Source organism: Calliphora vicina, chromosome 5, assembly GCF_958450345.1.
Source record: "Calliphora vicina chromosome 5, idCalVici1.1, whole genome shotgun sequence".
NCBI classification, from domain to species: domain Eukaryota; kingdom Metazoa; phylum Arthropoda; class Insecta; order Diptera; family Calliphoridae; genus Calliphora; species Calliphora vicina.
The window spans coordinates 83,617,993-83,854,628 of NC_088784.1; the positions used below are offsets into that span (position 1 = coordinate 83,617,993).

The window sequence follows — 236,636 nt, forward strand, 5'->3', positions numbered from 1 at the left end:
ATATTACCTACAATTTTCAACAAGTTACCGTTATATCTACTTAATATAACTAATATTTATAAAAGAAAATCATTATTAAAATTACATTTTATATCCTCGCAATGAATTTAAACATTTTAATATCTAAACATAATATGTATATATATTTTTTAATTAAATTATTTGAGTCCATATTTTTATTTTTGTATCCTGCAGACAAGCCGAATAGCTTCGCGGGATTAGAACTAAGTTAAATATGTAAACAAATTTTTTTAAATGAAATAAAATATTGAGCCCTCGTTTGGCGTTATTAAAAAAAAAAAAAAAAAAAAAAAAAAAAAAAAAAAAAAAAAGACGTAGTCTTTAGCATAAGACGTAGTCTTTAGTATAAGACGTAGTCTTTAGTATAAGACGTAGTCTTTAGTATTGGACGTAGTCTTTAGTATAAGACGTAGTCTTTAGTATAAGACGTAGTCTTTAGTATAAGACGTAGTCTTTAGTATAAGACGTAGTCTTTAGTATAAGACGTAGTCTTTAGTATAAGACGTAGTCTTTAGTATAAGACGTAGTCTTTAGTATAAGACGTAGTCTTTAGTATAAGACGTAGTCTTTAGTATAAGACGTAGTCTTTAGTATAAGACGTAGTCTTTAGTATAAGACGTAGTCTTTAGTATAAGACGTAGTCTTTAGTATAAGACGTAGTCTTTAGTATAAGACGTAGTCTTTAGTATAAGACGTAGTCTTTAGTATAAGACGTAGTCTTTAGTATAAGACGTAGTCTTTAGTATAAGACGTAGTCTTTAGTATAAGACGTAGTCTTTAGTATAAGACGTAGTCTTTAGTATAAGACGTAGTCTTTAGTATAAGACGTAGTCTTTAGTATAAGACGTAGTCTTTAGTATAAGACGTAGTCTTTAGTATAAGACGTAGTCTTTAGTATAAGACGTAGTCTTTAGTATAAGACGTAGTCTTTAGTATAAGACGTAGTCTTTAGTATAAGACGTAGTCTTTAGTATAAGACGTAGTCTTTAGTATAAGACGTAGTCTTTAGTATAAGACGTGGTCTTTAGTATAAGACCTAGTCTTTAGTATAAGACGTAGTCTTTAGTATAAGACGTAGTCTTTAGTATAAGACGTAGTCTTTAGTATAAGACGTAGTCTTTAGTATAAGACGTAGTCTTTAGTATAAGACGTAGTCTTTAGTATAAGACGTAGTCTTTAGTATAAGACGTAGTCTTTAGTATAAGACGTAGTCTTTAGTATAAGACGTAGTCTTTAGTATAAGACGTAGTCTTTAGTATAAGACGTAGTCTTTAGTATAAGACGTAGTCTTTAGTATAAGACGTAGTCTTTAGTATAAGACGTAGTCTTTAGTATAAGACGTAGTCTTTAGTATAAGACGTAGTCTTTAGTATAAGACGTAGTCTTTAGTATAAGTCGTAGTCTTTAGTATAAGACGTAGTCTTTTGTATAAGACGTAGTCTTTTGTATAAGGCGTAGTCTTTAGTATAAGACGTAGTCTTTAGTATAAGACGTAGTCTTTAGTATAAGACCTAGTAAGTTATCAGTTAGGTCACCCTTTAAGTCTGCAATAAAATACCCCCTGTTTAGCCGGCATTTCATGCGCCCTTGTCTGTTCTTTTAATAATGCTTATTCTGTCTCTTGTTTTACATAGTATGGCATACTTTTTTCCCATTTAAGCTGTAAACATAATTTATTGGTACTTTTAAATACTGTAATGCTCATTCATATTCATAAATATTTTCATATCCATGCATATTTATTCCTTTTTTTGGGAAGGAAATCAGTACCAAAAAGTAAGGAATTTCTCCTTATAATATTTATATGGCTTCATTTAAATCTTCATAAATCCTTAAAGAAATGCATCATAATTTTTATAACTTCTTACACAATTTCCTTTACACTTCATCTAACGCCTTTTTACCAACTTGTTGTTATTACGGTTACTGGCAGTGCTACAGCTACTTTTGGCCTTTGAGAAGTATAATAAAAGAAAATAATATTGGCCAACAACAAAAAAAAATATGAAAAACACACAAAAATTTATATTTAGTACCTTTATGGCCATTTGACTTCATTTATTTTGGGCACAAAATGAATAAATGAGCTAGTGAATGAGTAAATGAATTATCGCTTCTGACAATGGGATTATCATTTTTACATTAGTAGTTGCATTCTACAGCGAACGATTTTATTTAAATGATTTTCCCAAAAGAAAAAAATCCTTAAGATTCAGTTTTTTCTTTATTTTGTACTGTGTCTTTGTTTTTAAGGGGTTTTTGTTAAATATTTTCTTCTGTTGACTCTCTAGGGGGTAATTTGGTCTTTACATAATTATCAACGTAAATTACATTTTCAGCATTAAATCTTTTTAAGTTTTTTTCTCTCTACAGTTATTGTTGTTTTATTTGTTGGAGCATAAATTGTTTAAAGTTGAGTTTATGAAAATGAATTGAATTAAATGGTTATTTTCACACTTATTTTACGTGATTTTCTTTTTTGTAATATTTAAAATTTACTTTGTAGGCCAAAAAGTTTTGTGTGGTGTTAAAGGAATTTTAAAAAAAGTTTTGTGAATTATGCTTATTTTGTATTAAAGAACTTTTATATTAGAGAAAATATTTGAAGAAGAATAAATTAAGTTTCAAAAATGTTGTTTGAATTGTTTGCTTCATTGCAGTCGTGAAACCTATTGAAATAAACTACACTCTCATACCTATTCTTGCTAGTTTTATATTTTCTTCCATTAAGCATTAATAAACAGAAATACTTTCCCTTGATATTTTAATCAGAAATACTTCTTCTAAGTCGACTCAAGACTGAAAGAGTCAGACCAATACGTAATCTTTAGTATAAGACGTAGTCTTTAGTATAAGACGTAGTCTTTAGTATAAGACGTAGTCTTTAGTATAAGACGTAGTCTTTAGTATAAGACGTAGTCTTTAGTATAAGACGTAGTCTTTAGTATAAGACGTAGTCTTTAGTATAAGACGTAGTCTTTAGTATAAGACGTAGTCTTTAGTATAAGACGTAGTCTTTAGTATAAGACGTAGTCTTTAGTATAAGACGTAGTCTTTAGTATAAGACGTAGTCTTTAGTATAAGACGTAGTCTTTAGTATAAGACGTAGTCTTTAGTATAAGACGTAGTCTTTAGTATAAAACGTAGTCTTTAGTATAAGACGTAGTCTTTAGTATAAGACGTAGTCTTTAGTATAAGACGTAGTCTTTAGTATAAGACGTAGTCTTTAGTATAAGACGTAGTCTTTAGTATAACACGTAGTCTTTAGTATAAGACGTAGTCTTTAGTATAAGACGTAGTCTTTAGTATAAAACGTAGTCTTTAGTATAAAACGTAGTCTTTAGTATAACACGTAGTCTTTAGTATAAGACGTAGTCTTTAGTATAAGACGTAGTCTTTAGTATAAAACGTAGTCTTTAGTATAACACGTAGTCTTTAGTATAAGACGTAGTCTTTAGTATAACACGTAGTCTTTAGTATAAGACGTAGTCTTTAGTATAAGACGTAGTCTTTAGTATAAGACGTAGTCTTTAGTATAAGACGTAGTCTTTAGTATAAGACGTAGTCTTTAGTATAAGACGTAGTCTTTAGTATAAGACGTAGTCTTTAGTATAAGACGTAGTCTTTAGTATAAGACGTAGTCTTTAGTATAAGACGTAGTCTTTAGTATAAGACGCAGTCTTTAGTATAACACGTAGTCTTTAGTATAACACGTAGTCTTTAGTATAAGACGTAGTCTTTAGTATAAGACGTAGTCTTTAGTATAAGACGTAGTCTTTAGTATAAGACGTAGTCTTTAGTATAAGACGTAGTCTTTAGTATAAGACGTAGTCTTTAGTATAAGACATAGTCTTTAGTATAAGACGTAGTCTTTAGTATAAGACGTAGTCTTTAGTATAACACGTAGTCTTTAGTATAAGACGTAGTCTTTAGTATAACACGTAGTCTTTAGTATAAAACGTAGTCTTTAGTATAAGACGTAGTCTTTAGTATAAGACGTAGTCTTTAGTATAAGACGTAGTCTTTAGTATAAGACGTAGTCTTTAGTATAAGACGTAGTCTTTAGTATAAGACGTAGTCTTTAGTATAACACGTAGTCTTTAGTATAACACGTAGTCTTTAGTATAAGACGTAGTCTTTAGTATAAGACGTAGTCTTTAGTATAAGACGTAGTCTTTAGTATAAGACGTAGTCTTTAGTATAAGACGTAGTCTTTAGTATAAGACGTAGTCTTTAGTATAAGACGTAGTCTTTAGTATAAGACGTAGTCTTTAGTATAAGACGTAGTCTTTAGTATAAGACGTAGTCTTTAGTATAAGACGTAGTCTTTAGTATAAAACGTAGTCTTTAGTATAAGACGTAGTCTTTAGTATAAGACGTAGTCTTTAGTATAAGACGTAGTCTTTAGTATAAGACGTAGTCTTTAGTATAAGACGTAGTCTTTAGTATAAGACGTAGTCTTTAGTATAAGACGTAGTCTTTAGTATAAGACGTAGTCTTTAGTATAAGACGTAGTCTTTAGTATAAGACGTAGTCTTTAGTATAAGACGTAGTCTTTAGTATAACACGTAGTCTTTAGTATAACACGTAGTCTTTAGTATAACACGTAGTCTTTAGTATAAGACGTAGTCTTTAGTATAAGACGTAGTCTTTAGTATAAGACGTAGTCTTTAGTATAAGACGTAGTCTTTAGTATAAGACGTAGTCTTTAGTATAAGACGTAGTCTTTAGTATAAGACGTAGTCTTTAGTATAAGACGTAGTCTTTAGTATAAGACGTAGTCTTTAGTATAAGACGTAGTCTTTAGTATAAGACGTAGTCTTTAGTATAAGACGTAGTCTTTAGTATAAGACGTAGTCTTTAGTATAAGACGTAGTCTTTAGTATAAGACGTAGTCTTTAGTATAAGACGTAGTCTTTAGTATAAGACGTAGTCTTTAGTATAAGACGTAGTCTTTAGTATAAGACGTAGTCTTTAGTATAACACGTAGTCTTTAGTATAAAACGTAGTATTTAGTATAAGACGTAGTCTTTAGTATAAGACGTAGTCTTTAGTATAAGACGTAGTCTTTAGTATAAGACGTAGTCTTTAGTATAAGACGTAGTCTTTAGTATAAGACGTAGTCTTTAGTATAAGACGTAGTCTTTAGTATAAGACGTAGTCTTTAGTATAAGACGTAGTCTTTAGTATAAGACGCAGTCTTTAGTATAACACGTAGTCTTTAGTATAACACGTAGTCTTTAGTATAACACGTAGTCTTTAGTATAACACATAGTCTTTAGTATAAGACGTAGTCTTTAGTATAAGACGTAGTCTTTAGTATAAGACGTAGTCTTTAGTATAAGACGTAGTCTTTAGTATAAGACGTAGTCTTTAGTATAAGACGTAGTCTTTAGTATAAGACGTAGTCTTTAGTATAAGACGTAGTCTTTAGTATAAGACGTAGTCTTTAGTATAACACGAATTTTATAACGACCCGAGGTTCCTTAAGCCAATTGATCACCAATACAATACAAGACGTAGAGCAGAAGGACGTTTCAAGGTCGAACGCTTTTTCAACAACTATGGAAAAAATTGTCTTGAAGTAGCTTTGCCAAACATTTTCAATAAATTGCCACTAAATCTTTTAAATATACTAAATGCCCACAAAAGGAAAAAACTTTTAAAAACATTTTTTGTCAGTTCACAATGAATGAATTATTGTAAATATTAAAAATCTTTCTCACTTAAATTAAAAATTGAATAAGTTTCAAAAACTTTTTATCATAATTTCCTGCAGACAAACCCATAGGGTTTCGCGGGTTTAGATTTAAGATATAATGTAAAATTAAATATTGAATAAAGATAAAACGTAGTCTTTAGTATAAGACGTAGTCTTTAGTATAAGACGTAGTCTTTAGTATAAGACGTAGTCTTTAGTATAAGACGTAGTCTTTAGTATAAGACGTAGTCTTTAGTATAAGACGTAGTCTTTAGTATAAGACGTAGTCTTTAGTATAAGACTTAGTCTTTAGTATAAGACGTAGTCTTTAGTATAAGACGTAGTCTTTAGTATAAGACGTAGTCTTTAGTATAAGACGTAGTCTTTAGTATCATGACTTGGACGTCATCCAGGCTTTACAGTGTTTTCAATAAAAACTATGACAGACATATTGGTCCTCTGCGGTGTTTTGGTTCATCTTTACCCTCTCTCTAAATCAGGACAGAAACGCTCAAATGATTATCTCATACCCTTCTGCTTTCCCTTTGGAACTGGAACCTTTGCAACATATTAAAAACTTTTATAGTATTAGCATATTTTTGAAGAGCAATAAGTTAAGTTACAAAAATGTTTGCTTATTGCATTTCTAACATATTTAGAAATATTTTCTCCTAAAGATACATCAATATATATGAAAACCATATATTTTTTTTTGTTAAATTCACTCCATTCTTATTATATATATTTTTAAAAAACTTAAGATCCCCTTTTAAAATATATCCTTAGTTCTTATAAACATCAGCTTAAAACCATTAACTAAAATGTCTGGTAACATTAACATCATTTCCTTAAACTGTCTTTTAAATAAATAAACTCACATACGTTACCATTTACGTTACATTTACTTAGTTTCCCCAAAAAAAATTGCAACAAATGCATAAGAGTAAATAAATCTTAAGGAAGAAAAAAATAACGAAAAGTAGTTGTTAAAAAACGGAATTCAAACTGATAAGGTATTAAAAATTACCAAAACCACGCAACAAAATACAACTATAGCGAAGAAAAAAAACATTTTAAGGACTTCTTTGCAAATAAAATGCAACAGCACAGGAAATCAAGTTAAACATTAAACTTGAGAGCTTTTATTATTGTTGCTGTTGACATTCAAAAGGAAAATACAAAATTTAAAAAAAAAAGTACGAGTATTATTTTAATGAAGCGTATGCGAATCTCAATTGACACGAGACTAAATGCACCACACATTTACAATAAACTATTAAGATGACAAACAATGAATGTATATATCCAGCTGTTCTTGAGACTGGTTTTAGGTTGACTAACTGAAGGCTGCAGAATTTAGGACTCATATCTCTTTGCGAGGGGGCCACGCCCCCAGTTGGTCACCAGCTCTGGTGTTGCTTATTTTGGCTTGTTGTTTGATCCCTAGAAAAAATCAGAATTTCAGCTTGCTAATTTCATGAATTTAAATGCTATCGGGAACAAAATATGTACAATGTGAATCTGCGATCAATATTTCGATGTTTCACAAACGGTATTACAAATTCAATTATATTGATTTTTTTGGTGGTGGATATAGAAATGATCATACAAATTCCATAGAGCTTATACAAAGCTGTCATAAGCTACCTTTAAACTGCAGGGTAAGAACTAAAGCTAAAGTGTTCGCGTTTTTAACAAAAATTCTATTGTAGACACTCAAATAAATACTGTAGACAAAGAATGGATAAGACTGGAGGCAACTCTGAAGTTGACATTATTTAGTTATCAATACATTAACTTTGTTCGAATACATTTCTAGAAAAAACTAGTATAATAACAGAAAAATAAAAAAAGGTTCTCAAAAATACAAAAATTAAAAGAACGTTTTTACAGTGGGTCAAAGTTTTAATTCTTTGATCAAAGAGAACATTCTACTATATGAACAAAATATTGTAAGATGAGTGAGAGAATTTTATGGGGATAATTTTTGTTGAAGATCTTAACCCTCTAGCTGCTCTCTTTAGTGGTCAAGAGAGACAATCAAAAAAATTCGAGAGAATCAAACAAATTCCTTTCAAAAAGGATATCTAAGGATTTAAATATTATACGAAAATGTTTTGGAAAAATTCTTTGCGTATCACCAAAGATACCAAAGTTGTAAATAAACCTCTTTATGTTTAATTAGCAAAATTAAACGTCACATTGGGTTTCACATTTTTTTTAGAATCCGAATGAGCTGAATTTTAAAATATAAATAGTCCTTTAGTTTTAATTGAAAACATGCAAGAGTATAAACAATTTTATTCCTCTGGGGATTCCCTAGTTTGGAATTTTAGAAAAAATTTCGTGACTATACCCTTCCGTTATTCTTTTCCATGACCATCTGTACGTCTGTCTGTTGAAATATATTTTCCAAGCCCCTAAATAACTAAAAATAGTACTGGTTCGGTATAGTACTGGTTCGGTTCCTATTTATTGAGAAAATTGGCCCACAAATGGCTGAGCTATAAGTAAACAATCAGGACTACTCCAATTTGTTAACCAATATATCGAGTACAAAGTCGTGTACATAGACAATATGGAGATCAAATGAAAGGCATTTTAAAGACCGACAACGACGTATAAAATGCCATAGATGTTCGGACCGAAAATGGGTCAAGATCGAAAAAATGGGTCAAGATAAATTTCATATTCACAAAATTTTATTTCACCACATTTTTTCACCAAAAGTTTATTTTAGCAAATATTTTTTTCCAAAAATGTTTTTTTTTAATTTTTTTCAGATTTTGACACGGAAGACAAAGATCGCCCATCAAGCCAAAACAGTTTGAAGATCAAGAATTGAAGGCATTACTGCATGAAAATTGTTGTTAAACTCAACAAGAAATTGGGTACCATACGAATAGAAGCCGAGAAACCTTGAAGTACCATTTTGAGTGTCCGAAATGACATTTTAACGCTATAAAAGAAAATCAGTTTTGCATCGAATCGAAGCGTACGAGAAGCCCGTCCAACCAGCCGAATCGACACCAAATCCAATTATCCATGGCACTAAGTCTATTCTCTGTATTTGGTGGAAGCAAATGCATCCAATCTATTACACCAGGCCATCACAGGGAACCTGTATCGAACGCAACTGATTCGTTTAAAGCGAGCACTGACCGAAAAACGGCCATATAATATGCGGCCAGATATGGAACCGTAACATTCCATCATGACAACGCCACATATTGCAATACCTGTTAAAAAGTATTTATACTGAAGTGGTTGGGAAGTCCAGACCGTGACCTGGAGTACTATTTGTTTCGATCGATGCAGAACGCTCACTCTGGGATACATTTCACTTCGGAACATATTGGGTTAATTCGTTCATGGCCTCAAAAGGTGAGCAGTTCTTTTGGCTCGGAATCCATATGTTGCCAGAAATATAGGAAATATAAATATATGAATTTCATAAATATATAATATTCAATAAAATGTTAACAGTGAATCCCAGTTATCGTAGTTTTTGGTAATTTTTCCCATAACCACGACACACAGTGGTATGAGAATAAAAAAAGAGGGAAATAAATCTGTAACTTCTAAACCCTTACGCCGATTTGAATGAAGAAGTGTAGTCAAGTTTGAGTTTTGAACTTGGACCTCATGACCCCACCAGGAGTGGGACCAGGTGTTCCCAAAGTAGGACACCTCGGGTATGTTCAATTTTTAAAATGATCCTAATTCTTCGTTTGTGTTCCGATTTAAAAAAAATTACACATACAGAATCTCCTCGTCGAGCACTACATAAAACCTCGTAGCTATCAATTATCTCGTATAGCTTAGGAGATATTCGCATTTGAAAATTTAATTTTCAACATTTTTACCCACCCTACACCAGTTTTTTGGTGACCGCGGTTCGAAACATTCTCCGATTTTATCCATTTTTCTTTTATAGGATTAACAATAGATCTATATATCAAATAAAGAAAGAAGTGTTTAAAACTCATGACTGAGTCCAAAGTTACATGCATTTGAATATAAAAAAAATGAAAACAGGCGATTTTTCGCAATTTTTTTGGGAAAAAAGTACTTTTATTCTTTTTAAGTTATCTAAAAAATTTCTAAGAGGATGTATAATGAATTTATACTTTTTGAAAAGCTAACTTTACGCCAAATATTTTAAATGAAAAAACATTTATAATTTTTGATACCGACGGGATCAGGTCCATTCAAAAAATGGCTGTTTTTTATATAAAATTCAATATTATTGCAAAAATACTCAAATCGCATACTCGATATCAAAATATAGTAACCTATTTTAGATGGCCCAATAAGTTCTTAATTATTTTGTAAAGGGTTCCGATAACCCCGCCCATAGTATGGATATTATAGCCAAAAAACGAAAAAATCCCATTTTTGGGATTTTTCAAGATTTTAATGGGAATTGCGGGATACTTAATAACACATTTCAAAATTTGTTTTTATTTTTCCATTTTAAATAGAAAAGTCTACATAACTGTGAAATTTCATTAAAAAATATTCATAAATAAAAATTTTATTTCAATTTGAAAAATTTGTATCTATGCAAAATTCAATAAAAAGCATTTTTTGTCATATTTTTCAAAAAAGTATTCCATGAATTTTTTAATTGTCGAAATTTATATACATTTTTGAAAAGTAGACAAAATCCTCTATCCATTGATATATAACATGTCTACCTTATGTTTTTTACGTGTCAAATAAATTAGGGAAAACTTAACAACTCGCTGAGAATTTACCTTATTTACATTTATTTGCATAACATAATATTATCGAAAACTTTTATACGTTTTTGTGCCCCAACTTTGGAATTTAAATTAAAATAAATTGTATATTACAGTAAAAAATATTAACTTGGGAAGGCCCTAGAAAACCCACTATTAGTATATTATATGCGTTTTCTATTTTAAAGCTATCCTTGTTTGGACTCGTAAAATATTTAAAACGATTATCCTATTTTTTTAATTTGTAATTTAACTAACAGATCAAATTTGAATGAAATCGGTCGTAAATTGTGTCCGATATTTGGATAAAACCGGACCATATTATGATGAAATTTTAATTTTTAATTTTTTTGGGGGACCACAGACCCCCAACTTCAAAATTGAAATTTCATGTCAATCGGCCAATTAGGAACGGCAAATTTATTTCAAAAATATTTTACTTCTATCCCACTGTGCAGACACGTTAAATTTTGAGGACGCATTTTTGTATATTTTCTGCTATACACCGGAAAGTTTTTGTATTATTTCTCGAGAACATGAAAATTCTCTGATGTATTTTAATTCTGCCCCACTGTGCAGAGACGTTTTAGAAAGGACTCCAAAAATTAAATTTTGAAGTATTTTTGTATATATTCTGATATGCACCGGATAGTTTTTGTATTATTTCCCAGGATCTTGAAAATTCTGGGAAATCTTTAACCCTAGACCTAAAATATGTATAGAACATTTAAATAAAAAAAAATACTTCACTTTACCTAAATTCTCAATTTAACATCATTGTGTGAATGCAAAACATAATTTAACATAATGATAAGAAATGTAATAAGGATATGGTTGTCAACAGCTGTAGTACTAGTAACTTTAGATAGATTCACTTCACAGTCACACAGAAACCAACGCCGGATGTTGTTTATGAGCATTGATAACAATTGTAACAACTCTAATATTTTATAATAGAAATATAACGAAATGTTTGATCCCATTTGAAGACAGCTTATAAATTATTTTAAATCAACCACCACTAAAATCCTTATTTAACTACCTCGCGACTTCTCTTATTAGTTGTTGCTGACAAAACTATTGAATTTAGAAATGTGTGTGTGTTTTTTTTTCATTCAGCATCTCCCAGCTTTTTAAGGCTTAGCATACCTTTAACGTTGTTAACGCCACACTAATACTATTGTCTATTTTAAGGCTTTTCTTTACTTTACTTTTATATTTTTGTATATTTTGTGAATAATGAGGAAAATAACATGATTTTTCATGGGATTTTCTTAACAGAAAAACACCCATCTAACGATACATTTATATATTTTAATGAATCATCTTTCAAACTTTAAAATATACAACAAATACAAATTTCAATACGAATACGAATACGCCAAGTACCTATTCAAAGACATCATCGAATAATAAGAAAATCAAAAGCTTGTCGGCATTCAGCTTCATTGTCAAGGATAATTAGTGGTATTACCAATGCTAAGCAGTTTCAAATACACAGGACAATGGTTGCTGAACTGCTCTAAATGTAACATTGTGTGTAAATTTGTGTGTGTCTATTCATTATTCATTCAGATGATTTGAGATGTGATGACGAAAGATGATGTGAACTGTCACAGTTGAAATCACAAGTTAATTCCTTCTATCGAACATCTTAAATGCGCGGTTTTTGGAGACAATATTGCTGTTGTGGCTGTCGTCGTCGTTCTTATCAATTGATTTATTTTCTATTGTAAGACATCATTAGCTTTAGCCTCAATATCATTCTTTAGTGTTCCACTTTATTTACTTGCGCTGTATTTTTTTCTTCAGTGTCCTTTGTTAAGGGATTGATATTTGATTTCGTTTCGTTTTTCCCTGTCTATGGTTTTAATCCTAAAAACGCACTTTTAAGGATTTTTTATTTTGTTATTTTTGATAGAAAAAATCTAAAACAGTATTTTTGTGGTTTTTTTATTATTTTTAATGGAGATTTTTATCTTTGTTTAATTGAAAATAAAAGCTTTTGTTTTTATATGCTAAATTTTGGTTTTAAAAATGTTTCACAAATGCGGGGGGCGTTAAAATGCATTAATTTTAAGTGATTTTATTTGAAAATTTTATTGAAATAAATTGTCTAAAGAAGTGTTTTTTCTAACTATATGGGAATTAACATTTCATCAAATATAAGCGACACTAACTTGATTCAAACTAAATCGCCTAATACATAATTATCATGCGATTTTAAATTGATATTTGAAATCGGGAATTTTCTTTGCAAATTTCAATATTTTACAAATATTGTGTTGAAACTAAAATAAAATTAGAATAAGTAGACAATGACACAAAGAGGAATACCTGGGAAGTGGTACTATTTTTCTAGTTAGTGTTATCGAGCATAACAAGAATCTGTTTTTATACCCTACACCACCATAGTGGAGAGGGTATAATGCGTTTGTGCAGATGTTTTAACGCCCAAAAATATTAATCTAACACCCACCTTAAAGTATACCGATCGACTTAGAATCACTGAATCGACTAAACGATGTCCGTCCGTCAGGCTGGCTGGTCGGCTGGTCGACTGGCTGGCTGTCCATGTCAAACATGTGCGCAGATTACAGGTCGCAATTTTAAAGATATTTCGATGAAAAAATATTATTTCTTCGACCCAAGGACCAAGCCTATTGAAACTGTCTGAAATCGGTCATAGCTCCCATATAGACCCGCTTCCGAAAATCGTTAATAACTTGGCCAATAAGCGTTTTATCAAGAAAAGGAGCTCGATCTGTGATCACCAAAAATCGATTTTTTATATAAAAACTCAAAATATCTAAATTCCTTAATAACTTGGCCAAAAGGAGCCCGATCTGATCAATCATATTTCTGGCCAAAAATTTATATAAAAACTCAAAATATCTAAATTCGTTAAATAATTCGCCAATAAGCATTTAATCAACAATAGGAGCTCGATGTGTGATCACTCATATTTCTGACCAAAAATCGATTTTTTTATATAAAAACTCTAAATATCTAAATTCGCTAAAAACTTGGCCAATAAGCGTTTAATCAACAAAAGGAGCTCGATGTGTGATCACTCATATTTCTGACTAAAAATCGATTTTTTATATAAAAACTCCAAATGTCTAAATTCGTTAATAACTTGGCCAATAAGCGTTTAATCAAGAAAAGGAGATCGATCTGTGATCACTCATATTTCTGACCAAAAATCGATTTTTTATATAAAAACACAAAATATCTAAATTTCTTAATAACTTGGCCAATAAGCTTTTAATCAACAAAGGGGGCTCGATCTGTGATCACTCATATTTCTGACCAAAAAATCGATCTTTTTTTATATAAAACTCAAAATATCTAAATTCGTTAATAACTTGGCCAATAAGCGTTTAATCAAGGAAAAAGGGCTCGATCTGTGATCACTCATATTTCTGACCAAATATCGTTTTTTTTATATAATAACTCAAAATATCTAAATTCGTTAATATCTTGGCCAATAAGCGTTTAATCAACAAAAGAAGCTCGATCTGTGATCACTCATATTTCTGACTAAAAATCGATTTTTTATATTAAAACTCAAAATATTTAAATTTGTTAATAACTTGGCCAATAAGCGTTTTATCGAGAAAAGGATCTCGATCAGTGATCGCTCATATTTCTAACTAAAAATCGATTTGTTATATAAAAACTCAAAATATCTAAATTCATTGATAACTTGGTCAATAAGTGTTTAATCAACTAAATGAGCTCGATCTGTGATCACTCATAATTCTGACTAAAAATCGATTTTTTTTATAAAAACTCAAAATATTTAAATTCGTTAATAACTTGCGTTTTATAAGCGTTTTATCGAGAAAAGGATCTCGATCTGTGATCTCGATCTGTGATTTCTAACTAAAAATCGATTTGTTATATAAAAACTCAAAATATCTAAATTCATTGATAACTTGGTCAATAAGTGTTTAATCAACAAAATGAGCTCGATCTGTGATCACTCATAATTCTGACTAAAAATCGATTTTTTTATATAAAAACTCAAAATATCTAAATTCGTAAATAACTTGGCCAATAAGCGTTTAATCAAGGAAAAAGGGCTCGATCTGTGATCACTCATATTTCTGACCAAATATCGATTTTTTATATAAAAACTCAAAATATCTAAATTCATTGATAACTTGGTCAATAAGAGTTTAATCAACAAAATGAGCTCGATCTGTGATCACTCATAATTCTGACCAAAAATCGATTTTTTATATAAAAACTCAAAATATCTTAATTCGTTAATAACTTGGCCAATAAGCGTTTAATCAAGGAAAAAGGGCTCGATCTGTGATCACTCATATTTCTGACCAAAAATCGATTTTTTATATCAAAACTCAAAGTATCTAAATTCGTTAATAACTTGGCCAATAAACTTTTAATTATGAAAAGTAGATCGATCTGTGATCAATCATATTTCTGACCAAAAATCAATTTTTTATTTAAAAACTCAAAATATCTAAATTCGTTAATAACTTGGCCAATAAGCGTTTAATCAATAAAAGGAGGTCGATCTGTGATCACTCATATTTCTGACTAAAAATCGATTTTTTATATAAAAACTCAAAGTATCTAAATTCGTTAATAACTTGGCCAATAAGCGTTTTATCAAGAAAAGGAGCTCGATCTGTGATCACTCATATTTCTGACCAAAAATCGAATTTTTAAATAAAAACTCAAAATATCTAAATTCGTTAATAACTTGGCCGGGCTTGACCGACCATACATTCTTACTTGTTTTAATATTATATTATAAATATATTTAGTATAAAAGAGGCAAATATCTTCAATTCCAACGATTCTTGTTTAAACTTTTGAAAAAAAAATATAAAAATGTCTAGAAACGCTAAGCTGATTACCATAAAACGCATTTTTGTGAAACTTAAATACATATCACACAAATTTAGTAAGAATCGACGTTATGTTATTGTCAACATATTCTACTTAGGTGACTTTCCCCCACTATAAACAAATCAAATTCCAATATTTAATAAAAAACACTAAAATGATATTGGAAGTGTACAAAATATGTATAAATATTAACAACAAAAACACACAAAAACTTTGCTCTACTTAGTAATCCAAAGCATTTTTGTTTATCAATTTTTTTTTGTATGATTGTGTTTGCAGCTTATCTTATCAATGCGAATGGAAGCGAGACTGTATGGAAAAGGGTCTCAAAGCCCCAGCACACCAACAGGTGAGTAACATTTTTCACAGTATTAAACGAGATTTGGACGACTAAACGAGCAGCAACCGAAATAATAAAAGAAATATAAAATTAAAATAATAAATATCAATAAAATATCATAAAACAAATTGTGCAATACGAAGAATAATTATTCTAATATTCTTAAAAGAAAGTCAAATTGAGTATAATTTAAAACTCAAATTGTTCTTAATAATTTCATGTGTTTATGAAAAAAAACAGTGAAATTACATATATGAAAAACAAATAATTAAACATGAATTCCTAACTAGCAGTTTTAACAAAATGTGTTTAAACAATAAGTTTTATTTATAAAAAGTGACTAATTTTATGTATTTCTTTAGTATTAAAAAGAAATTTAATGTGATTTTAAATAAGTTGTTATTAGATTAAAGGTAAGAAGAGAAAAAGAAATTAGTTAAGTGTAAATAAAATTAATAAAAATTAGTCTAAATATAGAAATGTGTTTAGTCAAGGGAAGTATTCCTCATATACTTTATAAATTAGGTGAGCAAGTTGTTGTTCATCGTGCATCGCCAATAGATAATAAATTTCTCTTTATAATATTTAAACATATATTTGAAATACTATATACAATACAATACCTACAACCAAGAAATTTTATTTGTTTGTTTGTGCTACATTATTTACAACGCAATTACATTTTTTTTACAAAACTGCTTGTTTTTTTATTGTTCTGAAGAGTTAAATATAAATTGAAATAAATTCAAATATATTTACCAGCCCTAAATTTCACCACAACAAGTCCAATTTTTATAATTATGGGAGACCAAAAAAATTACCTTCCATATCACTGTGTTCTACACGACCCCAACATTGGATAGTCACAAAGCACGTGCTCAGAGATCAGAGAGTGCATCTCGCAAAGGTACAGTGAAATAACTCCCAAAAAAACTAACCAATTCTCAACCTTAAACAGTGAAATAACTCCTAAAGGGAGTTATTAATAAAAAGTTTTATATTAATAAAAAGATTACTCCCAAAAATAATGAAACAACTCCCAACAAAATTAAAAAATCCCAAATTGTAAGTAATGTATTTATTAATGCTTACAGAACGGTAAATGGTTTCTCCTCTGGGGTATATAAGATGCCCTATAGCGCCGATCCTGAAAAGATTTTCTTATTCGATTTCAAAAACTAAACTCGAATATTTCCTTGCTACGTCTGCGTCTAATTTCATGCCAATCGGATCAGCCAGTTATAAATGGCATATTTATTTACAAAATATTCCTATTCTGCCCCACTGTGCCCTGAGATGTATCAAAATCCGGCTTCGCCTAGTAAAGATTTCTTTAACAGCTGCTCAGTTTCGAAATACATCAGAAAACCTTTTCGACTGGAAATGCATAATTTTGGCAAAAACAAGTAAGAAAGTAAAAGAGCAAAAACATTTTTCTTTTAATATTTCAATAATTTATATTTTTGAGTGATTTTCGGAAGAGGGCCTTATATGGGGGCTATGAACAATTTTGTACCGATCACCATGAAATTAGGTCGTGTGATTTATGTCTCTATGAAAGATTACTACGTTAAATTTTGTGAGTATACCAACATTTTTAAGCGATTTATGCACGTTAAAGTGTTTTTCGGGAGCGGTTCTATATGTGAGCTATGACTAATTATGGTCCGATCGTAACAAAATTTGGTGACATGAATTTTATATATATAAAACTTATTTGGAACGCAATTTGTGAAGATACATTTATAAATTAAACATTTATGGCCGATAAAGTCCAATTTCGGAAGGACATTTGTATGGGGGCTAGGTGAAATAATGGACCGATTTCAGATATTTTCAATAGGCTTGGTACTTGGTCCGAAAAAATAATATGTACCAAATTCGATCGCAATATCTTCAAAATTGCGACCTGTACTCTGCGCATAAGGTTTATATGGACAGCCAGCCAGCCAGTCAGCCAACCAGACGGACATCGTTTAATAGACTCAGAAAGTGATTCTAAGTCGATCGGTATACTTTAAGGTGGGTGTTAGACTAATATTTTTGGGCGTTACAAACATCTGCACAAACGCATAATACCCTCCCCACTATGGTGGTGTAGATTATAAAAACAATTTGGCTGAATAATATTTGAAAAAAATGTTAGCTATTTTAAATAGCAATGTAATTTGGACTATAGCGGGTATATTGATGTATCAATCATAAATGTGAGTTATATGGTGACTTCGGAAAGTTGTTTTCAACATACAGATGGAAATGGCTATGTATATCGATTCCGCTATCTATAACGATTCAAAATATATTTACTTTATGGAGTTGGAAATGAAAAATGTTTAAAATTCAAACAAGTTAAATAACACCCAGCCAAATTTCATTGGGAGTTATTTCATAATGAAATAATTCATAGCAAAAAATTATGAAATAAATACCAACTCATTTTTTCGGTTAGTTATTTCACTGTACCTCTCGCATAATCTGCACTGTATTGATCCAACTTTGCCAAATGCAAATTGGTGGTTGGTTGGTTGGTTTACGTGGTAGCTCTCTCCACACAAGCCATCAAGAGAACCTTTACGATTCAACACTTAATGAGATAGGTGAAAACTAGATCAAATCCAGATGAATGTAACAAGGAGTACGATAACTAACTTGTCGCAATCAGGTATCCATTTAGTTCACAATCCGTTAGATCATTCAGTATATGCATTTCAGAAATCTGTATCTTAACATGTTTAAAGTCAGGCCTTCACAGAGGATATACAAAACTGTTTCTGCCTTTCCGCTATCCGCGATCCTATTTAAGACATTTAAAGCGGATCATTATCTGACCAGCTCGTCCGCCTCGTAGTATAGATAATTTAAATGTCTCCCTAAGACTTATTGAGATCCTACGCCACAATTACTCTTTGAACCATCAGTATATCTTTTGACATGGTATATATAGTGGTATACATCCAATTTTCTGATAGGGCCCAGTAGACCTGGTAGTCTGAAGCTTGGTGTCTTGGTCTTTGTGGCATAGATGATCAGGGAAACTGGAATCATGCAAATGCATGTATTTTCCTGTACGTCCCGTGCATAAAGTATTAATACATTTCAGAAATTTTTTAAAATTTTGGTATCGATTTGTTTTCTAAACAATTCGATAGTTCTTTAAACAATTATTTGATGTCAATTTAAACAATAACATATAATGTACTGTTTAAACTCTTTCATACATATTTGAATATTTTAAATCGACATAAAAACAATAATTTAATTGCTTGTTTTAGCAATAACCATGGTTATGCAACCAAAAATATGCTCTAAAAAAAATGTTTTATGCGCATAAAATATGCACTTAAAAATTTAAAAATATGCTCTTTAAATATAAAAAATATGCACATAAAAATAATTTGTTTTTGGTTAATACAAGTAATAATCTCATATATTTTAATATATTGACTTTTATCTTTAAGCAGCTTAGACCAATTATAATTGTACCTTAACAAAATAGTGAAATACATTAAAGAAAAATTACAATTGTAAAATGGGTTAAATATCCAAAAATATGCTACAAAAAGTAAAATATGCTGTAAAGAGCAAAATATGACAAAATATGCACTAGAAAATCGATGTTAAAACTCATTTTGCCCTGTAAATTACATTCAGAAACATACCTGGTACAAACAATTGATGGTTTCTATTACTAAAATGTTTAGTAAATACTACGTATTCTTATTGAATTCTGATAGAAGAACAAATTCTTTCCCTAAAGTATCCCCACGGAACACCAAGAAAAAGAAAGGAAGGAATTTATTTAAATTTCGTTCTACATTACATCTAGGTATACTTCTTTCATTTCCTAATAAATATAGTAGTGCATTATTTTATACAATCTTTTGTTCCATTTAGTAGTTTTTTACAATAACAGAGAACTATATATAATTCCAACAATTACAATCAACTATATTACTTTTTTGTGCTGATAAGCTTAGATAGTTAATTTTGATAAGGAAACTTTTATTTTTTTTGTATGAGACTTCATTATTATTTAGTATGGCAGTGAGTGGAGAATATTATTATCAAAACAAAAATCAGCTTTTGAAAAACGAATAAAAATGCACCTATAAAACAAAAACAAAAGAATTATTCTGTTTATTATTACAAATTTAAGAAGTAAATAAATAAATAGATGTTGTTTTTTTTAATTTTTTTGTTAAAAAGTTTCTTTGTTAGAGCTGCTTAAGGTTGTTAATATAATTCTACTATCAATTGAAATTATTTATATACATATGTACTTATTAGTAAAACGACGTTTTATTTTTTTTTTTTGTATATATACAAAAAAATATCTCTATTAAAAATCATTGACTTTTAACAAGATTTTTATAATATGAATCAAATTGCGTTTTATAGGCATGTTGTATGAAAATAAGGGCGTGTAATTATTTCAAATAATATTTTCTTGTTTTATAAACATTATTTAAAAAAAAAGTATACTATTAAGGCCTTGTTCATAAACAATTTTTAAATTTAACCCAGATATACCGACTGTACTATATGTAGTACATGAAGTTCTTGTTTACAGGATACATCACGTTTATCAAAATACCATATTTTTTTGTTCACATACTTAGTACTCACCAATACCGGTCGGTCAAGCCCGACCATATAGTAAAAATATTTTTTTTTAAATATAAATAATTTATATTCGTGAGTGATTTTGTGTAGATACATATATAAATTAAACATTTATGACCGATAAAGTCCAATTTCGAGAGGACATTTGTATGGGGGCTAGGTGAAATAATGGACCGATTTCAGCCAGTTTCAATAGGCTTCGTCCTTGGGCCGAAAAAATTATATGCACCAAATTTTATCGAAATATCTTCAAAATTGCGACCTGTACTCTGCGCACAAGGTTTACATGGGCAGCCAGCCAACCAGCCATATCATATTGTCAGATATGTGTAATATAAAAGTAAAAAGAGATTTATTAAATAATGCGCAAATAGATTTTTAATTTATCAAAGTTATAGCTCAACGTACAAATTATGAGATTTAAAAAATAATGAAAACTTAAACTATATTGCGTCCTCTTTAGTACTGTAAGCAAAAGTTCTCAAAAGGAGGTCTGTATAAACATGCCAGGGGTCCGCGAAGAACTCCGAAAAACATTAATCTTAAACTCTGTATTCAAATTGATTTTGCAATTTTAATTTTACAATTTGCATTGATGGGGGGGCCACCAATGATGAGTTGCTTTCTGGATAAATGGTTACCATTACATCGGCAAGCACTTGCAGCTAAAACATTGCCAAAATAATTCCAAAATGCCCATCAAGCAACAATTGAACTTTATAAAGAAAAGTGACTTGAGGACGCGACGTTTAAGCTATTAATACACTTTTCTTGAACATAGTTATGTGAAACTATCTTTTCTGCACTTTTATCAATTAAAAGAAAGAATCGAACATGGACACTGAGAATTATATTGGATATTTGAAATGTGTCTAATATTAAAGAGCTTTTAAAACAAAAACGATGCCGCAATTATTAATATTTTTGGATTTTGTTTTTATCCTTTGATAACTTTTTTACCTGATTTATATTTACATCAGGTGAAAAGTATAAAAAGTGGGCCGGCCGTTCTTTCAATGAAATGGCTAAGCAAAAGCTTGTGAGAGCCGCTGCTGTAAATACTGATGATAGACACACGACCCTAAACACAGTGAGGCTGAATCAAAATTTTTGAAATAAATCTGTCATTTCTAAATCGCTAATCAGATCGGGATAAAATTTGATGTGGGAATAGTCAACGAGTTTAAGATATTAAAATGCGCCCTAAAAATGATATGGCAGCTCAAAGTACATTTAAAAGTTTTAAACACGTGACATTTGTTTCACATCCGATTTCAAAGATTTCTATAATTTTGGAAAGCGCTCGCTATCTATTTAAATTTTAAAATTTTGCCATAACTTTTTCCCTTTTTTAAATTTAGGTCGTTCTTTTGGACCGAGTTTTTTCTGTTAGTTAAATTACCAATAATATACGAAAGGTTTCAGAGCAATAGTAATTATGGATCCAAAACTAAACGATTTTCAATTTAAAAATTCCAAAAATATTAGATTTTGGCTGTTTTGTGATCGAAAAGGTGACTTAACACATTTTTAATTAAAAAACTTTCCTTACGAAGAATTTTTTGAATATGACGCCCCTACGCCCTTCGGAAATTGACCTATTTTTTTTATCAAAATTTCAAATTTTGGGCCACATGTTCTAAAATCCGAAATCTAGGATCAGAAAACGGAAAACAGATTTGGAAACCTTGATGTGTTCCCTAATTATCCCCAAAGCATTTTCCCAGTGCCGAAGGAAATGTGGACCATATGGGCAAAATTTTAAAAATACAAGTTTTGAGATTTTTTTTTTTGGAGAATTGCGTGATTTGCATCCACCTACATTTGGTATCAAATGGTGTACCGACGTAAAAAATTTCATTGCGATATATTAACAAACACAACTTTTATTGAATAATTTCTATTTATGTCTTCTCCGATTTCAAAATTTTTGTCTATATATACTGTATTTTTGAAATATCGGAGACAATTTCACTCGGAATTCCACTAACATTAACTTTTTTTGTTTAGAAAATATTCTTTCCGATCACATGAAACAAATCCCGAATCAACATTTTGTACGAATCCAAAAATATGTAAATTTAAAGTTGAATATATAAAATTTTTTAATTTCATAGATTTTTAGTGAAAAACCCATATACAAAATGTTAGCCCCTGGAAAAAATATTGTTACGAAATTGTACTTGAATACAAATATAATGATTTTAAGGGCTGATTTAAAAGTAGCATAATGCTTTCAAATAACAGTGCTGTAATAGCAAACTGTAACATATCTGTGGGCATTATTAAATAAAAGCTTTCAGTTGACCATTGATCGTAAGTTGGCAACGCTGTTTGCTGCGACCGTATATTTGAATTCGAATATTCAGTTAAAGAACATTGTAGAAATAGAGCTTTCTAGATGGTAATGCAGTGTTAAAATGGTGGCAGAGGTTGCAGTCGTGCGTCAGTTTATCAGAGACGCTATTCGAATAAACATCAACTGAGTGCCTTAAAGTGTGCTATATTTCTCAAGTGAATTCGTGTACATTATAAAGTGTCTGTATTTCTGAGAATTTATAAACGTGTATAAAAAAAAAAACACTGAGTGACTATTTAATTCTGTTGTTGTATATTTTTAAATAAATAAAGAGTTGTTACAATTTTCAAAATTCTAAACGGCTTTTGTTTGCAATCAAAAGTATCCGGTTTATTTAAAGGAAATAAACTAATGTTTTGAATAGGTTAAAACGTAACAATATGTATTTTTTATAGTTTCTTAAATACATTACGACAGAGACTATTTCAACATAAATAAATTGACAAATTTTTAATAGGTGTCATTTACAGGTCCTTTCAAATTTAACCGATTTTATGACAAAATTTCGGATTTAGCATTTTTGTTCTCAAATTCCAAAGCGCGGACTCCCAAACCGAATATAGTTTTATGTACCTTATTATACTTTTAATATAGCGTATAAACCTTTTAACTGTCCCGGACTAATTGTGGCCCCAATGGGCAAAAAAGATACGAATATGCCCATTGTTGGAATTTTTTTTTAAATTTTTTATGAATTCTGGGATTATTTTTCCACAAGATATTAAATATTAGTTTACACTGCAATACTACCCTAATATATACACTACCTTGTTTTACTATAATTTTACCAATTATGAATCATTGACCTGAATGTTATCTCAGGTTTTTTTTTTTTTTTTTGTCTTCAATTTTGTTTATAATCTGTATTAATTGTTAATATTTTTTATATTTATTTTCAGCATTTTTATTTATATCGTATCCCCACCACAACTCTTTAACCAAAATAAAATGGCTAAACGAACGAAACCAGCACCTTATTTGCACACATTATTCGCCGTAGCGCTGATATCGTGTGCTTTCCAGCATATAGAAGCTATAAGTTGTCCGGCAAATTGTAAATGTTCTTGGATATTAGATAGTCTGGAAGTGAATTGTGCCAACAGCGGCCTCATAGAGTATCCGGATTTTGAATCTATGCCCATAGAACATGTTGATCTATCCGGCAATTATTTCATAGAGTTTCCTACTCAACTTTCGAATTATGATTCTTTGATATATTTAGATTTATCCAATAATCAAATAGAATATTTGGATCAGGATGCTTTGTTAGGCTTCAATGCCTTGAGAACACTTATATTGGCCAATAACACCATCAATCGTTGGTTAAATATAAATCCAAATACGGTTTTTCTAAATGCTATGAGCTTGCAGCGTTTGGTTTTGAATGGTAATTCATTGGAGAGTTTTAATGTGGATAATCATCTGGAAGTAATTGTTAGTGAGTCTTTAAGTCATTTGGAGTTGGAAAATTGTGGCATATCTCAGGCTGGTGGTGATATCTTAATGCAGAATATGCCCAATTTAGAGAGATTGAATTTGAATAAAAACTCTTTGGGCTCACTTAATGCATTGCCCTCTACGTCTTTGAGAGTTTTGGAATTGAGTAATTGTAACTTGCAGAGAATACCACGTTCTTTAATGGCGGGCCTACCAGCTTTGGAATTTTTGCAGCTTTCCTGGAATACTGCTTTACAAGTGGGTCGCTCAGATCGCATAGACTCGCTGACCCTTAACGAATTAGATCTATCCTATTGTAGTCTAGATGAAATTGATCTCTCTGCATTGCCCAGTCTCCAGCAATTGCATTTACGTGGCAATATGTTGAGAACCTTAACGGGGCAAACTTTTGAAAATAACACTTTACTAGAAACCATTGATTTATCGCGTAATTCTTTGCGCTCTTTGGAAGCTGAATCATTTTATAAATTAAAAAAACTGGCTGCTTTAGATTTGGCGTACAATGAAATAGCACGCTTGGATCGCAACGTATTTCGTTCGAATGACAATTTGGTGTCATTGAATTTAAGCCACAACGTTATAGATAAGTTTACCAAACTGATATCGAACTCATTGCGTGATATTAATTTGTCGTGGTGTGAAATAATATTGATTGATGGCACCGCCTTTTCCAGTCTATCGTCTTTGCAGAAACTAGATTTGTCAAACAATCTGATAAGAGATTTGCCAGCCGGCATGAGATCGGATACTTTGCAAAAGTTGGACTTGAGTTATTGTCGGTAAGCTAATACTAAAATATGATTCCAGCTAATAAACAGATTTTAAAGTATGTTTTTCATTCTTATTACAGTTTGTCTGCTTTAAGCAATACCACCTTTCAACACTTTCCCGAATTGGCTCAACTCAAATTAAATGGCAATCGTTTTACGAATCCTTTTCCCCGAGAATTTTTCCACTCCAATAAATATTTAGATGCTATATGGGTGGGAGATAATACCTGGATTTGTAATTGCCAAGACGCAACCTTTGTCGATTTCTATGATTATTTAACAACAGCACCCACAAGAGTAAGTATATCTAGAACTTTTACTAAAACGAATAGAAACATTATATTGCTGTCTCAAAATAGATTAAAGACCGCAATAGTTTGCGATGTGCCTCACCCACATACAACTATGGCAAGACTTGGCAGGCTGCCTGTGAGAGAGATTGGATACAAAATGGTCGAACCAACAATGCCGAAAAGCTTTGGACCACTATAATGCTGTCAGTAGTGGTTATAGGAGCATTAATATTCCTATTTACATGTTTCCAAAAATACATGGCTTGGAGAAGAAAACGTTTAGATACTGAGGAGTATCGCCGGAATCATGATGAAATGAGAGAAATGTAAGTATTAACATCAAGAAACTACAAAGACTTGATTAATATTCAATGGTATCTTATAGACGCCGTTTAAATCAACGCATTCTGGATGAAGAAGCTCGTCCCAATGCTCCCAATAGTTTTGAAAATACCTTGCCTTCCTACGAGGATGCCCTTAGTATGCCCAAACCAGTAAGACCCGTCAAATCTATGCTCGATTTATCGGAAGAAACCTCTAGAAGACGCAGACGCTTTAAGAGAAATCGCACCAATCCCGAGGAAGATATAGCCGAAGAAGATGACCAAGATATACAATATGACTATAGAAATCGTTTTCGTAGTGAAGAAATGCTTTCGAATCGTGACATAGAACGTGTACAGCAAATAGGTCCCAATCGGCGTACTGGTCGCATAACACACAACAATTCGGGTAGTCGTCGTTTTAGTATAGAAGACTCACGCTTTCCAGCCGCCCATTTAAAATCTCAGAACCTGCAGAGTGCTGAAAAAATAGGAAATTTCCAAAGCTATGAAAACAGTCCGTACACTAAACGAAAACCAAAAATTGCTGAAATTCCACCCTTTAAAAGAGCCAACCTAAGGGCAGACAGTGTTGAGTTCTTAACAGATCCTGAATATGAGGCTACCAGTAAACCCAGCAGCCCCTTTGCTAGACGTAAACCGAAATCACCTTCCCCGACTACTGCACTACTAGCCCCAGCTGTGGAAGATTATTTCAGTACAAATACAAAAATATCAGACTCACCCGAGGGCAGTGATTTCCATGTTGTCATTGAGCCCGATATTCAATCACTAAAAGATATAAATTATGACTCCTCTGCAACAGCATCAAATCCAGAAGATGAATTGATTAAAGGTAAACGCAAGAAATTACGCAACTGTTCTAGTCGTCGTGCCAGTGGTAGTTTTATTGCTGCAGCAGCTACGGCGGCAGCTAGTGGTGAAACTTCCGAGGAGGAACCCATTGTGGTGGTTCATCGACCCATGCGTGAGACTTTGTTTTAGTTATTAGATTATACATACTATATTTAAATAAGGTGTTTAAGTATTTTAAATTGTAATTTAAGTCATAATGTTAATAATTTCCTAAAGTATCTACATCTATGTACTATGTATCTAATTAATAAAATATGATTAATAATTTGTTTGAAAAACAATAGAATTTGTAATACGAAAAACAAAAACAAATTTTTGATAGTTTAGTTAGTTTTTGTATTAAGTTAAATAAAACTTAAACCGTTCAATATAAAAATTAAACATTAAAATATTGGCATGTTACTCTTGGCCCTATGCTCCTTGTAGGAGTTAAAAGGAACAAATACTCGGTGCTTATAAATTTATCCAATTTTTCCGGAAATCCTCCCATTAAATATTTTATAGTTGCTTCCTTTTCGGACGAGGAGTTAAAATCGAGGTCCTGGGATACCTTTCCTGTATTCTTTAATTCTGTTTTTACAAGAGCCCAATACCTTTCCACTGTCCGAAGTTCTGGACAGTTGAGTGGATATGCCTCCCGTGGTATAAAATTTACATTATTGTTTGAATACCACTCAAGGGCTTTTTTCCATAAAGGCATATGATGCCAAGTCGGGTCAGAAATATGAAGGCAATCTGTGCTGTCCTAAGAATGGTAAAAGCCATTTTTGTAGACACTCCGTAATATATATTTCTGTGTTTATAGTGCCTGATGTCACAAATGATGGGCTTCTTTTGCCACAACTGCAAATGGCTTGCCACACAAGAAACTTCTTGGGGAATTTTGTTTGTTTTTTGTCTGGTATTGTTCCTGAACCTTACCTCGTATGAAAATTCAGCCATATCATAAGTTTTATCATCCATCACACAACAGGTGTATTTTAATTACAAAATTTTACGTCAATCTTTTCGCTCGTTCTTTTGCTTCTAATTTATTTACCGCATTACGATCTGTAACTTTCTGAACTTTGTACGACTTCAACCCAGCATTAACTTTACGAGCTGCTTTTCTAATAGAAGTGTTCGTTTCTCTTCGAAAGAGTTTTTGCATTACCAATATCTATTAGATCTTTTTTTCTACACGATCCAGGTTTCCTTTCAATGTTCAAGACTTCCTTATACATTTGATGGCTTTGGAAATAGTGTGACGATGAAACTTCAGATCTTTTGTTAAAATTTTTTTAATATTTGTTCACAAATCTTTGAAATCTTACGTTTTGTTAGAATTCACGAAATTTTATTAAAATACCGAATACATTTTAGGAAACTCATTCAAATCCCTAGATCACAAATTCAAATCTTAAATATTTTGATATTATTTAATGGTGGTTGATGAATTTGATGAGTCAGTTTCGTATCAAATATTTTGTAGTAGTATTTTAGCTAAGACACATTTTATACAGTTTTGAAAACTTATTTAATCATTTTATACAGTACTTTTAATTAGTTTATTCATTTGACTTATAGATGTCGCCTTACATGGTTATTGAATACACTAAATTGGTTGCAATAGGTTGGTGAATACACTAAATTACTTAACGGAGCTTTATTTAGCCCTCAAACGGACATGGAGGAATATTTGTGGTTCAAATTTAATAAAATTGACCTCTTTAGATTTGATTTAATAACAATGAAATTGTTAGGGACTGTCCACATAAAAAGTATGAGAATATTTTTTATATGGCAACTATCAGGACTGTCACAGAACTCCATTCCAATAGAAAGTGGAATTCCGTATTTTGCTTCTTCAAAGTAAAACGAAAATTTCTTTCGGAATGAAACCACTTTCAGTTTTCAAAGTGGAATTGATATTTCTTTGTAATTATTTGTTTTTCTAAAATTTTGAATCAGTTTCTGTACTAAAAACTTCACTTATGCTTTAATATAAAAAAATGCTGCCAAATTAAAATCAGAAATACAGAATTATTAAAAATTATTGGAATTAATGAATTACACGGAATCTGAAGAACCTAAAATGAAATCGATCGGAATAAAAACTATGGAATTGAAACCATTCCGAACAGAATGTGTGACAGGCCTGTATACATCCGATCGTTGCATACATAAATGGAGACATAGAAAAGAAACTCTGCAACTAAAATTGTATTCTAATTACAAGTACACATATTCCTAAAATTATCTATGAGAAACATACTTACGTAAATTTTTTAAAATGAAAATTTCGTAATTTAACGCATATTACGGGCAAATCATTCATACTACACGAACAATTATTTTTCATAAAATAATTGTTCGTGTATTATGAGAAATACCGATCGTATACCAACCCTCGGACTATATTACTCCATATACAGATTTTAGGTGTTCAAAGTCTGAGTTCCCTCCAGGAATGAGTGGTATAGTTGTAATCTCGTTTATGAATGACCCCAGGATATATATAGATATATAGGTTGAAAAATTAGCTGTAGTGTTGGTTCTAGTGTTTTCAATGACGAACTTAGGATATGTATCTCAATACCGTCTTCGAGTGAATGTAGTGCTTTTCAGGCTGACATTTCTACGATTATGGTAGCTTGTAATACACTAAATAACCATAATACTCGCGATATTATCGGTATTTTTGTCGACAGTCAGGCGGCATTTCTCTCATTGAATGTCTATACAACTTAATATTCATTAGGTATGCTCTATCAATGCTAGGTCGTCTATCTGGCATTACTTTATTTTGGGTTCCTGCCTATTATGGCAATGACCATGCAGACGAGTTAGCCAGAATGGGATCTGCTTTGGATATCTCCAATGCGGTTTCAGTAGCAATTCCACTCGGGACTATTAAAAGTTTTCACCCCTATCGACAAAATATCAGCCCAATTATGAATAAAAAATTCCGCGGGAGTTTGTTCCCCGGGAGTTTTTTCACTTTGAATTTGAATAGGAAAAATGAGAAAAGGAAAAAAACTCCCGGGGAATTTTTATTCATAATTGGGCTGTATGTGAAATTTATTTTCCCATGAAATATCCATTCCCATGAACTTTTCATTCACAATAGTTAATTTTGTTCGTTATTGTTTACAAAATTTCATCTACAAAGTTCACAACATGATGAATTTTTTCACGTGAACAAAGTTGATGAACTAAAAATGGGAAAAGGGAACCCATTTCATGTGAAATATTGATTAGCGATAGGGGTGAATATCGTCGGACACTTTCTTAAAAAAGCTAAGAATAGATGGCGCAAGGAGGAAAAAATTGTTCACCTTCTCTGCGAATGTACAGCTCTGAGTGTCAAAGGCACAAATTCCTGGGCAACTACATTTTAACCAACCTTGATGAGGTATCTAGGTGTAAACTACATCTGACGAGTGGTGTGGTCTTGTCAAAACGAAGTCCTTTCAACTCTACTTGACTGTTCGAGCGCAGGGAACTACTACGTAAACTAATCAACCAACCATGAGAAATACCTGGTTTTCTTTAATTATAAAAATTCTCGGTAATTTATGGACCGATTGGTTTGCTTTTGACACGTATATTTTAGTAATATTTACAATGGAAATGTATCTCTGGAAATCGGTTTCAATGAAATTTTTTATGAGTTACAGATGTACGTATGTTGCCTTTGGAGATTCAAAGCGTTTATTTCAACAAACAGAAAAGCAAATTAACGAAAGTCGTTAATGCCCGTAAATTCAACCAGTAGATATCTACGGTGTAAAATACACAGCTGATAAAGTAATTTAAATTACCAAATATCTCTAGTTTGCAAAACTTTTTTCAGCTAGTAACTTTTACCATTATAGACAAATTGAGGTTTACTTTGTCATAAGGAAAATAAATAAAAACCTGTATATATCTCTTAGGCCGGGTAACTTATCAAAATTTTAATCAATGCTTAATCAATGTTTAAAAATTTTTTTTGTATGAAAAAAATATATTTAAATGCCTTAACTATGTGTAAAATTTTGATAAGTTACTCGGCCTTAGTTATTGATATACTTTAATTTTAAAAAATCTAATTCCCAAACGTTCCATTCATCTATATTGTTACGTTTTAACCTTTTCAAAACGTTGGTTTATTTCGTTTAAATAAACCGGATACTTTTGATTGCAAATAAAAGCCGTTTAGTAGTTTGAAAATTGTAACAACTCTTTATTTATTTAAAATGTACAACAACAGAATTAAACATGATAAAAATATAGAAGGTAGTTTCAATCAAAATTTTTTTTTCAAATAAGGTTTTTTGAAGTTTCCTTATTTTGTGAGCATTATAAAAAGCGTTGCCAAATTTACATTAGTTGAATTTAAAAAAATTAACATATAATCTGGGCTACCTGACAAAGAATTTTCATTAAATTTTAAAAAAATTGAATTTAAACGTTCCAAAAGGCTTTGGTGTTTGGTTTGTATAACCAACCCTCTGACAATAAATTTGTATATGTATAATTTTCATCTTTTCCTTCCGATGTTCTGAATCCAAATTCGGTAAGACCCATTTTTGAAATAATCTAACCGGCAAAATTTTCCAAACCGTCAAATTCTATATCATTTAATTTATAAATATTGTCCAAAAACTGCTCAGTTTCTTGATATTCTGTAATCTATAAAAAGAATCATATAAATATACATAAGTATAAAATACGATCAAAAGTTATTTGCCTCAATTTGTTCTTCATCATCTATTGGTATTCGATTAATTGGGGTAAAAATTTTTCAAATTAATGAAAATTATGTATTCATTTTTTCACAAACTTCAAAGAATATATGGGAAAATTTTTAATTAATATGGTATTACTATTTTAATGAAAACGTCAAAATCCTTAAGCATGTCAGACGTAGAATTTTAAAAAATAAAGAGAGAATGAAACTACCTTCTATTTTTCTACTATGGAATTAAATGTTTTATTTTATACACGTTTATAAATTCTCAGAAATACAGACTCACTTTATAATGTACACGAATTCACTTGAAAAACACAGCACTCTTTAAGGCACTCAGTTGATGTTTATTCAAATAGCGTATCTGATAAACTCACTAACGACTGCAACCTCTGCCACTATTTATAACACTGCCATCTGCTCTCTAGATTGCTCTTTAACTGTCTAGAGCTTTCTAATACATACGCCATCTGTGGTGTACTTTCTACAATGTTCTTTAACTGAATATTCGAATTCGAATATACGGTCGCAGCAAACAGCGTTGCCAACTTAAGATCAATGGTCAACTGAAAGCTTTTATTCAATGTTAATAATGCCCACAGATATTTTACAGTTTGCTATTACAGCACTGCTATTTGAAAGCATTCTGCTACTTTTAAATCAGCCGTTAAAATCGTTACATTTGAATTCAAGTACAATTTCGTAACAATATGTTAAATTAATTTCAAATTATGTCATCACATCTCAATGTCACAATTGCATCATTTGACAGCCACTTTTTTTTTACTTCCTGGCCTCAAATTTCCTTTATCGCAATTAAATATTTTAGAAATTACAAACGGGATAACAAACATATAAATGAACTTACAAGTCATGGCGATTGTTGTAATAAAACCGGTTAACTTTATTTATTAAAATAAAAAATATTTTATTTTCCTTTAAAACAAATTTACGAAAACTTTAATTTTAAGTGTTTCCTATTATTTTTCAAACATGTAAGCATAAAAACATTGAACAACTAATACAAAAATTAATTTTATAGTAACTGTATTGATAGAACTCAGCTAAATCGGTACTGTAATGTGCGTAAGTTAAACCCGATTTTTCGATTCCAATAAAGTCTATAGTTGTATTTACGAGTATTTATTTCTAAAGGTATTTTTCTAATCCTACTTTTTAAGACAATTTCAAAATCTTGAAATAACGACATTGCATGTGCTTAAATTCCAGAGATATTATTAGATTTTTAGGGGGAACAGAAATACGGGTTGTTTAAGGTGAATGCCGTTAAAGTTGGACTGATTTTTTTTTTAAATGAAACCATTATAAAAATGTATTCAATAAAAATGTATCAATATACCACTATTACAAAGTTTGATGGAACGTTTAATCAAATTATATTTATTCTAATGACTTACCAAAACTCCTTTCATTTCAAAAGCAAACAAAACACATTTTATTTTATTTACAATTATGTATGTATATTTATTATTTTGAATTACTTTAAAATAATATTATATATTATTTTCAGTTTTTAAACTAAACTTAGTAAACGAAATAATTAAAAATTTAAAAATAACTTTCAATAAAAACTGAAAAATTAGGCAGCTTAAAATTATTGAAAAAAAAATTAAACAATATTGTTACTTAAACTATAGAATAATGTTTACTTTTACATACATTTAACAACTAAAAAAAAGAGTAGAGTATACAAAGAAATACAAACATGTTCAGTAGGAAGTTTAAAAGAAATATGTATATTTAACAATAAAAAAAATATTTAAAACTTTGGTATTATACTAGAATTTACTAAAAGTTAAACAAAAAAAAAAAAAATATGTAAAATAAAATTATATAACTTATATTTTAAAAGTAAAACTTAGAAAATAACAGCTAAAATTGATTGTTAAAGTAATTAAATTTATTGTTTTTATTTAGTTTTATAGGAAAACAGGCCTTAAATATTTCTTTTAATTTGTAAAAATATTATTATTTCATCTCACTTCATTTAATTAATTTATAATAAACTTTAAAAGTTAATATTATTTTTAGGCATTTTTTATAAAATAAGTTTCTACAAAAATATATATAATTATAAGTTTAGTTTAGAATTTTGTTTTTTAGGTTTTTAAATCTATCACAATTTGATGGATTTTGATGCAATCAAACTATTAGTTGAATTTTTTAAATTAAATTAAAGATTTAATTTGGGATTCAATTTGTAGTTTTTTTTGCTTAGTTTTTTTTAATTTATTTTGTTATAAAGTCCTTTTGTCTGGTAGTTAAAGTTGTTGGAAAAAATGTTAATGTGCGTGTTATTGTTTTGGTTAGAATAATTAATTAATAGTTTCGTTTGAGTTTAATTGTATTTAGTTTTAGTTGTTTTTAGAAAAAATGTGCTTTAATGTTTAATGTCTGGAAAATATTGGTTAATTTTTCTTTATTTATTATTTATACCCTTTAGTTTTTGTTAACTGTTTAAGGCACATTTAGTTGGCACATTTCATTTCATGGTTTATTCTTTAGTCAGTATAATATTTTGAATTATTTCTTTATTTTTACTTGCTGCCGTCATAAAAGAGTTTTGTTCGAAAACTTTGTTTTTTTTTTTTAAAAGAAAAAAATATTTATGAAATTTTGTGTTTATTTTTTATTTTCTTAGTAAAAGTTTCTTTTTATTATTTGTTCTTAAATTTAAAATAATAAATATTTATAAAAAATAATTCATAATTTTATATATGTATGTGTATAAACTTTAACATCAATCACAATTATTAACAATATTTCATAATTTATATTTAAAAAAGGTCTTTTAAGTTCTGTTGAACGTTGTGGGTTTAAATTTGATAACAAAAGTTGTTGTTGTTTGTTATCTTGACTAAAAGCTTTCATCTCCCAAAAGCTCTTTTATGCTCTTTGCTCAGGCAAAGTTTTGTTTCTATGTAATAACAAATCCAAACATGGTGTGTGGTGGAAAAGTTTGAGCTGTAACAGATATTTAAAGGTATGCATTATTGTTTCCACACTTTCCAAAGTGTTCTTGTATATTTTTTTTTAGTAACACAGTGAGATTTTATAACAAATTCTCCATAACAAAAATTCAAAAGATTTTCTAGTAATTGACTGTTCATAATGAATAGAATTCCCACCTTTTATTTTCGAGTTTTTAAACTTATTTATAACAAAAAAAATTCTACGAAAACTCATTTCCAAAGACCATATTAATTTCAATCATTTTGAAAAACCTCTGCAAAAAGTTTACAACAATAAAGTTACGGCTATTCTTTTCTATAGAATAACAGTATTTTATCTATAGAAAATCTTGTGTATAACAGTATTTTCTATAGAAAATCTTGTGTATAACAGTATTTTCTATAGAAAATCTTGTGTATAACAGTATTTTCTATAGAAAATCTTGTGTATAACAGTATTTTCTATAGAAAATCTTGTGTATAACAGTATTTTCTATAGAAAATCTTGTGTATAACAGTATTTTCTATAGAAAATCGTGTGTATAACAGTATTTTCTATAGAAAATCGTGTGTATAACAGTATTTTCTATAGAAAATCTTGTGTATAACAGTATTTTCTATAGAAAATCTTGTGTATAACAGTATTTTCTATAGAAAATCTTGTGTATAACAGTATTTTCTATAGAAAATCTTGTGTATAACAGTATTTTCTATAGAAAATCTTGTGTATAACAGTATTTTCTATAGAAAATCTTGTGTATAACAGTATTTTCTATAGAAAATCTTGTGTATAACAGTATTTTCTATAGAAAATCTTGTGTATAACAGTATTTTCTATAGAAAATCTTGTGTATAACAGTATTTTCTATAGAAAATCTTGTGTATAACAGTATTTTCTATAGAAAATCTTGTGTATAACAGTATTTTCTATAGAAAATCTTGTGTATAACAGTATTTTCTATAGAAAATCTTGTGTATAACAGTATTTTCTATAGAAAATCTTGTGTATAACAGTATTTTCTATAGAAAATCTTCTGGAAAACAATATTTCAAATCTTTGAGTGTGAAGAAAGTACTATTTGAATATTTTATCGATACCGAAAAAACATTTTATTTTCCGAATGGCCATATTCTATGAAACCTTTTTTCCTAACCATATTTAGTAATTAAAGTATCGCAACACAATTAAAAACAATTAATTTTCTAATTCTTAAATTTATTAAAATGTTACATTTGTTTTTAGCAAAGAATTATTTGTCTGTACAATTGTTATCACTTTAAATTCGTTTTCGATTAATTTCAGCACAAATAATTTAATTTTCCCTAATCATGCATACCTTTAAATATCTGTAGACATTTTTAAATGAAATATAAAATACTTATATCACTTTATCTCGTAATTCTCACCACGTTTAATTTGTTAAGTTTTTTTTCACAAAAATCTAAAAAAATAATAATGAAAATAATATTGTTGTTGGTGATATTTCTTTCTTCCTCTCAGTGTATCTTTTCTTTTTTTAATATTAAGTTTAACGTTAATTTCGCTTAAAGCACCTTATTCACAGCATTTTAGACACTACTCTTTCTTGAATGATTGTTGGCTTTTATGTGGATAGTAGTGAGGGGTTGTTTGGAGGGGTGGTTTTTGTTTGTTAACGGTGTTTGACCCTTCCCTCTAACTATCAATGATCCCCACCGGCATGACCATTTGTTGCTGCTGTATGTACGGGAGTGGCTTGAAAACTTTCCATTTGTGTGGGTCTGATGGGGGTGGTTATAATATCACCAGCATTTGAACGACTGCGTGTCACTAGCATGGGTGTCTTGGGCCGGGGTGTTTCACTCAGCTTGATTTTAACACGACCAGTTTCGGGTGAGTACACGGGTGAATAGCGACCCGATTTGGGCGATGAAGGCAGGTAGGGTTCATTGGGATCATTGTTATTGGGTTCTGCTTGCTGAGGTTGCTGACTGTATTTGGAGGCTCTGGGTGACTGTGGTGGTGGGTATCTGGGTGAGATGGGATAGTATTCATGAGGAGCTTGCAACTGTGAGCCAGGACGGCTGTCTTCAGGTTCATCAGCCTGAGCGGCACCATTGCCATTAGCATTACCGTTGCCATTTAATAGAGGTTCATTTTGGCTGGGACCATCTTTAGTGTCACCATCATATGGTTTGGAGCCATTAATGGGTTTAGCCATATCGGATTTAGATTTTTCACCTATCAGAGGCACATGTTCGGGCACACCATTGCGTAGAGGTTTACCCAATTGTTTCTTGTCCATATCCACCAATTCAGTTTGAGGATTTTCTGGATCGTGGCGATTACTGCTGTGTTTGCAGCGCTTAATGGCCACATACAACAAGAGACCAATGACTATGAGACCTATAACACCCAATAGGAAATAGGTGGCATTGCTGTCATCCTTGGATTCACCCATTTTAGCATGAGCCACAGCATCAGATTCGGGTCCTTCGGTTGAGGATTCGCTACCTTCACCCAAAGTGGGTACATCTACCGGTTTGATTTCTTCCTCTTCGACTTCAGGTTTTTCTGTGCTGGGTCTGGGTTGTTCATCACCATCGAATATACCCAAATTGTGTTGGAAGACATCAGTTTTAACGAAAGGCTCTTCAATGGGTTTATTATCATTCAAGTCATCTTCAGTCTCGGCATCATGCTCTTCCTTTGACTCGGGTATATCGAAATCATCGGTGATAACATGTTCATGTTGAATAGCGGGGATAAACAACATACCGCCACCACTACCAGAACCCTCATCATCTTCTTCGGGCATATCAGTGGTAACTTCATCAACAGGAGCCGAGTTTGTGCTGGTATCTAACAAATCCAAAGGCAAGTTCATTTCACTTAAATCTCCAGAACCTTCAACATCATTCATTAAGGTGAGAGCAGAACTGTGATGACTGGTGGTCTTTTTGGTGTTGGTGTCAATGGGCATAAAATCTTTACCCAATTCTTCTTCATCCTGTACCTCATCACCAGAAGCCTCAAACGGCTGATCACCCATCATCAATTCATTTTCGTCTTCATCAGCAGCATTGTAACCTAATCTCTTCTCCTTCTCACAAACCACCGACTGTTTGACTTGCAACCAGGATTTGCCTTTGTAGAGTGCGGGAGTGAAACATTTCACTGGATGTTCCATGAAGACATGACGCTCTTGCAACCAATTGCGCACTTCCAAGGTATCACAGGAACAGTTGATTTGATTGTGGGCCAACTCCAATGACTGCAACTGAGTCAATTTGGTAAATTCCAGGGGCAAGTTGGTAATATCATTGTGCTGCAAATTCAAAGACTGAACATGTTGTGGCAATTTCGATAATTTGGAGGAGTTGATGCGATTATGCTTTAGATTCAGCTTCTTGATGCGTCTGCCCAAATGGCCGATTTCGTGCAATTCATTGTGTGACAAATCAATGGAAGTGAGATCATGCAGTTTTTCCAAAGAATGTGCCAAACGTGTCAAATTTAAAAATGACAAATCTATGGAATGTACGGGCAGTGTAGCCTCCAAGGCCCCATCAGCCTTAAGACCCTTCAAAGACGAGCATTTGGCATGCAAGAATGGTTTGTGTGTATTGTGAGCCAAGACACAGTGACAGTCTTCGGGACACAGGTAGTTTTCATCAGCCTTAAGATCTATAGGTGACAGGGGACTGTCAGCAGCCTGTGTGGTAGTGTGAGGAGTGGGTGTAGCCACAACTATTGAGCATAGTAAAAGGCTTAAAAAGGTTAAGGACAATTTATAAGATTGTCTCGTCGTTGTTGGACTGGTCATTTTGTTATTGTTTGTTGTTTTTCTCTCTCTTTCTTTACTAATTTCTCTCTTCTTGCTCAAGTTGATTTCGGTTGAAATTAAGGTTTGAGAAAAGTTGGCAGTATACAAAACTCCTCTAAGTTATTGAAACTGTAAAGAAATAAGAATTTAAAATATATGTTATTAGTATTTCTAGAATATATTTTTGGGGAAATTAAATAATAAACACCTTTAAACAATTAAATTCGTTTAAAAACACAACTAACTGATTACTACCACTGCAAATATCTGACTAATTTTGGTTCTATTACTGGCAACTTTATCAACCCATATTGGCTATAGAAGTATTATTATTATTTTTATAATTTCCAATACATTATTATATTCTAACACACATATAGGAATACATATAATATTTTTGGTATCAGAGTTACGTCATTTCCAGTTGTACTTAAATCCCATTCGCTGAATTTTTGTTTTTACATACAATTCATTTGGAATTCGCTTCTCTCTGTTTGTCAACTGATAAGAATTCTTCTTCATTTATTTGCTAGTTTGTTTTTGGCTTCGATTTCACTTGTTAGCGTTATCGGCTTTCATATATCTTGTTATAGATTTCATTATCATTTCATTTTAGGGCTTAGTTAATATTTTTGTTTTACGATTCGTTGTTTTTTCGCCAAAAAAAAAATACAATTGTATCCGCGTGCGCTTGTCTAACTCTTCAACCCTGCATGACCATATCGGAACTATTATTTATGTATGAGTCTTCAAGAACAGTTTTGTGAAATTTTAACGTCTTAACTGATTTCATTGTTTTTAATTTGTAGACGTCCATGTTATGACATCAGTCATTTAGTTGAGTGATAATTCTAATGAAGTAAGTAAATAGTATTTTCATACTTGTTAACCATATATTTTTTTAATTATTTCGTTAATCGTTCGCTAGTTTTGACGCAATTGATTGTTTCTTTTAAAGCACTTGAAACAAATATTGAAATTTTGTTGGCCTTTTTCGCTATGAGTATGAGTCAGTTTTAATGGACGTGTTAGATTTAGAAATAAAGAAGAAAGATAGTGTTAAATAATATGAATATGCTAATTGAAACTGAATATGGCAGTAGAAGGTAATTGATTTGTAGAGAGCTTAAAACATTTATGCAAACATATGTTAAAGAAAAGCTACTGTGATAAGAATTTTTGAATAAATTTGGTGTAAAATTAAGTTAAAGCTTTTGGTCTTAAGCACAGAGAAATAAACCATGTAAAAACTCAATTTTAAGAAGGTGGATTAAAGGTCAATGAAATTTACAATAAATACTTTGAATAGCAAATGTTTTCTTTTGATTTTTTTAAATAAGGACTGAGATCGAAAAAACCTTAACACAAGTTTTTCCTTAAAACTTTTTACACAAGTATTATTTGATTTTTTTCGATTAAGTTACATTTGAAAAGTATTTCAGTTTAATATCAATTTTGTTCATTTGTTGTTAATCTGATTAAAATGAGTGACTAGAGAAAAGTGCCTTTAAAAATATTTAAATATTTCCAATAAAATTCAACTTGGTAATACAAAAAGTAGGCAATCAAAGGTCTGTCGTCAAATTGATTCAAATATTATTAAACAGTATCGGGAGAACTTGTCAGTTGATAGAAAACCTGGTTCAGGTAGAATGAATAGTCCACATGATGTTTCTAAAGTCAATAAATAGTTTTTTTCAAAAGATCTCCCAACATATCCGGTAGGAAAATGTACAAGGCTCAAAAATTTCTTGACAGGAACTGTGCTGAAAATTTAGAGGTGAAAGACATAGCACGGAAATTGAAGTCAAATTTTATAAAATACAAGTAAGAGAGCTACATATATTCGACTGTGCCGAATCTTATATACCCTTATCCAAATTATACTTAAAATTATTTTTTTTTAAACATTATTATTTCAACAAAATTAAATTTTTTAAAATTGTTTTGAAATTTTTTTTCCAATTTGTTTTTTAATTTTTTTAAAAAAACGTTTTTTCCAATTTTTTAATTTAAAAAAAAAATCTTTTATGAAAAAAAAAATTGGGATTAAAAAATATTTTTCACAATTTTCACCCATTGTAGGTCCAACTTAATATAGCCTTATACATCGTTGCAATGGCCTTTGAAATATCTATCAATAGATATCCATATTGTCTATATTAATGACTTAGTAATTTAGATATATAAAAAATAGGTTAAAAATCGAGGTTGTCCCTGTTTATTCCTTATATCTAAGGCATTTATGGGCCAATTTTGTCGGTTTTAAATATCAACTGAGCCGGAAGAATTCCCGATATATTGATATATGAGTCATGTAAGTTATTTGGGGGCTACTGAAAGTTGAATTCAATAAACAGACGGACAGACGGACATGACTATATCGACTTCGCTATCTATAACGATCCAGAATATATATACTTCGTGGGGTCGCAAATGAAAAATGTAGTTGCGGCAAAAGAAGTCAAACATTTGTTTCAAAGGGCTCTATAAATACCGAAATTTACATCAAGGAATGTTTACAAAAGAGGATGCTTCCATTCATAAGACTTCTTAATGTGTCCACTTATTTTTGGCCTGATTTGGCATCCTGTCACTTTGGTAAGCAAGGTCTTGAGTGGTATAAGAACAATAATGTGTTATTTGTATAGTAAAAAACATGGATCCTTCAGTATGGGTAAAGATAAAGATCTCCTTCGATCATATTGAGTCCTTAACCAAACCATTTATTTAAACGAACGAAGGCCACGAAGAAGAACTGTCCATTTTCTATCTGGTAGGGCCGAGTAGTAATATAAAAGGTGCCCAACCGCCGAACTTTTTTTCTTCTAAGAGCGATGTACCCCTTTTTACAAATATTTGGGTCATCAGTAAAGACCTATTAAGCTAATGAAGGGTCAAGCCTCTGAAAAAGAAAGGTCTGGGATAGCAGTAATGGGATTTCGCCTTGACTTTCAAGCAAAGTCTCATGTCCATAGTTGGGTCAAAAGTTAATTACATTTTTAGAAATAATACGGTTATTTAAAATGTAGTTTAGGTTTAATTGGCAGTCGCCTGATATTGCTGTGATACCATGCCTACTATTCGTCCAGAGTTTTTTGACTGCGATCATTCTTCAGGGTTAAGCATCTGTATAATAAAGGTCTGGAATAGCAGTAATGGGATTTTCCCTTGACTTTCAAGTACTATCTCATGTCCATAGTTTGTCCGCGGATCCAGGGAGGTGAAAAAAATGAAAATGTTCCCCCTTCAAAACGGAAAATTTTAATATAAAAAAGAAAAATCTAAAATTAATTTTAATTTATGTCCCCATCCCCCAAAAGGTTGACCAGGATCCGCGCCTGGTTCTCTGTATATTTATATTCGGCCAGATTTTCCTGATCATCTACATCATCTTTAACCCTCATCATCTTCTTCGGGCATATCAGTAGTAACTTCATCAACAGGAGCCGAGTTTGTGCTGGTATCTAAGATATCCAAAGGCAAGTTTATTTCACTTAAATCTCCAGAACCTTGAACATCATTCATTAAGGTGAGAGCAGAACTCTGAGGAACTTTGTTATATATATCCTCTTACAACTCATGATGAAGGGTATAAATGCCAATATCAAATGAACAAATCAATTATCGTTTGTCATATTTAAGATTTAAAAAGTTGTACAGTGAAATTGTTATTCATTTTCAAATGACTGCATTAAAATACTATCTGTTATTCCCCTCCAAGTGTACTGGAATAATTCAAATTGGCTGAAGCCAAAAACCAAAACCACATCAACAACATTAAAGATTACTCTGTAAAGAATTTCACACTAGACTAACCAACTAGTTGCTATATCAAATTAATAACTAGTTTTTCTTTCAGTAAAATCATTTAAAATCGCCACACTTTTACTTGGTAATCGCAAATAAGCAATAATAATAATAGGAAAAAAGAAACACCTCTATAAACAAATTATTTTTAACATCTGTCCACCAACCCAACCACCACACAATTGACCACATTTAAGATTCCAAGCCATTTATCACATTTTGTTTTCGACTTCCACAGAAAAACTTGTTAATTTAAACTGGTTTATTTATATGAATTATAAATGGACTTACATGGAATTTTCTCTTCAATTGCAATTTTATTTTTATTTTATTTTTTTTTTTATAAATTTCTATTTTTATGGAATTGTGGGTGCCTGCTCATAATTAATGCAAACTCCAACCGCATCAAGATCAACAACTGCCACTAACAATATGCAATATGTATGTAATAAAGCAGGAAAATAAATGTTTTATGTAAAATTAATTTACAAAAATAAAATACAATAAATTAAGATCCCATCAAAGATGACATTTAGATAAAAATCAATCATTGAAGTCGTTTTAAAAGAAACGTAGGCATAATGAAAAGAGTTGAAGATGAAAAAAAGAAATAACAAACAGACCGTCTTTTAAATTGTTAATTAAGTTTAACAACAATTTAACTATGTTGTCAACCTGGTTTTAATCTTAAATGTATAAATAAAACCCAGACGAATTTGCTGATTAAGATGCACATGGGGGCATTAACAATGTAGTGCATTGAAAAGTGCAAGTGCTCTGGTTGTGTTTTGTTTAAGATGATCGCTTAAGTTGGTGATATATTTACATCCATTCATTAAGGAATATGCACTCGTATGTTTACATTAGGGTGGCGATTTTTTTGCACTTTTTGCATAACCATTTAGCCTACTTCAGGCAAAGGTCGAAAAATTTTACATTTAAAAAAGTTTCACATCTAGAGTGTCTTCTATTTAGCGCTTCCTATCTTTAAATTCAAATAAAACAAAGTGCGTGTGAGATATTATCGTTTGAAGGGCCTATCGATGCCATTATGTATGGAATATAACATCGTGACACGGCTTCGCTGGGTGTCGGGCGTACGAAATGTCTAATTTTCAATCACTCTGTCGTAGAAATCATGCTGAATTTGACCGAAGGCATGGGTTATGTTGGGTTTGAGGGATGTTGTGGTTTGTGGATTATTCGCATAGACCAACGACTTAAGAAAACCCCACAAGAAAAGGTCTAATGGTGTCAAATCGCACGACATAGGTGGCCAGTTCACATCATCTCCCTCTAGATGACCATGCCCTCAATTCGCTTTTGCAGAATGACATGAGCGTGAGCTGTGAGGCATGTAGAACCTCCTGTTGAAACCAAATGTCGTTGATGTCCATATTATCCATTTAAGGCCAAAAGAAGTTGGTAATCACCGACCTAAAGCGCTGGCGGTTGAATTTGATGAACTGACCAACGTCGTACGCAAAGAAATATGGATCGATGACGCCACCAGCCTAAAATCTACACCAAATTGTGACTTTTTTGGAATGCACTGCATGCTCTTGGATCTCTCTTGGATCTTTTTTGACGTACACATACGTCCAGAAATGAGACTCACCGTAAAATATCCGAAGCACGTGGAACATTTCCCGAACCAAGACACCCTTGAACGCCGTTTTTTATTTTTAATAACTTTGAAGGGTACATTATAGAGTAAACAACAAAGTTTTTTTCTGCTTCGAAAATGTCGAATTTTATACCAACGAATCGTCATATGCAGGAAGTTTTGCTTTACTTCTTTAATTTTAAAAAAAAGTGCCGCTAAGCACACCGATTGCTCACCAAAGCTTATGGTGAATGTGTTCCATAGGTTTCATCGTGCGAGAGATGGCTTGTTCGGTTTAGAAGTGGTGATTTGGACACAGAAGACAAAAAGATCGCCCAGGCCAGCCAAAAGTGTTCGAACACCAAGAATTGGAGGCATTATTCCATGAAGATTGTTGTAAAACTCAACAAGAGTTTGCAAAATCATTGGGAGCTACTAAAGCAGCAATTTAAAAATGTTTGCGAGTCGCAGGATTCATCCAAAAGTAGGGAAAGTGGCTACCATACGAATTGAAGTCGAGAGACCTTTAAAGACAATTGTGCATGTCCGAAATGATGCTCATTTCGAGTCATTACTTGCGATGACAAATTGATCCATTATGATAACCCAAAACATGATCGATCGTATGTGAAGCCCAGCCAACCAGCAGAATATCGAAGGCGCTAAGGTAGTGCTATGAAATCTGGCCAGACCATCACAGGGAACCTGTACCGAACACATCTGATTTGTTTGAAGCGATTATTGGCCGAAAGACGCCCAGAATATGCAATCAGATATGAAACTCTAATATTCCATGATGACAACACTCGCCCACATTTTGTAATACCTGTTAAAAAATATTTAGAATGAAGTGGTTTGGAAGTTTTACCTCACCTGCTTTCTAGTCCAGACAGTGCCCTGTCCGACTACTATTTGTTTCGATCGATTCAGAACACTCTCTCTGATATTCTTCACTTTGGAACAGAGTATTCGATATTGGCTTGATTCTTTCATGGCCTCAAAAGATGAGCAGTTCTTTTGGCTCGAAATCCATGAGCAAATCCCGCATGCTCCCAGTATATATTTAGCTATGAAATACTGTGGGAAATACGTTATTGTGTTGAAATATGATATTTAGTGATTCTACTTTTTCGTATAAACAATTCATTTAAAGACTTTTTCAAATTAAAAAGGGTTGGTGAGTTGATGGTTGCAAAAAAAACTGCCGGTGAACCTCCACCTGTTTTTACCAACGATTCTTTTTGAGCGGAAATTTAATTTCTAAAACGATTATAAGCTTAAAGAAATGGTAGCTTATCAAAATATATACCAGAAACTGATATAATGATCAAACATCGTAATGGATATACTTTGTGCAAATTACCGCATACCTGATCGAATGAACAGTCGTATCGAAAAATTATCGAATGCCAAAATCTCAAATACGAAAATTACGATCAATTTAGCTCGAGGTCTAATATGATAATTCGGCCCCTGCAGTTTATATAAATATAATAATTATTACCATTAATTTTACAAAACTTCTCCTGTGTACATCGCTTTGAAATTTCCTCAATGAAAACGTTTTACTTATCTCCGAAGTCCCCAACTAATTACTAGTGTTTTTAGATTTTAAAATAATAACAAATCTCCGGCATTAAACACTTGGACAGTCATTAATATTTATATTTGTTGGCAAAATACAAGCAGCAAAAAAAAAAAAAACATAGCAAATTTGTCATAAAAATTTTGCTAAATTAACAGCTTTGAACATATTAAAAGAAATTTCTTTCCTTGACGCGAGCCATTAAGACGAACACACAAAGAGAAAGTAAAAATAAATATTAATGAAAACAAAAAGCAACTAATAACTTTTAAGGTGTCCATAATATTAAACAAAACAAATTAAACCACGTAATCCTAGTTTGTCTAAGTGTCATTATCAACACAACCAACAGCATTCACATAAAGTTTTCAATATTGAAAAAAGTCAGATTTTCAAATTATATGGATTTTAAATAAATATAAATAAATCTCCTCATTTGTCTGGTAAATAGAAAACATAATAGGCATAGACACACACCTATTTTGTTGCAACTGAGTAAATGAATGAATAAATCCATGCCACCACAGCCTTAAGATAACAACATGCAACCTGACTGTTTGGAAATAGAATAACAAAAACATTGAACAGATTTGATGTGATAAACAAATTTCATGCCAACATTGAAGATTTGCCATCATTTTGATGAGGCTGATGATCGTGAGCACACCAACAATGGCCGCAGTAGCAGCAACAGTTGCAACAACATTTAAAACACCATATTTGTCAAAGTTGTCAGTTATTGACCATTTATTGTTAAATCAATTTCAACAGCTGTTCCTAGACATAAACTACTGCACACAACTGCTGCAACAATACAAACTGATAATAATTTACACTGAAAGAATGAAAACTTACGATAGAATTATAATTTAATGGATAGAAAAATTGTTGTCAAAATCACCCAAAAATACGTAAAAGTATGTGATAAATAAGTTTTATATTGGACTTCTGGGTCAAAGAAGCAATATTTTCCAATTAAAAATAATTTTTGCATTTCATGTGCAGGAGGAAACAAAACTTTTTCGACAAGGTTGGGACCTTTCCAGTTCCAAATTTGTTAAAACTTGGTACACAGGTTCTTTAGGGTCATATAAAATTTATGGTTGCTCAACAATTTAAAATACGCTTTTAAACGAGGTAAAAATTTAAAATTTTATATAAAAATGGTGAAAAATCGTTCAATTTCAATTGTATATGACCGGGGAAACCGCTGTCATACAAATACTTATTTTTTCCTGTACATCCTTTATAGACGTGCAAATAGTATTTATTTTTTTCATAACATTTTAAGAATTTTGAAATCGATTTTGCCCTGAAGAGCATATTTTGCCCTTTGTATTCTTCTGATTTTATATTTATATTCACGACTAGGCGAATTGAGATATTGTAAAAAAAATTGTTTGGTAGTTAGTTTTGGTAAACAAAATCAAATTTTTTTTTTCCAACATTTTAAAAAAATTCCAAAAACATTTTTCTTTTAATTTTTTTCCAATTTTTTTCTTAAAAATTTTTAATTTTTTTTTTATTAGTGAAAAAAAAATTCGGGTTAAAAAATATTTTTCCCGATTTTGACCCATTGTAGATCCAACTTTTTATGGCCTTATATACATCGTTGCAATGGACTTTGAAATATCGAACATTAGATATCCATATTGTGTATATTAATGACTTAGTAATCCAGTTTTATATAAAAAATCGAGGATGTCCCTTGGTTTTTTTTATATCTCAGCCATTTGTGGGTCGATTTTCTCGATTTTAAATAGAAAGCGAGCCGGAAGAATTCCCGATATATTGATGTATAAATTACAAACGTGATGACAAACCTATATATACCTAAATTTACTTAGAAGATAAAGATTTTCTACCTTTTTACGGGCCGCCAAAAGTCCGGTTATACAGAAAATCATTATTAGGAAAAGAAAATATGGCCTTATTTTTATTATAACGAGCCCTTGTGCCAAATTATCGTAAGCGACATTTTCAAATTTTTTTTTTATTGCAAAAATTAAAATTTTATGTACCAACTGATGTTTTAGCGTTCTCAGAATATCAAAATTGTTAATAACTTCAAAATTATAGGGGGTAAGATTGTATCGTAAGTCAATGATTACATTTTAGAGTAAACGAATTTTATCGTAAGCGACACACAGTGGTATAGAAAAAAGAGGGAAATAAATCTGTAACTTCTAAATGGTTAGATTGGTTTGAATGAAATTTCACATTCGCAAATAAGAAGTGTTGTCGAATTTAAGTTTTGAACGTGGGCCTCATAGGTTCACCAGGGGCGCGACTAAGGGTCCTCACAGTAGGACACCTCGGGTATGTTACATTTTTAAAATTAGCCTAGTTCGTGGTTTGAGTTCCGATTTCCAAAAAATTACACATATATAATCTTCTCATCGAGCACTACAAAAAACTTAGTCATAGCTATCAATTATATCTTAAGCTTAGGAGATATTCGCATTTGAAAATTATATTTTCAACATTTTTACCCACCCTACTCCAGTTTTTTGATAGCAGCGTATCCAAATATTTCCCGATTCTCCCCAGTTTTCCTTTATTGGACTAACAGCGGATGTATGTATCAAATGGAAAAATAACTGTTTAAAAATAATGACTAAGTCCAAAGTTATATGCATTTGAATTTAAAAAATTTTAAAATGGCGATTTTTCGCTAATTTTTTGGCAAAAAATAACTTTTTTTCTTTTTAAGTTATCGCAAAAAATGCCTAAGAGGATGTATATGAAATTTATACTTTCTGGAAGCTAAGTTTTGATAAAATATTTAAAATGAAAAAAAAATTTAAATTGTTGTTACCGAGGGGACCAAGTCCATTAAAAAAAAACTAATTTTTTATGTAAAATTAAACTTTAGAGCAAAAATTCTCAAATCGCATATTCGATATCAAAATATAGTAACCGATTTTAGGTGGCCCAATATGTTTCTAATTATTTTGTAAAGGGTTCCGATAACCCCGACTCTGGTATGGATATTAAAGCCAAAAAAAAATAAAAATCCCATTTTTGGAATTTTTCAATATTTTTTGGGAATTGCGGGATTGTTGATAATAAATTTTAAAATTCGTTTTTATTTTTCCATTTTAAATAGAAAAATCTACATAACTGTGAAATTTCATTAAAAACTATTCATAAATAAAAATTTTATTTCAATTCTAAAAATTTGTATCTATGCAAAAATTCAATAAAAAAAATTTTTGTCATATTTTTCAATAAAGTATTGTGTTTTGTCGCTTACGATAATTTGGCGCTAAGGGCTCGATAATTATGAGATATGATATAACTGGTTGACCCAATTTAGCACGTGTCTCAAATTGGGAAACTGATCAACTTGTAAGAATTCGATGAATTATATCACTAGGAGTGAGAAAAGGAGAAGGCTTGTAGAAACTCATGTAGTGGCGAAGAAATATCCTTAAAGAGTGACCGATAACGTATGGGTGTATGACTTAAAAATGAGGGATTTTTTTAAATTTTTAACTTTTTTTTTGAAACGTGCCCATTGTTAGCTATGACCATTTCCCCATCTTTCTGGCAATGTATGGATACAGAGCCGAAAAAACTGCTCATCTATTGAGGCCAAGAATGAATCAAGCCAATATCGGATACTCTGTTCCAAAGTGAAGCGTATCCCAGAGAGAGTGCGTTCTGCATCAATCGAAACAAATAGTAATAGGACGGGCAAAGTATGGACTATGAGTTGAGGGTGAGGCAAAACTTTCTGGCCAAAAATCGATATTTTTATATAAAAACTCAAAATATCTAAAATCGCTAATAATTTGGCCAATAAGCGTTTAATCAAGAAAAGGAGTTCGATCTGTGATCACTCATATTTCTGAACTAAAATCGATTTTTTATATAAAAACTCAAAATATCTAAATTCGTTAATAGCTTGGCCAATAAGAGTTTAATCAAGAAAAGGACCTCGATCTGTGATCACTCATATTTCTGGCCAAAAATCGATCTTTTTATATAAAAACTCAAAATATCTAAATTCGCTAATATCTTTGCCAATAAGCGTTTAATCAAGAAAAGGAGCTCGATCTGTGATCACTCATATTTCAGACCAAAATTTGTTTACTTATATAAAAACTCAAAATATTACATTGATTACATGTATTCTGTTGTTGCAAGACTTTTTTTCTTTTTAACTATTTTTACCCATTTCAAACCGCTTCTCACAAATTCACAAATCGAACACAAGCATTTTTTTTATTTGGACAGGACAACGTCTGTTGGGTCAGCTAGTATAGATATAAAATCGAAATTTTCAAAATCCATTTTTTCCACTACTTTTTCTTCCAGTGTAAATCTATGAAGTGTTTGCCTGACATCATTTGTATTGTTTGAGCAAGTTGTTCGTTGTCGTGTTTTATTTTTAACCACAATAAATTCAATTGATTTTTTTTTTTTTTTATTATTCGTTTCAATAAATTTTTACACACTGTATAATTTCATTTAATAAAAAAAAATCAAAAGTGACAATTGCCATTTTTATGATACTTTAATCATCGCATGTGCTTTTTTTTCTCTCGTTTGTATTGTTTTTCTACTTGTCTACAATAAATTATGTGCAAATTAATGATAAAGACTTGGAATTCGCAGGGGGGATATTAAAGAAATTGTGCAGTAGGCATTAAATTATTAAAGATTTGAAAGTGAAATGAAATATTATTTATGGGTATTTAAAATTTTGTTTTAAATTTAACTTGAACATAGGCTATTGTGTTTTTTTTATAGAGGCGGAGACGGAGAGAAAAACATTGGCTTTATTAATTAGATAATTTTATAGCATTAGTATTGTAAATATGATTTTGGGCATGTGGCCGGCGTGGTCCATTTTTCACACACTATTTGCAGTAAATCAGTTTGTAATTCGGCAATAATGTGTAGCATTTTCGCTTCCAAGTACTTGATAGTTGGTGTTTATCTGCATAAATCTGGGACTTTGCACAATCCCAGAGAAAATAATCCAATGGTATCAAATCGATCATGTAATTGAACGAGATTCGTTCGCCAAATGATTATCTCAGTAAATTGATTTTAGTTCTTAAACGCATGTCTTGTTTAACAATTTACTGCCTGTCACTATATCAAAAGATAAGTTGGATAAATTTGTAGGAAAATATTCCCTAAAAATCTCATCAACTTACACTTTTCCTTCGATCTAGTATAACTGCCAGTTACTTTTTTTTGTCACAGTCTTTTGTTTTCATGAACAAATTTTTAACAATCATGTAGATATTTATAATATGCTCAAAATACGAGTAAACGAGTATTTATTTGTCATACATTTTGCGTTTTAATTATAATTATTTTTTCACACATAAATTTAATTTCAATTACACGCATGTCACATACAATAGCAACAGAAACAGCAACTAAAGCAGCAACTCACTCCGTCCCATCCATTCATTGAACATAAAAACAACAAATGGACGGGCAGACAGACAAACCGACAACCATCCAAAGTCTCTTAAAAAATATACACATACTACAAACTAAACAGAGGAGCACTACACCATTTCCAATTGAATTTCAGAAATTTCCAATTATATTTCAGAATTTTCTAATTGAATTTCAAAACTTCCATTTGTATTTCAGAATTTTCTAATTTTATTTCAGAATTTTCCAATTGTATTTCAGAAATTTCCATTTGTTTTTCAAAAAATTCTAATAGCAATATCAATGGAAATACAAATAGAAATTTCTGTAAAACAATTGGATAATTCTGAAATACAATTAGAAACTTTTTAAGTATAAATTAATAATTCTGAAAAGTAATTGGAATTTTCTGAAATTTAATTGGAAATTTCTGCAATTCAATTAGAAAATTCTGAAATATATAAGGAAATGGTGTAGACGTGTAATGATGGAATGGCATTGATTTACTCCGAGTTACTTAGAGCAACATCTTGCTGTATTTTACAACTATGGACGATCGAGTCTTTGCCAAGCAGTGTGAACACAGTGAAGTAGTAAATCTTAAGTCTAATCATTCATTCATTCATTATTAACAGAAACAACAACAGCGGCAGAAATTGTAACAACAACAGAAACAACTGCAACAATAACAACATCAATAACAATGTGTGAATTTATTCAACATATTTGAGTTTTGGGATCTTGGCAAAATGTTTGTCATTGTATGCAGTATTTCAAAGAATGAATTCGTTAGTTGGTTTGAGATTAATTGAAACCAAATTATGCTAAACAAGTAAGAGAGCTATATTCGGCTGTGCCGAATCTTTTATACCCTTCACCAAATTATACTTTAAAATACAAATTTTAAATATTTTTTTTCCAAATTTTTTAAAAAAATTTAAAAAATGTTTTTTATTTTTTTTTACAATTTTTTTTTTATTTTTTTTAAAATTTTTTCATTTATTAGTGAAAAAAAATTTATGACACCCAATTTTTTTTGGTAAAAAAAAATTAGGTTTAAAAAATATTTTTCTCGATTTTAACCCATTGTAGGTCCAAATTACTATAGCCTTATATACATCGATACAATGGACTTGGAAATATCTATCATAAGATACTCATATTGTCTATATTAATGACTTAGATACCCAGATATAGATCAAAAAGAGGCCAAATATTTAGGTTGATTTTTCTTTATATCTCAGCCATTTGTGGGCCGATTTTCTCGATTTTTAATTGAAACTGAGCCGGGAGAATTCCCGATATATTGATGTGTCATGTTTGTAAGCTATTTGGTGGCTACGAAAAGTTGATTTCAACATACAAACGGACATGATTATATCGACTTCGCTATCTATAACGATCCAGAATATACATACCAGAGACCGAAAATAACGGGTTCATTTTCATTTCAATGGTAAATTCTCATTCGCAGCCATTTAAAAATAATTTTTTGTGATATATCACTGAGAGAGTGATTTATTCGAGAAAATTTTAGGTTTGGGGTTGAGAGAAATAGAAAAGAAACAAACACAAATAATCTGGATGAGTGATTTATAATTTATTTTTTTCGTAAAGGTTAGCTAGTGACTTTTATTTGCGAACATGAAAAATAAATGGCAAAAATGCATTTGATGCAAATCAAGGCTTAAATATATAAAATTTATCAAAAGATTAATAACAATTTAAAAAAAAAATTCTCATTTCTGTTACTCAGACTTCATTACATCATACTTATCAAATTTTTCCATAATTTGTTACAAATTACTAATAATATGTTATTGTATGTAAATAAAAGAGAAAGTAGCAGTTATTAAGAACAAGAACAAATGAATTGTTTATCTCACACCAAACCATTAAAAAACAACAAAAACGAATAAAGGGGATATCAAACCATTTAAATAGAAATCTTTTTATAACTGTTATTTTCAGTGATTTATTTTTATCACAAAAATATAAATCACAATTTGGGTTTTTCGTATATGGACGAGTTATTTTCGATCTCTGATACATACATATATACTTTGTGGGGTCGTAAATGAAAAATGTAGAAATTACAATCGGAATGACAAACTTATATATACCCTTGCCACTCATGTTGAAGGGTATAACGTTATCTTAATATAGAAATGTCCTAAATCGTGTTTTTAAGTCGAAATTTTTTGGCTAAATATGATATATAGCGGACCATTTATCGAAATAAACGAAAATCTCGGCTTACAAAAAAAAATATTTCTATATTAAGGTTACGATAAAAATCATACTAAAGATCTTAACATGTAAGAGATAAATACCCACCTCTTATATGATACGAATACCGATTTTTATTGGGTGTATGGCTTAGAAGTGGTGATTTAGATCGTGGAGGAATTACTCCATGAATATTATTGTCAAACTCAACAAGAGCTAGCTAAAGCATTGGGAGCTAATCATCCAAAAGCAGGGAATTTGGGTACCTACGAATTGAAGCCGAGAGACCTTGAAAGGGAATTTTGCATGTCAGATATTATGCATGAACGCCATGCATTACGATAATCCGACGCATGTGAAGCCCAGCCAACCAGCCGAATCGACGCACTGTATTCGGTGGGAGCAGAAGGGCCTATCTATTATGAGTTGCTGAAATCTAGCCAGACCATCACACGGTCTGGCTAGAATGCAACTGATTAGGTTGAATTGAGCATTGGCCGAAAAACGCCCAGAATAAGCGGCCAGACATGAAATCCTAATATTCCATCATGACAACGCTGGGCCACATGTTGCAATATATGTGAAAAAGTATTTATAATGAAGTGGTTAGGAAGTTTTGCCTCATCCGCTTTATAGTACAGACCGTGTCCCGTACGACTACTATTTGTTTCGATCTAAACAGAACGCTCTCCCTGGGATAGGCTTCACTTTGAAACAGAGTATCTGAAATTGGCTTGATTCGCTCTTGGCCTCAAATGATGAGTAGTTATTTTGGCTCGGAATCCATATGTTGCCATAAAGATGGGAAGTCATAGCTAACAATGGCCAATACTTTGAATAAATTTATATTGTACAAATGTTTCAAAATAAAAGCTAAACATTTAAAATAATATTTCATGTTGCTGATGCTCGAGGGTATGTTGTAGAAAAATTTAGGACGACCTAAAGGCAGATAATATTCCCAAAAAGTTCTTGGTCAGCAATATGCAGTTGCGACAAAAGAAGCCAAACATTTGTTACAAAGGGCTCTACAAATTTACATCAAGAAATGTTTACAAAAGAATATGCTTCCATTCATAAGACTTTTTAACGTGTCCACATATTTTTGGCCTGATTTGGAATGCTGTCACTATGGTAAGCAGATAGAGAGGCAAATCCTCCAAACTGCCTGGAGCTAAGGCCAGTGAAGAGATATTGGGCTCTTAAAAAAAGTTGTCCAATAGTGGGGTAGATTTTAAACGCAGATGGACTACCTGTTCGAAAAAAGCGACAGAAACCTGTATAAAAACCTTAATGGAAGGGTTTCCGGAAAAGGTTCATAAATTCATCACTATTGATTAGAACTATAAAACATATTTTTAATTTTATTAATAATTTAATTCAGGTTGAAATTTCCGTTACCGAAATAATCTAAATCAACGTTACCGTTTAACCCTTTCGAATCGGTAGACAACCTTGAAAAAAAACTGAAAAACATGTGACATGTGTCACATGTTTTGAAAACAAAGGTAATCAAACGGCTGGCACTCAACCCTTAATTGTTTATTTTAGTTTATACGTTAACCTTGCAATAGTACTAATATAAATTAAGGGGAAGTAAATGACCTTGAAAATTTTTAAATGTAAAAAAAACCTACCACTTTTACCCAAGAGTGCAAAAATTATTGAAATTAACAAAAATTTTCCAATCGTTTTACTCTTTCAATTCTCTCTTGGCATAAACAAAAACTCACTATAAATTAATAATAATGTTGCGCACCATTTGTCAGAGTCCATTAAGATGATGATGGCGAGATGGCGATGGTAATCGTATGATGGCATGCGTAAAGAAAATTAAATGCTAAAAAATCTTAAGCTTAACTGAGCATGCGTAAAATGTACACAGATTTTTGCTTAGTTTACAGAAGAATACAACTTAAATCAAGTGTAAAATTGAAACATTTTGCAGTCATACAATGCGTTTAAATGAACGAACGAACATTCATCATGGCAAAAGTGTTTGTAAAAATATTTTGATTGTTCCTGTGCAATTTCCGTTATTTTTTTCACCATTTTTTTTTTTTGTTTTTTTTTGCAGGCGGTCTTTTTTGTCTGATGGTTTATACGCAAAACTTAATTTCAGTTATATTTTGTTGAATAAATTGTTTTGTTATTGTTTAGATATTTATCATAATTTGTTATGTACATCTTTAAGATGTTTCTTCCGTTGCCATACAAAAGGGATTTGCACGTTCCGCGAGTGAATGAAGTTCTTGTATTTGATTATGTATTTGCTGAAATAGGGTAACGCATGCAAAGTTAGTTTGACATTATGCGTCGAAATTATTTCAAAAATCAATGAAATCTATTGTTAAATAGAATTTCTGACTTCCAGCATTACTTGGTAATAAGTGGTAATAGTTTGCTACAAGAAAAATAAATCATATTAATGTAGGGAACTTTGATGTTCATTACATCTCAGACACTTTAACACTCACTTTTATTAGCTTCTACTGTTAAAGTTTAATTTTAACAAACAGCAGGCCACATGAGCAAGAGTAAGTAAGAATGATTTGTTTGTCTGTTTATGCTTTATTTCACAGATCATTCATTTAAGTGAACTTAACATACCATACTATTTAATTTGCGTCTAGCATCTGCTCAGATACTCGTCATACTTCGTCATACACATGTGGGCATTATGTGTTTTTTTCTTTAATTCTTTATTATTTGAGAATCGTTTTATGGTCTTTCGCTTCTTTCCCGTTAACTTTGCAAACCGGTTGTCTGATTTGTGTTCGTTACTTTATGTTCCATTCTGTTGTTATTATTTACTTTTATAGAAATGAGTGAAGAATATCTTATGCAGATTTCTAATGAACTAAAGTACACAGATATTTTATAACAATCGTTTGGTTTTATGAACCGAAAAGCGTATTATGAATTACTTTTTGAATTTGGGATTTGAAATTGGAAATTTCGATGATAAATTTGTTAAAACTATTTCTTACAGGAATATTTTGTAGCTTATTTTCTACATTTTAATTTCAAATTGTTTCTTTAGGTTGCTAATTTACGATTTAGTAATTTTCAATTGCGAGTACATTATTAAAAATATAGAAAATGCGGGATTTACAATAGATGGCGTATCTTTTGAACGCGTTTTTTGTTTTTAATAACTTAATAAGTTATTTTGAAGGATATATATCGGTCATCTATTCTCACTTAGCTATTGAACATTATAGTGTAAACAACAAAGATTTGTTTGCTTTGAAAATGTCGAATTTTGTACCAACGATGCGTCATATGCAGGAAGTTTAGCTTTACTTCTTTAATTTGACAAAAAAAGTGCCGCTGAAGCCCACCGATTGCTCACCAAATGCTTATGGTGAATGTGTTTCATCGCTTTCAATGTGCTTGAGATGGTTTGCGCGGTTCAGGAGTATCGATTTTCACACGGAAGAATAAGGTAGCTCAGTCCAGCCAAAAGAGTTTAAATACCCAGAATTGGAGGCATTACTCCATGAAGAATCATATATATTAAGAGCTGCTGAAATCTGTCGAATTTTGTACCAGCAAAGCGTCATATGCGGGACGTTTTGCTTTACATCTTTAATTTGAAAAAAATGCTGGAAAATGCGCTTCATCGGTTTCAACGTGCGAGAGATGGTTTGTTCAGTTCAGAAGTGGTGATTTTTACACGGAAGACAAAAATCGCCCAGTTCAGCCAAAAAAGTTTGATAACATTACTCCATGAAGATTGTTGTCAAACTCAACAAGAGCTTGCAAAATCATTGGGAGCTACTCAATCAGCAATTTCAAAATGTTTGCTAGCAGCAGGATTCATCCAAAAGTAAGGTAATTGGAAACCATACGAATTCAAACCGAGATAACTTGAAATATGATTTTGCATGTCCGAAATGATGTTTGGACGATATAAAAGAAAATAATTTTTGCACCGAATCATTACTTGCGATGAATATTACGATAACCCGAAGCGATCGTACGTGAAGCCCTGCCAACCAGCCGAATCGACACCAAATATCCTTGACTCTAAGGTAATGCTCTGTGTTTGATGGGAGCAAAAGGATCATATCTCTTGCGAGCTTCTGAAATCTGGCCGAAAAACGCCCAGAATATGCGGCCAGACATGAAACCGTAATATTTCATCATGACAACGCTCGGCCATATGTTGCAATACCTTTTCAAAAGTATTTTAGAATGAAGTGATTGATCCTCACCCACTTTATAGCCCAGACCGTGCCCGCTTCCCTTTGGAATAGAGTATCCGATATTGGCTTGATTCGTTCTTGGCTTCAAAAGATGAGCAGAACTTTTGGCTAGGAATACATTTGTTGCCAGAAAGATTAGAAAATGTCATAGCTAACAATGCACAGTGGGGCAGAATCAACATTTTTTGGAAATAAATTTGGCACTTATAATCGGCATTTCGAGTTTAAGTTATTAAAATGAACCCTACAAATGATCCAGGGGCGGCGCTATGTTGCACATTTTTAAATTTGTTACTCTTAATAACAAAGTGCAAAAAAACTTCTCAAAAGGTCAAATTGAATCCCACAACTTCGAAAATCCCAAAATGGTATTTTTTACCAATTTTGCCCATAGGATCCACATTTCCTTTGGGGCTGGGAAAATACTTTGGGGATAAAGAGGGAACACATCAAGGCTTCCAAATCATTTTCCATTTTCTAATCCCAGCTTTGGGATTTTAGAACATCTGGCCCAAATTTGAAATTTATAAAAAAAATAGATCAAATTCTGAAGCGCGTAGGGGCGACATATACGAAAAATAGGACATGTTTTTTATACAAAAATCTTCTCCGTAAAGATAGCTTACAGAAAACCATAAAGTTGTTATATGTTCTCAAAAAACAGGAAAAATATACTATTTTTTTTTAATTTTTATACCCTTCACCTTCGTGAGAAGGTTGTATATAAAATTGTCATTCCGTTTTTAATTTCCACAATATAATTTTCCGACCCTATAAAGTATATTATTCTGGATCATTATAGATAGCGGAGTGGATTAAGCCATGTCCGTCTGTCTGTTGAAATCAACTTTCCGAAACCCCCAAATAATTTACATACTCGATTCATACATCAATATCTCAGGAATTCTTCCGGCTCGATTGCTATTTAAAATCGAGAAAATCGGTTCACAAATGGCTGAGATATAGGGAAAAAATCAGGACAACCTCGATGTTTGACCTATTCTTTTACCTATATCAGGATTACTAAGTCATTAATATAGACAATATGGATATCTGATGATAGATATTTCAAAGACCTTTGCAACGACGTATATAAGACCATCGTAAGTTGGACCTACAATGGGAAAAAATATTTTTTAACCCGAATTTTTTTTTCACCAAAAGTTTTTTCGCTAAATATTAAACAAAAAATTTAAAAAACAAAAAAAGATTTAAATTTAAAAAACAATTCGAAAAATTTTTTTCCAAAAAATTAAAAAAACAACTTTAAAAAAAAAATTTAGTTTACCTAAAAATATTTAAAATTTTTATTTTGAATTACAATTTGGTGAAGGGTATATAAGATTCGGCACAGCGAAATATAGCACTCTTACTTGTTATATTGAAAATTCGCTTATTTTTGGATCCCTAACTTATACTGCTCTGAAATCTTAATGGTAACATAGTTGTCTAACTAACAAAAATTCCAGTCCACTCATTTAAAAAGTACGCCCTACATTTTTAAAAAAGTGGACAAGGTATGGTAATATTTTTAAATTTAAATTTTCAAATGCCAATAACTCGGAACTTATAAGATATAAGTAGCACAAATAGAATAGCATATTCATTGAAATCGGATGGGAAACAAAAAAATGCCACGTGTTTAAAAATTTTACATGTCGAGTCCCTATAGCGCCACCCCTGGAGTATTTATAGGGTCCATTTTGATTCTGCCCACAAATACAAATGTTTCAAAACCACGTAACCACGCAAAACAATGTTTTTCCCCACTATTAACTTATACGATTGAATTTCTAAGAAGCATCAAACAGCTGTAGCTTATCCTGTTTCAAACAGGGTGTTGGTTATGAGTTTAATTTTCTGAAAGCCTGCTTAGTGTGCTGAGTAGTATTTTTTAAAAATTTTATAAATTTAATATTTTGTTAAAATTAAATGCCCAATTGAACATAAAGTATTTGTTAAAGAAAAAATGGGCATTTATAACAAACTATCTACTAATTTCATGAAATTATTAACAAGTCGAATTTTGTATTTATTTTCTTCAAGAACACAGTTTTTTTTTTCTTTTCCTGCGGGTTTTCTAATGAACTTTCTGTAATTACATATTTACATAAACTTCATTGAAACTCTAATCAATTGCCCTTAACCTTGGATGTACTAATGAGCTCGTTAGCATAAATACATGTTTTTTTAAAAAAAAAACTTCCAATAATAAATTTGTTTGTTGACCATCATAGTGAAAGGTGATATGAGTTTAAAGAAGAAAAAACAAATAAATAAATTCAAACTCAACATATTCGTAGTATGTATGTTGCATTTAATTACATATTTATAGTTGTTGTTTTTGGCAACTTCCGCTCGATTGAAAACACAAAATTTATTACATGAATTTTAATAACTAAAGAAGGAAAAAACCAAATACTCGTAAATTTATGTATTTATTCGCACATTATTTTACAAATACGACCGACAACTATTTGAATTTATTGTATTTTATATTTTTTTGTTTTGCTGTCTTTCTTCAGTTACAAGTTTATTGACATGAATAAAACAAACATGACATTATTTTTCATACACAATTTTGCGTTTTGTAGTTTTCATCATTTTCATGTTAAATTTTTCGTATTCGTACACAATGATCTAATTCATGACACGTTTATGCTAAACTTGCAATTTAAATAAGGCAACAGAAAAAATGAAAAAATAATAATTTTCTTTTATTAATATTTTCAATGTTTTTTTGCTCTTTTTTTATATTTTTTGTTTAAGCCACACTTATGTAAGTTGATGGCTGGCTAGCTGTCTGTCTTGCTGTTGTCTACTTAAGGAATTGTAGCGCAAAAAAATAGTATTGAATTTCTTTTTTTTTAAGTTTTCAAGTCTTTAGAGAACATTGACTTTATTAAAAAGTATAAAAACTAATAATTTAGTTTTAGTTTTAAGTACGTAATATACATACATATGCCGGCACAAAGTGAAATCTAGTGTGTAGTGCCAGTTAAGTTTTTCTTATAGTATTTAAATATACTACATATAATTGGCCATCAACTTTTAACTGGGCTGAAACGAAGCTTGAAAACATATGTAATTAGATTGCGTTAATATTTTTTGAACATATGTAGAAGAGAACTTTTTTTATGCCAAACTTTTATGGTGGTTTGTTAATGATGTTGTGCTAAAATTTTGGGGTTCTACACGCAGAGAAACAAATTTATAGCTGTAAATGATAACCGCAATAATTTAAATATTTAAACATTACTGCAAGTTTTTTTTAAACCATATTATGGTCTCTGTAATTATATGATTGCGACAACTATAATATGTTAGAGTTACAATGCACAGTGGGGCAGAACCAAATTTTTTTGTAAATAATTCTGGCATTTCTAAGCGGCTCATCCGATAGGGATAAAATTTACCACGAACATAGCCAAGGAGTATGGGGTAGGGTACCTTCGACATGTAAAATTTTTTTTTTTGTTTCCCATCCGATTTCAAAGTCTTTTATATTTTTGGAAAACGCTCGGCTAGGTCTTGAACACATGCTTGCGTGTGCTATTCATTAGACAACTAAATTACGAATAACATACAATCATCTCTTATAATTTCTGAGTTATAGGCATTTCAAAATTGAAATTTTCCGTTTCCAATTTTTTAAAAATATAGGTCGGACTTTTGGATTTTTTTTGTTGGTTAGACAACTAAATTACGAATAACATACAAAAGATTTCAGAGCAATATCAATTATGGATCCAAAAATAAACGATTTTCAATTAAAATTTTCAAAAAATAGTTGATTTTTGCTGATTTTTTGGGTGAAAAGGTGACTTAACTCTTTATACCCTAAACCACCATAGTGGGGAGGGTATAATGCGTTTGTGCAGATGTTTGTAACGCCCAAAAGTATTAGTCTAACACCCACCTTAAAGTATATCGATCGACTTAGAATCACTTTCTGAGTCGATTAAACGATGTCAGTCCGTCCGTCCGTCTGGCTAGCTGGCTGGTTGTCTGTCCATGTAAACCTTGTGCGCAAAGTACAGGTCGCAATTCTGAAGTTATTTCGATCAAATTTGGTGCATATATTTTTTCGGCCCAAGGACGGAGCCTATTGAAATTAGCTGAAATCGTCGATTATTTCAACTAGCCCCCATACAATGTTCTCCCGAAATTGGACTTTATCGGTCATAAATGTTTAATTTATATATGTATCTCCACAAATTTCGCTCCAAATAAGTTTTATTTATACGAAATTCATTTCACCAAATTTTGTTAGGATCGGTCCATAATTGGTCATAGCTCCCATATAGACCGGCTTCCAAAAATCACTTTAACGTGCATAAATCTCTTAAAAATGTTGGCAAACACACAAAATTCAACATAAATAACTTTCGTATAGACATAAATCGCACGACTTAATTTCATGGTGATCGGTCCATAATTGGTCATAGCTCCCATATAAGGCCCACTTCCGAAAATCACTCACGAATATAAATTATTGAAATTTTAAAAGAAAAATGTTTTTGCTCTTTTACTTAGTGTAGGGTATTGACCGACCATACTTTCTTACTTGTTTTTTATTAAAAATAAACTTTCTTTAGGAACATATAACAATTTTATATATTTCTGAAAGCTATCGTTACGAAAAACAATTATAAAAAATATGGTATAAAAAATATGTCCTATTTTTCGAGTATGTCGCCTCTACGCCCTTCGGAATTTGACCTATTTTTATATCAAAATTTAAATTTTGGGCCACATGATCTAAAAAAATTGAAAAAACGTTGAAAATCTCATTGAGTTTTGTTAATAAATAAAGATTTTATTACATATTTATTGAGTTTCTAAAACTAAAATTTGTATCAAAATTATAATAGGATTGCAAATATTAGGAACAATTTGATCCACATTTTTTGTGTTGTTTAGATAAGTTAATTTTTGGTCTTACAAAAAATATACCACTTTAAAACTCCGTCCATCAAAAATATTGAACATTTTCATAATAAAACATTTTTTATAAATTTTCTTAATATTTTATTTAACAACAGGTCAATTGTTCTGACATTTTATATTAAAATATGAAAAAGTGCAATATTTTTGAAGGACGGAAGTCCATATTGGAAGACCCTCTATTTTAGATGTTCCGAATTTGTACGCATGTAACTTTTTGTAGTTACCAGAAAATTGTAATGGTATGTAAAAGCTTACGAGTATTGTGAAAACAGTTTTAACATTTATTTTGGTTGAATTAAGAAGAATTTGAAAATATGTATAAAATTTGGGATTTGAGATATGCATGAAATTTTATGATTTTTTTGGAATGATGTCATAATGGCTTATCGATGTCAGATAATTTTGAAATTTTGTAGTTAAAAATCTTTGGATAAATGAAATACAAAAACTATTTTTAATGAAGATTTAACAACATAACTTTTTTTACTTCATATAAAATATTATCCGATTTTTCTCAAAATTTTTGAATTTGGTATTTAGATGATGGAAAATAATTTTAGACCTTAGGAGAACTGAAAATCCTATAAGTCACACATAAGAGCCACCCTAATGATAATGATTTATCTTTTATTTTTCATATACAAAAATATATTTTTCATACTTTATGTTGTTGCGAAATTTTTGTGTAAAAAAAATTGTTGTATAAAGCTTTTTAATTTAGGTCATTAGACGTTTAAGTAACAAAAACCTCATAACTACTTACAAACGATACAACGAATCATACAAGTTTCAATTCAAGTCTAAAGACTGATTATTTAAAAATAAAATAAAAAAATACTAGTAAAGAAAAATAGAATTAAAAGATACAAAAAGAGAGCAACAAAATAAAAGATATACATTCATATATAAAGCTAAAATATGCTAATTAGTCAATATTATACCGCAAATGAACTACGAAAAAAAATCGAAAGAAAAAAAAAAACATTAAATGTCGACACAAATTGCAAATAGGTATGTATTTTATTTTAAATTTATTTATTTATGTCTGCATTATAAAAATATTTATCTACTCATAACTACAACACAAATATTTAGACAAATTTATAAGGAATTTCATTCAAAAATAATTTTTTCTCTAACATTTTCTTGTAATTATTAATCTGTTCATTACACATTTTTTTTCTATTATTTATAAATTTCCTGTTCGTCACTATATCTACAATATATATTTATACCCTTCATCATGAGTAAGTTTATCATTCTGTTTGTAATTTCCACATTTTTCAGTTCCGTCTGTCTGTTGAAATCAATTTTCCGAAGCCCACAAAAAACTTACATACATGATTGATACATCAATATATCCGCTATAGTCAAACCTAGATTGATATTTGAAATCGCGAAAAATCGGCTCACAAATGGCTGAGATATAGTCCAAAAACCGCTACTACCTCGATTTATCACCTATTTTCAAAAACATTTTTTTTCACAAAATTTATTATTTTTCATTAAAAATTTATTTTAACATTTATCTTCAATTATACCTTGGAGAAGGGTATATATGATTCGTCACTGCCGAATATATCACTCTTATTTGTTTTAAATAAAATTCATTAAATGCATTTGTAATTTTTTTTTCATTTTGGTGGCCATAAATTTTAAAAATACATTTTTATTTATATTATATAGACATAATAGCGATGATCTTCAAATATTATTTTGTATCTATTTTAAATCTATAAAAGATTTGCTTGATTTTAAAAAAAAGAAGGCATACAAAATTTTTGGTTGTTTGGGAAATTTTTCAAAAAACAAATATCACTTTCGAATATTTTGGCATAACGCCATCAAAGAACTTGAACTTAGAATATTTTTTTTGTGTTTTTATTGAAAGCATTGTGTAGCTGATGATCTTGAAAAAGAAAATAACTGAAAAATCATAAAATGAACAGATATATGTACGTTTCTTTTGACAAATAATAAATTGATTTTCATTTAAGATAATCATATTGATATGAAATGGAATTTTTGTCTCAAAACATGAGCGTGAACTGCAGACAAAATGTCTCGAAGAGTGTTAGGGTTTGAGGTTTTACTGCAAAATGAAAATTGACATAAAAGTCATCAGGATATTGAAGGTCAAAGGTAACAATTTCTTATCTATCAGAGCTCTATGGTGAAGGAACTAACACAAAAGGTGCCACGTGACAAGTTCCATCGTAGTAGCGATCGGTTCTAGTTCTAACACTTTACATGAAGGGGATATATCACTTTAACATTTCATTTTAACATCCAGAAAAATATCAACACCAATAAGTTTCATATAGAAGGAAATTACGCGAAATGGCGATCGGCCCATTACACTCTGCTACAAAATGACAATTTTTGTCAGAACTTGAAAAGCTACCTAATGGGGGTTGTAGGCCTAGATGAGGACATACTAAAACCGTTTTAAAAGATTTTGAACAACCTCAAAATTTTGAGAGATTTTGAAAAAACTGTTTTAGGGTAGATCGTAGTACTTTAGTACCTCTCACACATTTTTAGACCGATTTCAAAATTATAAACAATTATGGATAGACAAAAAATTAAGCTTTCATAAAATATATAGCAAAATAAAATTGCGTAAGTTTTTATAAAAAGTTTCGCTTTATTTTTAATTTTTTTTCGTAATTTTTCATATTCAACAATAGTTAATTTAATTTTTTTCTATGAAAACCTATTCTTTTTTGTACAGTGTTTTAAAGACAACTTTATATGGGAAAAAATGAAATATTACTAGTTAAAATCGGTTTATATTTGCAAAAGTTATTAAACTTTTTTGAAAAAAGTTTACCTTGTAAATTCATAATTTTCCAAATATTTTTTTTTTCTACAGTTTTTTGTTTATTTTTATTTATATGCGCTGGGGGAGAAAATACTAAAAATGGTGTTAATTAAAAGTTGAATAACTTTTAGAATTTTCATCCGATTTGAATAATTAAAACCATGTTTTGTTAAGAACTAAATTTTCTATATATGTTGGTATAAATTTGTATAAACTTTCATATCAAAATAAGCAATGAAAAGCGACTAAAATCAAAAAAGTTGATAAATTTTGTTTTTCCTTTAGATATTCTTAACAAAAACAATACTTTTAACTTAAAAATGTATCAAAACATGCATGTCATTTTAAAGCATAATCAGTTTTCTTTCCAAACCCGTTAAACATTTTTAAGTCGGACAAAAACTGTCGATAAGTCGACGAATATCGCTGAAAATGGTTTCTTCAGAATAACTTCTGAATTTGAGGGTATTTCTGAAATTTTTAGAGACAATTTGTAGTGTACTCAGCAAGACCTGTAACCCACTCTTGGCCGTTTTCCAAGATTTTTTCCAACATAGCACCGTTTTATTGGTCATAGCTCCCATACAAGAACCACTTCCGAAAATCACTTAAACGAGAAAAATCTCTTAAAAATGTTTGAATCGAAACAAAATTTAACAGAAAGAAGTTTCATACAGAAATAAATCGCACAACCTAAATTCATGGTAATCGGTCGACAATTCATCCCATATATCGACTTTCGGAAATCAGGAATGAAAATAAATTGTAAAAGCAAAATGTTTTTGCTATTGATCGCCCATATTTTCTGACTTGTCTATCATATAGAAAATTTACCTAATTTCGCTGATTTTTTACCTTTTAGCACATAATGCAACTGCTTACCTGAAAAGAGAAAATAAAACAAAAATTACTTTTGAAAAAATGATTATGATTAAAAAGATTATCTTCAGACTTAAGTCTTAATAGTAACATTTATACTCAGACTGAGTTAGCATTTATTTTGAGATGTAAAAAATAATTTTGAAGTCCTATTTCCCGGAGATAATAATAAAAATCTATTCCCGAGAAATTTTGAATATAAAATTAAGCCAAAAACCAGTCAAGTTTATCGGTTAAAGCGCTTTTCAAAAACATTTGGCTGTGTGTCTTGAACGTGGTTTTGGGTTTTTTTATAAATTACTAGTTGACCGGTTGCGTTTACTAATGTTAGTTCTTCAAGTTTCACCAACCCACATAAACCTGTCTGTTCTGATTTATTTGCAAATAAAATATCTAAATTTGTACTGCATACTTTAGGGAGCTTTTTTATTAATGCTGACTGGACACAAAAAAAAAATTGCGAGTTTTACCCGGAAGAATTCTTTTTCTTTATAAACCATCTCCTGAAAATTTCGAATCGAATAAAAGAAAAATCAACCAAATCGCTCCAGCCATTCCCACGTGATGCCATTACATACATGGACCATTTCACTTTTATATATATAGATATGTCATTTTGAAGGTTACATATCTGTCATTTATTCTCACTTAGTTATTGAACATTATAGTGTAAACAACAGTATTTTTTGAGACGAATTTTGTACGAACGAATCTTCATATGCCGGACGTTTTGCTTTATTTCTTTAATTTGAAACAAGTAAGAGAGCTATATTCGGCTGTGCCGATTCTTATAAACCCTTCTCCAAATTATACTTCAAAATAAAAACTTTTAGGTAAACAAAATTATTTTTTTTTCCAAAGTTGTTTTTTTAATTTTTTGGAAAAAAAAATTTCGAATTGTTTTTTAAATTTTTTTTTAAATTTTTTATATTTAAACATTTTTAGGTAAACAAACGTTTTTTTTAATATTTTGGAAAAAAAAATTCGAATTGTGTTTTAAATTTTTTATATTTTAAAAATTTTTTTTTTGTTTTTAATTTTTTTTAATATTTAGCGAAAAAAAGCTTTTGGTGAAAAAAAATTCGGGTTAAAAAAATATTTTTTCGATTTAGGGCCAACTTAATTTGGTCTTATATACGTCGTTGCAAAGGTCTTTGAAATATATATCATTAGATATCCATATTGTCTAGTTTAATGACTTAGTAATCCAGATATTGGTAAAAAATAGGTCAAAAATCGAGGTTGTCCTGGTTTTTTCTTTATATCTCAGCCATTTATGGAGCGATTTTCTCGATTTTAAATAGCAACCGATTCGGAAGAATTCCGGAGATATTGATGTATGAATCGTGTATTTAAGTTATTTGGGGGCTTCGGAAAGTTGATTTCAACAGACAGACGGATAGACAGATATGGCTTAATCGACTCCGCTATCTATAAGGATTAAGAATATATATACTTTATAGGGTCGGAAAATTATATTGTTGAAATTACAAACGGAATGACTTATATATACCCTTTTCACGAAGGTGAAGGGTATAAAAAGTACCGCCGAAGCAAACCGATTGCTCACCAAAGCTTATGGTGAATGTGTTCCATCGGTTTCAACGTGCGAGAGATTGTTTGTGCGGTTCAGAAGTGGTAATTTTGACACGGAAAACAAAGATCGCCCAGGTCAGCCAAAAAAGTATGAAGACCAAGAATTGGAGGCATTACTCCATGAAGATTGTTGTAAAACTCAACAAGAGCTTGCAAAATCGTTGGCAGGAACTCAATCCGCAATTTCAAAATATTGCCAAGCAGCAGGATTTATCTTAAAGCTGGGAAATTGGGTACCATACGAATTGAAGCTGAGAGAAATTGAAAGATGATTTTGCATGTTGCTTGAACGCTATAATAGAAAATCATTTTTGCACCGAATCATTGCGATGAAAAAGGGATCCGTTACGATAACCCTAGGAGTAAGAGATAGTAATTGTATAATTGTCAGCCCTAATAAAAATCCACCGCATTTCAATTAAATACCATACAAAGTCTGTTTCTAAGCCAAATAATTGTTGATAATTTTTATTCCATTTATTAAGCTCATCATAAATAATGTAATGAAATGATATACACTTAAATTATTACGAGTTCAAAATATTCCCTTTTATAAAATACTAATTAAACATTTTTTTTTAAACAATTTTAATAGTTTAACGTGTTTAAACGAAAATGTCATTTATGTTGACAATCTAGTTGATTAAAAATAAAAAAAAAACATATGACTTTTTAAAAGTCACTTCCACGGAAATCGTTCACTATTTTTTGATGACAACTCAATTACATCACTTAAATGTGTCATAGTTTAAATTTAATTATTTCGGCATTTTAAAGAAACATGAACAAAATAAAAAAACTAAATCATACAGCTACAGACATACACATAATACTTAATTTTAAACCTTTTAAGTCGGTTAATTGGTTTTTTACTTTTGAAGAATTTAAAACAGAAAAAAAATAAGCAAGAGCCACTCAAAGTTTGCAAAAATATAATTAAAAAAAATTAATTATAAATGGTCATATATAAGAAAAAAATGAGACCAGACAACATAACAAGCATTATTAGATAAAAGTGTGCCAGATGGAAGGACCATTTTTCTTAAAGCATGAAATAAATATGAATAAAAATTAAGATTTTTTCTTTAATATTACATTAATTACTATTAACTTATTTCATTTAATTTTGTTTTACTATATATTTAGTTCTTACAATATTTTTTGTTTATTTATCAATACTACATTATTTGTTGCCATTTCAAGTTAATTAAAACTTTAATTGTTTATTATACAATATTCGAGTGTATATACATTATCTTACTCACAGCTACTTAATAAATATATAGATATTTGTAATAAATGCAAAAATATGCGGTAAAAAAATTCTTAATAATTGTAGTTTTCAATATGTTTGTAGTTTTAGAAATAACAAAAAAAAAAAAAATAATAAGAAAATTAATAGCAAAATAAACAGACATTTAATAACACTTATTAAAACAATGCAATTATTATTATTATGAAATTAAAAATTATATGATTAAAGGAAAACATTTTATCAAAAATAAAAAAAAATAAGAATTGCATTAATATTTTCTAAGAAATTGAGATTTCTTAAGTAAACCTAATTACTTTTCTAAAGTTTATAACAAAAGCGTTAGGGGCTAAAGCTCAGGAGAGTAGAGAGGCATAATGAATTATTAATCCGATTAAAAACGATTGAAGGTCTGTGAAAGTTATAGAAGAGGTGCGAGGTTTTAAGCATGTAGAGCACCTTGAGTGCGGGAATATTTTTAGTTCAAATTTACTCATAAATGTTTATTTACACAGCGAAAACTGATTCATCTTATGGCGTTTTCTTTTCTGGCATAAATAATGCCTTAATTCTGCCTTTTACCCTTTTTTGTGTTCTTTTCTGAAAGAAATGTAGTTTGGTAAGCGTATAACGTGTTCTTTTCAAATAATGTTGCCCTAAAACCCCAAAAATATGCTACAACTTTAGCAAAGGGTTAGAAAGGCACCACTTTTTAAACAGCCATTCTTGTTATTGTTTTTAAAGTAGGTTTTGCATACTATAATTATAAGTCTTTAAAATTAACTTCTTCTAACTTACTTAATCTTCGTCTTGGAGAAACTACTTTCACTAAGAATTCTAATGTAATTACACAGGGCAGTCTGTGATACGATTTGCACTGATAGCACTAATATCGCCCACATAAGGAGTATCTTCGTGACATCGCTCTCCAAACTCTAGTTTTGTTAACGGATGATAATTTATGTTACATTACGACATCGTAGACTTAAAGGCATTAAATTGTTCATCCGAATCCTTCGTAGTTAGATATTAATTTTTATTCGAAGAATTATTTATTGTTACGTTTTTACCTCTTATAAACGGTGGTTTATTTCCTTTAAATAAACCGGATACTTTTGATTGCAAATAAAAGCAGATTATCACAATACAATTTTTAAGTAATTTTGCAATCAATTACACTCTGCTACAAAATGACACTTTTTGTCAGAACTTGAAAAGCGACCTAATGGAGGTTGTAGGCCCAGGTGAGGACATACTAAAACCGTTTTCAAAGATTTTGAAATACCCTCAAAATTTTAAAATATTTTGAAAAAACTGTTTTAGGGTTGGTCGTAGTAATTTAGTACCTCTAACTCACACATTTTTTGACCGATTTCAAAATTTTAAAAAAATTAAAGTTAGGTAAAGAATTAGGCTTTCATAAAATGTATGTATAAAATCTATATTCCTAGAAATTGTTTAAGTTTTTATAAATAGTTTCGCTTTTTTACTTTTTTCGTAATTTTTCAAATTCAACAATAGTTATTTTAATTTTTTTCTATGAATACCTATTTTTCTTTGCAAAGTTTTAAAAAGACAATTTTATATAGACAAAAATGAGACATTACTTATTAAAATCGGTTTATACTTGCAAAAGTTATTAAACTTTTTCGAAAAAAGCTACACAAAATTTACCTTGTAAATTAAAAATTGTACAAATAAATTTTTGTTTTTCTTTTACCCCCTGTCTATACTTGATACATTTTTATCATGATAAACGTCAAAATGGTTGTCAAGATAAAAAATTATCAGGTATAGTCCCCATTTATTAGTATTATTGCTTCGTTATGACAAAATTGTTAGTGCTTTTGCTAAGACAACTTTGTCTTGACAACAAATGTCATTTATTGTTATGATAAATATTTGTCAAGTATAGACAGGGGGTTATTCATATGGGCTGGGGGAGAAAATACTAAAAAATGTGGTAATGAAAAGTTGCATAATTTTTACAATTTTCATCCAATTTGAATAATTAAAACCATGTTTTGTTAAGAACTAAATTTTCTTTATACATTGGTATAAATTTTTATAAGTTTCCATATTAAAATAAGCAATGAAAAGCGACTAAAATCAAAAAAGTTTATAAATTTTGTTTGTCTTTTAGATATTCTTAACAAAAACAATACTTTTTAATTACAAATGCATCAAAGAATGCATGTCATTTTAAAGCGCATTCAGTTTTCTTTCCAACCCCGTTTAAAAATATAAAGTCGGATAGAGACTGACTGAGTTACAAATCGATAAGTTGACGAACATCACTGAACACGGTTTTTTCAGAATAACTTCTGAATTTGAGGGTATTTCTGAAATTTTTTGACACAATTTCCAATGTACTCGGCAAGCCCTATAACCCACGCTAGGTCGTTTTCCAAGTTTTTTCCATCGTAGCACCGTGTTATTGTTTGCAATGCCGGAAAAATCTTTATTTAAAAACTTTTATAGTTGATCGACTTAATACAAATTGAAATTTTAAGTTGTAAAGAAATTATTAAATAGAAAATAATGACAATAATACTTTTACCATAAATTTTTTAACATTTATTTTAAAAATTTTACTGTTTTTTGGATTAATTTAGTGTTAAACATGTAAGTAAATAAGCAAAAATATTTTTCTTTATCAATAATTTCAATAATTTATATTAGTAAGTGTTTTTCGAAATGGGCCTTATATGTGAGCTATGACCAATTATGGACCGATCACCATGAAATTAGATCCTCTGATTTATGTCTATATGAAAGTTATTTTTGTTGAATTGTATGTGTATAGCAACATTTTAAGTAGATTTATGGACGTTAAAGTGATTTTCGGAACTGGGTATTATATGGGAGCTATGACTAATTATGGACCGATCATTATAAAATTGGTGTCATGAATTCCGTATATATAAGACTTATATGGAGCAAAATTTGTGAAGATACCTATATAAATTAAACATTTATAACCGATAAAGTCCAATTTCGGGAGGACATTTGTATGGGGGCTAGGTGAAATAATGGACCGATTTCTGTCAGTTTCAATAGGCTCAGTCCTTGGGCCAAAAAAATTATATGTATCAAATTTGATCGAAATATCTTCAAAATTGCGACCTGTACTCTGCGCACAAGGTTTCAATGGACAGCCAGCCAGACGGAAGGATGGACATCGTTTAATTGACTCAGAAGATGATCGGTATACTTTAAAGTTGGTGTTAGACTAATATTTTTGGGCGTTAAAAACATCTGCACAAACGCATAATACCCTCCCCATAAAAATTCCGGGAAATGACAGATTATTTGTTTCCCGAGGATGGAAAAAGTCCGAGAAATTAGGAAACCTACTTGAAACCACAAAAAATTTTGAAAATATTGAATTATTTTTTTTCATTTCTAATAAAAGCTAAATGAGAATTACAAATTTTAACGGTTGAATTTTTGTTGTATTAGTTGGACGACCTCAACACTAAAAATTATTAAAAATATAAAATAGATTAACCGCCATTTTCTCAATCTCTGGTTATTTTTTATCCAGACGATATATTGACAGTTCTCATACAAAAATCGTTACGAAAAACGATCCGTGTCTATTAAAAAATAATATTTTATTTGGACATCTTTAATCCATATTAACTGGAAGACCATACTGTTCAAAGCATTTTCGAATACATATTAGACTATAAATATTGTCCATTTATTTTAATCGGAAACAAATTTTTTTAATTACAGGAAATTTCGTTTGTTTTAAAATGTAAAAATATTTTTTGAAAATAAAACTTCAATTAACATACCAACCTCTAAACGTTATCCGATTTTGTTTTTTTCAACATTTGATTGTTAGAGGACAGGGTACCATATTAGACCTTCGAAAAAATCCAATATAAGGCCCACCAAAATGTATACTTGTTATGATTGGTAAATATTACTCATACGCAAACATGGTTCATGCGAAATATTGAACTGTAACTGAGAAAATTGCAAAATGCAGTTTATTTTTTCGATTTTATAAAAGTCTAGCTCAAAGTCATGAGTTTTTCTTTTTATACCCTACACCACTATAGTGGGGAGGGTACATTGCGTTAATGCTGATGTTTGTAACACCCAACATTATTAGTCTAACAGCCACCTTAAAGTATTCCGATCGACTCAAAATCACTTTCTGAGTTGATTTTGGCAAATGCTTTTTTTCGGCTCTGAGCCTATGGAATCTGGTTAAAATCAGTCATTTATTTCACCTAGCTCCCATATAATTGTCCATCCGAATTAAGATTTTTTTCTCATAAATATCTGATTTTTATTTTCATCCACACAAATTTCACCACAAATACTCATAACTATGAGATGAACTCATATTTACAAATTGTATGCGGATCGATCCATAACTAATCATAGCACCTATAGTAGGTCCACTTCCAAAAATCACTTTAAAGAGGATAAATATCTTAAGAATGTCGGCATCCAAATAAAATTCAACACAAATATGTTTACACCAAAAAATATTTGATTTTTTTTAAGATAATGAAAGTACAAAAATTTATTCTTCGATTAAAATTTTAATGTTTTGGTTTGTTGGAGATTGAGTTGAATAATACATTCGGTTGTGGAAAAAAAAAATTTAAGTCGGACTATAAGATTTTCACGATCCTAAAAAAATCAAAAAAATTCGCGGGTTTTTACTCACTTTTGAGGCTGTGTGCTATAGAATTTTATGCGACATAAATTAATGGCGATGGGTTCATAATTGGTCGTAGCTCCCATATAAGGCCTACTTCCAAAAATCTCTTAAAAATGTTGGTATCCACAAAAAATTCAACAAAAATAGGATCCATATAGAAAGAAATCACGCGTCTAAATTTCGCGATCACGTTCGGTCCATGATAAATCATAGCTCTCATACTAGGCCCTCTTCCGAAAATCTCTCACGAATAACAAATTATTGAAAATTTGAACGAAAATTGTTTTTGCACATGTACCCAGTGTAGGGTATTATATCGTCACACTTGACCAACTATACTTTCTTACTTGTTTAAGTATATATACTTTAATTTGCTTTTAAGTAAATCATGACTTAAATTCTCAGATTTTATTTTTGTTTTAAATTTAAAATTCAAAATTAATCCAAACCAAAAATTATTTTAATTAATTTTTAAGAGCCCAGATAAATTAATTGATAGTATATGGTAATAATTTGCAATTACTGAATAAATTACTTTTCAATGACTACTACATACCATCTGCATTACTTAGAAATAGTCGAATAGTTTATAGTCATTTTCAAGACCACATTCTGATTTTACTGAGATTTTTTCTGTGAGATTTAACTATCAATGAGTTAATTAAGTCATTACTTGTAAGGAGTTATGGTAAGTACTTGTCTTCATTATTACTTGTCTTCGTATATAAATTTGTGATATAGCGCAACTTTTTGTCACGGTAAATTAAATGTTAATTCTAGCAAATAAATATATAAATTTAGCAAATAATGAAACACATCAAGGTTGGTCGCCGTAATACCGGCTGCTTTTTAAATGATGCTTTTGTTTCTTTAATTTTTTTTTCACATTTATCCTGTTTTTTTGTTTCACTTTCCAGCCATTTTTATAAATTTGAAAGAAAAAAGATAATAAAATTCACAAACAATGACGTGATTTAGAGAAGATGCAACAAAAACCGACGTAAAACAAGATTCAGTGACACTAAACACATTAATTTTATTTGCAGGCAACTTTTTAATATATTATTTATTTTTTTGCGGTTTTTAGTTATTTTTTTTACTGAATTTTAAGTAATATTGGTTTTGGGTTTTTGACTTTACTGAGTCAAGGTTAGAAAAAACTATACAAAATTTCAAGAATTCATGTATAAGACATTCATTCGAACATACTCTTCTCGTTTAGCTATATAACTCAAAATAATTCTTTTAAATTGATTTTTGTCGTCGTTTTTTTTGCAAACAAAATAATAAATAATAAAAAAACACAACTAAACTGAGAAAAAAGAAGAGAGAAGTACGAAATTAACTGTAGGAAACTATAAACTACCACAATAGAAGATTGCGTTTTTTTCTGATTTTTATTAAGTGGCATTAATAATTTGAATTGAGTTTGTTAATGGTTTAATTTAAAACATGTTTTTCATCATCAACATACTCCTCACATCATCTTTGTTTGTTGCCACCACCATCACCATGATCACTTTAATTCAAGCTCATTTGTGTGAAATACTGCTTCCTTTTTTTGTCTCTTTTATTATTGTTGTTCATCAATTCGCGAGAAATAAGCTCAAAACTTCAACACCATCACGCTGCATTAGTTTGAGGCATGATTTTGAAATTAAATCTGTGAAATACGCAAATAATAAACACTATTTCAAATTTTATGTGCTAAAAATTGAGATTAATTTTTTTACTTAAAAAAAAAATTAGCACGGGTCAAGAAATAATCATTTTTGTTCGGACTTAGTCTGATTTGTGTAAAGCTCAATTGTTGTTTATGTGCTTTTTTTGGTTTTTGTTTCAGTTTACGCTGTATTAATGCATTCAAATCAGACTCAGTCTCAATTACAAAATATGCAAATCAAATGCACTAAATTGTAACTATAAACACAACGTAACCTAACAGTCTTGTGCCAGCCTATGGGAATGTTGTAAGAGATTTGGTTTGATAAACTTTGAAAGGAATAAAATAAATATTTCTAAGTAATTAATAAAGTCGAGTTCAAATATACCAGGGCAAATTTTATACGAAATAAACATCACAGGAGACAAACAAAATACAAAGTTCTAATCCCTCACAACACCGCAAAATCCTTGAAGATCACCTATACTACTCCTGTTCTCAAGACCACAAGAGATCTGAAGTTAATTCTTGATTTAAATTGTACCCAATTAATTTTATTCCACACAGCATCTATTTATTTGAGCACCCAGTACCTCCTTAAGTTGGACACCTCATACGTATGTATATAGAAATTTATTTCAATGAGCTTTAAACAGACAAAATTGTTTTGAGGGTGTTGGAATTAGTTGTTATTTATTAAAAACGAAAATGTAGATTGGTATATTTTGCAACACAAAAAAAAAATGATGAATGCACTTCCATTTAGTAAAAGGCTGTTGAAATGAACTAAACAGTATAAATAATACATTATTTCTTTGTATATTTTAAATAAAAAATAATAATCGTGATAATACAAAAGCACGTCATTTATGAATATACTGCGTGCATAGAAAATGAAAAAACCTTCACTATTTAATACTAAATACAATAGCATCAGCTTAATAGCTGTTGCTAATAAAATTTAATTAAAATGCCACTAAAATGTCTTGAAGGGTATTTGAATTTTCTTTAGAGGATTACTAAACAAACTACATATTTATCCACTTTAGTATAAAACGGTAGTTTTAGCATAAAACGGTAGTTTAGTAAAAAACTGTAGTTTTAGTATAAAACGGTAGTTTCAGTATAAAACGGTAGTTTTAGTATAAAACGGTAGTTTTAGTATAAAACGGTAGTTTTAGTATAAAACGGTAGTTTTAGTATAAAACGGTAGTTTTAGAATAAAACGGTAGTTTTAGTATAAAACGGTAGTTTTAGTATAAAACGGTAGTTTTAGTATAAAACGGTAGTTTTAGTATAAAACGGTAGTTTTAGTATAAAACGGTAGTTTTAGTATAAAACGGTAGTTTTAGCATAAAACGGTAGTTTTAGTATAAAACGGTATTTTTAGTATAAAACGGTAGTTTTAGTATAAAACGGTAGTTTTAGTATAAAACGGTAGTTTTAGTATAAAACGGTAGTTTTAGTATAAAACGGTAGTTTTAGTATAAAACGGTAGTTTTAGTATAAAACGGTAGCTTTAGTATAAAACGGTAGTTTTAGTATAAAACGGTAGTTTTAGTATAAAACGGTAGTTTTAGTATAAAACGGTAGTTTTAGTATAAAACGGTAGTTTTAGTATAAAACGGTAGTTTTAGTATAAAACGGTAGTTTTAGTATAAAACGGTAGTTTTAGTATAAAACGGTAGTTTTAGTATAAAACGGTAGTTTTAGTATAAAACGGTAGTTTTAGTATAAAACGGTAGTTTTAGTATAAAACGGTAGTTTTAGTATAAAACGGTAGTTTTAGTATAAAACGGTAGTTTTAGTATAAAACGGTAGTTTTAGTATAAAACGGTAGTTTTAGTATAAAACGGTAGTTTTAGTATAAAACGGTAGTTTTAGTATAAAACGGTAGTTTTAGTATAAAACGGTAGTTTTAGTATAAAACGGTAGTTTTAGTATAAAACGGTAGTTTTAGTATAAAACGGTAGTTTTAGTATAAAACGGTAGTTTTAGTATAAAACGGTAGTTATAGTATAAAACGGTAGTTTTAGTATAAAACGGTAGTTTTAGTATAAAACGGTAGTTTTAGTATAAAACGGTAGTTTTAGTATAAAACGGTAGTTTTAGTATAAAACGGTAGTTTTAGTATAAAACGGTAGTTTTAGTATAAAACGGTAGTTTTAGTATAAAACGGTAGTTTTAGTATAAAACGGTAGTTTTAGTATAAAACGGTAGTTTTAGCATAAAACGGTAGTTTTAGCATAAAACGGTAGTTTTAGTATAAAACGGTAGTTTTAGTATAAAACGGTAGTTTTAGTATAAAACGGTAGTTTTAGTATAAAACGAGAGTTTTAGTATAAAACGAGAGTTTTAGTATAAAACGAGAGTTTTAGTATAAAACGAGAGTTTTAGTATAAAACGAGAGTTTTAGTATAAAACGAGAGTTTTAGTATAAAACGAGAGTTTTAGTATAAAACGAGAGTTTTAGTATAAAACGAGAGTTTTAGTATAAAACGAGAGTTTTAGTATAAAACGAGAGTTTTAGTATAAAACGAGAGTTTTAGTATAAAACGAGAGTTTTAGTATAAAACGAGAGTTTTAGTATAAAACGAGAGTTTTAGAATAAAACGAGAGTTTTGGTATAAAATTGCAATTAATACAGAATAGTAGCTGTAAGTTGGATAATTTAATTTTATAATGTAAATTTTAAATTTAACGATTAATCGATGACGCTACTAAGTAGCGTAGTATATCTATATGAACATAAATAAAAAAAGTTTTAAATCATATCAACTTTTAAATTGAAAATGTATGTTACTCCAATTGAAATGCATAAATTTAATTTAGATTCAATCTATTTGCATGTAGATTTTTTTGTAATGGTTTTCCTTTTTCCGTACCCATAGAGAAAAACAGAGAGAAAGGTGTTTCGTATTTTTTAAAAATGACAGTTTTATTATATTCGATTAGTTTAGTTATCAAAAACATTTGCCACTTCCAATAACATATCTAAGAGTATTTATTTATGTATGGGCAACATGAGGCATTTGTTGGTAACTTTTAACTGGAGCTTAATAACCTTTTGAATGTCATAAATTTTAGATTTGTTTCTAAGTCTGTTTATATAGAGTTATTGCAGAAACTTTGCCTCCTGCTTACCTCTTAATGTTATTAGTTGGAGGTTTCAACGTTGTCTGTTATTTTGGGAAAGTATAGTTTTGTATTGCATGTTGCATATGCCATGGATTTAGTTAAATGTTATGAAAAATATGACACCTACACATTTGATTATTGTTAGTTGATTGTCAATTGGCCAGCGGGGCCAATGAATAAAACTAACCAAAAACAAAATGAGTTTATTAAAAATAATGTCTATAACTGGAGGGAACAGCAGACATGCAAATTCAATTTAATTCAGCATAGAAAAAATTCAACATAAAGAGAAACTATTAAATACAATGTATGGAAAAGAACAGAAATTAAATCAGACAATGACACAAATAATATAGAGAAATTATTTAAATAAGATTTCTGTAAACATTTATAGTTGGGAGTGGTAGTGTCTTTTTAATATCCTGGCAATATAGTTTTTCTATATCAACCTAACTCACCGCTAAACACTTGGGAATAGCTATATAAGGAGTGAGATCGAAAAATTCTTAACACACGTTTTTCATTACATTTTTTAACCCAAGTATTATTTGAATTTTTTTTTGATCAAGTTACCTTTGAAAAACATGTCAGTTATTATGTGTAATGTCAATTATATTAATTTTTTTGTTAATCTGATTAAAATGAGTGACCAGAAAAAAGTGCGTACTGAAATTATTAAATATTTTCAACAAAACCCAACTTGGTCTTACAAAAAGTTGGCCAAGCATACAAAGGTCTGCCGTCAAACTGTTTCCAATGTTATTAAACAGTACCGGGAGAACTTGTCAGTTGATAGAAAACCTGGTTCAGGTAGAAGGAATGGTCCACATGATGTTTCTAAAGCCAAAAAAATAGAACGCATTTTCAAAAGAGCTCCCAACACATCCGGTAGGAAAGCAGCCCGGTTAGCTCAGTGCTCGGACTATTTGGTACGAAAAGCTAATGCAGGTTTAAAAACATACAAGGCTCAAAAAGTTCCTGACAGGAACGCTACTAAAAATTTAGAGGCCAAAAACAGAGCACGGAAATTGAAGTCAAGTTTTATAAAAAAATATTCTTGCTGCATAATGGATGACGAAACGTATGTTCTGGCAGATTTTTCGCAACTTCCAGGTCAAAAATTTTATGTTGCTGATGCTCGAGGGAATGTTGAAGAAAAGTTTAGGACCCAAAAGCAGACAAAATTTCCCAGAAAGTTCTTGGTATGGCAAGCAATATGCAGTTGCGGCAAAAGAAGCCACTCATTTGTTACAACGGGCTCTATAAATACCGAAATTTACATCAAGGAATGTTTACAAAAAAGGCTGCTTCCATTCATAAGACTTCATAATGTGTCCACTTATTTTTGGCCTGACTTGGCATCCTGTCACTATGGCAAACAAGCCCTTGAGTGGTACAAGAACAATAATGTGGTATTTGTACCAAGAGAGGCAAATCCTCCAAACTGCCCGGAGCTAAGGCCAGTGGAGAGATATTGGGCTCTTGTTAAAAGAGAATTGAAGAGTACAAAAAAGGTGTCCAAAAGTGTGGTAGATTTTAAACGGAGATGGACTACATGTTCGAGCAAAGTGACAGAAAGCACTATAAAAACGTTAATGGAAGGGTTTCCGAAAAAGGTTCAAAATTTCATCACTAGTGATTAAAACTATAAAAATAATTTTTTTTGTAAATTGTAATAATAATTTCAATCAAATAAAAAAAAAATTAAAGCTGTAAGTTTAGTGGTTTCTTTTTTATAAACATATATGTATGTTAAGAATTTTTCGATCTCACTCCTTATGTAATTTACTACATATATAATTTATTTCTTTAATATAAACATTTGCCGTCCATTACTTTTGTTCTCTTATTTATTCCCTTTACTATATAGACGCATTTGTCGTTTTATTACTTGTTGATAGTAATTAAGTTCACCGTCAATTAATACTAAACCAATATCATAATTTCAACAAATGATGGTTTGTTTGAATTGATAGGAATATGTGCATTTAATTAGCGTATAGGTGAAGGTTTTCCTTCTATTTGTAGAAGTAAATATTATTAGACATGAATCGAAACTATTATTATGATTAATTTCATATGATATTGCTAATTAAGTTCATAAATTGAGCGCATTGATTAAGTGCAATGTTTGAAGTCTGTGTTTCACAAGTAAATGAAAATAATTGCAATCAAATTAACGATTCCTCAGAGATGATAACAGATTAGAGATTTTATTTGAATTTGTAATGATGCTAAAATTAAACACAGAAATAAGTCTTTTTACATATTAGAATAGTATAGTAGTTTTATAATAAGACGCAAGTTTTAGTAAGGGGGAGGAAGAAACAAATGAAAACTGTAAAATGTAACATTAATTTTTGACATGGATGCCAAATATCGTCCAGGCTAGACAAAAACGTTTGAAGACCTAGAATTAATACACGCAGATTGTTGCCAAACTCAACAAGAGCTTGGTAGCTACTCAAAACGTTTCCTAGCAACAAAAGCAGAGAAAATGGGTACGAATTGATGCCGAGATACATTGAAAGACAAAACAAGAAAATCACATAGTATAAATATGAGTATTCTCAAACATTATATTTTTTAAAGAAACTAAAATTTTAAAATTTCTATGTACAACTTCACCTCAAATTTTGTTTTCTAAAAATTTTAAAACTAAAGATCATGGTTTCTCAACAACATTTCTTAAATTTTAATTGTGAATTATGAATAGAAAAATAAATACTATAATTCAAACATTATATTTTTCAAATAACTTGAAATTTGAAATTTCGATTTTTAAATTTGATTTTATAAAATCTTGAAAAATTAAAATTATTTTTTCTTAACAACATTTCTTAAATTTTTATTGTGAATTATAAATAATATGAATAAATAATATAATTCAAACATCTGGTTTTTTAAATAAACTAAAATTTAAAAATTTCTATGTACAACTTCCCCACAAATTTTGTTTTCTAAAATTTTTTAAAGAAAAGATCATGGTATCTATAGAAGATTTCTGAAATTGTAATTGGGAATTATGAGTTGTAAAAATAAATACTATAACTCAAACATTTGATTTTTTAAATAAATTAAAATTTTGAAATTTCTTTTTTTAACTTCCCCCCAAATTTAGTTTTCTAAAAATTTTAAAAATAAATTCATGGTTTCTAAACAACATTTCTTGAATGGATTATAAATTATATGAATAAATAATATAATTCAAACATTTGATTCTTTAAATAAACTAAAACTTAAAAAATTTCTATATACAACTTCCCCTCAAATTTTGTTTTCTAAAAATCTTAAAAGTAAAGATTATGGTTTCTAAACAACATTTTTTAAATTTTAATTGCGAATTATGAATAGAACAAATAAATACTATAATCCAAAAGTTATACTTTTTAAATAAATTAAAATTATGAAATTTCAGTTTTTAACTTCCCCTCAAATTTTGTTTTCTAAAAATTTTAAAACTAAAGATAATTTTTCTTAACAACATTTCTTTAATTTTTGTTGTGAATTATTAATAGTATGAATAATTACTATAACTCAAACATTTTATTTTTTAAATAAATTAAAATTTAAAAATTTCTATGTACAACTTCCCCACAAATTTTGTTTTCAAAAAATTTTAAAGGTAAATATCATGGTTTCTAAACAACATTTCTTAAATTTTAATTGTGAATTATGAATAGAATAAATAAATACTATAATTAAAACATTTGATTTTTTAAATAAATTGAAATTATGAAATTTCGGTTTTTAACTTTTCTCTAATTTTGTTTTCTAAAAAAAATTTTAAATAATTCAAACATTTGATTTGTTAAATAAACTAAAATTTAAAAATTTCTATGTAAAACTTCACCTCAAATTTTGTTCTTGGCCTCAAAAAATGAGCAGTTCTTTTGGAGCGGAATCTATATGTTGTCATAAAGATGTGACAATAGATATAAAGTTTTACAGTCAACAATTATTTCATAAAGTTCTTAAGGAGATTTAAATCAATTTATTTACATTTTAATAAATTATTCGAAAAATATTTTTTATTCTTTATTCGTTCGAATAATAGAAAAAATTTAAAAAATAATCGATCACTCGAATAATAAAAAAATATGAACTTTTTTTCGATTAAAATAAAACTCGAATAATTGAGTGTCAACTAAATAACACAATTACATGGCCATAGTTTAAAAGGCCTGTCAAGTAGTTTCAATTAAAGAAGTTAATTAAATTCCTTCCTTGTTGTTAGAGACTAACACATCCTATAACGAGTAACTAGTTCCAGGTCCAGCAAAGCTGACTTAAGAAGTGCGTTATGAATTTTGAATTATAGTAGTGGGGTATTTTATATAGCTGAAACACCTGTTACCATAAATTCTTACTAATGGCCTATTTTTATTTATTATATATTAAAGAATTAGCTAATGTTCATTCATAAAACCAAATTTATGTTTTTAACCATTTGTTAATTTTTGAAACTATTAAAAATTTTTCAAATATTTTTGGTTTCTTTTTATATAAAATGTTTACCAAATTTATTTATGATTATATGCACGATTTAGTGTCACTTTTGTTCTAGATATTTACTGTTAAGCAAATGTATGTTAATCTAATCTATATGTATTAGGAAAATTTGAAAAGAAAAATATATTTTTGTTCAAAAATAATAAAATAATTTTGTTCTCTCACATCATAGATTTAAATAAATATGTTTGCTTGTATGTTTCATTGTATGTCAAACGTCAATTCTTAAGAATATTAATATTATTTTCTTTTTTTGTTCGTGGGGTGTAGGTGTTTATTTGTGTCCCATTAATGTTTTTTTTATTTTGAGTTTTTGCCTATTTTTTAGCGAATTTTTTTTGCTGACATCAAGTGTTTCATTGAGTTGTATAGATACTAGAAATAATAACAAAATGACAACAAATTTATCATATAAATATATAAAATCAGCTGACCACATTTGCTGTGCTGCTTTTTTGTTTGTTTGCTCAATATTATACTTTCAAAATAATTACAATATTTAAATTTGTTTAAAAACATTTCATCATGTTTATTTATTATGTTATATATGTTTTTTTGTGAATCATTTTAAGTAAATTTATTTATTTATATTCATATATCTGTCTGTCTATTTTGTCTGTATTTTTGCACTTTTAAATGATGATTGTTTCAGTAATTATTCTTTTTTTCGTTTGTTTTTTTTTTGTTGACTTTTTAGCAAAATAGCAAATGGTTTAAGTTATATTTATGTGTTTTTAAGTTAATTTTAATTATATCTTTAATTAAAATGAATTTAGATGTATTCGTATGACAATTCACAAAATTAGAAGCACAAAATACTGTTGTTTTGTGTAGAAATAAACAAAAAATTAATAGTATGTATGAAATCATAAACTAAACTAAGTCATGAGATAATTTTTTAAATGCAGTTTTAAATATTTTGATTGCTAAATATGATATTTTAGCTAAATATAGCACAAATTGTATAATAAAACCAAGAGTATAAAATAACAATCTGTACAACGTTGGAATAACGAAATTATAATTCCAAATAATCGTCTCTTGTTTTAAATATTATCACAATATCGTGCTTTTGTTTTTCAGGTGTTGTGGTGGTATAACATTTTTGGAATAGCTGTTATAGGATTCTGTTTCTTTCCTTGTTTCTTGCAAGAAATATCTTAATCACCCCATACAAATTAGTACCGCCCTAATGCTACCTCAAGTCTGACATTATTGCAAGTTCTAATGAACATGAAAATATCTTTAAAAAAAAAATTCCTTAAAAAAATCACAAAATAAGTTTAAAGCACACATTCAAACAGATTTGATGTTATTTTTCTTAAAGTGCGTTTTTTTGCAGACTATATAAAATCTCAAAACAGAAAAGCAGCAAGAAAATTGCTTAAGTTACCTTGTCGATCAAATTGATCATGCAACTTTAGTGTCAGGTAATATTGGACTGTCTCTGCAAATGTCCAATTCCAAAGAGTGTGTGTTTTCTTTAACTTCTTTTTTACATTTCATTTCATGTGCTTTCGATATGATCACTTTTGGAGAAGCTGTGATGTAGTGACTGTTTGAGTACTTGACCAGTTGTCTTGAAGAGTTGACTAACCTGCGGGCTAATTTGTTGTTTAAAATAGTGTCTGGCTGGGTTTCTTCTTTTTTTGTTTAAGCAAATGGCATAAATACACGTGCATGTTTAAAAATGTAGCTCTGTTTATCTCGTTTTTTTTTGTTGCCTTGGTAAATGAAAAATGTTCTGGGTAAACGCCTTTGAATAGTGTTTTCTGTTTTAACTCTATTTTGCTAAAAATGAAATTAATGTTGTATTTGTTTTGCATGCCTGGAGGAGAAATGTGTTCAGTATGTTTTTTTTTTACTTTTTTAAATATTCTATTAAATACCAATTAAAACAAATAAATACCGAGTTATTATGTTTAGAGAGGTGGTCTAAAGGGAAATTTCAATGTAAATTTACGTTTAATGATTTGTTTAAGTTTCTTTATTGTTATTATTTGTTTCGATAGACAGTTTAATGCGTTTGAAAATGTTTTTACCGAAGCTCTATCCAAGTTAAAGGCAAAAATATGTAAACACATCGAGATATTCGTGTTTTTAAACAACAAATCTTTAATTTTTATTATGAATTATGTAAATCATTAATAAATACTATAACTAAAATATTTGATATTTTAAATAAACTAAAATTTTAAAAATTCTATTTATAACTTCCCCTCAAATTTTGTTTTCTAAAAATTAAAAAAAAATAAAGATAATGGTTTCTAAAACACATTTCTTAAATTTTGATTGTGAATTATAAATAGTATGAATAAAAACTACAATTCAAACATTTAATTTTTTAAATAAACTAAAATTTAAAAAAAATATATTTACAACTTCCCCTCAAATTTTGTTTTTTAAAAATTTTATAAATAAAGATCATGGTTTCTAAACAATATTTTTTAAATTTAAATTGTGAATTATGAATAGAAGAAATAATAATACTATAACTCAAACATTTCATTTTTTAAATTACTTAAAATTTAAAAATTTTTTGTTTACAACTTCCCCTTAAATTTTGTTTTCTAAAAAATTTGAAAATAAATATTATGGTTTTTAAGCAACATTTCTTAAGTTTTAATTGTGAATTATGAATAGTATAAATACTATAACTCAAACAATTTATTTTTTAAATAAATAAAAATTTTAAAATTTTCTATGTACAAATTTTGTTTTCTAAAAACTTTGAAAATAAAGATCATGGGTTCTAAACAACATTTTTTTTAATTTAAATTGTGAATTGTGAATAGTACAAATAAATACTATAACTCAAACATTTAATTTTTAAATTACTTACATTTTAAAAATTCTGTTTTAAACTTTCCCTCAAATTTTGTTTTCTAAAAATTTTGAAAATAAATATCAAGGTTTGTAAACAACATTTCTTAAATTTTTATTGTGAATTGTATAAATAAATACTATAATTCAAACATTATAATTTTTAAATAAACTAAAATTTTAAAATTTCTATTTACAACTTCCCCTCAAATTTTATTTTCTAAAAATTGTAAAAACAAAGATCATGGTTTCTAAACAAGATTTCTTGAAATTTTATTATAAATTATGAATAGTATGAATAAATACTATAATTTGAACATTAATTTTATTAGATGACCTGAAATTTTAAAATTTCTGTTTACAACTTCCCCTCAAATTTTGTTTTCTAAAAATTTTAAAAATTAAGATAATGTTTTCTAATCAACATTTCTTAAATTGTGAGTTATGTATAGTATAAATAAAAACTATAAATCAAACACTTTGTTTTTTTGATAAATTAGAATTTAGAAATTTCAGTTTTTAAATTTCCCTCTAATTTTGTTTTCTAAAAATTTTGAAATATTGGTAATCAGATATTTTTACAATTACTACGTTTATGTTAATAAAATTAATGTTTAATAAATTATTTTATGTGCAATAGTTTTAAAACAACACATTTAAAAACTGATTTATATATACAAATCTGATATCATTATAACAATGACTTTATTAAAATTATACAAAAAAAAAAAACAAAACACACTTTTACTAATATTTCCGCTTTATAAAGCTTAAAATAAAAAGTGCAAAAATATAAATATAAATGCCTTATGTTTCTGTGCACAAATCTATTTTATTTTAATGTCTGTCATTTATTTCATGTCAGCCAAATCCGTCCGTAAGTCTGTTAGTTTGAATGTAAAACTTTTAAGGTAAACTAGCAGTTGCAATTGAAATGTTTGCCTAGATTTGAGTGTGTTTTTTTTAATCATATTTTTTTCGCTCTACTATTTATTATGTCTAGTTCAAGTTTAAAGATTTTTTTTGTGTTGCAACTAGATTTATGCATAACAAAAAAAAAAAAACAAAACATGATTAACATTACAGAAAATAATTGGTTTTCCTGCTGTGTGACTAAGTTAGAGCAATTAGACTGTTACTAGTTTAGCAAAAAAAAATATCCATTTTAAGCATATTTACTAAATAGTAACTAGGAACATAAAATAATGTTTAAAAAATTGTATTAAACAAATTAAACAAGAAAAAAGTAAACGTCCTTAATGCTGTTTTAGTTGTTAACTGATCAATAAATAAATAATTGCTTTATATGTATTACAATTATTTATATATTTAAATTGAATATTTAAATTTATTTCCATTGAATGGCTGGTAAACTTGAACACTTTTCAAAGTGTCAATATTTAATTGAAATTTGAGGTAAACCTTTTAATTTTTAGTAAAATCCTTTTGTAAAAATTATAATCAATGTGTGCACATTCAATAAAAATATTAATTGCAATCACATCAGTAAAGTAAAAACCCATTTTTCTTATAACTGCTGCTTCCATAACACAATCTGTTAAATATAACATTTTATTTGTTCGCAAATTTTCCTTGAACACTTTTTAACCAGAAACTGATTCCATTTCACAGAAATCATAATACTTGTATTTTGCATATTACACTTTATTTGAGTCATGTTCGACAAAACCCCTACATTATCTATAAAAAATTACCATTCAATGTATGTCAATAATTTTAAGAATAAATATGCAAAGTTTTTATGGGATTTTTAATGGTACTCGTAACAACTTATTTATATTAACAACTCTAAAATGAATTTCTGCTTTAAAAAAAATAAAATTTACATAAAAAACTTAATGCTAAGAAAACAAATTTTTGAAAGTTACAAACAAAGATCTTTGCCTATACCCGCATAAAATGTGACTGATGCTGGAATTGAAGCCACGAGACAATTATATGCGTCGTTCATTCGCAGATTGGGCTCTAGAACAATTGGAAACTGACCCGTAGTTTTATTGCAAAATTGTGTTCAGCGATGAGGCTAATTTTTGGCTAACGGTATTGTTAATAAAAAAAATTGGCGCACATGATGAGGGACCGATACACAACAGACCCTACAGAATTCATTAGATCCAGAAAATGCCCCATTTGGTGCGGTTTACATGCTGGTAGCAAGATCGAACCATATTTCTTCGCAAATGAAGCAGCAGCTTCAGAGATCGATTCCGCACCATGATCAATGATTTTTTTTTTATGTTGAAAATATGAATGATATTGATCAGGGCGAGGTGTGGTTTCAACAGAAGTGGAAATTTTTTTAAATCTAAATTTCAATAAATAGACCTGTCAATTAGTCTCCAAGGACGTACGATTTGACACCTCTTGTGGGGCCGCGTGAAGTTACTGGTTTATGCTGATAAACCAGCAACAATTAACACCTTGGAGGCCAACATTCATGATATACGGCCAGTAATGCTCGACAAAGTGGTCCAACATTGGACGTCCAAAATGCTCTTTGTCAGGAACAGCGGCGGCAGCGGCTATATGCCCGATATCATTCTCAAATGTTAATGACATTTAAATAAAATTTACTATTTATAAACACCATCTAAAAATATGGTCTTAGTGGTCTGAAAACCAAAAGGTATATTATATATTCTGGGTTTCTCACAAGATTCTAAGACGATCTATCTATGGCCTTCCATCTGTCCGTCTGTCTGTTGAAAACACGATAGGGCTCAACTGAAAGCTAGCTTTGCTGAAAATTTTCACAATTACTCTCTTTTGATAAGGTTTGTTTTGTATTGAAATTGTGTAATATCGGTCCATGATTTCACCTAGCCCCCATACAAATGTTCCCCCGGAATACTATTTGAGCAGCCATTAATATATTGATTATGCGGCATTCCTGATAAAATTTTGCAGAAATTAATTCTAAGTACTCTTAAATTATACTGTAATGTATGGCGAAAAGGGGGCCAACATTTGTCGCTAGTCCCCATACAAAGTCCCCTTCAGAAAATGACTTCAACATTCATAATTGTCTTATCATAACACTGTCCAACAGCATTTTTGGAACAGACTAGAGACCCTATAATTCTGAAAGAGCATGTTGAGTAGATAATTTTTGTGGAATAAACTTATAGTCCAGCTGGTCTGAATTTTTTTTTACAGTGGATCAAATTTTTAATTTTTTGATCGAAGGTAGCATTATACTAACTGAAAAAAATGTTGTAAGTTAATATCTGAGAGAATTCTAATTGTCAGAGTTATATTGTGGAATTTTGTGCGGATCATTTCTGTGGAAGATCTTAACCACCTAAGGAGTGAGATCGAAAAATTCTTAACACACGTTTTTCATTACATTTTTTAACCCAAGTATTATTTGAATTTTTTTTTGATCAAGTTACCTTTGAAAAACATGTCAGTTATTATGTGTAATGTCAATTATATTAATTTTTTTGTTAATCTGATTAAAATGAGTGACCAGAAAAAAGTGCGTACTGAAATTATTAAATATTTTCAACAAAACCCAACTTGGTCTTACAAAAAGTTGGCCAAGCATACAAAGGTCTGCCGTCAAACTGTTTCCAATGTTATTAAACAGTACCGGGAGAACTTGTCAGTTGATAGAAAACCTGGTTCAGGTAGAAGGAATGGTCCACATGATGTTTCTAAAGCCAAAAAAATAGAACGCATTTTCAAAAGAGCTCCCAACACATCCGGTAGGAAAGCAGCCCGGTTAGCTCAGTGCTCGGACTATTTGGTACGAAAAGTTAAAGCTAATGCAGGTTTAAAAACATACAAGGCTCAAAAAGTTCCTGACAGGAACGCTACTAAAAATTTAGAGGCCAAAAACAGAGCACGGAAATTGAAGTCAAGTTTTATAAAAAAATATTCTTGCTGCATAATGGATGACGAAACGTATGTTCTGGCAGATTTTTCGCAACTTCCAGGTCAAAAATTTTATGTTGCTGATGCTCGAGGGAATGTTGAAGAAAAGTTTAGGACCCAAAAGCAGACAAAATTTCCCAGAAAGTTCTTGGTATGGCAAGCAATATGCAGTTGCGGCAAAAGAAGCCACTCATTTGTTACAACGGGCTCTATAAATACCGAAATTTACATCAAGGAATGTTTACAAAAAAGGCTGCTTCCATTCATAAGACTTCATAATGTGTCCACTTATTTTTGGCCTGACTTGGCATCCTGTCACTATGGCAAACAAGCCCTTGAGTGGTACAAGAACAATAATGTGGTATTTGTACCAAGAGAGGCAAATCCTCCAAACTGCCCGGAGCTAAGGCCAGTGGAGAGATATTGGGCTCTTGTTAAAAGAGAATTGAAGAGTACAAAAAAGGTGTCCAAAAGTGTGGTAGATTTTAAACGGAGATGGACTACATGTTCGAGCAAAGTGACAGAAAGCACTATAAAAACGTTAATGGAAGGGTTTCCGAAAAAGGTTCAAAATTTCATCACTAGTGATTAAAACTATAAAAATAATTTTTTTTGTAAATTGTAATAATAATTTCAATCAAATAAAAAAAAAATTAAAGCTGTAAGTTTAGTGGTTTCTTTTTTATAAACATATATGTATGTTAAGAATTTTTCGATCTCACTCCTTATCTCCTCTCTTTAGGGGTCAATTTTACCCCTTTTTGGAGAAAATCGAAAAAAGTCCTTTCAAAAAGAACATTTTATTACTAAAATATTCTACGAAATTGTTTGCCATAATATTTCAGTGGGGGTCACCAAAGACACAAAAATTGTAAATAAAGCCCTTTAAGCTTAATTATCAAAATTATACGCCATATCGGGACTCACATTTTTTAAAAATATCTCCAAAAATCCAAGTATGATCCGAATGAGCTGAAATTTAAGATATAAATAGTCCATAAGGAGATCTACAAAATATATGCATACATATGTAAGTTATCTCTTTTAGTTCAAGATATTCAAGATATTTAGGTTTATTTTGAATTTTTTTTAATTCATCTTTTGATCTTTTCTTGGTTTATTAGATATGGCGTGCCTACGGAGGTTCGAAATTTTTTTTTAAAATATATGTATTTGCAATTAAATTTCGAATACAATAAAAACAAGTAAGTCAAGCCCGACCATATAATACCCTACACTAAGTAAAAGAGCAAAAACATTTTTCTTTTAAAATTTCAATAATTTATATTTTTGAGTGATTTTCGGAAGTGGGCCTTATATGGGGGCTATGACCAATTATGGACCGATCACCATGAAATTAGGTCGTGTGATTTATGCCTATATGAAAGTTTACTATGTTGAATTTTGTGGTATACCAACATTTTTAAGCGATTTATTCACGTTAAAGTGATTTTCGGTAGCGGGTCTATATGGGAGCTATGACTAATTATGGACCGATCGTAACAAAATTTGGTGACATGAATTTTTTGTATATAAAACTTATTTTGAGCGGAATTTGTGGAGATACATATATAAATTAAATATTTATGACCGATAAAGTCCAATTTCGGGAGGACATTTGTATGGAGTCTAGGTGAAATAATGGACCGATTTCAGCCAGTTTCAATAGGCTTGGTCCTTGAGCGGAAAAAATAATATGTACCAAATTTCATCGAAATATCTTCAAAATTGCGACCTGTACTCTGCGCACAAGGTTTACATGGACAGCCAGCCGACCAGACGGACGGACGGACATCGTTTAATCGACTCAGAAAGTGATTCTAAGTCGATCGGTATACTTTAAGGTGGGTGTTAGACTAATATTTTTGGGCGTTACAAACATCTGCACAAACGTATTATACCCTCCCCACTATGGTGGTGTAGGGTATAATAACATCCCTATAAAAAGTTACACGCATCCAAGTTTGGAACATGAAAAAATGGTCGTATTTTTTACTATAAAAAAAATTCAGACCAGGTGGACTACAAGTTTATTCTACAAAAATTATCTACTGAACATGCCCTTTCAGAATTATAGGGTCGCTATTCTGTTCCAATCAAAAAGTCACAATTTGTTGGACAGTGTAATTAATATTGAAATGAAATTGGATAAAAACAAGTCTACCAATTTTTGTGAGGATCGGTACATAGTAGGTTCAATTATGTACCGATCCTCACAAAAATTTTGAGGATCTTATACCCTATATCAGAAAAATATTTGATTGTCACATATTGATGGTGGGTACAAAAGATTCGGCACAGCCGAATATAACACTTTTAATTGTTGAATGATTTTTTTATGAAAATATTGAAATTTCAAAACGTTATTCGATTTCCATAAAATTATCAGCATTTGCTTTTTAAAGGACGGAGAACAATGTGGAAACATGTGTAGTTCCTTATTTAAAATTATTTAAGCTGTGCAGAAAACTCGAAATTTCTTCTTTGCTAAAGTTGAAACAATTTCATTCAACGATAATTTTAACTTTCTGATTCAAATGGTGTGTATTTGTTTGTTCATTATTTTCATGATCAACCCACATCTGATTAAATTCACTTTCAGTTAGAAAACTAATGACACATAGATAGGGTACAACAAAATAAATAATTATTTCACAAAAGCTTTTTGCTGTTACTCTTTTTTTTTATTCGAAGAAAACAAAATCAAGTTTATAGTTGTTATTGCATTTAAAAAATATATAGCAAACAAAAAAAACAAAGTTTGCCAAAAGCGCCGGCCGGTAAAAAAATATATATAAAAAACTTGTTTCTTTCAAATCGGTTTTTTTTAACATTTCTTTCTCAGATGTGAAGGTTTTTTTTCAGACATTTTCTGGCTGGTGATTTTATTTTTTAACGTGAATTTCACATGTTTTCAAAGTATTTTTTTTTTATTTTTTTCAGTTTTTTGCTTTGTTTCTACAGTGGCAATCGATTTTTGTTTAAAAGTAAGAAATGTGTAGGACTGGTTTGGTGATGTTGTTGTATTTTTTCCTATACGGTTCAAAAACAATTTAGATGTTAGAGTATATAGTTTTTTGTTTAAGGTTTTTTTTTTGGTTTTTGACTTTACACTTTTATAACGATCGCCAGCCATGTGAGTGAATGAGTGAATGAGTATGTGGCGTGATCAATTTTTTGAATGTTGAAAAAAAAAAGTTGCTAAAAACAAAAAACCAAAATCGTGACTAAATAAGTTCAAACAAAGCTAAATATAAAGATAGCTAGATAAATAGATAGATTGTTTTGTTTGTTTTTCTTACAGTTTTTTTTTTAACAATTTTGCATTTTAGTGATGTTGTTGATGATGATTTAATGAAGAGAAATTACTTTTTAAAAGGTGTTCAGAGTTGGTGTCTTTCTTTAAATTTAATTATTTTCACGAGTGTACGAGTATTAAAGTGTAAATGTTGATTATCAATATCGTAAAAGTGAACACAAAACACATATGTATGTATACAAATTTAATTACCTTTTTTAAGACATAAATTTCAATGTATCATTAAAACACTCTGGTTTTTCCTGTCAGATGGTGTTAAAAACTGTAAGGAGAGAGAGAAAAAGAAAAATAAAAAAAAAATTCAATAAAAATTTAATTAAAAGCAACGAAATTTAGATTAGGAAAATATTAAAATTGAATTCATTTTTAGTTACTTTATATTTGTTACCAGTTCAGGTAAAAGATGGCTAAAAAGTTGAAGGAAAAAATAACCTAAACTAAGCTGATCCCCTGAATAAAAGTAATAAGATTTTGAAATCCTTAGCAAGCTTCAAAAAAAAGGCAAGGTTTATGTTGTATCTATCAGATGACGAACTCATTTACCAAAAAAATATATAAATTCAACACTATTTCCAGCAGTTATTGGTGAATGTCCCAAACTAAACATTTGTACAATATAAATTTATTCAAAGTATAAATGTGACTACACATTAGATTACTTGGGGACAATTAAGTGGCAATTGCCTTCACCCTAGATTACCTAGGATGAATAAAGTAATCCATTAATTTCTCTCTGTACTACAAAAAGCACATACGAGTTAAAAATCGTAACTGCTTAATTATGAAGTTTCTTTTTGTAAAAATTTCCACAACTCCTCAAAAACTTGTTATAATATCGAGCCCTTAGCGCCAAATTATCGTAAGCGACATTTTTTATTATTTTTTTATTGCAGAAATTACAATTTTATCGACCGACTGATGTTTTAGTGTTCTTAGAATATCAAAATTGTTAATAACTTCAAAAATATAGGGGGTAAGATTTTATCGTAAGTCAAGTTTATATTTTACAGTAAAGAAATTTTATCGTGGTATAGAAAAACAAGTAAGAAAGTATGGTCGGGCTTGATAATACCCTACACTAAGTAAAAGAGCAAAAACATTTTTCTTTTAAAATTTCAGTAATTTATATTTTTGAGTGATTTTCGGAAGTGGACCTTATGACCAATTATGGACCGATCACCATGAAATTAGGTCGTGCGATTTGTGTCTATATGAAGTTTATTATGTTGAATTTTGTGAGTATACCAACATTTTTAAGCGATTTATGAACGTTAAAGTGATTTTCGGAAGCGGGAGCTATGACTAATTATGGACCTATCGTAACAAAATTTGGTGACATGAATTTTGTATATATAAAACTTATTTGGAGCGCAATTTGTGGAGATACATTTATAAATTAAACATTTATGACCGATAAAGTCCAATTTCGGAAGGACATTTGTATGGGGGCTATATGAAATAATGGCCAGATTTCAGCCAGTTTCAATAGGCTTGGTCCTTGGGCCGAAAAAATAATATGTACCAAATTTGATCGAAATATCTTGAAAATTGCGACCTGTACTCTGTGCACAAGGTTTACATGGACAGCCAGACAGCCGACCAGACGGATGGACGGACATCGTTTAATCGACTCAGAAAGCGATTCTAAGTCGATTGGTACACTTTAAGGTGGGTGTTAGACTAATATTTTTGGGAGTTACAAACATCTGCACAAACGCATAATACCCTTCCCACTATGGTGGTTTAGGGCATAAAAAGAGGGAAATAAATCTGTAACTTCTAAATGGTTAGATTGCAACCAATCGATTGGTTTGAATGAAATTTCACTTGCGCAAAGAATAAATATTGTCGAGTTTAAGTTCTAAACGTGGACCCACCAGGGGGCGCGACCAAGGGCCCTCAAAGTAGGACACCTCGTGTATGTTACATTTTTAAAACGATATTATTTCTTGGTTTGGGTTCCAATTACAAAAACATTATACATGTAGAATCTTCTCATTGAGCACTACAAAAAACCTCGTCGTAGCTATCAATTATCTCTTATATATTCGCATTTGAAAATTAAATTTTCAACATTTTTACCCACCCCACTCCAGTTTTTTGATAACAGCGTATCCAAATATTTCCCGATTTCCTCCGGTTTTCCTTTATTGGACTAACAACACATGTATGTGTCAAATAGAAAAAGAATTGTTTAAAAATAATAACTAACTCCAAAGTTATATGCATTTTAATTTAAAAAAATTTAAAAAGGCGATTTTTCGCTAATTTTTTGGGAAAAAATAACTTTTTTTCTTTTTAAGTTATCGAAAAAAAATTTCTAAGAGCATGTATAAGGAATTTCTACTTTCTGAAGGCTAAGTTTTTATAAAATATTTTAAAGAAAAACAAATTTCAAAATTATTGTTACCGAGGGCACCAGGTCCTTTCAAAAAACACCTATTTTTTATGTAAAATAAAATTTAAGGGCAAAAATTCTCAAATCGCATATTCGATATCAAAATATAGTAACCGATTTTAGGTTGTCCAATATGTTTCTAATTACTTTGTAAAGGGTCACGATAACCCCGACCCTGTTATGAATATTATAGCCAAAAAACTAAAAATTCCCATTTTCGGAATTTTTCAACACTTTTCTGGGAATTGCGGGATTGCTGATAATAAATTTCAAAATTCGTTTTTAGTTTTCCATTTTAAATAGAAAAATCGACATAACTGTAAATTTTATTGAAAATAAAAACTTGATTTCAATTCGAAAAATTTGTATCTATGCAAAAATTCAATAAAAAACATTTTTTGTCATATTTTTCAATAAACTATTCCATGAATTTTTAATTGTCAAAAGTTGTAAATATTTTTGAAAAATAGACAAATAGCTTGAACGAAATTATATTATATCGCATCATAACATTTTTAATTCTATGTATAAATTTCAAAATAATCAAAAAAAAACCTTCTCCTGTAAAATTTGTGTTTTGTCGCTTGAGATAATTTGGCGCTAAGGGCTCGATATGATGAATATTATAAAAAATTTGCAAATTTCATTTAAAAAATAATAAAAAAAACTTTTTTTAATTATAATTTTTTTATTATTATGTACTTAAATTTCATAACAATCACAAAAAAAAAATTAAACAATAAAACCAGCAACCACACAACATTTTGTTTTAACCCGAAACATTTTTCGGTCAATTGTAATTTAACATCGTTTTATATAATTTATTATATTTTTTGGTTTTCAAAACGCTTAAAATACAATTTTCATAATTGTCAGCATTTTAATTGAAATGTGAAAGTATGTTACTGAACCCTAAAGTAACAAAAAAAAAAAACAAAGACAAAAAATAGTTTTATATGTTACTCTACAAACGAGTGGAAAAAAAATTAAAAATATTTTGCATTTATTTTGTTTAAAGCAAAAGAGTTCATTGACTCTGAAATTGAAAGAAATATACTAGAAATCAGTTTTTAAATAAATGTTGTATGAGTAGACAACAATCACAATTATGTTTGTATTTCCAACAAAAGGTAATTAATTTTGTTCTTTTTTCTTTGATTTTATTATTAAAAAAATAATCAACAAAAGCCATAGCATTTTGCTTGTACAGAAAGGTTATCAGTGGTCAAGTAAAAGTAAAATAAAAATCTAATAATAAAATTAACTATTTGAAATCATGGTTGTGGGTTGCTTTTACGGAATAGAAGGGTTAATTTATGACGTCTATGGAATTTATTTAATTCAAAAGGTAGTATTAGTATTTTTTTTTAATTAATTTAAAATGAACTTGAAATTATTGTTTTATAAATTAAAATTAAATATAGGAAATGTCTTTATACGAGTGGACAAAGCATTTTTATTGTTGAACGATATTTTAAAAATAATTAAAATTAGGTGGCCACAGTTTGATCAAGGCATCATTGGAATATACTTCGTGGAAAATGTGGCTACTGTTACGCGATATCGTCACATGCTTACAGTGTTATTTCTGCCAGAATTGGAATAAGATGAAAGTTGCTAAGAGCAATATCTCATCTGCCTTTTTTCACAGGCTGTATTACATGGGACATAACAATTGTAGCATGAAACACTCTCGTTTCGTTGATCAGAATGGTCCCCTAGATAGTGTTATTTAACAATTTTGGATTTCATTTTGAATCTTAATGTGTTCTAATAAGTCTAGCAATGTGAAATTAAGTCTCTTTGGATCCGCAATGAATGTAAGGATTCAGAGATGTAACACAATAAGGTAAATCTCTAATCTCTTATTAAGAAGCAGAAATTACTGAATTACTGAAAGTAATTCGTAGGGATCTCAAAAGATTGTCTGTAAAAATCTTTCAGCTATTCATTATAGAGTAGTAAAATATTTTTGGCTCGCTTAAGTCAAGAGTAAGATCAATTAAACGCAAACATTTTCCGCCATTTCACATATTATTTTAAACTGATTATTTGCATTAAACGACATATCCTACTTTTAAGCAGATGCAACAGCTTTTCATTTAAATGTATTGCATGAAATCTTTGCGTAAGCCTTTCAATTTTAATCACTTAATATCTTTTCTTAGTCAGCCTTATTAATAATTACAACAAACTGAATTAATCGAATTCAGCAATTCTTTGGTATTATGGAATTAATTAGTAATGGTGTAAAGTGAAACATTCAATAATCCTATTAGTTGATTTACTACATGAGCAAAATACTTTAAACCGCTTGTCAAATCAAGTTCAAAATTGTGTCCCCACTACTAGCTTAATGTGTCTTAGCTAAATAGAGTTTGTCAATGCGGGATTTTATGGGGAAAATCCATGTGGGTTATGTTTATTAGCGATAATCCCTATAAAAACCATAACAGTAACTTATTTCATGTATCTTACAATTAGAGTTCCCAATCGGGAAATTGGCAATAAATCACAATGAATCTGTACTGAAATAATATTGAAAATACAGAAATTTCTAAATAAATATTTCGGGGAATGCCCGGGCAACAAATCAGAATGAATCTGTGCTGAAATAATACGCATTTGTGGTTCATAGATCCCACATGTGATTATACACTTAACCATAAATGGCAACACAGAAAAAACTATTTCTTAAACCGTTTCAATTCAAACATTTATCCCATATTGAACAAAATTTCTTGATATTTTCTATTGAATTTTGAGTTTTGAATTTGATTATTTTGTCAATTGAATATACAATTTTCGTTATTGGTTCAATTTCAAATACAAAAATTATTGAATAGATAATTTTCGTAAGTGAAAACACATTTTTGTTATTTTTTGTGTTTCAATTACGAAAATTATCTATTCAATAATTTTTGTATTTGAAATTCAATGAAAAAGAGATTGGATTACGCTATCGAGCATATTGATAAAGATTTTTTATTTTGGGTTGGAGTTATTTTTAGCGATGAAAGTAAATTGAATGTTTTTGGTTCTGATGGAAGAGAAATGTTATGGAGAAAGCCAAATACTGAAATGAATCCGAAGCATTTGACGCTGATCGTAAAGCATGGAGGAGGTAACGTTATTGTTTGGGGTTGCATGGCTTCATCTGGGGTGGGAAATCTTATTTTTGTTGAAAACACGATGGATAAATATGCATACGTTAATATATTAAAAGAAAACTTAAAACAAAGTTCTGAAAAATTAGGCTTGGGACGTTTGTATTGTTTCCAACAAGACAACGATCCCAAACACACCTCTAGATTAGTAAAGGAATGTCTTATTTATAATGTTCCTAAGCACTTAAATCGCTCAGCTCAGTCACCTGATCTCAACCCGATTGAGCATCTATGGGATCACTTGGAAAGAAAGATTCGGCAGCACAATATAGCGAGTAAATATCAGCTAAAAGCCGTTATAATGGAAGAGTGGTATAAAATAGATTCCCTGACAACAACAAAGCTGGTCCATTCCATGCACAGCCATTAAAATGCTGCAATTACTCAGAAAGGAGGACCTACCACATATTAAATTCAATTAAGATTAATATGGGATTCCTTGCCTTAAAACGGTTAACTGTACGGAGACTTTTTTGGTGATACTTTTCGTACAATTATTGAATTTGTGTAAATTTTTATGTTTTTAATGAAAATGTTTGTAGTTTTTTTATGTTGATTTCTAGTTTAGAAGATTTTTTATAAAATTAATTAAAAAAATTTTTAAATATGTATTGAAAAGTGACCATAAATAGCTAGTTTATATTATGAGTATATCTGTACGGAGACTTAATTGATTCAGTTTATAAGTTTGTCATTCCGTTTGTAATTTTTACATTTTTCATTTCCGACCCTATAAAGTATATATATTCTGGATCCTTATAGATAGCGGAGTCGATTAAGCCAAGTCCATCTGTCTGTTGAAATCAGCTTTCCGAAGCCCCCAAATAACTTACATACACGACTCATACACCAATATCTCCGTAATTTTTCCGGCTCGGTTGCTATTTAAAATTTATTCGGCTGAGATATAAGGAAAAAACCAGGACAACCTCGAGTTTTGACCTATAACTGGATTACTAAGCGATTAATATAGACAATACGGATAACTAATGATAGATATTTCAAAGACCTTTGCAATGACGTATATAAGACCATAGTAAGTTGGACCTACAATGGGTCAAATCGGAAAAAATATTTTTTAACCTGAATTAATTTTTTCGCTAAATATTAAAATAAAATTAAAAAAAAATTTTATTTTTAAAATTTATAAAAAAAAAAATTCGAAAAAAAATGTTTACAAAAAATTAAAAAACTTTAAAATTTTTATTTTGAAGTATAATTTGGTGAAGGGTATATAAGATTCGTTGATCCATATCTGGATTAATAGGTCATTAATATAAACAATGTCTAATATGATAGATACTTTAAAGTCCTTTGCAATGACGTATATAAGTATAGACGTATAGAGTAAGTTGGACCTACAATGGGTAAAAATCGGGAAACATATTTTTTAACCCGAATTTTTTTTTCACCAAAAAAATTTTTTTTCCATATTTAAATAAATTAAAAAAAATAAGAAAATTTTTTTTTTTTAAAAAATTAAATAAAAATTTTATTTACCTAAAAAAAGTTAAAATTTTTATTTTAAAATAAAATTTATTGAAGAATATATAAGATTCGGCAAAGCCACATATAACTCTCTTACATGTTTTTTAGACAAATTGAACCAGCCGGTCAATCAGTGACTGTTGATCGATCAGACAAAATGAGACCAAAGTTCTTTCTGCCAAAATTGGGTGAAATTGACAGAACTGCTGGATCGTGTAATTTAGCATCACAGGATTATATTTTATGGGGTTATTTGAAATCGAAGATCTATGCTAAAAAGCACATGACCAGTCGTAAGGAGGGAATTCAAAGGTACAACAACGAATTTCATTCACATTCATGTACAATAATCATGGAAAATTTATACAAAAGAGTACGTATGTGCCAGCAATGCCGTGGAGGCCATTTGTCCGATTTGCTATTCCATACATAACCCTATAAAAATCCAATTAAAAAAATCTGTATTTTCTATTTCCATCAAATCTTGGGTAAATTTGAGAAACACTCCAAATTTACTCTATGAATCTCTAATATAATAGACATTTAATCTAGCTGACTAGTACTAATAAAACCAACAGATCACTTTTATCTAATCTTTCGAATTCTTGAAATCTTAGATGGCGATTACCACAAACCAGAAAGACAAATAAAAAAAACAAATGGAAAATCTTTTTAATTAAAGAAAAACCACATACAATAGATCGGTCGACTTGTTGGCAGCGTTGGTTTCTGGTTTACAATTTTCATTGCAATAAATACTATTTTGTTCTAAAGTGTCAGACGGACCGAAAATGTTTGCACACACACACACTCAATTTCATTGAGGTTTTGGGAGGGGAGACAATTTGTGGTTGACATGTGTCAGACACACAAAAACATACAACAGAAAATGCATTTTAATTTCTAGGTCAATTTATCGAGTGCGTAGTGGTTGAGAGTGTGTATCTGTGTGTCTAGAACAGCATGTGTGAGTGAGAGTCTGGTAGTTTTTCCATAATATTTATTTGGGGGTAACAGAGAATGCACAACAAAATATGGACAAGTCTAAATACAATTTATATTATCATTCGTAATACTCAGAAACTTTTGTACTTTTTTTTATTTATTTTATTTGATTAACAATTAGAATTAAAACCAAAGTAGTTTAATTTATATCGGTCCATATATTTTTGTCCATATATTAGCTTTATGTGTGTGTCTTTGGGTGGGAGCTTAAGTATTTATGGTTTTGTTCGAGTTGTTATTTTAGTTTATTTTATATTTTGGTTTGTTGTCGTCTGGTCTATATTCTCTTTTGTTTTTATATATTTCATCAACTTAATTACAAACGAATGGGAAGTTTGTCATTCAAATGAAAACTATTTGTTTATTGTGGTCGTTGTTGCATTACAACATTAATTTTATCTATTTTTTATTTTTTACATGTAATTCATATCATATCAGGCGTAAATTTATAGAAAACAAATTCATTCTTTTGTATTTAATTTGAAATTAATTTCAGAATTTATTTTTATTTTTTTTAACTCGTATCAGTATTAAACATATGTTGGCTTAATTTGATTAATCTCTTTTGTGTTTTTGTTTATAACGTTTGATCGATTTTTTGTTGTTGTTTGTAATTTTACAAAGCGTTAATGTTTGTAATGATATAGCGATAGTGATTTCATTGTTAGAAGATTGTGTAAAGAGTATAGTTTTTTAAAGTTGTTATTAATTTTATATCTATATAGTTCAAGGTTAATGAGAAAATAACATACTCATAAATCAAATGTATTGGAAAAAAATTATAGCAAATTTATTAATAACAAATAATAGATTTAATACTATAAATGAGTACATGTTGATGTAGGCTCACATTTCAATACTTATTTATTACATACTGTTGCAAAATATATGTATTTACCTTTATATAACATGAAGAATATTGTAACAGTTATGCCTACGAGAACATACATATCATATTGATTACTCCATGAATATTGTTATCAATTTCAACAAGAGCTTGCAAAATCATTGAAAGCTACTCAAGCAGCAATCAGCAGGATTCATCCAAAAAGCAGGGAAAGTCTGAATTGAGGCTGATAGACCTGGAAAAACGATTTTGTATGTCTGAAATGCTGCTTCAACGCTATAAAAGAAAATCATTTTTGTACCGAATCATTATTTGCGATGAATAATGGAACCATTGCGATAACCCAAAAAATAAGAGATCGTATGTGAAGCCCGACACAAAAGCCAAATATCAATGGCGCTAAGTTAATTCTCTGAATTTGGTGAGACTAAAAAGCTTCTATCTTTTATGATCTGCGGAAATCTAACCAGACCTTCACATGGAACCAATACCGAACTCAACTGATTCATTGGAAGGGATTATTGCCCGAAAAATGCCCAGAATATGCGGCCAGACATGAAACCATAATACTCCATCACGACAACCCTCGGCTACATTATGCAATACCTGTTAAAAAGTATTTAGAATGAAGTGTTTGGGAAGTTTTGACTCCCCGATTAATAGTCCAGACCGTGCCCCGACTTCTATTTGTTTCGATAGATACAGAACGCTCTCTCTGGGATACGCTTCACTTTGGAACAGAGTATCCGATAATGGCTTGATTCGTTATTGGGGTACCGTGAAATAACTCCCCACGAAAAAATTAAATAACACCCAACAAATTTTTCATACAAAAATTAGAACAAAAATTAGAACAATTAGAACTTATTTCATTATGAAACAACTCTTAAAGCATAGGGAGTTATTTCATAATTTTTTGTTGGGAGTTATTTCACAATGCAATAACTCCCAATGAAATTTTTGTCCGGATTTATTTTATTTTGGGAATTAGGAGTTCTTTCACTGTATTGGGAGTTATTTAATTTTTATTGGATTCTACTTTGCAAAAGCAGAACCCATAAATATCAAAAACTTGCATCACTCAGAAAATTTGTTTTGCATTGCCGGCCTTCGGCCTGGCCCTAAAGTTTTCTCATCTGAGGTGTATCAAAAATTGGCTTCGCTCTGAAAAGTTTTTTGTATTGCCTTTGGACGGACGGTCGCAAAAGTTTTCTCCTCTGGGGTGTATCAAAAACCGGATTTGCTCAGAATAGATTCTTTTTACATTGTCGGCCTTTGTCAGGTCGTAACGATTTCTTAAACCTTAGCGCTCGGCCGAAGTCCGGAAATGCAAAAAACTTTTCTGAGCGAAGCCAGATTTTGATACACCCCAGAGGAGAAAACCTTAATGGCCGGCCGAAGGCCGTCAATACAAAAAACCTTTTCTGAGCGAAGTCAGTTTTTGATACACCCCAGAGGATAAAACCTTAGCGACCTACCAAACGCCGGCAATGCCAAAAAAATTTCTGAGCGAAGCCAGTTTTTGATATACCCCAGCAAAGGAAAACTTTGCGCTAAGCCATAGGCCCGCAATGCAAAAAATTGTTGTTAACCGAAGAATAATTTCACTTTTGTAGTTCTTTATTTCATTGGGAGTTAGATTACACAAATAAATTGCATCGGATTGGGAATTATTTCATTTCTATTGGGATTTATTTCATTGGGAGTTATTTCGCTTTTTTTTGGGACTAATATTTTTAAACCGCCGATTATTGGGAGTAATTTCATTTTAGCCTTTGGTAGTTATTTCATTTTTCAAGTTAGGGAATTATTTAATGTTTGATGGGAGTTATTTCATTGGGATTTATTTCATTTGGGAGCTATTTCACGGTTCCCGTTATTGGCCCCAAAAGATGAGCATTGCTTTTGGCTTGGAATCCAAATGTTAAAGTTCTCCGTCGTGATTGTGGACTTGTTGACATAGAGCTTTGGCTTCAGGGAGAGTGTGATGTAAAGAGCTCCTTGAAATTTGCAGTTCTTTCACAAACTCTCCGATAGTCTATTTTGAACGATTTGTGTTTGGACGAGCAGCATTAGTCCAATCACACTGAATTTGGTATTTAAAACCGAGAAAATCGTCACACAAAATGCTGATGTACAACAACAATAGCTCGAATTTTTCATCTATTTTTCATCAAAATTTTGTTTCACCAAAAGTAGTTATACCCTACACCACCATAGTGGTGAGGGTATAATGCGTTTGTGCAGATGTTTGAAACGCCCAAAAATATTAGTCTAACACCCACCTTAAAGTATACCGATCGACTTAGAATCACTTTCTGAGTCGATTAAACAATGTCCGTCCATGTAAACCTTGTGCGCAGAGTACAGGTCGCAATTTTGAAGATGAAATTTGGTACATGTTATTTTTTCGGCTCAACGACCAAGCCTATTGAAACTGGCTGAAATCGGTCTACTATTTCACCTAGCCCCCATACAAATGTCCTCCCGAAATTGGACTTTATCGGTCATAAATGTTTAATTTATATATGTATCTCCACAAATTCCGCTCCAAATAAGTTTTATACACACAAAATTCATGTCACCAAATTTTGTTACGATTGGTCCATAATTAGTCATAGCTCCCATATAGACCCGCTTCCGAAAATCACTTTAACGTGCATAAATTGAAATTAAAAATGTTGGTATACACACAAAATTCAACATACTTAACTTTAATATAGACATAAATCACACGACCTAATTTCATGGTGATCGGTCCATAATTAGACATAGTCCCCATATAAGGCCCACTTCCGAAAATCACTCAAAAATATAAATTATTGAAATTTTAAAAGAAAAATGTTTTTGCTCTTTTACTTAGCCCGACCATACTTCCTTACTTGTTTTTAATATTTATTTGCGGCCACCAAACTTTCATTATATATTTATTGTTCAAGAATTATAACGCGTTGTTCTCTCGTGTAATTAACCATTTTACCATTTTACTAAACTGGCAAAACTTTACTGCACACATGGCGGCTAATTCAAAAAAAAAAAAGATGAACTTATAAAGACGGTTACGTTAATAAGATAGAATTGCGAAAATCGATGTTTTGCTGAAATGGGTAGTTGCGTAAATCGAGCTTGTACTGTATTTTATACGAAGCACAATGTAGCCATTTGTGTGTTTTTCGTTGCAAATTTAATAATCAAAAAATTTAAAAAGCATATGATAGGCAATTGATCAACCTATTATATGAGTGTTTAAAAAGGGTTCTACGACTTTCAGGTGCCTTCTTATGAATTAGCAAAGTTGAAATTTGTTGAGAAATCAATTTTATGGGAAATAAAATAAAATATTTTTTAAAAATTTTTGACTTTTATGTTTCTTTTATGATTTAAAATTAATCCACAAAATAATTTAAAAAAAATTTTTAAATTTATTTTGAACTTTTTTGTAAAAAATTGCTCCGTAAAAGGTAGATACCTCCTTTTTTCAAGATTATATGTCATAATTGCCCAATAATGCAACACATTTTTGGAAACATGTTTTTTTTTTAAATTTTACCTCTTGCAAAAACTGGGGCAAGGATGGTCAGCAGGAAATTTTTGCATTAGGTAAAGGAATAATCAAAGAACTTATTCTGAAAATATGGCAAATATATTAATTTATAGTTTTTTTGTTTTCCATGAATGTTGAGAAATATTGAAAAAATAGATAGTTGGTAAATATGAATCTATCAATACAATAAAAAAGACTGACGATCCGTAACCTAGTTTTCGAGATATTGTATCTGAAAGCGTACCAAATTACCTAAAAATTGTCTATTTTTTTGAACACTGAAAATCGGTTAACTTTGAAGGACTATATTTTCTGAACCAACACTGTAACATATTTAAAATCGTTGGACAATTTCCTGTAAAATAGGTTTATTCAATATTTTTTAGGGGCACATGAAATTTTTGATTTTTACAACCACAGTTGTGCTGCAGGCTCCACTGTGCGACGTTAAGGTCCTCAAATAGTTCTACGGCAGAGCCTCTATCACTTACTTTTATTCACTTAATCAAGCCATAATAAACGTTCATTCATATTTGAAAATATGCAAAAAAATAAATTAAAAAAATTTAAGAGCACACAAAGAACTGATGATTTACGTTTATTTTTTTAATTTAACACATAAAATAAATATTTCTCACCAAATCAGGTGAGTGATAAACATTTAACAACATCTTTCCAACCTTCTTAAAAATCAACAAAATTTTAAATGTATTTATGTAGCACGCAAAATACTTGAGTGATGATTAATGTCTTCATTTAAACACATGAGTTTATAATTATTATTTATATCCAAATAGAAAGATATATAAATTTTGCAGATATTGACCTATAATATAAATAAAATGCCATTAAAAATCATCTGAGATTTTTTTTAAATTAAATCAGTGAAAGAGCTAATAACGAATCATGCGCCAGGCATTTCCGTTTAATTTACACAATAAATTTAGAAGGGGAACAAAATAAACATTTTAATATTTTTACACGTTTGTTGTTCAACTATCTAAGGAATTTTATAAAATAAAATTGTTTTTACTACAAAATGTTTTAACGATTGTTTATACTACATGTATTCTAAGGAATTGGTTATTTATTTACTTTTTTTTTTGGAATACTTAATACGTTTATAGTTTTTGTTAAGTGAAATATGCAGCCCATAAACAAATTTGTTGTTGGGGTAATAAAGAGTCAGTCAAAAAAACGTATAAACATTATTCCAGCCAGAACTTATCCTAGGTCCAACGAATTATTATTTTTTTAATCTCGTTAGCTTTTAGAAATATGTCAGATATTATCTTTTCACTTACATTTCATTCACTTACACCTGTTATTTCAGTCAAATTTATTATAAACTTTCACAAAAAAAAAAAAAATAGCAAAAGATTTGAAGGTCCATCGTCCTACTGTTTCAAAAGCCATTAAACAGTATAAGGAAGATATTATCATTGAAAGAAAACCTGGATCGGGGGGAAAGAAAGTTCTAACAGATATTAGTGTAGTAAAAGAAGTCGAACAACTATTTCGAAGAGCACCGAACACTTCTATGAGAAAAGCAGCTCGTAAAGTTAAATGCTCTCATTCTTTTGTAGACAGAGCCAAAGATAATGATGGGTTGAAGTCATATAAAGTTCAAAAAGTTCCAGAACGCAAAGCGCATAAAGAACTTAGAAGCAAAAGAACGAGCGAAAAAATGCAAGTCAAATTTTATAAAAAAAAAAAACTGTTGTATTATTGATAACACAATCAATAGCAAAAAAAGGCTTTAAGTACAAAAATTATCAAATTTTGAAAGATTTTTTTTTTTAAAAATAATACATTTTATTATAAAGAACATTAACTACTCAATTTTATGTATATCAAAGAAAAAAATAAAATTTTGTGAAAATGAGCGAATTCATTTAATTGTGAATAAATTCGAAAAGATTCCATCGATATTTATGATCGATATCTCATTTTGTTGCTATTACATGTGACTTTGTGATAAAGTAGCAAATCTGAAATTTTTTTTCCTATTTCGATTTTTCATGATTTTTTTAAAACAAAAAAATTAGCAATTTTCATATACAAAATATATTTTTTGCTTCAATTTGTTATTATAACTCCGAAACTACTGATCTGATTGAAACGCAATATATATGTGAAAATTTGCACATAGCATGGGGAAACTGTTTTTAAAATTCAATCAATCGAAAAACAACATTAACTACTCACTTGTATGTATATCAAACAAAAAATTTAAATTTTGTGAAAATGAGTGAATTCACTTAATTGTGAATAAATTCGGAAAGTATCAATCGATTTTTATTGTCGATATCTAATTGTGTACCTATTACATGTGGCTTTATGATAAAGCAATAAATCTAAAAAATTTTTGCCGCATTCGATTTTTCATGATTATTTTAAAACAAAAAAATAGCTTTTTTCATGTACAAAATATATTTCTTGCTTCAATTTGTTATTATATCTCCGAAACTAGTAAGGCGATTGAAACGCAATATATATGTATGTGAAAATTTGTACATAGCATGGGGAAACTGTTTTCAAAATTCAATCAATCGAAAGAACAACATTAACTACTCAATTTTTTGTATATCAAACAAAAAACTAAAATTTTGTAAAAACGAGCGAATCCACTTTATAATGAATAAATTCGAAAATTATCAATCGATTTTTATGATCGATATATCATTTTGTTCCTATTACATGTGGCTTTACGATAAAGCAATACATCTTGACAATTTCTGCGGTTTTCGATTTTTCATGATTTTTTTAAAACAAAAAAATAGCTTTTTTCACGTACAAAATATATTTCTTGCTTCAATTTGTCATTATAACTCCGAAACTATTGAGCCGATTGAAACGCAATATATATATGAAAATTTGTACATAGCATGGGGAAAATGTTTTCAAAATTCAATCAATCGAAAGAACAACATTAACTACTCAATTGTATGTATATCAAACAAAAAATTTTAATTTTGTGAAAATGAGCGAATTCACTTAATTGTGAATAAATTCGAAAAGAATTAATAAATTTTTATGATCAATATCTCATTTTGTTCCTATTAGATGTGGCTTTGCGATAAAGTAATAAATCTGAACAATTTTTGCCGTTTTCGATTTTTCATGATTTTCTTAAAACAAAAAAATTTGCTCTTTTCATGTAAAAACCATATTTTTTGCTTTAATTTGTTATTATAACTCCGAAACTACTGAGCCGATTAAAACGCAATATATAAAAGTATTAATGGTTATATAAATTTCGATTTTCCTAAGTTTATTTTAATAATATTGGACTAAACCTTTTTGAAATATCATTAATTATGTGGAGCAACGTACATCAAAATTTTTTTTGGATTTTATTGCCCTGTCTAATTGATGGACTTTAAACGATCTTTTTTGAAAGTTCGAATGATTTATAAAACTAAAATATATTATATTCTTTTTATACCCACTATCAAAAAATGTTGGGGGTATATCGTTTTTGTCATTCCGTTAATAACACATCAACGTATTTGTTAAGACCCACATTAGTATATATATTCTGGGTCCTCATAAGATTTTAAAGCGATCTAGCTATGTCCGTCCGTCTGTCTGTCTGTTGAAAAAACGATAGTGTCCAAACGAAAGGAGCTAGCCGGCTGAACTTTACACAAATAGTCTCTGTTAATAAAGTTTGTTGGGTATGGAAAATGGGCAATATCGGTCCATGATTTCTGCTATCCCCCATATAAATGTCCCACGGTTTATATTATTCCACCTAGCCACCATATAAATGTCCCCCGGAATACTGTTTGAGTAGCTATAAATATGTTGATTATGCGGCATTGCTGATAATTGACAAATTAGTTGTACGAATTATGAAAATATACTGTAAAGTATGGTGAAAATCGGGCAACATTAGTCCCTAGTACCCATACTAGGTCCCCCTTAGAAAATGTCTTGAAAAATCATAATTATCTTGTAATAATTAATATCGTTATAAGATTGGACATAAATAAGTTTTATATGAACCAAAATCTTTCTTACAACTTTTGTGAGGATCGCTCCATAAATGATCCTATAACCCTTAAATCAGAAAAAGATTTTATTTTCACATGTTAATGGTGGGTATACAAGATTCTGCACACTCTTACTTGTTCAATTTGTGTTGCGGTTTAGAAGCTACATATTTATTACATACAACTTTTTTATGATCAGTCCCACATTTGTCAAATTTATGCATCCTAACCTAACGATATTTCTATTTTTTTTATATTTTTACCACATGTTAGTGATCTTTTTCTTACAGGTTTGTTTCTTAACTGTCAAAAATTATGATTTATGTCAATAATTATATATTTTTTCTTACTTTATTTTTAAATTTGTATGATTGCGAATTAAGTTTTGTGAATAATTTTTTTTTTCCAATTCAAACCAAAAACTGGTTTAGTTTTGTTTAACAACCCACAAGATGTTAATGAAAATAAAAGTTAAGCTATGATTTCATTGATTTTTTATTTAAAAAATTAAAAATAATTTTAATTTTTTTTCTTCTTCACACCCAAAAACTCAATATTAGTCATCAATGACATAATAACATTTGCATATGTTGATTTTGTTTAAGTAAGTAAATGTATTAAATAAAATTTTAAGCAAAACAACAAGTTTTATTTAAATTTTGTTAATTTATTTACGTATGCAAATCAATCAAATAGCGTTTTCTATAAACGTCCGCCTGTCCGTACGTCTGTCTGTCTATAGATATGCGTATTAACTAACCCCAAGTTCAATGTCCCATTAACTAGAAGACATGCAAGTATTTCTTTAGCAAATTTATTTTGATTTATTTCTGTTATTTTATCCTCAGTTTATAATAAAATATATAAACAAATTCTAATTGCATTTATGCATATGTTTATGAACAATTGTTTATGCACAATTTTCTTGTTGATGATTAAATCCAAATGCCCTTTACACATGATAATAATAAAAAAAAGAAAAAAAAAATTATAAAAAATTTCCTATTCATTGTATCTTTTACATAAAGTGCAAAATATTTTTATATTTTTTAGCTTTCATTGATAAAAAACACAAACGCTAACTGACTAACTGCCTGCTTAGCACTCACAGCAGTTATTGACATGTTTTGCATATCAAATGTACTAAGAATTCTGTAAGCATTTTATGTAGATACTGTTAGTTTGTTTTTGCCAATGATTTAATAGTTTATTTCCATAATTGTCTAATGGAAATTCTTTTGAAAAATTTACCTTTTATTTTCTAAGAATTTGTATGGCTGGTCAGACTATATAAAAGGGAAATTCTTTTAAATGAGCAATAGTTTTCAATTGAATTCTTACACAAATTATTTAATTTTTAATTGTAAAACCTATATAAATTTGCTTAAACTTAATGAGAATTATAAATTTAATTTGTCATCAATATCAGTGAACCAACCACCCTCATTGATCTACATCAAAGTTTCCCTGTAGATCACTTTTTTTGCTAGAAAAAAAATGTAATTAATTCAACTATTTGTTATTGTTTCTTTATTTATTTATTGTATTTCTAACAATAAACTGCCAACTCATGTTGAAAAGTTCAAAAGAAATAAATTTCTACAAAAAAATACTATAAAAAAAACTTTAGTTTTTTTAAGTTTTGCTAATTCAATGGAAAATTGATGAGGTGTAACTTATAATGAAAATAAATAACAAATAAATAGACAAACCAATCAATGAACAACATGAACTTTGTGGTTAGCAGTTCTGTTTGTGTTTCTATGATTGAGGGGCAGCCCTCGTCATTAGATTTTATTTTCTTTTTGACGGCGTTTAAACAGTCAAGTCTATAAAACTGAACAACAAAACATTATATTTGACATGATGAATTTTATACGTAAAAAATCAAATAAACAAAACATAATAATGCAGCGTAAAAGGTGAGTAAGTTTTTTTTTAAATATAATAAAGCTAAAAATAGCTCAAATGAATGATGAATTTTAAAATAAGAAATATTATTTCACGCTTTAAATATATAACAACGGTAGACTTTTAGAGAATATAAATAAAGTTTGTATCAACATGTATGCCAGATTTGAGCTTGCCATCACTTGTGAAATAAAATGTTCTCAAAAAAAAACAAGTAAGAAAGTATGGTCGGTCAAGCCCGACCATATAATACCCTACACTTAGTAAAAGAGCAAAAACATTTTTCTTTTAAAATTCCAATAATTTATATTTTTGAGTGATTTTCGGAAGTGGGGTTATATGGGAGCTATGACCAATTACGGACCGATCACCATGAAATTATGTCGTGTGATTTATGTCTCTATGAAAGTTTACTATGTTGAATTTTGTGAGTATACCAACGATTTATGCACGTTAAAGTGATTTTCGGATGCGGGTGTATATGGGAGCTATGACTAATTATGGACCGATCGTAACAAAATTTGGTGACATGAATTTTGTATATATAAGACTTATTTGGAAAGCAATTTGTGGACATACATTTATAAATTAAACATTTATGACCGATAAAGTCCAATTTCGGAAGGACATTTGTATGGGGGCTAGGTGAAATAATGAACCGATTTCAGCCATTTTCAATAGGCTTGGTCCCTGGGTCAAAAAAATAATATGTACCAAATTTGATCGAAATATCTTCAACATTGCGACCTGTACTCTACGCACAAGGTTTACATGGACAGCCAGCCAACCAGACGGACGGAAAAAATTTAAAAAATTTACTATTGAAAAAATTATTATTCTTGTTTTTCTAAATTTTTTCAAATTTTTTTTTTTTTAATTTTTTCAAATTTTTTTTTTTAAATTTATTAGTGTTAAAAAAATTTACGGGTTAAAAAATATTTTTTCCCGATTTTGACCCATCGTAGGTCCAACTTACGATAGCCATATATACATCGTTGCAATGGACTTTGAAATATCTAGCATTAGATATCCATATTGTTGTACAGATATAGATACAAAAAATATGCCAAAAATCGAGGTTTTCCCGGTTTTTGTTTTAAATAGCAACCGAGCCGAAAGAATTCCCGATATATTGATATATCAATCAAGTTCGTAAGCTATTTGGGGGCTACGGAAAGTTGATTTCAACATACAGACGGACATGTCTATATCCACTTCGCTATCTATAAAGATCCAGAATATATACTTCATGGGGTCGCCTTGCAACTCAAGCACAGTGAGCAGAATCAACATAAATCTGCCATTTCTAAACGCCTGATCCGATCTGCATAAAATTTGATGTGAGAGTAGATATTTTTGGAAAGCGCTCGGCTAGGTGTTAAAGAAAACATGCTTGCATGTGCTATGTATCTTTTATAATTTCCGAGGTATAAGCATTTGAAAATTGAAATTGTAAAATTTTGAAATAACTTGGTCCGCTTTTTTAAAAATGTAGGTCATACCTTTGGGCCGAATGGACTAAATTATCAATAATACACAAACGATTCCAGAGCAATATCAATTATGGATCCAAAAATAAATGATTTTCAATTTAAAAATTCAAAAAATAGTAGATTTTTGCTGTTTTTTGGGCGAAAAGGTGACACATTTTTTGATTAAAAAAAAACTTTCTTGAAGAACATAAAAAAAGTTTATGTTTTTCTGTAAGGTATCTTTACGGAGAACATTTTGGTATAAAAAAGATGTCATATATTTTTAATATGTCGCCACCCTTGGAATTTACGCCCTTGGGAATTTGACCTATTTTTTTATCAAAATGGGCCACATGTTCTAAAATCCCAAAGTTGGGATCAAAAAACGAAAAGAAGCTTTCGAAACCTTGCTGTGTTCCCTATTTGTACCCAAAGTATTTTCCCAGCCCCAAAGGAAATGTGGACCCTATGGGGAAAATTGATAAAAAAAAAAACATTTGTGGAATTTTCGCTCCAATTTTTAAGAATTGCGGAATTCCCTTTGTCCTTTTGACAAGTTTTTTTTACACATTGTTATTTAGAATGAGTTTCTAAAACTAAAATTTTTATCAAAATTTTAATAGGAATATTGCAAAAAAAAAAAAATTTTGGAATCCACATTTATTTCGAAGTGATCTTTTTTGTTTAGATAAGTTAATTTTTGGTCTTCCAAAAAGAAATTTCAAGTCAATATCAAAATTAGATTCAAAAATATGCCACTTTAAAACTCAGTTCTTCAAAAATATAATAAAATGTACAAATTTGTATTATGCAAAAGTCCAATATTTTTGAAGGATGGAGTTTTAAAGTATATTAGGAACCAGTTGTTTAGATGAAACAGATTTATTACCTCTATTTTTGCGATTGTCTCCACTGTGTGCTGCTGAATAAGAACATTACGCAATATTTGTGGAAGTCAGAATTAGAAGTTGACTTATGTAAAAGAAACTCAATGAAAGCAAACTTTTTGAGAGACGAAATAAATACGATTAAAACATTTAAATACTAAGCTCATATTGAAAAGCACGAGTTTATAATTTAAATTTACATTTAATAGCTTATTTACTATAACTATTTTAGGTATTTGAGAGAGGATTATTATCAACACACGTCACAATTTATAACCAAATGACGTATAAATGTCGATGTTTAATTGTTTAATAATACAATAAATAAATACACATGCATCATTTATTATTGTAAAAAAAATACAAATAAAAACTTTGCAACGAAAATAATATAAAAATAATAATAAATGTATGCTAATAAGCATTTTAATTGTTTAATATTGAAGGGCATTCATAAACAATTAATAAAAAAAATGTTAAATAATAATTATATTTCACCTTTTTTTAAAAAACAATTCATTTAACACAAAAATGAATGAATATTTAACATTAATGTAAGCAAAGCTAGCTTCAGAGTACACAATGTTAACGTTAACATAAGTGAAAAAATAATATTTCTCTTGCTCTCTTTCAGTTAAGCCCGGCTTTATAAAACTATAATTTAAGTTTTGTACTTAATATTATGAAAATAATCATGAAAAATATTATTTAAAAAAAACTTGAATAATATGTGAAATATTAAAGTTCAAGTAACTACAAAGTGCTAATTTAAAATACATTGGTTGTTGTAAGTAATTCATGTTATTGTGTAAAATATAACAACATTGGTAGTAATAAAAATTTAACTAAAATTAATTTAATTATTACATTTACAAGGTTTGAAAAATACTATTAAAAATAAATAAAACTAAATAGAAATATAAATAAAACCCACTAATGTTGGGAGTTTTAAATTTAAACTGCTCTATTATGGCTACAAACACCCAAAAATGTAGGTATTATTAAGTCTGACATCATCATCCACAAAGACACGGAAGTCAAGAAACTTGATTGATAGAAAGAAGCCAGAATTTTAAGAATCTAAAACTCAAATAACAGTTAATTAAAGGGAGAAGAACATTACGTCATTTATAATGATTTCAACTAACAGGTTTTTATAAGAATTTGAATTTAGTTATTTGAAAAATTAATGAAATTATATAAATTTGCTTTATAAATATTAAAGTAAACTAAAATTTTTATACATATTTAAATGTAAATCAGGTATTTTCACCCAGCAAAAACTTCTTTAACTAATTAATCTAAAAGCAAACGAAATTAAGAAAAAAAAAAGGTTAAAATTTTTGAATGAGATTTGAAAATAAAAATTTCAAAAACGGATAGAAACTTAAAACTGTTATCAAACTAAATTATTTTCTATCTACATAAAAATATGCGTAAAATAAGGCATAAATATGTATTTCACTGTGAATAATGTAAAAATGCCAGAAAGTTACCAGGTAATACTTGCAATTATTGAGTAACTACATCCATCTACATTACTTTGAAGCAGTCTAGTAATGACTTATTTATTATCTGCTGAACATCTAAATACTTATGTAATAAACATTAATATAAGCACATAAATGCACTGCAATACAAACCAGCAAATAGTCTGTTCGTTTACATAATAGTTTTACATCTTCCTTTTTGTTGTTTGTTTACTGTATCAGCTGTAGTTGAACTTAGTTTAATAGATTTTATTTTTAGTTGAACGCTGTAGTCAACTTTGAGACACATGTTCTAAAATTCCAAATCTGGGATCAGAAAACGGATAGCAGCTTTGGAAAACCTGATGTGTTCCCTATTTATCCTCAAAGTATGTTCACAGCCCCGAAGGAAATGTGGACCTTATGGGCAAAATTGCAAAAAGATACCAATTTTTAGGAATTGCGGAAATCCCTCTGAAATTTTGACAAGTTTTTTTTACACATTGTTATTTAGAATGAGTTTCTAAAACTAAAATATATATCAAAATTTTAATAGGATTGTAAATATTAGGAACAATTTGATCCACATTTATTCCGAACTATTTTTTTTTTTTGTTTAGATAGGTTAATTTTTGGTATCACAAACAAAATTTCAAGTCAATATCTCGATTGAAGGACGGAAATATAGAGTTTATTAAATTTCTTTAACTAGAATATTCCTTGGCTACGGCCACATCAAATTTTAAACCCGATCGGACCAGCCGCTTAGAAATGCCAGATTTATTTACAAATTTGATTAGTTATATGTATGTCAGTTCCTCCAAGTTGTCAGGAATGTGATTCAAACAAAGTTGTATTGAAATATTTCGATTTTAAAACCTGTATTTTTCATACAATTTTGTTCGATTCAATTTTCTTTTGAAAACGACTAACATTTTTTTTTGAAATTACTTAAATTTATTCGTTATTTTTTTTAATGTTTAAAATTAAGTTTTAGAATACTTACAAAATACTATGAAATTTTTAATAATTTCAAAACGCCACGCCCACTAAAATGAAATAGAAAATAATTTATGATATTAGTTTATATTTCAAGTAGTATTATTAAATAAAAATATTTAATTTTAAATAACAAAATTAAGTATTAATAATAAGAAGAAAAACAACCCAGCGAAAGAATTATAAAGTAGTTGAAAGAAGTTAAGAAGTTTTTTTTAATCCCACCACCAAAAAGTATAGGGATTTTTCATTCCGTTTCCAACACATCCAAATATTGTTCGCAGACCCACAAAACTAGATATTTATATGTCATAAAATTCTAAAGTATTGGCTGTATGTCTTAAAAATGTAGGATTTACAATATCTTTTGAACGTGGTTTTTGTTTTTAATATCTTATATTTCGAATAAATGGATACGTAATATATGATACCAAAGATCCCAGAGGTAGAGCATGCGGAGGCTCGGCAATTTTAATAAAAGCTCGAATCAAACACTACTTAATGTGTGATCTTTGCGAAGATTATCTTCAAGCTACTACAATCTGTCTTGAAGATTTTCATCGAAACTTAGTAATTTCATCGATATACTCACCCCCTAGATTTTCAATTACAGAAAGTCAATATAATAGATTTTTTAAATCACTAGGCCCTCTTTTCCTGGCTGCTGGCGATTATAATGCTAAGCACACATTCTGGGGATCACGACTGATTACCCCTAAAGGTCGTGTTTTGTTTGATACAATTTCTAAAATGGGTTTGAATGTGATTTCGAGCGGCCAACCTACCTACTGGCCTACTGACCCACGAAAAATACCGGATGTTATTGATTTTAGAGTGATGAAAAATATCCCTGGAGAAATGATTCAAGTTGAATCCTCGGTGGAACTATCTTCAGATCACTCACCCACTATTGTTACTTTATTGAGCCCCCGAGAAATTGTATCCCCGACTGGTAATTTAGCGATGACAGCCACAAGAATTGATTGGCTCAAATATAAAAAATACCTCAGTACACATTGCTCGGAAAACATACCGCTAAGAACACCAGAAAACATCGATCACTCTCTTATCAATTTCGATAAAAATCTCAAACTGGCTGTTCAACATGCTACCCAAACCCCCCGACAAATCAGATATAATAGAATTTATTCTGCAGATGTCGAACGGCTCTTAAATGAAAAAAGAAGAGTTCGAAGAGAGTGGCAATTGCACAGATCCCCCCAACTCAAATCGAAGCTTGAAGATTGTATAAAAAGACTTAAAAAGCTCTTGGAATTTCGAAAAATGGAATCATTGAATAAATATTTAGAAAGCCTGGACGCAACCCCGCACTCGTACATGAATCTAAGCCTCGCGATCAACGTTCGCGCCGTTCATTTGGTGAATGAACCGAAGGAAACATCGCTACTGTACCACAATTTCACTAGAAAATGTTGTTCAGTACTGAAGCACACTTTTGGTCAATAAACAGAATGGCCGCATTCGAAGCGAAGATAATGTAAAGTCCCAGGTCTATGCAGATATAACAGAAACGATCGAGCACTTGGCAGCGAATATCAAATGTGTTGTTGCCGTAATACAGACTGATGTACTACGAAGGGTGTGTTAAAATTGTACTTGCTAGCAGCGGGACATGTCCGAAATCATCTAATCTAATTAATAAAGCCAATTGGATGAATATTAAAAACATTTGTCTCTGCCTTATTTCAACTTAAAATTCCCAGCCTCTCTGAAAGAAACACCCTTTATAAACATTTTCCTCTTAAATTCTTAAACTGATCAATAAAGTTATTAAAAATAAAATTTTCTCACCAAAATTCCAATTTATTTTAGTGACTTATATTATTTCAATTGTTACTAAGTTTTCAAAATAAAGCCATAGTAGACTCATATCAACAAGTCAGCTTAAATACTCTTATCATAGACAATTTGATTTTATGTGTTTTTAATTCGTCTCGAAAATCTATGTGCAAAAGTTTTTTAAAAAAATATATATCAACAAAATAACAAAAATAATCACTAATTCTTATCTCAAGGTCTGGGACGTTGTCGTCATTACTACATACGAAGAATGAAAAAAATCACAAAATTAAATGAACATATATATGTTTTAAGAAAGAACACGTTTAAGAAAAACAATACAAAATACTACATACAAATGAAATTAAAAAAAAAAAACAATTTCTTTTTAAAAAGTGTTTTGTATTCAAAACAAATTTATACTTAGTATCACTAGCAAAATATTTAAATAAATCACACACAAAAGTGCGTTCCCAATGCTGCACACTATTGCCTTAGAGTTTATGTTAAAGGACAAATGAAAGAGATTGACAGATTTTTATCTGACAAACTGTGCCAGTAACGTTCTGGTGATATTAAATAACCAGATTTTAAAACTTAATTTAAAATTTTCTCACTTAGCCAAAAGCTATCCTTATATGCACAAATCTGACCTCAAAACCTATTTCTCATTAATCATGCTGACAGTTGCTGACTCTGCTTGAGTGCGAAAACAAATAGCTAATACCCTGTATTCCTGATTTGTCACTTATCAATTAATAAGACTGCAAGGTGTGGCTTTAAAATTATTCAACACAACAATGTTGCAGTTTTAAATTTCAATTAAACAAATACAGCAAACAGGCTAAAAATTATCGCTTTATACAAATATTTCAAATAAAGAGATTAAACGTATACAATTATGCTCTAGTTTTATAAGTAAATTTGAAAAAAAAAAATGAATTGAAATTTTAGGAAAAAAACATAATATGGCGCCCAAAATATGAAATTACACTCGTGAATAGTAAACAAATAAACATATTTTATTCTTAAGAATAATTAGGAACAAGATCAGTTGGTGCGGTATTTGGATTTATCTTTTTTTACGTAAAAAATATATTTTTTGCTTCAATTTGTTATTATAACTCCGAAACTGCTTAACCGATTGAAACGCAATATATACGTGAAAATTTATACATATCGTTGGGAAAATTTTTTCGAAATTTTAAAATTTACTCAATTTTAAGTATATCAAACTAAAAACTAAAATTTTGTGAAAATGAGCGAATTCACTGAATTGTGAATAAATTCGAAAAGAATCAATAGATTTTTATGATCGACATTTCATTTTTTTCCTATTGCATGTGGTTTTGTGATAAAGTAACAAATCTGTAAAATTTTTGCCGTTTTCGATTATTCATGATTTTTTTAAAACAAAAAAATTTGCTATTTTCACGTAAAAATATATTTTTTGCTTCAATTTGTTATTATAAGTCCGAAACTAAGAGCCGATTGAAACGCAATATAAAGGTGAAAATTTGCACATAGCATGGGAAAAATGTTTTCAAAATTCAATCAATCGAAAGAACAAAAAATAAACACTCAATTTTAAGTATATCAAACTAAAAACTATAATTTTGTGAAAATGAGGGAATTCACTTAATTGTGAATAAATTCGAAAAGAATGAATCGATTTTTAGGACGGATATCTCATATTGTTTCTATTACATGTGGCTTTGTGATAAAGCAATAAATCTGAACAATTTCTGCCGTTTTCGATTTTTCATGATTTTTTTAAAACAAAAAAATTTGTTGTTTCACGTAAAAATATATATTTTTTTCTTCAATTTGTTATTATAACTCAGAAACTACTTAACCGATTGAAACGCAATATATACGTGAAAATTTATAGATGTCATGGGGAAAATGTTTTCAAAATTCAATCAATCGAAAAAACAACATTAACTATTCAATTTTATGCATATCAAACAAAAAACAAAAATTTTGTGAAAATGAGCGAATTCACTTAATTGTGCATAAATTCGAAAAGAATTAATCGATATTTATGATAAATATCTCATTTTGTTGCCATTATATGTGGCTTTGTGATAAAGCAATAAACCTGAACCATTTCTGCGTTTTCGATTTTTCATGATTTTTTAAAAATAATAAAATTTGCTAATTTTATATAAAAAATATATTTTTTGCTTCAATTTGTTATTATAACTCAGAAACTACTTAACCGATTGAAACGCAATATATACGTGAAAATTTATACATGTCATGGGGAAAATGTTTTCAAAATTCAATCAATCGAAAGAACAACACTAACTACTCAATTTTATGTTTATCAAACTAAAAACTAAATTTTTTTGAAAATGAGCGAATTCACTTAATTGTGAATAAATTCGAAATGAATCAATCGATTTTTATGATCGATATTCCATTTTGTTCCTATTACATGTAGCTTTGTGATAAAGTAACAAATCTGTAAAATTTCTGCCGTTTTAGATTTTTCAAGATTTTTTTAAAACAAAAAAATTTACTATTTTCACGTAAAAAATATATTTTTTTGCTTCAATTTGTTATTATAACTCCGAAACTATTGAGCCGATTGGACACACAATATATATATGAAAATTTTTACATCGCATGGGGAAAAAGTTTTCAAAGTTCAATCAATCGAAAGAAGAACATTAACTACTCAATTTTATGCATATCAAACTAAAAACAAAAATTTTGTGAAAATGAGCGAATTCACATAATTGTGAATAAATTCGAAAAGAATTAATCAATATTTATGATCAATATCTCATTTTATTGCAATTACATGTGGCTTTTTGATAAAGTAACAAATCTGTAAAATTTTTGACGTTTTCGATTTTTCATGATTTTTTTAAAACAAAAAAATTTGCTATTTTCACCTAAAAAATATATTTTTTGCTTCAATTTGTTATTATAAGTCCGAAACTATTGAGCCGATTGAAACGCAATATATAGGTGAAAATTTGCACATAGCATGGGAAAAATGTTTCTAAAATTCAATCATTTGAAAGAAGAACATTAACTACTCAACTTTATGCATATCAAACTAAAAACTAAAATTTTGTGAAAATGAGCGAATTCAATGAATTGTGAATAAATGCGAAAAGAATCCATAGATTTTTATGATCGATATTTCATTTTGTTCCTATTACATGTGATTTTGTGATAAAGTAACAAATCTGTAAAATTTTTGCCGTTTTGGGTTTTTCATGATTTTTTAAAACAAAAAAATTAGCTATTTTCATATAAAAAATATATTTTTTCTTCAATTTGTTATTATAACTCCGAAACTATTAAGCCGATTGAACACACAATATATATATGAAAATTTTTACATAGCATGGAGAAAAAGTTTTCAAAATGCAATCAATCGAAAGAACAACATTAACTACTCAATTTTATGTATATCAAACAATAAACTAAAATTTTGTAAAAATTAGCGAATTCACTTAATTGTGAATAAATTCGAAATAAATCAATCGATTGTTATGATCGATATCTCATTTTGTTCCTATTACATGTGGCTTTGTTACAAAGTAACAAATCTGTACAATTTTTACCGTTTTCGATTTTTCATGATTTTTTTAAAACAAAAAAATTAGCTATTTTCACCTAAAAAATATATTTTTTGCTTGAATTTGTTATTATAAGTCCGAAACTATTGAGCCGATTGAAACGCAATATATAGGTGAAAATTTGCACATAGCATGGGAAAAATGTTTCTAAAATTCAATCATTTGAAAGAAGACCATTAGCTACTCAATTTTATACATATCAAACTAAAAACTAAAATTTTTTGAAAATGAGCGAATTCATTTAATTGTGAATAAATTCGAAAAGAATCAATCGATTTTTATGATCGATATCTCATTTTTGTCTATTACATGTGGCTTTGTGATAAAGTAACAAATCTGTAAAATTTTTGCCGTTTTCGATTTTTCATGATTTTTTTAAAATAAAAAAAAAGCTTTTTCACGTAAATAAATTTTTTTTTACTTCAATTTGTTTCTATATCTGCGAAACTATTGAGCCGATGGAAACACAATATATAAATGGATTAAAGTTTATGTAAGTCTAAACTTTTCCTAGTTTATTTCAATAATATCGAATTAACCGTTTTTGAGTTATCATTAATCATGTATATTGAGAAACATCTAAAAAATTCACAATTTTACTTAAAATTTTATTTTGTAAAAAAACCTCTCCATAGAATTCAAAATTTGGACCATATTTGTACTTAGCAATGATGCATCAAATATATAGTGGTTATTTTTTTGCTGTTGACCTGTGTAATTACACTGGTAGCAGTCCTCAATCTTCTTTAAATGAGCCTACATTATAAATAATACTTCAAATCCATATTATTAGAATAATTCACGTAAAAGTGAATACAATAAATAAAAACATTTCATATGATGCCCGTGAAATATTAAGACAACACAAGAAATAAAAACATTTATCGTCTAGAATGTAAATTCCGACCATAATCATAATAATAATAATAATTGAGTTCTAGTGTCGTGTGTATAAAAAAAATAAGAACAAAAAAATATTCTTGATATTACTTTTTTCCACTTTATCCAAAACTTGTGACTCGTTTGAATTAAATTTCACTATTTATTGTCTTTCAACACTTTAAGCTGTTTGAGACTTATTATGTCAATAAAATAGAAAGACACTAGAAAAATAAATTTAGAATAACTAAATAAACTAAGAAAAAATGGAAAAAAATACATTTGAACTTAATAAAAAAAATAATCATATGAAAAGAAAGCAAAAAAATAACATGAACAAAAATACTCGTAATAACTATAAATGAGAGACAATTCTATTTATTTATTTAGTAATATAAGTAGGTACTTTTTTTGTAGTACTTATTTCATTGTGCTGGAATTGAAAAACTTTAGCTGAACAAGGTTTTTTTCTACTCGTTTGCCATAAAAAACGTCAGTTTATACTCGTGCAAAATCAAATTGATAAGAATTTCTATGTTCTAATTTTATAGTTGGGAGTGGGCCAGAGGGAAACGCCGTTAGAAGTGTAAGTACTTTATAATTAGTACTCGTTAAATACGAAAGTAAATTATACAGGTATTATAAACATTTTATTGGTGACTTTTAACTGTGGAAGTCAAGTAAAAGTAGAAAAATTAAATACTTCTAATGAAATTTAACAAAAAAAAAACGTTGTGTTAGTAATTATTAGTAAAAAGCGTGCTAAAAAAGTTATTTTATCTATTGCTAAACAGTAAGGGCATAAAATCAGACAGTAGTTACCAAATTCACCCTAAATCAGTCCACAGTTCTAACAAGTAGGAGTATTATATTAGGCTGTGCCGATTATTTTATATCCACCATGTAGCCCCACAGGAAATAATCAAGAGGTATAAAATTGCACGACCTTAGAGGCCAATTGAAAGGTTCATTACTCGAAAGCAAGTTATCACCAAATTTTGGTTTCTATCGGGCTTAAAAAAACACGATTTTTTATGGAAAAATTGTTTTTTTTTTATTTTTTTTTGGTTTGACCAAACTTTTCTGATAAACAGAGAATATTTGGGGACAATTCATAACACTAAATCGTTCTCTATATGCTCTATCGTGCCTTCAACAGACATACGGACGGACATTGCTAGATCGTCTTAGATTTTTATAAGGACTCAGAATACACAGGGCAACAAAATCGAAATAATATAAAAGGCTTTTTAATCCACTACACAATTTTGATGTATTGTGGTTCCAGTAATACAAATATATTCTAAATTTTAATTTCTAAGGAGAGGTTTTTAAAAAAAAAAATTAAGTAAAATTCAAAATTATTTTAGACGTTCCTCCACATAATTAATGATAACTCGAAAATCTTTCTTCCGATGTTTTTAAAATAAACTAACAAAAGTTGAGATTTACATAACCTTTAATCCTTTTATATATTGTGTTTCAATCGGCTCAGAAGTTTCGGAGTTATAACATCAAATTGAAGCAAAAAATTTATTTTTTACGTGAAAATAGCTAATTTTTTTATTTTTAAAAAATCATGAAAAATCGAAAACGGCAGAAATGGTTCAGGTTTATTGCTTTATCGTAAACCCACATGTAATAGGAACAATACGAGATATCGACCATAAAAATCGATTGATACTTTTCGAATTTATTCACTATTAAGTGAATTCGCTCATTTTCACAAAATTTTTGTTTTTTGTTTGATAAACATAAAATTGAGTAGCTAATGTTGTTCTTTCGATTGTTTGAATTTAGAAAACATTTTCCCCGTGCTATATACAAATTTTCATATACATATTGCGTTTCAATCGGCTCAGTAGTTTCGGAGTTATAATAAAAAATTCAAGAAAAAAATATTTTATTTTTTACGTGAAAATTTTTTTGTTTTAAAAAAATCATGAAAAATCGAAAGCGGCTGAAATTGTTCAGATTTATTACATTGTCGCAAAGCCACAGGTAATAGGAACAAAACGAGATATTGACCATACAAATTTATGGATTCTTTTCGAATTTATTCACAATTAAGTGAATTCGCTCATTTTCACTAAATTTTAGTTTTTAGATTGATAAACATAAAATTGAGTAGCAAATGTTCTTCTTTCGATTGATTAAGTTTTGAAAGTATTTTCCTCGTACTATGCAAAAATTTTCATACATATATTTCAATCGGCTCAGTAGTTTCGGAGTTATAATAACAAATTGAAGCAAAAAAATATATTTTTTCATGAAAATAGCAAATTTTTTTGTTTAAAAATAATCATGAAAAATCGAAAACGGCTGAAATTATTCAGATTTATTACTTTATCGCAAAGCCACATGTAATAAGAACAAAATGAGATATTTATCATAAAGATTGATAGATTATTTTCGAATTTATTCACAATTAAGTGAATTAGCTCATTTTCACAAAATTTTAGTTTTTTGTTTGATAAACATAAAATTAATAAGTTAATGTTCTTCTTTCGATTGTTTGAATTTTGAAAACATTTTCCCCGTGCTATATACAAATTTTCACATACATATTGCGATTCAATCGGCTCACTAGTTTCGGAGTTATAATAACAAGTTGAAGCTAAAAATATATTTTTTATGTGAAAATAGCTAATTTTTTTATTTTTAAAAAATCATGAAAAATCGAAAACGGCAGAAATGGTTCAGGTTTATTGCTTTATCGTAAAGCCACATGTACTAGGAACAATATGATATATCGACCATAAAAATCGATTGATTATTTTCGAATTTATTCGCAATTAAGTGAATTCGCTCATTTTCACAAAATTTTAGTTTTTTGTTTAATAAACATAAAATTAATAAGTTAATGTTCTTCTTTCGATTGTTTGAATTTTGAAAACATTTTCCCCGTGCTATATACACATTTTCATATACATATTGCGTTTCAATCGGCTCAGTAGTTTCGGAGTTATAATAACAAGTTGAAGCAAAAAATATATTTTTTACGTGAAAATAGCTATTTTTTTTGTTTTAAAAAAATCATGAAAAATCGAAAACGAGAGAAATTTCTCAGACTTATTAGTTTATCGCAAAGCCACATGTAATAGGAACAAAATGAAATATTGATCATACAAATTTATGGATTCTTTTCGAATTTATTCACAATTAAGTGAATTCGCTCATTTTCACAAAATTTTACTTTTTCGTTTGAAAACATAAAATTGAGTAGCTAATGTTGTTCTTTCGTTTGTTTGAATTTTTAAAACATTTTCACCTGCTATGTACAAATTTTCAAATACATATTGCATTTCAGTTGGGTCAGTAGTTTCGGAATTATAATAAAAAATTCAAAGAAAAATATTTTTTTACGTGAAAATAGCAAATTTTTTTATTTTTAAAAAATCATGAAAAATCGAAAACGGCAGAAATGGTTCAGGTTTATTACTTTATCGTAAAGCCACATGTAATAGGAACAAAATGAAATATTGACCATACAAATTTATGGATTTTTTTCCGAATTTATTCACAATTAAGTGAATTCGCTCATTTTCACAAAATTTTAGTTTTTCGTTTGATACACATAAAATTGACTAGTTAAAGTTCTTCTTTACAAATCCCAACTTTTCTAAGTTTATTTTAATAATATCGGACTAATCTTTTTTGAGTTATCATTAATTATGTGGAGAAACGTGTAAAAAAATTTATAATTTTATTCAAACATTTTTTAAAAAAAAAATCTCTTCATAAAATTGAAAAATTTTACCATTTTTGTACTTAGGTAGCCATGGTACATCAGCTTTTTTTTTGCTGTTGACCTGTGAGATCTTCTTTGCTCTATGACATGATCAGATAAGTTATTGATCTCGCCCAAAAGCACAACTCAATTTGCCTGTAGATTCTAAAACTGAATAATTAGATTGTCAATCAATGCAAACAGGTCCAAACAAAAGACATGTGTTTTTTGGCAAACCAAATTTTAATTATTATAGTGCACTTTGATTCCTAAACTGAATAATTAGATTGGCAATCAATGCAAATAGATCCAAACAAAAGACATGAGTTTTTTGGCAAACCAAATTTTAATTATTATATTGCACTTTGATTCCTAAACACCGCCATATAGTAAAATGTGTGGGAAATTTATATTCCAAAAATTCATTTACCTACCTGTCTAATTTCACAGTATATTGCAATAAATATTTAAATAAAATTTATTTGTTTTATTGTATTTACTTTATGCAACACAAACAATAACAACAAAAAAACAACACAACATTAAGACATCCCATGGTTTTCCCCAACAAAAACATTTGCATCATGATTTATAATCTTCTATAGAAACCAAAAATTTATAAAAATAAAATAATTGAAATAAATTAACAAACAATTGCAAAATGAAACAGATAGAAAAAATCACGGGATATTTCGATTATAGACCAGCAAATTTTTAGCAACAAAAAAAAAACCTTAACAAAATACAAACAAATTCGTTAAACCAGAAAAAACTGCACAAGAAGCAAAGAAACTAACTAAACTTTTTCCTGTTGTTATATTTAACAAAGAAACAACAAAAACACGCAAACTAACAAACAAATTTGTTTAAACAATTTCCTCTTAATTTTCACTTTAAATAAAGAAAACATAAATAATCGAAATAAAAAAAAAACGTACAAACATCTTGAACTTGATGCGGAAGAGTAAAGGCGGAAAAGTGTGCGCGAAATATTTGAAAAAAAAAAACAATATATTGTATATTTTCTTTTTTTAAGAATTTGTTGTTTCTCGCCTTTTTTATTGTTTAAAAATGAGGCAAATAAATTGTTTAAAACACACAAAAAAAAAAGAAACTCATAAAAATAAAAGATATTGCAACAAGCAAGGTCGTTTGAATGAAATTTAGAAAAACCAGCAAAAGAGCAGTGAAATTAAATAAATTTGATTTGAGAGGGAAAATACAAATAAATTTCGAAATATGGCCAAATTAATGTTTAATATTTTTTTAATGTAAAAAATATTACTTATTTTCGAATTTTGTTTAGCAATAATAAAATTATAATGGTTTGTTTGTATGTTTTGGTTTTATGAGTTTTATTTCGATTGTTTATGATCGTTATGAGTTCATATTTGTGTATATTGTTGGGTAATTGTATGTAATGAATGCACTATGGGTAGATAATAATGGAAATTGTTGAAAGTCTATGAATAACATGAAAGATAATAAATAACTTAATTAAGAAGTAAAGACCTGTCTAATGGAAATGAATAATGAAATACTGCTACATTTCATTACTAATATTTTTTTAAAGATTAGCAGGTAAAAATGTTATCATTCGAATAAAAATTATTCGAATAATCGAAAAATAAAATATTTTTTTGGAATGAGTAAAATTTTTCAGTTTAGGTTGAAAATTTATTCGATCAATACTTGTCGATTAATCGAATACTCGAATAAATCTAGTTTTAAGTTAAAATTAAAAAAAAATAGTTCATATAAACAAATATTTGAAGAAAAATATCTCAAAGAAACAAAACCAATGAAAGAAAGTCTTGTTATAAATGTAGTAATGTTACAAAATTACATAAATGAAAGATAATGAATAACTTAATAAAGAAAGGAATACCTATCTAATGGAAATGAAGTGTTGGAATGTTATAAATTTTTTTGAAATTATTAACAGATAATAATGTTGTATTCGTAAATACTAGGGTTTCGAATAAAAATTATTCGAATAATCGACGAAAAAATATATTTTTTATTCGAATGAATAAATTTTTTTTTAATTTAGAATAAAAAGTTATTCGATCAATATTTGTCGATTAATCAAATACTCGAATAAATCTAGTTTTAAGTTAAAATTAAAAAAAATAATTTATATAAACAAAAATTTTAAAAAAATGATCTCAAAGAAACAAGATTAATGAAAGTCTTGTTACAATGAAATACGTAAATGAAAGATAATGATTAACTAAATTAAGAAATAAATACCTACCTAATGGAAAAGAATAATGAAATGTAGGAGTCCTACAGATTTTTCGAATGACAACGAATAAAAATTAATCGCATAATCGAGGAAAAAATATATTTTTTATTCGAATAATTATTTTTTTAATTTTAAAGAACTATTCGATTAATCGAATACTGGAATGAATCTAAATTAAGTTAAATTTAAAAAATAGTTTGTATAAACAAAAACGTTAAGAAAAATATCTCAAAAAAACAAGTCCAATAGATTATATTGTTATTCCAATTTGGTTACATTGAAACTTTTATTAGAAACGACATTCTACATAAATATTTACTGAAAGTCTTATACGAATTAATGAAATTTTCAGGTTTTAAATATATTATCTACTCGTAATCGTCACTTGAACAATAAGTAATATATAAACTTTTATTCGATTATATATCCATCAACATTATAATATTCGGGTACCGATTTTTGTGCATTTTGTATTAAAACAATTATCTATTGGGTGTATGACTTAAAAATGCGGGATGTACAATAGACAGTTTTGTACATATCTGTCATTTATTCCCACTTAGCTATTGAACATTATAGTGTAAACAACAAAGTTTTTTTGCTTCGAAAATGTCGAAGCCCACGTCATATGCTGGAAGTTTTGCTATACTTCTTTAACTTGAACCAGAGAGAGAGATATATTCGACTATGCCGTATCAAAATATGATTTTTTTTCAAAATTGTTTTTGAAAATTTAAAAAAAGAATTTATTTTTTTTTGCAAAATTTATTTTTAAAAAGATTTTTTCTTAATTTTTAAAAACTTTTTTTTTAATTTATTAGCGAAAACAAATTTTTAACAAAAAAATTTTTTTTGGGGAAAAAAAATCGGTTTACAAAATATTTTTCCCGATTTTGACCCATTGTAGGCCCAAATTACTATACATAGCACTATAGGAAATTTTCCCCATTTTTTGGCCATAATTAATTACAGCCAAACGGCTGGACCGATTTAAATAATTTTTTTGGATTCGAATTTTTGAAGACTCTTAAAAGAGAGGGAAGGACCATTAAAACTTTTCCATACACTGAAAAAAAATTTCAAAGATAAAAATAAAATTAACTAAAAATTTCTTCCAAACTGTGTTTATCGGGTTGTATGTTCCTGGATCCAGTCCATACCTGTAACTCTTAGGTATTTGCCTAAAGTCTTTTCTTCTATTTTGTTTTTTGACTGTAAACTAACTTTTGATAATAAAACAAACTTAGTTATGTTTAAAATTTTAATTTATTCATCAATTTGATTTTCTAATTCTAAATTATCAACCATATTTAAAAAACAAAGGTTCAAAAGAACGCTCGATTCCATTTCTTCATCTTCACTTTCCGATTGGTCTTCATCTGTTTGGTAATTTTCTAAAGAAATAGAATAAGATTTCAGCATATTGATTACTTCTGTAGGAAGCTTTAATTTCTTCTGTTTTTTTTATCCGTTTGTTCAGAGAAATACTGGAAATGAAAGGATCAGATGTATCCAATGCTCTATTGAGATTTATATATTTTATGACGCGATTCAGAGGCGTCTTCACCGAAGCATCCAACGGGAAGCAAAGTTGATTCAATAATTTGCCTTGAATGCACAAAACATTCGTGACTGCTACTCTAAACATTGATTTAGATTTTCTGAACAATCACTTTCATCAATATGTGACAAGAAATATACATATATAGCGGCTCTTTTTTCATTTTCAGCATATTTCTCATGCCATACATTAAATAATTCTGAGTTTTTCACACTGTATTTACCTGAAAAAATTCGTTTTTTGAAAAAGTATGCAAATATATGCAGCTGGAATATAAAATATTCTGTAGGTAATTGACTGTCCTAAAGAACTGTTATGATGTTATAACTAACATCTGCTAACATTTTTTTGTAAGTCCAAATAATATTCAGTTTCATAATTTTATTATTTCATCGTAAGGTCACTTTAATTTTTCCAATTTAATCGGTCTAATAGCCGAGTTCACCAAGATTTCTCTATCAGCCCAATTATGAATAAAAAATTCCGCGGGAGTTTGTTCCCCGGGAGTTTTTTCCCATTGAATTTGAATAGGAAAAATGAGAGAAGGGAAAAAACTCCCGCGGAATTTTTATTCATAATTGGGCTGTATATATTAATAAAGTACTCACTTTCAACATTATTTTCCATTTTTTAATTTTTAAAAACTCTATATATTTATTATGAAAATTTTTATTAGAAATTGTATCAAAATTTGCTGCACTCAATCGTTATATGAAAACTTATTTAGAAATCGAACATAAAACAACTGATAAAGTGACGAATAATCAACTTTTTTGCTAAATTTAAAAATATATGTTTACTTTGTTATATTTTTATTTATACTAAAGCATAAAAAATGTATTTTTCAAAAATTTAAATTTTACATTTTGGCCAAGAAATGGGGGAAATTTCCTATAGTGCATCGTTGCAATCGACTTTGAAATATCTATTATTAGACATCCATAGTGTCTATATTAATGACTTAGTAATCCAGATATAGATTAAAACAAGTAGGAAAGTATGGTCAGTCAAGCCCGCTATATAACACCCTACACCAAGTAAATGAGCAAAAAGATTTTGCTTTTAAAATATCAATAATTTATATTCGTGAGTGATTTTCGGAAGCGGGTCTATATGGGAGCTATGACTAATTATGGACCGATCGTAACAAAATTTGGTGACATGATTTTTTTATATATAAAACTTATTTGGTGCGAAATTTGTATAGATACATATATAAATTAAACATTTATGACCGATAAAGTCCAATTTCGAAAGGACATTTGTATGGGGGCTAGGTGAAATAATGGACGGATTTCAGCCAGTTTCAATAGGCTTCGTCATTGGGCCGAACAATTTATATGTACCAAATTGCGCACAAGGTTTACATGGCCACCCAGCCAGCCAGACGGACGGACGGACATCGTTTAATCGAGTCAGAAAGTGATTTTAAGTCGATCGGTATACTTTAAGATGGGTGTTAGACCAATATTTTTGGGCGTTACAAACATCTGCACAAACGCATTATACCCTCCCCACTATGGTGGTGTAGGGTATAAATAGGCCAAAAATCTAGGTTATCCGGTTTTATCCTAATATCTCAGCCATTTCTGAGCCGATTTTCTTAAATAGCATCCGAGCCGGGAAAATTCCCATTTCCCATGGAAATGGCTGTCAAAATCAACAAGAGGTTGCAAAATCATTGGAAGGTACTCAAGCCAAAATATCTTGAAAGACGATTTTTTTCTTTGTTGTTTGGGCCGATTATTTCCATTTTAAATATCAATGATTTCTGATCAAAAGGTAATTTTTGGGGAAATTTCATTTCTCTAGTTCCCTTGCCTTCAACGGGCAGTCGGACGGACATTGAATTATAAAAGGGCTCTTCAATGAGTGACAATACAATGGAAACTTTGACAAATTCTTGAGATAGATACTGTAAAAAACGCAACATTTTGGACGAATATCTTTAGAACTACTTCAAGACAAGATAATTTAATATCAAGAGAGTTTAAGAAATTCCCAAAATTGACTCCCCTGGAGATTATCCATAATCTAAAATTGGAAATTGGTTCTCGATTTGTTAGAAAATTAAGCTGATCTTGGCTAGCTATTGCACCGCCATCCATATTAAATTTTCCACAAATTAGTCCTAAGTACTCTGAAATTATTCTATAAAGTATGGCGAAAATCGGACAACACTTGACAACAAAACTTTTGTAAGGATCGGTCCATAATTGACCCTACCCTACGTCAGAAAAATATTTTATTATCACATATTGATGGTGGGTATACCAGATTCGGCACACTCTTACTTGTTAGTTATTAATTTTACATTTAATATACATATGTATTTATACCCTACACCACCATAGTAGGGAGGATATTATGCGTTTGTGCAGATGTTTGTAACGCCCAAAAATATTAGTCTAACACCCACCTTAAATTATACCGATCGACTTAGAATCACTTTCTGAGTCGATTAAACGATGTCCGTCCGTCTGGTCGGCTGGCTGGCTGTCCATGTAAACCTTGTGCGCAGAGTACAGGTCGCAATTTTGAAGATATTTCGATCAAATTTGGTACATATTATTTTTTCGGCCCAAGGACCAAGCCTATTGAAACTGACTGAAATCGGTCCATTATTTCACCTAGACCCCATACAAATGTCCTTCCGAAATTGGACTTTATCGGTCATAAATGTTTTCTTTATCTATGTATCTACACAAATTTCACTCCAAATAAGTTTTATATATACAGAATTCATGTCACCAAAATTTGTTATGATCGGTCCATAATTAGTCATAGCTCCCATATAGACCCGCTTCCGAAAATCACTTTAACGTGCATAAATCGCTTAAAAATGTTGGTATACTCACAAAATTCAACATAGTAAACTTTCATATAGACACAAATCACACGACCTAATTTCATGGTGATCGGTCCATAATTGGTCATAGCCCCCATATAAGGCCCACTTCCGAAAATCACTCAAAAATATAAATTATTGAAATTTTAAAAGAAAAAAGTTTTTGCTCTTTTACTTAGTGTAGGGTATTATATGGTCGGGCTTGACCGACCATACTTTCTTACTTGTTTTTAAATCTATTTTTGAATATACAACTTGCTCCTCTCTAATTTGTAACAAACGATTTTGCTAAATTGTCTAGACTTGGTTGAAATGTAGCAAAAAAAAAAACAGAATTTCTACCTCACCTCATGTCACGAGACTATTTTCAAAATTAAATCAATCAATATTTATATGAACAATTTTATGGAAATTAAAAATTTCCTAAAATACATAGAACAAAAAGTTCGCACCTTTTTTGTTCGTGATTAAACATTTCGTGGGTTTGGAAAAATTTGCATATGAAAAGAATTTGATTTGAAACGCTGTAATTTTATGCAAAAACATAATCTATATGCAATAGTATGTATAGTAAGCCCTGGCAACCAGATGCCAAATTTTATGATTCGCTAAACAAAATACAAATATTCATAAATTTAGATTTTGATCGTAAATATGAATATTTGTATTTTTTATAAAAAAAATTGATAACAATAACTTAAATAATCTCTAAAATTATGGTTTTTAAATAGATCTTTTAGATAATTAAGTACTTAAGTACTTTGTTAAATAAAGCAAAACCAAAACACATTTGTTAACAGTAAGCTTAGATATTGTGCAAACATGTCCTGATTTCGTGATTAACTTAATTTTGTTTTAAATCTATGTAAAATCTGGCTCCTTTTGACCCATTGTGTAGGATACTTTGTTGTTTCAATTATTTCTACACCAAAATCTACTTGTTGTTTCATTTGTTTGTTGTACTTGTTGTTTATGTTTTTATATGTTGTTCGTTTATTCGTTTAAAATACACGAATGTCTATCTGCACTACTCGTGTGTCTGTTGTTTTTACATTTTAATTGCACGGGTTTTTTGTTGTTGTTATTGTTGCTGTTTATTATTGTTTTGTTGCTGCTATTGCAGTTGTTGCTTTATTTACCACATTATTGCGGTATATTTTTATTTGTTGTTGTAATGTTTATTGGTTTGCTGATATTCTCGTAATGTTGTCTGTTTTATTTTTGTTTGTTTGGCTGTGTTTTGCCTGATTTTTCATTTGACTTGTTTTGGTTTTGACTTATTTTTCGATTTTGTTAGTGGATTGTATTTTCCATATTGCATTATAATTTTTGAATAAGAGTGTTCGTGTGTGTTCGTTTGTAATATTTAATGAAGTAATTAAACTTAAAACGTTTTTCCTTGTAATAGTATTAAGCTTTTGCATGCATTTACCTGTTTGTTTGGAAAATGTAATTTTTTTCAATAGTTGTTGTATTTGTAGTCTTAAGTAATTCATAGTGTGAGAATTGTACAAGTAATTCAAGGTTAGCAGAAAATGTGTTTGAAAACAAAACTATGTTTTAATATATTCATGTCTAAAAATGAGGTATAGAAAATAATCAATGTGTTGAAATGAACTTACACTTTGCCCTAAAAAAAAGAAAACAATGGTAATGAAAAGTACTTACAGAAAAAAAAAATAATGTTCAAAGTGCCGAATTTGCCAAAGAACATTAAACTGGTCGATACAAACATTAAATATTGTTCTCTTTTCGGGTGAATCCAAATACAACTTAAGTAGTAGTAGGAAAACGGCCAAGTGTGGGTTATAGGTCTTGTTGAGTACAAATTGTCTCTAAAAATTTCAGAAACACCCTCAAATTCAAAAGTTATTCTGAAAAAACAGTTTTCAGTGATGTTCGTCGACTTATCGACCTGTAGCTTAGTCAGTTTTTATCCGACTTAAAAATTTTTAACGGGTTTGGAAAGAAAACTGATTACGCTTTAAAATGACATGCATGTTTTGATACATTTTTAAGTTATAAGTATTGTTTTTGTTAAGAATATCTAAAAGAAAAACAAAATTTATCAACTTTTTTGATTTTAGTCGCTTTTCATTGCTTATTTTGATATGAAAGTTTATAAAAATTTATACCAAAATATATAGAGAATTTAGTTCTTAACAAAACATGGTTTTAATTATTCAAATCAGATGAAAATTCTAAAAGTTATTCAACTTTTAATTAACACCATTTTTAGTATTTTCTCCCCCAGCTCATATAAATAAAAATAAACAAAAAACTGTAGAAAAAAAAATATTTGGAAAATTTTGAATTTACAAGGTAAATTTTTTCGAACTTTTTTCAAAAAAGTTTAATAACTTTTGCAAATTTTTCTCATATAATGTTGTCTTTAAAACACTGTGCAAAAAAGAATAGGTTTTCATAGAAAAAAATTGAATTAACTTTTATAAAAACTTACGTAATTTTTTTTTTGCTATACATTTTGTGCATCGGTCTAAAAATTTGTGAGTTAGAGGTACTAAACTACTACGACCTGCCCTAAAACAGTTTTTTCAAAATATCTCAAAGGGTGTTGAGTTGAAGGTGTTTCAAAATCTTTGAAAACGGTTTTAGTATGTCCTCACTTAGGCCTACAACCCCCATTAGGTCGCTTTTCAAGTTCTGACAAAAAGTGTCATTTTGTAGCAGAGTGTAATTGATCACCCTATGAAATGAGTGTTTAAAACGGTTCTACGCCTTTTATGTACCTACTTATGGGTTAGCAAAGTTTAAATTTGTGGAAAAATCAAGTAAAATAAAATATTTTTTTAAAATTTGTGATTTTTTATGTTTCTTTTTGTGATTTAAAAATATTCCAGAAAAGATTTAATCTTTAAAAAAAAAAATTATTTTTAAATTTTTTCAAAATATTCCAGAAAAATTTAATTTTTAATAATTGCCCAAATATGCCTGCAAAACAATTTTGGAACCATGTCTTTTTTCAAAATTGTACCTCTCGCAAAAAATGGGGCAGGGATGACAGCTGGATATTTTTGCATTAGGTAAACAAATAATCAAAGAACTTATGGAAAATATGGAAAATATAGAAATTGATAGGTTTGTTTTATTTTCCATCAAAGTTGAGAAATATTGAAAAAATGGATAGTTGATAAATATCGATTAACCTGGACAAATACAAAGCAAACGTACAATTTCGAGGAAAATATTGAAAACCCGACTAAAGAAAATTTAAAAATATTGATAAAATCGTTTATAAGTAAATAATTAGATAAAGGTGGTGTACATTCAATGCATTAAGCTTTAAATTTAACGCACAAAACCAGAGATATTAGCCGAGTTTTCACAAAAAATCGACATATATCTGGGTCAAAATAAACGGTTTCCTTAGAAAATATGCTTTGTTATAATGAGGTTAAGAGTAGGATAGATACGATTTTTTTTTATTTATTGGATGTATAACTTAAAACTGCGGGATTTAAAATAGACTGCGTGTCTTTGAACACACTTTTAGTTTTTAATAACTTATACATATGGGCAATTCCACGAGAATCGCTACCACGACTGAAAAAACAAAAACCCTTGAAACTTTTTTCATGATGATTTGGATAGAAGAAAATAATAAAATGTTACTATGTGTAAGTATTTAGATCATATTACAGCATTTTAAAGACAAAAATAATATTTTAAACTGGTTATATTTGATTTTTTAAGGTGTTAGCCAAAAATTGTGGCGAAAAATAGGCACCCAATTAGCTTGTAGTATGAAGTGAATTTCACTCTGATTGTTTTTTTGCTATTGTCAAATTGTTTATTGAAACCGAATGTATATTTTCTATTAATTTTTTTAGTTTTTGTATACATACACTGAATCAATTAAGTCTCCGTACAGACATACTCATAATATAAACTAGCAATTTATGGTCACTTTTCAATACATATTTAAAACTTTTTTTAATTCATTTTATAAAAAATCTTATAAACTAGAAATCAACATAAAAAAAATACAAACGTTTTCCTTAAAAACATAAAAATTTACATAAATTCAATAATTGTACGAAAAGTATCACCAAAAAAGTCTCCGTACAGTTAACCGTTTTAAGGCTAGGAATCCCAATATTAAACTTAATTGCATTTAATATGTGGTAGGTCCTCCTTTCTAAGTAATTGCTTAATTTTAATGGCTGTGCATGGAATGGACCAGCTTTGTTGTTGTCAGGGAATCCAAAAATAAGCAAATTTTAATGGATAGAAAGAAAATTATTATTAACTTGCAAAATTAAGGAAAAAATCTAACCGAAATCAAGGATATTGTAAAAAGACCACGCTCTTCCATTCAGTACGTTATTCAACAGTTCAAAAAAACCGGAACAATGGCAAATAAACAAAGAACTGACCATCCAAGAAAAATAGATCACAACTTAGAGAGAAGAATTGTAGGATTTGTAGAAGGTAATCCAAAAATTAACGCATGTTTAATTGCGGGAAACTTGAAAACTAGTGATGAATTAACGGTAAACCCCCAAACTGTAAGAAACGCTCTTAAACTAAATGGATACAATGGTCGAGTAAGCCGTAAGAAGGCCCTTGTTCGAAAAGTGAACATGAAAAAGAGATTGGATTACGCTATCGAGCATATTGATAAAGATTTTTTTATTTTGGGATCGAGTTATTTTTAGCGATGAAAGTAAATTTAATGTTTTTGGTTCTGATGGAAGAGAAATGTTATGGAGAAAGCCAAATACTGAAATGAATCCGAAGCATTTGACGCTAACCGTAAAGCATGGAGGAGGTAACGTTATTGTTTGGGGTTACACTTCATCTGGGGTGGGATAACTTATTTTTGTTGAAAACACTATGGTATAATATGCATACCTTAATATATTAAAAGAAAACTTAAAACAAAGTTCTGGAAAATTAGGCTTGGGACGTTTGTATTGCTTCCAACAAGACAACGATCCTAATCACACCTCTAGATTAGTAAAGGAATGTCTTATTTATAATGTTCTTAAGCACTTAAATCGCACAGCTCAGTCACCTGATCTCAACCCGATTGAGCATATATGGGATCACTTGGAAAGAAAGGTTCGGCAGCACAATATAACAAGAAAAGATCAGCTAAAAGTCGTTATAATGGAAGAGTGGTATAAAATAGATTCCCTGACAACAACAAAGCTGGTCCATTCCATGCACAGCCATTAAAATGCTGCAATTGCTCAAAAAGGAGGACCTACCACATATTAAATTCAATTAAAATTAATATTGGGATTCCTTGCCTTAAAACGGTTAACTGTACGGAGACTTTTTTGGTGATACTTTTCGTACAATTATTGAATTTATGTAAATTTTTATGTTTTTAATGAAAATGTTTGTAGTTTTTTTTATGTTGATTTCTAGTTTATAAGATTTTTTATAAAATGAATTAAAAAAAGGTTTAAATATGTATTGAAAAGTGACCATAAATATCTAGTTTATATTATGAGTATGTCTGTACGGAGACTTAATTGATTCAGTGTATATTTACAGAATATATATTGTTTTATTATAAGAGAAAAATCTATCACGTACGGTATGTCACGTACGATATTAAATTTTATTTATTATAAAATCATCCAAAGATTGTTTTTATTTAAATATGACGAATTGTAAAGGAAAAATATTTCGTTTAGTGTAAGAAATTAAAAGAAAACATAACATATTTCTACATGTACCTCAAAATGAGTTCCGTTTTATGTCACGTACGATATACCCTTATTTCGGTCAATATTTTGGACAACAATACTTCGAAAGAACTTTTTATTATTTTAAAATATAGTAACCTCTGAATGGAACATAAAGACCAAATTATTTTTCAGATACTCTTATTTTTTCAAAATCTATTACACTCCATAGGCGTACAAATATCATGTACGATGATATGGAATTGCCCATATGACATTTAGAAGGATTTTTTGCTTGGATAATGTCGAATTTTGAGCCAACAAAATATAAAAACGGCGGCATGAAATAAACACCCACGAAATAACACCCCAAAAATAAAATGAAATAACCCCCCTAAATTTGGGGCCTTATTTCATATGCAATAAAACCCCAGTTTTGAAAATGAAATAAGACCCCAACGAAATGAAATAATTCCCCAAACAGAAATGAAATAACACCCCATTATTAGGGTCTTATTTCATATGAAATAGAACCCCAATTTTTAAAATGAAATAAGTCCCCAAACACAGTGAAGGTGATCAAAAACAATTGGTGGTTTCAAACGGTCATATTTTCATAATGTTTGATAGTTTAAACACATTTTTGTTGTTTTTCAAACAAAAAAGTTTTAATCTAATAAGACTTTTTGAACTATTTTTATTGTTTTATCATAAAATAACACTTTTTGTTTGAAGTACAACAACAATTTGTTTAAACTATCATAATATATTAGGACATTATGACAATATAACTTAATAGCAGATCGTTTGAATCCAACATATGTGCTTGTAGCTTTCTCATTTTTGTTGAAATTTCTTTTAAGAATTTTGGATGAAATAAAAACTATATCTATTTCAATACGAAATATATTTGGGTTTAATGCGATTTGTTAAAATATTGATTTGTAAATATATTTAGAATTAGTGTAATTTTGTAAAAATTAAGAAATCGCGAGATTTTTTTTATTTTTTACACAATTTTTCGCCAGCGGCGTTTGATTACAAAACATTACAGTAATTTACAAAACAATAAGTCAACTAAACTTGTTTTAAGTTAAAGCTTATAGCTCTTATTAAAAAAGTTAGAGCAGACTAAATATACAAATTCCCTATGAAAAAGTAGACCTTTTTTAAAATTAAAATCTTTTTAATTTTTATTTATTTAAATATGAGAAAATAAATTGAATTTTTTTCTCGGAAAGTATTTTAAAACACCATTAGAAATTTAGAAAAAATATTTTTTAACTAATCTTTAAATTATCACGATCCTAACTCTGCGAAATTATCACTTCAACTGATATCACAATTTTTTTTGTGAATGGTAAATACAAGTTGTTAATACATCGGGACAATGTTAAAAAATGAAATTATCCCCCAAAATTTATATTGGGGACTTATTTAATATTGAGTTTTTGGGGTATTATTTCATATGAAATAATCCCCCAATTAAAAAAATGAAATAATACCCCAAAAAATGAAACAACACCCCAAAAATCGTTGTTGTTGCTCTCTGTACTAATTTTTGGGGGGTTATTTCATTTTATTTTTGGGGGATTATTTCGTGGGGGGTTATTTCATGCCGCCATAAAAACAAAGTGCCGGAATCTTTCGATGAGCAACATTTGTGCATCATAACATATCTGAATATTTAAACTTTAAGAAGAAAAAGAATAAAAAAAATACCGAAAAATCTCAACAAAAATTTCCCGACAATTTGTAAAAAATATATTCCCGGGAAATTTTTCCCGCGTAGGAACATCTTCAGGAAATATAATAATGAGTAAACATTTTCAAAATATTAATAAACAACAACTTATCCTTATGGTATTTGTATTGCAATAATATTTCAGAATAAAAGCTAAGCATTTTAAAAAATATAATCAAGTAGATAAGATATTTTTTTGATTTCAATTTAATAATTTGTTTGAAAAATTTAAAAAAAAATATTTGAGAGATATTTGCGATAAAAGTAATTCTTGAATACAATTTTTGGTTTAAACCAATAATTTGTACTAGGTACTTCTTAGCTAAATTGAATAAATCCATTTTTAAATATTATGTCTCAGATTCAAATTGATTCGCAACTGCACAATTAAAATCCTTTCAAAATTTTGGTTAATCTTGTGAAATCGTTTTAATATAATATTAAAATGTATGATTTAAACAATATTTATTTAGAAGAGTATAAAATTCTAAATTCATATAATAATAACTAGAAACTTTTAGAAATTAAAAAAATATTCGATAATTTCGAATAAATTGATAAATAATAATTTTTGATATTTTTATTTTCTTCGAAAATAAGTTGTTGAAATAAGAACACTTTAAAAAATAATTTTGAAAATGTCTCTAATTAATTCCAGCCAGCATGAAAACAAACTAATTAAAGAACATAATTTTAAAAATACATAAAACTAATTCTAAGTTATGATTTTGGAATTTAAATTTTAATATAGAATAAAATAAACGTTTTATACTCACATTGGTTAATAATTTTTGTTTAATCCTTTTGAATTATTTGAGTTAATTTTTTAAAGTATTTAAATTGTATATAAGCTGTTTATCTAATATGTTTTGTTTATTTTTTTTTTAAATTTTAAACAATTATTTTATTGTTGCTGTAAAAAAATAAATAAAATTTTTTATATATTAGAAAATTTGTTGAAATTTCACTTTTTTACTGTTTTATTTTGTTGAAATTAAACGAAATATTTTTTGGTTGCATAAACACTATAACACGAAAAACGAAACGTAATTGTACAATTTTTATAGTCCTTTTTTGAAACACTTAAAACACATTTTTTTTTTAAAACACAATGAGGTATTGTTTTATTATTTTTTTATGTTTATATCTTTTTTATATAAGAAAACTTGTTGAATTTATTTTTATATACAAGCGTTTGTATATAAAATATGACAACGACTTTGGTCGTTGAAATTGAGGCAAACGACTAAATATCTTTTTTGAGAAAAATACGAAAATTTTTGCGGCAGATATCAAGCACAGGTCGCGCTACCGAAAAAAAATCAACTAAATATTGAAAAAAGTACAAAAAAGACACACAAAAACAAACTTATTTGCACAGCAAAGAAATTATAATAAAAAAAACACAAATAAAGAAATTAAATAATAAAAAAAATGACAAACAAGAATTTATTTAGTTTAAGGCGAAAACGGTTGACAACTAAAAAGACACAAAAAAGTAAAAAATAAAAATAAAGAATTGAAAAGAAAATTTAAAAACAGGCAAAAACAATTTATTTTATTTGACTTTTGAGTTTGATTTTTTTCTTTTAAAAAGGGGCAGGGATTTTAAATAACAATTTTTGAAAATATATTAAGTTTTGAAGTTTTAATTTTTTGCTAACAAGAGTTAGGTATAATTTTTTATTGATTTTTTCTTAATTTTTGCACTATTTATTGTTTAAATTTCGTTTTTTTTAATTTCATTTAAAATTAACCGTTTCAATTTAACTGTTTCGAGTGTATAGAATGAAAAAAACACGCGTTCTACAACAACAATGGGGAAAAAGAATTACAAGTTTTGGCACAGAAACAAACACACACCGCAAAATACAGTACAACACTATAGGTAGACAACAACTACAAAACACACAATTATCGATTGATCGTACGATTCGTTTAGAAGCTCAAGACACCAGAGACAGAGTGATAGCACAAGCACCGAAATCAACAACCGCTCAATAGCAGAGCTTTTCGTTAAATAAACGGCAAAAGTGTTAAACACAAAAAAACAACTTGAAAAGCAATCGCATAACACAACAACAGCATTTAAATACCATACAACAACACAATGCTAACTAATACCAACAACACTACGCTAAATAAAAAAGGCACTCTACTTACTTACTCACTCATTTAGCAGCAACTTAACTTCGCTCTCTTCTTAATTGTTCATACATACTCGCTCACTAAACCACATCCATATATGCACCACTGTATACTATGCATGCAGTCTGGCATATATTCATTCTCACATGTGATGAAGAATCATCATCATCATCGCTCTGCACTCTACACTCTCTGCTAAATGAACTGTAATGGAAAATACTTTACAATAAAAGCTCTTTGTAACTTCGGAAAATTATTTTCTTTTTCTGTTTATACCAAAATCCACACACACTTATACGTACCCATGTACCCGAATGTATCATAAATTAAACAACAACAACAACTACAAAATAAACTCTTCAATATATGCCCTCCATTTATTTAGTACACTGTTGTTATTACAAGCTTAAAACAACAAAAACACTAACGACAACCAACACAATTTTACTCACCATAATAGTTGGTTTTTTTTACCTCGAAATACAACAACAGAGACAACAAAGAAAGAATGAAAAAAAAACCCCAGCCATGTTAAAAATACCAACAACAACAGCAAAAACAAAACGTGCAAAATAAACAATGATCATTATTGATTGGATTTGGGGTGACCAGTTGATTGAAAGTGTCACAAGGATAAACATTCTTTAAAAATTAGTCAGAGTACTGGGACTGGGTTTTACAAAACCCGGGATTCGATATTTTATAAATGTAAACAAGTAAGCCCGACCATAAATACCCTACACTAAGTAAAAGAGCAAAAACATTTTTCTTTTAAAATTTCAATAATTTATATTTTTGAGTGACTTTCGGAAGTGGGCCTTATATGGGGGCTATGACCAATTATGGACCGATCACCATGAAATTAGGTCGTGTGATTTATGTCTCTAAGAAAGTTTACTTTGTTGAATTTTGTGAGTATACCAAAATTTTTAAGCGATTTATGCACGTTAAAGTGATTTTCGGAAGCGGGTCTATATGGGACCTATGACTAATTATGGACCGATCGTAAAAAAATTTGGTGACATGAATTTTGTATATATAAAACTTATTTGGAGCGCAATTTGTGGAGATACATTTATAAATTAAACATTTATGCCCGATAAAGTCCAATTTCGGAAGGACATTTGTATGGGGGCTAGGTGAAATAATGGACCGATTTCAGCCAGTTTCAACAGGCTTGGTTCTTGGGCCGAAAAAATAATATGTGCCAAATTTGATCGAAATATCTTCAAAATTGAGACCTGTACTCTGCGCACAAGGTTTACACGGACAGCCAACCAGACGGACGGACGGACATCGTTTAATCGACTCAGAAAGTGATTGTAAGTCGATCGCTATGGTGGTGTAGGGTATAAAAATGGATTCTGGATTTTTGTTTCACATACAAAAATATTAGAACTATCGTCATATTTCATATTTAAATCCCGCGATTCGTTGTTTGCTAATTCTGACATCCCTAGTACAGGCGCGGATCCAGGGGGTGAAAAATGGAAAACCGAAAAGTTTTAATATAAAAAAGTAATAGAGCTATATTCGACTGTACCGCCTCTTATATACCCTCCACCAAATTACATTTTAAAATAAAAGTTTTAAAAATTTAAAATTGGTTTTTTCAAAATTGATTATCCAAATTTTTTTTATTTTCTAAGTTGTTTTTTAATTTATTTTAAAAGTTTTTTCAAAATTTTTTTTTTGTAATTTTATGGAAAAAAATAATTATGACAAAAAAATTCGGGTTAAAAAATATTTTTCTCGATTTTGAGCCATTGTAGGTCCAACTTACTTATGTACATCGTTGCAATGGACTTTGAAATATCTATCATTGGATATCCATATTGTCTATATTAATAACTTAGTAGATCAAAAGTATTCCAAAAATCGAGGTTATCCCGGTTTTTTTCCTTATGTCTCAGCCATTTTTTAACCGATTTTGTCGACTTTAAATAGCAACGGAGCCGGAAGAATTCCCGATATATTGATGTATGAATCATGTATGTAAGTTATTTGGGGGCTACGAAAAGTTGATTTCAACATACAGACGGATAAACGGACATGGCTATATCGACTTCGCTATCTATAACGATCCAGAATATATATACTTTGTGGGGTCGCAAATGAAAAATGTAGAAATTACAAACGGAATGACAAACCTATATATACCCTGCGTATAAAAAGAAAAATGTAAAATAAATTTTACTTTATTTCATTCAAACGCCAAGCCCCAGGTTAACCCTTACGGTATCCGTGTCTGCCCTAGTTGTACATTAAGTTGGCCCTCATGTGGCACTTTTTAGATTTTCGATGCTCCCTTGGTCTTAAATTGTTCTATATTGCAGAAAATTGCAAAATCGAATAACGTTTTGGTCAAAGTAGAAATAATTTTGTATTTCATTTACACATAGATGTTTAAATATATATGTGACCCGGCCATGAAAAAAATTTTTTCCACTTTTTTTTGGTTTCGATAGTTTTTGAGACGCTCTTTCACGTGGTGAAAACAAGAAAGTTCTAACTTGCTTTTGTGCATGACTGTTCATAAAGCAAAAGAAAAACTACTAAGAGACTGAAATGCATTGTTTATCTTTAACAACTGTTTCTCGCAATTTCTTTTTTGAGTCATAAGCCACCTTTTCATAGGCCGGGTCACATATATTAGGGCTGGTCGATTTAAAAATCGCCCAAGTGACAAGGAAAATCGTACTCTAGGGATTAAAATAAGAAACTTTGTCCAAGGAACCATATCTCTAAAATGAATTCTGATGTTCATTATTTTGACCCAAAGTTCAAATTTTGAAAAATCCCACTTTGACCCATTTAAAGTGCTCCAATCGCGTGTAAATGTATGACCGACCCTCACTAACTATGGACCCACCATGTTAGTGACACACCCCCTGGGGGGTCCCCATATAAAAAATTCACCATTTTTGCCACTTTACATGATGTATGTACTGTGTATAAATTTCGTTTATAGAGCGTATGATAAATATAAATGTGATGTAGGTAATAAATAATATTAATCATGCGTCTAGGAGAATCAGCATAGCTTTATTTTAAAACCCTTCACCATGAGTCGCAAGGGTATATATAACATTTTCATTCCGTTTGCAATTTCTACATTTTTTCATTTGCGACCCCACAAAGTATATATATTCTGGATCTTTATAGATTGCGAAATCGATATAGCCATGTCCATCGGTCTGTCCGTCTGTATGTTGAATTCAACATTCCGTAGCACCCAAATAATTTATATACATGATTCATACATCAATATATAGGGAATTCTTCCGGCTCGGTTGCTATTTAAAATCGACAAAATCGGCCTACAAATGTCTGAGATATAAGGAACAAACCGGGACAGCCTCGATTTTTAGCCTATTTTTGATCTATTCTGGATTATTAAGTCATTAATATAGACAAGATGGATATCTAATGATAGATATTTCAAAGTCTATTGCAACGATGTATATAAGGCTATAGTCAGTTGGGCGGTCCTACAATGGGTCAAAATCGGGAAAAATATTTATTAACCCAAATCTGTTTTCATCACAAACATTTTTTTGGCATAAATTCTTTTTCCAAAAAAAAACACAAAAAAATTTAACAAAAAAATTTTAAAAGAAATTTTGGAAAAAAAACTTCTTCAAAAAAAATTTCGAAAAAAATAAAATTTTGAAAAACAATTTAAAAAAAAAATAAATTTTGTTTACCTAAAAATATTTAAAAAAAATTTATTTTAAAGTATAATTTGGTGAAGGGTATATAAGATTCGGTACAGCCGAATATTGATTTCTTACTTCTTATTCTACAAATCGAAAAAATTAAATTTTTTTTGTGATCGAAAGATCACTTTCTTAACAATAGAGTTATTTTAGTCGAAGTCGGAATAAAATTGTCTACGATATTTAAAAGATACCAAATTCTAAAGTGAACGAGTACTTTGAATGGACGTTTTACATGTATTTTGTTTTTGTTACAATAACAAAACATATGTTAAATTTCCACTTAAAGTACTCGTTCGCTTTAGAAAAACAGCACATTAAATTCTGTAATTGGAGAGCTCAAAAATATGTAGTATTCAATAAAAATTTTATGAAAAGCAAATGCATGAAAAACAAAAAAAAAATTCCAATTTTGGCATTTAGGGAGTTGTCTCCATAAAGTCCATATTTGGTTCGGGGCTGGTATTCTAAATTTTGATACAAAATAGGTTAAATTCTTATTAGCAAATTTTAGGTATTTCCTTTATATTTATTGAAAGTTGGCTGAGATATTTTTTTTCTAGAAAACAAAGAGGGGTCTAATATTTTTGTACTTGTAAAAATATTGATTTGAAATTTAAATAATAGAACAAAATCGAATGAATTAGCATGTATTATATAGGCTTAGTTGAGGGCATTAAGAATTAAAATCTTTGGAATTTGGAAGATTCAAAAAAATTTGCTTTAAATTTATTTTTAAATCTTGCTCTTAGATAAATATTGAAATCATGTAATGGAATCAGAGATCGAAAATAACTCATCCATATACCAAAAAACCCAAATTGTGATTTATATTTTTGTGATAAAAATAAATCACTGATAACAGTTATAAAATGATTTTTATTTTAATGGTTTGGTACCACCTTTATTCGTTTTTGTTTTTTAATGGTTTGGTGTGAGATAAACAATTCATTTGTTCTTGTTCTTAATAACTGTTACTTTCTCTTTTATTTACATACAATAACATAGATATTATTAGTAATTTTCAACAAATTATGGAAATAATATGATAAGTATGAAGTAATGAAGTCTGTGTAGCAAAAATGAGAATTTATTTTAAATTGTTATTAATCTTTTGATAAATTTTATATAATGTTACGAAATTGTACTTGAATTCAAATATAACGATTTTAAGGGCTGATTTCAAAGTAGCATAATGCTTTCAAATAACAGTGCTGTAATAGCAAACTGTAACATATCTGCTTTCAGTTGATTTGATCGTAAGTTGGCAACGCTGTATTCGAATTCGAATATTCAGGTAAAGAACATTGTAGAAAGTACACCACAGATGGCGTATGTATTAGTAAGATCTAGAATATTCGAATTTTGACAGTTAAAGCGCAATCTAGAATGCAGATGGCAGTGTTATAAACAGTGGCAGAGGTTGCAGTCGTGAGTGAGTTTATCAGAGACGATATTCGAATAAACATCAACTGAGTGCCTTAAAGTGTGCTGTATTTTTCAAGTGATTCGTGTACATTATAAAGTGTCTGTATTTCTGAGAATTTATAAATGTGCATAAAAAAACATTGAGTGACTATTTAATTCTGTGGTTGTTGTACATTTGAAATAAATAAAGAGTTGTTACAATTTTCAAACTATTAAATGGCTTTTATTTGCAACCAAAAGTATCCGGTTGAAAAGGTTAAAACGTAACAACATTTAAGCGTTGATTTGCATCAAATGTATTTTTGCGGTTTATTTTTCATGTTCGCAAATAAAAGTCACAAGCTAACCTTTACGAAAAAAATAAATTATAAATCACTCATCCAGATTATTTGTGTTTGTTTCTTTTCTGTTTCTCTCAACGCCAAACCTAAAATGTTCTCGAATAAATCACTCTCTCAGAGATATATCACAAAAAATTATTTCTAAATGGCTGCGAATGGGAATTTACCATTGAAATAAAAGTGAACCCATTATTTTCGGTCTTTGGATGGAATCCATTTTCAAAAAATAATTTAGTGAGATCCCTAAAAAAAGCTCATTTTGAATCAAAATATCTTATTACACAAGTCAACAGCTCAATTTTATGTATATTAAACAAAAAAGTAAAATTTTGTGAAAATGAACGAATTTACTTAATTGTGAATAAATTCAAAAATAATTTATGATCGATATCTCATTTTGTTGCTATTATATGTGGCTTTGCGATAAAGTAATAAATCTGAACAATTTCTGCCGTTTTCGATTTTTACGAGTTTTTTAAAACACAAAAATTTGCTATTTTCATGTTTCTGCCGTTTTCGATTTTTCAGTTTGCAGTGTAAAAAGAAAAGGTTAATTTTGGGAAATTTTGCTGAGGTGATTTTCCAAATCACCCAAAAAATACCTGGTTTGCCAAGCACTTTCTTCTTGTGGGAGATAATCCGAAGCTCTCTTTAGAGGTTTATTTATAACATATCTTCAAAACATACTCCCTCCACGAAGAATTTAAAAAAATTTGCTTCATCTGGCCACCCTTATATACAATACACCCTTAAAAGATCAGCGAGAAGAGAAAAAATAGGCTCTAACAAAAGCCGGTATTTTTATAATCACACAAATAGACTTCATCGAGTCGCGTTAAGCTTTTTCATGCTACTCATATAAAATGGTACAGTGTGCTTACTTTTTACTCAGAGATACTTTGATTTTGAGTAACACAACTTCAGCTGATTAAAGGTGGGATTTTTTTTGAGAGCACATTTAGGTGTTTTGTATGTGTTTATGCGTATTGTGTCTAATTTACCCCCAATACCACAAGTAAGCCCGCCAAATTAAAGAGACAAACAAGCTTTTGTACTAAAGTAATGGGTACAATGAAGAGTAAAAGTGACTGGAGGAATTTTTCTACGCACTTATTTTCTTGTGTAGAAGGAAATTAGATATTAATGATTGGGCTCTTGTTTTCAGGTCCTGAGATATCGGCGTACAGATCAATTTCACCAAGCAAGACTAAACTCTTTAAATCAAAACTAACTCTGTATTTTGGTGATTTTATATTTAAATATGTAGGCGCAGTTATTTATGTTTTATAAGAATCTTTGGGACTTACGAAGTTTGTATATATTTTAGACCCGTTTCTCATTAAGCAATTTAGTTGAGGTTGGGTTAAGGAGAAGAACATTTCTCAAATTTGAGTTGTTCTCTTTTTTCCAGCCATTTTAGCTCAACACTGTATTGTTTTTATGATCATAACTACTTAAGAAGTAAATATGTTGCTTTTTCACCTTTAGATCATCTCTTTAGAAAATGAAAAATAACAATTTAAAAATGAAATAAATATGTATGAAAAAAATACAGACAATAATATAATAATTGTATAATACATAGTAATAAGCTTTTTTTCTAATTTGCAATAATCGAATACGTCATGATGACTGGCATTACATATAACAACTGTTGTAATAAACGTAATAATTAGACACTATTTTCTCCATTATTATTAAATAGTTTAAAAACTGAAGATAGTTTTTTCAACTTAAGCAGACGTTTTTACCACATTTCCATTGAATCTTCTATGAGGTTTTTTGCTGTCCCAGTAGCAGTGCGGCTCTTGGCAATTTATGTAATTGTAAATATTTAAGTTAAAGATAGATAGATAGTCTTATCTCTAGTTTAAGTTTGTACGTACGTACGATGTTGTAGTAGAGTATTTTTAGCACTTGCTAGCGATAAGATTCTGTTTTTAATTTTAACGTTTTTTTCTTATTCGTTTTTAATTCTATTTCGTTGGAAATTTGTGTTGGGTTTATTTTAGGCTGTTAAGAGGAGAGAGTTTGTTCGGTTTATTTAGATTTTAAATAAGGGGTGGCTATATAACATTGTTAAAGCCGACGTAATAGTTTTAAATCAGGGCTTACAAGCTGAATGTGTTGTAGACAAGAGGTCTAAAATTTGAAAATTGGCAAACATTAGAAGAATCCAGAAATAAAAATAAATCCCTTTATGAGTTGGAATTTGTATTACTTAACGATGAACAATAGAGAGGAATCTAAATAGTGGATGTATTTCATAATAATGCGGGATATACAACAGTCAGCCTTATATGCCATTTTGAGGGGAACATATCCGTCATTCATTTATCAATAAAATTGGGAATTTAGCATATAAATCTTATTTATCCAAAAGCAGGGAAATTGGCTAACATACGATTTGAAGCCGAGAGACCTTGCACTTCGGAAGTGCAGCTTGAACACTATAAAAGAAAATCCTTTTTACATGGAATCATTACTTGCGTTGGAAAATGGATCATTAAGATAACACGAAGCGTAAGAGATCTTATGTGAAGACAGACCAACCTGAGCTGAGTCGACACCAATATCCATGGCGCTAATGTAATCCTCAGTATTTGGTGGGAGCAAAAGGGGTTCTATCGATTATGAGCTACTGAAATCTGACCAGAACATCACAGGGAACCAGTACCGAAAGCAACTGATTCGTATGATGCGAGCATTGGTCGAAAAACGCCCAGAATATGCGACCAGACATGAAACCTTAATATTTAATCATGACAACGCTAGGCCAGTGGTTGGGAAGTATTGCCTTATAGTCCAGACCTTGCCCCGTCGAACTACTATATGTTTCGATCGTTGCAGAACTCTCTCTCTGGGATACGATTCAGTTCAGAACTGAGTATCCAATATTGGTTTAATTCGTTCTTAACCTCAAAAAATTAACAGTTCTTTGGATCGGAATCCATAAGTTGCCCGAAAGATTGAAAAATTTTTAAAACAAAAAATTTTACTTTCTTTTAGAGAAAAATACTGAAATTGGTACCTGTTACCAGTTGTAATATGCTCTTGAACTCAAATTCCAAGCATTTTATTCTTTGATTCGCCTTTTCGTTGATTAGATTCAATTAATTTAAGTTACATATTGTGCTTTAGTGTCTCTCAAAACTGTAATTTTTAAGCATTCAATCCCTATTACATCTTAATCATAAAAAATTAAATTTGTCGTTATATCTTTGTCATTTATAGTGGGATCTTAAAGTATGATATATCAATGTTTTTGTCTCGAGAAGACCAATGTTTTGCTCTAAAGGCCATTGACCTCAAGCAGTGACGCCAGGAGATTTTTTCAGAAATCCCTACGCTCATGAAAAAAAATCCCTTTTTTCCCTACACCCACTTTTTATTTTCCCTACACTACTTTTTTTAAATTTGAACAGCTGAGGCTTAAGCGGAAATCATTGTTTTTTCCGGGACTTGTTTGTCAAAAAGTTAATCCATTGTTTGGGTTTTTGATTTTGAAAGATTTTTTGTGCATTTTTACTTAGATTTGATTTACCGCAATTTAATATTTTGCAACAAGCCTTGCATCTGCATTTAAAGTCGTCATCTTTGACCGGCTTCTCGTCTCTTAACCAGCTTGAGCTGTATTTCTTTGTTTTGTTTTCATCATTATCAGAAGACAAATCGGACATTTTTTCTAAAATTAGTTATTTTTTAATTCATAATGTTTTAATGTTTATTTATTACTTAAAAACTTATTAAAATAGAAGAGACCTACAAAGATGGCGTTCGTATTTAAAAAAAATTTTCAAAACCAAACAAGTGTCTACTTCAAATGGAAATTTATTGTAGAAACTACTCTAGTAGTTATCAAAAATTATTAGCGCATCTAGCACTTTAAGGAAATGTCAGAAACCGTAAAAAAGGAATCATATTATACCAGATTTATGAGTTTCTAATGATACATTTAAACAAATTTTATATTTTTTTAATTTTATAATTGGAAAATATCGTCCCCTCAATAAAACATTAGTGTATAAGCATATACACCATTATTTATTTATTGCATAATAAGAATCTACATATGATTATATATGTGGTCAAAATTTGGTGAAATTCTACTTCCACAAAGCGGGTCAAAAGATCAATTGAAATATAACTTTTGTTCTAGATGTCTACTAACACAAATATTTTATACTCAATTAAGTATTTCGAAATACCAAAAATATTATACAGTTTTAAATTGCCATTGCAAAAAATCCCTACAATTCGACAAAAGTAAGAAATCTTTCCCTTTTTCCCTATATGCGAAATTTTGGGAAAAAAAAATCCCTACAAAAAGGGAAAATTCCTTACACTTGGCATCACTGACCTCAAGTATCCCGTTCCACCAGATTAATTTTCTCACATTAGGATTGACCATTGGGGTGATAGAAACAGATATGAGGTGGATAAGTACTAGAACGGGATACTCGAGACTAAAACATTATAAGATCCGTCTGCAAATGCCAAATATATAACGACACATTTAAAAAAGTCCAAAAAAATGTTTATTCTAAACTTCTTTGCAAAAATACTTTATATTAGAGGGTGTACGGGGGTATTATTTTTGAGGTACGGTCTATTGTACATGTTTACCATAACCATTTGAAAATTTTTACTAGTTTCTTAACAATATTATGATCAGTGTAATTATATATATACAATTTCGGTAACGACAATATGTTTAAGTTATCGTTTACATGATTGTAGCAATCAAATATATGATTGTATTAAATAAATATATGTTTATGGCAATCATATTCATGATGAATCATTATATCATAATATGCTGTTCTCAGAGTATGATAAGAATAATCCGACAACAACACAATATGGTGAACTATTGCATCAAAAAAAATGGTTGCCACAAACAACCATTTATATACATAATTACAGTGACCATAGTATTGTTAAAAATTTATAAAACTTGTGAAATGTTTATGGTAACATGTACAACTAAATTTTTCGCTGCAGAAGAATTCCTGGAACCATCAATACCTCCATATCCGCAACAGCTTGAATTCCCTTATTGTCCAATTGAACAATAATCTATTTAACCCATTTCGCTCCGAGATAAAATTTTTATTTATTTTTTAAACAAAAAAAACTTTTTTTAGGGTAATTATGATCCCCTGATTGCAAATATCTGTTAAAAAATGTTCCGATTTTTCGTTTTCCCAGAAAAGCCAGTTCAAAATTTCGAACAGTTAAGTTTGCACATATGTATGTGATGTCCCGCATTTGCATGTAAATCATGGTTTTTATGTTTTATGAAACAGTTACTTATGTTGGCAATAATTCCTCATTATTATATTAATTTTAGTTTTTTTTACTATTTTTAAAAATTAATTTAAAAAATGTCTATTTTTAGACAATTTTTTTAACTTAAGGTAATTGCAGAAATTTGTCCCTAGCAACGAAGGGGAGGGGGATGGTCACGTCGGGATATAGTTTTTTTTATTAGCTAAAAGATGTGACTTAACATTCATACCAAAATTTTTCAGACATTCCACCTTTTTCACATATAAACATTTTTTTGAAAAATGTTATTTTTACTATTCGAAAGGTCGAACAGCGGAGCGAAATGGGTTAAAAATCATCTGTAGATTGGAGATCATCCCACATTAAGGTGTTCCACGTCCAACTTGTTCCCAATAGTTGCAGTTATAACTTCCAATATCAATATGATATGCTGGTGTGCGTCTCAACACAAGACGATATTTACCGAAAACAAGCTTGTGTATATTTATATGTGGGATTTCATTTCTTCTTTTCTTTAGAGAAAAAAAGGAAAAAGGGACCATTTTGAAAAAAAAAAGTTAAAAAAGTTTTTGATTTTGGAAAAAAATGTAAAATTTTTTTTTTTAATTTAATTTTTTTTGAAAGATTGAAGAAATAGCTATCTACACCCAAAGCCATAAAATTCAAGCACTTGAACATTTTGTTGGATTTTGATTTGAATGCAAATTTAATTATGCTTTAGACATTAAAAATATTTAAAAAGTTAAATATTTTTCAAACAAAAATCATATGGCTTGAATTTATGTTTCCTTTTTACTGGAGAATGCTATTGAAATAAAGTGTAATACAACTGTAATTCAATTGCTTGACTATAATTCAAGGCTTGATTGACACTTGCTTTCAACTTGAGTTCCAGCTAAAATTCTTATTGGGAACTGTTTGTGACACATTTTGGTAAGAACAATAGTTTAGAATTTACATGAATGAGAAAAAACACCAAACAGAGAGTTCTTGACCGATCTTGTTAAAAAATTGTGTCTGAATTACTATAGAACTAACCTCGGAAGACATCGATTTCAAAATTTGTTTCACTTGACATAAAATATATATTCACAACTTACGTTTTTACCTATAAACAAAAATCAGGGTTTTTATAGCTTTTTTCCCGTAATTTAAATATTACAAATGAATTTATAAGAAATCCAAATTTGAATTAAAATTATTAAGTAGACAAATTTGTATTAGTGGATCTCTTAAGTATAAGCTTTCAAATTATTGTAACTAATATATTATTGAAACAATAAAAATCGATAAAAAAAAAATATATATTCACAACAATGGTTCTTGTAAGCTCCCCTAATTTAAAATAAGCCCGAACTGGACTAGTTTACCAGTGTCTAATGTATGACAAATTCTCATGACTTAACATAATTAACCCACCCAAGAACTAATATTGTCTTTCAGTGAAATAATTCCAATTTCAAAACAACTGCTAAAAATTCTATAAAATAAAAACTTGTTAATAATTTTCGAAAACAAAAAAAAGAATTATATAGATAAAACATTAAAAGAACCAACAAAAAAATGTTGCGAAATAAAATTTTGTAAATAAATTTTTCACTCGCTCATACAAAACAGTAATTGTTTGTTCTTCTTCTTATTTGATTCATTACACATTTGTTGTGTTTGTTTTAGTCTTAACCAGACAGAAACACAGATACAAATTCGCACCCATACCAAGTGGCTGTGTGCAGTTTATTTATTCTCATTCTAGTTGCTTTTTTCTGTTTTATCTTATCGGAAATTTATGTTGTTACTTTTATCATTTGCAGCAGTTGTTGTATGTACGAATACACCAGATAAGAAAGAAAAATATTTAATATTGGCCAATATCTTATTTTTTTTTTTATTATTTAATATTATTATTATTATTTTAATAGAGAGACAGGGAAAATGAAACAAAAGAGTAACAAAAGTGTGAGGTTTCTGAAAGAACAATTTTTAGGTGTGTAAAAGGCCAGAAATAAATAATTGCGGGTGTGAATCAAAAAACAAATGTATTTTTTTTACTGCGTACTTTATAAAGTAATGTAAAAATTAATTTGAAATTGTTTACATATTACTTTGATTATAATAATATTAATACACAATAAACAACAATTAATCTAATACTGGCCAAAGTGTAAAAAGATCTTACTCACTGATCTCGAACTTTTTTATATAAATTTTGTTTCCAAATTTTCAGTTTGATTAATCCGATACTGATATAATCATCCAACACGGAATACACTTCACAAAAAAGAATATGAAAACAAGTAAGAAAGTATAGTCGGTCAAGCCCGACCATATGATACCCTACACCAATCTAATTATGGATTAATCGTAATAAAATTGGGTGGCATGACTTCTGTATATATGAAACCTATTTGTGTTGAATTTTATTAGAATACCAAAATTTTTAAGAAATCTACACTCATTAATTACAAGGTTTACATGGACGGACATCGCTAAATCGACTCAGAAAGTGATCCTGAGCAGATTGGTATACTTGAAGGTATGTGTTGGGATTTAGGCATGTTACAAACATCAGCACTAACCCAATATACCCTCCCCACTAAGGTGGTGTAGGGCATAACTATTAGAATGCCGTTTACTGGTACCGAACGGCTCTGAAGTTTGGTGATGCATTTACAAGGGGAACAAAATTTGTTCAGGTTTTGCAAAAATGTTGCAAAATAATATAAAAAACTGATCTGAGTATATGGACAAATATTATCATTATTAATATTTATTCAATGCAAATTTAATTTGGAAAAAATATAAAGAAAAAAGGACTGGCTGCCAGGTCCTTCGCCTTGGACAAATAATTTTCTTTTAAAATATCAATAACCGATCGTCATCATATCGTCATTATTTCTGTATGCAATAAACATATTTGACTTTTTCGGAATTTGATTTGACCGTCGATTCTTATTACGAGTAATATATTTAAAAAAATGTACAAGGCGAATAATCTCATTGAAAGAAATCAACGATTTTTTTAAAAACAACTAATATGTGACAATAAATTATTTTCCTTATATAGGGGATATATGGGGGATAGGATTAGTTGTTAACCGATCCTCCCAAAAGTTGGTAGAAAGATTTAGGTTTACATAAAACTGGTTTATTTCCAATTTCATTATTATAAGACAATTGTGAATGTTCAATTCACTTTCTGAGGGGGAACTTGTATGGGGACTAGGGACAAATGTTGTCCGGCTTTTGTCCAATACACTTTAGAGTATAATTTCAGAGTCCTTATAATTAATTAGTGTAAAATTTTATCAGGATTGCCGCATACTCAAGATATATTTATACCTTTCACCTTTGTGAGAAGGGTATATTTAATTTGTAATTCCGTTTGTAATTTCCACAATAGATAGCGGAGTCGATTAAGCCATGTCCGTCTGTCTGTCTGTCTGTTGAATTCAACATTCCGTAGCACCCAAATAATTTATATACATGATTCAGACATCAATATATCGGGAATTCTTCCGGCTCGGTTGCTATTTAAAATCGAGAATATTGTGACGCCAGAACAGTTCCTTTTTAATTTAAGCCAAATTTTTAGTTCTATATAGTTTTTCTACTTGTAGTATTTTCTAATTTTCTATTTTGAATTTGAATTTAAATTTTTAAATTTTTAATTTTTGGTAGCAGGCTTGGTTGGAAATTTTAGTGTATATAAGGCGTAGGAAAATTTATCAGTCTTGTTTCAATTGTGTTGTGTGTGTTAAATAATTAAATAAGAAAAAATATAAAGAAAATAAAACAAACAATATTTTTAAAAAGTGAGCAGTATAAGAAAATAAACTTTGTTCTTGGTGATTGAGTACAGAAGAAATTTGTATATTTATATACTTTCCTTCAATAGTACTATTTTCAAAAGCTAACGGCAAGAAATTTTGTTGGTAGGTATTACGAATATTTTGGAAATTGTAGGAAGTGTCTAATTGTGAAATTTTCTTGGTTTAGCCGTTAAAATATTTTATTCCTTGACTATTATACCAATTCAAATGTTTGATAAAGGAATTCTACAACACTAAACTTTGAGAATCGAATAGAAGGCTGAATATACGAATTGTTATTGAAATAACTATATTTTTAAAGATAAAATCTGTCTTTTTAAAGACAAAATTTTTGTTTTGTTTCCTGTTTAAACTGTCTTCTTAAAGACACATTTTTGTTTGTTCAATCTGTCTTTTTAAAGACAAATTTTTTTTTAATATTTCATCTTTTGAAATCAAACTTAATCGATTTTTGTTTATTTTTTTTTAACGTAAATACTTTTTAATAATTTTTTTTAAATTAGTTTTATTTAATTTCTACTGTAATACCATAAAAAAAAGAGATTGTATATAATAATTGTTTCTAACTGATAAAATCCTGATCCTGAAGTGAAGAGAGCTCTGTTCATCGTCCGGATAAAGGGTGAGTAATAAAGAAATTTTTTTTCTTAATATCGTTATACAAACAATTTTTTTTTATGGTACTTTTTTTTTTTGACTATTTTCAATTTTAATTAATATTTCTATTAAAAAAATAAATATAGTACTTATTTTCTTTGTTAAAATTTGCATCTAAAAATGAACCAATTAAAAATGTTAATGTTAATTGTAATTTAATTTGTATTTATTTCGTGATGGAATATAATATTTATTAATAATGGGGTAAATAAATTATAGGAACATTTGTTGTATTAGGGAATATCCGATTTTTTTATATGGCCTTTTGGGTATTAACAGGCGGGAGGGTAAGATAGGCCTCAACAGCGAGATTATTCGATCTACTCGCTGGTGCTCTCAACCAGAAAATTATTTATTTTTCCGATTATTTTGTTTGTTTGTTATTTATTATTTTTGGTGTTATTTATTATTTTTTTGTAACTCGGCAAATTTCAAGGTATAGACAAGTTCCCACACCATCTGAGCTAGAGCCGGTGCACAAGAACACCGAACTGTCTCTTTTAACACCCAACCTTAAGCCCGACTGTTACAATATCGGTCCACAAATGGCTAGATATAAGAAAATAACCAGCACAACCTCGATTTTTAACCTATTTTTGACCTACATATATCTGGATTACTAAGTCATTAATATAGACAATATGGATATCTCATGATAGATATTTCAACGATCTTTGCAACGACGTTATAAGACCATAGTAAGTTAGACCTACAATGGGTCAAAATCGAAAAAAATATTTTTTAACCAAAATTTTTTTTTCACCAAAAGTTTTTTTTTCGCTAAATATTCCAAAAAAAAAAATAAAAAACAAAAAAAAATTTTAAATTTTAAAAAATAATTCGAAAAAATTTTTTTTCCAAAAAATTAAAAAACCAACATTGAAAAAAATAAATGTTGTTTACCTAAAAATATTTAAAATTTTTATTTTGAAGTATAATTTGGTGAAGGGTATATAAGATTCGGCACAGCCGAATATAGCTCTCTTACTTGTTGACTGCTCAAACAGAATTCCGGGGGGACATTTGTATGGGGGCTAGGTGAAATCATGATCAATAGCAAATAAACCTTATCCCCAGAGATTATATGTGGAATATTTCAGCCAAGAGCTCCATTTTTTTGGGCCTTTTCAAGTTTTCAAGAGACGGACAGATGGACGAACATAGTTAGATCGTCTTAGAATTTCATAAGGATCCAGAATATATATACTTTTGTGGGTCTGCGATGAATATTTCGACGTGTTACGAACGGAATCTGAAAATAAATATACCTGAAAATATATATTTTTGATGGTGGATATAAATATTATGAAGGATACATATCTGTTATTTATACTCACTTAGTTATTGAACAAACATTTTTTTTGCTTCGAAGCAGAAAGTTTTGCTTTACTTCTTTAATTTGAAAAAATGTGGCGCTAAATCACACCGATTCCATCGGTTTCAACGAGCGAGAGATGTTTTTTTTGTTTCAGAAGTGCAAAAAATTTTGAAGACCATGAGGCATTACCTCATGTATATTGCTACAAAACTCAACAAGAACTTGCAAATTGAAGATGATGAAGATTGCTGTAAAACTCAACAAGAGCTTGCAAAATCGTTGGGAGCAACTCAAGCAGAAAAACGTTTGCGAGCAGCAGGATTCATACAAAAGCAGGGAAATTTAGTACCTTGAAAGACGATTCTGCATGTCCTAAAAGAAAATCATTTTTGCTCCGAAACATTATTTACGATAACCCGAAGCGTGAGTAAGTGATTGTATGTGTAGCCCGGCCAACCAGCTGAATCGACACCAAAGCCAAATATCGATGGCGCTATGGTAATGCTCTATATTTGGTGGGATCAAAAGGATCCTATCTATGATATGCTGCTGAAATCTGGCCAGACAATCACATGGAAGTTGTACCGAATGCAACAGATTATTTTGAAGTGATAAATGGCTGAAAAATGCTCAGAGCATGCGGTCGGACATGAAACCGTAATATCCCATGACAACGCAATACCTGTTAAAAACTATTTAGAAAAAAGTGGTGGGGAAGTTTTGTCTCACCCGAATTATAGTCCAGATCTGACTCCGTCCGACTACTAATTGTTTCGATCTATGCAGACCTCTTCACTTCAGAACATAGTATCCTCGATTCGTTCTTGGCTTCAAAAGATGAGCAGTTATTTTAGTTCGAAATCGAATGTTTAGTGAGTATAACAATTGCCATATTTAATTTGCATGTATTTGTAGGATGAGAACATGATAATAGACGAAACTGGAGACATTACTGAAACGAGACTTTTATCAGAAATTATTAAAACTATTCAAAATCTAAAAAAATCCAAAAAGGACTTCAATGGAATAATGGAGGATTTTATATGCTAAGAAAAAAACTAAAAAAAATAACTGAGCTATTGGATATTATTTATCATGCCTTACTATAGATTTCTGCAATATCTACAATCAGCGAGAGAGATTTTTCTAATTCGAGTTTTATGAAAACTAAAGAAAATTATTTACTTTTTGGTTCTTTTATGTTTTTGTTCTTTTTATTAATAAAATACTTAAATAAGTATAAAAAATTCGTGGTTTTATTTTCAGTTTAAATAAAAAATTAATAAGTTATTCGGTTAATCGAATAATTTAAAATTAACCGATTAAATCTACACCCCGATTAATTATTTGCTTCTGTGTCCGCATGCATTGTATAGGTCTAAGAGCCCAGGGTGTCTAATATTAAGACATATGAAATAATTGTAGAATTTTAGATTTAAGTTCAGTGAAAAATGAGCTCTGTTGCCAAACTTGGTATTGGTGTCTACTAGTTAAATAAGAATTAATTTTCTACAAATTTTCAAATAAATAAATTGAATGTTCGTTTAAATTTTTTTTAAAATTTAATTAAAAGAGATTACAAATATTTAAAAAAACGTTCGAATTTTTATTTTGAAGACACAAAACTTAAATGCTTTAAGATTTTAAATTTTTTGTAAACTCTATAAATACACAATGCTTTGAGTGCTATCACATTTATATCTCTTAAGAAATGATTTCTAAAATTTTCCATATTGAGCTCATATACGCACATCATCGTTTGCGTGCTATATTCGCTCTTCAAATCTATTTTCGGAACACCCTAGTGAGTCGAATAGAATTTATAAAAAAAGTCAATGATCAATATCTGTTCTAAAAATACACGCTGATTGAGTTTATCTTTCATTTACAAAAAGTTTCTCCCATACTTAGTTGTATTATACAATAATTTAAGTTTCGCATCACGAGAAATGAAATATTAATTTGAGATTCAATACACGTTTTTAAATTGAAATTAATAACAGGCAGCTATTTTCAGCTAAATCGATTTCTTTCAAATAAATCACAATTTGGTATATAAAATTCCAATAACGCTACGTTTGAAGTTGTGTTTTGAACCGTTATTTCAAACTTTGTTTAGTTTTTTTTTTCAAATTCTAACTCTGAGATCTTTAATCATATGTTGTAGACATTTAAATATAAATATTCAATAGTAATTAAAAAAAATTAATCTAATGCTACTTACTGCTTATGAATTCAAACAAATATTTGTCATGTTCGTAAATGTTTTCATATACTTTTTAAAATATTTTATGATTTGTTTACATATTCGACAACAACAAAACATTATGTTTACACACATATTTATTTTTTTTATATTTTGACATATGTATGTTTGAATGTCAATGCGAATGTCATAGTGCTGTCACTAACAATTAATATTCTAGAAACATGATGTTTTTTTCTTTGTTTTATTAATAATAAAATTATTTTATTTGATTTTGTGTGTGTTTTTTCTAATATGTATGTAGTTTTTTAAAGTTCAGTTATGAATTTGTAATTAGATTTTTCAATTTGTTGACATAATTAGAGAATTAGATGTTTTTAATTAAGTTTTGGGTTATTGTTTAGAAAATTTTTGGGAAAATAAATAGGGATTGATTGTTCCTGGTTTCTATTTTCAACAACAGACAACAATTTTAGATACAATGATGTATTAAAATCAACCATTTCAGTATCTTACCAGCCTTTATGTTTACGGTCTTATACAAAAATTATAAAGGGTGTTGTTTAAGCCCGATAGAACTTGAATTTTTAGCATTTGGGTTTTTGAATGATGAAGCACCGAATATGGCAAAAATATAATATAAGAGCCACCCCATTGTACAAATGTATGAAATTCTTATTTGTTATTTATCTAATTGAGTTTAAAATACTTAAACAATTTTGACAGATTTAATTGTCAAAAATTTACTTTGATTTATAAGTAATCATTTGTTTTCTTTTTATTCTAAATCAGTGTGTGTTATTTGAATGAGCTTTATTGTTAGTACTCAACAAGTGATGCGGCCAGTTGGTTTTTATCAGTTAAATTGACAATCACTTTGGTTTGGAGCTGGCAAAATTTATTGGAATTAATTTTTTACAAAATATTGTAAATAGGCAGAGAAAAATTTATTATAATTAATTTTGATATAAATAGCTCATAAAAACCATAAAAACATAGGGCAACAAAATCGAAAAAGTTTTAGAGGTTTTTTAAACTACTACACAATTTTGATGTACATATTGTTGTTCCAGTAGTACAAATATGGTCCAAGTTTTAAATTCTATGGAGAAGTTTTTTTTTAAATTTAGACACTTCTCCACATAATTTATGATAACTCAAAAAGGGTTAGAATGATATCTTCTATATAAATAAAAATCAAATATCGTTCGTTGGTAATTGCATCAGTAGAGAACGGCCTGACCGATTTAGACAATTTTTTTTTAAAGTGTTGGTCATAGCCCAACTTACGTTTTTACGGAATGAAAAATTGACCACGCCCACTTTTTTCGATTTATCTAAAATCGGAAAACGGCTACATCGATTTGGCTAGTTTTTTGTTTAAATGATCATAGTAATCCAATTTAAGTTTTTACTGAAAGAAAAATTGACCACGCCAATTTTTTTTTCGATATTTTTTTTTTAATGTTCGCAATACATAGTCCGCAAAAGTTTTTACATAAATAAAAATTATCCACGTCATCTGCAAAATACATCGGTCTGTGATCAATCATATTTCAGACCAAAATCAGATTACTTATATAAAAACTCACAATAGCTTAAATCGATAATAACTTGGCAAATAAGCGTTTAATCAAGAAAAGGAGCTCGATCTGTTATCACTCATATTTCTGACCAAAATACATGTGTTGTTAGTCCAATAAAGGAAACCTGGAGAAAATCGGGAAATATTTGGATACGTTGTTATCAAAAAACTGAAGTAGGGTGGGTAAAAATGTTGAAAATTTAATTTTCAAATGCGAATATCTCTTAAGCTATAACAGATATTTGATAGGTTTTTTAACGAGGTTTTTTGGGCCCATGAGGTCCACGTATAAAACTTAAACTCGACAACACTTCTTCTTTGTGCATGTGAAATTTCGTTCAAACCAATCTAACCATTTAGAAGTTACAGATTTATTTCCCTCTTTTTTTCTATACCACTGTGTGTCGCTTACGATAAAATTCGTTTATTGTAAAATATAAACATTGACTTACGATAAAATCTTGCCCCCTATATTTTTGATGTTATTAACAATTTTGATATTCTGAGAACGCAAAAACATCAGTTTTAATTTCTGCAATAAAACAAAAATTTTAAAAGTTTCGCTTACGATAATTTGGCGCTAAGGTCTCGATATTTCCCACCAAAAATCAATTTTTTATATAAAAACTCAAAATATCTAAATTCATTAATAACTTGGCCAATAAACGTTTAATCAACGAAAGGAGGTCGATCTATGATCACTCATATTTCTGACTAAAAACCGATTTTTTATATAAAAACTCAAAATATCTAAATTCGCTAATAACTTGGCCAATAAGCGTTTAATCAAAAAAAGAGCTCGATCTGTGATCACTCACATTACTGACCAATAATCGGTTTTTATATAAAAACTCAAAATATCTAAATTCGCTAATAACTTAAACAATAATCGTTTAATCAAGAAAATGAGCTCGATCTACGATCACTCATATTTCCGACCAAAATTAGATTTTTTGCGTTTAATCAAGCAAAAGACCTCGATCTGTGATCACTCATATTTCTGACCAAAAATCGATTTTTTATATAAAAACTCAAAATATCTAAATTCTCTAATAACTTGGCCAATAAGCGTTTAATCAAGAAAAGGAGCTCGGTCTGTGATCACTCATATTTCTGACCAAAATTCGATTTTTTTATATAAAAATGTTTTCAAAATTCAATCAATCGAAAGAAAAACAGTAACTACTCAATTTTATGTATAGTGACCGACAAAAGTCTACATACTACCATTATTTTCGTAACTCGCGGACTTCTAAACCATAATAAGTAAAAGTAATGATGCAGTTTATTTCAAATGCATTTTTAGTAATATAACAAAAAAATATCTCTACATTTATAATTAATTTAACTTTTATTCACAAAAAATTAAAAAAATATGTTGACAAAAGTCTACATACGATCTGTACACTAAATAAAAATTTTTCAGCGAATACAAATTTTCATTAAATTCAATATATATTTTTGAGCCATCACGGGCATCTACATGCGTCTGGGCATCGAAGCAACTAAATTTTTCAGTTCTGCGGACGTTCTGCCATTCTTCTGGAAGGTTCTCCTTTAACATTGGTGCACAAGAAATAAGATGTTTTCGGATCTTCCGTTGTAGAATTTCCCACACGTGCTCAATAACATTTAATTCTGGGCTTTGAGGTGGTGTGTGCAATTGTCATGGGGCATGGCAATTTGAAACCAATATTTCGGATCGTTATCTTGCTGAAAAATGGTTTTGTATTGATAACGATCCATATTATCCGCAATAAACACTAACTTTCCCACTCCAGAAGAAGCGACAGTACCCGAAACCATCGCACCTACACCACCATGCATCTGTGCTTCATTTTGTTAAAGGGATTAAAACAAAAAGACGGATAAATTTCATTTTCAACCTTAGCCTTTTTAGAAGTCGTAGACATTTTGAATTTTGTAAGTATTTATGTAAATAACACACGTCTTAACTTTAACGCTGTTTCTAAAAAACTGATTTCCGTATGTCTTCAGAATGACAATAAATAGTTTTTTAAGATCATATAGGTAGTACGTTTTAATGAATGAGTCTAAAATCTTTTATTAGGGTCAAGAAGGGCTTACATACTAAAGTACCTAGTTTAACCAAATGTTACAAATAATAATAAAAATAAACCACCATATAAATAACCTACCTGTCAACTTCTACCTCTCCACCCACTTCTTAAAGTCAAATGTCATAAAATAATAAATAAACTGGTACTTCGGAGAAGGGCCATAAAATATTTCCACTTGATTCCAAAAATATGTTTCTGGGGCACCTGATATTTTAACAATGAAAATCACGTGCGCTGAAAACTACCTCTAGGATTGACTAAAAAAGCCGCAAGATACAAAACTCAGACAAATTTTGGGGGTGGAAAATTAATAGCGGTCGGCCTAGCGGCACCCCTCCAGTGGCTATTATCAGTCAGTTGTTGTGGTTTTTATTTTTAAGGTTTTAGAAACACTTACACACAAATATGAAAAAAATCAATTTAAAAACATTTGTCTTGAGTTACAAAACATTTATTTTGATAGATATCATACTCGCATCCCACTAAGCGACCAAAAAGGTTTTAAAGGAAAAGACCTAAGCTTTCTTCTGAGAAAAAAAATTAATAAAAAAAGAGTCCATTTTGGAAAAAAAAAGTCAAAAAGGTTTTTGATTTTTCAAAAAAAAGTAAAAAATTTTATGTCTTGAGTTACAAAACATTTTTTTTATAGATATCCCACTCGCATCCGACTAAGCGACAAAAAGGGTGTTAAAGGAAAACACATAAGCTTTCTTCTGAGCAAAAAAAAAAAAAATAAAAAATGGCTCCATTTTTTTAAAAAAAGTCAACAAAGTTTTTGATTTTGCAAAAAAATTCAAAAATTTTAAATCCTGAGTTACAAACAATTTTTTTGGATAGATATCCAACTCGCATCCCACTAAGCGACCATATAGGTCGCTTAGGAAAAGACCTAACATTTTGAAAAAAAAAGTCAAAAATATTTTTGATTTAAAAAAAAAAAAATCAAAAATATTTTATTAAATTTTTTTAATTTTTTTTTTCGAAAGATTGCATAAATAGCTGTCTAAACTATTTGGGACACATTTTGCTAAGAACAATAGGTAATAAGTTATATGGATAAAAAAAACACCTGTTTGGCCAAAATGTCAAATTTTGACCTCCTATAACTCAGAGAGTTCTTGACCGATCTTGTTGAAAAATGGTGTCCGAATTACTATCCAATAGAACTAACATTGGTGCATTCATCGCGATCGGAAGACATCGATTTCAAAAGTTGGTTCACTTGACGTGAAATGCCCCATATATATTCTGGATCCTTATAGATAGCGGAGTCGATTAAGCCATGTCCGTCTGTCTGTTGAAATCAATTTTCTGAAGACCCCAAATATCTTCGGGATCAAAATCTTCAATAATTCTGTCAGACATGCTTTCGAGAAGTTTACTATTTAAAATCAGCAAAATCGGTCCATAAATAACGGAGATATGAGAAAAAAAACCGGGACAACCTCGATTTTTTACGTATTTTTGATCTATATCATTAATGATAGATATTTCAAAGTCCATTGCAACGATGTAGATAAGGCTATAGAAAGTTGGAACTACAATGGGTCAAAACCGGGAAAAATATTTTTTAACCCGAATTTTTTTGTCATAAATTTAAAAAAAAAAAAAAAAAATTGGAAAAAACTTTTTTTAAAAAAAATTAAAAAACAATTTCGAAAAACAATTCAAAAAAAAATTAAATTTTGTTTACCTAAAAAAATTATTTTAAAGTGTAATTTGGCGAAGGGTATATAAGATTCGGCACAGCCGAATATAGATCTCTTACTTGTTTTTATCTCTACCAGTGTTTTCAAAGTTACTGAATATTGTTTGAACTGGAGATTTAATAAATTGCATGCTTATCTGTTAGTATTCAAAATAAACCGTACGTAGACTTATGTCGACCACTGTATAACAAACAAAAAAGTAAAATTTTGTGAAAATGAGCGAATTCACTTAATTGTGAATAAATTCGAAAATAATCATCCGATTTTTATGATTTGTTCCAATTACAAGTGGCTTTGCGATAAAGCAATAAATCTAAACAATTTCTGCCGTTTTCGATTTTTCATAATTTTTTTGATATTTATAATTTGATATTTTCACATACAAAATATATTTTTTGCTTCAATTTGTTATTATAACTCCGAAACTATTGAGCCGATTGAAACGCAATAAATAAAGATTAAAGGTTACTTAAATTTGAACTTCTCTAAGTTTACATCAATAATATCGGACTAACTCTTTTTGAGTCATCATAAGTTATGTGGAAAAAAATCTAAAAAAAATTCACAAGATTCACATAATTAAAAAATTTTACCATTTTTGTACTTAAGTAACCATGATACATCAAATCTATGTAGTGGTTAGTGAAGCCTTTTTTGCTGTTGACCTGTGTTATTGATTACACCGAAGAAGTTTTGTAGGAGAGAAATACATAACTCCTGCTATCCAAACTGTTTATTTCAACAAGATTCAATAAGCAACAAGAAAAATAGATTAAAATATTCCATGAATTATGTGTTAGTTTATCCCAGTATTTTTTTTTTTTTTGCAATATTGCCATAATCTAAAGATGACAGTTTTTTTAAAAAAAAAATTATATCATTACTCGTATTATCTAATATCACACCTTTTGTTTGCATTTTGAAATTAAATTTTGTATAATTTACTAAAAATTATCACCTTTGGAAAGAAAATAAATGTATGAAACTTTCCTACAAAACTGCAAAATTGAAATATCAAACATATGACAAGCTTGTAGTAGATACTAAACAACTCAAAAAAAAACTAAAGCAAAATCTACAAAAATCATATGGCTAAAATAAATATTTACCAAATTGTTATCAGTGAAGGCAACATTTGTCGATGACAACTTAATTTAATATAATTTACTACTCATATGTACTTAATGTTTTATACACCTTTTTTTTGCCTTTTTGTCGAATTTGTTTATTTTATTTATTATTTATTATTAATAAAGACATCTAATTTTCATTTCGCAGAAACTCAGAAATACAAGAACACTAATGAAAACTGTTTACTCACATATAAGTAGAATGATTGTTGCCAAGACCTTGAAAAATGTCATTAAAAGAAATATAACTTTAAACAAAAAATTTAATCAATTAATTTGAAATTTTTATATAATATCTAGTATCTAGTATTTATATTAAAATACTAAATATAAATATTTTCCTGCATTTCTTATTGCAGCACCAGTATTTAAACCATGACCGAGATAATGAGGCTCATTATCATGACCCAGAAAATCACTTAAACGTAAATATTCATTGTATATTCCCACACATTTATGAATAAAAAACCATTTTTATGTATTTTTATCTTTAATTCTGATAGTTTACTTTCGATTTCAGTTTTATAAACCATGAAATTTTAATGTTTTTATTTGTTTTTTGTTTAGTGAAAAGAGAGAAAAAAAGAAATGAACATCGACAAGCCTGAATTTATGAAATGTTACACTAATGATGATGATTGCAACATGGTTGAAGAGGTGTGATGCAATTGTTTTCGAAATATTTTAAAATTCTTATTTGTAGTTATTTATTGGTACAAATATTATGAATTATTATAGGCATGCTGTGTACTTGCATGTCTATCAAACTTTAAATCAGTGGAAGACACACAGAGCCACCAGGAGACGAACATGATCGATTATTTATCTGCAAACAATACGGAAGTTAACAAAGTTCATACAAACGACTATTAATTGCAGCTCAGATTACAACGAAGAGATATAGTTCATAACATGTTATTACATTCCATGTTCTCTCTATGCCGCTCACTGTTTTAAATACATTTTTATTATATGCCACAATTATTAGAATCTTGAATTACCGAAACTTTTTTTGACTGCCAAATTCCACTTAGTTCTAACAGCTGTATATGACTATTCGATATTCTTCTATTGGTCAGAATTCTGTAGAATTAGTTGTTCGTTGTTTGTATACTCGTGCCAATCGTTGATTTGTAGAGTTTCTAAGACCCCTTTCACACTAGGCAATTTAGTTGCGCAAGTCTCTTGCCCAACAACAAAACAGCATGCAAAATTTTCTTCTCCTTAACCCGACATTCCCTCTGGCATCTACAAACACAAGAGACTTGCGCAACTAAATTGCCTTGTGTGAAAGGGGTCTAATTGGGAACATTTTCCCGAAGCAGTCTTATCGCAAAATTGCTTTAAAAATGTTCTCCTTCTCCTGCAAACTTTAAAAAGCTAAACAAAGTTGTCGAATAATTTTTTTAGGGCCCAATAAAATCAGAACAGCCATCAGAAACTAATTTGCAAATTAAGTTTAGGAACCAGGTGCAAAAAAGTGCAGAGTGACTCAGGGCATTGTTGCCGGTTTGGGAAAAAACTAATGAAAAAGAACTAATAGAAAATATTTTGAATAGATCGGGCGAATAAAAGTTAATAAAACTTTGATTTAAAAAAAAAATTACACAAAATTTTACGTTCTAAATTTATGACATCACTCACAAAACAGCTGACAGAACAAAAACTGAAAGTCAGAATGCATTTCGACCTTCGAGGGAAATCTTTAAAAATCTGTAACTAAAGTCACAGATAAATTAAAAAAATTATAATTATTTTTTAAGTTAATTGGTGTTTTGTAATACATGCCTTGAGGCACTCTCGCGGGTTAGAGGGTCAAAGTTACAGAATTGTTTCCCAAAAATAATCGTTAAGATTTTTGTTCGATACTAGCAATAGATTTGTTCGATACTAGAAACAGAAATTTAATTGACACAGAAGAATTAAGATTTTTGTCACCCCAAGTAAAATTTGTCAGCCTGTAAAGGCCACAAAGCAATGTAATATTTCTGCTACTGAATCATTGAAAATCAGTGCATTGATAAATTGTCAAGAGAGGACTGCGGGAGCCATTGATGAGCTAGCTAACAGTCGGTAAGTGGGGTTCGGTCCTCTCTTCACACAAAATACGGTTTGTATACAGAGATATACAGAGGTAAGCCACAACAGAAAAATTCATTCATTTTCAGAATCATTTAAACAGAATCATTTTGATTAGCACTGAATTCTGTTATCAAAACACTGTGTGGAAAAAACAAGAAAATGATTAATTGACACAGGAAAATTAACTTTTAAAGTTACCTAATACGGATTTTTGAAAAATTGTACTGGTTCTTGACTTCATTTAGTATTAGAAATTCTCGAGGAATACTGGCGATTGTAAAAATTCGGGGAATTATAGAGATTTAAATTTTGTAATCATTTAATTTTATTTAAAACTCAGATTTTACATGGACACTATATTGGACTTTTACGACTTCATAGCAAATTTATAAGTAGCAATTTTATATTATCAAAAAAAAAATATTAAAAAAAATCCATTTAAAAATAGTTTTTGGAATGAATATTTAATTTAATGAGTGCTATGCCGAATCTTATATGTATACTAGGGTGGCCCTTAATAAACGAAAGTTGGATTTTGGCCATTCTCACCCCCCAGTTTGGTGAACATTAGTAAAAAAATCATCCTGAAAAATTTTTAGGTAAATCGGTTGGGATTAAGACGTGCCGCAAGCCCTCTGAAGTTTTGAGATGCATTTACAAGGGGAAAAAATGAATTTTTTTCAGTTTTTGTAAAAATTTAGCCATTAAAAAATTACTTTTGCAATTTAATTTAAAAGAATCGAAATGTGTACGTAATTGTCGTTCTAATGAGACATAAAAAGCAGAAATTGGTCAAAAAATGTTAAAGTTATTAAAAATTCGCCAGGCCATTAACGTGTCTCAGGCCACTAGAACAAGAAATGTAGGAACAAAATTAACATATTTTGAGAAATATTAAAATAAAAGCTCATTTTTACTTAAAATATGTCCATATTTACTTGTATATGAGTTTTTGTCTACGTAGGATACCGTTAACCTATTCTTCGGTATGAACAAAAAAATAAAAATTTTTTAACGGCAGTTTCAAAACTCCATTTTCAAATTTTTAAAAATTTTGTTAAACAAATTTCAGAATTTTTTGAGCATCTCATTGGGATTTGTTAAGAATATAATAGGGAATACAAATGTGAAAAAATTATGAAAATATCTCTTATAGTTTTTCCGTACCTGCGATTTAAATTTTGAAATTTTCGAGAAAATCCAATTATTTGGCAATTTTTAGGCCAATGAGCTCTATTTCCTTACTCTTATGAATTTTAAGTAAAACCTATTGAGAATATTATAGTTCAGATAATTCTAAATATACTCTGAAAGTTTTACCAAAATCGGAAAACGTTAACCCTTAAATCGTAAAGGTCAAAAGTCAAATTTTTCAATATTTGGAATTTCTCTTGGAAAGATTTCGAATTGTTCGAAATGTTGTATATTTTTGGGCCGATTTTGATGAAATTTAACAAAAATATAACACAAAGCCTAGCATTTACAAAAACAGCAGAGAAATTAAAATTAACCGTATATAGCGCTTGGTGTTAAAATGACCCCAAACTTCTAAAACCATAAATAAATTATGATTTTAAAAGTTTGGGGTCATTTTAACCCCAAGAGCCATTAAGCGTTAATTTCCATTCTTGTACTGTTATTATAAACCCTAGGGTTTATGTTATATTTTTGTTAAATTTCATCAAAATCGGCCCAAAAATATACAACATTTCGAACAATTCGAAATCTTTCCAAGAGAAATTCCAAATATTGAAAAATTTGACTTTTGACCTTCACGATTTAAGGGTTAACGTTTTCCGATTTTGGTAAAAGTATCAGAGTATATTTAGAATTATCTGGACTATAATATTCTCAATAGGTTTTACTTAAAATTCATAAGAGTAAGGAAATAGATCTCATTGGCCTAAAAATTGCCAAATAATTGGTTTTTCTCGAAAATTTCAAAATTTAAATCGCAGGTACGGAAAAACTATAAGAGATATTTTCATATTTTTTTCACACTTTTATTCCCTATTATATTCTTAATAAATCCCAATGAGATGATCAAAAAATTCTGAAATTTGTTTAACAAAATTTTTAAAAATTTGAAAATGGAGTTTTGAAACTGCCGTTAAAAAATTTTTATTTTTTTGTTCATACCTAAGAATAGGTTAACGGTATCCTACGAAGACAAAAACTCATATACAAGTAAATATGGACATATTTTAACTAAAAATGAGCTTTTATTTTAATATTTCTCAAAATATTTTAATTTTGTTCCAACATTTCTTGTTCTAGTGGCCTGAGACACGTTAATGGCCTGGCGAATATTTAATAACTTTAAAATTTTTTGACCAATTTCTGCTTTTTATGTCTCATTAGAACGACAATTACGTACACATTTCGATTCTTTTAAATTAAATTGCTAAAGTAATTTTTTAATGGCAAAATTTTTACAAAAACTGAAAAAAATGCATTTTTTCCCCTTGTAAATGCATCTCAAAACTTCAGAGGGCTTGCGGCACGTCTTAACCCCAACCGATTTACCTAAAATTTTTTCAGGATGATTTTTTTACTAATGTTCACCAAACTGGGGGGTGAGAATGGCCAAAATCCATCTTTCGTTTATTAAGGGCCACCCTAATGTATACCTTTTACCAAAGTACCCTGCAAAAACTTACATTTCAAAGTAATTACTCTTCACTACTTATACATTGGCATTTGTAGGCTTTATTTTAACAAGATGATGTCATTAGAGGCAAGTACTTACCAGAAACGCTTACTAATAGGGAGTTTAATAAGTTACCACTTAATCCCAGCGGAAATAATATGCAGTAAAGAGGCATTCCGAAAGGCCTCATTTTGCAAACACAAGGACTTCTAGCCGCATTGCAAAATCATTTCGATTTTACATGGCGACAAAATAAGATTTGTCGAGGTCTTCCAAATATGTATTTTTTTTTTGAGATGATTTCATCGTTGGGAAGCTTTCTCATACCCAAGAGATCATTAACAAGTAAGAGAGCTATATTTGGATGTGAAGAATCTTATATACCCTTCACCAAATTATACTTAAAAATATTTTTTCTTTAAATATTTTTATTTAAAGAAAAAATATTTATTTAAAAAAAAAAAAAAAATTTTAATTTTTTTTTTTGGAAAATGAATTTAAGAAAAAAAAAATTTTTTTTTGATGTAAAAAAAATTTGGGTTAAAAAATATTTTTCTCGATTTTGACACATTGTAGGTCCAACTTACTATAGCCTTATATACATCGTTGCAATGGACTTTTGAATATATATCATTAGATATCCATATTGTCTATATTAATGACTTAGTAATCCAGATATAGATCAAAAATTGGGAAAAAACCGAGGTTTTTTCCTTATATCTCAGCCATTTGTCGATTTTAAATAGCAAGCGAGCCGATATATTGATGTATGAATCATGTATGTTAGTTATTTGGGGTCTACGGAAAGTTGATTTCAACATACAGACGGACATGGCTATATCGACTTCGCTATCTATAACGATCCAAAATATAATTCAGGAAACCACTATTTTGTCAATAAGATTGATGTTTTTTTTCCGCAAAAAAAAAATGGAGCGGACAAAATTCCTTTTTTTAATTTTTCCTCTAGTTACGAGATAGTCTACTATCAATGGCTATCAAACAGAAACTAAATGACACAGCTTTTTAAAATTTTTACAGGTGTCAGCTGACAAATGTTTGTTGATAGGAGCAGTGTTATCCCAGGGAAAGTCAAAAAGTCGCGGACCTATTGGCCCACCCTCGCAATTAGCAAGTTTTGACTGGGTATAATATACTTTAAGATAAATATTAAAGACTGGTATTGTTGTTGTTGGTGAACAAAATTGTTGTATACAATTTGTTTTTGGAAAAAAAAACTGTTGGATCTCATGTGAATTGGTATCGCCCCAAACTCGACAAACAGATGATGATGAATGGGTACTGAAGGCTAAAATTTATGTTTGTATAAAATTTATGGTCAGAACCGATTTGGATAAAACAATTTTATCATTTGTACGTTTAGTTGAACGCTGAATCCATCGATGGTGATATGGTAAAACAAACTGAATAAATGACAGTCAATTCGCTTCAATAGCTTCAACAATATGGCTGCTAATAACTTTCAAAGTTGAAAAACCCTATTGGAAGATACTTTATATACTGTTGCACAGTGGTTAACAGACGTTTTTTTTGGAAATAATTAGGAGTCTCGGGAATTAGTACAGATATCCCAACGAAATTCCACATGGTTTGAGTTGAGGTTTTTCTGAGTTGATTTACAGTTGTTCAGCAATCACCTCAGGTCTCATATTTAAGTCAGGAGTTAATGAAGTCCAAATAAATAAATATATTTGTTCAATTCACAATTGACGTTGTACAGTCATATGAGTTGTAAGTTGTCTGAATGTACAATAGTTGTTCAAATGTTGTTGATAATTTCTATATAAATGTTTTGTACAACACCTACAACATTTTTACATATGTTTTTAGAATGTTGTATGAAAATTTAAGTGTTTCCAAAAGTTCATATTTACACAGTACAACACATGATTTTGGGACTCAATTCCGACAATTGCACGTGAAAGTAGCCCCAAAAATAAGAACTTCTGCATCATTCGTTTTGTCAAGTTGGCTGTCGTAATAATTTAATGGCCATACGAATTTTTTTTCCTCAAGGTGGAATTTTATCACTTTTTCTATATTTTAGCACGGTTATATCTCGTATACCGTACGGAATATCTCTTTTGTGGCTGAAGCAAAGTTGTAGATATTGAATAGTAGAAAAAAAGTACGGAACATACCTATCCGAAAAAGGTGCATCCAGTGCCTTAAAAATCGCAAAAATGCCAATTTTTTAAAATTTTTACCAATTTTTCACATTTTTTGCTCTATAACTGGATTACAAATCCAATTATGGACCGATTACCATGAAATTAGGTCGTGTGATTTGTGTCTATATGAAAGTTATTTATCATGAATTTTGAATGTATACCATCATTTTTAACAGATTTATGCACTTTAAAGTGATTTTCGGAAGCGTGTCTTATATGGGAGCTATGACTAATTCTGGACCCATCATAAACAAATTTGGTACATATAATTTGTTCGGCCCAAGAACGAAGCCTGTTGAAATTGGTTGAAATCGGTTCATTATTTCACCTAGCCCCCATACAAATGTCCACCCGAAATTGGACTTTATCGGTCATAAATGTTTAATTTATATATGTATCTACACAAATTTCGCTCCAAATAAGTTTTATATATACAAAATTCATGTCAAAAAATTTTATTATGATCGGTCCATAATTATTCATAGCTCCCATATAAGACCCGCTTCCGAAAATCACTTTAATGTGAATAAATCTGTTAAAAATGATGGTATACATACAAAATTCATGATAAATAACTTTCATATAGACAAAAATCACACGACCTAATTTCATGGTGATCGGTCCATAATTGGTTTTGTAATCCAGTTATTGAACAAAAAAGGTGAAAAATTGTTAAAAAATTTTAAAAAAATTGGCATTTTTGCGATTTTTAAGGCACTGGATGCACCTTTTTCGAGTAGATATGTTCCGTAATTACTTTCTACTGTTCAATATCTACAACTTTGCTTCAGCCACCAAAGTGATATTCCGTACGGTATACGAGGTATAACCGTGCTAAAATATAGAAAAAGTGATAAAAATCCACCTTGAGGAAAAAAATTCGTATGGCCATTAAATTATTACGGCAGCCAACTTGACAAAACTAATGATGCAGAAGTTCTTATTTTTGGGGCTACTTTCACGTGCAATTGTCGGAATTGAGTCCCAAAGCAATGAACTGAAAAATGCTGTACTGTGTTATACATAAACAAAAAAATTCAATTATTTTAGTGTAACACTGAAATCAGTAAATTTATTTAATTTATGAATAACGATAATTTGTTTTAAATATTTGTCAATTGTTTGAATTTTTTACACAATGCACACATTAGTTCGCTTTCATTATTAATTTTACATATTAATAGACTTTGGAATGTTTTTTTATCATCTTCGTTTGGAATTGTCAAGGCTTGGCAGGGTAAACTTACGACTTGGCGAAATTTGTGTTCACAACCACAATAGTTGTAACATACAACGTACAACATACAACTAGGTTGTGAATTGGACAATTATTTTACCCCTCACAATGAGTGGCGTATATACCCTATAAGTTAGATATTCTGTTTGTGATTTCCACATTATTGATTGATACATTAATATATTCGCGGTATTCCAACTCAAATCGATCAAATCAACTTTAAATACAAAAATTATTGAATAGATAATTTTCGTAATTGAAAACACAAAAATATCAATTACGAAAATTATCTATTCAATAATTTTTGTATTTAAAATTCAACCAATAACGAAAATTGTATATTCAATTGTCAAAATTATCAAATTCAAAACTCAAAATTCAATAGAAAATATCAGAAAATATTGATTTTGACCACATGAATACTTGATTCAATTATGAAATAATTGAAACCAGTTCAATATGTGACAAATATTTGAATTGAAACGGTTTAATAAATTGTTTTTTCTGTGTACAATGTATGGATTTTCCAAATATAAACGCTAAATAAAATTAAACCAAAAGCGGTTAAAAAAAAAAACATTGTTTTAATTTGTATAAAATGTATTTATGTAAAAAACCACAATTGACTTCTAAAGTGCATTGAAGAAATGTAAAAAAAAATAATAAAATTAAAACCAAAAGATATTATTTAATGTAATAATAACAAATGCAACCAGAACTCACTCAGTAATTTACTTACAATTTCAATTTCAATTACATTTCTGTTTTTAATTATAGACTTTTAATTTTAACATTTCACATGTGAGAACAATTCTATATTCAGAAAAAAAAAACGAAAACTATAAATGTAAATGTTTACGGTTTATAACAGTTTTATTTTACTGTGTCATTATGCAATTACTAAGTGTACTTATTATTATATATGATGCAGTGTTATAGATAAAAAAATATTTAAGTACAGATGTTTATACATATAGATAGCAGTAAATACTTACTCTCGTCTAACTATTGTTACAATAGTAAGATACACTTGATATCAATTTCAATATAAAAAGAAAATATTTACAATAAATGGAGCTACAAATGAAATTGTATGTACAATTTGCACTTACAATCGTACTTGTACTTATAATATTTACTTATATTTATGGAGGGGTTAATTGAAAAAGAGCCTAAATGGTTATTGGTTTAAAAGAAGATACAATTAAAAGAACGATAGCTCAAAATCTTAAAATTAATAAATGTTAAAATCAATTAAAACAAAACAAGTAGGAGCGTTATATGGACCGATCCTCACAAAAGATCGTGCAATGATTTATGTTCATATAAAACTTGTTTATGTCCAATTTCATCACGGTATTAATTATTATAAGACAATTATGAATGTTCAATTCATTTTCTGAGGGGGACCTTGTATGGGGACTAGGAACAAATGTTACCCGATCTTCACCATACTTCACAGTATAATTTCAAATTTTATCCTGTTTGATGCATAATCTATATATTTATGAATATTCAAACAGTATTCCGGGGGAAATTTGTATGAGAGCTAGGTACAATCATGGACCGGTGCAATCATGGTCAGCAAGCTTCTTTCGTTTATGCCCTATCGTGTTTTCAACAGGCAGATAGACGGACGGACGGACATAGATAACTCGTCTTAGAATTTCATAAGAACCCAAAATATATACTTTTGTGGATCTGTGACAAATATCTTGATGTGTTACAAACGGAATGACAAACTCAATATACCCCCATCTATTTTGATGGTGTGTACAGTCCGTCCAAAGGCCACTTATATAGAAAATCCTTATTAAGGAAAGAAAATATACTCCTTTCAAATTTATTTTTTATATAGTGGGAGATTTGATATCATGTTTTGCCCCAATTCAACCCATGTCAGAAAGGTATATCTCAAATTGGGGAACTGTTCAAATTATAAGAACTCGGTGAATCATATCACTGGGAGGAAGGCTTGGAGAAACGTATGTAGTGGCGTGAAAATTGCCTCTAAGAGTGACCGCTAACGTAGACTACTATCTGGCTCTCTGGTTGTATCATGATATATTCAGAAACAGGTAACATACATAAATATTAATCAAAATGAAACCAAGAAATTTTTATTTTTTTATTTGATTGAAATTATCATTACAATTTACAAAAAAAAAAAGTATTTTTATAGTTCTAATAACTAGTGATGAAATTTTGAACATTTTCCGGAACAACTTTTTTGTGCTCTTCAATTTTTTTTATCTCACCACTGTACTTAGCTTGAGGCAGTTTGGAGGATTTATCTCTCTTTGTTGTTCCTGTACCACTCAAGACCTAGATTACCATAATAACAGATGTCAAATCAGGCCAAAAATAATTGGACACTTTAAGAAGTCTCATGAATGGAAGCATCCTCTTTTGTAAACATTCCTTGATATAAATTTCGGTATTTATAGAGCCCTTTGTAACAAATGTTTGGCTTCTTTTGCCTCAACTGCATATTGCTTACCAAGAACATTTTCGAAAAATTTTCTGCTTTTGGGTCCTAAACTATTCTACAACATCCAGCTCGAAAACATACGTTTCGTCATCCATTATGCAGCAGGTATATTTTTTGTATAAAATTTTACTTCAATATTCGTGCTCTGTCTTTGGCCTCTAAATTTTTAGCAGAGCTCCTATCAGGAACTGCATTGGCTTTACCTTTTCGTACCAAATAGTCCATATGCTGAGCTAACCGGAATGCTTTCCTACCGGATAAGCATGGAAGCTCTTTTGAAAACACTTTCTATTTATTGGCTTTAGAAACATCATGTGGACCATTTCTTCTACCTGAACTATGTTTTTGAATCAGATTGACGGCAGGCCTTAAGGATTTTTCGATCTCAGTCCTTAGTTATGAATACCCTGTTGGTTGAGGTTGAAAACCTTATGATTACGTGGGCGAATCATTAAATCAGTGACTTTTTCAAATTCCCGCCTCTTCACTGTTCCTGTCAATAGGAATCTGTCAGTTGACTCATAACAAAATTTTAACAAGCTGCGTCATTTATAGCAGACTACCGCAAGACTTTAGGACAAATGAAGAGAGTGAATTCCGTGTGCACATTAAGCAATATTTTTCCGAAAAAAAACATCGCGCAAATAAAGGATAAGACTGATAAATACTATGGGAACTCTGCACCATCAATTTCAATAGTAACAAAATGGTTTACCAAATTTCGTTGTGGCCGTACAAGCACGAATGATACCGAACACTCTGGACACCCAGTTGAGGTCTCTACACCCTAAACAATTGAAAAAATTGACGACATGATGTTGGTCGATCGGATATTGAAAGTGCGAGAGATTGTAGAAGCCATAGGCATCTCTCATGGTATAAAAAACATGTCGCCCCTACGCGCTTCGGAATTTGAACTATTTTATTTAAAAAAATTTCAACTTTGGGCCACATGTTCTAAAATCCCAAAGCTGGGATTAGAAAACGGAAAGCAGCTTTGAAAATCTTGATGTGTTAGCTATTTATCCCCAAAATATTTTCCCACACCCGAAGGAAATACCATTTTTGGGATTTTTCGCACCAACTTTTAGGAATTGCGCGTATCCCTTTGACTTTTATACCAGTCAAAGGATGACAAATTTAAAAACCTTTGAAAATATCTTTGAGGTTTGTTAATAAATAAGGATTTTATTACATATTTATTGAGTTTCTAAAACTAAAATTTGTATCAAAATTTGAATAGCATTGCATTGATCCAGATTTATTTTTTTTTTGTTTAGATAAGTTAATTTTTACCCCCATTTTCTCAATCTCTGGTTATTTTTTATCGTGACGATAAACTGACAGTTCTCATACAAAAAAATGTTAATTGGAGGTTTGTCGTTACGAAATAGTACCGTGAAATAGCTCCCAAATGAAATAACTCCCAATGAAATAACTCCCAATGAAATAACACTCATCAGAAATGAAATAATTCCAAAACTTGTAAAATGAAATAACTACCAAAGGGTGAAATGAAATTACTCCCAATAATCGCCGGTTTCATAATTTTAAAAATATTAGTCCCAAAAGATCGAAATAACTTCCAATGAAATAATTCCCAATCCGAAGCAATTTATTTATGTAATCTAACTCTCAATGAAATAAAGAACTACAAAAGTGAAATTATTCTTCGCTTACCAAACATTTTTTGCATTACGGGCCTATAGCGTAGCGCAAAGTTTTCATCCTCTGGGGTGTTTCAAAAAAAAGTTCTCTTCTCTGGGGTGTATCAAAAATATTGCACTTTTTCATATTTTAGTATAAAATGTGAATAAGTATTAATAATATTAAAGAATAAAATATTAAGAAATTTTGTTTACTTATCTTTACTAAGTACATTTCAGAAGCAATGAATAAAATGCCAATTTAATGATGAGCTTACTCCAGGGAACTTCCAAATTTAGTCCAATTTATATAAAAACATAGAAAAATTGTGTAATAAATGTAAATATTCAATAACCTCAACATTTACCTAAATTTTCGGTTTTTATTGTTCTCTTTCATCTTATAATAAGCGATAAGGTCGTAAAAAAATTTAATTTGCATAAATAACTTTTACCTAAATGTTCAGATTTTTTATTTTTTCACCGATAATTTTGCACATAAAATCGAATACTCTTTGGTGACTCACACATCAAATTGTATCGCGATCGGACCAGCCGTATAGAAATGCTAGATTTATTTCCGAAAAATTATCAATGAGGCTTTTAAAAAAACAACCACATTTGGATGCACACATGTGCAGTTTCCATGGCAAAAATCCATGAATTAGGCTACAAATTGATTCCCGCCATATTCTCCGGATTTATCCCCTATTGATTATTTCTTGTTTGCAAAATTGATGAAATTGCTCGGCGGAAAGAGATTAGACTCCGACGATGAAAACATCTCACCAACGTCCTCGACAAATCTTATTTTTTGGAAATGATTAAAAAATTGGAGAAATGTTGGACAAAGATTATAAAGCTTAGAGGAGACTATGTTGAAAAATTAAATAATTTTTTAATCAAAAACCTGTGTTTCAGTCAAAAAGTCACGGACTTATTGAGCCGAGCTCGTAAAACTGTCGCATATTCGGACGAGGTTGATAAAATGGAATGGAGTCAGACTTGAAATTATTTTAGTGTCCTGTCAAGGATACTAACATAATTTCAAATCTGCAATTTAAAAAAATTGGATTTTTATTTTAGCAATTAAAAACCACATAAGTCCTTTAACACTCAATCGCCACAGCACTAATGTCTACGTAAGTACTTTTACATTAGAAAACAAATAATATGGGAAGTGATGGCACCATATCAAATTAAAATAAAAAAATAAATAAATAGATTTCAAACACTTGTGGTTTGAAAATTGTAACGAATGAGCAACAAAAAAAAATTGATATATATAAAACACTTTTAGATTACTAGAGATATCAATGGAGAAAATACAACACTAAAATAACACTATTGTGGAAATCATATTTAATTGTACAGTTTTTTTCTATCTTTATTTGTTTGCCAACTCAACGTCATTTACTTTTCTAACAAGGTGTAGGCTGCAATGTAGCAGAAATGATGTGACACATGCTAAAATTTAATCTACGTTTATCTAAAGATAATTTCTGTTGCAAAGTATACTGATTTACACCCAAATTTATGAAGGAACTAGCAATTGTATCATTTTACAACAGGTCTATTGTGCTAGATTGCATCATTTGGGGGAGCACAATGGTTGTTGTAATTAAACGAGCGGAAATGTTTTTTTGTTTGGAGCAGTCACTTGGGTCAGAAGTGGTCAGTTGCTTTTATACATAAGTGATGATTGAGTTGAAAAAGGTGAGAATATATTCATTTTGTTATTGGATTTATATTGCAGTCAAATAAGGGTTTTACTGATAGTGAAACACATGTTCGTGAGCAATTCGGTGTCGATCCAACCTGCTGTTTCAACAGCCTTCGATAGATCCTTTAAGTACAAAAATTGAGAAATGTATTGAGAAAAATTATAAATACATTTTTAAATTTTTACATGGTTGGTCAAGCCCGACCATATAATACCCTACACTAAGTAAATAAGCAAAAACGTTTTTCTTTTAAAATTTCAATAATCTGTTTTCGTGAGTGATTTTCGGAAGTGGGCCTTATATGGGAGCTATGACCAATTATGGACCGATCACGATGAAATTAGGTTGACTGATTTATGTCTATATGAAAGTTATTTATGTTGAATTTTATGTATATACCAACATTTTTGGGATATTTATGAACGTTAAGGTGATTTTCGGAAGCGGGTCTTATATGGGAGCTATGACTAATTATGAACCGATCGTAATAAAATTTGGTGACATGAATTCTGTATACACACTTATTTGGAGCGAAATTTGTGTAGATACCTTTATAAATTAAACCTTAATGACCGATAAAGTCCAATTTCGGGAGGACATTTGTATGGGGGATAGGTGAAATAATGGACCGATTTCAGTCAGTTTCAACAAACTTCGTCCTTGGGCCGAAGAAATGATATGTACCAAATTTTATGGAAATATCTTCAAAATTGCGACCTGTACTTTGTGCACAAGGTTTACATGGACAGACGGACGGACGGACATCGACTCAGCAAGTGATTCTGAGTCGATCGGTATACTTTAAGGTGAGTGTTAGACCAATACCCTCCCGACTATGGTGGTGTAGGGTATAAATAGTGTACTTTAACAAAAATTAACTTTAAAATGTCTTTTGTGGTTAGGCTGTATGTTTTCATATCTGTCCAGTTTCATTTGAATTCTTCATACAGCAAAACAAAAACAAAACTCTGACGTCAACTTTATGTATAAATAATTATTTATTAACTGGATGAGAATTATTATGTACATGTTTTGACATTAGTTGTAAATAAACAGCCAGCAAATTGAAAGTTTATTTAATTAACACTTGTTCCATACAAATTAAAATTTTCAATATTTATTTTCCTAACAAAAGTTTGCCATTTGAGGCGCCTTAAATATAGCATTTGCTAAATAAAATTTTAGATTTAAGACGATAATATTCATAAAGTGATAAATGAAATTTGCATAAAAATAAAAGCGTGTATTTTGCGGGAGAAAACTGTTAGTTATTGAAATTAAAAATTGGCTTTAATTAAATAAAGCATGAGTTGCAAAAAAAAGTAAGATTTTAAATGGAAATAAATAAAATTTCAATGATAAAACTAGTAAAAGTAATTCATAATAACTTAGAACAGTTATGGAAAATATATATTTGATCTGTGGTTATATTTAAACTATGGTTAAAATACAGTTCACAGGCCTTGAAGAAAAATCACAGAAAACTTGCTTGCTACTTACTTTTCAAAGTCTTATTTCAAATTATTTTAATTGTCCGTAATGTGGTTTTATTTTAATTTAATATTGAACCATCTTGACACTCTATAATTTCTGTGACATTTATGACAAAACGTCACATTTGCTGTAGACACTATAAAAAGGTGTTACAAATTACAAAGTAAAGCCGCCAAATCTACTAAATAATCTAGATTACTGCACTTGGCCTGATTTTCAATCAGATGTCAGTCACTTAGACAATCAATCAATTAATAATTCAATAATTTTTTTATTACTACACATACAATTTTTGTTTATACAGACATAAACAAAAACTTCTGTTTTAAATTACGTACTTAATATCTTATCTATGAGGAAAATTTATAAACACACAATTTCAATTTCATTCACAAGTTTATAGTTGTTAAATTGCTATAAATAAGAAACTAATACAAATTAGAACAGGAAAGTAAAAGTGCAAAAATCGGTTAAATCGAATCCTATGAACACTTTTCATGAATTTAGCTATCACTTAATAATATAAAGGATCTATGAGGTATCTAGCTAGGTCCTTAGCGCAAAATTATCGTAAGCGACAAAACACAAATATTACAGGAGAAGGTTTTTTCGATTATTTTGAAATTTATACATAGAATTAAAAATTTTATTATGCGATATAATATATTTTCGTTCAAGCTATTTGTCTATTTTTCAAAAATATTTATAACTTTTGACAATTAAAAATTCATGGAATACTTTATTGAAAAATATGACAACAAATGTTTTTTTATTGAATTTTTGCATAGATACAAATTTTTCGAATTGAAATTAAGTTTTTATTTATAAATAGTTTTCAATGAAATTTCACAGTTATATAAAATTTTCTATTTAAAATGGAAAACTAAAAACGAATTTTGAAATCTATTATCAACAATCCCGTAATTCCCAAAAAAGTGTTGAAAAATTCCAAAAATGGAAATTTTTAGTTTTTTGGCTATAATATCCATACCAGGGTCGGAGTTATCGGAATCCTTTACAAAATAATTAAACGCATATTGGGCCATCTAAAATCGATTATTATATTTTGATATCGAATATGCGATTTGAGAATTTTTGGTCTAAATTTTAATTTTACATAAAAAATAGGGGTTTTTTTGAATGGACCTGGTCCCCTCGGTAACAAAAATTTTTAATTTTTTTTTTTTCATTCAAACTATTTTATGAAAACTTAGCTTTCAGAAAGTGTAAATTCCTTATACATCCTCTTAGAAAATTTTTGCGATAACTTAAAAAGAAAAAAAGTTATTTTTTCCCAAAAAATTAGCGAAAAATCGGCTTTTCAAACTTTTTTAAATTCAAATGCATATAACTTTGGACTTAATCATTATTTTTAAACAGTTCTTTTCTTATTTGACACATACGTATGTATGTTGTTAGTCCAATGAAGGAAAACTGGAGAAAATCGATACGCTGTTATCAAAAAACTGGAGTAGGTTGGGTAAAAATGTTGAAAATTTAATTTTTAAATGCGAGGTGTCCTACTTTGAGGACCCTTGGTCGCGGCCCTGGTGGGCAAATGAGGTCCACGTTCATAACTTCTTTGCGCATGTGAAATTTCATTCAAACCAATCTAACCACTTAGAAGTTACAGATTTATTTCCCTCTTTTTTTTTCTATACCACTATGTGTCGCTTACGATAAAATTCGTTTACTGTAAAATATAAACATTGACTTACGATAAAATTGTACCCCCTATAATTTTGAAGTTATTAACAATTTTGATATTCTGAGAACGCTAAAACATCAGTCGGTCCATAAAATTTTAATTTTTCAATAACAAAAAAAAATTTGAAAATGTCGCTTACGATAAATTGGCGCTAAGGGATCGATATATTCCCATTGGGGTTGTGAAGTAATCGAGTTTTATTTTAATTGAATAAAACTTCATAATTATACCCTATACCACCATAGTGAGGAGGGTATTATTCTCCTGTGGTGATGATAGTAATGTCTGCAAATATTAATGTAACACTCAGCTTAAAGTATATCGATCGACTTAAAATCAATTTCAGATTCGATTCAACGATGCACATGTTTAGAAAAGTTAGAAAAGGCTATACAAATATGGAGCTTTTTCCAAGGATCGCTTCATTGCTTTTTTAGATTTTTTTTTTTGACTAAGTGTGAATAGAGCTTGGGGGTAGAGTATCCAAATCCGAAAACCGGTCAACCGGTTTTTTCATTGTTATAAACTCGGCAGGTTTCGGTTTTCTTTAACTTTTCGATTATTTGCGAATCCGGGCTTTCTTAAGAAAATTAAACCGTTTTAACGAAATATGTTTTCCTATTTAAACATATTTTTGAAAAACGTTGATAATATTTTTAAAAATATTGACATATTTTATAGAAAATTTTAATATTTCCGTCATTGATCGTTAATAGGAGGTTCTAAAGGAAAAAGTATTTCCAACCAAATATCGATTTTTATATGAAAAATCTAAAATCAGTCATAGATCGTTAACAAAAGGTCCTAGAGGAAAAAGGACAATAATTTGTGATCACTCATATTTCCAACTAAATATCAATTTTTATATGACAAATCTAAAATCTCTAATAGATCGTTAACAAAAGGTTCTAGAGGAAAAATGGCAATAATTTGTGATCACTTATATTTTCCACCAAACATCGATATTAAAAATCTAAAATCACTCACTGATCGTTAAAAAGAGGTTCGAAGGGTAAAAGGAAAATAATATGTGATTACCCACTAAATATCGATTTTTATATGAAATCACTCATAGATCGTTAATAAAAGGTCCTAGAGAAAAAAGGACAATAATCTGTAATCACCCATATTTCCAACCAAATATCGATTTATATATGAAAAATGTTAAATCACTCATAGATCGTTACTAAGAGGTCCTATAGGAAAAACGACAATAATCTGTGATCACTCATATTTTCCACAAAATATCGATTTTTATATGAAAAATCTAAAATCACTCATTGATCGTTAAAAAAGGTCCTTGAGGAAAAGGGACAATAATCTGTGATAACTCATATTACCCACAAAATATCGATTTTGATATAAAAGTAGACTTTTTTCTATAAAACCGGTTAACTGGTTCTATTAGAATGATGAACACTGAAACCGGTTTTTTAAGAAAACAATTTTTCGTTTAATCCGACTACCTGATACTCCACTGGGAGGCTATGTCTACTTAAATGAGAAAAATATTATTTTACGTGCTTATCCAGAATATATATACTTTATAGGGTCGGAAAATTATATTGTGGAAATTACAAACGGAAAGACAAACTTATATATACCCTTCTCACTAAGGTTAAGGGTAAAAAAATAAACCTAAATACATATCTCTTGAATTAAAGCAGATAAGCGTATCTTCTCAAGGACTGTTTATATTTTAAAGTTAATATTTATGCACACATTATATTTACATTTATCTATTAATAAATAACTAGAGATGCTAATCGGGACTGATTTTTGAAAATCCCGGGGATCGGGATTTGGTAAAGAATCCCGAAATCCCAACCCGGGGTTTCGGGATGTTCGGGAAATCTAAAATCCCGAAAATTATAAGAAAGAAACGTACATAATTATGTATTTACAATTGAAAATAAATTTTTTATTTAGCAATTAATTTTTATTAGACACTAAGAATCATACTATTGAATCTATGGTTTCGTCTGCCATTCTGGAACGAATTTTGTTTCCGAGACATGTTGCTGCCGAAAAACATCTTTCATATTGGCAAAACCGTTTGCACATACTTATAACAAATCTGCAAGTATTTTCCTCTTGTTCCTTCAGAAATAAAGTAATCTATTTCTTTTACAAGTTGCAAATCTACATTATAACTTGGTTTCGTTATTGTTATTTGGGTTTTTTACATTTATTAATAATATCTTTAAGCCTTTGAGCAATCGAAATATTTTCATTTTGTTCGAGTTCCTCATCTGCGATAAAATCAATTTCGTTTGAAGAGGATTTACATTGAGTTTTGTTAGATAACTTACAAAAAAATGTGAAGAATTGATTTTCCAGAGCCCCACTCTAGGAAAGCCAAAAATACCGCTTTCCTTTATTAACTATGTTGTAGCAGGAGTTGAGCTTAACAACTTTGTTGAACATCACTTTGCGATATTCGGGCATGTAGAATGTCAAAATGCATAAAAAATCACACAAAAATGACAATTTCCCCTATTTATTTATGAAAAACGGAATTTGAAAAATCCCGAAAATCCCGGGATTTAAAATTAAAAAATCCCGGGATTTTCGGGAACGGGATTCCCCGTTTGGCATCTCTAATTGATACAGAGGTAAAATTCTTTTAGAATTATAGTTCACCAGATATTTAAAAATAATTATTTACATTGTGCCACAACCACTATTTCAATCCCGACCATTTTCAGCCAATCTGTGTAAAATGGTAAGAGAGCTATGCGGACAAAATTTGAAGAACCTTGCAATTATTACTTTGTATGGGAGGTGACTCACCTTCTTTTCCGACCCCTCCCAGTTTGGTTCCCCAGATATTCGAAATCAGTATTTATATACTTTGTATATTTCAGCGAAACTATGCAAAATTATAAAAGAGCCATTTAGACTAAGTTTAAAGAATCTTGCAATAATAGTTCACAAAATATTTAGAAATAACTATTTACTTTGTATGGGAGGCGACTCACAATTTTTTCCGATCCGTCCTATTTTTCATTATACTGCATACAGTGATTACATATTTACACCCATATGCATAAACAGTTTTTAAATTTGTCAAAGGTTTATAAAACAAATTTTGAATGGAAATTTTGTTTTATAAACCTTTGATAAATTTAAAAAATTGTTTATGCATATGGGAGTTAGAAAATAAAAAAAAAACACTTCAAAATATATTTATTAAAGCGAATTTAAATTACTAAAGTCTTCTTCTTTGTTTTCTATAACAACTCTCACTTAAAACTGAGCGAAATAAATACTGTTTCTCTTATTTATTTACAACAACAAATTGGACAAACACGCATTGCTTTTTTTACTTTTTAGCTTAATGTTCACATGTACACGTTTTTGCATATGTGTTAGTAACATCTTTAAATGGTAATAACACCTAAACAACTGAACCGATTTCAATAAAATATATATTCTGCACTTCTGTCAATAAATCCCTTTAAAATGGTATAAGGAGTGAGATCGAAAAATTCTTAACATACATATATGTTTATAAAAAAGAAACCACTAAACTTACAGCTTTAATTTTTTTTTTATTTGATTGAAATTATTATTACAATTTACAAAAAAAATTATTTTTATAGTTTTAATCACTAGTGATGAAATTTTGAACCTTTTTCGGAAACCCTTCCATTAACGTTTTTATAGTGCTTTCTGTCACTTTGCTCGAACATGTAGTCCATCTCCGTTTAAAATCTACCACACTTTTGGACACCTTTTTTGTACTCTTCAATTCTCTTTTAACAAGAGCCCAATATCTCTCCACTGGCCTTAGCTCCGGGCAGTTTGGAGGATTTGCCTCTCTTGGTACAAATACCACATTATTGTTCTTGTACCACTCAAGGGCTTGTTTGCCATAGTGACAGGATGCCAAGTCAGGCCAAAAATAAGTGGACACATTATGAAGTCTTATGAATGGAAGCAGCCTTTTTTGTAAACATTCCTTGATGTAAATTTCGGTATTTATAGAGCTCGTTGTAACAAATGAGTGGCTTCTTTTGCCGCAACTGCATATTGCTTGCCATACCAAGAACTTTCTGGGAAATTTTGTCTGCTTTTGGGTCCTAAACTTTTCTTCAACATTCCCTCGAGCATCAGCAACATAAAATTTTTGACCTGGAAGTTGCGAAAAATCTGCCAGAACATACGTTTCGTCATCCATTATGCAGCAAGAATATTTTTTTATAAAACTTGACTTCAATTTCCGTGCTCTGTTTTTGGCCTCTAAATTTTTAGTAGCGTTCCTGTCAGGAACTTTTTGAGCCTTGTATGTTTTTAAACCTGCATTAGCTTTAACTTTTCGAACCAAATAGTCCGAGCACTGAGCTAACCGGGCTGCTTTCCTACCGGATGTGTTGGGAGCTCTTTTGAAAATGCGTTCTATTTTTTTGGCTTTAGAAACATCATGTGGACCATTCCTTCTACCTGAACCAGGTTTTCTATCAACTGACAAGTTCTCCCGGTACTGTTTAATAACATTGGAAACAGTTTGACGGCAGACCTTTGTATGCTTGGCCAACTTTTTGTAAGACCAAGTTGGGTTTTGTTGAAAATATTTAATAATTTCAGTACGCACTTTTTTCTGGTCACTCATTTTAATCAGATTAACAAAAAAATTAATATAATTGACATTACACATAATAACTGACATGTTTTTCAAAGGTAACTTGATCAAAAAAAAATTCAAATAATACTTGGGTTAAAAAATGTAATGAAAAACGTGTGTTAAGAATTTTTCGATCTCACTCCTTATTTCTTGCCCAAATTGAATGTATAATGTGAGCGTAAAAGGGGTCTAAAGAAATCGACTTGCCTATTAATATTATGAAAAGTAAAATAATAGTAAAATAAATATTTTAAAGTTCAGGATCATTAATGGATTTTGTGGTGACCTAAATCACTGTGACTCGTTCAATAGTTAATCACCTTTCCCCATCTTTCTGTCAACATATGTATTCCTAGCCAAAAGAACAGCCAGTCTTTTGAGGCCAAGAATGAATCCAGCCAATATCAGGTATTCTGTTCCAAAGTGAAGCGTTCTGCAACGATCGAAATCCTAACTATAAAGGGTGTGAGGCAAAACTTTCCAAACACTTCTTTCCAAATACTTTTTAACAGGTATTGCAGCATGTGACCGAGCGTTGTCATGATGAAATATTACGGTTTCATGTCTAGCCGCATATTCTGCACGTTTTTTGGCCAATGCTCTATTCAAACGAATCACTCATAATAGGATCCTTTTGCTCCCACCAAATAAAGGGCATTACCTTAACGTCATGGATATTTGGCTGTGGTGTCGATTCTGCTGGTAGGCCAGGCATCACATATGATCTCACGCAATGGGTTATCGTAATGAATCCATTTTTTATCGCAAGTAATGATTCTGTGCAAAAATGGTCTTATTTTGGAACATGCAAAATCAACTTTCAAGGTCTATGGTATGGTACCCAATTCTTACCACAAGGTTTTGGTTTTTGGTTAGGTTTGTTAATCCAAAGTCGATGTAACCAACTTGGAATAGCATTTTAAACTATAGGTCTTGTTTATTTCAGATAATTTTGTCCAAATTTATCTTTATATAAACAATTTTTTTTAAATTTTTAACTTGAAAATAAATTTATTCGAATATTCGATTAATCGAATAATTTTTTATTCTAAATTGAAAAATGTTATTCACTCGAATAATAAATATATTTTTTTCTCGATTATTCGAATAATTTTTATTCGAATAACAATCCCAATTCTCCTGAATTGGAGAGACTTAGGTTATTGGCTCTCTAGTTGTCATCTATGATCTAATCTGTCAAAACCCCAAAATCATAAGAAAGTACTATTATCTATAACTTCCTCTATGGTTACCAAAAAACTAACAAATTAAATTTACTCACTACCCCCCGCGTACGATAAATATTAGATATCGTTAAAAAAGTGATGTTTGTCCAAAACTTTCATTGATTACTTTTGCTATTGTTTTCTAATTGCTGACGCAATTTCTGTACTTCAATGTATTTGTTTGTCTAAAATACAATTTCAAACAATTAAATCGTATTAAACACAAAGTTTTTTTTTTAAAGAAAAAAACAAAAAATAGCAATACAAATGAAAAGATTAGCAAGAAGGTGCTGCTAGAATTTGCACGTAAAGAAAAAAATTCCTTAAAAAAAAATATCGATATAAATAAATAAACAAAATTCTCTATATGTATTTAAAAAATTATATTTTCTTTAGTGGCTCTAAGAGAATTTTTAAATAAATACTCGTTTGTACATTTAACAAGATATTTATTTGTTGGTATGTACAATAATAATTTATTAAAAAATAAGCAAAAGACTATACAAAATACGCTAAATAAATCAATTGACAAAATGCCGAAAAGCAGAGGCGTAGAATGAAGATTAATTTGTTAAAGTTACATATATGGCAAAGCAAAATATTCATTTCGAAATTTAATACAGATGGTTTGAATAATGTTATTGACCCCTAAGCACATTCATTACACATTTACATAAATTATAAAATCTTAAGTCGTAAGTGTTCAATCTAGAAAACAGATCGGTTTTATGATCATTAATATCTTAGAGCAAAAATCGATTTTAATAGGAAGATTTTAAATTGACAATAACTTTGTAAATAAGCGTTATAACGAGAAAAGGAAATCAATCTTTGATCACTTATAGTATTTCTGAAAAAAATAAAATTTTTATGACAAAAAAAAACTCAAAACTCTTAAATTGTCAATAAAATTTAAATTGAAAAACGGAGCTCGATCACTCATACTTCTGAATAAGAGAGCTGCCCGATTGTAGATCATTACATTGTATTTCTCACCAAAAAATTATTCTTTTATGAAATAATTGATCTGTGAAAAACTAAAAAACCATTAATCGTAAATATATTTGTAAATCGAAAAAATAACCTTGATCTGTAATTTCTGACTAACAATCAGCTCGAACTACGATCGCTCACATTTCTGACATTTTTAATATGAAAAACTCCAAAAATTGTAAATCTCCAATAACTTTGTAAATAAGCGTTTAATAAAGATTTTAATCTCAGAATTAAAATCTAAAAAAAATTGAATCGTCAATATCTTTATAAAGATAGGCTCTATCGGTGATTACTAAGGTTGTCATTCGAATAAAAATTATTCGAATAATCGAGGAAACAGTATTATTTTTGTTCGAATGAATAACATTTCTCCATTTAAAATAAATAATTATTCAATTAAACGAATAATCGAATTAAAATTAAATTACTTGGTGTATGACATTAAAATGTGGGATTTACAATATATGGCGATCTATTGAAGGCGGTTTCGGTTTTAAATAACTAATATATCATTTATTCCCACTTAGATATTGAATATTATACTGTAAACAACAAAGGTTTTTTCTTCGAAAATGTCGAATTTTGTTCCAACGAATTGTCATATGCGGGAAGTTGTGCTTTACTTCTTTAATTTGTAAAAAAGTGGCGCTGAATCACACGGATTGCTCACCAAAACTTATGGTGAATGTATTGTAACATGTAAGAAATGGTTTGTGCGGTTCAGAAGATCGTCCTGGCCAGCCAAAACAGTTTGAAGACCAAGAATTGGAGGCATTACTACCTGAAAATTGCCCGAAGCATAGAAGATCGTATGTGAAAACCGGCCAATCAGCCGAATCGACACTAAAGCCAAATATCCATGGCGCTAAGGTAATGCTCTGTATTTTGGTGGGCGCAAAAGGCTCTATTATGATCTGCTGAAATCTGACCAGACCATCACAGCTATCCTGCACCAAAGGCAACTGATTCGTTTGAAGCGAGCATTGACCGAAAAACACTCAAAATATGCGGCCAGACAAGAAACCGTAATATTCCACCATGACAACGCTCGGCTACATGGAGCATAACCTGTTAAAAAAATTTTTGAATGAAGTGATAGAAAAGCTTTATAGTCCAGACCATGCCCCGTCCGACTACTATTTGTTTCGATTGATGCAGAACGCTCTATCTTAGATACGCTTCGTCGCAGAGTATCCGAGCAGTTCTTTTGTCTCGGAATCCATATGTTGTCAGAAATATATGAAAGGTCATAGCTAACAATGGTCAATTCTTTATATTATTTCTTGTTCGGTTTTAGCAGAAACCGCGGTTTTTCGTGGCCGACAATTATTCATCAGTTATCGGTATTTTTCTTTTTGAACTATTTTTATCAGAAAACAAGTAAGAAAGTATAGTCGGTCAAGCCCGACCATATAATACCCAACACTAAGTAAATGAGCAAAAACATTTTTCTTTTAAAATATCAATAATTTATATTCATGAGTGATTTTCGGAAGAGGGCCTTATTTTGGAGCTAGGACCATTTATGGACCGATCACCATAAAATTAGGTCGTGTAATTTATGTCTATATGAAAGTTATTTATGGAGATTTTTTTTTGTATACCAACATATTTAAGAGATTTATGTACGTTAAAGTGATTTTTGGAAGCGGGTCTATATGGGAGCTATGACTAATTATGGACCGATCGTAACAAAATTTGGTGACATGAATTTTGTATATATAAAACTTATTTGGAACGAAATTTGTATAGATACCTATAAAAATTAAACATTAATGACCGATAAAGTCCAATTTCGGGAGGACATCTCGATGGGGGCTAGGTGAAATAATGGACCGATTTCAGCCAATTTCAATAGGCTCTGTCCTTGGGCCGAAAAAATAATATGTACCAAATTTTATCGAAATATCTTCAAAATTGCGACCTGTACAAGGTTTACATGGACAGACAACCAGCCAGCCAGGCGGAAGGACGGACATCGCTTAATCGACTCAGAAAGTGATTCTAAGTCGATCGGTATACTTTAATGTGGGTGTTGGACTAATATTTTTGGGCGTTACAAACATCTGCACAAACGCATTATACCCTCCCCACTATGGTGGTGTAGGGTATAAATAGTCAGTATCCATATATTTGGATGGAAGTGAATAACACTAACAGTGAATAACACTATTTTTGATCGGCGAATTTATCCACAGTGTTCTTCAAATTGCACTAAATTTATTACTCTAAAAATACAATTCTTAAAGGAATTCATTAAGCTCTCTTTTGAGAAAAATTAAAAAAGGGCCCATTTTGGAAAAAAAGTTAGATTTTGCCAAAAAAAATCTAAAATTGTATGTCTTGAGTTACAAAATATTTATTTTGATAGATATCGAACTCGATTCCTACTAAGCGACCAAATAGGTCTTCAAGGAAAATATCTAAGCTTTATTTTGAGAGAAAACAAGGGTCCATTTTGAAAAACAATCAAAAATGTTTTTGATTTCGGAAAAAAAAATTCAAAAATTTTGTTTTTTTTTATACCCTTCGCCATGAGTGGCAAGGGTATATATAAGTTTGTCATTCCGTTTGTAATTTCTACATTTTTCAATTGCGACCCCACAAAGTATATATATTCTGGATCGTTATAGCGAAGTCGTGTCCGTCTGTATGTTGAAATCAACTTTCCGTAGCCGCCAAATAACTTACATACATGATTCATATATCAATATATCGGGAATTCTTTCGGCTCGGAATTTGATCGACAAAATCGGCCCACAAATGGCTGAGATATAATGAAAAAACCGGGACAACCTCGATTTTTGCCCTATTTTTTATATATATCTGGATTACTAAGTCATTAATATAGATTATATGGATATCTAATGATAGATATTTCAAAGTCCATTGCAACGATGTATATAAGGCTATAGTAAGTTGGACCTACAAAGGGCCAAAATCGGTAAAAAATATTTTTTAACTCGAATTTTTTTTTCATAAAAAAAAATTTTTTTTGTCATAAATTCTTTTTCCAAAAATTTTTTTTTTAAAAAATTAAAAAAAAATTGTAAAAAACTTTTTTAAAAACATTTTGGAAAAAAATTTTTTTTTTTAATTTTAAAAACAATTTAAAAAAAAATTATTTTGTTTAAATATTAATATTTTAAAAAAAATATTTTTAAGTATAATTTGGTGAAGGTTATATAAGATTTGGCACAGCCGAATATAGCTGTCTTACTTGTTTTTTAATATTTTTGAGGAAATATTGAAGAAATAGCTATCTAAACTATTTGGGACACATTTTGCTAAAAACAATAGGTAATAAGTTATATGAATGAGAAACAATACATGTTTGGCAAAAATATAAAATTTTGACCCCGTAAAACTCGGAACATCGATTTCAATGATCCAACACTCGAAACCTCAAATAAAATTTCCAACATCTAAATGTTACCGATTTTGATTAAATTTGCAGCAATAGGTTTTTAGATGACGAGAACAATTTTAGACCATGACAACACCAAGAAAAAAAGAAAAAGAAAAAATCAAAAAATATAGGGGCCACCAAAAATTATAGTTTCTTAAATCCTCAAACACTTAGTAAATATACTCCTAATTCTGTAAGTAAGTGTATATATTTAAACTAAAATATATATTTAACATTACACATCTGTTTTATTGGTTATTTAATTTAAAATAAATAATCGATTAAACAAAATACTACTCTTTACCTCTTAATATCAAATTGATAATGAAAACAAATATAAAAAAAACTAAAATAAAAATATATAAATATTTCTACGTAAAGAAAATCCCTTCTTCTTTTCCCCTCCAATATCTGTTTAATGCATAAATTATAGCTACGACTTGGTATCTCTATCACATGGACATTCACTTAATTTAAATACTCGTATAACAAATTATTACGAATAATGTGATAGATTAGATACTTCGTCGAATAACAGTCGCTAGTAGTTAAAGTTACTATGGCACGTGATAATTTAAATTTACCTTCACATTGGAAAATTTATTTAAATTTATATTGTTTTTATAAAAAAAAAAACTAATATTGCTGATTATAAAATTAATATCGTTTTGTTGTGTGCTCTATTTTTTTATTATTTAAATTTATTTGAGGCTGGTCATTGACTTTTTTCATATTTTTTTTTATTTATTTTAAGTTTTTGCAAGTTTTGTAACTTTTATGGCTTATTTTGCTGTTAAAGCAAATGAGGGAAAAGAAAACTGCTTAATTATTAAAAAATTGTTGTGTTTCACATATTTTGTTGGAAATGTTTAAGTGGATTTTAAAAAGTAAGAATTATGTTTTTAAGTAGATACATACTAATGTAATTATTTAGTAATAAGAATAAATACGAGTACTACGTTGCAAAAAAAATTAATTTTGGGACACTATAGTAATAAACGGTTTCCAATGGGGAACTTCCCAACTTTGACAGTTGATAGGGGCCATATTGTAGAAGCTACATATGTTTAATTGGCTGCCATTTATTCAGCTGGTTTTCCAACTCACTAAGGACGGATATAGCGTTCAACAATACGGCGCCACGCCCATTTTAAGCGATTAGACCCATTTCTGGGTGAATGGGTACGTCAACAAGCAAAATTGTCGAATTTGCCACGATTCCAATACACATGAGAGCCAAGTGCTTCCAATGCATCAAGAAACATTCTGCACTAGCGACATGAGGGCGTGGTCATCTAACGTAGAGGTGATGTGAACTGGCCACCAAGATCGTGCGATTTGACACTCTTAGACTTTTTCTTTTGGGGTTTTCTTAAGTCGCAGGGCAATGTGAGTAAGCCACACACCACAGCGAATCTCAAAGCCAACACAGCTCAAGTTATAGGTCAAATTCAGGCTGATTTATGCGCCAGAGAAATGGAAATCGGACATTTCGGATGCGCATCAACCGACAAAGCCGCGGCGAAAATTTGAATCGATAGACCTTTCAAACGATTTAAAACTTCCGATGATATCTCACACACACTTTGTTTTAGATAAATTTAATGATAGGAAGTACTTAATGAAACCCTTTATTAGAAATTAAAAATTATTATAAATTAAATCTAAGTCGACCTCTATCATTTTACCATACCCCTCTTACTTGCACTCTTTAACATAAGCTACTCATTTCCATATTACAATTAAGTCTGTAAAACTCACTGCATTGCAATTATTTCGCTTTCGTCTCAATTTTATTGCTGGCAAGATTATGACATTAAGTACGAGTATCTCATATCTCATGGCTTATTTGTTTGGCTCCAATTAGTCTGAGTTTAATAACATCAGCTGCTCAGAAACAAATGCTTACATACTCATACAGCAATTAAAGCAAAATCACCAAAAACTTATTAAAATTTTAAACTAAAAAAAAATAAAAATAATGAAATGATAATATGTTGAAATTGCACAGCAGGAAGTTTTACTTGAATAATATATAATTGTTACAAATTGAACCCGTATAAACAAATGTATGTAAAGTGAACTCAAATGTATATACAGACATACATGGTGCTGTACTATGTCTGATTATAGCAGAGTTGAGATTTAAAATAAACAGACTTTATTTAATTGTAAGTATTAATATGGTTTATATTTGACTTCGTGCTATGGCCATCATAATATTATAAACTTTTGATTACATTTAATTTAGTAAACAAAACAAATTAAATAATTTTATTAACTTTACAAAACAAACAACAGACAAATGAAACATTTAAATTACACTCCCATAAAAAAATTATAAAACGGCTTAGCTGACGACAACTGTTTGAAGAAAGAGGTTTAAAAAGTTTAAAAATGTTTTTATTATTACAAAAAAAGAGCAACTTAGAAACCGACCATAGAATACCCTACACTAAGTAAAAGAGCAAAAACATTTTTCTTTTAAAATTTCAATAATTTATATTTTTGAGTGATTTTCGGAAGTGGGCATTATATGGGGGCTATGACCAATTATGGACCGATCACCATAAAATTAGGTCGTGTGATTTATGTCTATATGAAAGTTTACTATGTTGACTTTTGTGAGTATACCAACATTTTTAAGCGATTTATGCACGTTAAAGTGATTTACGGAAGCGGGTCTATATGGGAGCTATGAATAATTATGGACCAATCATAACAAAATTTGGTAACATAAATTTTGTATATATAAAACTTATTTGGAGCGCAATTTGTGGAGATTCATTTATAAATTAAACATTTATGACCGATAAAGTACAATTTCGGAAGGACATTTGTATGGGGGCTAGGTGAAATAATGGACCGATTGCAGCCAGTTTCCACAGGCTTGGTCCTTGGGCCGAAAAAATAATATGTACCAAATTTTATCGAAATATCTTCAAAATTGCGACCTGTACTCTGCGCACAAGTTTTACATGGACAGCCAACCAGCCAACCAGACGGACGGACATCGTTTAATCGACTCAAAAAGTAATTCTAAGTCGATCGCTATACTTTAAGGTGGGTGTTAGACTAATATTTTTGGGCGTTACAAACAGCTGCACAAACGCATTATACCCTCCCCACTATGGTGGTGTAGGGCATAAATATTGGATGTAAATCAGCCATTTCTAGCTGAAATTTCACATAGGCGTATCAGAGGTGTATTCAAGATTGAGTCTTGACGACGGGCACTAAAGAGTCCTCGGGAGCAGCGCTGTGACGTCTCAAAGTAGGGCATCTCAGACGTGCTACATTTTTAAGCACTAGCGAATATTTTGTGTCTCGTCCAAAATCAATAATAGTTAGCAACTTGTGCCAAATCGAAGGACCGTATGCACTGCGGTTTTCCTTCCGAAAGAAGGGAAAACGTCACACAACAAAGCAAACGATTTTAGACCAATAAGTCTATTATCATTATCGCCGAAAACCCTTGAGAGAATCATCGACATCCATATACGAGTATCTTTGAATCAATGGTCACTATATTCTTCTCAACAAGCCTACATGAAGGGCAAATTGGTTGAGACAGCTCTTCACTCCTTAGTGGGTTACATTGAGAAATCCCTTGAATTTGACAACTCCACATTAGTGGCCTTTCTGGATATAGAAGGAGCTTTCAAAAATGTGGAATCTGCAGCTATAGGTTCAGCCCAAACAAGATCTTGGTCTGCACTAGAGATGAGCGATCCCGTGATTTTTGAAGAACGTCGTTCTCAGTGGACGTGATTTATAAATCACTGTTCTTTTAAACAGTGACTGCGATCACGTTTGGTTTATGTTAAGCAAAATAATAATTATGTTAAGAAGAATCATTATGTATTAATTTCATTCTTAAATCTGTTCTTATGTTAACCAAAAACATAGGAAAATAACAAAATTAAGCTAACTGATATGTTACTTAACATTTTATTTGATACACTGTATTGGAGATATATAAAATTATGCGCCTAAAAATATGCTCTAACTGTTGTTTCCAGTGACTGTTGAAAAATATAAAGAACGACATTTAACAGTTTGTTGAAATACATAAAAGAACGACATTAAAATATGTACCTGTTACTTTCTCCATTTGTTAGCAGTGATTTTTTTTAAAAACGTTACCAGTGAATGTTGAATAATATAAAAGAACGACATTTAACAGTATGTTGAAAAATGTAAAAGAACGATATTAAAAGTACCTGTTACTACAGTTGTTCCAGTGATTTTTCTAAAACGTTACCAGTGAATGTTGAAAAATATAAAAGAACGACTTAAATGTAACTGTTACTTGCAATATTCAGTAACTGTTGTTACCAGTGATTTTTCAATCACAGTGATTAAATCACAGGTATGGAAATATCGCTCATCTCTAGTCTGCACCAATCAACTGCAAGGTTTATCATGAACCTTCAACAATACAGGATCATTCATTCTGTGGAATCTGGCCATAAATTCTCTGCTTAGGTAATTTGATCTCATGGGTTATAAAACTGTCGCCTATGCGAATGACGTTGCAGTGGCAGTTTCTGGGTTCCACTTGGGCATGATATCACAACGGTTGGAAAATGCACTCAGTGGTGCACTCGGTGGAGTACTGACAGTGGACTGAGTGTAAACCTAAGCAAAACCGAACTTGTACTGTCCACAAGGAAGTACAAGATTCTTCATTTTTCGCTTCGCCGATTAAATAGTTTTTAAATAACACTAGCGGGCAGCGCAAGATACTTATTATTCTGGATAGTAAACTATACTGGAAACCCAATACCCTTTCACGGACATCAAAAGCTTTGAGGGCAATGTATGTCTGCAGGAAGGCCATAGTTACGCAGTAGGGTAATGGACCCCAGTTCGTTAATTGGCTATTTGATATGGTCACCAAGCCGATATTATTCTATGGAGTCTCTATATGGTGGAATTCACTAGACAAAGACTCAATTTGTGTGCTAATAACAACAGCTCTATAAACGACTGCAACAAAGTCGATCTTTACTATATTAAATTGGATTCATGTGGATCTAATGGCCAGAAAAATGGAATTCACTACGGGCTTTAGGTTAATGGAAACATGCTTCATTCCGTCTCGCCTATATAATCGGAAGAATACAGAATCTTCCAGATAATATTGATTATTGCATCTCCAGGCTCTTCCTATCGAGGAGCTTCGGTTCCTCAATTCCGTACTAAAAGGACCAAATGGACGGACTTAGGAAGCTCTATACAGACGGTTCTAGGAAGGAATTTCATGTTAGAGTAGGTGTCTATATTCAGGTATTGGAAACTAAATTATCATTTACAATTCCAAATGAGTGTAGCTGAAATATCAGCTATTAAAAGGGCAGCTAACTGGCTCAGTTATAGCAAGATATTAGGCAGGGATATTCGTATATATACTGCCAGTCAGAGCGCAATAAAACCTCTGACAGTAAACACAACATCTAATTTAGTCCAGGAATGCCGGACATCCTTAAACAGGATGGCGAGACATTCAACAGTCGTGCTCAAGTGGATACGTGGTCACAGATATTACGGGCAACTGTGTTGCTGATGCTTTGGCGAAAAAAGACGCCATGATGCTGCCTATGAGGGATTCCGTTTTTAGTTTCTGGGACTTCATTCCTTAAATAGTCTTTCTGGGCTTTCGGACATGAAGCTAGAGCACAGCAATGCCTTTCTCAGAAATAGCAATTGGATAATCAGGCCAGACACGGCAAATCTCCACGGAGAAACCATGGAGATTAATATTCTCCTCTCCAATCTTTTTTTCGGACCTCCTTCCTCTTCTATTTCTTCGTTACATCTGACTAGAGATGCCAAACGAGGAATCCCGTTCCCGAAAATTCCGGGGTTTTCGGGATTTCCTAAATCCCGAAGCCCGGGATTTCCGGGATTTTCCAAATCCTGTTTTTCATAAATAAATAGGGGAAATTAGCATATTTGTGTGCCTTTTTCATTCATTGTGACATTCTTTCTACATGCCCGAATATCGCAAAGTGATGTCCAGCAAAGTTGTTAAGCTCAACTCCTGCTAAAAAATAGTTAATAAAGGAAAACGGTATTTTTGGTTTTCCTTGAGTGGGGCTCTAGAAAATCTTCACCTTTTTAGTAAGTTATCTAACAAAACTCAATTTATATCCTCTTCAAATGAAATTGATTTTATATCAGATGAGGAGCTCGAACAAAATGAAAATATTTCGATTGCTAAAAGGCTAAAAGATATTATTAAAAAATGTAAGAAACCCAAATAACAATAACGAAACCAAATTATAATGTAGATTTGTAACTTGCGAAAGAAATAGATCATTTTATTTTTGAAGCAACAATAGAAAAATACTTGCAGATTTGTTATAAGTATTTGCAAATGGGTTTGCCAATGTGAAAGATGTATTTTGGCAGCAGCATATGTCGGAAACAAAATACGTTCCAGAATGGCAGATGAAACCATAGATGCAATAGTATTCTTAAGAAGCTATTTAAAATAAACACTATTTTTTGTTTATTTATGTACATAATTATGTACGTTTCTTTCTTATAATTTCGGGATTATAGATATCCCGAAAATCCCGAACCCCGGGATTTTTAAAAATCAGTCCCGATTAGCATCTCTATTTTCAGGTATCACAAAGGGACCTATTGCCTGGACCCAAGTGAGCTGTTCTCTTTCCTGTCTCCAGTATGCCTGAGAACCTAACGTAACCAAGCGACTTATTGAAATTTCACCTTGGTCCACAATATCGAACAGAATCCTGTTAGTTACCGGTATATATAAAAAAATCATATTCAAAATTTTCTTCGGGACTATATTCAATTTTAATATGAGAACTTAATGCAAATGACTGTAATCAAGATTGAGCAACGTGATGGGCCCGGATCATACTGATAATGAATTTTTGCTATTGCAGCACAATCATAATTTTTTAACAATAAATACAATGTACTGACAATGTTGCAAGACAAAAATTGTAAGTTCACACGGCTGTTGGACATTTTCTGACAATATTGTAAGATCTAACAATCGTATATACATGTAGCTTAAGTTAACAATGAATGTGGTAATTAGTTGCCATTACCAAAATTAAAAAAAAATGTTTGTTTTTAGTTGTTACTAACATTTTTCTTCCTGTTTTTGGTTTTGGTTTTGTAATTAATTGTAAATTTAAATAAACCTAAATTAAACTATAAAGTAACAACTAAAAGGTTACAAATTGTGTCTAAATTAGGCAGCATTGAACCGGAACTTTACAATCTAATGAGTGATCAATAAAAAATTTCAATAAAATTTACTTAAATTCACTTAATTGTTCAATAATAAGAAAGTTTTAATTTCCAAATCGAAAATGTTTATAAGTAAACAAATACATGACCTGTGTCAAGGCGGGGAGGGAAACATTTTAAATTGCATAAAAATATTATGGTGGAAATTTAAATTGTATTACAATATTTAAATACTTATTTATTAATGTTAAATTGCTGCTGCTATTTTTGGAATTTGGGGAAAAAAAATTAATTTTACTTTCTATTAGAAATAAATCGTTGTACGTTTTATGAGTAGGTACTTTAGTGTCTGTGGCCGTGTATGAAGCTAAAAAAATATTAAACGTCGTTAACCCATTTTTGGAACTCAACTTGACTTCCTATTAAATGTTGAAGGTGTGTTTAGATTTAAATAATTATTGAATACTCTTTATAGTCTTTTTGTAATTTAAATTGTTTTTTAACCAGAATTTAATCACTTTTACTTTAAATTCAAAGAATTTATTTTGAAGTTTTTGTGTCTTTAGTTACATGGTTTTTGTTATGCCTCGTTTGTTGCATTTCTGTGTTGATTTCCTATCACTGTCATAATCGTGTGGAGACATTGTGTTGTTTATTTTTATTTATTTTTTTTCCTAAATAGACATTTGCTTAGTAATTTTTGATACGTGATGTCATTTTCATAATTTTCGGTATGACTTTTTGTGTATTGTTTGAACATTAAAACTTTGATACTACATACTCTCAGTCACAAAGAATATGAGAAGTTACTCATGTAGAAATTGTCTAACCCAATTATTAATTTTGATTTATAAGCATTAATAAATTATAATTTTTATGATAAAACAAAAGAATACTAATTTTAATTTAATAACTAGAAGAGACAATACAAATATTGCCAAATTTTATTTTGTTTTTAGAACAAGTTGTGTAATTTTATTGCAATTTTGCGTATAATTTGTTGCACAATAAATATTTTACAAATATAGAAAATTTGTGTAAATTTTATATACAGAGATTTAATTTGTACCATATTTTAACTCCTGTTTGAAATTTCAAAAATATTCATTAGCGACTCTATATACATTTGTTCTCTAGTTGAAAGAAGGTATAATTCAAGCCTTGAATTATAGTCAATTGAACTACAGTTGTATTACACTTTATATCAATAGCATGCTCCAGTAAAAAGGAAACATAAATTCAAGCCATATGTTGTTTGTTCGAAAAATACTTCTTTTTTTTAAATATTGATTGCTTATTAGGCTGTATCCTTATAAAGGGACTTTCATTAAGCGCTTACAATCTTTAAATTTAAATAAAACAAAGTGTGTGAGATATCGTTGAAATTTGTTACTCGTTTGAAAAGTTTATCGATGCCATTATGTATGGAATATAACACCGTGCAAATGTCCGATGCGGTTTCGTTTGGCGGTGCGTATCCGTAATATCCAATTTTCCATGACTCTGGCAGCATAAACCAACCAGAATTTGACCGATGCACAGTGGTATGCGAATAAAAAAAGAGGGAAATAAATCTGTAACTTCTTAACCCTTACTCCGATTTGAATGAAATTTCACATGCGCAAAGAGGAAGTGTAGTAGAGTTTAAGTTTTTTTGGACCTCATGAGCCCACCAGGAGCGGGACCAGGGGTTCCCAAAGTAGGACACCTCGGGTATGTTCAATTTTTAAAATGATCCTATTTCTTCGTCTTTCGATTTTAAAAAAATTACACATATAGAATTTCCTTGTCAAGTACTATATAAAACCTCGTCGTAGCTATCAATTATCTCTTATAGCTTAGGAGATATTCGCATTTGAAAATTTAATATTCAACATTTTTACCCACCCTACTCCAGTTTTTTGGTGACCGCGGTTCCAAATATTCCCCGATTTTATCCATTTTTCTTTTATAGGATTAACAATAGATGTATATATCAAATAAAGAAAGAAGTGTTTAAAAATCATGACTGAGTCCAAAGTTACATGCATTTGAATTTAAAAAAATTAAAAAAGGCGTTTTTTCGCAATTTTTTGGGGAAAAAAGTACTTTTATTCTTTTTAAGTTATCTAAACAAATTTTAAGAGGATGTATAATGAATTTGTACTTTTTGAAAAGCTAACTTTACGTTAAATATTTTAAATGAAAAAAATGTATACTTTTTGATAACTAGGGGACCAGGTCCATTCAAAAAATGCCTATTTTTATATAAAATTCAACTTTAGGGCAAAAATTCTAAAATCGCATACTCGATATCAAAATATAGTAACCTATTTTAGATGGCCCAATATGTTCTTTATCGTTCTGTAAAGGCTTCCGATAACCCCGCCCCTGGTATGGATATTATGGCCAAAAAACGAAAAATACCATTTTTGGAATTTTTCAATACTTTTTTGGGAATTGCGGGATTCCTGATTATAAATTTCAAAATTTGTTTTTATTTTTCCATTTTCAATAAAAAAATCTATATAAGTGTAAAATTTCATTAAAAAATATTCATAAAACAAAATTTTATTTCAATTTGAAAAATTTGTATCTATGCAAAAACTCAATAGAAAGCATTTTTTGTCATATTTTTCAAAAAAGTATTCCATGAATTTTTTAATTGTCAAAAGTTAAGGAGTGAGATCGAAAAATTCTTAACATACATATATGTTTATAAAAAAGAAACCACTAAACTTACAGCTTTAATTTTTTTTTATTTGATTGAAATTATTATTACAATTTACAAAAAAAATTATTTTTATAGTTTTAATCACTAGTGATGAAATTTTGAACCTTTTTCGGAAACCCTTCCATTAACGTTTTTATAGTGCTTTCTGTCACTTTGCTCGAACATGTAGTCCATCTCCGTTTAAAATCTACCACACTTTTGGACACCTTTTTTGTACTCTTCAATTCTCTTTTAACAAGAGCCCAATATCTCTCCACTGGCCTTAGCTCCGGGCAGTTTGGAGGATTTGCCTCTCTTGGTACAAATACCACATTATTGTTCTTGTACCACTCAAGGGCTTGTTTGCCATAGTGACAGGATGCCAAGTCAGGCCAAAAATAAGTGGACACATTATGAAGTCTTATGAATGGAAGCAGCCTTTTTTGTAAACATTCCTTGATGTAAATTTCGGTATTTATAGAGCCCGTTGTAACAAATGAGTGGCTTCTTTTGCCGCAACTGCATATTGCTTGCCATACCAAGAACTTTCTGGGAAATTTTGTCTGCTTTTGGGTCCTAAACTTTTCTTCAACATTCCCTCGAGCATCAGCAACATAAAATTTTTGACCTGGAAGTTGCGAAAAATCTGCCAGAACATACGTTTCGTCATCCATTATGCAGCAAGAATATTTTTTTATAAAACTTGACTTCAATTTCCGTGCTCTGTTTTTGGCCTCTAAATTTTTAGTAGCGTTCCTGTCAGGAACTTTTTGAGCCTTGTATGTTTTTAAACCTGCATTAGCTTTAACTTTTCGTACCAAATAGTCCGAGCACTGAGCTAACCGGGCTGCTTTCCTACCGGATGTGTTGGGAGCTCTTTTGAAAATGCGTTCTATTTTTTTGGCTTTAGAAACATCATGTGGACCATTCCTTCTACCTGAACCAGGTTTTCTATCAACTGACAAGTTCTCCCGGTACTGTTTAATAACATTGGAAACAGTTTGACGGCAGACCTTTGTATGCTTGGCCAACTTTTTGTAAGACCAAGTTGGGTTTTGTTGAAAATATTTAATAATTTCAGTACGCACTTTTTTCTGGTCACTCATTTTAATCAGATTAACAAAAAAATTAATATAATTGACATTACACATAATAACTGACATGTTTTTCAAAGGTAACTTGATCAAAAAAAAATTCAAATAATACTTGGGTTAAAAAATGTAATGAAAAACGTGTGTTAAGAATTTTTCGATCTCACTCCTTATATATATTTTTGAAAATTAGACAAAATCCTCTATCCTCTATCTATGATATATAACATGTCTACCTTGTGTTTTTTACGTGTCAAATAAATTAGGGAAGTAATTAGGGAGTAATGGTTTAGAAGTTACAGATTTATTTCCCTCTTTTTTATTCTCATACCACTGTGCGATGCTAGCTTTGATGGCCGCTGTTTTTTGTGGCGAACAGGGTGATCAAAAATGGATTATCTCATTATTTTGCTAAAATTAAAACTTTTAATTTTTAAATGACTATTACTTTTTTGTTTTAAAAGAATTTGAAACAAGATAATTTTTTTTATAATTATAAGTAATTATAAGTAGTAAAAAATAAAGCCTTTGTGCCTCTTAGAAATTGTAAATTTTTTTTTTTTGTATAGGTCCAAATTGCTTGAAAATCTCCAACTTAATGAAGCATAACTCCTTCCCGTCAAAAAGGCATGCACCCTTTTGTAGTCCGAACCCTCACCTACACTCCAATACTCATTGTGTAGCCGCAAATTTTCGACCGTGTACAGCAGAGCAATTTTTCTGACCCTAGTTCGGATATCTGGTGCAAAATGTATGAATGCGGAAGTTACAAAAATAATGTGTTTGTATGTAAGTTGTACAGTATCTTCCTGTATGTTCGAAAGGAGCTATAGGCTACTTAATATTTTGATAGGAGCAGGGGAAGAGGTACCCCCCATAGAAAAAATATATTAAATATCGCAGATATAAAGAACCATTACAGTGAGAATTTTGAAACCTAGTTGAATCCATTTTTAAAGCACACTACACTGTTTAACTAACAATGAAGCACACCGATTGCTCATTAAAGCTCATTATGGTGAATGTGTTCGGTTCAGAAGTGGTGATTTTGACACGAAAGAAAAAGATCGTCCAGGCCAGCCAAACAAGTTTGAAGACCAAGAATTGGAGCCATTACTCCATGAAGATTGTTGTCAAAATCAACCAGAGCTTGCAAAATCAATGGGATATATTCAATCAGCAAAACGTTTGCACCCAAAAGAAGGGAAATTGGGTACCATTCGAAAAAAGGATCCATCTATTATGAGCTGCTGAGATCTGACCAGAGCATCACAGGGAACCTATACTAAACACAACAGATTATTTTGAAGTGAGCATGGCCGAAAAACACCCTGAATACATGTTAAAAATAAAAGCTAAACATTTTAAAAAATTTCGCATTTTTAAGTCATACACCCAATAGAGAAATGAATTAATAGTTAACTTACGGCTTTTAAATATACATATGTATAAAGAAATTTCATCAATAAGAAAACACAAATTTGAATGTAAAATGTAAAATGTAAAATAAAATTAAAACTGGATAAAAGTTAAAGTTCATCTGTACATTAAAAACAAGTAAGAGAGATATATTCGTCTGTGCCGAATCTTATATACCCTTCACCGAATTATACTTCAAAATATAAATTTTAAATATTTTTAGGTAAACCTTTTTTCCCAAAGTTGTTTTTTTTAATTTTTTGGAAAAAAAATTTTCGAATTGTTATTTAAAATTTTTTTTTAAATTTTTTAAACTTAAATTTTTTTTTGGTAAAAAAAAATCGGGTTAAAAAATATTTTTTCCGATTTTTACCCATTGTAGGTCCAACTTACTATGGTCTTATATACGTCGTTGCAAAGGTCTTTGAAATATATATCATTATTTATCCATATTGTCTATATTAAAGACTTAGTAATCAAGATATAGGTCAAAAATCGAGGTTGTCCTGATTTTTTCCTCATACCTCAGCCATTTGTGGACCGATTTTGCTGATTTTAAATAGGAAACTTCTCGAAAGCATGTCTGACACAATTATTGAAGATTTGGATCCCGAAGATATCTGGGGGTCTTCAAAAAATTGATTTCAACAGATATACAGACGGACATGGCTTAATTGACTCCGCTATCTATAAGGATCCAAAATATATATACTTTATAGGGTCGGAAAATTGTATTATGGAAATTACAAACGGAATGACAAACTTATATATACTAGGGTGGCCCTTAATAAACGAAAGTTGGATTTTGGCCATTCTCACCCCAGTTTGGTGAACATTAGTAAAAAAATCATCCTGAAAGAATTTTAGGTAAATCGGTTGGGGTTAAAATGTGCCGCAAGCCCTCTGAAGTTTTGAGATGCCTTTATAAGGGGAAAAATGCATTTTTTTTGCAATTTAGTATAAAAGAATTGAAATGAGTACGTAATTGTCGTTCTAATGAGACATGAAACACAGAAATTGGTCAAAAACTGTTAAAGTTATTAAAAATTCGCCAGGCCATTAACGTGTCTCAGGCAACTAGAACAAGAAATGTAGGAACAAAATTAACATATTTTGATAAATATTAAAATAAAAGCTCATTTTTTCTTAAAATATATTCATATTTACTTGTATATGAGTTTTTATCTTCGTAGGATACCGTTAACCTATTCGCAGGTATGACCAAAAAAATAAAAATTTTTAACGGCAGTTTCAAAACTCCTTTTTCAATTTTTTAAAAATTTTGTTAAACAAATTTCAGAATTTTTTGATCATCTCATTGGGATTTATTGAAAATATAATAGGTAATAAAAATGTGGAAAAATTATGAAAATATCTCTTATAGTTTTTCCGTACCTGAGGATTTATATTTTGAAATTTTCGAAGAAAACCAATTATTATACTGGGGGGTGAGAATGGCCAAAATCTAACTTTCGTTTATTAAGGGCCACCCTAATATATACCCTTCTCACGAAGATGAAGGGTATAAAAATAATAAAATATCTCAATCGATTCAAAAGTTACGGAGTTTTGGTCAATGAAAATCGATTCTGAGCAGTGTTTCCATTTTAGAAATGAAGAAAAGCGTCAAGTGTATTGTAAAAACGGGTAAAAAAAATTACGAAAAAAAGAGTAAAAAAAATTTGAAAATTTTTTTTCACTTGCAAATAACACATTTAAAACGGGTAAAAAAGGTAAAATTGGCACTCAAAACAATGATAAAAAGCAAAAAAAAAGTAGCTTTAAATTTTTAATTAAACTATTTATTTTATTATTTACTTAGGAGTAAACAAAACCATAAAATAAAATAACAATTCAATAAAAAACGAAATAATACATTTCAAATACATCTTTTTAATAATCATCATCATCACTGGACCACAAAACGATTTTAATGAAATACTCAGGGGCAAATTGTCCCACTCGTAATCGAAATGATATTCGATATCAAATACGAGAATACCAAAAATTATAAAACGCACGTTCGAATAAGTATCCGATCGTGTTCGACTGCGGTAATTTGTTACAAATTGTTACAAAATCACATGGTTTTAACAAAAAGCACCAAAAGCGCCGCAAAATATGGAAAAAACGTCAAAAAATACCTTTTTTTAAAAAAGGGTATTTGGAAAAAATAAAAGAGTAATGAGACAATAAAAGCGTCATAAAATACCCGAAAAGCGTCAAAATGGCAACACTGATTCTGAGGCACGATTCTGATACGGACCGATGACGTCCCTAACCCAAAATTCGCCCCAAACAGTGACTTTTTCGGAATGCATAGGATGCTCTGGTTCTCATGTGGATTGGTACCGTCCCAAAATCGACAATTTTGCGTCAAGGAACTATATTTTTTTTTATTTTTATTTATTTATTTATTTTTCTATCATCAGTACACTTAAAAAATATTGTTACAATTTTTATATTTACAAAGCTTGAGGTTTAACTTAAAATAAGTATTGCAGCAAATACAGGCCTGTTTATAATAAGATACTTGCAAATTTAAATAAGCTCTGTTTCGATCTTCAAATCTTTTTGTAAGTTTAGAAATTATAGTTTTAAACATCTCTTGTTTGTAATGACTATGTAGGTTAGCAGTGGGGTAGCGTCTATTTAAGTTATAGATAATCTTAAGGTTTTTATTTTGAATGATTTGTAGTTTTTTAATGTGAGTTTTGGCGCATTTGGTAGACCAGACTTGGCATCCATATGTCATTATGTGTCGAATGCATGTTTTATATAGTAAAAGTTTATTTTTTGTGTTTAATGTTGATTTTCGGTTCAGGAGGGGGAAGAGAGCTTTTCCACATCTTACAGCTTTGTTACATACATGAACAATATGCTCCTTAAATGTAAATTTTTTATCTAGTATTATACCGAGATATTTTACAGATGTTTTTATGGGGATAGTTGATCCCTGTATTTCCAATGGAATTGTTGGAACCCTTTTAGGTGATTTATTGAATGGGAATATTATCGCTTGTGTTTTTCCTTCATTAACTTTTAGTTTCCATTTCGTGAAGTACTTTTGAACATGGAACAAGGAACTATATTTAAAACCCTCTATCTTAGAAAATAAGTCTTCAGGAGAGCACAATATGTAAGTGTTTGTTTCGATAACACAGCACAACAGACATTTTGGTGTCCAAAATTTGAACTACGTTTTGTACGAGTTGCTGAACCCTCAATAACGCTGTAAATAGGGTATGTAATAGAAATATAATTTCTACAAATATTTTTGGTGTTTTTTCTAAATTTTGTGTAATACAGCTTAGAGTAGAAATATGTGAAAATGTGCGAATCGTGAGAGTCGTTATGTTTTCTTTTAATTTCTTACGCTAAACAAAATATTTTTTAGATGATTTTATAATAAATAAAATTTAATAACGTACGTGACATACAGTACGTGACAGATTTTTCTCTTATAGTAAAATGAAAAACTTTTTGACTTTTTTTTCAAAAATCGCATCCCACTAAGCGACCAAATAGGTCTTCAAGGAAAATATCTAAGCTTTCTTTTGAGAAAAAGGGCCCATTTCGAAAAAAATCGGGAAAAAAATATTAATTTTTTTTATTTTTTATTTTTTTTTCGAAAGATTGAGGAAATATCTATCTAAAATATTTGGGGCACATTTTGCTAAGAACAATAGGTAATAAGTTACATGGATGAGAAAAAACACCTGCTTGTTCAAAATGTAAAATTTTGACCCCCTCTTACTTAGAGAGTTCTTTAATTTATTTTTTAATGTTTGCATTAATGCCAATTTTAGTACAGAAATATTTATTTTGTATTCATAAATCTTATAGATAGATAGTTTAGCATTGTAAGAAATACATTTTAAATTTTATTTCTTTTGGGTCTTCGGTCAATTCCAGCATGTTTTTTTCACATTATTGAATGGATTTCACAAATCAATAGGAAAACATGTAGAACGCATTCGTTAATTTAGATTTATTATAAGTATGTCCAAATTAGTACGAAAATGTAAGTTGTAAGTGGAAATTATACCAAATAATTAATTTAAAAAGTAATTATTGAAAGTGATAGAGGGTTTTGAATTCACAAATATAGTTTTTTAAAAAAGACGAATTACAAAAAATTCAATAAAATTACAATAAATAGGTTTTTTTAAAATTTAATTAATAACACAAATCTGGACTTGTTTGCTGAATATTTTGCCTTTAAAATCCATTTTCATGGAAATCTAAGACAGAGAGTATTGAATATTGTCCCTCGGTATATGATTGAAATATTATATAAAGGTGCCTGCCATATATACCACAAGACCATAAACCTGCATCACTTTCCAAATTTATCAATTAATCATATGCACATACTTACGTCATTTTTCAACATCCAACCAAAAAAAGCGAATAAAATAAAATATTTATGTTTTAAAATGTTTTAAACAATGGAATGTTACAGCAACAGCAACAAAAATCATAAATATAAAAAAGAGTTATTGAAAGACAACAGCAAAAATCACTTTTAACATTAAATGAAAGTAATTTCCCAAAATTGGTAACTGGCTAATGTTAAAGTTATTATGTATACAATATGCCACATTTTGTAAATAAAACAACGGCTCAACAAAAACTCAACCATAAAAAACAAATAAACAAACAAACATGCAACAATTCCAACATATTAATAACGTGCAACAGGCAGTCAACCAGGCAAGCAACTTGGTAAACAAACAGTCATCCAGCCAGCCAGCCATTCAGGCAACTAAACAGTCAGTCAGCTAAACAGCCAACCAGCATATCTGTCAAGGTTACTTTTGATGGTGTTGTACAACGTCATTCAACTGTTAAATTCAACCGACAACATTTGGTTGCAACTTTTTGTATTTGTTTACCTCATTTTTATACCCTTCACCATATAAGTTTGTCATTCCGTTTGTAATTTTCACGTTTTTCATTTGCGACTCCATAAAGTATATATATTCTGGATCGTTATAGATAGAGGAGTCGATATAGCCATGTCCGTCCGCCCGTCTGTCCGTCGGTATGTTGAAATCAACTTTCCCAAGCCCCTAAATAACTTACATACATAATTGCTACATCAATATATCCACTATAATCCGACTTAGATTTCTATTTTAAAATCAAGGAAATCGGTCCACAAATGGCTGAGATTTAAGAAGTACCGCGACTACCTTGATTTGTTCACCTATTTTCACCAATTTTGTTTGTTTCCCCTAAAATTGTTTTTAAAAAATTTTTTTTTTCACCTAAAATTCTTTTTATTTTTCTTAAAGTATCCTTTGGTAAAGGGTATATAAGATTCGGCTTTGCCCAATATAGCACTCTTACTTGTTTTGTTTCTTTACTATTTCATTTCATTGCTTTACGAGTTTTCTAGTTGTTTCTTTTTTTACTCAATGTGTGTCTCTTGAATTTTATTTTAAAACAAAAAAAACTGTTAAACAAAAGGAAAAAATTAACTTTTGTTTTTTTTTTGTTTGGTTTTTCTTTCTCTCACAAACAAATAAAATCTCAGAAAATCTATCAATACGGGAAAATCTAAGACATTGAAACAACTGCATTTTTGTCATTTCAATTGCCAAATTTAGCTAAATGACTTTAAATCTATAAATGGTTGTTTGCTTACAAATGCATTGAAATAGTCATTTAGACAATCAGGCAGGCAGGCAGGCAGTCAGACTTGCTGTATTTAATGGTTTGTAGCCGCCAATGTCGTCACCAAAAATAGTTGTGACCACCACCAAACAGCATGGGAGGATTGTGTATTTTGTATTATCCATGCAACAAAGGTATTTATGTATGAACGTCAGGAGAATGATAAAGTCAAATGGCATTTGTGAAAATATTAATCACAATCACCATAAAAAGCTATGAAATGATAATGAAATTATTTATAATATAATTGGTTATGAGAAATGAGCAACTAACTTTTATGTGTGTAAAAAGTAAGCAACGAAAAAATGAAATTCATAATATTAATGTTTTAAGTTGGTGAAGGGCAATGTTAGCCCCCAATAACCAGTGATGATTAGTGGAGGCCGATTAGAAAATTAATGAATTCCGCTGTTGGAATGGGGACCAGTTGTACTACAAACCCATGTATATAAAGATTAACCTCAGCACCTCAAAAATATCTCTGAACTGGCGATATGGAAAATACACGTATTTTCATTAACATATCTCCGATCGTTCACAAGCAACCGAATTATTTCCAAAATGAAAAGTTTCTAAACCACTGTAGAATGTAATTAACAGGTCTTAATAGAGGAAGTAATGAATTTTAAAAATACCGCTTCCCACTACCACGACTCAATGCGGATCGAACTCGAACTATCGGACAGCAGGAATCATTCTGGACTCCAAACTGTCCTGGAACCTGAATATTGAAGCCAGAGTATCAAAGGCAGCTATTGCCATATCCTTACCTTAAATGCAAAAGAACGTAACTACACAAAAATTCAAAATCGAGTTTTTGATTGAATATTGTTCTTTTTATCAAACTACATTCTCACGTAAATTTTTAGAATGCTGCGATCAAAAATTACAACTTTATTAAAGAAATTCAAACGGACACTTGACTTTATTATTGATTGTATAACATATTTTGCTTCTCCTGTATGTATGGTGGACTGAATTGGTGGATGGCAATTGGTAAGTTCATCTATTGTAGGATTATCGAAGAGATGCTGCGGACATCTGCGATTATGATTACCATTGTGCTAAAAATATCTCTATTACCTGCATTCTTTGTAATAGTGCACTGGCTATGGGGGGGTCGATTCTGGTTCTATAAAACAGTTAATGAAAAGTTTTTTCATAGAGTTTCTGATTCTCGTTTAGTGAAAAAATGATAAATTTAAATGTTTTCATATGAAAACAACAAGTTGAATAAAACAAATTGAAAGAACGAGAATCGCAATTTGTGTAATTGTGAAATGATAACTTGAAAAGTTCTTATAAAAACGAAAATTATTTTTTTTTTCATTTCACCGCTTCACAGAACCAGAATCGATCAAACAGTTGGTCTTGTATTCAGCGTTCAGGCTCAGTACTGTTGGGGCATGGAGATCTGGGATTACCGGGCAAGGGAATATTTTGGGATGTGAAATTAATATCCCTGCGAATATCGAGTATTGCACATACCCCATATCGATCACGAAGTGGTCATCTCCAATTAGGTAAACTTTCGAGATCTATACAAACGGTTCTTAGTCTGCGACCGGAGCGGGGGCACTGATATTCCTCGATTTCGGGGTCTGTTGCAGGCTTTAGGGTCAATGCAGTGTAATCTAGAACGGAATTTCGGCCATTTTGAGAGCGGTGTACTGGCTGAGTAACTACAGGCTATTCTGTGAGAATATTCGGATTTGAACCTACAGTAATCCTGCAGAAAAATTATAAATCCTAAGAGCCAATCAGTTTTTAACCGGATGACTTATTGTATGACTTAAAAATGCGGGATTTACAATAGATGGCGTACCTTTAGAAGGCGGTTTTTGTTTTTAATAACTTTTATTTTATTCTCTAGGGTACATATTTATTCTCATCATTCTCACTTAGAAATTGAACATTATAGTGGAAACAACACCGAAGCAAATCGCAGAATGCGTTTTATCGAAGTGGTGATTTTGACATGGCCCATGCCAGCCAAAATAGTTTGAAGACCAAGAATTAGAGGCATTACTTTATGAGAGTGTTGTCAAACTCAACAAGAGCTTGCAAAATCATTGGGGGCTACTCAATCAGCAAGCAAGCCAGCTGGATACAGCAAGCAGCTGGATTTATCCAAAAGCAGGGAAATTGGGTACCATACGAATAAAGTTGAGAGACCTTGAAAGACGAAGCTTATGGTGACTCCGTTTCATAGGTTTTAACATGCAAGAAATGGTTTGTGCGGTTCAGAAGTGGTGATTTTGACACGGAAGACAAAGATCGCCCAGGCCAGCCAAAAAAGTTTGAAAACCAAGAATTGGAGGCATTACTCAATAAAGAATGTTGTTAAACTCAACAATAGCCTGCAAAATCATTGGGAGCTACTCAATCAGCAAGCTCAAAACGTTTGCAAGCAGCTGGATTCGTCTAAAAAGCAGGGAAATAAGGTACCATACGATTTAAAGCTGAGAAACCTTGAAAGACGATTTTGTACGTCTGAAATGCTGCTTGAATGCTTCAAAAGAAACTAATTTTTGCACCGAATTATTACATAAGATATCGTATATTAAGCCCATCCAACCAGCCGAATCGACACCAAAGCCAAATATCCATGGAGTTAAAGTAGTTCCCTGTATTTGGTGGTACAGGGAACCTGTACCGAACGCAACATATTGGTTTGAAGCTAGCATTGGCCGAAAAACACCCAGAATATGCGGCCAGACATGAAACCGTAATATTTCATCATGACAACGTATGTTGCAATACCTTTTAAAAACTATTTAGAAAGAAGTGGTTGGGTAGTTTTGTCTCACCATCGTTATAGTCCAGACATTGACCCGACCAACTACTATTTTTTTCGATCGTTGTAGGACGCTCTCTCTGGGACACGCTGTTCTTTTGGCTCGGAAACTATGTGTTACCAGAAAGATGGAAAAGGTTAACAATTGCCAATACTTTGAACATATTTATATTGCACAAATGTTTCAAAATAAAAGCAAAAAAATGTTGAAAAATCCCGAATTTCTAAGTCATTCTCCCAATAGATAATTTTTAAACTGAATAAATTAAAAGCACAGACATTGTAAACTATTTACTCTTACTCGTCATGTATTTAACAAGAGGTTTATAAATATTTCGGATGAAAAATTTCTCACATACAATAAAATGCAATAAAACCATGGACAAATAGGCGATAGCTAGCTCTAGTCTTCATGACAACTTGATTAATCTGATAGCCTACTTTGACTACATCTTCTTCTGCACGACATAACGTATCTATTGAAAAAATCTTAACATACATAAATGTTAATAAAAGAGAAACCACTAAACATACAGTTTTGATTTCTTTTTATTTGATTGAAGTTATTATTATAGTTCCAATCAATAGTGATGCATTTATGAAACCCTTCCATTAAGGTTTTTATAATGCTTCTTCACAGGTAGTACATCTCCGTTTAAAATCTACCACACTTTTAGACACCTTTTTTGTGCTCTTCACTACTCTTTTAACAACATCCCAATAGCTCTCCACTGGCCTTAGCTGCAGGCAGTTTGGAGGATTTGCTTCTCTTGGTACAAATATCACATTATTGTTTTTGTACCACTCAAGACCTTGCTTACCATAGTGATAGGATGCCATATCAGGCCAAAATTAAGTGGATACATTAAGAAGTCTTATGAATGGAAGCATCCTTTTTTGTAAACATTCCTTGGTGTAAATTTTGGTATTTATAAAGCCCTTTGTAACAAATGTTTGCATATTGCTGGCCATACCAAACACATTTTGGGAAAATTTTCTGCTTTTGGGTCCTAGATTTTTCTACAATATTCCCTCGACTATCAGCGCCATACAAATACTTATCCGGAAGCTGCGAAACATGTTCCAGTACATACGTTTCGTCATCCATTATGCAGCAGGTATATTTGTATACCCTTAACCTTCGTGAGAAGAGTATATGTAAGTTTGTCATTCCGTTTGTAATTTCCACAATATAATTTTCCGACCCTATAAAGTATATATATTCTGGATCCTTATAGATAGAGGAGTCGATTAAGCTATGTCCGCCTGTCTGTCTGTCCGTCTTTTGAAATAAACTTTTCGAAGCCCCCAAATACACGATTCATACATCAATATCTCCGGAATTCTTCCGGTTACTATTTAAAATCGAGAAAATCGATCCACAAATGGCTGGAAAAATCCAGGACAACTTCGATTTTTGACCTATATCTGGATTACTTAGTCATTAATATAGACAATTTGGATATCTAATGATAGATATTTTAAAGACCTTTGCAACGACGTATATTAGACCATAGTTGGACCTAGAATGGGTCAAAATCGTAAAAAAAAAATGTTTAACCCGATTTTTTTCACCAAAAGTTTTTTTCGCTAAATATTAAAATTTAAATTTTTCTTTAAAATTTAAAAAACATTTTTGGAAAAAAAAATGTTACCTAAAAATATTTAAAGTTTTTATTTTGAAATATAATTTGTTGAAGGGTATATAAGATTCGGCACAGCCGAATATAGCTGTCTTACTTATCTATATATATAAAAATGAAATGGTCCATGTATGTAATGTCATCACGTGAGAACGGCTGGAGCGATTTGGCTGATTTTTTTTATTCGATTCGAAATTTTCAGGAGATGGTTTGTAAAGAAAACACCGGCTTTTTTGAGTCCAGTCAACTGTAATAAAAAACCCCTAAAGTATGCAGTACAAATTTATATATTTTATTTGCAAATAAATAAGAACATGCATGGGTGGAGAAACTTGACGAACTAACGAAGCCGGGGCGGTCAACTAGTTTTAAATAAAATTTGACTTAAATTTCCGTGTTCTGTCTTTGGCCTCTAAATTTTTAGCAGAGTTGAGTCTTGTATGTTTTAAACCTGCATAGGCTTTAACTTTTCGTACCAAATAGTCCAAGTACTGAGCTAACCGCACTGATTTCCTATAGCTTTAGAAAGCTCTTTTGAAAATACTTTATATTTATTGGCTTTAGAAACATCATAATCATTTATAACCATTTTGGATATCACAAAGAGGCAATTCATGGACCCAATGTAATTGGCTGTTTTTATAACATAAACTAGTCCTTAGACTGCTAGGGGATTGAATATTCCTTATAATGACTTTTGCAGAAACTGTTATGATGAAGACGAGGAGGAAACAGTTGACAACCACCTCTGTATTTGACCTTCTCCATCGAGGATATCATAAAGGGACCAATCCATTACCCCAAGTGAGCTCGTGTAACTGGCTGCTTTAATAACATAATCTAGTACTTAAACTATAACAAATATTGTTAAAAAACTTTCCGATAACCCTAATTATCAAATCGAACCTTAAGGGCATAGAAATTACTAAAAACCACTTGTTACAATTATAACACGTCATTTACAATTTCTTTTTACCATCGGTTGCACTTTTTGCTGCAACCGCAACCACAAAACGATTGTTTAACTAAGTTAGATAACAATTCGTGTTAGAAAATTGATATTTATGCCTAAACGGAAATCAAAGGTCACTAGAACAATTGCAGTTTAAGTTTAACTTAAACAGATATACAAAAAACAAAAAAAAACACCACAACCGAGGGGGAATACCCAATAGATACTTGTAGGAATAGAGTAACAGCAATTATAAAGACAAATTAAATTACTAAATACGATAAATTAAAAGCGAAAAAAACACTTTAATTTGAAAACAAAAGAAACAACAATAAAACAATACCAACACGATGATACTGTAAACATTCTAAATACTTCATCAAGAAAGTTATCAGCCATTTGGAGGTTGTTGCATGTTGTCATGTTGTCACTATACTTGTACATAGTATCTAGATACATTGTATGCATTACTCTTTAGATTATTTTCAACTTAATTTGTTAAGAATTTACGAGTACGACAACGAACAACAACTGATCTTATTTCATAGATATGTATGTAAGTGCAAACGACGAGCCACATACAACAAGTTCATTCAAAACTCTATTAAGTTTATCAACTGAATGTGTCAGTTGTTGTACTTAGTTGCAACAAGAACAACATCTGATGTGATCAGAAGAAATTGGATTAATACAAATGCGCAGCAGACGTATAAGCGCCAATTGTATTCAATATTAATGTACAACAATAATATGAACATCGACTACAATAATGAATGATATGAAATCTGGATTGAGGGTGTTGCTTTTGTGAACAAACGAACCAACAACAAACAATACAATAACAAACTGAAAATAAGTTTATGATGCACTCAACTCAACTCGCGTTTTAAGTGCGACTGTAAGTACACGATTTGTATGAGTTGGGTTGAACTCAATACGATATTAAATCGTATTTTGCAGATAATTTAATAACAAATATTTAAGTATAAAAAATAAATTTTAAGTCATAGTCGACTTAATAATGAATGCTTTTCAATATCAGGTGCAGGTCCAGGGGATAAAAAGGAAATTCTACCTGCCCGCCAAAAACAAAAAGTTTTAATAAAGAGTCCAGCCAAAACTTAACCAACTTTCAAAAATATGTCAGATGTTGTCCATTCCAAATCATTAATTTTCAACTGTTATTTCGGTAAAAATGGACTGCGAAAAAAAATAATAAACTTTTAAAAAAATCCAATATGGACTTTCAAAAAAGTAGCAAAAGATCTGAAAATTCATCGTCACACGGTTTCAAAAGCCATTAAACAGTACATAGTGGGGCAGAATCAAAATTTTTTAGAAACAAATCTCTATTCGAATTTAAGTTATTAAAAAGGGAACTACAAATGCTTTAGGGGCAGGGCTATGAGGGTTCAAAGTAGGGTACCTTCGAGTTGTGAAATGTTTAAACATGTGTCATTCGTTTCCCATCCGATTTCAAAGATTTTATATTTGTGGAAAGCTCTCAGCTAGGTCTTATTTGCGTTTGCTATTTATCTCTTATAGTATCCAAGTTATAGGTATTTCAAAATTTAAATTTTTAAATTTTGCCATACTTTTGTCCACTTTTTTAAAAATATAGTTCGAACTTTAGGACCGAATGGAATAAAATTTTTTTTTGTTAGTTAGAGAACTAAAGTACGAATAGCATACAAACGATTTCATAGCAATATCAATTATGAAACCAAAAATAAACTATTTTCAATTTGAAAATTCAAAAAATTGTTGATTTTTGCTGCTTTTGGGCGAAAAGTTGACTTAACTATTTTTTTAATAAAAATAAACTTTCTTTTAGAATATATAAGAATTTTATATCTTTCTGTAAGGTATCTTTATGGTGAACATTTTGGTATAAAAATCATGTCTTATTTTTTTGAATATGTCGCCCCAACGATCTTTGGAATGTGACCTATTTTTTATAAAAATTTCAAATTTGGGCCACATGTTCTAAAATCCCAAAGCTGGTATCAGAAAACGGAAAGCAGCCTTAGAAACCTTGATGTGTTCTCTATTTATCCCCAAAGTATTTTCCCAGCCCCAAAGAAAATGTGGACCTTATGAGAAAAATTGTAAAAAAAATACCAATTTTGGGATTTTCGCTACAATTTTTAGGAATTGTGGGATTCCTTTTGAGAAGTTTTTTTACACTTTGTTATTTAGAATGATAAATTTAAAAAACATTGAAAATTTCATTGCGTTTTGTTAATAAATAAAGATTTTATTACATATTTATTGAGTTTCTAAAACAAAAATTTGTCTCAAAATTTTAATAGAATTGCAAATATTAGGAACAATTTGATCCACATTTATTTCGAACTAATTTCTTTTGTTTAGATAAGTAAATTTGTATACCCTTCACCTTCGTGAGAAGGGTATATATAAGTTTGTCATTCCGTTTTTAATTTCCACAATATAATTTTCCGATCCTATAAAGTATATATGAGGAGCCGCAGAACAAAAGGTACACATTTTTGAAAATTTAAAAATTTTGGTAAATTGATTTTTTCTGGAAGATTTCAACCCAATTATTATAAAAATAAAAAAAAAACTAATTTGTAAAAAAATTCTAAAAAGTATCTTTAGTTCTGCGGCTCTTCATATATTCTGGATCCTTATAGATAGCGGAGTCGATTAAGCCATGTCCGTCAGTCTGTTTGTTGAAATCAATTTTCTGAAGACCCCAGATATCTTCGGGATCCAAATCTTCAATAGTTCTGTCAGACATGCTTTCGAGAAGATTCCTATTTAAAGTCAGCAAAACCGGTCCACAAATGGCTGAGATATGAGGAAAAAACCAGGACAACCTCGATTTTTGACCTATTTATATCTGGATTAATAAGTCATTGATATAGACAATATGGATATCTAATGATAGATATTCCAAAGACCTTTGCAACAAAATGGGAAAAAATATTTTTTAATCAGATTTTTTTTTTCAATAAAAAACAAAAACTTTATTTTTTAAATTTAAAAAACGAAAATTTTTTTTTTAAATTTAAAAAAAAAAAAATTTAAATTTAAAAAATTAAAATAACAATTAAAAAAAATTTTTTTTCCAAAAAAACAATTTTGAAAAGAAAAATTTATTTTGTTTACTTAAAAATATTTAAAATTTGTATAAGAATTTGGTGAAGGGTATATAAGATTCGGCTTAATATAGCTCTCTTACTTGTTTGTCTAACAAATTTCAAGTCAATATCTCAATTAGATTCAAAAATATGCCTTTTTATAACTCCGTCCTTCAAAAATATTGCACTTTTTCATACTAAACAAGAAGAAAGTATGGCAACAAAATGGGAAAAATATTTTTTAACCCGATTTTTTTTTTCATCAAAATAAAAATTTAAAAAACAAAATTTTTTTTTTTTAAATTTAAAAAAAATAAATTTAAATTAAAAAAAAATTTAAAATAATTCAAAAAAATTTTTTTTCAAAAAATAAAAAACAACTTTGAACAAAAAAAGATATTTAAAATTTGTATTTTGAAGTATAATTTGGTGAAGGGTATATAAAATTCGGCACAGCCTAATATAGCTCTCTTACTTGTTTGTTTAACAAATTTCAAGTCAATATCTCAATTAGATTCAAAAATATGCCAGTTTATAACTCCGTCCTTCAAAAATATTGAACTTTTTCATACTAAACATGTAACAAAGTATGGTCGGTAAAGCCCGACCATATAACACCCTACACTAAGTAAATTTCTTTTAAAACATCAATAATTTATTTTCGTGAATGATTTTCGGAAGAGGGCCTTATATGGGAGCTATGGTCAATTATGGACCGATCGCCATGAAATTAAGTCATGTGATTTATATCTATATGAGAGTTATTTCTGTTGATTTTTATATGTATTCCAAAATTTTTAAGAGATTTATTCAAGTTAAGGTGAATTTCGGAAGCGGGCCTTATGTGGGAGCTATGACTAATTATGGACCGATCATCATAAAAGTAGGTGACATGATTTCCGTATATATAAAACTTATTTTGAGCGAAATTTGTGTAGATACCTATATGAATTAAACATTTATGACCGATAAAGTCCAATTTCGAGAGGACATTTGTATGGGGGCTAGGTGAAATAATGAACCCATTTCAGCTAGTTTCAATAGGCTTCGTCCTTGGGTGGAAGAAATTGTATGTATCAAATTTTATCAAAATATCTTCAAAATTGCGACCTGTACTTTGCGCACAAGGTTTACATGGACAGCCAGCCAGATGGACGGACGGCCGGACGGACATCGACTCAGAAAGTGATTACACAACTTCCAGGTCAAGATTTTTATGTGGCTAATGGACCAAGAACATTACCGGACAAAAAACAACGAAAATAGCGAAAATTTTGTACCACGGGAGGCTGTCCAAAACTTTGGCCTGTGGAAAGGCCGAAGCACACAGGAAAGGTAAGTGGACCACATCGTCCAAAAAGGTAACTGAAGCTACTATAAAATCTTTAATGGGTGAATTCCGAAAAAAGTGGATAAATTTATAAATACCCAGTAATATATATATTCCCGTCGTTCCTACAAGGAGCATAGGGCCTTAACAAAGTCTTTCCATCTGGATCTGTTCATAGCGATATTTTTAATTTCATTCCAGCTAGTATGCATGTTTGCTGCGTCGATCTCAATTTGTATGCGCCACGTATGAGCTGGACGTCCTCTTCTGCGGCTGCCTTGCGGGTTCCACTCAATAACAGTTCTAGCAATATCTGAGCTTGGCTTACGTATGGTGTGACCTACGCAGTTCCATTTTCGCCTTTGTATTTCAACCGTTATAGGTAACTGGTTCGTTAGATGCCATAATCTGTTGTTTGACATAGTCTGTGGCCAAAAAACTCGAGGAATTCTTCTAAGGCATTTGTTTGTAAAAACTTGCAGGGCATTCATATCAAGAAGGGCAGCATTCCACGTTTCGCAGTCATAAAGTAATGTAGATCGAACATTCGAATTAAATAGATTAATTTTGACAGGGCGAGAGAGAATTGGAGAATTCCATATCTTATTGAGTTGGCCATAAGCTTGCGTCGCCTTTTTTATCCGATTGGCAATATCTGCACCTGAACCACCGGATGTTGTGAGAATATCGCCAAGGTAACAGAATGAGTCAACCTCCTCCAGGGTCTCGTTATCAATTGTAAAGTTATTTGCGACATCTGTGTTAATTCGCATCACTTTAGTTTTGCCAATGTTTATCCTGAGATCAGCGTTCTTAGCAAACTCTGTGAGACGTTGTAATTTGATGGTCATATCAGAGTACCGATGAGAGAGAAGGCAGATATCATCACCATATTCCAGATCATCTAATCGGTCTCGAAGTCCCCATACGATCCCTCTATTATCCGACATAGCCTGGGTCATAAAAATATCTAACACAATATTAAATAACAGTGGTAACATCACACAACCCTGCCGTACCCCTGTACCAACGGTAATTTTTCTGCTAAGCTTTCCTTCGTGCCGAATGCGACAGCTTGCATTGATGTACATACTCTTAACGAGCTGAATAATTTTCTGTGGGACTCCTTTACATTCAAGGGCTTTCCAAATCACATTGTGATTGAGAGTATCGAATACTTTCTCGAAGTCAATGAATATTAGATATAGAGGCGATCGCCATTCGACCTAGTAATATGCAAATATTTTAATGTTTAATGAATTTTGTACAATATTTGAATAAATTTAAGGTTAAGTTTTATTAAACTTAATACAAGTATAAGTTATTTTTTTTGGCTCACTCTTTATATAGTCGGAATATGGTTTCTGCAGAAGTCTTTCCTGTCAGTTTCAATATAGAAAAATTGAAATCGAATGTCCACAAACACTACTGCCTTTATCCTCTCTGCCATAAAATATTTCCCTAGTTCCAACACACTATACAGCATGATCCAGGAAGATACAAATTCATGGTATCGGCTGTGTTCGATGAACTGAATGACTGACCTATAGGACATTACAAAGCATTGCAATAGACCATGAGTAAATATTTTTCATTATAAATTGAAAAATTAATTTTCAACAATCTCTATTACAAACCCAACACACCAAGTGTAGATCTCATCAATGTACTCTCATAAAAACTTGAATGAATGAAAATTTAATTTTATAAAATGATGATGATAACTAAATAAAAAGAAAGAGACTCTACTCCGTATATCTAAACGAGTGTACGATGTGTATGTTATTGTTCAAATTAAGACTGGATAAGAGAATGCTGGACAACGATTCAACATAAAAATCACACCCAATTTTTAAGTAAATGGACGATAAATTTTTTTTGTTTAACTTAATTGAAATTAATTATTATCAAAATTACTTCATATACGATTTAAATGAGTTCATTTCGTGTTAAAATTTGAATTATGTCAATAATATGAGTGAATAGACGTCGAGTTGAAATGAAATACATGTTTAGAGGAGAGTAAAGAATTTTAAATGTGGGTGATAATAATCAGCGGCAATGTGGGAGATTAAATTTGGGTAATGGTTTAATTTAGAACAACTTAACTTAATAATATTATAGTAATTAATGTTTCCAGAAGATATTAATGTTTGAAAAACAAAGTGCAAAAAGCTCTTGGCTATGGGAAAAACTTAAGCTATTTTCATTACAAATTTCATACCCACCCAGATTATTCTAATAATGCCTGGGTTATCTACGACTATCTATCTTTACATATGTCTGACAAATGTTCAGCAAACATATTTTGCCACAAACCCCCTTTGAATCTTAATTTCAATTACCTTGCAATCCATCCGGTCAACATTCATTTAAGCCATTACATTTTAAATACAGTCCATGTTGCCAGCAACAAACGAATTAAATTATTACCAATCAACAATTAAATTTAAACTTAATGTCATTGTTGTAAAGTACACATTAATCGCAGTAACGTTGCACAGACAACCAACCTGTAATGATTTGAAAAAAAAAACAGACATTTATTTCAGTGCAACCACAACGTACAACATTAAGGAATACAGCCAATAATAACAAAAGTAACAGTTCAATATAAATAACAACAACCAAGACCTTTAAGAAGCAACAACAAACAAAAAAAACTTTATAAATTGTAAAAACTGTTCAGATATATGGACCTAGTAGTTTGAATTCATGTGCATATGGTCAATTTGAAACAATAAACAATTGATGAAATTGTTGGCAACAACATTTGCAATACGTTTTTAGCTACAGTATAGCAGAACAGCAACTACAACAATGACAATAATAAAGAGGCATAACTGTCAATAATATTGCATGTTGCAATAGACACAACAATTGCTATACAAAAACCAAAAAAGCAAAGAAACCAAAAGGATCATAATGCAGCCAATATATGAATGTTGCCACACAAAGTCGCAACAAGAGAAGCAGCGACAGACAATCAAACGAAAGAATCGCATGAAGGTAAAAGCAGCAACACAGAAATTATATGCAGGTGGTCTAGAAAACAGACGAATAAACTTAATCATGGCAACGAGGCAATATCTGAAATTGCTGTGTATGCAACGACAATCAACATCAGCAACAGCAACAGCAACATTAGGCCAAAGAAAGAAAAGGAAACATGTTGTTAGTATGAATGAGTGAATGACTGACTATACGCTGTAATGGCATTCATCCAGGCAGTAGCAACACATTTTTGTTGGGTTTGAGGAAATGCTATTTAGTTATAAATTTTGATATCCAAATTGTATCCTTCTAAGGTTATTGACTACAAGGTTACAATGATAAAATGTTCCTTTAAACTGTGATAAATAAGAAAAGTTCAAATAAGTCTGAAATTGTATGACTTACAGTGTAAAATATCCAAAAATAACTCAGTTACGTTCGGTACAGGTTCCCTATGATGATCTGACTAGATTTTAGTAGAACATAATAGTTAGGACCCTCTTGCTTCAACCAAATACTGAGCATAACCTTACCGCCATGGACAATTGGCTTTGGTGTTGATTCGGCTGGTTGGCCGATCTCTAACGCTTCGTGTTATCGTAATGGATCGATTTTTCACCCCATATAATGATTCGGTGCAAAAATTGTTTTCGTTTATAGCGTTCAAGCATCATTTCGGACATGCAAGTTTTCGTATAGTAGCCAATTTCTCTGCTTTTTGATAAATCCAAATGATTGGAAACGTTTCAAAATATCTGTTGAGTTAGACAACAATCGTCATGGATTAATGCCTCCAATTTTTGGCTGGCCTGAGCAATCCTTGTCTTCCGTGTTCATATCACCACTTTCACTAAGCTAATGATGTACAAGTATTAGAGCGACTCACTTTGTATGGAGAGGAAATCATTTATGATAAAAATTATTTTATTTTTCAACATCGCACAGTGGTATGAGAAAAAAAATAGGGATATAAATCTGTAACTTCTAAACCCTTAGTCCGATTTCAATGAAATTTCACATGCGCAAAGGGGAGGTGTTGTCGAGTTTATGTTTTGAATCTAACGATATATAGTAAGTATTAGAGCGACTGACTTCGTATGGAGAGGAAAAAAAGTAATTTTGTCACCCCGCCACAATAGACCTTGGTTTGTTTTAGGATATCTCCCTTTTAAATAATTCGCGATATTATACATGTTGTTGTGGAAGTAAATTCAAATATTTTCAAAAAACTTAAAAAATTTTTTTTTTCAAAATTGCCCCCCCGCAAAATTATTTCATTTTTTAACATCTTCTCCTTTGAGCTCTATAAACTTTGTCGTACGTTTCTCCAATTTTTTTATTCCATTCAAAAAATAAGATTTGTCAAGGTTCTCAAAGTAGGTAGTTTTGGAGTCAAATCTCATTCCACCGAGCCATCTCTTCAGGTTTGGAAACACAAGATACAAATTTTTCAAATTGCAATAAAATTTTTATTTATGAATACTTTGTAATGAAATTTTACATTAATATAGATTTTTTTATTGAAAGTGGAAAAATGAAAACATATTTTAAAATTTGTAATCAAGAATCCCGCAATTCCCAAAAAAGTATTGAAAAATTCCAAAAATGGGATTTTTTCGTTTTTTGGCTATAATATCCAATATCGGAACCCTTTACAAAATAATTAAAAACATATTGGGCCATCTAAAATAGGTTATTATAATTTGATATCGACTATGCGATTTGAGAATTTTTGCTCTAAAGTTGAATTTTATAGAAAAAATAGTCATTTTTTTAATGGACCTGGTCCCTTCGGTATCAAAAATTATAATTTTTTTCTTCATTTAAAATATTTGATGTAAAGTTAGCTTTTCAAAAAGTAAAAATTCATTCTACATCCTTTTAGAAATTTTTGAGATAACTTAAAAAGAATAAAAGTACTTTTTTCCCCAAAAAATAGCTAAAAATCGCCTTTTTTATTTTTTTAAATTCAAATGCATGTAACTTTGGACTCAGTCATGATTTTTAACCAATTCTTTCTTTATTTCATATATACATCTGTTGTTAATCCTACAAAAAAAGTGGAGAAAATTGGGAAATATTTTGAACCGCGGTCATCAAAAAACTGGAGTACGGTGGGTAAAAATGTTGAGAATTTAATTTTCAAATGCGAATATCGCCTAAGCTATAAAAGATAATTGATAGCTACGGAGGTTTTATGTAGTGCTCGATGAGAAGATTCTATATATGTAAGTTTTTTGAAATCGGAACACAAACGAAGAAATAGGATCATTTTTAAAATTGAACATACCCGAGGTGTCCTACTTTAGGGACCCCTGGTCCCGCTCGTGGTGGGGTCATGAGGTCCAAATTCAAAACTTAAACTCGACAATACTTTCTCTTTGCGCATGTAAAATTTCATTCAAATTGGACTAAGAGTTTAGAAGTTTCTCATACCACAGTGCAACGCCAAACAATCCAGAAACATTGTCACACGATTGCTTTTGTGATACCCAAGTGATCATTCAAAATTGGAACCCAAAAACGATCGCCATTACTTTTTGTCTGACAAACCCTCATTGACCTTCTTTAGCGCCGTTTCACTCTGAGAAACCCACTGTTTTGACTGTTGTTTGGTCTCTGGTATGTTGTAAATATTGCGGTTGAACAACGCCAAACAATCCTGAAACTTTGTCACACGATTGCTTTTGTGTATCCAAGTGATCATTCAAAACTGGAACTTTTTGACTGACAAACCTTCATTGGCCTTATATGGCGCCGATTCACCAGAGAAACCCACTGTTTTGACTGTTGTATAATATTGCAGTTTAACAACGTAAAACACTCCTGAAACTTTATCACACGATTGGGCGAACAACATACATATAGTGAATTTATTCAATTGTTTCGAATGTAGAGATCTCAACTGGGCGTCCAGAACGTTCGGCATCTTCCGTGTTTGTACGGCCACAACGAAATTCAGTAAACCATTTTGTTACCATTGAAATGGATAGTGCAGAGTTCACATAGTATTTATTATTAAGCACACGAAATTCACTTTTTCCATTTTCTCCTCAAGTCACGAGGTAGTTTGCTATCAATGGCTGTCAAACACAAACTAAATGACGCAGCTTGTTCAAATTTTGAAAGGAGTCAGCTGACAGACGCTTGTTGACAAAAGCAGTGTTGTTCTTTCAGTTAAGAGGCGGGAAATTCAAAAAGTCACGGACTTTTTGAATTTCCCAACTAAAATGAAAGTTTATTTTGTTTGAGGAGACCATTACCTAAAATGTCTGTCCTAGTTTGAGTATTTGGTGAATTGAATCGGGAAATAAAATAGTCCTTTTTGTATATATTTATGATTGTTTTCATATTACTGGCAAAGGAATGTTATGAAATATTAGTATCATATGAAATGTCTTTCAAAGGATCTTCATTGCTCCAAAACAAAATGACATACATATTAATAATGAAACTTTTAATTACTGTTCCTTAGACAACAACATTTTCTGTAGTCATCGTCAGACCGAAATATATTCAGTATCTAAGGGTATCGATAGGGATAAACTGATTTTTAATGATTACAAATCATTCATTCGTTCTCTATGTGGTGGATCCATAGACAAAGGGATATTAAAATAATTCCAAGTTTTAAGGCCTAGCTTGCATGCTGGAAAATTGTTTATCTTGAAGTTTTAATCGCCATTTCAAAGGATATTTGACCTGATCAAGAAAAACTGAGTACACAGTGTTACTCTGTATGGTCATCCATAGTTTCAAACAAAAAATCATTGATCATGATGCGGTAACGATCTCCATTGACCGTAAAGCGAGCTACGGCTTCATTTTTAAAGAAATGAGGTCCGATGATGCCACCAACATGTAAACCGCAATAAATGATGCAATTTTCTGGATATAATAAAGTCTGTAGGGTCTGTTATAATTGGTCTTACTACATATTCATACATTTTGTTTATTAGCAAACCCGTTAAGCCAAAAATGAGCCTCATCGCTGAACACAACTTTGCGATAAAACATGGAGTCAGTTTCCAACTTCTCTAGAGCCCAATTGGTAAAAGAACGACGCATATGATGATCTCGTGGCTTTAATTCCTGCATACGGGTGTAACCCACGATCTTTGCACCTTTTCTGCTACCGACGACGAATCGATAAATTTGGATCTTCTTGCACAATTTTTTTTTACATCGGCGATATTCTCTTCTTTATGCACATTCCATCGGCGTATTGGTGTTTCACAGTCCGACGGATGGCTTGCTCTGATGGACGATTAAGTGCCCGAACCGATGACTGATTTTGAAATTATGATTAAAATTGAAAAAGACATTTCCACCAACCGAATAGTTACACTATGTATGGATGGGTGTCTGGTAACGTCGCTTATGTGAATACAAACGTAACAACAAACATTTAAAACTGCAGGCGGTAATTTGTGAACGAGACTCTTGACTGTATAACTATATAAAGAAGAGAGTACTCGTACCCTCTTAACTGACCGTTCTTCTGTTTGTGCCAGCGGTTAAACGGCATGGGATGGTGTAAACTGAAGTCTATACGTTGTCATTTTTAATTTAAGAGTTTCTTCTACCTCTTGCAGTTGGTGTGGAAAGTATGGCAAATTGAAAAAAAAATATGAAGAAAAAAACTCAAAGATTTTATTGTTATTTGTTTTTTTTCTTTCTTTAAACCGTGTATTTTCTTAGCACATAATGTGTTTTTATTGGAGGTTTCTTTTGGTTTTGTTTACATTTCTGTATTCTTTAACGGTTTATTTCTCGTTTTTATGTCAAGTTGACACAAGGTCAATGCTGTTTGCATTGTATGGCAATGTCAAAGATTATGAATTGAAACAGAAATAGCTTCAGCAGCAGCTAAAGCTACAACAGTGACAATAATTGCAGCATCAGCTACAGCAACTGCAATCAACATGTTGCAAATGATGTGTTTTGTATGCCACAAATGGTAATGAAAGTTTTACTATTCATTTTGTTTTTATTTAACGTGTGAAACTTTAAACTGCAGACATATAAAAATAATTTAAAACCCGCCGCCAGTCAATTAACGACAACGTCCTCTTTCGCTAATGAAAGTGACCTGTGTTAGTTTGTGTAGAGTTTTAATAAGAGTGTGTTTTGCTTACACACTGTAGATATTTGACATATGGTTTTAATAGGCTTCCAATTACTTAATAAAATATTACTGTATTTAATGGATACTCATATGCTGTGTAGATCTTTAAAAAAAAACTATGCATAGTATCAATTATGAGGTTGGATTTTTTCGTAAAACTTTCAGTTCTCTGTCACAACAGACTAGATTGTTAAAATTGGATTTGTATTCAACTAATAAATCGTAAGCGGCAAGATATTTCGAAGCTGATGACAGTCGACAATGGGTTAGACTATCTTCCAACTACATTTGGGGCAGATGCTGGAACCTTGAATATGACAGTGTTTCATCTTATCTGCGAATATCTGCCTCTTCATTTAAGAAAGCACAAGTTCTTGATATAATGGACGGTCTATCTAATATATCGAAAACTATTCTGAATACCCTTATGAACCACCTGATTGGCACAGTTTGGATCTAGTACTATTCTCAATATTGTCCAACTATGATCTACTTCCCATATAACCCCTATATCAGAAAAATATTTGATTGTCGCATATTATATTTGGCACAGCCGAATATAACACTATTACTTGTTAAAGACGTTTTCCTTTCAGCTATTATAGTCAAAATAGTTACTTCCTTGGAAGTAAATTTTTTCTATAGTTGATATATTGAAGTATCGGAGGAAATATTATTAAATTTCCATGGAGGTTTTTTTATAGTTGTTTTTGACATTTCCAATACGTGGGTACGTGAGTGGGTCAAAAAGTCCGTGTCTTTTTTAATGAAACACAGATTTTTGGATAAACTATTATTTTATTTTTCAACATAGTCTCCTTCGAGCTGGATGTACTTTTTTCAACGTTTCTCCAATTTTGTATTCCTTCCAAAAAGTAAGATTTGTTGAGGTCATCAAAATATCTATTTTTTGTGAGATGAAATCATCGTTGGTGTCAAATCTCTTTTCGCCGAGACATTTCTTCAGGTTTGGAAACAAGAAATAGTCAGTCGAGGCTAAATCCCGAGAAGAGAGACAGACCATTTCTTACCCTAGATCACCCGATTGTGAGCAAAAGCGACAGCCATCTTGCGGAAAGCTTTATCATACCCAAGTAAGCATTCAAAAGTGAAACCATATCAGGTGCCTATGGCTTCCACAATCTCTCGTACTTTCAATCTCTGATTGACCAACACCATATAGTTTTTTTTCAATTGTTTCAGGTGTAGAGACATCAACTAGGCGTCCAAAATGTTCGGTATCTTTCGTGCTTGCACCGAACAAGGAAATTTAGTAAACCGCTTTTTTACCATTGAAATTTATGGTACTGAGTTCCCATAGTATTTATCAAACTTAGCCTTAATTTAAATGGTGGTTTTTGTCGTAAAAAAATAATGCTTAATGAACAGACGAAATTAACTTTTTTGCAATTTCTCCTCAAGTCACGAAATAGGCTGCTATCAATGGCTGTCAAACACAAACTAAATGACGCAGCTTGTTCAAATTTTGACAGGAGTCAACAGACAGATGTCTGTTGACAGGAGCAGTGTTGCTCTTTCATTTAAGAGCCGGGAAATTCAAAAATTGGCGACTTTGAGAACCCATCCTCGTACCAATGAGACTTGGTATCCAATGCAAGGAGTGAGATCGAAAAAAACTTAACACACGTTTTAGTTTTTTTGTTTTGATCAAGTTACCTTTGAAAAGTATGTATGTTTAATGTCAATTATATTAATTTGTTGTTAATCTGATTAAAATAAGTGACGAGAAAAAAGTGCTTAATAAAATTATTAAATAATTTCAACAAAACCCAACTTGGTCCTACAAAAAATTGGCCAAACAATCAAAGGTCTGCCGTCAAACTGATTCCAATATTATTAAACAGTATCGGAAGAACTTGTCCGTTGATAGAAAACCTGGTACAGGTAGAAGGAATGATCCACATGATGTTTCAAAAGCCAATAAATAGAAAGCATTTTCAAAGGAGCTCCCAACGCATCCGGTAGGAAAGCAGTCCGGTTGGTACAAAAAGTTAAAGCCAATGCAGGATTAAAAAATACAAGGCTCAAAAATTTCCTGACAGGAACTCGGCTAAAAATTTAGAGGCCAAAGACAGAGCACGGAAATTGAAGTCAAATTTTATAAAAAACAAATAAGAGAATTTTATAAAAAACAAGTAAGAATCTTATATTCCCTTCATCAAATTATACTTGAAAATACAAATATTTTCAGGTAAAAAAAATTTTTTTTTTTAATTTTTTGGAAAAAAAATTTTCGAATTGTCATTTAAAAATTAATTTTTTTTTTTTTAATTTAAAATTTTTTGTTTATTTAAATTGTCATTTTAAAATTAAATTTTTTTTTTTTTAATTTAAAAAAAAATTTTTTGTTTTTCAAATTTTTTTTGGCGAAAAAAAAATTATCGTTAAAAATATTTTTTTCCGTTTTTGACCCATTGAGGGTCCAACTTACTATGGTCTTATATACGTCGTTGCAAAGGTCTTTGAAATATCTCTCATTAGATATCCATATTGTATATATTAATGACTTAGTAATCCAAATGTAGGTCCTGGTTTTATCCTCATATCTCAGCCATTTGTGGACCGATTTTGCTGATTTTAAATAGAAATCTTCTGGAAAGCATTGACAATTGAATATACAATTTTCGTTATTGGTTGAATTTCAAATAAAAAAATTATTGAATAGATAATTTTCGTAATTGAAACACAAAAAATAACAAAAATGTGTTTTCAAATACGAAAATTATCTATTCAATAATTTTTGTATTTGAAATTCAACCAATAACGAAAATTGTATATTCAATTGTCAAAATAATCACATTCAAAACTCAAAATTCAATAGAAAATATCAAGAAATTTTGTTTTTGATCAAATGAATACTTGATTTAATTATGAAATAATTGAAACCAGTTCAATATGTGACAAATATTTGAATTGAAACGGTTTAAGAAATAGTTTTTTCTGTGTTCAAATTATACCTTTTTAAATAGTTCGTAACGTAATGTAGTAATTTTGTAGTGCCACCACTGGAGTGCCAGCAACAAAAATCTGCCTCTTACTGTGTAAGCTCACTTTTAATTATCATTAAAAAAACAAAAACGATCACATTAAATTTTATTTTTCTTATTAACAACAATAAAATTCCATAGCATATTTCCAGGATGTCACATATTTACGTGATTTGCTGGTTGTTGAACAAACTAAATATATTCCTAAAGCAATACGATCAATTTCAAAATTAAGCACAGACTTAAATCTAGTAAGCAAACTCACCACTCCGATTGAATCAAATTCAACACTCATTTAAAACATATTACTGACTACCTGAATTCCAAAGAATTCGTGGGCGTTTTTCCACAATGTGCTGCACTCCATGAAAAAAACAACACAGAACAATATAAAATAGCAAACAAAGCAAAAAAAATTAAAAAACCCAAACAAACAGCCATATGCACAATTATACTACGGGGAACAATAAAACTCATTTTACTCATTTCATTATATATTTATTTTCTAATACTTGCAGTAATAACAAAGAGATCAAATGAACACATATTGAATAGGAATTACAGCAACAAGCTAAATCTATGTGATAACTGCACAACTACTTACTTAAATCAGGGATGGAAATAAATATTTGGAAATGACACAGGACTTTACAAAAAGGGAGATTTTCTGATCTTGAAAGTAAAAGAAAAATTCGTGGTAATATGTTCGAAAACTAATTTCGTTTTAGATAGAAGTTGTGTTAAAATCTATTTTACAAGATTCATTAGTGTAAGTGATCAAATAGCACATACATACATATTTGGGACATCTGTAAATGACGAATATGATTCTTAAAATGTGTTCTTTTCCCAGACATCTTGGAACTCATTTACGAACATAGGCAGTTAAAAAAAGTAGTTGCAATACCAAATCTAGCTGGACAAAATTATAACAATTTGTGTTATCAGAATAAAGCGAAATGTATATATTTTGTTGTTTGTATTTAAATGGGGAACCAGACCAATTCCAGAATTTGATTAGAGATGTATAAATAATATTATATTCCAGGAATATTCGCGGTAATACAGCCACAGTCAAACTGCTCCTAAGGCGATGGTGTTCTCCCGGAGGATTGTCTGCCACCATTATCATGGCATAAACGGGGTAAAATTACATGATAACAGTGGCCAGTTCGTGAATGTGACCACGTGAGATGTCCATGCCCTCAAATCGCTAGTGCAGAATGTCAATGTGACATGAGCTATGCGGCACGTAGCACCGTCCAGCTGAAACCACATGTCGTTGGGATCTATATCATCCAATTCAGGCCAAAATAAGTTGATAATCATCAACCTATAACACTCCCCGTTGCCGGTGATGTGCCAATTTCATTCTCAAGGAAATATGGACCGATAACGCCGCCAGCCCACAATCCACACCTGTGGATCTCGTCCTATATTTGACAATTTATCATTTGCGCGTGTTGTTGGCGTTATATCCATCCTTGGTGATTTAGCTTCAACAATATGGCCGCTATGAACTGTCAAACTTCGGAAGTGGCAATTGAAAGACCCTTTAGTATAATGTTCAGTATCTAATATTATATTTCTTCGAAGAAGAATATGGATTTCAAAACGGAGATCATCATTTACCAAATATTCTGTAAAGTAATGGAAAGGAATTTGGAAATCCATGAATTTGGCAAGCGCGTTTAAAATTTACTTCCAAAACGATATTTGATACAAATTGACGTACTTACTTGTACGCAAAATGTTTACGAAATAAAGAATGATAAATCTTAAGGTTAGGTGAAGTAATTTCGCGTAAAAACAAAGTTTTTGCACAAATTCTGTTTTACTGATAGTAGAAATATGGGAATTAATAATGGAGTATGATGTCGGTCAAATGTCCACCACAGCACGTCGCACAGTGGGGATCTGAGAAAAAAAGTGGAAATAAATCTGTAACTTATAAACGAGTTTAAGTTTTGAATTTGGACTTATAACACCAAGGGGGCGCTGAGCCACAATGCCCCAAATTAAAAATGATGAAAATGTTTTTGTTTGTGATCCGATTTAAAAGATTTTTATATATATGGAATTTACTAGACGAGATCTACAAAAATTATTTGCCCAATTCACAATTGATGTCGTAGTGTTGTAGGATTGTATGTCATAAATATTTTTCAAACTAATTTTTCGAAACGAAAACAAATCATTAATAAAAAAAATACGACATAAAACGATACAACGCTACGACACCAATTGAGAATTGGCAATTATCTCTTACAGTTTAAGTAGAGCATTTAACTCAGAATTTCACGAGGTCTTGTTGAATAAAATATATTTGAAACATTGATTTTTCAGGAATGCATGCACTTTAGTCTCATCGTTTCCTTACCGATCGAAAGAAATTTGTTCAACATATGGACACTACATCATTGACTAAAAATATTGTCGGAGGTATCCCTCAAATATTGACAGAAGATACAATGTTTAATGGTTTAATCTTAATTTAATATTTGTTCCAAACTTGCTTGGAATTAAAGGAGGATACAAGGATAAACATGAGCTTAATTTATCAAATTCTAGCATAGAATATCTATTGCAAATGACGAACAGTGCTGTCGATCGGAAAAAACTGATAATAAATATGTATCTTCTGAACTACTGGTCCGATTACAAAATGAAATACGATCGAATAGTACAGGAGGATATATGCTTACAAATTTGTTTGGATAATAAAAAATTTCCTTTTATTTTGTCGTTATAGTTTTTAAAATTGAAACAGATTGTTATGTTCTTATGAATAATAACAAAATTAATTTTGAAAAAATATATTTTAGTAAAATTTTAATGCAATTGGATAAAATGGTGCTGAAAATTGAACTACGTCCACGTCTTAATTTTATAAAAAAAGGCAGCGAAAACATTTAACACTATTTAAAGTAGCAATATCAGTGATAATAAATATGCTATTTATTAAATGGAGTCTATTGGAAGAAAACATTTTTAAAAAATTTAACTCAGATTTTTAAAATTTGCAAAAAACCTAAATTGGCGGGGAAGTCAATTAACTATTTTTACATAATCTTAGAACTGAATAAGATTAAAGCAGAATTTTCAAAC

The 236,636-nt window shown here is 30.0% G+C and overlaps 2 protein-coding genes across 5 annotated transcripts; one reads left to right on the forward strand and one right to left on the reverse strand.

Moving 5' to 3' along the window:
- Positions 1-15,726: 15,726 nt before the first annotated feature.
- Positions 15,727-26,623, forward strand: LOC135960491 (uncharacterized). Its single transcript, XM_065511794.1, has 5 exons — positions 15,727-16,104; positions 23,573-24,910; positions 24,982-25,198; positions 25,261-25,520; positions 25,580-26,623. Exons 2-5 carry the CDS (start codon positions 23,622-23,624, stop codon positions 26,520-26,522), a joined length of 2,709 nt encoding a protein of 902 aa, XP_065367866.1. The 5' UTR covers positions 15,727-16,104; positions 23,573-23,621; the 3' UTR covers positions 26,523-26,623.
- Positions 26,624-32,561: 5,938 nt separating this feature from the next.
- On the reverse strand, positions 32,562-141,604 carry wdp (windpipe). 4 transcript variants are annotated; one of them, XM_065511070.1, is made up of 5 exons: positions 141,359-141,552; positions 140,300-140,436; positions 115,462-115,504; positions 92,462-92,531; positions 32,562-38,014 (listed from the first exon to the last, which is right to left on the reverse strand). In XM_065511070.1, the coding sequence occupies exon 5, from the start codon at positions 37,883-37,885 to the stop codon at positions 35,762-35,764; it is 2,124 nt and encodes a 707-aa protein (XP_065367142.1). In that variant the 5' UTR covers positions 37,886-38,014; positions 92,462-92,531; positions 115,462-115,504; positions 140,300-140,436; positions 141,359-141,552; the 3' UTR covers positions 32,562-35,761. The 4 variants fall into 4 exon arrangements, 3 of the variants coding, with proteins under 3 accessions (XP_065367142.1, XP_065367143.1, XP_065367144.1); XM_065511071.1 differs by having other exon boundaries at positions 141,387-141,550; XM_065511072.1 differs by lacking the exons at positions 92,462-92,531; positions 115,462-115,504; positions 140,300-140,436; positions 141,359-141,552 and adding an exon at positions 38,094-38,290.
- Between the last annotated feature and the right edge of the window lie 95,032 nt (positions 141,605-236,636).

What these genes read in the sequence shown, in the direction of transcription:
- wdp (XM_065511070.1), bottom strand. Translation starts at nt 37,885, where the DNA reads ATGACCAGTCCAACAACGACGAGACAATCTTATAAATTGTCCTTAACC.
- LOC135960491 (XM_065511794.1), top strand. Translation starts at nt 23,622, where the DNA reads ATGGCTAAACGAACGAAACCAGCACCTTATTTGCACACATTATTCGCC. An exon ending in TAACAACAGCACCCACAAGA is followed by an intron (nt 25,199 to 25,260) that starts GTAAGTATATCT and finishes GTCTCAAAATAG; the next exon opens with ATTAAAGACCGCAATAGTTT. An exon ending in CATGATGAAATGAGAGAAAT is followed by an intron (nt 25,521 to 25,579) that starts GTAAGTATTAAC and finishes GGTATCTTATAG; the next exon opens with ACGCCGTTTAAATCAACGCA.